Genomic DNA, 264,177 nt, shown 5'->3' on the forward strand with positions numbered 1-264,177 from the left:
AGAGGCAAAGGGAGAGCGAAGGTGAAAGAAAATGTACTTTCCCATTAAAATATACATGATTGTTGCGATTTTCTTTAGATATATACATCTGAATACACACCTCTGTTTATAGACATCGCTCTAATATATTAATGTACAAAATATAGAATCTAAAATAGCTTTGATAACGTTTGGTTTTTGAGACAAAATACAAAATCTCAAAGATACAAAATAAACACAGGTTTGACCGTTATTTCTATCCTCCAGAGTGTCTTCAGTTCAGCAAGTGGGTGCGCATTTTCTTTTGTGAAAAACACTTCTCTGTCTACATTTATTTGTGTGTGTGTGTGTGTCTCTCAACAAACAGCCAAAACAGAGCGGTCTCATTCTGAAGTAGCCAGACACAGAACACTGTCAGTTCTTCTTCCTGGTCTCCATCACTGTCCAGCACCGTACGAGAGAGAGAGAGAGAGAGAGAGAGAGAGAGAGAGAGAGAGAGAGAGATGTTGAATATGCTGTTGCTGCATCAGCATTTTTAGCTCAACAGTGTTTGAGGATAAGGAGACTGGGAGAACATAGATTGCTTCCCGAAGATCATAGATGCATCATATACAGAACAAAACATCTTTTCAAATTCAGTGACGTCAGACAGTTAGGTCATTCTCAGGACGACCTCTAGTCCGGGTCCGAGTCTCAGCCCTCTCCCACAAGGAGAAAAGTCCGCACAGGTGAACTGCTTTGCATTTCTGAGATTCTTTCGCTTTTCTTTGGTCTCTTCTAATGATGAGATTTCAGTGGTTATGGACAGACGTTCCCGTACCTTCACTTCTCGAGGTCATGTTGACCTTCATCCTAGAGGAAAAGCCTCTATTTAGGCTTTAACATTTGGAAAGGTCAAAATGCTCCAAGGGCCATCTTTAAACAATTCCTTTGTCCCTATCGACAGAGGAAAGAGACCCCGATGCTCAGCACCGTGCTTTCTATTAACACATCGAGTCACTGTATGTTTTTAGTGTCATGGCTATAAGATACAGGTTTCTGTTAACTGCTGCTCGGTCCACCGTTCAGGAAGTATGTCATCATTTCTCCCTTTCCTTTGACTTTGACAACTCCTCTGCATTCCAGAGAATAGTTATAGGAATGGAGGACCTGGTAGAGGTCACTCGTAACCTGGTAAGGAAAAGAGCAAGTGTCAAAAGAATTTTAAAAATATGGTAATACAGGTAAGACAGGCCATGGGAGAGTTCCTATTGGGATGTAAGGATAAAAGTAATCATCAGACCTGTATTCTTTCAGGAACTCCTGTGCTGTCCATCCGACTGGCTACGTTCACTGTGTTGCCCCAAATGTCGTACTGGGGTTTACGAGCGCCAATTACTCCAGCCACAACTGGACCCATGTTTAGCCCTACAGGAGCATACAGAATGTTTAAATATCAAATTAAAGATTTACTTTAAACTTTTATATTTTTAGTAAATAAAAAAAGTATTAAAAATACTAACATTTTATATATATATATATATATATATATATATATATATAATTTTTATTATATTATTAATAATTATAATAATAATTTATATTTAATACATACACATTATATATATATATATATATATATATATATATATATACATACACACACATACACTTAACAAAAATAAAAACACAACACCTTTGTTTCTGCTCCGATTTTTCATGAGATGGACTTAAAGATCTAAAATTCATTCCAGATACACAATATTACCATTTCTCTCAAACATTGTTCACAAATCAGTCTAAATGTGTGATAGTGAGCACTTCTGCTTTGCTGAGATAATCCATCCCACCTCACAGGTGTGCCACATCAAGATGCTGATCTGACATCATGAGTAGTGCACAGGTGTACCTTATACTGCCCACAATAAAAGGCCACCCTGGAATGTGCAGGTTTTTTTGCTTTATTGGGGGTCTGGGGACTCAGAACCGGTCAGTATCTGGTGTGACCACCATTTGTCTCATGCAGTGCAACACATCTTCTTTGCATAGAGTTTATCAGATTGTCAATTGTGGCCTGTGGAATGTTGGTCCACTCCTCTTCAATGACTGTGCGAATTTGTTGGATATTAGTGGGAACTGGTACACGCTGTCGTATACGCCGGTCAAGCACATCCCAAACATGCTCAACGGGTGACATGTCCGGTGAGTATGCTGGCCATGCAAGAACTGGGACATTTTTAGCTTCCAAGAACTGTGTACAGATCCTTGCAACATGGGGCCGTGCATTATCTTGCTGAAACATGAGGTGATGTTCATGGATGTATGGCACACAATGGGCTTCAGGATCTCATCACGGTATCTCTGTGCATTCAAAATGCCATCAATAAAATGTACCTGTGTTCTTCGTCCATAACAGCCCATACCATAACCCCACCACCACCATGGCCCACTCGATCCACAACATTGACATCAGAAAAGCGCAAACAGTTTGTGCAGAAATTGTTTGGTTCATCAGCATCTTGATGTGGCACACCTGTGAGGTGGGATGGATTATCTCAGCAAAGCAGAAGTGCTCACTATCACACATTTAGACTGATTTGTGAACAATGTTTGAGAGAAATGATAATATTGTGTATCTGGAATGAATTTTAGATCTTTAAGTCCATCTCATGAAAAATCGGAGCAGAAACAAAGGTGTTGCGTTTATATTTTTGTTGAGTGTATAATTTAGATATTTTTTACAAATAACTTTAAAGGTGATACATTTTTGCGACATTATTTGCTGTTGGCCGAGATACAGTATATACTGTAGGTTTGCATGGAAAATGGAACATTTAATTGTTACACATCACAGTTTAAATCATAATGTGTTAAACTAATTGCGATGTGAGTTTTTTCAAATGATTCAGCTCTGAAGGAAAGCTATGTGAAAAAAGTAGAAACAGACATTAACCTGAGCTCAAACCATAATCATGACCATAAACTCAAAAAAAAAAAAAAATTTAAAAATGAGATCAGGAGATCAATTGTATCCTACAAAGATAACTTCACCCTCACCCACCACAAATGCCGGTCCTTACCAATCTTCATTTTGAAGTTATTAAAGGAGTGCTCGTTGATGTACTTCATCTGGTCCATAAGACGCATGGCGTAGTCAGCCAGAGCTCGAATGTGCGAGCGGCCGACCTTATCATAGGTGGAGTCGTTCAGGCCAGACGCGGCCATATACGTGCTCCCGATAGTCTTAATTTTCTCCAGCTGACGAAACTGGTCCTCGCTGATGATCTGAGAAGGACAGGTCGTAATGTTACGAGGAACAATTTATTAAACAGGGGAAAATAGGACACTCGACCTATTTCTCGGCATAAATCTGGATGCTCTACCTCATCGAAGTCAGCAATGATCTCGTTGAGAAGCCTCAGACACTCTACGCCCTCGTTGTTGGCTTCCAGCTCGACGTAGAACTCTGAGAAATTGCTGATAGAGGCGAACATGACGGCCACACACTCGCACGACTGGTAGTAGAGCTCGTCATTTCTTCGCTCCCGAGCCAGGAAATGAGCGGCCACATCTTTAGGGAGGATGTTGTGTAGGAGGCGGCGATTGTACGCCTGAAGCTCTTCCATTTCTTCTTTTTCTTCTGTGGCCTGAAGAAAGGCAGAGAAACAGGCTACTAGCAATGCGACAAACAGTGGCGTTATGAACTCCAAACAGGATTAAACATCTTTTATTTTATTTTATTTGGAAACATACCTGTAACTTCCACAGGAAGTCCAGTCTGGCAGTGGATTCCACTTGCTGGGCGTGTAAGTAGAGAGCTAGCACGAAAACTGTAATGACCACTGGGGTCATGATCTTCAGCGGAACCCTCTCTGTCCCACAACTGTACAATGCAAACATTACAAGATTTTTCAGAACCTTACAGGATTTCGAAAACACTTTTGGTTAGAAAGCTCAGAGGAGAACTGCTTGAGATTGCGTTCACAAAAACACAAGTGTTTGTCGGATACTGGGAGTTATAAATGTCCAAACAAATATGATACCGTGCGCTTGTGTAGTGATAGCAATCATTAAGGGCAGATAATCAAAGTAACATGCTGGAGTTCAGAGGGATTTAATTCACCTCAGCGAATCCATTTAGCAGATAAAATCCTACCTTGTTTCTGTGCTGTTCGTACTGAGAATACAAAACAAAAAAGAAATGAATCAGATAGTGGAACAACTAGTACTTTATCTTCCAGACTTATGTCACAAAAGCAATTCCTTTCACTCTTTCATTAGCCGAAGCCCCCGAATGACTATAAAGCATGGAGTGCAATTTATCCGTCTATATATATATATATATATATAAGTGTCAATGCATGAAGTCATCATCATACTGGAATATAAATGTTTACTGCTAATGATCACATAATCTGTCTTTTGCCAGTGCATAATTATGATAAAAGGACTGTTGCGATTATGATGGGTGATGCTCTAATACTGATTAACATCATCATTATATCCTGTGATTTTCCACTGCGTGTACATCCAGAGATTTGCCTGCATATGGGGTTATTTTTACCGCCAGAATCCGAAAGCCTTCATGAACGGCTTTCAGTCTGTGCTTTGACACCGATTCCTTTAGCGTGTATACATAAATGCATGTCCATATGCTAATTTATTCTGAACACACACATTCTGATTTGCTTTCCACAGACACAGATAGTAATGCGCACATGCAAAATTATAACGCCCTCACAGGACTGGCTTACTCCTTTAAATCATCCTGCTTGCTCACAAACCCTTTTAAAATATGACGTTATTCAGTTTGCATGCAAATCTTATCTGTCTACTACATTTCTTATAAAGCTCTATGATTTTAATGGCACGACTCAGTGAACAATCATTTTACTCATTTTCACGCGGCGCGGTACGCACTGGACAGGGTGCCAATCCATCGAAGGGTACACACACATACACATAGATACACGCATGTGCACACACACACACGCATGTGCACACACACACATCCATACTCATTCACACACTAAAAACCACCAATAGAGCCCAATTAGCTTCGTGAGTGAACTTCACACCCTGAAGTTGTAACGGTTACTTTTTTTAAGGTTACTGGTTGTTAAATTTGTTTGTTAAATTCAGGCACACTGTGAGGCAAATGATGCCTTGTATTGTACCGCTATAGTTATTTCGAGGAATTGAGACACAATATGTACTAGAGAATCAGTGTGAAATCATCTAAGCCAATTTCATGGACCAAAATTTGTGTAGAAACAAATCCATTATGTGTAAATGTTACAGATGTATTTTGGGACGATATCCTCAATTTAACCTCGTTAGTAATAGAAAAAAAAAAAAAAAGCACTGATTATTTAATTTTAAAAAAATATATACAGACAATAGGCAGTCCGATTCCTGCCTCAGGTCTGTGTGCATGGAGTTTGCATGTTCTTCCCACGCTTGGTGGGTTTCCTCCCAGTACTCTGGTTTCCTCCCACAGTCTAAAAACATGTAGATTAGGCTAACTGGAGTAGCCCGTAGTGTGTGAATGAGAGTGTGTGTATGCGTGTGTTATGCGATGGAGTGGGACCCTGTCCAAAGTGTACCCCGCCTCGTGCCCCAAATCTCCTGGGATAGGCTCCAGGCCCCCCGCGACCCTGAATACAGGATAAAGGAGCACAGGCGATGATACAGGGAATAAGTTTGTTGCTACTGAAAAAAACTTTTCTCCACTTGTTTTGTGTTCGAAATGCAGGCTAGACAAGAGTCCAAACAGAAGTTAACATAAACAAATAAAAACATCTATATAAGAACAGAAAGAATGCTGCACTTAAAATCTGACAGTAAAATAGTACTGTATACCGGAGAAAAGCTCAGAAAACACTCTATACTGAATAACTTGTGATAAATCAAAATATGGAAGGTATTAATTCATTCGGTTTTCAAATATCTAATTGCAGGGGACAAAATTTAATTTCCAAATTAGTGATTAGGATCAGTGTCTGCTGTGTGTGCTTTGTGTGTGTGCTCCGTGTGGGTGTGTGTAAAGAGGCAATGCACAGAGTCACTCACATGGAGTTGGCCATCACCAACAGGTCCACGTTGTCAAAAAGGTTGACCTCCGGCACCTCCATGATGAGGATGTAAAGAATCTCAATAAAGAGCATGAGAAAGAGCTTCCCGATGCTGCTCACTTGCAGGAACACAGAGCATGCCAGCAGACTGAGCAGTACACATGAAGAGAAATACTGTGGAAGCACAGGAGCACAAACACAAAAGTTACAAATACGTATAGGCCCAGTCACTGCGTCTGGAAAGCATTTTCTCTGCATAAACATATCAGCATGTCACCTAGATCTATGTACAGCTGCTAAAAATAAGCACTTTATTTCCTGGGTATGATTGATCCAGGTCTTGGCGCGGTGTAGGACGCGTTCAGAGAAATGTATTCACCTCTGGGAAGTTGCAGGTAGGTGAGGAGCTGTTGCACAGGGGGTTCTGGGATGACAGCGAGTAGTTGAAGGCAGACCTCCACACATGGCAGGCGTTCACCGCATTGATGCTGATGTTAAACTCTTCGCTCAAACACAACTTAAGATCATCACTGCTGCATGTGAACTACAGAGAACAAAAGCACAAAAATAACTTGCAAAGTCCAACTTTGATGTAAAGATCTGTTTACTGTTCATTTCTGTTCGTGTACTCACAATGTTTATGAAGGCTGAAAGGAAGACCAGCACGATGGTAATGATGCCCACCAGAGTGCTGTTGAGTCTGGACTGGACTATACTTTTGGACAGGTGCTGCAGGGGCACTGGGAAAAGCTGCCCAAGAGAGAAGCGGGTCAGAAATGTGCTACAGATATACAGATTTACAGTGGTATCTCGGCCTACCAACGTATTTTTGGTGAGGTTTTTTTGCATTTTGTGCAAGAAGCAATGATAAGTAAAAGGAAATGTGAGCCACTTTCAGTTTCATTTCCAAAGCGAACACGTGTTTCCTCCAAACCACATGGCGCCAGCCGACCACATCTTTTCAAACTGCTCACTCATGCACCATTGGCCGGTGGGGTGTTGTAACATACTCGGAAGACAGCGCTATCCGCTCCGTCCACTTGCGGCGTGAACTCACAGAGCCCCTGATTGGCTGTAGAGCCGTAATTAATGTGGGAGCACGAAGTACCTTTCTCATCCCTTCCCTCTGAGAGAGCTCTGCCAATCAGTTCTCTCTAGACCTCTGGCTGCGAGAGGTTACAGCATCACCCGGGAATCGAACCAGCGATCCCCGCATGATAGGGCAAGCACATATTGTTAATATTTCTGTGTTCCTGGAACTGATTACCTGTATTTAGATTATTTCCTATGGTAAAATGCGTTTTGCAATACGAAATATCGGCTTAAAATTCATATGCGGGGGTACCACTGTGTTTGATTTCAGCATTGTGGATATATTTGCTACTTCCTTATTAAAAAGAATCTGTAAAATGCTGAGATGAATCATGATCCACAATTATCACACAGAACGTATTATCACATTTGATTCTTATTTTTCTTAATATTCGATTACTGAACATGCTCGTACTTCTGCTACACCATTATTCCTCATATCAAATCGAAACAAATTAAACTCGAGCAGCAATTCCGTGGGAACATCGAGTGCTCAGGAGTAAGCCAACAATTTTCTGATAGATGGTTTAGCTTTACAAGCTCGCCAAAAGGTCAATCTAATTCTCCAGGTAACAGAACGCAGGGACTCCGGGACAGCATGTATAAATACGTGCCAGAGCCATTCATGTATTTGTTTGACACACGGGCTCTCAGGGCCGGCACTGAGCCGACACCAGTGAGAAACAATCCCGTCCACATGGGTCATTTAGCAAAGTGTTGTTTAGCATGTCATCTTGTGCTTTAGCTTTTGATGAAACCAGGTAAACAGTGTCACTGATGTGTCTGCGATGGTGGATCAAGGCTCTGCTGTGGTTATACTGTGTTGTAGTGGTGGTGGTAGAGTGTGAAACGGTTTTGTACACAGAGGATTCATTTATTTATATCTGGAGGTGATTTTATAAACTGGTAGATTCTTTAACAGTGTGGATGAAAAAAGGAGGACACTTACCCCAAAACAGGAGTAAATGACTGAGACGAACATAACGACCATGAGAACAATGAAACATGACACATAGAATCCAATCATCAGGCTGGAGCTGGGGAAGAGAGAAAATACAATTTATAAGCAGAAAGAGAGAGAGTAAACTGAAACAGAACAAGACAGTAAACATTCAGTGTGCGCCGGTGCCAAGCAGCTGATGGTGAACTAATTTGAGAAAGATTGGGCAACTTTCTGCATTGTCAGATAAGATTGGTCGGGGGACCCCTTTGGGACGAAGCACATTAAATTAAACAAACACCTCGGTCACCAGGCCTATTTCATGAACGAAGAAGCCGACAGTAAAGCATTATCGTCTATCAACCTAAATACAGAAGCCATGAGAGAATTCGCTTTCTTCAACAGGAAACCTGCAACAAATCTGTGACGCATTAACACGTCTAATAAAACTAATCTTGTGTAAAGATGGCACCATTGCAGTCTGGGTCTGTTCCTGACGTCTTTGGCTTGGTGAAGCCTTCATAACAGCTCAAATCTGAGGTGCTGATTGTTAATTAGTGATTTCTGATGCCGGAAACTCTAAATTGATTTCTCCTCTACAGCAGAGGTAAGTATTGGTCTTGTTCACCAGGAGGGTCTTCATGAGAGCCAGTTTCATCATGGTGCTTGATGGGTTTTAGAAATGGACTTGACAATACTGTTCATGCAAGAACTATTCGAAAACAGCTGACCTTTGTGTCTTTAAATAACAATTGACTGTTATTGTTGTTGTTACTCGATTACATAATGTCACATGCGTTACTGCATATTTTTGAAATCTCTAGTATTGTTACTGTATGTGAACAAGGCCAAATTCCGGGTAGCATGACCATTTCAACATCTTTTTTAACAATGTATTAACTTTAACAAAAAATCCCTGAACCCGGGTGATTGTCTTTTTATTCATTCATTCATTCATTCATTCATCTTCTATACCGCATTATCCACACAGAACCGAGGTGGGAATTGAACCCGGACCCTGAAGGTGCAACTAGGTATGCATAATGAAGGTGCTAATCATAGAGTGAGTGTTCCCGTGTTAAAGCTACATCACTTTTTACACCCGACATCCTTGGCATTTAACATGCTTTGTTTTTACAATAAATCCTCCTCTTTTCTTTCTTATGAAATTTTAATACATCTATTAAAATATTGTTTTATTTATTCATCCTTTTTTCTCCTAGCACTGAGTTAGTTTATGGTCATAAAAATTAATCGTTGCAGATGTCACCCATTGCAGCAGAGATAATAAGTTATTACTGGCTGCATAAAAGAAAGCGTGATATTCTGGATTAATAGATACTTACGATGGTACGACTACAAGTTGAATGAAGCAGATGAAAACGAAGACGAGAATGGCACAGGCTACGTATGCTCCGAATCGGGTATCCACCTGCTTCGAATACTTAAGAGATAAAGATTTTGAGGGAGTCACGAAAAAAGAAGGAAAGAACAGAAAGATAGACATGCGCATTATTTTTACTCATACATAAATAATAATATGCCATAGAAACTATAGAATAGAAATGAATAAAGCAGTACGGTAAGTCCTGTGGAGGAAAACCAGCTATAGGCTACATATAAAACATGGAATATCTATAATAAACAATTTAGAAAGACTCGTTTACTGTGTTAAAAGCACAGTCTAGCTATTTAAACAACATTAATTTGGTTTACATAAATGTTGAATTGCAGGGAGGTGGATGCAAGTACAGAGTACACGAATAATAGAAGGAGACAAAAGCAATAAATGATGTCTCCTTAAACATAACACCTAATATGGCAGTAGAGTCTGTGATCTAAGGCGGAAAGGACATGTTTATTGCTAAATTAGTATGTAATTGCAGCCTGAGGATGTGAAGGTGCCACATTCGTACCTTGTACTCTCCAGAACAGAAAGGAAAGAACAGGGACTTTCATGATGAAAAAGGAAACAAAAGATAATGGAGTGTGATGCATTATGCAACCTTTCCTAGTGATGATCTAGATATCTGTATGTCACTACAGTAGATCAGTCGTGACTGATTTGAAGCACAAGGTTATTCAGTTGTGACACGGCTTTGAGGACGGCGCTATCTGGCGTTATGTTTCACCCTGTGACTCATACTGAACTCAAGAAACTCAAAGAAATTTTTTCGCTCTATTTCAAAACAAATTGTGTATTTTTTCGTCTTCCATGCCAGCCTATGCAGAATTTGCTGGTTTATGTAGTTGTGTTACTATTTTTGTTGTGTGCAAGTCACGTAATCTGTTTGTGCACTGTAGATATTCTCATCATCATAACAATGTTCTTGACTCAAGAGGGGCATTATTGCAAAACCATGTGTATAACCCATATGTACTCTCAGAACAGCCAAATGCAGATTTAGTCTTTGCTTTGCTATTTAAATAACCTCTATTCATCTGGGAAGGCCTTCAATTTGTTTTTAAGTGTTGCTGTTGGGATATGTTAACATGAAGTTAGTGACTTCAGGCACTGATGTCATATGAGGACGTCTGATGCTCAGCTTAAACCACATGAGGTCTTCCATTCTAACCTTGGCAAATCATGTCATTAAGAACTTACTGTAACTTTGTGCACGGGGGCAAAATTTTTGGTCACTTAGTTCTACTGAAGGAAAGATGTAATGCTTCAGCATAAAAGCCATCCTGTGAAACGGTGTTTAGGTAAAACTTGGATATGGGTGATAGTCAGGTCTCAACAATCTTATGGCCATATAGTGAGTTTTGGTCCAAAACTAGGACATGCACTCACCTGCCAGTTCATTAGGTACACCTGCTCAATTGATCTTTAACAAAGATATCTAATGTATCTATGATATGTCAGTATTTCTGAACCTGCCGATTTACTGGGATTTTCACAGACAACTATCTCTAAGGTTTACAGAGACGGATCTAAAAAAGAGAAAAAAAGAAATCCGGTGAGTGGCAAAAAAATACTTTGTTGGTGCCAAAGGTTAGAGGCGTAAACAACAGTAAAGTGGCTACTGGTGGTGTAATGGTGTGGGGGATATTTTCTTGGCACATTTTAGTACCGACTGAGCATCATTCCAAGGCCTCAGTGTACCTGAGCATAGTTGCTGACCATTTCCATGGAATAACGAGGCACATCACAAAGCTAAAATCGTCTCAAACTGGTCTCTTGAACATGACAAAGAGTTCATTGTACTCAAACAGCCTTCAGTCTCAATCAGATCTCTATCCAAGAGCACCTTTGGGATGTGGTGGGATGAGAGATTCGTATAACAGATGTGTGATGCTCTCATATTGGAATCCCTTCTTAGCACAGACCCAAGCATTAGACGACATTGTATTTATTTTAAGAATTGCATGTACAGTAGCTTTACGCATTATCAGTTCTTCTGGATGTAATGTATAACGTAATACTCAACGTAAATAGGCTTTGCATGAGTAATACAACAAATAACAAATGAAAACAATCTCAGTGATAGCTACTAAAGGTCAATTCACCAAAATATCTCTCTGACGCTTATGCTTGTTTCTATTTCAGCCATAAACAATCTGTAAAAACTGTCTGGCTGCAGAAAATCCTTAGAAATCCTTCCAAATAAAAATATTTGTCCTTACTTAAAAGAACCAGCATATCCACACATTTCTTTTTAATGTTGTTGAGATATCAATAGCATTCTCAGATCAGCTCCTCGTGGCTATGCCACACATTCACTTTCTCTCCACATGACGTTCATTTGATGCTTTGCCCACTCACAAGATGACCTTAAAAAAATCTCTCTGTCATGTGGCTTTAATATCCTGTGATGTGTAGCAATTTGTTAAAAACAGATCTGGCAGAGATTGTGTTCTGCAGAGAAGTTAATGTTTTAGCCCTTGAAATATGAGTGCTTCTTATATAAAAGAAAACAGATTGTGTCCAAAAAATCACGTATTTGCTAACTTACTGTTTAACTGCAGGTACTAATCTCAGAGAGATCATGAAATCTTGGTGTTTTATATTATGTATAATGTTAGATCAGGTCATCATGCCAGGGTAAATAAAGATGTTAAACGTGTGTGTGGCTGCAGTCAGGTGTCACATTTCCGTTAATATTCCTAATTAACCTTTTTTCAAACTACTGCCTTTTGTTCCCTACATTAGCTTGATGTCTGAATCTTTTTGCTCATCAAGGTGAGAGGTTTTGTATTGTGTTGTATCGTTATTGTAATGTATGTAACTGTATCTGAGAAGTACCTTCTTTTCCAGGTCAGGCTCACGGAAGGTCAGCAGGAATTTCTTGACATGCTCAGAGCGCAGGCGGTCGATGCTGCGAGCGTCAATGGCCCGGCCCAAAAACTCGTCCACTTCATCCTCAGGGTTCAGGTTTTCCTGAGTATTTCTGAAAATGAAATGTCTAGATAACACAAGACGAGACCGTTGTTCTACTTTCTGCCTCTCCTGATACTTTTCATTTCGACGGTCATCCACAGGCATGCCCCACCACCAGAGCCCTCAGATCAGCCCGCCACATGACAACATACAGCAGCAGTCCAAACAAACCACAGTCCCTTTATTCACCGCATCGGAATGGCTTTTAATATAGTATTGTTTCATGCAGGCTGTCCACGGCAGTGTTGTATTTATCGTTAATGCATGGTAATGAATGCAGGGCAATTAAATGAGCAACACCTCGATAGTTCAAGCTCCAATCTGTGATAATGTTCACAACCCTCCAGGATTTTACAATTAAGCATTATCTTTATATATTTTTATATTTGGCTTGAGTGTAAAATGTTTAGTGAATGATAACTCGTAGTTCATGCAATTATGAACCAAACAGCACAATGATTTTGTCCACTGATTCAGCAGTAACAACTGTTCATGCATCCCACACATCCAGCATGGAACAAAAAGCATGTCCTCCAATGCCAACTTGAAAGAATACTGTGGTGAAATTTCACCGCCTGAGAGATCGGAACTTTCATTATACCATTACAACCCAACATTATTATCGTCCTAATAAAGGTGAGGTTTGCCAGCAGTTTTTCAAGGTGGCAGTAAAACATAACTTGCAGTCAGTTGCATCTAAACCACGACGTAATGAACCAGAATTAGGCAATGGGAGGTTATGATTAATACTTACTTGTCCTTGGGGTCTTCAAATCCCTGAAGAGGAAAAGAATACATAAAGAGTCTGCACTTTATTAATGTTAAATAAGTAAAGAAATAAAGATGGTAACTGTGTGATAGAAAGACTGAGGAAAGGATAAGCAAGTGTACAGTCCATGCACAACAGTGACCTACAGTGGTGGCCAAAAGTATTAAGAGACAGCATGTGCCGGGTATTATAAGATCTCCCTGTGCACAAAACAGGTGATGTCACTAATTAGTTCTAGCTTATCTGACTCACGAGTTGGGCTGATCGGATTTTAATTAGTTAATGGATGGAATAAATATGTGGCAGGACGTTTACTTTCTGAAGCGGGGGTGTCAACCTCTAGACCAAAAAAAAAGAGGCTGAAACTGGGGAATTCTCATGTGAACTGTAAACTTCTGTGGCAGATTTCTGTACATGATCCTCAGGAAGCATTCAAGCAGAGGTCTTTTTGACTCTATGTCCAGCCGGATCCTACAGATTTCCGAAGAATAAAGAACGTCATACTAAATATTTTTATACGATTTCACTGTGTAAAATAAATTTTATTTCCTTGATTGTTATTATCTTAAACATTTAAGAATGTCATTAAAACACTGAACTTCATTTTGATCTCAATACTTTTGACCACCAGTGTAATGAGAGAACCAGAGAAAACTAAATCAATTCATCTCTCTGCACAGATCAGCACAACAGCGACCCCACCTGGATGTACAATGCAAAAGCACAAACAGAAACCTAATAGGTACTGAGGTTAAAAAGGGCTCATAAGCCATACCATCAGACTTTGACCTTTCCTGAAGCAGGCTGCTTACAACCACCTCCTGCATCCTGTATCATCATAATACCGATGCTGCCTCTTGTGAAATTCCACATCATTCTATTAGGAAGTTATGTACTGGATCGCATCTAGACACGCATCTAAACACGAGTCTATTAAAAAATGGAAGCTTATAGACGATAAGTAAATAATTTTAAGGACAACTGAACACAAGCAAATATCCAGCTGTATCTCAAATAAACTTTAGTTCAAATAAACTGTACAGTCTTTCAGTCTGTGAAATGTGGAGAGCGTAATAAGGGTCAAGGGAAGTACAGTAGGTGTTCTTTTAAAATGGGATTGAATTTATATCTCTTGCACATTTTTTATGTTCTGCATCTGTGTGTGATTAATTAATCACATTAATCAGTGCACACAACAAAAAAAACGTATTAAAAGGAAAACCTATTTATAAGAGGATCAGGTCTGTGGTGAACTGTCCTCGCTCCTCAGGGATCAAAGCTGCCTCATTATATTATAGTGTGATGCGTTTTATGGTATCCCACTACAAAGGGGCAAAGATTCTGTCACATTACCAAAAGCCAAACAGTGCCGTTAACCAAACAGTCATTTTTATTTTCACATGACGAAACACAATTCAGTAAGATATCCCTTTTATTCAAATATCCCAGCTTGTTAGAAGCCAACGAGTGCAACCTCGATCACGATGCTACGCCCCTGGAGCACAGAGAGTTCAAGTGCAACTCACAAAGTGTTTTACAGCATTATATAGCGAAATTAAAACATGCTGACTGAAAAAAACAAACAAACAGTGAGTAAAAAAACTAACCAAACAAAATTGTAATAATAAAATTGCTGTCATGAACCACAAATTAATTAAAATTATATTCAAGAAATAATTGTTAGACAAATTATATAATAAGGAAGATCAAAGGGTTAATCTGGTTTAAAACACAATGGTTAGTCTTCTTCTTAGTCACTAACTAGTACTTTAGCCTACCTCACTAATTCAGTAATGTCTTATGTACTGTACATGCCTAATGCAGCAACATCTCTGTTCCAGCTCCAACACCGGCGAGCGCCGCCCCAGCCCACACCCAATCACTCGTTACATGTCTAATTTCTTTCACATGAGAGATAGAGCATATAATAGTGGATGTGGGAAGGATTAGTCAAAGTAAACACTATGTGTGGGAGGTCATATTCAAGGAGCACGTAAAAGAGCGTGATGCTGCTGTAAACATGCATGAGTCACCCCAGCATTAATATAACGTTGTGGGAGGATGATCGGAAACGCAGAGGGAAACTTCATGTTGCACTGTTTTTAAATCAGGAAATCCCAAGGGGGCTGTATGCGACTGTTTCACACAAAGTGTGGGTCATGTTCCGGGATCAGCTTTTGGGGGGTTATGATTTGGTGGACATATCCGGAAGTGCACGCAGGGGCAAAACCGTGTCGAGCTGCATCCTGCTGGGACGGACACTGGGCTGTAAGGTCATGTTTACAAAAGACTGCATTGAGGCAAAAATCATATTCTTCTAATTAAAGTCCTTCCGGAAAGCATACCAAGCTTAAGCAGTCTGCAGCTACATGACGGCAGCATTTGTGTAAAAATATACACATTTTAGATTGCAGGAATGAATAAGGTATTTAGATGTAATAAATTAAATGCAATAAACAAATATTACAAAGTGATATAATACATGTTTTTTTCAGATACTTTACATAACAAGCCTAATATTAAAATGATTAAAAACAAGTTACCTAACAATAAAAATTAGTTCTTTAATCAAAATAACCTTGATGATAATGATTGACACAGCTTTTTTTTGTTTTTTTTTGTATATGAGGATTTGTTTAACATTTGTGTAGGAAGTCTCCAGACTCGGTTCTTTGAAATTGTTTTCCACTGTTTTCTCAGTAACATGACAAGCAGCGGTTTTGTTACATCAACTCAACTAAAAAAAGGAAAAAAACATAAGCTGACAGAGGGAACAACTGTTTATAGCTACTTTGAAATAACAGGAATGACCTAGTTTTGCAGTTTTTTCACAATTTTAAATGTAACTAAAATTGTTTAGGATATGAGGTGACCTTAATAAATATATTAAAAAAGATAATCATGTGCCAACTGCTGAGGAACAAAACGCTTTAGAGTGCGCTTGTATGACATTTTACATTTTCACAGACCATTTTGTGATTTCTTTCTTTCGGTCTGACATAGATAAAGGGAATTGTGTAAACTTTACAGGTTTACAGTCTGTGAAATATGGCTAGCCTAAAAAGGGGGTGTTCATTTTAAATAGTAATAGACACGTGTATATATTGAAAGTAACTTTGTTCTAAATTTTTATCCATAGTGTTTTTTTTTTTATCATAATCTTTTGTATTCAATAAACAAAATTAATAGACAGTTGAAAGTGTCTGGATGATACCATAAGATTCAGAGTGTGAGTTTTGAAACAGTGCAAAAAAATGAAACAAATGAAAGAGCATTAGGAATAAGCCACATACAATGGACTGTAATACAATGGTTAATAAGGTGTAATAATCCTTAACAAGGAGCACGGAATATTGAGAATTAAACACATTGCCACTCGTAACTTCCATTTCACGTCCATGCAATCGGAGCAGTCTGGGGAGCCCTTAGTCTTTGTTTACAGGATAACCATGACTATGCAGAAACAAACAAAAAACAGGATGTGTTTTCTTTTTTTATGGAGACACTCATTATAATTGCTGCATTCTTCTTAATTAACACAGTGATTTGAAGGTTAACTGTATAAGGAATCAGGGCACTGTTATTTCATTTAATGAGAAACCTTTAAAACTTAAACTGAGCTACACCCCGACCGTATACTGTTCTTTCTCCAACACCAGTAAATGGAAACCACGTCATGTTACACCTCTTAATTTCCCGTTTTTTGTTTGCTCTGGCAAAGACATGGCTCTATCAATTAGCCCAGACCTGTGGCCTTCACAATTGTATTAGCAAAGTGAGAGTCAACTAAATAATGGAAAGAAAGCGTGATAAAGCATTTCCCTCTTGGCCTTGCACTCAGCCTATTTGCAGGTTCCACTTTGCCTGATTAAATCCCTCAGGACTCTGTGTGAGGCGAGTCTGCTTTATTTAATCAGAGGGTCGTTCCCTTCGGGCCCCACAGGCAAGGAAAAGAGGAGAGATTAGTGACATAGTCATGGGTACAAAGAGGAAAAGGATGCGCTGAACGTCACGGTAAAGGGATGTCCATTGAACTGCTCAGGCTTAAGTTAATTCACTGTGTGAAAAGAAATATTCGGAGACTGAAGTGGTAATTGGTGCGACGTAAAGTAATTAAATCCAATGCAAACATGGTGATGTTTAACACCTCAGAAGGGTCCTTGTCTAGCAGTGTTCTTTAAACTATTAGATGGTGTCAAATCAAGCAGAAATATCTAAAGTACACAGTATGGAGTCAGTAGCTACAGGAAAGGGTGTTTGGTGAAGATCAGACAGATTAAGAATGTCTCTTTCAGTATTTCTCTTACCATTCTTTTCATTTCTTTGGAGACCTGGTTGCCCCCCAGGTGGTTATAAAACGGCCGGTCGGTCCAGTGGGAACTGTTGTGAGTGATGCTATTTGCCCGCTGCCGATTCATCTTGGCAATCATGGCCTTTTCTTCTTTCTGTTAGAAAAGAACGTTGATATGTAACAGTTCTCAATCTTGTGTCATATTTATTTATGAATATACAGACATCTTCCACTATGTAAATAATGTCCAGTTTAGACTTGCTTTTAAATGTGTATGCAAGATGTGCAAGACAGCCAGACAAATGTGCACGTCTGTAAAACTAAATGTGGTGCATTCCCTGACGCAGAATAAACACAATCATTAATAACACTGTTTAAGTCTTAAATCTTGATTGGTCGGAAGGTGTTGATTAACTTTCTATAACAGCAGCCATGAAAATAGTGCAGGCTATAATTCAAAGCACAGGTTTAAATTAATGCACATTATTGTTTCCATAGTAACAATTCGGTTTCAATTCAGATGTGTATCTAAAAAGGAAATTAAAATACATTTCAATTAAAATACATGGAATATTTGGTGACATGGTGAACTTTTCTGTAAGGAGATGTTTACTGAACATTTTTAAAAGGACTCCTCAATGTCTGTGCTTTTTAACAGCCTTGAAGTTTTCCTCTCTGGGAAAATCTTCAGGACAAAGGCTACTCTGTTACATGAGAAACTGCATTTTTTTTTTACATTTATTCTTTTTAAATTTGAGAATGAAAAAATGAAGGCTACTGAAGAAAAGATTGATAGTTTTCAAGATATAAGTGATAGCAGCTACAATTGACATCTTTCACGGGCAATTGACAATTCTGGCAAATGTGTGTGATAGAAGATGAATAAAACACAAATCACACATTTAAGTACTATTCCAGTATAATATTAATGTCCAAGTTCAATTACAAGAGTGGAATATTAGGGGTTCATGTAAATGCACCTAATATTTGGAATAAATCTAAATAAAAAATTAATTAGGAAATATTTAATCAAAATACATTTTCAATCAGAATAAGAGGGATGGAATAAACCCTTGATAATCTGTTCAACAAGTAAATGTTAGCCATGTAGAACACTTGATCTAATCATTTCTACCTTGGAATAGATATACAGTATTCTTCATGACGCGTCTCCAGGAATGGAATGTTGCTTGCATCCTTGATCTACAAACTAATCAATCAAAAGCTGAGACAGAGTTCTCTCAACCTATCATAACATAGAGGGCGGGTTAAGGCACTGGACTACGGTTCGGAAGGTGCCATGTTTAAATCCCATGACCACTAAGGTAACCCTCAACAGCTCAGCTGTATAATTAGATAAAAATGTAAGTCGCTCTGGATAAGAGGGTCCACCAAATGCTGTAAATGTAAACGGTTTTGACCAGATTGAAGAAATATAGTCCATGTAAATGTAGCTAATGACAGCTAACAGATCTCATCTGTGTGGTTAACAATCTGCTTAATGCTGCTAACCAACGCTTCATAAGATCCCAGGACGTTTTCCTGGTATCCATGGTACCCTAATAGACAGGGATGTTTTTGGCCCCGACGTGCCATCTAGTGGGTGAAATGTCTTGATTTTAATCCTTTGTTAATCTGAAGAAAATTTGTAAATAATTTGTGAATAAATGATGCTACTTGTGTTTGTACAGAACCTGCACACAAACATACAAAGTCAAGTATAAACTGGGTCTAATACTTAGACTAACTGAGGCTTTCTATAGACAGTTTATTAAAAAAAATGCACTTTAATCTTAAAAAGAGAAAACCTGACTAGTGCTAACTGACTCAAACAACAACATGAATGCTTAAGAAGTACTACAGATAACTGCTTAACACATTCTGGGAAGCAAATCTGATATAAAACAGGTGTATCCCTTTCTTTAATTAACTGCGTTATGTAGCTGGATGATGAAAGAAAGGACAAACAAACGGACCCTTTTCTGGCTGCATCCCACTATGAGGAATGTTTCAATGTTGTGCTTCCTCAGATAGATGTTCCGTTCTCCACCAAAGCCAGGCTCCACATCATAGTCACCATTCAGATAGTTCAAAGTAGCTTTAGTTATGTGGATACGGCTGAAAGAAGGCAACAGGGTTTAATATCAGGTTAATAACACAATTATAGAATTGAGAAAGAACATGGTTTTAGCCTTATACAATGCAGCATGGGTATGAATTTTATTTAAATGTGATCTTAAATTTGCTTCTTTTATTTTTGATTCCGGTTTTGTGAAGAGAAATCATACTCACCCTGCTTTTCCACCTGCCTCCATATGATTTGCCAGAGTAACGTCATTGGACCAGACATCAAACTGCCACTTTCTCAAACCCAAGACCCCACAGTGGACTCTGCCGCTATGGATCCCCACTCGCATGTTCACGTTGACACCAGTGACTTCCCTCACCAATCTTAGAAAACGCAGACATAAGCATATGTGTACACATGTATACACTTAACCCATGGCCCAGTCTGACTTCTAAAACTTTTTGTGTTTGGGCATTTCTGTCGTTGTGACACTAGAGACAGTGTTCAAAGACGACCTTGATACAGTATTGAGGACTGCTCATATCCCCACCATAAGGCTACATACAAAGACATAAGGGCTGTCACTTAGCTTTGCTGATGCCAAATTTATTTATTCACATTTCTTGTACATGTTCAGAAAATACTGTATGTACTTTCAATCATCAAAGACATATTCTTACTTAAATGTTCCATATATAATTGTAGCTCTTTTATTATTTTTAAAATTTTCATAAAGGCCAAGTTCAAGGAACATACATATCAACCAATCAAACGATGTCATTGGTGTTTCAGTCGCACAAAAGGGTGTTATTTTAAAATATATATTTGACAATTTGAAGAGTCAGAGGTGACCAGATGAAGGTCACTGGACAAAATGCAAAAGGTATGTCTCTTTATTTGTTTATAAATGTCATAATATAAAATATATTTTGCTTTTGTAAGTGGAACTTATAAGTCCGTCATTGGTGTTCGTTATATTAATATAGATTATTATATTATTATTAATGATAACTGTCAAACACTGAGCATAAAACTGACCACATCTACTAATTAAGTGATTTTTGACATATTTGAAAAGCATGTGGTCATACACATGGAGGCCATTTTGTAAATATGACCGAGGACCATAAATAGTATACCTGTCCCTATACTCTGGCTGACCTGACTTGCTGGAGTCATGATAACTTCATAGCTTTGCCAGCAACTCCTGAGAAACAACCTTACCATGGTTGTTACTGTGATGAAGAACAGGCCTGAGCTGATATTTGTTATAATTTCAAAAGCACTGCCACCTTCCTCATAAACCAGCCTTGATAGGACAGTGCACCAATCTCAATCTGACCAATTATCTCTCAATTAAATTACATAAATTAAACAACAATTAAATATCATTTATCCATTTACCAATGATGGATTAAATACATATAAAGATTTGTAGTTGAAAATGTGATATAAAGATTAAATATAAAGGGAAACCTGGGCCAGGTGGTGAAAGGTCAGAAAATGGATAGTATGTAAGGGTTAAGTGACAGCAATGCAAATTAAAAGCGCATTAGTCTAAACCGAGCATGACAGTGCCTCTTTATTGCAACTAGCCTTGCTGTGAGCATTACTTGTGTGGTCTCTAGGAGGGAGAGAAGCATTCCCAGACAATGTGGCAAATACACTAACTTTATTACTGTTAAAAATCATGTTCTACACAATCACACACAACGTCTCCTCTAATGCCGTTTTCTGGATTCGTCTTTTAAGAAAACAAGCCACCAAACTGGTGACCTCATTTAGACTCTTCTTATCGGCGGATTTATAAATAAAATATTCATCTGTCTCTGTCTTTTGCAAGCAGCTAAGCATCTCGGTAATGCATTGAGGCTTTACAATTATTGTATAAGAAATACACAAAGACAAACCATAAGCTTGCAAAAAAAATAAAAAATAAATAAAATCCATAGAATACCAGTATTATTACTGTACGTGTGTGTCAAATGTCACTGATGTTCACAGAACTGATTTCAGCCTTCAGTAAGCTGAGCTAAACCCTCTCTGGAGATGCCAGGCTCCTGTGTAGGGAAAAGCATTTCAGCAAAGCGAATAGAGTCTTTGCCAGCATTCGTCTGCTTTAAAGACTCGGCACAAAAAGGCAACATGCGATTATTATTTTTTTTTGCATGTTTGCATGAATAAACTGAGTTTATACCAATTGCCTGGATGTCTTCACTATAATGTAAATATGCTCTTACTGTAGCTGAAGCTTGCAGGCCAGTGCCCAGAGTAAACACATACAGGCTCAGTGATGCAGCAAGCTAATGATGCTTTTACAAAACAACTGCACCAATAAATCTGATGCCTAATACAAGACACACAGGCAATGTGTCTGCAATATGGCGTGCTGTTGGCAACTCATACAACACCAAAGGGTGTGTAGCTCCAAGGTGAAAATACATTTATTGACCCTGTGCACACAGTCGCTTTCTAATGCACGCTTGCATGCACACATACAATCAGCATCAATCTCATAGATTAATAATTCAGTACTGCCCACAGGGAGTTCTATCCTTCTTTGTATTTACCAATTACCAAGAAAAAGAAAAGGCAAAGAAGGCCTGTGCTCATTCTTTTTTATGAGGTATTTGTACAGCTAGTATTTTTTAAGCAGAAAAGACTTTATAGTCTTAAACTATGGTGATAACCTTTTTTTTATTTTTAACAAAAAAACGGCATGGCAAGTCTTTCTTAGTCATTACCAAGTATTTATGTCTATATACACGTGCCTCTATGACCGTGATTGCGGTGCCTGCTTACTTCTAGTTTAAACATGCAGCTTTAGTACTTACGAGATGGCCTCAATCATGTCCATTCCCATCTCCACACAGCAGTGAGCGTGGTCAGCGCGGGCCTCTGGCAAGCCTGACACGCAGTAGTAGCAATCTCCTAAGATTTTAATCCGCAGACAGTGATTCTCCTGCACACACATACAGTACACACACATTCATTAAGCAACAAGCTATGAAGAAAAGCAATAACAGCACTGTTTAATCATCAAGCACTCTTTCGGGCACAATGAATATTCCAATTTACATTGCTTGCATTCTGTATAGTCAGCGTTCAGTATGCTAGGTATATGGTTTCGTACGTTTGTTGGTAACAAATATCCATATTACAGATGTTTTCTTTGAAGGGGATGATGAAAATAAAAAGAACTGAGATTAAATTGCTGCTTATGGAATGAACAAGAGAGTTCATTCTGCATGTATTTTTCAGTAATAACCTGAAATCAAATATGGAATAAAGTCTGCTTTTTAGGAATTCTGCACGTTCCTATTTTAGTTTGTTGTTTATAATCACAATATATTACTAATTTTCCTTAGAAAAAGGATTTAGAAAGAGTAAAAGAAAAAAGCAAGAAAAGAAAAAGGGGAGATAAAGGAAGGGAAGAAAAGTGGAGTTGAGAAGAGGAGAAAGAGATGGGAGGAGATGTGATGAGACGAGAGCCCCGGAGGCGGAGCACAAGATACATACCAGCGCTCAGTCTTATGACAACCACCTGAATGTCACCCCGGCATACTGTATGCCTCGACTTACCCACAAGCCACACAGTTAAAGTTGTTTTTGAACAAGTGGTCATGTGCCTTATTCTTTTGCTATGTGCCTCCTGTGCCTTATGCCCTTCCATAAGATGCAATTTCATATTTATAAAGCCATGGGAAGAGTAATGAAGCAAGAGGATAAGTGAATCCTCAGGTAGGCATGTATACATTTCCATCTGTGTTTAAATGAGTGCAACAAAGTGATCTCCAGAGCACAGGAGGGAATCTGTAACCACAGCATGACTCAGAATCCTGTCTAGAGATAATAAGTAGATGTGTCTCTGGCTCAACAGAAGGTGGATTGGTGAGTAAAACCTGGTTACGCAAACATTTCACTGTGCCCAGGTAAAAAAAAAAAAAAACCTAGGCAGTTAAATCTAAGAGCGTGTTCAGTAGATCTCAATTCAGCATCAGGTCAATCTCTTGACTCTGCAGGCAGATATCTTTACTCACTGCAGCCAGTTTGTCGAATCTTGCAAACAGCTCGTTCAGGGTCATGACCAGTTCCTGTGCCGTGCATTGAGACGCCAGACTGGTGAATCCCTCGATGTCAGCAAAGAGGATACTGCACACACAAACACAGAGAGAGAGAAACAGAAGATTAAACTGTGCATGTCTGAGACTTATCAGCTCTGCTAATCACAATGACTTTGCAAAAATTATTTCCCACATAAGCCAATGATGCTTATTACAGAGATAATTACGACCTGTCTTTTCAAATACAAGCGGTAGGTTTCACATACTGTAGAGCAATTCAACATTAGTAACACACATGAGGCATTCCCAAGTTGGGGGGAGGGGGGGGGGGGTTAGCTTGGGGGTTGTGGTAATTAGGCACTCATAATCCAATAGAAGTTCAACCTACGAATCTGGACCCGAGTGAGCTGTTTGACATTCTTTTACCATGAGAACGGGGTAACAGATACGGTCGTTTATTGTATGATGCGAGACAAGTGAGAGAAAAGGGATAGGGGTTCAGGTGACCTCACATGGGTTATAATAACAGTAACTATTCAATATCCTAACTGCACAGCTTTTAACAAGGTGGAATGAGAAGAGGAGAAACACTGTTACAGAATCCTGCTCTGATAGGAACATCTCTGTAGTAACCCACGGGCTTGGCTCTGGTTGATACAGGAGACCGTGACGCTCCCTGATTAAAGCTTCTGTTCTGGACCAAAGTGGCTTCTCTGTTTACTTTCTCAGAATCTCAGAACAAAAGAGGTTTTTCACTAAATGTTGAAGGCTTGCAGATGACGGGCTGTTTTTACACAGCACAATGATCATGCTGTACTAAGAGCATGTGACAGAAGACCAAAGTCTGTTGATGTTTCATAAGGAAAATGTTCCGACTTTCACCTTCCAATTAAACTATGATACTCCGTCATATCATTTTAACATAAAATAGGGAGAAGCAGAAACAGAGCGCTGAACAATTTTCTACTTAATTCTGATCCAATATGAAAAGGAAAAAAATATAATGGTATTCGATTCAATACGCATTAGATAAAGAGTAACTTTATATTAAATGAGGGGGGAAGCCAGGAAATGAGTTACGATAGAACTCGAGGGTCACCGATGGCCTGCTGTTGAGGAAGCTGTTGAGGGAGGTTTTGACAGGACAGTATGAACAGAGCTGCAGCACTCTCTCCAGCCAAAAAAAAACCCAAGCAGGAATTGCGCACAGCATCATACTTCCTGCTTACATAACACGACCTTGTAAGTTTTTCAAGGGTCACTTCTTGGTCTGTATCAAAGCACTACTGCGCTTGAGAGGTTGACAGTTCCTGACTGCTTTCCCAATAGAGCTGGCACTAGCAGGTCTGATGGCTTTCATCTTGCAACCACTTAGTCCCCCTCTGAGACTATGCTGAACATGTAATCAGCCCGTGCTACAGCGCTCCAACTTCCTACTGCAGATATCTCTTTTTTTTTTTTTTTAAGATAAGGTTGTTCAGACTCTTAACATCAGAAAATATTGGCGGTGGTGAAACCCTTAGCTGTGCCAGGGCACCTTTTTGGTCAGGAGATGATGGCCTTATTCTCAGTGACTAAGACTTGTCATGGCAGACTTGTCTTCTTTTCTTCACTAGGTGACATTCTATTTGAATCCTGCACGGTTACGTCAAGTGATCAGCATGGTATTCAGTGATGCTGTGTTAAAAAAAAAGATGAGATTGTATTCACTGTAGTCTTCTGAGGATTAACGCTCCCAGAATCATTACTGATTGATTTGATGGCTATACATTTATAATCACAGCTGCAGACGCTGACAAATCTGTGAATGTCCTGTCGTCATTGTTTATTGGAACAGTCCGAATCGTCCCATTTTATTTTTTCTGAGAAGCAGGTGGTACTGCATAAGGTCGTCTGTCTGCTTATCCTACCAGCAAGACTTTCACCAATCTGCATAGGCAGATAGACAGACACATGTCTCTGTTTGTGTGGTTTAGTCAAGAGCAAGAAACAAAAGTAGCACAAACAACATGGGCCATCTAATAGATTAAACTGTTTTCAGAGGCCTTGGCAAGAGCGGCTCTTGTTTTCCTGCCCTCTGTCTGCCACACAGCAGGTTTAGTTCAGACTATTATTTGTAAAATCGGTCAAGCTTAACAGCAAGTAATCCCTGATCTCGAGCCAACTGCAAGCTGTCAAAGTTCTCAGGATGGAATCTGTTGGGCTCACCTCCTACATCACCTAACCTTCAGTTTCTCTATTCAATTCAATTTTACAATGGTCATTGTCACAAACCAGCTCTACAGAATCAAAAAAAATTAGGAAAATGTTTTTTCTTTTTTTCAGTAAGTTATTGAAGTGAATAATTCCCTATTAAAATAGCACAAGCCAACTGTAACCAGGGATATCATAATATGGTTATGAACAGTATTCAGCATGGAGGTCACGATCATCAGTGTATTATTCTAGCATCTTGACTATTAATTTAGCATCTATATATTTATGTTCTTTTGATCAGCCATACCAATAAAACCATTGACAGGTGAACTGAACAGAATTGATTACAATGAAGCCTGTCAAGATCAGAGACAGTCATCTGAGCGATGTGCGGAAACAGGAAAACAGAGAAATTAACAAGGGGCAAATTGTGTCATAGCATCTCCACAACAAATTCAGTTCATGTGGTGTGCATTATTTAGGACCTCCCAAACGTGGTCCAAGGAATGACCACCAGTGAACCTGGTGGAGACAGGGTAATAAGCACACTAATCTTATTCGTGAGGATTGAAAGCTGCTGGGCCGTCTGCTCCAATCCTATGGAAGAGCTGGAGTAGCACTGCTGAAAATGTCAGTGATGGAAAGGTGTCATGGGGCTGCGCACCCACAGTACTATCAGAGTACCCATGCTGACCCATGTCCGCCAAAAAAAAAAAAAAAAAACTACAACGGGCACCTGAGCATCATGGATGAAGATGGCTTGTTCTGATAAATCATGTTTATTTGCTCCGTGTGGACATCTGGGTGTGTGCGTATTAATTAACTGGAGAAGAAATGCATCATAAGATGACAAAAAAAAATCTGCTGGGTAATTGTGGGTCCTGGCATTTATTTGATTGTTAGTTTGACACTTAAAACCAACCAAAACATGGTTGCAGACCAAGTACATCCCTTCATCCCTTTCAGCAGGATCATGTGCCCAGACACACTAAAGACATTGTTCAGAAATGGTTTGAGTAACATGATAAAAATTTCAAGGTGTTGATTTGGCCTCCAAATTCCCCGGAGCTTAAATTTTAATCTAATCGACGATCTGGGGGATGTGCTGGATAAACATATCTGATCCATGAAGGCCCCACTTAACAGCTTACTGAAATTAAAGGATCTGGTGTCAACATCTTGGTGCCAGATACCACAGAAGTACTGCAGAGTCCATGCAGCAACAGTCAGAGCTGTTTTGGCAGAACAAGGGGATCCATCACAATATTAGGCAGATTGTTTAATGTTATGGCTGATCAGTGTATCCTTTACATATGATGAATGGACAGAACACCCAATCTTATAGCTAAGGTGTTGGCCAACAAATATGAAGTAATACAAATTCAATTCAATTCAATTCAATTCAATTTTATTTGTATAGCGCTTTTAACGATTTACATCATCACAAAGCAGCTTTACACAATCAAAAGAACTAAGTTCATCAAATCTGGTCATCTATGATCCGTTATCCTTAGTCAGTATTAATGCACTTATAACTACAGGGGTTGGACAATGAAACTGAAATGCGTGGTTTTAGACCACAATAATTCATTAGTATGGTGTATGGCCTCCTTTTACGGCCACTACAGCATCGATTTGTCTTGGGAATGACAGATACAAGTCCTGCAAAGTGGCCAGAGGGATTTGAGCCATTTTTCTTGCAGAATAGTGGCCAGGTCACTACATGATGCTGGTGGAGGAAAACGTTTTCTAACTCGCTCCTCCAAAACACCCCAAAGTGGTGAATAATATTTAGATCTGGTGAATGTGCAGGCCATAGGTGATGTTCAACTTCACCTTTATGTTACTCTTACTGGTGGAATGTGTAATCAGTGAAGATTGGCCACCAGACTGGTCAAATTTAGCCATGAAACCTCCAACACTAATTGGCCAGTGTTTCAGTTTCATTGTCCAACCCCTGTAGATAACCAGTTTGCCCTACAATATTACATTATTTATTTACTTTGCTTTAGTCAGTTCCTAAGCCACCAAAATGTGGGGTTCCTGTTAAAAACATTAACAGAAAATTAATGAAAAAGGTTTCACATAAACTATGCTTGTGTGGAAATAATCTGTATATGGAAGAACTTTAAATGGAGATGATTTGAAAAAAAAAATGCTGTATATAGACCACTGCCATGCTGGTTGACTGATTACTTGAGCTAATGGAAATGATTAATAAACATACTCATATTTCAACCAAAGTTGACTGTAAATCCGATCACCTTAGTTGTTATCCTTTCATTTATTAAAGGCCATGGATTAAATCTGAGCATGTTTACAAAAATGACTAAAATCAATTACGCTCTTCCCGTGTGTTGAGAGAAAGATTTTTTTAATATTATTATTTCCTGGCTCTCTGGAGCTGAGAAGTCGACCTGCTCCTTGTCACACCATTTTCCCCTCCAGTGAATCTCCGATAGATTTACAATCTTTAGAATGTCTGGAGAATTTCAACATTCATCACGTGAAACTTTTACAAATGTTGCCACTCAGCACTGCAGTAAAACTCACAAATCTCCCCATAGTTTAATAAATAAGACAGAATACACCGGGATTTCAGATTTATCAAAGTGGAACGTCAGTCTAAATGTTGGATGACATGGAGAAGGAAAGTGCTTTCATTGGGTGTAATGTACAACAGAGAGAGAGAGAGAGAGAGAGAGAGAGAGAGAGAGAGAGTGTATATGTTTAGGACAGAGATAGAGAAGGTGATGGACAGAGAAAAATAATGGGACTGTGTGTGTGTGTGTGTGTGTGTGTGTGTGTGTGCGCGCGTGCTTGAAATGTACAGAGAAAGAAACAGAAACAGAAAGAGCCTGTGGGGTTAAGTGTGTGTTTCAGAGGGACAAAAAGAGATATAGAGAAAAAGAAAAAGACTATGGGTTTCAGAGAGAGAGAGAGAGAGAGAGAGAGAGAGAGAGAGTGTGTATGTTTGTGTGGGGAATAAGGAGCAAGCCTGACCTGTCAGAATTTTCTTCTTTAAACCACAAGATGGTGCTAAAGTTGGTTTACAAAAGGTACAACTCTGACCACAGGTAACTCTTCCTGTATTCTTTTTTGTCAGGCTCTGAACTGCTGACCATATTCTGTCTAATAAATCAGACGTTACACTGTAATTATGTAATAATAATAATAATAATAATAGCTGCAGTAACTTTGAGGGAACAACATTCACTTCATGCTGCGTGCTGTCAGTCAGGTTACAGGTTTTGCAGCTGGAATACATATTTACATCAATCTGTGCGCACTGTACTCTATGTTACTCCTACCCATTTTCCAATAAAATAGCCATCTGCATGAACGCATCAATCAATTCAATTGAAGAAAAGACAGATCTGAAGGTCAAACTGAAGTTCGCAAAAGTCTCCGCTGTCAGGTTTAAAAGCGATTACAAGTGAACGCTTTAAAAGTAGCCAGATTTCATCTCTCTCTCTCTCTCTCGCTCTCCTACCTCACATTGTCATGCTTCTGGATGTAGATCTTGTGAAACATCATATCCTCCTGCTTGGCATTTATGTCAGCTTTCATCTCCATGGCAACGTGGCGGGGAAGCACGGAGAGGAGGAGGCGTTCCTGCGAACATGGAATGAGAGAAAGAGAAGAAAGAGGGAAAGAGGGAAACAGAAACAAGGGGGTTCATTTTAAAATCATCCCATCAGAGGTTGTCAATTGTGACTGAGAAATGAATGGTGACCATTTTTCTCCCTCCTTCTTGGAAGCTCCCCGAGCCATCAGCTCCTGTTATGAGGAGCCATCAGCTCATGTTATGAGGAGCCATCACCAGTGACAACGATGGCTGCACGCTGACGTCACCCTGCTACGTGTGGAATACAGTGGAGTGGCTCAGGGCAGCCTTGGAAGATTCTAGTGATCTCCTGCCAGCACTGATTAGCTCACGTCTGCACTGTGCGCCATCACTTTCTATAAATCATCAGTGTGATACCCTAACTGCTCTCTCTCACTCTCTCACTCATCTGCGCTGCCTTTTGTCACATCGATCTTAAGAGAAGTGTGATTAGAATGGATCATATTTACTCTTCGAACAATTCTTTTCCTTTAGAATGACGGAAAGCATATTTCTTCACAATGCATATTTCTGACCTGCCAGCTGTGTGACCTGCAGCCATCTTCTTCCTCACCTGCTGTTGGTTTTCTCTCTGGGAGTGCAGACGAGCCTGAATGCATTCTCTGGTCTCCTGGAAGGCCTGTCTCTGCGAGCCCTCGGCCGGGTAGTGTGTACACACACCTACTATGTTGGTGCAGGAGAAGATCAGCACGTTGGCCACGAGCTAGGAAACAGAGGCAGATAATTTAGGAAAACCCAGAAAACAAACCTGTATGGCATACAGATTAGATTCATCTTTAGCTTGATTCAAGGTTTGTTATGGAGAAAAAAAGGACAAAAAAAAAAAGAAGAGAAAAGCCTAAATGAATTTTAATAGACATAATCCCTTAATGTCCAGGCTTATTATTCAGTTATTCGTCTTAAAGCATATTATTCAGTAACTGCTATGAATTATTCAGTAACTACAATAACACCGATAGGAAAAACGTGTGCAGTTATTAAGCAAGGACTCTAAGTCTGCTCGCCTCGACAAGTCCCATGAGTTTACAAGATGAAATAACTTGGACATAATTGATCACCGTTTGGTTTCATCTTATTTCAGGTCAGACACATGCATGGTGCATGCAGAGTCTGGTACAAAAAGGTCTGCAGCACAATTTTAGACGTTAGATCAGTACACAGTAGCGTCTGTTCAGTGTCTGCACTTTTAAGTTTATTTTAGCTCAAGTTACTACTAAGTCTCTTTCTCTCTCGCACGGCAACCCCCCCTCCTCCTTTTCATCTCCATATTCTTCTTTCTTCTTTCTTCCTTTCTCTCAGTATCTTCATGTTGATGTACTTTCCATAACATCTCAGCCTGAGCTGCAGAGTCGGTTTAAATATCTTCGCCATGGTGAGAGCCTTCTGCCTAATATAGACAACACGTACTTGTGGGAAGCGAACGCGATGCGAAGTCCGAGTCTGAAAACCTACACCATGGATTAAATGTGCTTATGTTATAGACCTTTTACACAATAAGCCTCGAACTGGAATATGTAAATTCGCTCAGTGGGAAGAGGAGCTCAGATTGTGGTTAAAGTGCATTTGTGTATAAACAAGGCATATGGAATATTTAATACGTCGTGCCCTAAAGGAAGAAAGCACCATTGCTGTGCATAAGAACTGAATACTTTGCCGTCTACCTTCACTGCACCTATAAAACAAATTAACACTCACATTGTTTCTAATCTCTGGGCCCCGCTACCCGAGATGAAACAGAAGAAACATTATGAAGTGCAATGTAGTATGAAAAGAGAGCACATGCAAAGGGCAACATGATTTTCACCCTCACTGTCTGGGTGAAAACTCAAACACAATATAGTTTTCTCAACATCATCTCGTGTTTATAATTGTAAAGACTTCACTTCTGTGCAGCTTAACAATGTTAATGATGTAAATACAGCTCTATAAGAAATGAGCTCGTCTTTAACAACGTCTTCACCATGTGTGTTGGTAACGTCTAAAACTGCAGACGAAAAAAAAATATCTTTATTATTATTATTATTATTATTAACTATAATAGTTTTCCAGGCCTGTATCTTCAGACATTTTTTTTTTGCCTTAAATTCTTTACAAATCGACTACATTTTCTAAGAGCTTTTTAATTTTGTAAATTAATCTCTAATGTTTTTCTCCACAGCAGTCCAGCAAAATTGTACTTGCTGAAAATCCATTTCATTTAGGCCAAATTAACTTCCAATTGGGTATTTGATATCTTGATGCAAACTAAATTATCCTGCTCTCTAGTGTGTTATATTAATTCAGAAGATTTGCAGACCTGTAGCGTGAACTGTAAACGGAAAAGCCTACTGTATGTGCGAACACACATCAGCATCATATCCATTAAAGTAATGCACATATATTACCAAGAAACATTACTGTTCTATTTATAATCCCACTTCTTTGGCAGCCCTTATTAGGAAACAGAATGCCTTTGTCCAAGAGCAGCTCAATAAAAACATTATTATTCAGCAATGACATACCGGATTACGAACAAGGTACATCGCTGGAATTGTTAAACCTGTACTTTTTCCTGGAAAATAGGGTTCTTGTTGAGTTAATGATCAAATATGAGACATCAAATCAAGGTTGCAAAAATTCAGCCATGTTTAATTATAACCACATTCATCAGACATATCCCTAATTAGTGAAGTAAGAAATGGCATCATCGGTTCTGGTGGACTGTCAGAAAGCAAGAACAGTTAATTAGAGCAAATAAACTTTATCTAAGCTGACATCTCAAAATCATACAGTCTCACTTGTTAGGAAAGGAGGAAAAAAACCCCACTTTCATTTAAAATCCTATGATTTGCATCTATAACCAGCGCCACCATCACAGCACACGATACTATTTACATGTAACCATTCTGCTTTACAATAGTTAAGTATGTATGTATGTAAGGGTAACTATGCATGGAAAACAAACAAGAAAATCAAATTTAAAAGTAAGTTTAATCTGGTTCACCAAATGCACCAATGATTTCACATAATGTACATTATTTATAATGTTTCCAGTATCATAGATTATCTGGATAAAATAGGAATTAGTATACAGTATATAATATACAACAAATCTGGGTCTTTGGATCATGTTTCATAAGAACAATAAAAACAATAAATACGCGTTTTTCCTTCCTAGGTGTTCAGGACACAGGCCATCATTTAGATACTGACATGGAGACAACCTGTTTCATGTTAACATCCAACTCATGTTTATAAATCAGGTACTGTACCAACATTTTGCTGTGGAAGAAAAATGATGTGTAAGATACATCTCTTTGCACGTTTAGTTTAGTAAGATTAAAACTTCACCTCTTTTATACGTCCTATTTAATCCTCGCCCAACACAAACAGACCTACAACACAGCATGGCCTACTCCAGGATGAAGGCAAGTACACTATGAAAACTGAATCTTCAAGGATAGTTTGACAGCTCAATGTATGTTTGACAAAAGAATTACAACTTAGTGTAAACAAGGCGCAAGATAGCACCCTTACAAAATGTTATTTCTTTGTATTAGTAAGTTAGGCAAAGAGTCTTCCATGCAGAAAGACAGGCAAAAATGTATGTGGACTTCAAACTGAAATAATATCACTAATTACATTTACATTCAGGCATTTGGCAGACGCTCTTATCCAGAGCGACTTTCATTTTTATCTCATTACACATCTGAGCAGTTGAGGGTTCAGGGCCTTGCTCAAGGGCCCAACAGTGGAAACTTGGTGGTTGTGGGGTTTAAACCTGGGACCTTCCAAACCGTAGTCCAATGCCTTAACTATTGAGCTACCGCATATAAAAAAAGGCATGTTTATTGGTCGTTATTGGTGCAAACAGAGCCTAGTTACAACAGCAGGTAAGGCCCATGAGAGAAGCAAAAAGAACATAATGTTTAATAGATGCTCCTTGAGTGCATTACTCAACATATTCAGTCCTGGTACATTGGAAAGCACGGAGGTCAAGATGAGCCGCAAATCTACTATGCACACGATGGATTGCATTAGCAAAAAAAGAGAAAGTTTATTTGCTACAGACAGCCAATTTAAAAAGCTGTTGGAAATGTCTAAGGCCTTTTAAAGACTGAACATCTTGACCTATCTGGTTCTAGATTTCTTGTCTTGTAGCCTTAATATCATTAACTTTACCAGTGAGAAAGTTTTCCCAAAGTGACAACTTATCAACCATTTTATGGTGATGGCTAGGGCTATAACGCATTGGGGAAGTGTGGTCTATGTGAGCAAAGTGACATGAAAGGCCAGTAAATCAGTCTTAACCCTCAATATCCACATAACAGTATCATTAGAAATGACTGTATATCCAGATCTCATGGCACAGAGTTAATTTGGGGCCAAAATATGCTATAAAATATAGAATTATAATAAACGAATATTTGAAATGTCCATTTACTTTAGGTTACTGATTACTATTCTTTCTTTGTATTTGAGGTTTTAAAGTATGGAAATAGAGGAATTTCTCTTTAAGAGAATGTGTTTATGCTTATCACAAATCATAATCATTTGATTGGTTTAGTTAATTGTTAACCTTCATAAACCCACAGACCTGACTGTCTGACCCTGGGGCTCAAACCAGATACACACACACACACACAGAGATCAAGATTATGACCACTGAGAGGTAAATTATCTTGTCACATTGGCACCTGAAAGTGGGTGGGACATTTTAGCCACCAAGCAAACATTGTGTCCCTGAAACTGATGTGCTGGAGGCAGAAAAAATTGGGCAAGCATGAGGATTTGAGCAACTTTGACAAATGGCCAAATTGTGATGATTAAATGACTACTGTATGTCACAGGAATTTAAAAAATGCAGCTTTTGTGAAATTGTCCCGGTGTGTACCCTTGCTTGGCACAACACATTTAACTATCTCAATCAGTTAAAATAATTAATAGTGGCTCCAACAGAATGGTGGTGCATTGTTTGTTTGTTGTGTATAGGACTGTGTAGCTGCTGACTGGTCAGGGTTCCATGCTAACTTGTGTCCACCGCCAAAAGCCACTACTATGGGCAGGTGAGCATCAGAACTGGTCTAATGAATTATATTTTCTTTTACATCCTGTGGACACCATATGCGTTGCTTAACTGGGGAAGAGGTGCCAATGGGAAGAAGGCGAGCCGGCAAAGGCATGATGCCTTGGGCAGTATGCCCAATTCATGTAGATGTTATTTTGACACGTACTAGCTATCTAAACATTGTTGCTCACCAAGTCCAACCCTTTATGGAAATGATAAACCCTGATTATAGTGACATCTTTCAGCAACATAATGCACTCATAAATGGTTTGAGCAACATAACAGTGGAAAGTGCTGACATGGTCTCCAAATTCTTTATCTCAATCCATTCTGATGAGATGTGCTTGACAAAAAAAAACCGATGTATTTTCCACCTTGTAGCTTACAGGACTTAAAGGATCTGCTACTGACAGATTGATGCCAGATACCACAGCACCTTCGGAGGTCTTATGGCATCCATGACCCAACTGGTCAGGCCTTTTTTACGGGGGCAAGGAGGGGCCTACTCGATATTAAGCAGATAGTCAAAATTATGGCTAATCTTTCTATATTAATTTATAAATCCAATATTTTTTGCAGTTTGGGCTTTTGTTGAAGGACATGGATGATCGGTATGTGTGCGCACATGTTTTGATATAAGTCAATGTTTTTTATACAGTGAAGTGGAAAAAAAAGGGATTTTTAATTTTTTTTTATTATGAATTTTGAGTAACTGGCCATAAGTTCCAGGACACATAAAGAATGCAGATAACGGTAAATACCCTATAGCTAGGTGATGAGTTGTATACATGTAGTATCAGGATATAAACATAGGTACAACTATAGCAAATAGTGCAAACAATGGTTCCTTTAAATAATGAATATTTTTTTAATTACTTCTTTCTACTAATGATGGCACTGTTAGTATTGTACAAATTCCATATCTCTGAAGTGATATAATATTTTGTAATGTACTGCCACTAACCAAAATTAATGAAGAGAATCGCCTAAAACTAGTTCAGGCAAGGCTGTTTTCACTTAGATCACAACATGCACCGAACTACCAAACGTCATGTACCAAACAGTGCAATATGCAATCATTGAAGCAACTGCAGCATGAGAAGTTGACCCTGTATACATTTTAGTTTATAAAGCATTCTCTTTTCAAAGCCACTAATTCTATTCAATCCAGTATATTTTATCTAATAAATATGAACTTGCCTTTAAGAAATTTTGGCATCTTTTGCTCTAGGTAAGCGACAGTTTGACTAGTAAACATATCTTGCTATGATGTATTGATGCAAAACAAAGTGTGAACAAACACAGACAGACAGAGCAATCACTCTAACACACTCCCATCAAACAGCATGGCAGGCTGATTGAGCAGGTTGTGTTTGCTAAAGCTTTGAGCTTCAATGCTGTCTCCAGCTTTTATGGAGCAAAATGTGGGAACAAGTGTGAAGTGTTAGGAATGATTAATACATTTCACTACTTGAGTGATGTATTTGCTCTCGCTACATTTGTTTCTTCTTCTTACTTTTTATAAGAGGGTCACATCTGATATAAAGGAGGTTGGAAAGAGGGTGCTCTGATCACAAACAAGATACCAAGATTCATCCATTATACTTTACACTAAAACGTGAAAAGTGTGCGATAATATGTATTACACCAAATTGCAGCGTGTTCTGGTTGAAATTTCAGATTTGTTTATTCAGATTTGTACGACACCCTGCCAGAGAGAAAGCTGCTCAAGTTCTCTCCTATTCACACCACCCCTGGACAGACCTTTGTGTAACACACGATGGTGCCGATTGTGCCCGGGATCCTAAATGTCATGTCCTGAGTCACACCTTTGAAGAGGATTGCCAGCCCTTCCCCTGACACAAAGAAGAAAAAGCATTTTCAATTTTTCATCTTCTACTTCAAAAAAAAATCTTCCAAATATAGTTACTAGAAACATGAACCAGATGGGCCTCTGTGCGTTAGTGCTTTTTGATGTCAGTAGTAGGTTCTTGAATCCAATTTCTTCCTTGGTATTTGAACACAAACAAGTAATAACTGTCCTCGTACACAGGTATGCAAGTAATCATAGTAAAGGTGGTAGACACAGCAAAGCAAAGCCATATACAGTATAAGTTATGGAAATGAAAGATACAAAGGATGCTGCAAAGAATCCAGCGTACAATGGTAGGAAATTATATTTGTAAAAGACAGCAGGCAACTCCATTAGCACCATTCATTTAATTTGGTGTAGATAAAGCCATGACTAATTATGTTAGTTGCATTATGACCAGACATTAGTGCCATAGAATTATGTAAAACGATGCCACTGGGTTTCTAGCTGACCTCTGGTTTAATGTCTCAGACACTAGGGAGTCCATGTCTGTCCAGATGACCTTCAATAAACCGTAACAGCAAGAACCACCAGCCTTGGACTGTACTACTGCGATGTGATTTAACTTGGAGCTTACATTATGTTAACTGTAAAGCAAAGTCTGTGAAGCTGTTAGGGTATGTAGTTATGCAAATATGTGGTTATTTGTAAACAGCATTAAAACACCACCACGTACTGGTACTAGAAAATATATGTCTAAAGCCATATACATATGATGAACTCACATGTGTTGGGAATTAAATATACATCTTGTAAAACATATTTTTCTTATATAGCTCTCTGTTCAAGCTATCTTGTAGTCGTCTGATTAAAGTAGGGATGTTACCAAGATGCTGATCAGATACTGGGCTGAAACACCAGACTGATATTTGATTGGATTTAATCAATTTTCTAATCCACTGAATTATCTTTTCCCTGTGACCATGTGATGCAGTTTATCACAACAGATCATTGTCCAGCTCACTAGGGAAATCAGAGTTATCTGATCAGACAGGGGTTTGAGTCCGACAACAAAAACACAGATTAAAAGCCAGGTCATAAACGCAATATATTGCACTTTAATGTAGACGTGTGCATTGGGACTGGAACCCCACAGCCTCCAACAAAGATCTATACTAATTGTTTGTCAGATGAGGAATGGAAAGAAAAATCTCTCAGTTTATAAGTTAGAGAAACAGTGTCCGGTATTGCACCAAGATGGTAATTGCCAGGCGTTCATATATTTTTTTTTAGAATCTTAATTTCCTTTTGCTAACAGTGAGACCCATGCCAAGGACTACATCGCATATTATGGTTTCACTGTCTGTTACCATAGGTTTGTTTTATTTAACAGATTCTTTATACTGTACATGACTCTTATTCAGGCAGGGATGTGAAGAAAACTAACCTTGGTGCGTTAGCAATCTAGCCGAAATGCAAAGTGCATTTCAATAAATTAGAATATCAAGAAAAAAAGTTCTTTTTTCATTCAAAAAGTGACCCTTTCATATATTCTAGACTGATTCATTAAATTAAAAAAATCAAACATTTCCTATTAGTGTAGAGTTTGTAGAAATAGTTGAAAGGTTAAGGCTAAAAATAATCTGATCAGCTTTATTGTAGTTGAAATAAAGTAGTTTTACTGTAGGTATTAGTCATGATTTTCCTCAACAGAATTTAGTTTAAAATAAAATGATAAAGAAATAAACCAGTCATAATTTTCTGTTCCACACAAACTATGTCAAATATGTCAATATCATCTTTTTTAAAGTATAACATTCCCATAAGCAGTGACTTCGGTGTAAAGGATTGTTTTGTCCCGTGTAGGCTATATAACACTCTTTCAAACGACTGTTTCTGTTTCTGCCCTCAGTACTGTAAATGTCAGAAAGTTGTACAGTATATACAAGCGTTCACATGGAAACAAGATCATGAGGACATGTAGGTCTTTCTCTTGAAGTTGTAAGTATTTCTAAACTTTTCTTCTTGTAACTTATAATATTAAACTGTATGCTATAATATTATATAATCATATGATTGATTTTATTTCTGCTTAGCTTTTAAAGAAGTTTACTGCATTTCCGGGATGGCTGAAAGAAGAAGTATAGAAGAGGTACTTGTAACTTTCAGAAACCGTTTAGCTAAGTCAGTGTACTCCCAGTAAGAGTACAGTGTCTCTTTGTATTGTGTACATTGACAAAAAATTGTGCAAACAATCTTACACAATAAAGTGCAAATAATCAGACACTCAGTTAGTATAGATACTAAGGTTTAAAAAGACTTCTTTAGAAGTTGAAGTATCAACTCAAGCTTTTTACTCAAGTAAAAGTGTAAAAGTACTGGTTTTAAAACTACTTAAAGTATAAAAGTAAAAGAAATGTGAGGGGGAAAAAAGCATTAAGGATAAAAGCTTAGTCTGTGCCACAGGCCTATATGCTGCACTAACAACTCATAAAAAAAAAAAATGTGTTGTTTTTTTGGTATATTTTTTAATGGCCATAGTGATTTGGGATACTGTATATGGCAATTGAAAAAGAATGCATTTTAGTACAATGCCAATACATTAAAGAGCCATATATGTGAACTACTGAGCATTAACATGTCTTATGGAGAAGAAGATATGATAACTAGTTGCCTATAAGTATGTTAATGGTGCAAAAAGTTAAACTTCAGAGGCATGTCATCGGTAACCTTTATTGGAATTTAAATGTACATCCAAGCTTAGCTGCAGGAATCTGTGAGGGCAACATACAAGAAAATTAGTGTACCCAGGGCAGGCTTAGTAACAATTATTGTACGGTTGTCTACAATAAACATTAGTGCTGTCAGAATGTATGATTAATCCAAGTGAATAATAAAAAATAAAATAAATAAATAAATATACATCATTCCTGTTACCTTCCTGGTGCTGTTACCTTCCTCGCTGGTGATTGGTTGTGACATTTCGCTCGAATCTTGAGTCTCTATCATGGACATCTTTGTCTACTTATCACAACCTTATCAACCGAAATTGAATTTTTTGAATGACAAGCTGAAATAAAATCGCGTTAAAGTGACATAGCTATTTTGTAAGAATAAAAAAAATTACAGATAAATGTGTGAAAATGTAAGGAGTAGAAGTAAAAAGTCGGCTGAAAAATAATTACTCCAGTAAAGCATAGATACCCAAAATTTCTACTTAAGTAAGGTAACGAAGTATTTGTACTTCGTTATTTCACACCTGTGCAGACACTGTATATTTATGAATCACTGGCGTTAGTACCTGTTGTTGATGGGTGAAAAAATTTGTAGAAATAGTTAAAAGGTTGATTAGTGATATTATTTTAGGTTGAAGCCCATGTACACTACCGTTCAAAAAGTTTAAGAACACTTTCTAACTCCATGATGGTTCCTGATTTTTATTTCTTTCTACATTGTAAAGGAATGCTGAAGGCATACAAAAATGCATTCATCTCCTTTGAACAGTTGATATTGAGATGTTTTTGCTACTTCTGCTCTGTAACGACTTCATAACGCCTCTAATCTGAGGTGCTGTTAATTGGTCATTTTTCAGGCTGACTCTAAATGAACCTCTCGTCTGTGGCAGAGGTAGGTTTTGGTCTCGCCCTCCTGGGATGGCCTTCATGAGAGACAGTTTCATTATGGTGCTTGACGGATTTTGCAAATGCACTTGACAACACTGTTCTTGCAAGAACTATTACAGAAAGGCTGACCTCTGTGTCTTAAAATAACAACTAACTGCAGGTTCTACCCTGGCACATAACTGATCATAACTTCATCTCCACTCAACATTTTGACTTCATTTATTTCTGGTTTCAGAGACTGGTTTCAGTTCCTCCAGTTTATGAAACAAAGATATCATTAAAAGCAATTTCTGATGAATGTACAGAAAAACGTTTTATTTAAATAGATCAATTAAAAAGGGGTTTACAAAAGAGAAATGTCTAACTTCTGAAAAGTTTGCTAATTTTTGCACCTATTACTCCATCAATGAGGCAAGCCATGGAGGTGTTACTGAAGACCTGGTTGCTTTGATAGCAGCTTTTAGCTCATCTCTATTGTTAGGTTGGGTGTTTCTCATCTTCCTCTTGACAATATCCCATAGATTCTCTATGGGCCTCATGTCAGATGCTGGCCAGTCAAATACAGTAATATCATACTCGGCAAACCAGATGATTTCACCGATTACCTATGGGTTTATCCTCCTTATGTAGGGTGTTGATGGTCTTCTAGACAAGTATTTAACAGCGACATGGAAGAAATTTGAAAAAGAAAAATCACTGGCACCTGAAACCATATTAGTCCAGCTAACTTTATAAATTTAGCGACTAAGAGGATGTGGTGTAGAAGGGGGAGAGGGGGGGGACACCTAATGATAGCAGCATATGTTAAAGGACGCTCATGTTGCCAGACAGTGAGACAAAGAGTAAGCTGAACACTAATATCGGAGTGTAGTGAGACAGCAAAATGCTGATGACAGAGCGCAACCTATATGTTTTTAGCTATGTAATACCACATGCTCCAGAAAGTATGAAATACACTCTCTAAAGACAATAGATGGTAGAAGATGATAGGAGTCTATCACCAGCTCTGGAAAAGAGGTTATCTGTAGCACTGACCGCAGTCAGTTACACACACAGCTCAAAGATGCACATAAAGGAAATAGAAAAACTGATAGAACAATAGGTCTATGACAATATTTGATCAGATCACATGTTAAAGATCTAGAGAAGGTGATATGTTTTCCAATGGCCTAGAAAGGTCACAGTGAATAATAAAGACAGTATCTTTCAATGTAAAAACAGTATTTAATGAAACATGAATTAAAAATATTTGGTAGTAACATAAACCTAAAAAGTGTGTGTGTGTGTGTGTGTGTGTAAGCGACAAAGAGCCTGTGTGCTGCATATGAGTACTACACATTCCATCAGCGCTCATCCTCATACAGATTGGATTCAACCTCATACAAATTAATGGTGGCTCAGTCCTGACCTCGACCCCAACGTCATACCTGCCATTTCAGACAGCGACATGGAGAAAATTTCTTGCAGGCCTCCTTCTCTCATCAACGTTCAACCCAGCGCAACCACTGTTCATTCCTAAATGGAGTGCATATTTCATAAACACAACACATACTGTTGCTAGGAGACACAAACCTTCATTTCTCCATTAAACTGTGATGTGAAGCACTAATGAATGCCACCACCTTCAACCACCTTGCTAATAGCTAGTCTATTAAAACCAGTAACTGCTTTCTTATTATAGTAAAGTGTGGGCTGTTTATTATTATAATAAAATTTTGTTTTTTTTTGTTTAAATATGTGATCCATTATAATGTCGTCTGGGTCAGACGTGTGTGATTATTACTGTGAGTATAAAAAAAATTATGTTAAACTGAAAATGATCGTATTTTCAAGCAAAATTAAAAAGATTCGTTTTTTTACTGTCAATTTTAGGATGGATGTTAATTTTTAGACTTTTTACAAATGATGGTTACAATTTTTTTTCAAAAATGTTTACTTAAAAGTAAGCGCAATAATTTATTTATCTATTTATGCCATTTTTTAAATAAAATTGTATATATGGAATTGTGTTTATTTGTTTATTTTAACTGGAGTTGTCTTGGCCTCTTTCAATAAATCTACAGTGGTACTTCGCAATACGAATTTAATCCGTTCCGGAAGGTGAGTTCTAAAGGCGAAGATTTGTACTGCAAAACACATTTTCCCATGGAAAATAATGTAAATGCAGATAATTGGCTCTCTTCTATCCCATTTCCAACTGTATAATTAAATCTTTTCCAGAAAAACAATCAAAACATTTAGAAAAAACATGTAAATATGAAATAAATAGACATTAAACCTCACTTAACCTTAATTTATGATTTCTCTTGACACCGGCTCTTTTAAAAAACAAACAAACTGAAAGTGGCTTCCTTTTCTACTTGCTGACGTTCTTCATCAAAGTCTTCGGATCCATAGTACTACGTCTTAACTAAATCTTGCAAAATTATTTCAGCCTCACCTCCACATAGCAAATGCTGTAACCTTCTAAGTGTAATGTTCAGCTTAAATCCCAGTGCATGAGGAAAAGCTTTTATTTCACTATGAAACATAGCTGTTATTTTTACCGTCAGTTTTTACTATACATCTTCACTCATAATTTAATCGGTCCTTTCATTATCTTTTTTTTTTTTGGACCACTTTTTTTTTTTTTTCACAAAGGTGAAGGTTCAGGACAGTCTTTACAGGGTTTAACAATGTGTTGGACAGTTCTTAACTTAATGTCCAAAAAAACAATAATTTGGTCCTTTTTTTTGGGGCCAAGCAGTGACTGACTGAAAACCTTTAGAAAAGCTGGAAACACTAAAAGGAAAAAAAAGGCACAATGTTTTTTGGAACGGCAGTACAGTTATAAATCAGAAAACCTTACAGTAGATAAATGTTAGTGATTAGGTCATGGCCATAAATAAGACACATTAATAGGACAAGGTTATGTTTAGTCAAATGTGATAACGTGAGGCGTCACTACAAAAGCTATTCACAGACTTGGACCAGATAAGATACACGTGTTTTGAATTTTATGTTTAGAGAAATTTTATTTAAAAAAAAAAGAAGAAAAAAAATTACCATCACTGGGCATTCTGGTTTCTTTGAAAACTGCTTCTTAAGAAAGTCATGTAGTCAGTTTACCAGAGAGGGTAAATAAGATAAAATAAAATAATCGCCGAAGGCTAAGTTAATATTTTCCCCTTTCTGATCTAATGCCTCTAGTTATGTACCTCTCGTCTGATAATCTGCCTTCAGCTTAATACTTTAAGTCATTGCTTTTAATTGACAACAACTGGAAGGAAGGTGAACTGGTTCAAGCTTTATAAAAAAAAAAAGGTTTGAGTCCGTTATTGTCAACAAATTTCCAAGAGTTATGTTTTTGATTTTCAAATAAACAAGTCAATTCGGTGAAAAACTTGGCAACTCGACAGCACTCTGCCGGTAGATGACCCCTGCAGCAGTGTAAAGATATACTCAGTTTTGTGACATTATGGTGGTGACGGAGAATTGATTATAATGCAGTAGATGCTTTGGGATTTGTGGTTATATTTTCTGTTAGGGAATTCTCAGCAGAACAGAAAAGAGCATCAATGTCCAACCCACCACACTGGAAGCTTCCACTGATTGCATGCTCTACAGTATACAGTATGAGATAAAACAACAGGAAAGAGGAACAGGGATAACCTATTGATCCTGTCTTTGTTATATTCTTTGTCTTCCTTTATCATACTCAGTAGAAGCATCTGTGTTGTGTAGAAGTTTGTGAAGTTCTGTTACCATGCAGTCTGGAGTGACACATGGCTGCAGCCTTGTGAGACTCAGCTGGGCTCATGGTTATGTAAGACCAGGCCAAAGAGCAACACGTCCCACAGATGCTCAACTGAGGACATTGAAGCTCCACTATACTTCCATACCCCTCTCACTATTCACAGACTGTTTTGCATGGAACATGAACATGAGGGGGCTTTTATAGCCATTTTAAATGCAAATGTGAGGACATGGGAATAATGACCACACTTTGTATTTGCTAATAGCTTGATCCATGGGATAACATGTTAGGCCACAATCTAGCTAGGCACTAATTAATTCCAGGAATTTAGGAAAATAAACGAGGAATTTGATAAATGAAAGAGCACAAGTTGTCCACAAACAAAATGTCTACAGACTGGTCACATGGAACTCGTCTTTGCTAGACTTTTTTTTGATCATTCAGATGGCATGTCACTGGTTTAGGCCAGAGGGCCTTTAGGGTCAGCAGCGTGTTGTACACATGAAAATACTGGCTGTTGAGGAAGAATGGAAAATGGAGAATTGGAGCAACCATAAAATCAGTTACAATACATTTCTCTGGAAAGTCAAATAACCAGACCAAAGCAGAAAGGAGAATAAAAATACAAATCAAACAAATATACAGTACAAATAAAATTACAAGCAAAGTATTACCTAAAGCTGGCAATTAAGCAAAATCACATTCCGAACCTACATACACACACACACACGCATATACTGTATACATTTATATAAATTTCTTACTGTGTGTTCATGTACTGTCCCCTTAAAATCATACTTGTGCGTGAGTAGTCACATGATGCCCTACCCATTCTGTGACATGGAAGCAACATAGAAGAGTGCTTTCATTAGGACAAAAAAATTCATAGCTTCAATAGTTATGTGTATATTTTGAATACAAACCTTGTCCATGAACTAAGACGGCAAACGAATGAAAAATCGTCCATTAATTACAATTTGCTAAAACATACAATTACACATTATGTTGATTTGAGGTCATATCACACAGCACTAGCATAACCTTTTAAAATCCAATCTAAAGCTCTTCAACAATTTGAAACCAGTGACTCTTTCACTGTATACAAGAACATGCAGACCACACTGCGACTGCAGCACTACTTAAAATCCAGCCATAGCAATATTAAGGATATTTGCCCTAGTATTTACACTATATTAAAATTGGATTTATGTCTCTATGTCACTATGTCTCTCCATCAAAAAAATCCAAACCAGCCACCCATAGATAATGATTTTAAATACTTAGTTTTATCAATATCTTAGTTTTATTAAATTATTATATTTTCATATAATTCAATAACATTGCACTTTTATTAAATTATTATATTTAAAGGTTACCTACAATATTTATTCCTTCATTTAATTATTTTTATATCTTGGCGTTGGATCCAGAGGCTATTGTGGGAACACCGAGTGGCGCGGTTGGGAAGACTCCTTTGCAGAGCAAATACTCATTCACACACTCATTCACACCTAGGGGTAATTTAGCACAATCAATCTGTCCACTTGTATGTTTTTGGAGGTGGGAGGAAATTGAAAAACCCACACAAAACCATACAGACATAAGAACAGTCAACATGAGACAGAAACCCAAGCTTACGATTGATCAATGGACCCTTGAGCTGTGAGATGGAATGCTACCTGCTGCATCACTGAGCCAATGATTATTCCTGTGTAATAATTTAACTGTTGACTGGGAATGGAAAAAGCACATATCTGAGAAGAATATACATACAAACCATACTACAACTGTTGTAACTGAATAATCGCTCTAAAAATAATTGTTGATGGTAATCTTCACCAATATCACGCCATGAAAACATTAATAAAAAGTAAACTAGGAGGCATGGTGGCTTAGTGTTTAGCACTGTTGCCTTGCATCTCTGGGGTCTAGGGTTCGAATGTCACCTTCGGTCTGCATGGATGGAGTTTGCATGTTCTCCCTGTGCCTTGTGGGTTTTCGTTTACCTCTCACAACCCAAAGACATGCAGTGTAGACTGATTGTAATATCAAATTTAATCAATGGATGTGTAAGTGGGTAAGCACCACATCCACATTGCAAACCACCTGGCCCCTGTGACCCAACACAGGATAAGTGGTATGGATGGAGCATTAATCATAAACCCCATTTCCTCCCACAGTCCAAAGATACTCAGGTTATACTAACTGGCATTCCCAAATTGCCCATAGTGTGTAAATGCTCGTGTGAAAGTTGACCATCAACTTTATGGAAGAAATGTAGTCAGAATAAATTGTTAATGACTGTGATCGGAGATTACTTAAATGCCTGGTGAAGCTGCATCACAAAAAAATTATCTACAGTATCAATCACAGCTGGTTTATTATTGAAAGCGAGAGCATTTCCACATACTGTACACAATCAGACTCAACAATGTTATGTGGATTTTTTTTATTCTCTGATGCCCCAGGACAGGAAAAGCCATGATTTATCAGGCTCAAACTGTATTTTAGAAAAAGGTGATTCTAAGAGCATGAGGAATCATTTTTACACATTAATTGCAGCACTTGAAAGTGACCAATAAGGCAGATACAGTAAGTTACATGTAATCGTTGTTGTATTTAATTTAACTCTTATTCTAGCTTTTTCACAAGCGGCAATAATGATTAAACTTAAATAACATAAGCAATTCCAGGTGTTTAAAAAAAATGAACAGACTGACAGATATATGGATATAGATTTTTTTATTAACAGAAACTATTATAGAAAGCCAATTTGGAGCTTATTCAAATTGCAAAAGCATGTTTAATTATATATTGATACTCGAGTGAAACAAATAAATTTGAATTTTATAATGTAGTACAAAAACTGCCATAAAAAAAAATCCATTAAACAGGCATAGTTCAATCATATAAAAAAATATAATAGGAAAGCCTCTATTTGCCATTTAAAAAATTTAGTTCAAAACAAATTCCCATAATTCAGATTATTGACATGTTGTTCAGTTGTCCACTTGAATTTATGGATGCGTGAAACAATCATGATGGCAGGGGAAGCCAGCCTGAAACGCTGTTTTCATGGCAACCACTGATCTGAAGTCTGAGATAAATAGCAAGCTATTTCTGGACATAAGTGCTTAATGGCTTTTCATAATTCACTTGTTTTATCCTTTAAATCCTAATGGATTACACTTACAATAGGACAGGAATATAAGGACAATGGACAGTATTGTTTTAGCTCTCTGACTGCCTGTTACTGAGTTCAGGCAAAGCTGCTAATATGGACAAGCACCAGCAAGGTAGACCGCTAATCCTTGGCACAAGCACCTCTCCTGTAAACAAACGCCTTGTATAGCGAGTGCTCGTTCCACCTACCACACACGGGCGTCACACTAGTGACACTCAGAGTTCATAATTCAATACAAGCAATGCTGGGAATCATGGGTATCGCCACTTCCTGTGCTACTTTTTTGCACTTCACCTTCTGTCACCTGTTCAGAGAGGAGCTAGCTGGCTACGGATGCAGGAAATTGTGTGTTCATGTTTTTCAGCACAACAAAATGTTGTTGGCATTTTATAAACATCAATATAGTGCAATTACTACACAAGACATCCTTATTGTACACTATGCGTGTTATGTGAACCACCCAGGAGAAAGTAGTTATAAAATGTTTATTGGGGTTTCAAAATAAAAATCCTCCCCTAACTACACTTCTGTTGCAAATATTAAGTGTGAAGGTTTAGAAGCCTATTGAAGATTTAAAGCTGCACAATGAGCACAAAGTAAAAAAAAAAAAATATATTATAAAGACAATGAATATACAAAATTGTTATAGTTTTCAGACTTGTAAAGAGATCATGAACAATCTAAACTGAACTAGAACACTGGGCCTATTTCCTGCAGACATTCTTGGCTAGTCACAGGACCCCTGCTTTAAAGAGTGGAAATTTGGCTCTGGCAGACCATAAACATATGTTGGTCTTATTAATAAAGCGTATTTACAATGCTCGAGTACCCAGCCTACTTTACTGCTATACATTAGGTGCTGATTGAGACCTTGCTTGAATCAAATGCATGTTAAATCTCGCCTAAATACATTCTCATTTATTGTTTTGACTCATCACGAGGTCTAACAAAATAAAAAAATAAATAAAATAAAATAAAAAAAAAACACTGGCAGAGGGACAGTGGACGTAGCCAGCTACAAGCATGGAACAGGCAGGACCGGGGATGGGCGGGGAAAAACAAACTCCCAGATTAGTCGCAATGAGCTAATGTTTCCTCTTCTTCTTGTTGATTCTCACTGTGAGCTTGGATTTGGATGATAATAATTATACAGTTCATGTGGGAGGTAAAACATGGCATTCTTGACTTCTATTCTTGACTTCTTCTGCTCCACTTTGATCACTGAACTGCTTATATTTAAGTATAAGCTTAAACTCAAACCAAAGTGACGTCCCTTTTTCAAGTTCCATGTCCCAAATGGGTAGCATGTTTATAACCATGTACTAAACAAATGGCCATGCAGTTGAATTGTGTGACAGCTTTAATTGTAGCCACAAAAAGTGGTTTACTTAAAGTGTGACTAAATATGACTAAGTATGACTGAATGTTCTCATCCAAAAGAATTCCTCTTAGCAACGTTTTTCTACTGCTATTTCTCAGCACGAATACTTGAGAAACCCATTTCTGAAGACAGATCCAAGAGCTCTGTTTCTGCCCTGAATCTAAACATAATGATCAGCTCTACATACTGCATACTAGACCATACTTACCGACTACTTTAACTGGGGAACAATCTGTAATTATTTTAGAACAACTTTGATGTATATCTAAACCAACACTTTCATGACTAAAAGAGGTCACTGGCTCTTACATGCATATGCATGAGCAAACACATGCATACACAAATCCTTTATGCTGAGCAAAGCAAGCGTGCAAACTCTCCTCACCAAAAGAACTGCCGAGACGAGAAAACCTCAGCTGCTAAAAAATATCTAATAGATGATATACAGTAGATTCTCCTACATCATGACTGTTTGCTGATGCACATACCATTAAGGCTACACAAATTTGAAATAAGTCGTATAATCAAATTCATATAATCACTTTTCCCTACTTTAAATGCATGTGATATATACAATAGTTGCTTCAGTGAGCACGAAATGTAGAGTCGTCTAGCCTTAAAATAAAAAAGGGGACACTTACAAAGGGAAGTGGGACTGAGGATAAATAAATAAATGAATGAATATTAGGGAATTCCAGTCTGTTGACAGCAAAACAGTCATAAAGCTGATTCCATTTTATGCAAGAATGTAAAAACTTTTTAACTCTCCAATGAGTCATCACTTACTCCAAAATGTCCCCAAGGCAGAGAACAGAAATGGGAACAGAGCATGGTAATCCCATTCCTTCATAACAACTTGCATAATGGAAACCTGATGGTCTCTGCTCATCAGCTCAATAATATTGGCATAACCCATAGCACGCTGTCATACAAACTCTCAACTAAATGATTTACACAATATTGCACTGGATCTCCCACCTACTCAAGAGCTAATTGTGCAAGTGTCAATCATACCTACACCAGAACTGCAGTTTAGTGAATCACATCCAATCATGAGGGAAAATTATGCTTTCCATTTTGGCTGCTTGCATCTCCCAAGATCAAAGAAATATTACTTATTGTCATAAACTAATTGTCAGTGTCATATGTAATTAATGATAGGCTCTACATCAACCTTACAATTGTATTTTCAAAGAAATGTGTAAAATAATACAATAAAGTCATAATATTACAAGTAAAAAAAGGTCTTAATATTTCTAGAATAAAACAAACAAAAAAAAAGGTTATTAATATAAGAAATGTGAAACAACTCTGCTAGAAACCATATTTATTTAGAAGAAAGTAAATGCCACTAAGCCTTAAATGAACTGTTGAAATTAAATATATTATTATTATTATTAAAAGCACAATTAACACAACATTTTAAACACAAAATGATCACTTTAAATCACAAGAGAACAAAACTGCTGGTTTTGCTGCAGCCAGATTCCCCATGACTGGTCTTGTATACAAGCTGCTAATAAATATATTATTCAAAGCACTGACAGAAGTGTGTGCATATTAAGCCTGACTTTATTGCTCAAAAAAGTAAAATAAGTCAAACAAATCTTCGCAAATTAATCTTTTTTTAATGTAATATTCATTCACACTATTAAATCTACAACTGTAATATGGCCGTGCAAGCTTGAACTGTCTGCAGATACACTGCTCAGATCCTGTAATTCTGCAAGTCTAAGGAATTTGCGCCTTATATGGGAACTGGCGACTTTCATGCATGACTGTCCTGCGTTAATGTCAGGCAAAGATGAAGTTATTCTCTTCCTGAAAGAATACACAAAATGCTTCTGCTTCCAGGCAGTACATTGTTCCCATACCACAAACAAACACTCTTGTTTGTTTGTCCTGTCCCATGTCCCTGCTTTTTGATACTTAATCTAAATAACTGAATCAGTTTCATTAACTTCTCCCCCAAAAATGTAGCTTGGAGATGCCAATGTGATACAGCAATTAATTTTACCTCAACATTAACGTTTTCATATTTAAAGGTTATTAAAACTTGTGAAATTGATAGATACGTGGAAAGATTTTGAGTCAGTCAGCGCATCATCTCGTCTCTTAGAGGCAAAACAGGCCGACAGAGCACACAGCACATGTTTATGTTCTTCAGGGCACATCCATCTGCTACTAATGGAGATACTAATAATGTTATTCAGTCAGCTGGCAGGATGAGGTGTAAATCTAAAAAAATATATACTGTATACAGGACATCATTAGTGACTTTAACCATCACACCTCGGATCTGACACTTTAACATGTGGGGACATGTTATGTTTTTAACTTAATTTCCCAACTCCTTTTTTATACCATTAAAAAGAAATACAAGGTCTTTAGACTAGAAAACATCAGTACATGGTGAAAATCATTCAATATGACTTAAGAATTGTTCACTACATTTTAGATGCAAACGTGGTGTCCAGATATGAGAGGAGGGGGGGAAAAAATCCAAGTGGCTTGACCGACCGTTCTTTATCCCAAACATCCCAATGGGATCAGAGAGGCTGAGATTATGGAGTATTTTTACAACCATCCGAGCTCTGCATATTGCCTCCAGAGACAACGCTCAAGAGTGTGAGAAATAAGGGAGAGAAGGAAAGGAATGCAGTCACCCTAACGGGTGGAAAAAAAAGCTCTGCTCCTAAAGATACTATAGGATGGTTTTAAATTGCACAATTCTGTTGCACTTCAAGTTATTTACATCATACGAATTTAGGAACATTCAAAATTTATGATAAGTTCAGTATCTTAACGAATTTTAGACTTCACTAAGGATACCAACTAACAGACATACGGACAGTGGAAAATAGAAAGAATAGACAGAAAGTCAGACATTATTTTATTTTTTACAGTGAGGTCAATAAGTATTTGATCACCCTGTGATTTTGCAAGTTCTCTTACTTAGAAATCATGGAGGGGTCAACAATTTTCAGCATAGGTGCATTTCCAACGTGAGAGACAGAATCTAAAAAGAAAAATCCGGAAATCACATTGTATGATTTTTTAACAATTTATTTGTGAATTACTGTGTCAAATAAGTATTTGATCACTTCCTTATCAGCCAGATTTCTGACCCTCAAACACCTCTTATTTTGCTTTTAAATAGTCCATATGCTTCTTATGGAGCCACTTCCTGGTTTTCCTGGCTGTGTGCTTCGGGTCATTGTCATGTTGGAAGACCCAGCCACGACCCATCTTTAATGCTCTGACTGAGGGAAGGAGGTTTTTGCCCAATATGTCACAATACATGGCCCCGTTCATTCTCTCCTTAATACAGTGCAGTTGTCCTGTGCCCTGTGCAGAAAAACACCCCCAGAGCATGATGCTTCCAGCCCCATGCTTCACTGTATGTATGGTATTTTTGGGATAATACTCATCATTCTTCTTCCTCCAAACACAGCGAATGAAGTTAAGACCAAAAAGTTCTACTTTGGTCTCATCTGACCACAGACCTTTATCCCATGACTCCTCTGGATCATCCAGTTGGTCCCTGGTAAACTTCAGACGGGTCTGGACATGGGCTGACTTAAGCAGGGGAACCTTCCGTGTGATGCAAGAGTTTAAACCATGACGTCTTAGAGTATTACTGATAGTAGCCTTGGAAACGATGGTCCCAGCTCTCTTCACAGCATTGACCAGCTCCTCCCGTGTAGTTCTGGGCTGATTCCTCACCATCCTTAGCATCATTGATACCCCATGTATCTACTTAGACTTTGGCTGATTGTGGGGTGCACAGGTGTCTTTATGACGACTAACGACCTCAAACAGGTGCAACTAGTTTAAAATCATGAGCAGAGTGTAGCTGGACTATTTAAAAGCAAAATAACTGGTCTTTAAGGGTCAGAAATCTGGCTGATAAGCAAGTAATCAAATCCTTATTTGACACAGTAATTCACAAATAAATTGTTAAAAAAAATAAAAATAATCATACAATGTTTTTTCCGGATTTTTCTTATTAGATTTTGTCTCTCACAGTAGAAATGCACCTATGCTAAAACCCCTCATGGATTTCTAAGTAAGAGAACTTGCAAAATCACAGGGTGATCAAATACTTATTGACCTCACTGTACATTAGAAATAGGAACAAAGAAACATATGAGATAATCACAATCTTTAGCAGATGATTCAGGTGAATGAACGTGACTTGTACAGACTTTTATTCGTGTGATAGATATGTCAGCTTTGCAGCTGTTATTTCTCTTGTCAAAGCAAAAATAAAAAAAATATATGCTTAAAAAAAAACCTTGTTTATTTACAAAATAACCTGAAATAAGTTGTAACATTACAGTGTCAAAAATGAAAACGCAGTAGCCAAAGGCCAATATTTTCATATAATTTCAGCTCTGTTCTTAATTTAATGCACAATTGAGGTTATTAAATTGGTAAAACAAACAGTCAAAAGCCTTCGAGTGGCGCAGTGGTAAAGCTGGATCGAACCCCGGGTGATGCTGTTTTCCTCTCACAGCCGGAGGCACAGAGAGAGCTGATTGGCCGAGCTCTCTCAGGGGGGAGGGATGAGAGAGAGGTACTTGCGCTCCCACATTAATCACTGCTCTACAGCCAATCAGGGGCATCTGTAAGCTTGCGCACGCGGAAGGAGCGGCTAGGGCTTTCCTCCGAGTGTGTTACTCCGGCCCTAATGGTGCGTGAGCAAGTAGTTCGAAAAGATGCGGTCGGCTGACGTCACACGGTTTAGAGGAAACACGGGATAGTCTTCGCCCTCCCTTAATGTGGGAGCCCCCTAGTGACGGGGAGGAATTGGCCACGACTTATATTGGGGAGAAAATTGGGAAAAAAAAAAAAAATATATATATATATATATATATATATATATATATATATATATATATATATATATATATATATACACCGTTTCCCACAGAACACACCGGGAGCCACAAAACCCTTTTGACATTTACAGTGAAGATAACACTGCATATATCGTTTGTTACTTTTATGCGGCTTTTTAGCAATCAACCTGAATAATAATAAAAAAGGACTATTTATACAAATCACGTGCCAGCGTGCGTCGCACATCGGCGGTTGTGACGCATATTTTGACCGACAAAAGAATCAAACACGTTTTTACTTTAATGTTACAAGATATCATAAGACATAACCTTCAAATTTAGAATTACAATTAGGTATGAAAGTGCCATATGCGGCTCTGGAGCCGCGGGTTGCTGACCCCTGAAATAGATGACTATCATCACCTTGTCATCTGAGAGTTTATTCCTCCTGAAAGAAACTAACAAACACGATATAAGCATGCATGAACGCTAAGCTTAATGCAAGTGTTTGATGCATGTGTGCACTGTCTCACTGTAGACAGTGTTCATGCAGATTCTCAACCTCAAAAAAGGTTCCTGCAGACTTTGCAAAAGGAAACGATTTGCTTGCGTAATACAGGCACAGGTCTTGGTGGATCTTCACAGTTGAACACACTCTCCTTTAACATTCCCCACAAGTAGGCTTTAGATGTGTAAGATGGAGGGGAATGGGAAGGGTACGGGAAGAAATTGTTCTGCCACCTTTTTTAAACTTGGTCCCCATTCACAACCGCTTCTGTGTGAACGGAAATACTACTCAACTACGAGCACTTTTTCCTCTGTGAAGACACCCATTTCTAACAACTACTGCATAATGAATCTTCCTTTCCACTAAAGGGAACATGTACATGCTTTGCCCCATTGACAAATGCGAATGCACGTCCAAGACGCACAAGGTTCAGTACTGTACAACTTGGCGCATACTATGTATACATGTGTGGACTTTTGTGTTTAGTTTGTACTGTAATGTAAGAAGCCTTTATTAATCTCACTTTTTATTACATACTGAAAATCCTTGGAGATTGTTATTTAGTTCTAGGAAAGTTCCCTGCACTGCAGTTTGCAGTATCGTCCTTAGATACTCAACCATAGTCCTTAGCTTTTTGACATCAAGCATATGCAAGAAAAAAAAAAAAGTTATGAACAGTTCTGGTCAGGAAGAAATTTACAATTTAGTTTTTTCACAAAATGATTCTCCAGCAACATTCTGAATTTAAGGCAATGTTCACATGTAGCCGGGTAATTTTTAAAACTAAGATTTTTCTACTTTGTTTTTTTTTTTTAAATAATTCTGTTCACACAACCTATATTTAAAAAATATATATTTGTCCACATAAAAATGCCCTGTTAATTGCTGTCAGGAGCCTCCTTAATCAACAGGGGGCCAATCAGAAGCCTAAACAAAACATCATTACCGTTGCGCTATGCAGAAGTCCAAAACCGCTGCTGCGGTCTGTGTGGGCCACCTCGTGAGTTTTGTATGTAGCAGCAGTGAGCTTTGTAGTACATTTATGTACACGCGTGTAAAAAATCCATTAAGCAGCGTTAGCAAAAAGTCACTAGTTGACTGTACGCAAGTCCACTATTGCACAAAATATCTTCATAAACAAAGCTGATGTCAAATCATGGAGACTAGCACACAGACGATGACATCATCAGCATTCAAGGTGATGTTACAACAAGCCAAAATATTCATTTCCTCTGTCCATGCAACACCACTGAAAGTTTTGGAAAATCTTCACTTTGGACGGAGTTTTCCAACAGCTCAGTTTTCAACGACCAAACCTACATTTGCATGTGGATGAAATACCAAAACCGCAGATAAAAATCAGTTTTTAAAAACTGGTTACACGGCTACGTGTGGACATGGCCCAAGTCTCTCTCTCCATCCGCCTTGTCTTTTAACATTTATTTTATTGCAGCAGGATCTCACTACAAATGAGGCTTTAGCACAGTTGATGTCTGTCTGCATATAAGCATTTATTTTTACTTTATGGGAGACTTGTTTCATCAGAGATACATTTTTATTAAATGCAATACAAAATACCCTCCATCAGGCTTTAGAACTACTGTGACTTGTAGGCATTACCACAGTCATAAAAATAGCCTCGAAAAACTGGGTAAGTTTTGAATAAACATTTAAAAATAGCAAGTGTGTTTAAGGAACACACTTGATGGTGCATGCTGCAGATCCAGCGACCTACAAATTATATATACATGCACTTAAAAAAAATAATCATTTGAAGAACTGAGTCACATGACTGCCCATGAAACTTTAAACAGCACAGAGCAGGAAAATAATCAAGAAAAGTTAGAAGATAACTTTTGTTCTTTTGTACAGGACAGAAGTAACACTAAAATCCACATACGTACTGTTACTGTAATAACTGAACATGAACATTTATATTAACACTTGCCTCACTGTGTGTCCTGTGCATGCGCATGTTTTTTTTTACACAATATTTCACCAAGCGTTTATCTCATAACGTTTTTCGACTGTAGAAAAGTTTATGCTTATTTATTGTCAATAAAGGCACAGAACGCATAAGGAACTCTCAGTCTATTCTGGGAAGGAACAAATCAAACTCCTGCACGACAGACATTATCCCCTGCAGCTGGACTGGAGTGACACAACAGCCGCTTCCCTCTGGCTCAATGACAAGATTCTGATCACCAGTGTCACTGTCACAAAACCCCTTTCCCTGTGTGAACATCTGACTAAATATGAGTCACGAGCAATGTGCTTTTTTTATTCAAACGACTACAGCATAAGGATCACGTCGAATTGAACGTCATGGAAAAAAAACAATGTTCTTATCAAGGTTACTGTATGCGCTGTGAAAAAGCGATTAAGGCCAGCTACACCAAACAAAGGGATTTCTCAGAGTTATAGTTAACTACATTTTAAAGCATTTAGATCCTCAGGTTTTAGTATTAATGATTACTTCTATCACCATAGTTTACTCTTACTAGTGATTTGCAAAGTGTTAAAATATAATAACTCAGATTCTTTTTATAAAGCTGAAAGAGTCACAGATTTATGCATCAGTGCACCTTTTAAACATACAGAAATAGCACGCAGGCCTCCATAAGCAGCAGGACACTGGCATGACTGAACGAAAAAGCTGTTAACAGCTTGGGATCGCCACATGGCAAAGCTGCTCTAGCGCCTCAGCAGCTAATTAGCAGCCTTCGCCCATTACTGTGAGAACAACTGAATAATTGACATCAACGTGTTTGGACAGAGATGCATGCTTGAACATATTTAAAACCGATTTTAGTCCAATTGGTATTAATCTTGGAATAAATGATGCCCTAGCAGTTTCAGTCTTAAAGTCCTGAAAAGCAAACAAGCTGAGCAAATATTTACATTCAGTTCCTTATGATAAACAGCCATATGGTTGGCAACACCTAGAACTGCTTTAGCCAGACACAACTAAACAACATCGAAAGATTAATTTTGTGATTTTAGATTCCATGCTCTAGATCACATGTATACCAGTTGTTGTTTTTTTACTTTGGCAAAAAACATCTTCTTTCTGTTGACTGGGCTGTCAGATTAACTGTAATTCTACTGTATAAAAATGTTCAAATAGTTATATTAATTCTATTAGATAAATAATATTAAGTCTGTATAAATGATAGCAAAGGGAATCACAAGTCACCAATTAATACAACATTATCACGATACCTGCCCTTTTGATTCTTATTGTGTTTCTGTCCCCGATTTGATATGAATTTTTTTTCCACTATTGTTACAATTTTAAGATCTTGAACTTAAAAAAAAAAAAAGAAAAGTTAAAACTTATAACTTGAAAAAAGTTTTAAAAACGCAGCATTTTAACAATACACACTAACAAATACAAGAGTTATTTAATGAAAATTTTTATTTAACAAAATGTTACAATTTTACTGAAGAGCACACATCTGTCATAATTATTATTTTACAATTCAGTCCTACCACACGGGATGCCAGTGGGGGAATAGTTTGGAGTGCACCACCTGTAAAATTATAAAGAAACAACAACGCTTTTAAGTCTTAAGCGCATGTTGATCGGTTGATTAGCGCTTGCAGTGTTTTGAGACCAGTGTACGTGTGTGAAATAATAGTTATAATAATGTGAGACATACACTCACTAATTGTCATAATACTGTGAGACATACACTCAGAGTTTGGAAAAAAGGGAGACTGGAGGCTCAATCACGCACAAACGCATAACTTTTGATAAGGTAGCGCCATATAAATGCGGTTGTACTACACAACTCTGAAACTCATGCATCCTTTGCGGAATCAGTTATATCTAACGTGATCAGTAATGGCTAATCAAGCTGCAAAAGAGCTAATTCTGGTCACAGGCTGATGGGCAGGTGCATCTTTGTGAGAAACGGAATACATCTTTTAAAATAAATTTTGGAGTCAATGTGACGATGAATCAGCACACTTAAGTATTGGGATTCACAACTGAATCTATTTTCCCCCCAACTCTAATAAGGTCGTAGAATTCTTAGTTCCACCTACAAAAGATTGAAAGTGAATATAAAAGAGATCAGTCATCTTTTCTACGGTGATGACAAATATTTATCATGCCTTATTGAGACAATACATACAAGGTAACAGAAGCACATTTTCATTACAGGATCTTGAAACGCCAAGCTTCTCTCTCTCTTTCTGAAGACCCACCATTGTGTTTCATTCAGTAGTCCAGGGGATAATGTATGCACTGTTCAAGATAACAGTTAGAAACAGGTCATTTGGAAAAATACTTTTTTTGTCTATGAGAAACAAGCAATGTTGTGTTCCTGCTTTGCGATAATGAGTTGAAAAGTTAAAGCAAACCGAAATTTTAAATATGTTCCCCAGTCACTGACACATTTAGAAAACAATAGCATCTGTTATGTGGGCGAGCTCTTTTTTCCAAGGCCAGTTTTATAGCAGCTTTTAGAGAGCTTGCAACAGCCAAGAGGTTATTCCTAATAACTGAGACAGCATTTTTACTGCTCAATTTTAACAGTATGTAATTAAATTATGTTTTAATGATGCTATTAGAAATTAACAAATCTGACACTAAGCACTGGAATCCATACTGATAATTGTGTAGCGGAGACGTGCATAAAGTAAGAGGAATACGCATGCACATAATGCCGATAAAAACGCATGTTCACAACACGGTTGTGTAAAATGGGGGACGATGTATAACAAGGTGACTTGTATAATGTTCCTGGAAAGAAAGGCTGCTCCTGGAAATGGGGAGTACTTTATTTACCAGAAAATGTATTTCTGCTTCGACAGTTGCGTCATGTTTGTACTCTGTGCGTAGTAACAGTGAATGGTGGTGGAATTGATTTCCCGGAAACACAACGAGCCCAAAAAGCATTGTAGTCTGTTAAATAGATCATTAATTGATCATTGTTTGTTTTGCTCAAATCGATGATCGATTATGGAATGGTCACCGACTCCAGTCATTACTAAAAGTCATTGCAATAGCTTCTGCATGCATTTTGTAACTCATCTGTTACTGACTGTTAGCTAATAATATTGGCTAGCTATTGACACCGAGCAATGTGCTCAGGCTGTTCATTCACTTCTTTTCTGTAACAGTACCTGAAGTACTATAACGAGAGCAAAACCAACAACATTACAGGATGTAATGTTTCTAGCTAATCTCTCTAGCTTGGTTAAACAACTTAGATCAACTGTGTAAAGAAATTTGATGTTAGTCAAATATTTTTAGGGCCCAAGCACTACGACAGTTTCTGAAGGGCCCTTTTCTTCTTCTTCTAAGATTTGTTTTACAGCATCTGGGGCTTTTGGGGCATTTTTAACATGTTTAAATAGTCATAAATAATAATAAAATAAAAAAATAAAAATCAGCACACAGGTTGGACTCTGCAGCCATTAGGACGCCTGAGTGGCTGGGCCCTGGGGCTGGGGTTCGTGGTTGAATGTCATGGGCTCGACTCAACAGGAAGTCAGTTACTTTGAGTTGTTTGCAAAATGCATCCAATGGATTTTGACACAGTATCCTCCTCCTGGGGGATTTACACAATCGTCGCTAAACTGGCCCAATATGATCACAAAACATTGAGAATGCAAAATTGGCAAGGGATTTCTAATCTCAAATGGTTCAGCCATGAACAGGCCTTAAATTTATGGGAAAAAGTGGGCATAACTTCAGTTATTTACAATTATATAGATATACATTATGTCATAATAATGGTATTGGCATTTCCCTTTTAAATGCATGTGCCCACTGTGTCTACTGTCTTTCTGGCGTGCCCTGCTGGCGTCAGTGCAGGTGCTTGGGCCCAATCAACGTTGCTTTGCAATGTGTATTTGTCGACAGCGTATAGCTTTTGTACGCATTTCTGGTAGTGAAAAGGAAGTTGTGTTGCACCTGGGTTGTTGTAAATGGGTCTCTTGGAGGAACCAGACTCAACAGGGAACCCATCCTCATTTGGGAGAAAAAGAGAGCAGGAATTGATCTGCATTCATACAGTACTTGAATGTTAATTGATGTTAATATGGAGTCCAGGTAGTTATTGGAGGCTCCGGTAGGCTTGTATAATAAGATGCCACTAAATAACAGTCATGCTGTATATCTTTATGAAATTTCATCATTCTGGTAGTGTATTGAGTCAACATTACGAGTGGAAATCATCTCATTTTTGCAGGAGTATGCAGCAACCTTTGTTCCGGGTTATGTATGAGAATCTGCATGAAAGATATAAACATTGTTTACACTTCGATAATTTGCATTATGCATACCATGGTAAATCTACATGCTAATAGTGCGCAAGTTAGGTTCTTTCAAGAGAATCAATCTAATAGATGGCAACAAAATAATACTGTTCGTCTTTACATTTCAGTAATGTATATTTTGGCATATACCGTATTTTGATTTTCAATGACCTTTCCAAGATGCACGATATGCATCATGATACTTGGCTTTGCTTACAAGCTACCAGTCATACAAACATTTCTTATTTAAAAAACCTCTTTGATGATTTATAGTAAAACATCAAAATTATTATTATTTTAAATAAATAAATAAACGGTTTAACCTTACAAAGGGAACATAATCCACTTTTACAGATTAAATAAAAGATTTTCCATTATCATTTTCTAAATAAAGGATACAAAAATTCCCACAATACCGTCCCAAAAAAAGCATGCGTTGGCTTATGCTTATAGTTCACATATGTTTTACAGTATCGATTTTACATCATCATAAATCACCAATCGCTACCTGTTTTAACTCGACATAGTGGCACGGGCATAGCCGTAATTCATCACTCTATACGAATATTCTGAAGTTTATACTAATTTGTATACGGGGGGTGTGGGGAGGGGGAAACAAGGTTAGTATTTCCTCTTCAGCATAAGATATTTAAATATCATTAATAATAAACAGGTTTGTCCAGTACAATGGAAGCTTAGCTAGTTTGACTTTCTAAAAAGTAAATATAAAAGTACTTTCATTTTCGTAAAGGAAAATAAATGCATGTAGTCAATAACATCTACAGTTTGGCTAAGGTAAAAAATCACTGAAGCAAAAAGAAAAACAGGAGGTGTAAACACTATTTTGGTTCCGATAGTTATTTTGCCTTACAACATAATCTTTCTAAAACTCTGACCTGTGAATTCATGAGCCTTGGTCATGTGAGCCACCAGAAAGCAAAAGGATGAGTCTGTGGTTTAGTTAGTCAATGGACTAATAGAGGAGCTGCTCCTTACAGTGTACTGGCCAGAAAATTATGTTCAGTTCTTTGGTGCAGATTAATAAAAATCTCCTCCGCCAAGATACATTACTATAGTTTCTAGCACTTTTTTAGTTATGTTTTTCTTCGTTACGTCATTTCCGCTTATTCTAAACACAGCACAAAAAAGTAGGTGAATGTTACAGCAATAAAGATATGAAATGTTTCCATTTAGTTGTAATTAGCTTGCAAAATCATCTATCCAAAAGACATTGCTGGAGTTGGGATGCCTGACAAAATGATGCTGGGTTAACTGGGACATGGAATGAACGACACAAAATTAAGTTCAACCTAAAGCATGTTCGCAGCTTAATGCATGTTTATCTGTAGTCTCTCAAGTTTCTAAAAGAGTTCAGAAAACCTGATTGGAGAAGAAGATGCTTTCGCCCTAGTTGCCCTCGCACACCTTAAAGCCTGACCCTTGGTGATGAATTCTTGATGCACAATGCGCGAATTTCAAAATAGACTATGAGCATGCACTTGGTCGAGCTGCTAACCTTCCTCTGCTTTTTTGGTTGTGGAGATAATGGCCTTTCCACTGTGAAGACTGTTGCTTCGTTTCAGGGTCATACCCACCCACCCAAGTTTCATCATCAGTAATGATCCTCGACTTAAAGGACGGGTCATTCACAACATGCTGAGTTCTTGGCAGATTTTGACACAATGTTTCTTCAGCGGCCTGGGGAGAAACTTGGCAGCAACTTGGCACATGTTTTAACCACACGTAAGGAATTGCGTGTGATTAACTTTATTCCAACATCATATAGTCGATGCTTTCATAGAGGCAATTCTTACACAAAATAACTATGCTAACCATCTATCCATGTCTCAGCATTTGTAACAATGCCAAATTAAGGTTTTTACAACCAAAATTTCCTGCTGGGGTCAAACGTGTGTACACTTACAGAATATACCACCACCTCCAAACCTTACAAACAAACGTTCGAATAAAACAGTAAACTGTCAAATATAGTTTACTGAGATGTAAGAAAGTTCATTTCATTCAAGTTTACCATGCTGAAGACACATTTTATCATTACTGCGTCTATGGTTCTATGATTTCTATGGCAATAGAGTGAATTTCACAAGTCTGAAATGAAAGTCAATATAGTAGGGCTGCATGATTTTATTTATATATTTTTTAAAGTATGTGCAATACACTCACCTAAAGAATTATTAGGAACACCATACACCGTGTTTGACCCCCTTTCGCCTTCAGAACTGCCTTAATTCTACGTGGCATTGATTCAACAAGGTGCTGAAAGCATTCTTTAGAAATGTTGTCCCATATTGATAGGATAGCATCTTGCAGTTGATGGAGATTTGTGTGATGCACCATCCAGGGCACGAAGCTCCCGTTCCACCACATCCCCAAAGGATGCTCTATTGGGTTAAGATCTGGTGACTGTGGGGGCCATTTTAGTACAGTGAACTCATTGTCATGTCCAAGAAACCAATTTGAAATGATTCGAGCTTTGTGACATGGGGCATTATCCTGCTGGAAGTAGCCATCAGAGGATGTGTACATGGTGGTCATAAAGGGATGGACATGGTCAGTAACAATGCTCAGGTAGCCCATGGCATTTAAATGATGACCAATTGGAACTAAGGGGCCTAAAGTGTGCCAAGAAAACATCCCCCACACCATTACACCACCACCACCAGCCTGCACAGTGGTAACAAAGCATGATGGATCCATGTTCTCATTCTGTTTACGCCAAATTCTGACTCTACCATTTGAATGTCAACAGAAATCGAGACTCATCAGACCAGGCAACATTTTTCTAGTCTTCAACTGTCCAATTTTGGTGAGCCCGTGCAAATTGTAGCCTCTTTTTCCTATTTGTAGTGGAGATGAGTGGTACCCGGTGGGGTCTTCTGCTGTTGTAGCCCATCCACCTCAAGGTTGTGCGTGTTGTGGGTTCACAAATGCTTTGCTGCATACTTCGGTTGTAACGAGTGGTTATTTCAATCAAAGTTGCTCTTCTATCAGCTTGAATCAGTCGGCCCATTCTCCTCTGACCTCTAGCATCAACAAGGCATTTTTGCCCACAGGACTGCTACATACTGGATGTTTTTTCCTTTTCACACCATTCTTTGTAAACCCTAGAAATGGTTGTGTGTGAAAATCCCAGTAACTGAGCAGATTGTGAAATACTCAGACCGGCCCGTCTGGCACCAACAACCATGCCACGCTTGAAAATGCCTAAATCACCTTTCTTTCCCATTCTGACATTCAGTTTGGAGTTCACAAGATTGTCTTGACCAGGACCACACTCCTAAATGCATTGAAGCAACTGCCATGTGATTAATTAGATATTAATTAGATAATTGCATTAATGAGAAATTGAACAGGTGTTCCTAATAATCCTTTAGGTCAGTGTATAGTATAATTATGTGATTATTATAACAAATTTTGGTTTAATACTGCGATGTTAACTATTAAATTACTATTTTTGTATTGCATATGTATTTATCTAGGCTAAATGAATAGACAACTGACCTCATTAAGAGGATGTTTGCCAAGATTTAATCACAACAAAATATATATATATATTATAACTTTACCTTTAAAAAGAATTGTGACAGAGCAGTGTTTCTGTGTAGAGCAAAGAGAAAGTGTGTGCGTGAAGGCGAAAGTAGGACGCGTGCAAACAGACACAGAGCAGGCTGATACAGAGAAAGAAAATGGATTTTTAACCTCTCTAAAGAGACTTGCTTTTGCATTACACACATGCATATAGACACAAAATAAAATATGTTTTATGCGCACACACGTGGTCACAGTGTTAAAGTAAACAGTACATAGATGTTGATTACTAGTAAGAGACACGCACTAAGACCCAGCAGGGGGAGACGATTACCCACAATGCCGCAGTGCAAGAGAGAAAAAACGCTGGCTCAGTTGTGATCACGTGATGCTCGGTGTCAAAACAAGAAGTGCATGCGTGATACATGATACTCGGTACTCGTAAACCAAGACTTGTTCGTTTTCCCCAAGTCAAATTTATTCAAAAAAATCTTGCGGAACACTCACAAACCAAGTTACTCGCAATCTGAGGTTTCACTGTATTTAAATTCTTGTCAAACACATAAATAAATTCCCATCTATGCGTATAATCATTCATATTATATACTGCTTATCCTGAATTCAGGGTCGCGAAGGGCCTGGAGTCTATCCCAGGAGACTTGGAGCACGAGGCAGGGTACAATCCATCGCAGGACACACACACAACGGGCAATTTGGGAACACTAACCGGCATGTCTTTGGACTGTGAGAGAAAACCGGAGTACCCGGAGGAAACTCACCAAGCACTGAGAGAACATGCAAACTCCATACACACAGAGACAGGAATCGAGCCTGGCCGGGAATCGACCCGGACCCTGGGTCAAAATACACAGCAGCCTGGTCTGAGAAATGGGACTGTCTAACTTCAATCTGCAGCCTAAACCTGGGCAAAAATGATGTGGTCAATAGACGGAGACACTGACTTTTCTTCGCATTTTTGGGTCGTGACTTCTTCGCCGCACAGGGGACGTGACGTACACTAAAATAAGACACTGAAGTCTTGCTTTTTCGTTCTGGGAGGACAGAACTTGAAAACCTGTTACCTGTTAGCCGACCCTGAACCGTCGATGCTGTTTTGAAACGATTACCTTAACCTCGGGACATTAATAATAAATGTATTATGTACATTTAAAATTATTTTTATTTTAAAATAAGAACCAAAAGCTTTATTACACTGTCTTATTGCATTTTAAATTTGAGGTAGGCTGGGTTCAGATTGGCCAAGAAAACTCCAACGCACACAGACCCGAGGCAGGAATTGAACCCTCCACCCTGAAGGTGCGGGGCCACAGTGCTAATCACTACGCCACCACGCAAATAAACAATCTGGTTTCTGTTATCAATTTATAACATCTGTAATTTATAGCATTTGTAATGAATTTATGTAGCACTATAATATACTATACTGCATCTGCATTTGAATTCATTTAGTGCTTTCCTTGAATACCCTGACATGTTCTTGAGAATCTCTTCTGTGGTTTGTGTCAGCTGCATTACCAGCATAAGAGAGAGTACCACTTTCTGCCACATTTCTGGATTCATGAGACCTTATGTTTAATAAATCCCACGTTCAAACGCACACTTAAAAGCATATCTGAACTCCTTTTGTCATTACACGTGTCAGACTTTGAAAAATGCATGGAGTGAACTGCTGCTGTGAAATCCGGCTCAAACTGACAAATGACTCACCTCCAGTCTCCAAACATCTTACATTAGTTAAGGGGAATAAAAAGGGTCCTTGGACAGTCGTCGTTGGAGAATATTTGAATTCGGGAATTTTACAGGGACGAGCATCAATGAAAGTTATAGTGAGGAAAAACAGGAACGCTGCACTGAACATGCATTTGCTATGGATGATTATTTCGATCTAGATACTACGCCAACAAAATGTTACACAGCAGAACATGCAAATGTCATGGGAAGCTGGTAGGAAAATACCAAAACCACAAGATACACGAGAAAGCCATTACAATACAGCATATAAGTGTCTATACAGAAACACACCAAAGGTCCTTTCACCTCGAAAGCATACAAGTCCGATTGTCTTTGGAGGTCATAACTGAATAATCTTTCATGTGTATTTAAACCAGCATGATGTGAAACCAGTCATTGTAAACACATCACAGGAAATATCATTGACCTTAGAAAAAAAAGAGAAAGAAGAAGAAGAAAAAGACACAAAAATGTATACAAACAATTATTGAAAGATGTTCTTAGAAATGTAACAAAAGCCCAACATTTTAATTTAAACCAATTAAGCAAATCTACTTAAAAAAGACAAATGCATTTAAAAGGGATCATTTGACAATAGGAAGCCACTAGCACATGCTTTTTAATCTAATAGATATTAATGCTTTTAAAGGCTTTTTAAGTTACTAGCAATTAAATAAACAGGCAAAATCAATGCGCAAAATAATTAATTTGTGCATCATATTACGACGATTCCTAGAATGCACTTCTGTGGACGAGCAGAAGGTTCAGCTGAAATTGTTGAATCTCAAACCTAAGCACACAACGTGACATGGAGGCTCATTATAGCTTAATGATGTAGTGAGAATGTGACATCTACTACACCATCAGGGTCCCCCCCCCCCCCCACAGCATATAACTTCAGCCTCAATACCCTCCAGAAATGAGTCTCTTTGAAATGCAAAAGTACACAGCTTTGCTCACAAGGAAACCACTGAATTGATTACATCTATGCCAAAATATTTACATGTGTACAGTTAGCCCGTTTGTTTGCATGTCGTTACCACCTTGCTTACTGTATATTTCACAGTGCCGACAAAAATGACAGCTTTCCACTGTTGGCTGATTAAAATAGCCCCTAGGTTAAAGTGACAGCAGTTCCATTTCCTTTGAATAGCAGTTATTATTACAGTCAGACAAACCAACATACTGCTTGTGTGTATGTATGTTCTGCCCACACCTGACACCGCAAAGGTATTGATATTTATCAAGCAAGAAGGCATGACCTCCCAAGAATTGAGTTTAAGAACTATTCTTCATTTAGAGTAACAAAGCCTAAGATGAAGAAGGGAAAACAAATTGAGGAAAAAACATTTCTCATGCAAATGTAGACAAGCATTGCTCTCGAGAGCTCATTCCTGAGTTTCTACAGTAATTATCAGCTGTAAACATAGCATGCAAACATATTATGCTCTTATCACATTAAGAGGCAGCGCTTCAAACACGAGCAAGCATATGGTCAAATATTGACAAGGTCTGTCTGTATCAATATTGATGTAAATTCAAGTAAATCTATTAATCAATCTTCAGAAAGGGGCAGATCTATATTCTGTCTCTCCCCGTCACAGAGAACAAGACAGACAGACGTCCAGTGAAACCAATCAATAGGTGTAAGAAAAAAACAATTAAGCATACCAAGAATATGAGTGGACAGGCTTAGACAAGAGGGTTGCGAAATAATGATGATGATGATGATGATGATGATGATTAAGAAATCACACAAAGCACACACAACCTACTGCCCTGTAAACATTTGTGTTTATGAGCGGCTTTACATGGTTGGGTATGGCTGTACTGTTACCTGCTCCGATGGATTTGAGACAGCACTACATATTCACCAGCTCGGGTACATGTTATCGGCATAAGCATAAAATATTAAAGAAAGCCCAACAATGATAAACAATGCATATGATGAAATGAGAGTAAAAAAACTAAAAAACAAACAAACAGAGCCACCTTTTACCGATCTGATCATAAAGTGCTCAAAAGTAAAACAAGTGCTTTCCAAACCCACCTGTGCTCATGTTGTCATGTGCCCTACAGCCATACATAAATAGAAAATAATGAAACCAAAAAAAAAAAAAACAGCAAGAACAAATAAAAGAATAAATAAATAAAGTCGATTACTCCTCCAATGGATGCATCTGCTTCTAGCCTTCTAGTGTCCTTCAGGTAGCCCCAGAAATCAATCGAAGTCTGCCGTCTAAGGACGCATCAGTTGTTTAAACACACTCAGAGGAATCAGGGAATAAAAAGAGAAGAGGCTGACAGAGTGCTGTTGCCTATATGAGAACCGTTTTTAGCGCGCAATGGATGAAGCAAGGTTATTGTATACACTAGAGACAGAATTTAGTGTCCAATACCAATTTTGTGGGTTTTTTTTTATCACAATTGACAATATCAACAAATATTTCTGTAACCTTTCTTTAACACAAATGGTAATTGTTAGGATTTTCTTTAAAACTACACAAGGTTACAGGAAATTGTCACAAATTTCAAAATAAACGATTTTGACACGCACACGCGCAGACAAAAATAAAAATCCAACTTAAAATGAGGCAACAGCTTCAAACCAGGGAGGGCGAAGGTTATCTTGTGCTTCCTCAGAGACATGTGACGCTAGCTGACTGCGTCATTTCAAACTGCTGCTAACACAGTTAGGGGGCAGGAGGAAAGCGCTATCTGCAAGTGTTCAACAGACGCCCATGACTGGCTAGTGTCACTATGATTGATGCGAGAGTGACACCTCCCCCCCGAGAACCAAGAAAATCTGCTCCCTAGACTCCCAGCTACGAATAGCTGTAGCAGGGTTTGAGCTCACAATCTCTGTATAACAGGGCAAACGCTTTTCGTTTTGCACCACTCAGGAGCTTGTGCAGGATTTGCACTGAATCGCTTGTATCTATGGCCGATCACTGGGCATGGTCAATCAAGCTAAAAAAAATTATAATAATAAAAGAAAAAAGATCTGTGACCGGGTAATCAGTGCATCTTTAGTATAAATGCTGCTTCTCCTCCCATAAATCATACAAGAAAAGATTAAATTAAAAAAAAAGGGAACAAAAATTGCCCATGAATAGAATTGAGCACAGGCCAAAACACCAACATGCTCGCATGTACAGTGATGTTTTAACTGATGTTAAATTACCATATTGCTTTTGTCTTCTGTGACCTTGTTTGTTTTGTTTCCTGCTTCTTTTTTCATCTCCTTAAGTACAGATGCTGAGATGTGAGAAAGGAAAACTACAGAAAGAAAGGCAGAGATGCAAAGAAAATGCCCTTGGACTATTAACCTACAGGCTGAAGGGATACAGCAATATACAGAGGTGAGTAGAGTAGCCAAAAATTGTACTCAATAAAAGTAGCTATACTTCTAAATAACATTACTCAAGTAAAAGTAAAATGTCATCATCCAAAATATTACTCAAATAAGGGTAAAGAAGTATTTAGTAAAAGATACTCAACTACTGAGTAACTGTTTTATCGTGATGTCCAATTAGTTTTTTTTTTTTTTTTAGAAATTATGTGAGCAGCCAGAGAAAAGAATAAAATAATATACAAATTCTGACAAAAATAAAATAAAATAAATGAATAAAAATAAATATTTTTTAAAAATAGCAAATTAAAGAACAAGAAACACAAATGTCCTAATCTCACTTTTTTCACAACATAAAGCTTTTGTAATAAATACCTACTGTAGGTAATGTGTATGTTTGAACAGTGTAAACCATTTCCAGTGTAAGATATCCTGTACTGTATGTTCAGTTGCCCTCTAAATGGCTCAGCAGATAGAAAACAACATTAGAACATGTGTACAAGAGGTCTCACTTTACGAAGAAACTTATATTTTTTAGTCTCCTGCTTATTAATAATATATGCTAACATTGCAATTTAGCTAAACTAACCACAACATCTTTCCTCGGGTTAGACGTCGAGTTTTAATATGCTAAAATGTCTGTCTGTTTCGGCAGATAGCGCAGACATCGCATTATGAAGCTGTTCTTTTGCATTCTTATGTTTTTATTCGCTGTCTACCACGGCTGAAGATTCTCCTCCCCCCCCACCTGTGGTCATGTGACTACATGTGGTTATTGTTATTGCGGCTGATTGGTCAAACGGAGTCATGTGATTAGTGTTGCTACGTCTGATTGGTGAAGCACAGTCAGGTGGTAGATCCACCAGCTGGCAAAAACAAAGAATATCTAATGTGTAGAATAAATGGTTAGAAAATTAATGAGTCAAGTGCAGCTGAATATAGCAGAGTAAGAGTAGTGTTTCTTCTTTGCAAATTTACTCAAGTAAAAGTAAAAAGTATGGTGCAGTAAAACTACTCATAAAAGTACATAAAAAAAAGAGTTACTTAAGTAAATGTAACAGAGTAAATGTAATTAGTTACTAACCACCTCAGGCAATATACGATTGAGTTTTGCCTTCACACCAAACACCTATTATGTGCTTAACAATTATGCACTGGTAATTACCTAATGAGCTAAACTGGGTATTGCAGAGACTAAAGTCTGTCACTGCTGTGGCAAAAAGAGACCTTAAATCTTATGGCCATCAAGATAAAAAAAATAAAAAAATAAATCTATAGATGGGATAACCTGGTTCTGTTCATTCAGGTCATCAGCTAACTTCATTTTAGTCTAGACCCGACAAACTAAAGCAACCCCAGATCATAACACTGCCTCCAGAGTCTTGTACAGGAGGCACTATGGATGATGGGTGCAGCGCTCCATGTGCTTTACTTCTTACATGCTCATCGCTCTGAGGTCAATCTGGACTCATCAGGACTCATCAGACCACACCGCTTTTTCTATTGCTCCAAAGTCCAATCTTTATGCTCTCTAACTGCTAAATGCTTGTTTTCTGATTACAGTAGTCTCAATAACAAGTGGTCTTCTTATGGCCACACAGCTGTTTATTCCCAATCCTGGGAGTTCTCCTTATGTGCAAATGGAAATGCTCTTACTTTAGGCATAGGCATAATCTCGGTCAATTTTTTTTCATGATGCAACTTCAAGTTTTTAAGTCACATTCCTTCCACAAAGTTATGTGTTAATGATAAAATGTCGAACACTTTTGACCAATAAATCCACTAAGTGATTTTGGTTACCTACTGAACATCATGTTTCGTCATCTAGTTATCCATATTCTCCACCTGATGTTTAAACCTAGGCTTGCATATGATTAAATAAATGTTAGATAATTCTGCCTGATCTGTCTCATGATTCAAGAAAACGTCTGTACATTTTTATACTTAAAAACAATTTTAAAAGGAAAACTCCAAGCAATTAATATGCATTTAAAAAGATTGATTATGTTAAAAAAAAAAATATCACTAAAATAGAATTCTTATAAACTTTATGTACAACAGTCAGCTTCAGAGATGTTTGAGGCGCATGTACAGTATGTTTGATCACAAGTCTATCTATGTACGTGTGATACACATTTGCAGTTACATCAAAAACACCTAAATGTCAGAAACACAGGACTCGAAATGCTGTTTTAGTTATGGTTGATCGTGCGATAAGAAATCTCTGTCTGTGTTCTGTGCTAAACTTAGAAATAAACAGCAATACAAGTGTTACTCCTAATGCAACGCAGTATCTGGCCCATATAAAGTAAAACTTCAGCACATAGAAGCTACATGATGTACAATTCTTGCTTTGCCCAAAATGCATGATGCATTCTCATACAAGCATGGTGCACATCAGGTAGTGCCAGACTCTCGAACCAACTCCCACGCTACAGAACAAGCATTCCTGCTAAATCAATCTGCATTTGTTTGACATTCAACATTACAAATACATGGGCAGTGTAATTATGTTTTGAAAGATATACACACAGGCCCCTCTGCAAGCCCCTGTGAAATATGATTACCCATAAGCCCTTTCCTGTTGTCTTTACACAAACATTTTTGTGCTCATCTTCATGGGAAGTATGATTGTGCGCTTACTGGAACATAAAGAAATGAGAAGACAGAGGAAAGTGCTTTTAGAAGGTTTTGCAAAATGAAAAGGCCTTGGTTGCTAAGATACAGGAAACACTACCTCGAGTCTGGGTTTAGACAGGTAGAAGGTTTATTGAAAGTAAAGACACACCCACTGCTGCAAAGAGATTCCATACTGTTTGAGGGAACTAAGGCTAAAAGTGCACATGTCATCATGGAATGCTGCAACATAAGCGATGTTCAGTTCATTACAATAAAACCCACATGTCTGATACAGGATCAAAAACTAATAGTCTTAGAGCCTTAGAGTCTTAGCGCCAGAGTCAGTGGTGTTAATCTATTTCACATCCAGGTGAATTCTAGACTGGTTTGATTCCAGTAATAATTGATTTGACCCTGAATTAACAAGCCCGCAAGAATTGAAAAGGTAAACCAGGGGCATTATTCTAAGTGTATATACATGAATATATATATATATATATATATATATATATATATATATATATATATATATATATACACATGAATATATATATATACACATGAATATATATATATATATATATATATATATATATATATATACACACACACACACACACACACACACACACACACACACGTACATATACACACACACACAAACTTTTTAACTTGTTTAATTACATGTAGTGTTAAACTACAAAAAAAAAAAAATTCATCACTGTACACCATAAATTACTAGTAAATTTAAATGATACAGGAAACTGGAAATATCAATGTACAAAACTGAGCATCAAAACAGCTTCATACTAAGACATTATTATACTTAACATTCACGCTGACCTGGCAGACGTTACTTACCGTGCCAAAAACCATGAACTTCATTTCCTTTGCCACAAATTTCAAGTTTAAAACGGGGGTGTTAAACATGCACTAAGAACACCCATTTACTCTTTGACTTCAGAATTCTCCCAGGATGAAGTTTTATTTAGTAAACGGCTCTGTCGAGCACGTAATCAGTCCAGCTTGGAGGAGAGTCACTCCTTCCACTGGCAGACTGAATCTCAAAGGCACGTAAATAAAAGGGACTTTCGAGAAAGGACATCTGTTTTGAATTCCAGCGAATCGCTTCAATGTGCATTATGGTGGGGGACAATTCAATTACAGCGGCAACACACCTTGTTAAAGCTGGAGGTGTACCAAGCAAGCCACTAGCCACCTCTTTAGCTCTTCTTTGGATACGGAAACCATGCTAATTCTGTTAGGTGGGTCCCTTAGCCCTCATATACCCTTATCGAAGCACACAAGAGAGACAGAGACTTTAGTCATGCTGACAAATACATGCAGCATGGGAGACTACTGGCTCATTAAACTAAAAACTAAATACAAAGCATCTTAAACATACTAATGTTCAAATAAGAGATGGACAAATTACAGAACAACAATTAAATTGCCCAACCCTAATTAATGCCACCACTGTTGTTTTTATGCTGACATACGGTATATAGTACCTCAACCAATGATGCATTTGGTGTTACATCTCTAAGGTTAAACTGAGTGCCAAATGTGGCTAGGCAACACCAGCTGTCTTCTCTTCTCTTTCAGACAGAGAAGAATCAATGTATACAGCCTACTGAATGTTAGTCATCTCCATTTAATTATGCGAGCTCTCCTAATAGAAGCGTCAACGCAGGATCTCATAAGCCCAGCCCGCTGCTGGAGAGCCCTACTGGGAGTCAAGTAAACAGTGCGATCTGATATGTTAAAGACAACAGCATTGTGTGGAAAGAGCAACATACACAGTGGTTCGTTCCCACACATGCCATTTAAACAGACCATGCTGTCAGGGAGAATTTACTGGCATCTCTTTTAGTGGTTTAAAAAAAAAAAACCCTTCATTATGCTAAAAATAGCGAATGCAAAAATGCTGCCTGCTGCTCTTTGATTACATGTTGATAATGATGTTTAAAATGTATATAAGGAAAGGAAAAGATTCATCCTGTTTCCATGCATATTCCACACAATACTGAGAATGCAAATGTAAGGAATCTAGGGTTTCGGTTACTCATGATTATGCTAAACTACAAACCCTTCGACGCAGGATGCCCTGTAGTTAATGGAGCTGTAGAGTCTCAGGTTCGCAAAAACTTCCAGAACCTTCACTGTATTGCTGCACAGTTACGACACTTTACTGATTCCAGCCCCCACATGACATTTCTTCCTCTGCACACATCGTTAACAGGAAAAATATAAAAATATCAGCAGTTACAAAAGTGGGATAAAATGACTCATTTCATTAAGGCACAGGGAAAATGTGATCACGTGAGCTTTAAAAGACATACGGAAACTCCAAAAACAGCAACATTTCAGCTAAACTGTCTTAGGTGCCATCACCAAAATAGCAGAGGGGAAAAAAAAAAAAAAAAAACTCTCCACTCAGTCTCCCTGACTGTCCTGTGCTCTATAATTAGCAACTAAAATTTGAACATAGTCAGAAATATTTCTATAATTTTGCAAATGCATGCATAGACCGCTCATACAAACATCAGCCATAAACGATAAGGAAGTAAACTGATGAATTAATGGAGCAATAGATAAGGATCATTGTAACATTACTAACATTACTACAGTTTTAAAATATGGTGGAAATCGTTTCCATAAGACGTTAAGCTTTAGGAGGAGAATTGGAATAAATGTAGAATGGGATGTTCAAGAAGCCCACAAGTTTCAGCTAACGTGCTGCTGCTCTTCTCCACTCCCTTCTTACCACTGCACTGTGTGTGGATGGAGTAGCACAAGAACGAAGATTAGGTGTGGGTTCCTTTTGCGGCTAACCCTGGTGGAAGTTAGAAAGTATTAGGGCTTCTTGATTATGGCAACCAAAAAAATCATAATCATGACTATTTCAATTAATATTAGAATCATGCTTACTCACTGACTTTAGAAACATTATGCACTTATTGAACTTTTAGTGAACTTTGTTGTTTGTAACAATGGATGTTCTTGAGCTTGAAATATAATCAGATTGCAAAACCTTTTTTTATTGTAATGTAAAAAAAAAGAAATAGATAAATGCCATTACCTGGCTAAGAATGAGTTTGGGCTTTAAATGAGGGGTGAAAACACCTCTCTATAAACAAATGGATGTGCTGGATTTATCTCACAAAAATGTCAGTGCGAAACTGAATGCATTACAATCGTCATTTAATCTTGATTATCTTTTTCAGAACTGTTGGAAACCAATATTGCAATTGAAATTTTAACTTGATAAATTGCACATCTTTAGCAAGTATTGCTACAACTACCTACAGTAACATCAGTATAATTTACGAGGAGTATGATCATAACACTTCAGACTGTACTCAATCATCCTGTTAATTTTTTTTTTCTTCAATAGGCTGTTAAAGCATTTAACCCAAGCAAATTCCAAACAACCAATCACATGTTAAATTATAAAAAGATCTAGCTCACAGAATCCAAAAGAATTCTATATTGTATGGTTCTATATAGGACGAGTTAGGGTTCCATCCGAGAGACAACCAAAGGACATTTAAGTGTTCTAGTGAAGATTTTGATTTGCTTCATACATCACATGTGCATAGTGTATAGAGGACCAAACTTTGTGTATACCAGCAATACTATAAAATAACTCAAGAAGCTAAAAATTTAAGAAAACCCCATCGTACTAATTCAAGAATTGGTACACGTGCGATAAACATGACACTTTACCATAATTTGAACCTTCATGAAATCAGTCAGTTAACAGCAGAGCATGTCACTGTTAGTCGTGATCAATCATTTGAATAGTGTCTCTCTATTGAGGCCATATAATCACATGTCACACAGCTGCTTCACATGGAACATCCTGATGAGTTTGTTACGGTAACCTTAGCAACAGACCGGAAACCACCCCATTCATTCCCACTAATGCATAGGCTAATTACCCTGGGGTCAAGTGACCATGCATATTAATAATCTACATGCAACTGTGACTACTTGCTGAAGGTGCTTTGCTGTGTTTAAATCAGAAATCTCCAATGAGGCATGATTCAGGGAGATGAGTGAGGAAAAAAGGCAGAGAAAAACTATTCAAGGTCAGAGGTCATTTTAGCCTCCTCTGAAAAATACCATGTTTCTAACTAATCTAAACCAGCAAAGGTGACAGTGGCAAACTGTCATCCCTGTCCCCTTTCTCCAGCGTCTCGTCACTTCTCACCAGCTTTAAAAAAAATTAAATAAAAAACCCAGTGACCCGGGGATGCAAAACTCACCTGTTTCCACAGGAACGGGTCCGACTCGTTGAGCTTCCAGGAGCCCAGCACGTGGATGGCGGCGAGCGTGAGTCCGGTGATGACAGCAGCGCGCATCCTCACGGGCAGCAGCGTGTACACGACGTGGATGAAGAACACGGTCCACCAGACGCCCTCGGAGGCGCTGCGCGGCTGCACCAGCACCACGCCGACCGCCTGCACCAGCATCACCGCCGCGATCACCACGTAGCACACCACCCACATGTGGTCCTGATGGAAACCAGTGCGGTTGCACGCCGCCATCAGCGCGAGCACGAGTGTGATGGCCGCTGAAAACACGAGCACGTAGGAGAGGTGGTACGGCCCCGCGGCGCAGTGGAAGCCGAGCATGACGACGCACACGATCACCAGCACGGCCATTAGCATGGTCAGCGAGCTCTGGTTCAGGCGGAAAAAGTAGCGCTGGTAGAGCCTCTCCAGCTTCTCAGACTGGAACTTTTTGGACTTGAAGACGTGCATGGCGCCGCGGCAGCATGCGCCAAAGGAGAAGGCGACGTCGGGCGAGAGCGCCTCGTCCTCCGCCCTGCACTTGGTCCTCGTCCGGTCCTCCAAGCCCAGCTCCACCGATTTGGGTCTCACTTCTTCATTGCCGTGACGCGGCGAGGAGCGCTCATGCTTGCCGCCGCTGTCCTGCCACGCAGACTTGGACCTAAAACTGACCCGGGCCACCACGGAGCTCGTGCGTCCCGCCTGGCGCTCGGCGATCCTCTTCTCCTCCTCCTCCTCCTCTTCTTCCTCCTCCCTCCTCCAGCGGCTGCTGGTGCGCGTTAGCTTTCTGTTCGCCCTAGCCGAGTATGGACATCCGTTAGCGAGGGCCTCGGCTTCGGCCCAGGCCGATCTGTGCTCGTGTCCTCCCCTCAGGACCGGCGCTCCCACGCCCGGTGGACTCACACTGTTCGACCTGGACATGGTTTCAGCATATGAGGTTGAAGCGCTCAGCCGCCAGACCTCTACAGAACAAGCCACTGCAATCTGTTCTGGATCAAGGATGTTCATAAAAGAGGCCGCGTTTCGGTCGGCATCTCAGGATGTTCACATCGAATTTAAAAAGCAATCATGTACAACACATCTACATCTCAGACTGTTTCATATCCAGCTGAATAAAACAAACATTTTTTTACGTAAGCAATGCTGCCTAGGAAAGTCTGTTTTTCTAAGATCCTCTTACACAGAAGCGCACAAAATTTTGCACAAAAACGTAAAAAAAAAACCACAAACACATAAAATTGCAAACAAGCCTAATTCAGAAAACAGAAACTAATTAAACATGCAATATATTCATTAGGCACAGGTCCCTGCGCAACCAGAAGCATCATGGGAAATAAAGCCTACAGCACTGGGAATTAGCTCTGCATGTGGTGTATGTGGCTGGCATTCCTCGGTTTTCACATTAGCTGGGAGTATTTACTGTGAAGATGCAATTGTGCAGGGATTTTTTTTACGCCAAATCGGGAATAAATGAGCATATTTCCGCCGTCTCCCAGATGCCTTCATTTGACATGTGGAACAAATAAAGCAGCCTGTCCGATCAGAGAGAGCAGCTGGGACCGAAGAGGACAGAAAAGCACTCCATCGTACAGTCCGCGCTGATCCATTGGTCTAGAGATCCCGAGAGAGCTGTTCACCTGCGCGAGCGCTGCTTGCCCACTAGATGGTTACATGATGGTGAGGATGATGAGGACGAGGAGGATGATGATGATGATGATTTCCCCTCGTATCCGAACGCATCACGATCCCTGCTTAAACAGAAAAACGTGTTGCTTTGACGCACCTACGCTCACGTATGCAGTCCAACATAATAAGATCCTTGCCGTGTCGTGAGCTCACAGCTGTCCGATCGCAATCATTCGAGCTGGACGCCTTTCACACACACACCCCTCGCATGCTCAAAACCACCAGTGCTCACAAGGAACCGACGCAGAATGAGTCCGGCATTGAGGACGCAGCTGCTGAGAGCGCTCCCTGCGCGAGCCATGCAGGTTTTCCGTCTACACGAATACACAAGCGCGCGCGCACACACTATTGATTATGCATCACCCTCTGTGGCTGCTTTGTATTGCCATTCAACCAAGTCTGATTTTCAAGAGCTGCCTTTCAGCCAATCAGATCGGGCGCGTGCTTGACTAACGTCGCATCTGGCTTTGCTATTGGCCAGCGCGCGTGTCATACACAGAGGAGCGATTGGGCTTGGAGGGGGAGGGGGCGGCTCCTGAAAAAGTGGCTTGAACACCCGCACTATCGCTCTCTATAGTATGTGAACACAGTAGGCTTGCTACAGCAGACATCACACTAGACTACTACTTAGTATGTAAGTGTGTGCTTTTCGAAATGAGTAGCATTCTTCAGAAACAGGAACTCAGAGATAAATCAATACAGAAAAATAACACAACTGTCAATTGTGTACGTGTTTTTCTAATTCAAATTTTGTCACATACACAACTATACACAGTATGATATGCAGTAAAATGTTTATATGACTGTTTATGACCTAAAAAAAGAAAGGTAGAGTAGAAAGAGAAGGATTTTACTGCAAGGAAAATTGCATTCTATGCAATTTTTGTGAACAGTTGTGAACTTATAATTTGGCATGTGGTATTCTGTGCATAAATTGTGCGATTTTCTTGTTGGTAGTATTGTGTGTGTATTCTTACATGGTCTGCAGCATTTTGTGTGTTAGGTGTCTGAATGTAATACAGTCCATGTTATATTGTGTCCTTTTTTTTATCTATTAACTGTGTACTTGTAATATATATATATATATATATATATATATATATATATATATATATATATTTGGTGGCATATTATACATTAATTATGTACTTGTGATGGTCTGTGGAAGTTTACACATTAATTGTGTGCTTGTAACAAAGTCTGTAGGACTTTGTGTTAGTTGTGTAAATTGTATAGTTTGTGCATCATTTGTGTAATCTTATTGTAGTTTGTGGCATTTTTTGCATCAATCAAGTACTTCTGATGGCCTGTGGTATTTTGTGCATTGATGGTTTAGTAGGTTTCTCACCTGCCATGCAGAAGGCCTGGGTTCAATTCCCACCAAACAACCAAACCCCAGCCACTGGATGCAGTGCCAGTCCCAAGCCCAGATAAAATGGGAGGGTTGCATCAGGAAGGGGATTCGGCATTAAACCTGTGCCAAGTTGTGTGCGGCTCCCCCGTTGCCGGGAGCAGTTGAGAGACTAACAACCATTGTGTAGTAAAAAGTTACATACAATTGTGTCTGTATTATTATTTTATCATTTTGTGCATCATTTCTGTGATCTTTGTATTTTGTGGCATTTTATGCAGTACTTGTGTAATTGTAATATAATTTATGGCTTTATTGTTCATTGTGTAATCGTCACATAGTCTGTGGCCTTTGTGTGTTTGTTGTGTAATTTTATTATCGTTTATGACATTGAGTACATTGATTTTGCCATTTTAATTTGATGTGTGGCATGTTTGAGTGTTTGGGTAATTGTAAGAAAATTTTGTTTGTCAAAATTGTTTGTCATTTTGAGAATTTGTTATGTAATTGTAATATTGTTTGTGGGAATTTTGTGAGAATGGTTGTGTAATTGCAAAATAAAATTGCTGAAAATCCTGGCTATGAGTTAAAGAGCATTGATTTTTATGTGCAGTTTTTTATTTAATTAATTTCAATCTCCCTGAAGTAAGGCAATTCTTAAACAAATCTAAATTCATCATGAAGGATTAAATGACAAGTCATAAAGGTCTGGTAGAAACCAGTCCAATACCAGAGAGCAAAACCTTAACAGTCTGGGAAAAAAAAAAAACATGTCGGTTTGCGAGTGTAATTTGTTCACTTAAATGAGAGCGTAAGGTGTGCACCCCATCAGAGTTAAAGATCTCTACTGCCATCATGTGAATGATCCATAAACCTTTAATCCACAAAACATCCTTATTTTAGGATCAAATGTTTATCAATCCACAAACTTAACCAGAAGTTTTGTAGAACACTGCATCAAGTATAGAATGCACAAATGAAAAACATGGCTGTTTGTACAGATTATAAGTTTATTGTAAATATAAACCTTTTTCTAATCATACAAAGTCTGCTGGTCCCATGCAAATCCTTTGTACTGTATCAAAAGCCCGACGTTTCCTGACAACTTTAAAGGTCATGCGTCCAATGATATTATCCTTGAATGGCGTAGTGTGACAACACTGCATTATTCAAGGAGTGGAGCGAATTCACCTTTCATGCAGTTTTTAGTAAAGTTGCAATCTAGATGCTCATGCTGAAACATCTGGGCGCTGAGAGGTTAACAGCGTTTGTTCCAGGAGCTTTAAAGATAATACTTCATCTCAGTAAGCAAGCATATGCCATATTACTGTACCATAATGGATCCTAGACCAGAACATTTCCAACTAATTAACGTCCAGTTAGCTGATTAGCTGATTAATGACAGTTGCCAAGGTAACTGACCAAAGAGTTCTTCATCTTCACAATGCCAAGTTGGCATGACTGTCCTCTTTTGATGGTAAGTAAAAACAAGAGTATTCCCTTGGCTGCCAGAGATGGCGCTTTTAGGCTATAACCTTTGAAAGTAAAGTTCAGACCCAAATGGTTGGGAAAGGCCAGTCTGCTCATTAGTTGTTCATTAAGACTAATGAGCAAGCCCTTCTTCAAGGCTTGAGCTTGCACTTCACTGCTGTTGGTAATGAGAGCAGACAGACAACAAAGCGCTTAGCAACTCCTGACTCCTGGCCTGCTCCGTGCTTCATTAGATTTTACTCATTGGAAATGCATGACTAGACGCAGGCTAATCCAATTGCACCATTTTCCCACTGCCACGTGCTCTTCCAGCCTCAACCCTGCCTTCTTTCAATCGAACGCTTTAGAAAGTTGCCTACTGACAGGACTCGAAAGCTGTTTAACTGCTTGCTTGAGGTCACCTTTTAGAAGTTATGGAAAGCAGATACATGGATCACATACAACACAACCCTGTACAATCACTTCAGTTACACGTTACCCGCATAACAAATCTAATTTAAAGCAAAACAACACAAAGCTTGTTTAAGTCATTTACATGACCCTTATAAAACAACTAACACTGAAAAAAATTGTTTTAAAGGAAAACTGTAGTGGATGACAGGTCAGTACCGAGTACAAATCCTGAGCAAATATGTAAAGAACAGCAACGACTAAATTAGTAGTCACAGAACACCAATAATGGAATGAGACACTTTTCACGTTGAAACATGAATACAGCCCATGAAGACCTTCAGAACTTGGTCATCTGTTCAGCCTCCTGACTGTGCATAAACAAAACTGCTACCAATACATCCAAGTACACAGGGCATAATACAGACTAGAGTTATCTCTCTTTTTTATCAATATTGATTACTTAAAATGTTCCCAATTCTGTCATTACTTCAAAAGGTGAAAGCCAAAACGACCAATTTAATTTCTCTCTCACTAAGGTCAGGGCAACTGTATTAGACCATATTAAAAACGCTTTCATACACACAAAAAAAAAATGCCATGTATTATCAGAAATGCCTTCTAATAAACCATGAATTTCATATTAATAACCTCAAAAATCACACACTGTATTATCTCATTCCCTAACTAGCTTTAGAAATAGTCTTTAAGTCATTTTAGTATCTTAAAAAAAAAAAAAAAGCTGGGCTCTGTTTATTGACAAGCAACTTTTTCTCTCTCTCTCTTTTTTAAATCAGCCAAGTTTTAATTGGAAAGGTCATCCCCCCCCCCCCCCTTCCTCCATATGGTCAGCCCGTATTGTGTGGAACGCTGGCCGCATGTTTATTCCACTTTGCTGTATTCTTCCACGTGACCCAGAACTTTCTTTCTCTGCCGCAACATGTGGAAGTAGAGCTGAGGGAACACTGTGGACAGGGAAGACATGTTTCTATATAAATCTGTCAGGGAAATTAAAGTAGAAATCTTAGAGCATGGAAAAAGCATATAAATAAAAACGGACTTACGGGGGATGTAGGAGACCATAGTGAGAATAAGAAAGGTATAATAATCGAAGGAGAAATTATACTTGTTGGGCAAAGTGACAGAATAGAGGCCTGTCTTCTGAACATAAGGCAGAGCAGCATAGATGGTCAGAAGTTCTCCAGCCACTCCCATGGGGTAGAGTACAATAAAAAATGTGTATCTAGACAGGTGCGACATTAATCTCCGTGAATTTAATGCTTACACTGGATTAAGCTTAAATAATAAATGAGATATCGTAACACTACAGATAGCCCTGTTTAAGTTTTGTCAATGGTACAATTTAAACATTTAAGCTTGCAATCAGAAGCTTTGTTTTAGTTAATAAAGAACACTACACAAGAGGAATAATGCATAATCAATAGCACTGTGGGTGTTAAACCCTTTACCTTGCCCATTTTATAAGATAAGGCAGGTGGTTGAGTAAGCTGAAAGTGTAGAATGAATAGCGGATGATCTCCGTAACAGTCCACGCGACCACAAAGAGGAGCACACTGTCTTCACTCTGGACCTAAAGCACAGGAAACAGACGAGGCCAATGTAAGCCTTAAACAAGGTTTATACACGTTTCATTTAGGATGTTAAACCAGAATCATGCAGCTATGTTTCACTACTTCAGATGCATTTCAGTAAGCAGTAACTCAGGCAGAGTCAAACCACATCAGAAAACACATCAAACGGCTACGTCCGACCTGCACATCATCCAATTTCCAATATTAATTCTACACGTCACATGTTATTTTACTAAAACAGAAACAAAACAAGCAAGAAAACGATCATGATAACCTCAAAACATACACAAGTGTTACTGGTCATATTGTTTTAAAGCAGGTTTCATTTTTAGAAAAGAAAGACTTACAGTCTTTTAATGTTTCTGGGAAGATGTCCTTTTCTAGGTGAGTAAAGAAAACCTGAACCTTAATTACAAATAATGCAAAAATGCTGAATAGGATATTAAAGTAACCATTAAAATCATGCAGAAATGTCAGAAAAGTTTTAAAGAAGTCTAAATTTATTAGTTTATTTCATTGCAAGCTTATAGATGAACTCATTTAGGAAATAAATAACACAACATGGTCTGAATAGTACAAACAAAATAAGAAAGCATTTATAAAGAATAAAAAAAGGGAAAAGTCTGGATTTATTGAACTGTTCTGTAGGGGTAACACTAATTTGACAGGTTTTGAGATTTAAAATATTTTTTAAAAAGTGCTGCTTAAATAAATTAATACTGTTTGTTTAACTGAGATGATAAATCTAAAGCGTGTCATTTCAGTTTCATACACTGATTTTTGCTGATTGTCTTAAAGACCACCAACAGGTCTGGATTTATATATACGGGACGTTCAATTCAAACCAGGACTTTTGGTTGCGCAGAATAACAGAACAGAGATAAAACAGTTACGAGACCTTTATTTCTCCAGAATCCCCTGCTACACTAATGCTCTTATCCCAGCATTTCACTTCTGCTTAGATACCGTCAAGGTAGAAAGTCTTGCATGCACTCCTTTAATGGCCCAAACATGTGGAAATCGTTTGGGTCGAGGTCAGGACTATATTGTCACACAAGGAATGCGACAATAACTCCCAGTCGAGTTTTTATAACATGTAAGTAGTGTCTGTGAACGATTGTGCGGACAGTTCCGACAGACAGATGCACTTCTTCTACGGGGTGGCAACAAGATATCCATCAATCGTTAAATGTTCACAGGAATAACTGCATTGCGTACCGAGCCACCTTAGCCAGGATTGTCATTCATAGACATGGTGCCTTCTTTAAAGCATGTGCACTGTTCAAATGTTTCACTGTATTGTCTGTGGCAATGACTTCAATGTCATTCGGTTTTACAGCTTCATTTACAAGAAATTTCATCACAAGTCCTAGCAAGACTACAGTGTTCTTGACTGACACTCACTGCTTGGTATGCAGCCGTATATTTTGCCCCGTAAACACCTGTTTATTTAGCAAGCTTCGTATACGAAACAGTACTACACATCACAATTTAAAAATAATACTCAAAAAATTATGAACATGAAACTCACTTCTCTAACACTGTGTGTAACAGCCCACGTGAGGAACACACGTGACATCACCTGAAACCCAGTCAGGACCACAGAGGAAGGTACAATGCCTAGAAAAAGCATATGGAGATGAGAATTTGCATTCACACGGTGGATATTGGTGTAATAACCCGACTCAAATAGCTGAATATGACTGAGCTGACTAAAGAAACATGTTACCTGGGACATGTATGTGTATGGATACGTTTATTTACAAGATACATATAAATAATTACAGCACTTACCAACAGCACAATGCAATATCTGTAACAAAAAAAAAAAAAAGAGATAAAAAGTTGATGTAACCAAATTTTGAATAATAAAAAAGAAGCTTAACTGCAGTGTTCATGTAAAAACTGCACTAGGAAAAATATTAAATACAATGGATTTGATATGAATATTTGTGTATGGTTATTAGACAGCCACATAAGTTATTACTGCTATTTGCTCTGATTTGCCTGAAATGTATGCTTCGGTCAAAACCTTTGCTGTCGTCCAATGCTAAACTGTAACTGTGGCACTGATGCTGAGAATATGGATATCATCATCATCACACACCTAATTTGCACTCTGGATTGCTGCCACAAGGCGTTTGTGTTGGAGCTCAGTAGCGTAGCAAAGCATTGCTCTATAAATAGCTCACTACTTTCTAAGTATACTTTCCTGTGCCAAGGCATTTTTATCACGCTGGCAGGAGAACATGTTTAATCCCAAACTGATTGTGTTGCTATATATGCAAGAATGGTTTGCCTGATTATCTCACAGCTCAGCACTGACCTCAAGGAGAGCTCCAGTCTGAAAGAACTTCAGTGGCTTCTCTATTGAGTAGTACAGACCATGGTAGCTGCCTCTAGTAAGATATGCCCGGACAAGACCCACAGCAATGACCAACCACCTGGAACAAAGAGAACCCGGAAAAGTATTTAGGACAGCCAGGACGATGCTGTTAAAATATGCGGTTTATAACTACTAATAACAATACAAGTAAAACCATTTACTATAGTGTTGTCTAGTTTTGCTTTGTATTTTATGAGTATTATTTAACGTATATGCTGTTAAATGTAAATTGTAAAATTTATAAAAGTTCATAGCAGTTGTTTTTTTTAATTTAAGCATTTATGTGGATTTTTAATTAGGTTTGTCCCTATGAGAACACGTTTCAAAATTACACTCTGACCACTTACTCACTCACTCATCTCATATCGTCTATACCGCCTTATCCTGTATACAGGGTCGCGTGGGGCCTGGAGCCTATCCCAGGAAATAGGCCTGGAGCCTATCCCAGTGAGAAAATTCACTCACTGGGAACATGCAAATCCCTTGCACACGGACGTGGGAATCAAACCTGGCCGGGATTCAAACTCGGACCCTGGAGGTGCAAGGTGACAGTGCTTACCATTCAGTCACCATTCAAATGCAAATTTTTATTTATTCTCTATTATTACTTATTTACCAAGTAGAAAATATTAATACAATAGTATATCAACAAAAACAGATCTTAGTGGTGGATCAGCCACTAGTAATTGTAAGTTATGATTGAGTTTATTGGCGTTGTAAAAAGTTAAAAGTACTGAGCCTGACAACAGCAATGCTTTGAAAAAAACTGTACTGTGACCTGATGCATGATATATAAAGATCACGTCACCACATTACCCAGCACTATGATAGATGGTGGGAAATTTTGGCAATCCAAAATAAAAAACCCATATAATAATTAAATCATAAAAAAACAACAACAGCCTAATATAAACAACAGTGGAGATCCTTAAAATTGGTTCTCTAGCACAAAGGGCATAAAGTCTCAGACATAACTAAAGACATAGCAATAAAAATTTAAAAACATTTTCCTAATGAATATAACCTTTTTTATTTTTTGGGTGGGTGGGGGAGAGGATTATTTGCTTTTGTATCTAATAGCCTGATTTAGACTATGTTTATCAAGTCTGAATGTGTGTGTTGCTTTCCCACTGCATAACTCAATAGGGGGAAACTTGGTGGAACAAGTAATGAAATACTCCATTAACAAATATGAAATAAACTAGAAGTGCTGCGTGATCAGTTAGTTTTCTTGATATTTTGGTTTCACTAATAATGCTATAAAGCCTCTACAACTACTCCGAGAATTACAAGTAAACACCAAGGGCACTACAGGCTGAACCCTTCCCAGGTTAAAAAAAACGATGGATCTACTAATCATTCTGGTCCCCGTGGTGCTCAGTTACAAGCCAACATTAAAGATATTTGCTTCTCTTAGCCTTTGTGCTTACTTCATCAAGTCAGTAAAAAGCACACACATCCAAGCCAGGGTGATTTAATATTATTCTCTAAGGAAATGGAGGAGAGTGTCTGTTACAGATTTATAGCTTGCAGGGTGGGCTGGGGTATGGTGGGGTTTCGGTGCGGTCTGACACACACCACCTCAGTAAAACCCATTTCTTAGACTATTTACCAGCTAGAAAACTTCTTGGACTCCGCTGTGGATCGTTACAGGGCAAGCAGGTAGAGCAGCTATTCTCGATTATATGAGTAAAACAACAATCAATAAGCAAAAAAAAAGGCATCATTCATCTTTTTCAGGGTCAGTGACTGAATGTAGGTTCTTTGGTTCACAAATTGAAATTGTCTTGTTTTATATACTTACTGGCGGATGCTGTACGGAATACAAACACCCTCGTGACAAAGCCAGTGAAGGCAATATTAGATAGAAGGCTAAAAACTAACACACTATTGTAATGCTCCGTTTCATCTGAATACCAGTGAAAATGGTAAACTGAAAAGTCACAGTTTTGGCGTAAGGTTGTTTATTCTGTATAGTCTGGCTACACAGACTTTAACATCTCATTCAAAAGCATTTGTGGGGAAAATTACATGTTCATATTCCTTACACCCACCCATGAGTGTATATTTTATGGATCCTTGCTAATGACAAGTTGCAGATGTGTGCGCAACAGGGGATGAAACATATCAGCCTGAAAAGCAAAGGAAATCTACACTACTTTATCCTGTGTACAGGGTGACTAGGTATCCCAGGACACCTAGAGCACTAGGTAGGATACACCCTGGGCATGGTGCCATCCATCACAGGGTGCACACACATACACACATTATATATATATATATATATATATATATATATATATATATATATATATATACACATATACATAAACACACACACACACACTTACATGCTCATTCACACAATACAGGCGAAATTAGAGCACCAATTAGCCTAATCTGCATATCTTTGGATTGTGGGAGGAAACCGACCAAGCACAGGAAGACCATGCAAACTCGCATACATGCACACAGACCCGATGTGGGAGACGAACCCTCGACCCTGAGGGTGCGTGGCGACAAAATAACAAAACAATCTATTTTGGGGTATCTGTTAATAGGAAATGAGCTAACGTGAGTACAGAAAGCAAAACGTTATACTGATGTCGTTTTGTCTTTGAGATACTGTTACCCAGCTATCCCGGTTATACCTACAGTGACCCGGGGCATCTTGTACTCTGAGCTGATTTCTAATCTCTCGGTGTTGCGCAAACGTGACCAGTCCTGTTTCACTGCAAGAACACACATTTGGTAAATGCTTTACAGCCCCACATTTGTCCTGAGGTTCAAGTTCATTACAATGTAATGGATTCACAGTAGAGAATAAAACAGCACTCAGAGATACATTAGTGAGGCATTATAAACAGTAATCATCCTGCCTGGAAAACTATTTAACCATATATATGAGTGCAAACATATATGAGTAACACACACACACACACACACACACACACACACAGTACTAGCTACTGTAGTACTCAATGAAGTATTATTGTATTATTGAAGTATTATAGACACTATTCCTGTCACTATCACAGAAGCTGTGCTTAATGCTGTCAGGATTTCTGCACACTGTGCTTAACGCTGATCTTTTACCAACTTAAAGACGTCGTGCAGATCGCAGCGCGCTGCCTACAGCCTGTGCATTAATTGTGCTGTTCAGATCAGGAAGTGGATGGATTTCAGTCTGCTAGCTGAGATGTGTCCATACCCAGCGGTCATAATCACGTTGTAGATGACCAGGTAGGCGGTGGCCAGCGCGCCTGCTCCCTTCTTCTTCTTGTGGTTGTGCTGGTCTCCATCGTTAAAGGGTTTTTTCGTGCTCCCCATGACAGGTGCAGACATGGCCGAGCTGTAAGTTTGTGTAGCTAACTGCTCGCCCCTACTAGCGTCCCTCTAAATTAGGGGCCTTAAGCAGGTTTTGGGATTTGAACGCAGCGCCATCTATCGGCCACGCTAAATCTGCACATTACAGTGAGTTGAATAATACATTCATATTTATTGTATTTATAAACATAATACAAAACAAAAGACGTTAAAAATAAACGTGTAATTTAATATCCAAATAATTCAGCAAAACGCCCCAACAGTCACAACAATGTTTTTTTTTATTGTTGTTGTGAGAAATAAACGACAATACATATGGCATACGCTAGGTGGCAGTATATACAGCGAAACAGTTATAAGGCTTTATTATTCATGCCTGTTTAAAATATCAGCAACGCCCTTAAGGGGGAAAAACGAATTAAAAGCGGACCGTCACATATTTAATAAGAGCATATAAAATAATCTCGATTACTACGTTTTTTTGTGTTAAGCATGAATAGTGAGTGTGTCTTTTGTTTTCAGGCAGTTTATGAGGACAGCTAGTTAAGTTGACGGAAGAGCAAGTGTTGAAAGTGCATCTAGAATTTAATGGATGACAGAAATTCTACCTAAATTGTGTTAGCTTTTGAGTGGTAACGATTAAAACACGGTATAAGGAAGGTGTTTCGACGGAAAACAGAATCAAAATGCCGTTGTTTGGGCAAAACCCTTTCGACCAGGATGTTGGTGAGTGGGAATGTCTGGTCTGTGTGTTAGCTTAGCTCAGTATTGAGTTAGCCTGCTAACTGAATTAGCAAGCTGCCGAGCGCTTAGTGACAGTTTCTCGAAAAAATGAGGAATTCGACTCTTAAAGCTCACAGAAATGTATTTGAGTTATTATATTAAAATATAATTAACGCTGTTATTCAGAGATAAATCGCTGCCAGTGCTTTGACACAACATGGCGTATGTCATATCCGCATACCAGCTGTGGTCCTGTGCCTCAGACAGAACAAACACACATCCTTTAATATTCATCTTACATTGGTTTTATTGCCTTAATTAAGACAGTTGTTGTGTATGCTTTTACGCGTTGTAGTATTAGTAGTAACGTTTTAAAAATGTATTTAAAAATATAGATTGTTTTTCCTGTTAAGTAACTTGTTGCTTTGTCACTCAGTTGCTGGTTAAATCCTGTTTCTGTTAACAGGCAGATTATGAACTAACGTTAACTATTTTTGTGTTTATATTGTAAAATATAAAATACTCAACTGCTCTAAATAGGTAAATAAGTAAGTAAGTAAATAAATAAATAAATAAGGCCCCAACCAGCAGTGCTCATGTTATCTCAAGGTATAAGGGCTGAGCTAATAATTAATTATTTACAGACCGTAACTTTGTGACGTCATCACGAGCCGGCCGGTCTAACAGATCACTCTGTTCACTTCTGTAATGTTACTTCTGTAAAATCTCTACTACATCTTATAGTTTCCGGGCCTGATATCTAAATAGACTGTTTTCGTAAGGTTATAAAGTCATGGGCAATAATAATAACTTAGGATTTCCTGTTAGGGTTTATCTTATTCATTTATCATATATAGTTTAGTCTTTTGTTATCAGAATACTGTATGTTTTTTCATACTTGGCTGGTTAAGTCTTTTTTTTATTTATTTATTTATTTATTATTAATTAACTTTTGTTGCAAATTTAATTAAACAGTTTGTGTTGATCACAGATGCAGAGGAATCAGGGTCTTATTTCTTTGGCTGATTTTTCTGCTAAATTCAAATTTTATTTGTCACATACACAGTCATACACAGTACGAAATGCTAATAATAAACCTCAATATTTCTAATTTATATTTTCTAGTAAAAACCAGTCTGAATTTAATTCCTAAAATTCTAGCTTAGTGTCCTTTTTTTATGTTTTGTTTGTGTATTCGGGGAGATACATGTCACAGTGAAATGGTTATAGGTCTCATCAGTTTAAATTGCGATAATCAGATATCAGCTAAAATGACTATGTGAAAAGTACAGCCATCCAAATATATATAAAAACACCTGCATTCAAATTTAAAATTGCATTGAATGTTATTAAGGGGTGCACATCTATAATTGTGTAATTTTCAGAAATCTTCTTAACTGATACTTGGACATGTTAACAATAATGTTTTAGTCAAATACCAGATACATGCTTCCTTGTCAGGAAACAATTCTACGTACCGGCACAGTCCAGTGTTTCCTCTTACACTACACTGATTTATTTATGGCCACAAATAACCAAAGTTTTAACTTAAACGTCCATATATTAGTTTTACTATGTATTTTTTTGTTTGTTTTTTAATTGTTTATGATTTAATTTTATTGTGCGCAGAGTACACATACGATCATTTATTCTGTCAAACATTTGGTTTTCATAAAGTGTCTTAGAACTGTTCAGAGCAGTGTTTTCTGTGACAAATACATATACGTTTATGTGTGAGGTTTGCTGATGAATGAACTATTTGTTTTAGCAAGGGCGTTTTCTTTACAGCACCTGTGATGTTGTCTGTTAGTAAACCTTTAAAAATTAGTGGAAAATTATATATTTTTTTATGCTCAGGTGGTTATGAATATTAATGGTAACTAAGAATGTGCTAATAGTGCAGGCTTAAAGGTAATACAAAAATTTTATTTAATGAAAAAAAAAAATAATAATTTACCTTGTGTAAAAATAAATTGAAAATGATGTTTCCAGTGACCGAGAACTTAATTAACTTCTAGTTTGCAAATGCTGATTAATTTTGACTATCCTTTATTTTAAAACTTTTTTGCAATCTTTTTTCATTAATGCGGTAACGTACAAGCTATTCAGATGTCCTGTTTTGACAAATTGTGTCTAAATACCTTGTGTATTTAATTGATTATTTTTGTGTTTCTAGAAAAAGTAACTAACGAAAACAACACAACAGAAGACTGGAGCCTCATTATGGATATCTGCGACCGAGTTGGGACAACTCCTAATGGGTAAGGAAAAGTGTAACCGACAAAATTTGTCACACCATGAAACTAAAACAAATCTTTAATCCATTTTTTGTTTGTTCTTTATATTTACTTTTTGTTAAGAATTTTTACTTTAGTGTCGGACTTTATCATAGTCCATTTTTTGTCACTGTACAGTACAATATTCATCTGTGACTTTTAAGTATTTTATTTAATTTATATTTTCTTTCTAGAGCAAAGGATTGTCTCAGGTCAATCATGAAGAGAGTCAACCATAAGGTTCCTCATGTGGCCATGCAAGCACTGACAGTGAGTACAATATTTATTTATTGGGAACTAACTGAAGGACCCATCTGTGACGGGAATAGAGATTGTAGTAATAGTTAAAAGGGTAAAGCTAAAAATAAGCTGATCAGCTTTAATGTATAGTAATCAGTGAAATTGTTATTTCAGGTTGAAGCCTACAAATATGTCTGTTTGTCTTTCTGTCAGCCAAACTCTCTCTCTCTCTCTCTCTCTCTCTATATATATATATATATATATATATATATATATATATATATATATATACACACACACACACACACACGTGCACACAAATAAATAATAGAAATGAAGGTTGAGTATCTTATGCCTTGTTTGTAAAAAGATGAACTTCTTTTGTAGTCAGCCAAATTTTCGGTAATCAAAGAGGGAATCACAGATGGGCAAATCGAAAAATTAGATCGGATACAGATTTTTGTTTTAACACTCCAGCTTGTTGAAATTCACTTATAAAACATTATCTCTGTTATTTCAACTGTCAAAATTAACTAATCCCAGTAAAAATATTCTGTTTAGATTTTGTAAATAATATCTCTTTGATATTAGGCCTACCAGTGTAGGTGGCAAAGTAGCCTTCTCCTATATGGTCCATGTTCGTGGGAACAATGCTTAGTGTGCGGTCCCTGATTAAATAAACAAATTGGTGTAGGTGTTTGTTTACATTGAGTAAATACCATATTAGTAGCTTATTGTAAAGTAGATTATTAAGTCTGGCACATAACTGGTCATAACATTGCTTTTACTGATCAGTGATTTTACTTATGGTGCAGGAAGATGGTCCAGCTAGTTTTTTATTTATATAGATTTTATATATTTTATATTTATACAGATTACACAACTTCAGTTTCTAACATTATCACAGTGGTGGTGGGCTCCCCCCATTTTGTGGATTTATAGCTGTACTGCAGAGCACTGGAAGTGGCAGTGATCAATGTCTGACCACTCAATCTGAGTCACTGTGCTGTCGCAGCCTGCAAAGATGTAATTTTTTTTACTTTATTTTAAGCCTTCCTTTACTTCTTCCTGAAATGAAATTAGCTGGATCTTATTGCCATAGGTTTTCCATTCAATTATAAGTTTAAATAATTACCAATATTTTTAGAATATTTAAAATTGACTAGGTACAAAAAAAAACTTCCAGTTCATAAAGTAATACTTTTTAATTTTATGTACAAGTTTACACCTGTAAATCTTTCCATAAATATGCTATATATTAATATATTAATTCTTTCCCTTTATAATTCTTCCCACTTTAGTTGCTTGGTGCTTGCGTTGCAAACAGTGGAAAAATCTTCCATCTAGAAATCTGCTCCAGAGATTTTGCCAGCGAAGTACGAACTGTCTTGAACAAAGTAAGGCATTGGTTTCTCTCTGCATTTTATTGCTACTAATTTAAAAGTTAAATTTGTGTGCAGTAAATTTAGACCATTTTGCTCTTGTCCAATCTCAGGTGCACCCTAAAGTGTGTGAGAAGCTCAAAGGCATGATGGTGGATTGGGCTGAGGAGTTCCAGAAAGATCCACAACTCAGCCTCATTGGTGCCACCATCAAATCTCTGAAGGAAGAAGGAGTAACTTTCCCCTCCTCAGGTTTAAAGGTGCTTATCTACATCCTCACTGAAGGCAGCATTCAGCATTTTTTTTAGTACCTATCAAAATCATTTCTGATTTTCAAACATCACCATTTTTGTAACATATAATCATTTAATCTGATCAAAATTATTAAAAATTTATGTTTCACACCTCCTTAGTCTTAGAGCTTTTATAGCACTTTCCGCGATTTGATCTTGATATAGAAACACTTTTATTCGGGTCCGCTTTGCAGAAGTCATTAATTTTTAATTTCCTCATATAAACCATAATGGAAATACAGCAGCAGTCGTTCCACTGACAAATCTGTAACATGGGTAGAGACCGCTTTATAATATAAATTATATATAAATAATGTTAACCTTTATGTTTTTTAGAGAGCAGAAACAGTAGGTTTTGTTGACCAGTGATAAACCATGTGAGCATGACAGCTGAGAGTTTACAAAGGGATTTACTTCCACATATTTGTCATAGTGACACCACAAGGCATCTTTGTCCTCTTTCATTTTGTTGAGACATGTGGCAGACTATTACTAAGCGTCTACTGTTTCTCTGGGTTAAAGAGCACAGTGGGCATTTCCCCTTTTATTAACCGAATATCTATTGATTATACCACTGCAGCTTTGTAGAGACCATAAACATGCGAGTGCTGTAGGATTTTTGTATTGGTCATACATACTATGAACTACACTGCCATGCGCCTTTCTATTTGGTGAAATACTGTAGGTAAGCTTTTGCGTTATTGATTTTTGTTTATTGCAGACTAGCAAGTCCAGCAGCACCACGGTCACCAGCCGAGCCCCTGATGATGATGACCTGGCCAAAGGTGACATCCATGCTTGCAATTTTTATTTTAGGAGGAATATATTACTTAATTTTCAAAGACTAATATATACTTTATTGTTAAAGTTACCTGGACTTTTTGTGCATTTTACTGTTAATAATGTTGAATTATCACTGAAATGCTAAAAGGCATTGTGAATTGTTCTGTGCAGCCATTGAGCTATCCTTACAAGAGCAAAAGCAACAAGTAGAAACACGACCACTTATGGTGGCAGCTGACCCACCATTCAATACCAACGACATAAAAGATACACGAAAGGTCCGTGCTCTCTACGACTTCGAAGCAGCAGAGGACAATGAACTCACCTTTAAGGCTGGTGAGGTTGTCCTTGTCCTGGATGACAGGTATATACTTCCACACTTATTTTGACAGTTTAACATGCAAGACAAGGTGGAGAAGATAGTACCAAAAATAGTAATAAATTAAAGAAAATGAGAGAATATCCACACTATTTAAAACACACGTCATAATTAATTTCTGTTCAAACTAATTTGTACCACCTTCCTAATCAACAGTGATCCAAATTGGTGGAAAGGAGAGAATCACAGAGGCGTTGGACTGTTTCCATCTAACTTTGTCACAACTAATCTAAATGCAGATCCAGAACCAGGTAAGACACGTGCTTAAGTGTTCTAATGTAATGTTAAACGCCATAACTACTTGGACTGTTATAGTAAATCTTCATAATTGCTCTTTTCTGTAGTCACTTACGTCGAAAACACACCAGTCCCCGAGGAGCCCACAGTGGAAGCTAAAGCAGAGCCAGAACCAGTGCACATAGATGAGGTAACTTAAAAATACAGTGGTTGAGCAATATTCACCCTGTTTACTGGCATGTAAATATTTTTTAAGCAGCAAATATAATGTTAATTACTTAGATACTAATGAAATACTTTTCTGTAAATGTTTTTTTATAGGAAAAGATGGATAGAACTTTGTATTTACTTCAGAACACAGACCCGGCTGACTCTAAACCTGACAGCTCTGAGCTGATCATGTTGGAGGGTAAAATCTTAGAACTTAGTAATCTTAAAACTTACCATGTTTACTACATATGTACTTTAAGTGTTTTTTATTTTTTTTGGTTTGTTTGTTGTGTTTTTTTTTTAACTGATACTGATTTGTTCCCCCCCCCCCTCCATTGTAGCTGAATGTGCACAGATGAATCCACTAATAGATGAAAAATTACAGGAGATTGACAGGTTTGTAAAAAAAGAAAAATCAGCACAAGTCATATAGTCTATCAGAAGACCTCATATTAATGACCAATTAATTTCTGCTCTTGATAGGAAGCACTCAGAGTTGTCCGAGCTGAACGTGAAGGTACTAGAAGCCCTGGAGCTTTATAATCAATTAATGAACGAGGCTCCTATGTACTCGGCATACTCAAAGATGACAACTCCTCAGGGGACATATTCAGCTGCCCCTCCTGCTGTAGCAATGCAGGTAATGTGCACAAACACATACTGTACATCCTTACTTTACTCTTTCTCATTCTGTTCTGAATTACAGTCCATATATTTAATTGTTTTTGTCCAGAGTGACCTTCAGGTAAGGCTAATAATCAGCTGGTATAAGCTCAGAGAAGACATTCCAGTGCAATGCCAAGAGCACTAGAATTATATTATAATATAGTACAAAACAATAACAAGAAGTCCAAGAACAAGAAGTACAATGAAAAAAAAATCTGATTTTGAGATTTTACAAGACAAATAATGTATGTAGCTTATTTCATCATCAGGCGCGAGCCATGTAACAAACTTGCAGGCTATAATGAGCAGGTGGTTTGGAATGTCTGACCTAACAATGAGCATTAAGGTTTTACTGCTTACAGCCAACTAAAGAAAGAGTAGAACGTTTAATACAGTACCCTTTTTTTCCCTGAAATCATTGGAATGGCAATGCCACTTCTTTTGTATTTGCTGTACACGTGAGATATTTGAGTTTGGGATCAGACAATGAATCTGAGATGATCTTCAGAACTGTATCTTTTATTTTCTAGTGCTTACATCTAGATATGGTAAACAACTTAGACAATTGCATATCTGGTAGCCAACAGTACAGGATTTAGGTAAGCAAAAGTATAGGAACATATGCTTTAAAGTAAATTACAGAATATTTGGTTGCATATTCCTCGCTGAGTAACATCAAGCCAGTGACCAACTGGCGTCACCAGACTGTTGCATTTTTTTGTGTGATGCTTTTCCAGACTTGTACTGCATCTTCTTTCAATTGTTCTTTGTGATTTGAGTTTCTTCCTTCAGACTGCACTTCAGGAGACCTTAAGCTAGTATTCATTTAGTTTTTTGTTTTTTTTTTTCTTTCATTTTTTTATTAACTGACTTGGCTAGTCTTAAACCTTTCACGTCAACTTCCTCTGATCACGTTGTTCATTGTGTTGGCAGTGTGTTTTGGGGCATTGTTATGCTGCAAGATGAAATAAAGCTCCTTTTAATTAGATTTACAGAAAGGTTTTACAGAATGGAATTTGTTCTGCTGCTACCATAATGAATTACATCATCAATAAAGAAAAGTGAGCGTGTTTCCCTAAACAGCCATGCAAGCCATGACGTTTCCTCCATTATGCATTACAGATGAGCTAGTATGTTTCAAACCGAACACAATGCTTTCTTTCCCCACATTCTGGTAGAGGTTAATCTCAATTCCAGGATGTCTTCTGTATTTCTTTTTTTTATAATTCCAGTCAGGCCATCTGACTGATGAGTCTTATTTGACTCATACTGCTTATGAGTGGTTTGCATGTTTTGGTATCACATCTATATTTCTGCTCTCAAAGCCTACTTTAAATAGTGATGTTGCCTCAATTTTTTTTTAAAGCTCTCACCATGTTTCTATCATAAACTGCTCTCATTTTAAGTTGTTGTATTGGCTATGCTCAATCCTTATGCACTGGCTCTGATTGGTTTACTCTCAGTTCTCAGCTTTTAAATGGCTTTCTTCCCCCCATAGACAGCTCTTTGGTCCTCATGTTGGTTTACCTTTTGTAACATAAACACAGTCTTAACAGAATACAACCAGGGATCAAATGTACAGTTTAGAGATATGGATTTTTATATAGTCACAGTAATTGAACACACCAGAAAACATATGTCATGTATTCAAGTAGTTATGATTAATTGAAAAATAGATGAATTCAAACAAATGTTAAGTTTTAAATGGTTTAGATGTAAGTATTGGTTAATTAAAGATTAATTTATGAGCTGTTGTCTCATAGTCATCTTTTGGTCTTCAAAACATTTCTAAAAAAAAAAAAAAAGGAATTGGCCTTCTATCGACAAGTCATTTGGAAGCATTAGCAGCAGCTATATCACAGTGCATGCCAGAAGAGATTAGCTGTATTCCAGACCCTTTTTAATATCATAAACAAATAATCTAAAAAGAGTGAGTGTACTGGGGTTTGTGCAGGCCAGTTTGTCATCAATCGGTACCTTTACAGGTGATATTTATGAGGAGCTAATCTAATGGTAATGTTTGAATGTGTTACAGGATTAACTAGGTTGATGAGACATTTTTCATGACCTCATGTTTAAACTATTTGCCCCTGTTCTCTCATGATAGTAAGACAAGTTGATACCTGGTGTGACTGTTTATCATCTGGTGCTAAAGAACAAGTAGAGCTGGGTGTATACCAATGTCAAAGCCATATAAATGTCATATTAACGGGTGATGAGATAATGTTTGGGGAGTTCATTGATCTTTGGCAGACTTTTGTGAAAGCTGTTGTCCTAGCAACCTTCTACCAAGCCCCTCTTGAGCTATCCACAAAGATAGAATTTAGCTGCTCGTGGCTGTCTCCTTCACGTATCTGATCTTCGTCATTCTGATTTGGGCCACTTTTAAATGTCGTCTTCAATCAGATCAGGTCTTTGTTCAGTCTGAACAGTCAAATCTCAATTCATATGACTTTTACATCAATCTACCTCAACATGCGGTGCAATTTCACACTTGGAAAAATGGAGGATGTTGAGGAAAAATAATTTCACTGTTGTGACAAGGTACCAGACCTAGTTCTAGTGATACCGCAAGAGCCGGAATAATGCTCCGCCTCTTTTTTCCAAGTAAGGAGAAAGAATAGCAATAAATATAAATGGAATGTCTAATTTAAACTTTTTAGGTGTTTAGATTGATTCACGACTCAGTTTGTGGGTTAAATAACTTGCAAGAAAGCATTCAACATAAAAACTTGTTGGTAGCTGTTCAGCACCATAGTTGTGTTGGTAGCTAAAATTAATAAGAATGAGGCCATGTTTTCATTTATTTAAAACAGCTACACAATTAAAAGTTGTAAAAAACAGCAATAAAAATTAGTTGTAGGTAATACAGTTCTGCTAAAACTGTCTGCGGCACACATGCATGCACATTGTTGTGCTCTTCTACTTAAATAGCAGTGACATCACTGACATGTTTGGTGATGTTGCTGTACCAAAAAAGTACAAGCAAATTTAGAAGGCATATATTGCAACTAATTCATGTTTGAAGTGGTCTCAAAAGAAATGTCTGCCTTCGGCCATAAGGGAACCTGAGTGTAGTGCCAAAGAAAAGCTAAAGGTTTAAAGCAAAACTGAATGAAACTAAGGACACAATGTAAAGAAGGTCTCAACAAACTTGAACTCAACTCATGACCTGTTGTTACTTTGCACATGTAGGTAAGTTTAGGAGCATTAACTGTTAAGACGAATGTCAGCTATAGGTCACAACAACAAAAAAATCTGATTTGGTAAGTACATCTGATATTGGTCGGTTTTGCCTGCAGTATGAACATAACTTTGGTATTACTTAAGGTGAAACAAGGTAGACAGTTATTGGCAACTGGTTAAGAAAAGCTCTCATACTGTATGATTGAGTTAATTAGTTATCCACAAACTTTTGGCTGTATTATGTATGTGCTGTTTAGGATTTATAAGACTAACTTTATATAGTTATATTTAATTTTTTTATTTTTTTTTCTCCAACTATATTTAGGGTTACCCAGGCCAGCCCTCAGGGGTTTACATACCTAGTGGCATCCCACAAGGATACAGTTTGGGCTCAGACCAAGCTGCCCCCCTCTGCTCACTGCCCCCCACCATGAACTCTACAGCCCCCAATCAACCAGCACAGCCTCCATACATCAGGTATCTTCTTAAACATTCAACTATCTTGAAGCTTTAAATATTTGGTTAAAGTGTATCATTAGCTTAGCTAAGAATAATATTGCTAGTAAAATATCTTGTGGCATATTTTACTAAAATTCTGGTTTGCATTCTACTTGCAGCGGTTTAGGTGCAGCATATATGAACCAAGCCCTTGCTCCTGGCACTTACCCACAGATGGCTATGGACATGTCAGCTTATCAGAATGCTAATACTAATATGCCACAACCCACTTATCCAGTGGCACCTCCTCCCCATCCAGGCCAGCAACAGCAGACGGCCTATTACCAACAGCCTCTTTTGTAAATTCATATTGCTTCCTGTATGGTCATACCCTGAAATCGCCTGGTGTTGAGGATGTTTTGTGACCGGCATCCAGCTCAGCAGCAACTCACTACATACCCATTTCAAAAATGCAATTAACAGCTTTTGAAGGATGATGTCCACATATCCTCTTTTATGATCATCTTTCATTTAAATGTGCACTTGTGCATCATTCTCCTTGTCTGTTAATAAGAGTACACACCAGCTTTCACCAGCATGTGATCTTTAGCAATGATGACATACATACTTGGCCTAAGGTTAGATAAATGTAATTTATGAGACAGGTTATAGCATTCTTTAAACTCAGTACTGTTTTTGGCAGACAAATGTTTTTGAAAATTTTGCTGAAATATCATGCTGTTTTTAAGATAGCAGTTCAAGTGTCATAAAGACAAAGAACATAATGAAAATGTTCACAAGCCACCAAAATGCTGAAGTAAATAAATTTGCCATGACAGTTTGGTTAATATCCATGTTTACATAAAAGGTCTCAGCAGTGTTGAAATCAGACTGCTGTTGCATGGAGAAACGATAACAGTCAGAGACCATCACAGTAGGGTTTTGAAATCGGAGGCTTTCATGAATGGGCTTTTTAAGATTGGCTTTGATACGAAAACTAAGAGTGGGCACAGATGCAATCCCTTTATGTTAAATTCCTGAGTTTGTGTAGAAGTCCTGATTTATTATTTGAGTTATAGTAATAGCGCTTTCACTATAGTTGGATTCCTCTAATTTAACCTCTATAAAATTGCTCTGCAAAGTAATAAATCATAGTGATGCTTTAAAATGAAATTATAAATGATGCCTTATATGGCCTGTATGTGTGAAGTTTCTTTCTTGTTGTTTGTTAGACTTATAGTTGTAAAATATATTTTGGAGGACAACTGTAATGCTTTGACCAAATAATCATCATTACTTAAGGGTTTTGGAGCACTGTTGTTTTCTTTATGTTCTGTTTTGCAAGACTAATATCATATGGTATGGTATCCTTAAAATACTTAATTTTTCAAAATTTAATTTCACATTTAATATGTCAAAGAGAACTGAGCAAAACAGGGGTCTAATTTGTAGTATGATATAGAAACGAGAGAAAAACCATGTTAAGTTAATTTTCTTAACATGTCTCAATTAATGTATTGTATATTCATTGTAAAATATGTGGCTATTCTGTATTGCACCTATCTGTATGATAATATAGATCATCTACATTACCTGTATGATAATCATTTGCCAACAGATGCCTTGTTCTGTCAGGTGATGGAGGTCAAATAAGAGCATGCAATTTATGGAGTTATTTTCAGATGCTGCTGTATATCTGTAAAAACCTGTATGTTTTACGAGATTTAAATATTTAGGTAAATGTTCTTGTATAATCCTGTATACTTCTGGCAAACCCAATGTTTTATAAAATAACAGTCACTTTGCGTCCTCATTTTTAAGATAGATACCTTTTTTAACACAGTAAATTGTAATATCTTTCCAAATAAATTTGCCTTGTATTCCAAATGTTTTCACCAATGTTGCAAATACAATTGCACGTGCACACACCTTCTGGCAATATTAATAATAATTCATTTGACCATGTTTAGCTTTGATTCCAGCACACAATGTGGTTTCTAATTCATGTGGAAAATTGATTCCTCATGCTTCCAGAACTACTCTTTAACAGCTTTAGTCTTAACCCCAGATCATACCACTGCTTTATAACAAAACTTTTTTTTTCCAGAGGTTTGTACAGTGGGCCAAATGCATGATGGGTGCAAATCTGCCTCCAGCTATCTTTGCATTTTTAAAAAAAGTCTGTCCAGATGCATTATTTTAATAAGGTGTAGGACAGTTCTTAATCTGAAAATCTGAAATTAATCTTGAGATTCCAGGAATTTCAAATGTCTTTTTAGTTGTTTTCGTTGCGGGGACACAGCTGCTTAGAGTTAGCATAGTCACCTTGCACCTACAGGGTCCTACAAGGCTTGATTCCTGAGCCAGGTTCGATTCCCGTCTCGGTGTGCATAGAGTTTGCATGTTCTCCTCGTGCTTGGTGGGTTTCCTTCCTCAGTCCAAGGACATGCAGATTGGGCTAATTTGTGTTCCTAAATTGCCTGTTGTGTGTGAAGCATGTGTTTACACTGCAATGGATTGTCCCCATCTTGTGCTCTAAGTTTCCTGGGATAGGCCCTCACCACCCAGTAAATAGGATTAAGCGATGAATAAGTGTTTGTTTTCTTCTCTTGATGCAGAATATAATTTGACCATTTGGAAGTGATGATTTTTTTTTTTTGACCAGACAGAGCCCTAGTCCTGCTTAGAATTCTATTCACCAACTAACTAAGCATCTATTGAATGCAGTGATAATTACCATCATTCACATTAATGTCTTCTAAACATTTTTAAAGTAATCCAAACATTTATATAAATCAGATCTTATTTCAGTAGTCGGTATACTCACTCACTCATCTTCTATACCGCTTTTTCCTGTATTCAGGGTCACAGGGACCTGAAGCCTATCCCAGGAGGCTTAGGGCATGAGGCGGGGTACACCCTGGACAGGGTGCCAATTCAACGCCGTAGTCAGTATACTGTGCAGTGCAATTAAGAAGACTGACAGTGCTGCCTTGTTGGTGGACATGCATATGAGAATCTCCAACCGGGTGCATGACCTTTACAATTCTATATTACCCTACCAAGACATTTATTATACATAAGACGCATAGGAATACTTCAAATAGTGTTGTCCTGGGATTTCATTTCAACACCAAATCTCCACTGATCCCTGTGGTCCTACTTCTTAAAACTCAAATCGATGCAAAACCTTTAAATAATTAAAAAAAACAATTATTATGGCTGTAAGTAAGACAATCAGAAGTGGTTATGTTTGGTTTCATAGTGCTACCTCAAGTTACTATTTTTAACTAATAACATGGACTTAGTCAACAGACATAGGAAATTTAAAATGAGGTGAATAAACTATTAGATTGAGATTATGGGAATTTTGAGACCATGTAAACTCAAGGAAGTGAGAGACTTCAGACTTGCCTCTAAGGTGCTCAGGAACTTTTACTCCTGCACCATAGATAGCATCCTGATGGGAAACATCTTAACCTGGTTTGGGAACAGCACCATGCAGGACGGACGTGCTCTACCCAGGGTGGTGCATTCAGCTAAGTGCATCATCCGAACCGAGCTCCCTAACCTGCACTCGATCTACAGCAAGAGGTGCTGGACCAAGGCCAGGAAGATCGTGAAGCCACCCCAGCAATAGACTGTTCTCTCTGTTGCGGTCAGGAAAGCGATTCCGCTCTCTTAAGGCCAACACAAAGAGACTGAGGAGGAGCTCCTTCCTACAAGTGATATGGTTTCTCAACCAGATCAATTCTCAGGACTAAACAATCTCTGCATCTTTGCACATTGCCCATTTCACAGTTATAGACATTTTACAAGACTAAACCTCTCTGCATTTTTGCACACTACACAGTAATTGACACTTATGCATAGTTGTACATACCCCGGACATTCATGGTACATTGCACATTGCACATTCATGCACATTTGCACTTTTGCACAGATTATGGACATTTATAACCCATGGACATCTACACATACATGCATATTTGCACACATCCTGGCCATTTCCACTTATTTCCATTTAAAATTATCTTTATATTTTCTCTCATTGGATAGATAAGTTTTTATATTTCTTATATATTTTTTTAAGTTTTTTAGATTTTGTTATATTTATTTCTTGTTAACTGTTTATTTTTTATTTATTTTTTATTTTCTTTTACATTTTTAAGGTCTCGGGCGGTCGTTTAAGCATTTTACTAAATACTGTACTGTGTATAACTGTGTATGTGACAAATAAAATTTGAATTTAATAAATAATTTGAACTCTTTGTCATATTCCTTAAACCATTCCTGAATGGTATTTACAATCGGTCAGGAAGCATTAACCTGCTGAAAGTAGCCACTGCTATTAGTAAATACCATTGGCATGAAGGGGTGCATTTTATCTTCAACAATATTTAGGTATGTGACATATGTCCAGTAACATCTACTGTACATGAATGCCAGAACCCCAGTTTTCCCAGCAGGACATTGTGCAGACAATCCTACTTCCTCTGCTGGCTTGTCTTCTTGCCATGGCCTGGTGTCCATATAAAAACACTATTAGTAAGACCAGACCACCTGCTTCCATTGCTTCATAGTCCAGTTCTGATGCTCACATGCCCATTGAAGGCAATTTCTACGGTAGACAGGGGTCAGCATGGGCCCTGTGTCTGGAATATGGCTATGCAGCCCAATACATAACAAACTACAATGGCCGGTTAGTTCTGAAACCTTCCTATCATAGTCAGCAATAACCTTTTCAGCAATTTGTGATATAGCAGCTTTTATGTGGTAGTGGAACAGATGGCCTAGTGTCTGCTCTCCATGTGCATCATTGAGCCTTGGGCACTCATGACTCTGTCACCAGTTCACTGTTTGTCCTTCATTGAACCACATTTGGTGGCACAGTGGCTTAGTAGTTAGCGTTGTCATCTTGCACCTCCAGAGTCTGAGTTTGATTCTCGGTTAATCCAGTTTCTTCCCAACGTCTAAAGACATGTAGTTTAGGCTAATTGCTGTTCCCCTCGGTGTAGTGTGTGAACATGTGTGTGTATGTTGACTGGAGGTCCAACCAAAGTTGTAAAAAATGTGAATAAATACAACAGTCACCACTGGTCTCCATGGTCCCTAGTTGGACGAAAGAGGTTCTTAGACGGTTGATGATTAAACCACATTTGGTAGGTACTAATTCAGTGCATACCAGGAACACCCCACAAGACTTCCTGTTTTGGAGATGCTCTGACCAGAGGTTGTCTGGCTGTTACAACTCCCTGCCCATTTTTCCTGCTTCAAGCACATCAGCTTTGAAAAATGCCTGTTAAATATATCTCATCCACTGCCAGACAATCTGTTCCGACACTCCACTCCAGAGTGATAAGAACGATGAAATACATGTGTTGAGGAATAGGAGAGAAACACAAAGACGGTCTGAAATGAAATTGAATTTGCTGGGGGACAGTTGCACGTCTACCTGCGTGACCTTTAGCTGATGACGCAGGAGCCCGTTGGGCGATATAGAGGCGAGCGCGCGCGCCACTGTACACACACGCACACACCGTGTTTTACTCAGTGAAACAGGAAGCGCGCGCGCGGTAGCCGAGCTCCTCTCTCTCGTTTCTCGTTGTGTAAATAGCTGTAGGTACAGTAAGGCTGGAGGCCAGCGTGCATCTTTCTCCTCAGTATGAGTGCAGCGGCAGAGAGAGACAGCCTCCTCCGTGGAGCGACGAACTGGCCCAAATGTCCCGACACATCTACACTCGACACGGGACAAACGACGGAGCCGCTAAAGCCGTCTTTCAGGTAAAGGAGGACAGGCTGTACGGAGCGCTGCGCGGGGGTGGACCGGTTCGGTAACACTGCTTTCTGATTACAATTCTGCTATTCGAATAGGTGCTGCTTTGCGAAGCGTCTCGGGGGGTAGTCTACCTGTGTGTGTGTGTGTGTGTGTGTGTGTGTGTTGGGTCAGTTCTTTCCAGATGTGCATTCATATTGTCTCGGGGTCAGTTCTTTCCAGATGTGCATTCATATTGTCTCGGGGTCAGTTCTTTCCAGATGTGCATTCATATTGTCTCGGGGTCAGTTCTTTTTCCAGATGTGCCTTAATATTGTCTTTTGAAAAAGTTCTCTTTTAAACATATATTACTGTCGTCCATTATGAATGAATCTGCTCAATATTCTCCATAATTATGAAACTTATACCATTTACATCCCTTGTGTGTGTGTATGTGTGTGTGTGTGTGTGTGTGTGTGTGTGTGTATGTGTGTCCTTAAGCTTTACTCACATTAAGTGTTTCACAATTCATTAAACAAGCTGATTACAGCAGGAAAGACATTTTCCCCTGGATTTAAATGTTCAAGTATAGTATTACTTTTCTATTCATTTTAAAATAAATTCACCCATTCATGCATCCAAACTCAGCTGTGAATAATACTCAGCTTTTCACGAGGAAGATGCTGTCTTTTGTGCCTAATATGTCTCTGTTTCCGCTGGAAATGTGCATATTGTGTAAAATAAACTAAAGTCAGTTTGCGTAGTACAACTCTAAAGGTATTTAATATAAATATATACTGTAAATGCATGACATGGAAAAGCACAATTTAAGACCTGTTTGTTCTGAAAGTGCATCCATCAATCGAGCTTGTTGGACTATATGTTACCTATGTTTAATAATATGATTAGTATTTATTAATGTGCATGTGTGATGTGTAGGCTGAGCAGACTGCATTTTATCTCCAGCCTAAAGGAGAGTTTAGCCATATAGAGACATCATCCTGCCGTCTGTTTGCCACTGCAGCATTCAAATCCTTGGAGACGATGTGACACATTTTCCTGAGCTTTTGCATCTATTTGGCACGTTCTCATTTAACGCCCTTGATGCATCAAAACACAGCTATTTGTTTTCTTTGTATTTAAGTTTATAAAATGCATGAACGCTTTAATAGAGTTTTTAGCGGAAGACACTATGAAATGTAGCTGCAAACAGTTTAAATAATCTCCATAGAATAAATACGCTGTGTACTTTTCATATTGAAAATGCTAATGAATGTTGTGAGTAAACCTATTACAACAAAATATACAATTGAGTGACAGCACGTTTCAGCAGCTTATGGTTTTTTGCCAGGGTGTAGGGCTGTGTGTGTGTGTGTGTGTGTATATATACATGTTTGTTGGGGAAGAGAGGGAGGGATGTGTGAAGGTGCCCTTGTTATAACTAAACCAGGGAGAGTGATGAATGGCCTGTATTCCTGCTGCAGATCAACAGAGGAACCTATTCCCGCCGCAGCCGTCTTAAGCGGTCCGATGGCAGCACTACTTCCACAAGCTTTATTCTCCGCCAGGTAGGAATATTTAGCATGAGAATCCCACTGTCTACTAAACATCTACTAATTATATCATCGTACGATTTCAACATGCTTTCTGTCTGTACCATGCAGTTGGTTTGAAATGGCAGTGACAAACAAGAGTACAAACTGTTTTTTTTTTTTTATTAATTTATTTTTTTGCCTGAGTTCAGTATTTTCTGAACTTCAGTTGTTGTCTTTCTGGGTTTCCTCTATGTCCTCTGATTTTCTCCCTGCTCTTTAAAATGTGCTAGGTGGCCTGGCCATGTTAAATTGTGAATGTGTGTGCACTGACCAGGATAAAGTGGTTAATGAAGATAATCGAATGTTGTTGTTGTTATTTTTTCGTCTGCTCCCAGCAAGGGGTCGCTACAGCGGACACTTGGTCCGCACCAAGCTTGGCACAGGTTTTACACCGGATGCCCTTCCTGACGCAACCCTCCCATTTTATCCGGGCTTGGGAACGGCACTGCATCCAATGGCTGGCAATTAGGCCATGGCAGGCAAAGCACCTACCACTAAGCCACCCCTGCCCTAATGAAGATATAAGTGAATAAATTATGAAACTACCATAATAATGGCCCCCAAACAACCTGCCACCCTACCTGCCGTCCCACACGGTTAAACACAACCCCCAAACATATTACATAAATATAACCGTAACAGGTATACGTTTAATTAGGCAATACTTCTAGACTAGTAAAATAAGAAATAAATGATTGCCAATCGTGGAAACATTTGGCTGTACATCCTCTTAACGTATATTAAATTTTTTCGAGGTTAAAAAAAAACATGACATCTTTAAGCCACTGGAAGATAGTAGGATATTTAGCAGACTTCCAATGCAACAATAATAGACGTCTCGCTAATAAGGATGTGAGAATGATGAAATTATAACCGAAAAGCTTCTCTTTTACAATAATTGCACTGCACTAATATTTTAATGACGGTCTCTGTTATTGGCCAGACTTTATCAGCACACCACTGAGTAAACCTGACTATGAATCTAAGCGTAATAACTCACATAGGTGTGAAGAATAAAAGAGCAGTGAAGTAGGTCAGTAATGGGTGTGTAGGTTATTGTTTTCTCTTTCTACTGAATGTAGATGATTGCACTCAAGAAGCGTACTGCATTGCTATATTCTATTGCTATATTATAGCACTTAAGCAAAACATGTATTATAAGTTTCTTTGGACATTGAGTATATTTTTAAATAAGACAACGCAACTATGATTCCTTTATTAAGACATATTGTTGTAAATAACTTTAACAATTCCTTTATACCATTTGACAGTATTGATACAGTACATCCATAGGAATGACATTCTCACAAGCTCTTATGATTGAGTTCAAAGTTTGTTTAGTGTTAAATATGGTATGGTGTCAGTTGCATTAACACTTGTTATGGTAGTGTTTAAGCTGGAAGAGGCTGATGGAGTTTAAAATGCTCCTGAGGGAAATAACAGGCATAATGTCTGTCAGTTTGCTTAGGTACAGAAGTCTCTGAGTCCACCATCCCTCATGCATCTTTCATGCAAAGCAGGCAGCTTTTTAAAGATCTCTATGCAGCTCTTTGACAAATGCAAATGTTCTTTGTAAAGGCATTATGATATGATGAGCCTGCTATAGTAAATGCATCAGTTGCCATGGGTACAGAAAAAAGGCTACTCGGGGTAACCTTTAAATGTAAGGCTGCTGTACAGATTAATGTATAGCTATACAGCTTACCTTTTTATTTTCATGTTCTGTGGGTGATATACACCGATCAGCCATAACATTAACACGTTAACATTTATGAATTATGTAACAGTACACTGGTGACACGATCATGTACACCCCAGGCTCACCCTTGCCCATGACAAAAGACTAGTCTTTTCAGATTGATCTTACAGAGAAGCTAATGCAGCACAACCAGACAGAAAAGGTTAATGTGGGCTTTGACAGAAATACACCTAAATACGCTGTGCACCACAGCCCAATGCGCATGGGGCCCAACACTGCTGACACATCCTCTCGACTCTCCAAAGTCTCCCAATTAGATGCAACGGACAAACAAGTCGATCCAACCAAAGGATTTGCCACCCAACACACCGCCCTCAAAGGATCCACTGCCAATATCCTGGTGCCAGACACCACATAACACCTCAGAGTTCTTGTAGAGTCATTTACGAAGTCAGAGCTGCCGCGGTGGCACACAGGGACCCTACACCATATTGGTCTTAATGTTTTGTGTTGTAATGTTATGGCTTATTAGTGTACTTATTTATTCATTTGTACATATGGGTTTACTAATTGCTTTCCTCATATTTTTATTTAGCATTATACTGTAAGTTTTGGGTTAATACAGAGAACATCTGCGTGATGCATGAGTGTGACAGTATGTGTGTGAATAATAGGTCCCTTTGCACCTTGAGAACCTCCTATTTTGAGTAGCTTGCAAGTTTTATTTTAGCACTGAAGTAAAAACAGCGCATACCATCTGCAAACATTAATCATTTGACTTTGTCCATTAGGTTTTCGTTAGGGTTTCTGATTTATTTTTAATGAACCATGGTTGATACCAATTACATACTTAACTATTTTAGTATATATACAGTATATATATATTAAGTAAGTATATAAGTAATTGGCTTCTCCTGTGTGATAAATGGAGCAGTACTGTATGTTTAGTCTGTTTCTTTTTTCTGTCAACGTAAGCCCACTCATATAATTGTTACAAAAGAGTTGCAGGGCCCCATGTTGACGCAGACGAAATACCTCAGTAAAGGAATATGACTCAGGCACTCAGCTGCAGCCATGGAAACTAGTCAGATCTCCACTGCGCTGAAGTACAGTCACAACTATATAATTGACAAGGACAGGTTTTTTTAAACGGATCTTTTTTTCGTTTTGCTTTAAAAATGTAAGTATTTATTTATTTTTTGATAGACATTGTATGTGACATTTTATACACACCATTCTCACAAAACCTTTTATTAAAAAAATTTGCATTTGAAAAAAAAATGTTTTAGAGAAAAAAAAGTAGTATATTTTAATGTATATCTTATTGTGGTCCAAATCCCACATCTAAATTACTGTAAAATATTTGTATGTCAGCAGTTTAAGCCTAATTGCCTTTTATTATTGTATGATTAGTGATAGATGTTATTAACCTTTAATTTAAGCCTGTATAATAGACATAACTACTGTATATACAACTACAGCCATAACTATGAAATCACCTGCCTAATATTGTAGTGGACTCTCTGTCCATCGGACTCTCTGTGGATCTGACTTTTTTTTTTGCCAAAAGTTTTCCAGCAGAACGTTGCCCAGAGCATCACAGTGATTCCACAAAAAAGGACCAAATGGACTAGCCTTCATTCCACACACACATCAGTGACCCTTGGGTGCCCTAATATATTACACCCCCTGACAAGTGTTATTGTAACAAGATAGTCAATGTTATTTATGCCACCTTTCAGTGGTTTTAATGTTATGGCTAATCAATGTAGAAACATTTGATTAATTGACATTTTTTTCTTTATCTCTGTTCTGTTCTCTGTTAAAGCCGAAAGTCACAATTTCATTACTACCATGTGTAATACACTTTGTTAACCTAATATTATTGGTCATGAGTGACTGCGTTAAGACATTAGTTCACAAGCTGTGCACTACATGGCTGAGCTGTTTAATCTATTTTTTAGATAAATAGTGTTTCAGTTCATGAGCACACTACAGTTAACATTTCTTCAATATAATCATGATTATTTTTGGCAAACTAATAAAATGCATAATGAGTTTGATTTAACTTATACTAAGAATGCAATTTGTTACTTAAAATGCAGCTTATGGAATAATAAAATTTTTAGGATTTAATTGACAGAAATGTGATGAAATTCATGAAGCTGTGGGTCTGTAAAAAAGTTCTGTTCATTAAATTAAGTTTAATGTACAAGGTTTTAGATATTTAAATTATAATCATAACTGAGCCCTTTGATGTCTGTATGCACCATATCTTGAACGCAAGATTATATTAAATGAAAGTTGTATAAATAGATTTCCAATTAACAATGAAAGTTTTCACTGAAAGAGAACTATATAGCAAGTTTGTCTGTGTTCACTACAAGTGTGCTTACAGTATGTTCACTTTCATTTCTAAATATATTTAAGAAGTACACTAGGTGGGAAGTAACAGGTGATTTGCCATTTTATAAAAATTGTTTTAACATTACCATATTTTAATAATCCTTAACATGATTCAAATGAGTATAGTGTAGATTCTTCAAGAAAAATATGCAGGTGCAATGTCTTTACAAACAAAACTACTGTACAAACTGATTTTGCAAGACCACTGTAAAAAGAACTGAATTTTTTCTTATTGACAAGAACAGAGGCCCAACAGCTATCCAGTATGTTAAGATAAAATTTAATCCAGCAGTGTTCTGTTTTTAATGGGAAAATATTTTCTCCATAAATGCAGCTTTATAGGTAATGTGCCTTGTGCACTGTACGACTGTGGTCCTGAAGAAGCATCCAATATGCAGTTTCACTGTTGAACAGTAGAGGGCTGCTGTGTTCCACTGGCTGTTCCACCTCCAGAGAGTAATGCAGTAATTATCAGCTGAGATTCCAGTAGAGTATGTATTTGCTCATAATTATATGACACCAATAAAACCTCCATTACATGGCTAGATTAAATGATAAAAAATATTCTGACATTCAAAACTAAATATTGCTTTTTCCCCTAGACAAATAATCCTGAAGTTTATATTAATATGTTTGTATGAAAGTGAAACATTGAACATATAAAACCAAATAGTAAAGACAGCCAGGCCCATAAATGTTGGAACAAAGATAAGTTCTTTCCATTTTGCCTCTGTATATTACCACAAACAAGTGTGGCATTAACCATTTAGGAATTTTCACACACATACATGCACACAATCTTTTTTTTTTTCACATTTGGACACAAATTTTCTAATATATGGGTAATATGTCCTATATGAATATGTATACTGTACACTAGATATCTACTGTTCATACCCTTCGTCTTCAATCTTTGAACTTTTTTTTGCGTAATGCGAGTGTGAGTGACCTCATTACACAGCAAACAGTGACACATCCATAATGAGCCACCTGCTGGGCAAAATAGCAGCTGCCATGAATGAACTACATGCATTCTGTGGATTTTTGGAAATTGCCTAACCCAAGAAAGAAAAAAACCTTCATTGGAGCCAGCAGTCATAAATTGTTATAATAAAGCTCTGTCATCAACTACCTAAGTGACAGATGCATCGTACACTGGTTGTAACATTTTTTATTACCTTCACCAAGCTGTAATTGAAAAGGTTTTGTGTGCAACCTCGTCAACTTGCACCTTAAGGTCCTGGGTTCAATTTCCACGTCGGGTCTGTGTGCATGGAGTTTGCATGTTCTCCTCGAGCTTGGTGGGTTTCCTTTCAGTATTCCCGTTTCCTTTCACAGTCCAACAACTTGCAGATAAGGCTAAATGATGTTTCCAAATTTCCCATAGTGAGTGAATTGTGCGTGTGAATGTTGACCGGAGGTCCTACCATAGTTGTACAAATGGAAATAAATCCAGTGGTCACCACTGGCCTCCACGGTCACTAGCTGGATTCTAGGTTCCTACATAAATGGATGGAATGACAGACAGGAGGCTCAAAATCAAAAGTACCAGTCAGTATCTGGTGTGGCCACCAGCTGCTTGAAGTACTGCAGTGCATCTCCTCCTCATGGACTGCCTATTGCGGACAGTCTGAGCACTGATGGAGGGATTGTGTGTTCCTGGTGTGACTCGGGCAGTTGTTGTGGCCATCCTGTACCTGTCATGCAGGTGTGATATTCGGATGTACCGATCCTGTGCAGGTGTTGTTACACGTGGTCTTTCACTGCGAGGATGATCAGCTGTCCTTCCTGTCTCCCTGTAGCGCTGTCTTAGGCGTCTCACGGTGCGGACATGGCGATTTATTGCCCTAGCCACATCAGCAGTCCTCATGCCTCCCTGCAGAATGCCTAATGCACGTTCACGCAGATGAGCAGGGACCCTGGGCATCTTTCTTTGGGTGTTTTTCACAGTCAGTAGATAAGTCTCTTTAGTGTCCTGCGTTTTTAGAACTGTGACCTTAACGACCATTCCACAGGTGCATGTTAATTAATTAATTATGGTTAATTGAACATGCATGGAAAACATTGTTTAAACCCTTTACAATGAAGATCTGTAAAGTTATTTCGACTTTTACAACATTATTGTTCAAATACACAGTCCTGAAAAAAGGGACGTTTCTTTTTTTGCTGAGTATATATATGTATATGTATATATACAGGTATATGTGTGTGTGTGTGTGTGTGTGTGTGTGTGTGTTATGACAAATCTACTCACTTCTCTTAAAACCAATAAAGTATAATAAATAAGTTATTTTTGCTGCTCCCTATAAGATAGCCACGGCCAATCATTTAGTCTTGTACTGTGTACCTTTCCTTATGTCTTAAGTTACTCCTGCAGCCATACACAGTATAAGCTTTATAGATAATTGAAGGATGGATGGGTAGCTACATTGTCAAATCCTGCAGATACGGAGAGCCAAATGTGAGCGTAATTTTTAATTTAGTGCCTGAGATAGGTATTATATCATTGCCCCTAAATTATTCAGTTAAACATTCTACACAAAGCAGCACTTTTAGCAGTTGGGGTTCAAAATTAGTTAAAGCCTTCATTTTATTTTCACCGCACATATCTCTCATGAGCTACAGGTTTGAACTAATAGAAATATTGGTGGTTGGAAAAAAGGAGCTTTTTCTGCTTTTGAGAAAATGGCATATTGTGCGGTGCGTCCTTGCATCATATCTCAGCAAGACTAGGAGAGATAGAATATAAAGAAAAGGCGGGAGTGTCGAAACAAGGAAAGAAAGAGAAGGCAAAAAATAGAAAGGGTGAGAAAAAAAGAAAACATACCCCAGTGGTTTAATAGAGGATGGTTGGAGACCCTTTCCCTTCTCTATCCCTATTATTCACCACCAAGGGAAGAGAGAACACTTGGCCAATGTGACTGGAGCTGGTGCCAGCCAATCAGCAGCTAACACCCCCCTCCTCCCCCTGCATTGCCATCAGCTTGTGATTTGAGAAAAGCTCCACTCTTCTACACTGTATGTGCAAGGCTGATAAAATGTGAGGTCTCTGCTGCCTCTTGGGAGATACTCTCTGCCTTATATGAAGTGCAGGCTCAGACCCGATGCTCAGGAAAACATCTGTGTGACAGCAGCGTTTTAAAAGAAGACCAAGACCACCGACTTTTGCTTTGGTGGTCTTTCTGTTGAGACAAGGATTGCAGTCCACCCATTAACCTTTTAAACAAGAAGTACTTTTGGGAATATCAGACCTCCATGTATGACAATTTGTACCTGCATGGCTTTGAAGACTCGGAGGCGGTAAGTAAGAGGGACACACATGGATCTGTATATACAGTATCATGCTGTTTGTATATAAGCGAGTTCAATGTTCAGAGTGCTTGATGTCTTCCTATATGTACATATCAGTCAACAAATACATACACAGAAGTAGCTGATATAGAAGTAGCTTAAGCTGATAAGATATGCAGCATCCAGATACTGTATCAGATGGTAGAGAAAGACTTGTGTGTTTTGTGATTGTGTGTCAGTGACACCTGCTCATTTCCTCCATGAATTGCATTCTCTCTTCCTTGGAGCCTGTGTGTAATGAGGGACCTGGGGGAGGGCCGTGAAACAGCAGCCTGTTATTCCATGTCAGTGAACAGCCACTCACTACACAACATGTCTGTTGTGGCTTCTGCGTTAATAAGTGGATTTCTGAGACTATCACTCGTATTTTGCCACTTGTATGTTTGTAAGTAGGAAGTGCATGTAAAGAAACAATGTTTCACACATTGTGCTGATCTTTCTTATTCACTGTGAGTTTTAGAGCGTGCTACATTATGGTCCGTAATCAATTAGGCATAAAAGCATATAGTCCTTATTAATATGCCCAGAAGATAAAATCCACTTGGGATGTTTAGATAAATGACAGAGAAATCCACTAATCAAATACAAGCCATAAGATTTCAAACCTCCGTTCAGGGCTTGTGCTTACAGTTTAGATAGTGTAGGATGATTGTATTAGAGTTCTGTGATAGCAGTTACATGTACTGTAGGTATAAGGGTTAACATCAGAAAAATAGCAAACAAGAAAATGCTTTCTTTCATACAAAGCTAACCATTATCACAGTTTCACTGACTGATGACATTTACCACATGCTCACAATTTATTTACCGTACACATTTTCACTGTCTGCAGGTTTGCCTTCTTATCATTAGATAATCACACCAAAGCTAAAAGCAGCACATCCAGCCTGACTCATCTACACTACTAATAGCTCCTTGGAGGGTTGTCTGTTTTCTTATCTGTACTATATGGCCAAATGTTTGTAGACATCTGACTATCAAATCTGTATACAGCTGCTCCTCAAACCGTGGTCGTAAAGTTGGCGGTCTAGGATGACTTCATATTCACATCCAATTTACCTTTACTAAAGCAATAGGAGCTCAAATACTGTATGTTTCAGCATAACAAGGACCCCGTGCACAAAGCACAATCCATAAAAGCATGGTTTGTCAAGGCTGCTGTGGAAGATTTTTTTTGTGGAGCACTTTTGGGATGAACTGGAACGCTGACTGTGCGCAAACTTCATGATGTTCTTCTTGGCCAAGATCTCCACTTGACCTCACTGCATCACTTGTGGCTGAATGAGCATAAATCCCCAGTCACAGTATAAAAGCTACTGGAAGAGTCATCTGGGGGATAATTGTAGTTGTGCCTTTAATCCCTTCTAGCTGTACAAGTGTGTCATTTTATTTGGGTAGTTTTTGTGTCAAACAACAGGTGAACTTTGCAAATAAGAGATGTCAGATTGCGTATTCTCCAGTGTAATGTACGTATCCTTCATTTCCATTAAACCATCACAACTAAAGTGGTGCAAAGTGTGATATTAAAACAACATCCCAGTTCTGTTTACAAAATCTTAAAAGTATGTTATCATGATTAAAAAGGCAGCTATTTGGTTTCTTTCTAAAGTAACCTATCCAATGTATTGACACTGATTTAGTGGAGAAAAAAGTGCTGCCTTTACAAATAGCAGCTCGAATAATGCACTTTTCAGCCAGTCAGCCTGTATAACATTAAGACTTTTTCTGGTAAAGATGTACAGAATCTAATTAGTAAATTTATAAAGTAGGTACAATTCAGCTGCCAGCTGGAGTCTAGCCAGTCTTATCATGGCCCCACGCTCTGTTAATCACTAATTGTGCCAGCTTTTCTCTATTCTTCTGTTGTGGACTATAAATGTAAATGCAACTAAGCAGAACAATCTCTGCACTATCTATATTTCTTATAAATAATTTTTTCATGTTGGCATATCAGTGCTCCCTTATCTCTATTTTAAGAATAAGGACTAAAATAGTTGTACTTAATTATACAATTTCAGTCATACCAGTGGAGCGGATAATGCTGTATCTTCTTTTATTTCACAGACAGATACCAAGAAAGTAACTTGTTTTATTACTATAGTGTATACGGGCATTTTAGTCTCAAACAGAAGCACAACATTGGTGTCATGCCTAATGTTAAATAGCGCGAGGTTAAAAATGTAAGAAAATATAACATCACTGTTACATATTGATCTGTTTCCCTTTGGGATTCAAGGAATGGTGGGTCAAAGATCCAGACATGTTTTGGGCACTAAGTGCTTTTAGTACTGACTGTCTCACTGATATGATGGTTTGGGACAGAGTGGAGCCACACCTGACATTTGGTGAGATAAGTTGAGAGTGTGGTCTTACACTTCCAAGTCCCTTCTCTCCTAGCATGGCTTGATAATATTGTGTGTGTGCGTGTGTGCGTGTGTGTGTGGGTGTGTCTTGTCCCACATAAGTGGTTTTCAAAAGTAAGACAAAAAAGTTTTGCTACATTTTTGTGTGCTAAATGTTATTTTTTATTTTAATCTAATGCACTCTAAGCTCTAGAGTGCTCTTTAATCTGATTAATGTATAATCAGATCTATTAAAATTATGTTGCATATATCTTTAATTTTGTGGCGATCTCTTGTATTTGTATGGAAGTAAGGCCATAGGAGGGAGGCTTAGAGCAGCATGTAGTTGTCAGTGCTTTGTGTCTTACACTCACCCTGAAACACCAACAAAAACAGATACTGTTGTACAGTATCAAAAGTAGTGCCAAAAATATTGACTCACCCATCTAAATCATTAAATTCAGGTTTTAAAGTCACCTTCTTGGTTATGGGGGTATAAAATCTAGCAACTAGTCATGCAGACCGCTTCTACAAACATTTTTTTTAAATGGGTCACTCTCATGACCTCAGTGAATTCTAGCGTGGTCACCTTCTTGCAATAAGTCTAGTCATGAAATTTCTTCATTACTAAATATTCCACAGTCAACTGTTAGTGGTATTATAAAAAAGTGAATGCAATTGAAAAAAAAAACGACAGCAACTCAGCTGTAAAGAGGTAGGCCACGTAAAATCACAGAACGGGGTCAGCAGATGCTGAGACGTATAGTGAACAGAAGTCGGCAGTTGCAGAGTCAATGGCAACAGACCTCCAAACTTCATGTGGCCTTCAGATTAGCTTAAGAACGGTGCGTAGAGAGCTGAATAGAATGGGTTTCCATGGCCAAGCATCTGCATCCAAGCCTTGAATCACCAATGCAGTGGTGTAAAGCATGCCGCCACTGGACTCTAGAGCAGTGGGGACATTTTCTGTGGAATCATGCTTCTCTATTTAACAATGTGATGAATAAGTCTGGGTTTGGCGGTTGCCAGGAAAACAGTACTAGTCTGACTGTTTTGTGCCAAGTGTAAATTTTGGTTTAGGAAGATTATGATATGAGGTTGTTTTTCAGAAACATTCAGTCCCTTGGTACCAGTGAAGTGCTTCAGCACTGGGATGGTGGTCTTAAGTCCCAGATCTCCCTCTCAAGAGTTCTCTCCATGTTTTTTCCCTGATCTTCTCCCTAAAATAGTTGTGCAACCCCCACCCAACTTGTTAGGGCACTCCCACATCCTACTACACCGACCAGGGAGCGTGTATGCTAAACCATGCTTCCTCCGACACACGTGCCGCTGCCAACCGCATCTTTTTTAACTACTGCTCATGCAGCATTAGGAAGGGGCATAACACACTCCAAGGCAAGCTGGTTCTAATTCCTTTATGCTTGCATGAGCTCACAAACCATTACTGGATATGATTGATGTGGGAGTGCGAGTGCACCATCCCTTCCCTAGAGAGCATGGCCAACATGCTCTCTGTAGGTTTTAGGAGAGTGAGATGTTCAAGTAATTTGTAACTTAATGTTGGTAGGAATATAGGCACTTAATCTATTATACCCCTATTATACATCCAGGATTGATGTTCTTGCACCTGTAGCAAATTTTCCTGTGTTACCTGCAACAGGTTATAGAGGTTTGCTTTCAGGTTATCAACATGCTAAATTTTATGTTTACTCTGTGAAGTTACAGTACAATCCTCCCAATTTACTTAAATGGTATCAAAGGCTCGGCAGACACTCTACAGATTAAGGAGGGTACATGGCACTTGATCAGTCAGAATCTCTTTTGGTATTTTGACCTGGGTAGTGCCTCCTCAATACTGCATGCTGGGATGGGATAGTCATGTCTTTAAGTTATTGCATTTCATAATCTACTGCAATCAACAATGCAATGCCCTCATGCATTACATTGTGATGAATGCCAACAAAGTTAAGCCATTATACAGTTCAGTGTTTTATTCTGTCTTTGGTTCTTTCAGGTTTAAGGACTCAAAGTAGAATGGGCTTTAATTAGTTACTAAGTATCATGACATCCATAGCAGGGATTAACCAATGTCTTAAAGTAGATTTTTGAATTTTTGGAGTATACTAACTGCACTATCAATACCAATAAGAAAAATACATATAATGGCATGGAGAAGTGGGGCTGATGCTGATTACTTTTTAGCCTAGACTGTAGTTTTCTCCATCCTATCAGTGAGTCACGCCATGCGATTAAAAAATTAATTTAGGAGAGAAATGAAAAGTCGATATATAATAATCGACACAATTTCACTAAAAAAAAAAAGAAATAAAATCAAACCTATGTGATTTAATGAATTAGCTAATTTTTAAATTTCCTGAATTTATGTGGGTGACAGACCACGGTAAACACATGAAATTGTAAATCAGGTGTACTCCAGGACCAAGATTGAGAATGTGTGCAGTAAGGCATTATGGAACTGAAGCACTTACCAAATTAGAAGTCATGAATACAGCTGTGTGTGTATTTGTCATGGTGGATCGTGTAATAATTTGCGCTGTATTATGCTCATTATGTCATCAATAAGACTTTGTGATATGATGAATTGTTCAACCCTAACATTAGAGTTCATCTTTCCATCTAATATCACCACTAGTCATAACTGTGTACAGCAGCCTATTCGCATAAAACGATGGTTAATCAGTGATGAGTGTTGTTCCATTAAGATCATCCTGAGTATCATTTTCAATGCATTACTGGTAATTACAGTGCAATGATATAGTGAATTATAAGAACATATTGCAATACTGTCTTTATAAAATGCACTATCAATTATTAAACAAAAATCTTCATATATCCATACTGTACTTTTGTATGCTGATCTGATGTCCGGAAGTATGTGCATATCTAGAGTATGTAATCAAAAAAGCACTAAACATAGAATGGGTATTATTTTTACACAAAAGTGAAATAGAAGTTCAACAGATGTTTAAACCCATGTCATTTCACAAGAAATTCTGTATCATGTGCAAGGATGGCCTTAAAATTCTGCTTTACTTAAGCTTTAAAGAGCTCATTATAGGTCCTGATTGGATATGAACATGGTGTCGATGTGTAAAAGTTCAAATTTATTGAAGAAATATGTTGTCAGTGTTAGGCAGATTTCTTGTTAGCCCAGACTGTTTTGCATTATCAACCATTTCTGAACACTCTGTGCCATTAGGCTGTATGTGTAGTAGATGGTGGCCCAAGCTGGAGAAACATTCTGGCAGGCATTTGTACAGAGACTGTGCTGTCATCTGTTGGGTAAATATTGAGCCATGCACTATTCTCCATTACTTTCCAGTCCATCCCACAGTAGCGCTGAGTTGGCACCACAGTGGAAGAAACCCAGCTGCCCATTGAGTGTAGCGTTCCAAAGTAGAGAGCTCGGCTGACAGCACATTCTGCGAACACTAAGCTGATAGGCTGGCCATGCTGTTACAAGTCAGCACCCATAATAATTAACTCTACTGTCAGCCTGTACCATTGAGACTGACTGCAGCTTTTGTTTAAACAGGATTTTTCGGGATCAGTTATTTGGATTTCATGTAGGGGCTAAAAATCCACTGTCGGTTTTTGTATTTGCTGCAGAACACAAACAGAAAGAAGTAGGAAAAAGAAGTAGGAAATACAATTCTGGTATGCTTTAAGTGGTGGGTGAAGGTCATATTAAATAATTAATCAGCTTCTGGATTCTGAGAGTTATCCTTAGCTAAGTTGTGACCTTAGTATGGTAAGGTTCTATGTTCGATTTATTGTTAATCCAAATTGAAACTGATAATACTAAGGTCAGGATTTACAGAATGCGGTCAAATCACTGACCCACAAATGTTGTAATAGTGCAAGGCAGCAGAATTTGCATCTTCTAATGAAATAATTCATTATCACATTATATGTTGTGTTTCTTCTGTCTCTATGTGCAGTAATAGCTGATGTCTCTCTAGAATACACTTCTAGAATATGAATGTTAATTAATTTTTTTTAAACCTTTACCCAAACCACAAGGGGCCCCTAAAGGCTCTTTCTTTGCCAAAATATTTACTTTATTTTCTCACAAAGAAATGAAAATAGTTACTGTAATTAATTTGAAAAGAGAGACCTGTAGCTTATCTACAGGCTTATTAAGATTAGATAATAAGCTGGGGACTGTGGGAATGAGAATGAAAATGAGGTGATGACAAGAAATAATATAGTTTAATCAAGAGCTTGAGCAATGCCTGTCAGTAGACAAAACACTACATATTTATATTATTATAGTAACATATATATTTAGTTGTTTTTATTGTTCACCTGACCTTTCTGGGCTTGGTTGGGCATGATTTTCTTGTGATATCCTCTTTAATATGATGCAGATTTTAACTTTGCTGGATTTTTATTACGAGTTGAATTTTAGTAAATAAGTTTAATTATGCTAAGTTAGCATGATAATAAATGACATTTATTACTCTGGGATATACGGTATATTTACCCTTAAAACAGGTAGAATGATAAGACAAATTATTTTTGTTTGTGTTACATCATGAAGACATTTGGGTTTAAGATTAAAAGAAGAATCTGAGATGGTAGATTAGAATTTTATAATTTGTTTTATTTTTTAATTCCTGGACATTTACATCTAGAAGAAGTGGCACTTATTAATTCAAGTCACTTATTAAAATTTTTTAATATATTTAAATATAATATAATTATTTATTATCAATAATTTTAATATATTATCAATATATAGCTTTTATATAAATATAGTTTTAATAACCAAAATATGTTATCAATATATAGCTTTTATATAAATATAGCTATAATAAATAAATATATTAATAATATATAGCTTTTCTATAAATATAAGTATATATCAATTTATAGCTTTTAATGTGTGGAACTTTTGGTTTGAGCCCTTGATTTCACCAGTGAAGACTACATTTGTTGTTAAGAAGGATAAACAACACAATAGTGATCAAATAGTTATGTATATGGTTATGTCTATTTATTTTAATTTATGTTAATATTAACTGTTCCTGTATGTTTTCTCTCCTAAAAATTGGGTGGTCCGCCACATAAGGTGCCAATTAAATTAATCTATTATATGATATTCATTATTTGATCTTAGGTGTCTTAAGTATTCAGAAAAAAAAGGAATTGGCTTTGCTCTTCTAGTACTTCCAGATGGATATGTATATGTTATTATTATAATGGTGTTACAGTGATCAACTGTATAGAACCTGTATAGAGTCTATCGAGACTCTAATTGAAGCTTAAAGAACACTGCTGTTATATAATATTCTGTAAATAAATTCCTAGCATATGTTGCCCCTAGAGTTTTGAGCTGTGTCCTAAACCTCCCAATAAAAAAATCACTATCACATCATTTTCTGAAGATACTGCAATCATTAAACAAATCATTGGAAGTGACCAGATAGCCTTTAGGATGGAGAATCAGTAGCATGATGCCAGATCAACAAGTTATTGCATGAACAAGCAAAAAGGAAACATGGCCTGTTATATGTCATTCTTAAAAAAAAAAAAAAACGTACACAATCAAATGTTGTTCTTACATCTTGCTTTAAAACTGATCTGTTTCTGTAGCACATGGTCAAGACAGTCCACACAATCTCAGGGCCAGTCTTTCCAGTATCATTGTGACATATCTCACACCATGGTCTTCAAGAGGGCCAACAGAATCAAGAACCAAACTTACCACCAACACACTTGGCAAACTCTGAAGGAGTGTGAAATCAAGGACCACCAGTTATAGTAGAGTGATAACCCCAGGCAAACAATATTGTAAACATTTCCTGTTGAACTCCCTCAGTATGCTTCATCCTGCTGACACAAACAACTGCATAGTGATGTCCTGGCCTCTATAGCTAATGATGTCATCCATATGTACTACCTTCTACCCATAATCATGTTGGTGACAATACAATACAAGTTTCCCGAGCTATAAAATAAAAACACCAAAAATACCAGAACACTGTTTATAGTTAAGTTTTTATGGTTACCTTTAGTATAGTCTTTTCTTTTTTGTTGAATTCTTCTTAATGGTCTACTTACTCAAGTGCCTCCAGTATGGGGTCACATCAGTATTTTATGTCTGTTAGATGTTTGATTATAGTAAGTTTTTGTGTCTGTCCACAGACAAGTATTTATAAGTATTAAAATTTAAAACATAATTTGTTGCATCTATTCATTCTTTACAAAAAAGCTTGGGAGGAGGAAATACGTGTTTATTACAGACCAGACTGGGAGGCTCAATCAGCCTTCAAGGAGTTTGTCGGCTTTGATTAGAGCATCAAAGCCTTGAGCTGTTGTTTCCTTTAGTGCCTTTCCCCTAATGAGTAAAGAGACATATATTTAGCAAGGCAGAAGATCTCATATACAGTTCAGACAAAGCTGCTTATTCTGTCTTTTCATATGCCAGAATTCAAATGCACACATTCAAATGCACATCAATGACAAAAAGATAACTTGGTAAAGCTAAAGTAGATTTCAAATGAATTATTCAATAAAGAGCTTATATGAATGCAATTGAATTAAATGCAGCAGACATCTAATTAGTTTTAAATTTTAAAAACAGAATTCACTTACAAACTAATTAACATTTTCTGTAGTTCTGTTAATTGAAAGAAAACACTTTTGCATTGGCTATACCTCTAAAAAGTGCTACAGAATTATAGGACTTGTAAGGTGACTATAGTTGTGTTATCATATTTACAGGGTTCAGCTGATTCCTACACGAGCAGGCCGTCTGACTCAGATGTGTCTCTGGATGAAGAGCAGGGTGGCCGCCATGAGAGAGAGCAACAGGCCATGGTGCAGCTGGACAGGGCTAAGGTCGCACAATAAATATATCCACTACATCAGTGTTGAGTCATTTTGGCCTACACATAATTGTATCTGAAATAGATTTCCATTCACATTCATACCTTTCAAAACAAAACATAATTGAGAGGGGTTGTGTGTATTATAGGCCAAAGCAGTGGCCTTTGCCGTGAAGACGAATGTCAGTTACTGTGGTGCTCTGGATGAAGATGTTCCTGTTGCTGGAACTGCCATTTCCTTTGACACTAAAGACTTTCTTCACATTAAGGAGGTAAAGCTAAAATGATAGAAGGATATAAAGGTACCATATAATGCTAATGATTTTACCGTAACCATCTTTTACCAACCATTCTCTGCATGTGTTCCACAGAAGTACAACAATGATTGGTGGATTGGGCGATTGGTAAAGGAAGGGTGTGACATTGGTTTTATCCCCAGCCCTTTAAAACTGGAGAATATCCGTCTTCAGCAGGAGCAGAAGAGGGGACGCTTTCATGGGTAAGACTTTATTCTAAGGTGCCTTTGCTGGGAGGAGTGTGCAATTAATTTAGTTTTATTTATGTTTGAGTAAATTCAACTTAGCAAATGACCAGTAGGATCGTGTCTATATATTTTGGTGATGATGGTTGTGTATGTTTGATGTTCAAAAAAGCATATTTTTTTGTGGTAAGAAGTTACATCAGGTTCATTAGGTGCTGGCCTGGTCACTGTTGTTTATTCATTTTATACCACTAAACCCTTATAGTTCAGGAACATTACATCTGTAGTAATATTTTTAAACATATACGAGTAACTGTACATGTAAAAAAAATTTTTTTTAACATTATTGAACAATAAGGAACATCAAAATGGATGCTGATTGTTATGACGCATGAAATGCGTAATTGGATCCTGGCTTACACGGTTTTCTGTCAACATCTGTGATACGCTGTGCTCTGAGTCATACATTAGTCATACTTCACCTCTTCAAATAGGAATATGTTCATCTTGATTTAACTTAATAAAAGCAGGAATACCACACTGGGTTAAATGTGGCCTTTTAAAATCTCCTCTTCCCCAAAGAAATTCATTTATTTAAACAATTTGGATGTGTTTGGTTCAAGCAGCTATGTCCAGAATTTAATTTTACTCTGGTTTTGATAATAATTGTTAGGTAGCTTTGGAGAACCTTAAACAATTACTTAATTAAAAAAAAAAAGTTAAATGTTCTCAAGTCAAGGACAAAATGTCCAAATGTTATTTCACATAACGGTTGGCTCCATAAGTATTTCAGAATCAGAAAACTTTATTGATCCCGCAGGAAATTGCTTATGTGATGACTGCCATAACACACAAAGACACAGAGACACAAAAACAATATTAAATAAAAGTAAATAAAATAGAATAAATCTAAATAAAATAAATATCTGAATAAAATCTGTAAAAAGAAAACAACCACAATACAATATACTTATTGTTATAATTGGACTGTGACAAAAATGGTATGCATTGGATCATAAGCCTTTCCTTCTATTGATTGTAGACTTGCTTGAGACAATGATACACCTAAATCCCCAGAATGTTCCTTCTTGGAGAAAGTACAGTACACATTTTTGGACTGCATATATATAGAGTTCCCATTAAACAGCTACCACATGCAAAGTCAACTTTTGGAATGAACTCCAGACCTTTTATCTCCTTCATTTTAATTACATTTACTTAATTTCAAGCATATTTCAATAGAATCTTAATTTTAAATAAATTATAGAGGCAGAATTATTTAAAAAAACTGGCCTAGACCAGTGTTACTGCTGCCATCTGTAAATTATTGTGAATATATTGTAACGTGTTTTATTTCTTTTGTATCACAGGAATTTGTCAGGATATATATATATATGCTTACACATAATGCTGTGAAACAAGTAATATATTGATTAATGCATGAGGAACGATCTGAGAAACAAGCTTTCATTATCACTTACGTTATAACAGCTATAAATACCTAACTGGTGATCAACATCTCATGAAGAAAACAGCAGCTTGGTGTGTTACAGAAAACAGGAAAGTCCTCAATTCTAAAGGAGCAGCTTGAATATTGCCAAGTTCTGAGACACCTTTCCTAAAAGATAAACAAATGTCACTTAAGAAACAACCTCGTCATATCCAAATTTATACATGTTTTATGTAGAGCATGCAGTGTATGCAGAGTATGTTACTATAGAAATTACTCTGTATTATAACAATAATAATTACCACAGTATATGGCATCAGGCAGAATGCTTACTGTTAGAGCTGTGAAGCTTCTAAACAATCAGAATTGAGAACTAAAGCTTTTAAAATAATTCATAACAAAAAATAATAATTATGATATTATAAAAATGTCCCTTTTTTTCTTGTAATTTAAAATCACAAGCTTTATATGGCATTTTGCAGGAAGTCCAGCGGAAATTCCTCGTCCAGCCTTGGAGAGATGGTGTCTGGCACCTTCAAAACTAATCCTCCATCTGCAGGTAAGAGGAGTGCATGCTGGTATTCAAGCATTTGTTCTATATACAATCGAAATGTTAACAGCAGACATAACACTGATAGTTGATAGTAAACAGTGGTAGTTGTAATGGTTTTGTTTTTTAAATTTTACAATTCTTAACATTTCCCCTTTTAACAGGTAAACAGAAGCCAAAAATGGTAAGTAATTATTTATTATAATTTCAGTTAGAAAAATAAAAAATGCTTATTTATTTATTTGCTCTGTAGCCTGTCCTTGGTTGTCGATGCCGTTCACACCTATTAATAAGGTGCAGTATATTATGCAGTATATATTTGTAATATAGTGTCATGTGTAATGTTGTAGGCTGAGCATATTCCTCCATATGATGTTGTTCCTTCCATGAGGCCAGTGGTTCTGGTTGGTCCTTCACTAAAGGGATATGAGGTAGGGACCATTTTGAGAATTGCTTATTTATATGTATATTTACATGTGCTAAAGAGATCCCAGAAGAAGCAGACTGTCTCTCTTCAAGCACAGAGGGAGATGTAACCTGGGTCCTCACTGAATACCCATCATCTTCTCCACATTGGGTTGCCAAGGCAACAACCTTCTGGGTACAGCGTGCCATAGTCTCAAAAGTGGAGCATGTTTTGAAATTATATGCAGAGAAAATCAGTCCCTAATATCACTATGACAGCAATATATTTGCCTTAGTTAGCCCTTCATATCATCAGAAAAGGTTGAGAGTGAAACAGAAAAAGCATAGTGCAAAATCAATAATAAGTAACAGGGAAGAGAAAAGTGAAATGCCTTTCTTGAAAAATGTGTTCTCACACTCTGTAAGATTTGTTTTTATTCTGACCATTTATTTGTTGTAATTAAAAAATATTTTTTGTTAATAATCTTTTATTTTTTACACGAATAGACATGTGTTCAAAAGGTGTTTTGTCCCTAGGTTTTAAAAGATTCTATGTATTAAAAGGGTAGAAATTATTTCATGAGCTTAGTAAGACGAATGATGTGTCATGAAAAACATAAACCTTTGCATTAACTGGGCTATCATCATCACATTTAAGAAGAAGTAAAATTATTTATTAAATATTTATCGTATTCAAATAGCATAGTGGCTTACGGTATAATGATAGATGATAGATTACAGGATTAGCCCTGTATGACTAATTTATTTTTTACCTTAGGGAAGTGAAAATAAACTTGTCAGTGGCCTGACAAGTATGTACAGTGCACTATAAATAATCATATTTGATAAGGTCCGTCTGATTTCTTGAAAAGATATGCTACATGGATATGTAATTGTTAATTGCCTATCTGCTGTGATAAAGATAAAGACCACAATAAAATGACATTTAACCAAATATTATCGATGGACCATCTCAGTACAGCAATGGCACTGACTAATTATTAATTAGCTACCAGGCAGTGTAAATGTAGACCTGAAGCCTGTTGGATGAGGATCGAACAAGATTTACATTTATATATTAGGCAGAAAAATAAAAATATTTGCTAAGTAAGTTGTATTTTATTTTTACTTTTATTTTATAACCTTCTATATTAAATGCTTGTATGAGACTCCGAAGAGTAAACATAGCTTTTGCAAAAGCGTGACATTTAATGAATGTTTTGGTTTTCAGTTATGGACTCATGGGCAAGATAAAGAAAACGAAGCTTCATATTAAAGACTATATTCTTTGAATGTTGGGCTTACATTTAATCTGTTTCGGCTTTCTCTTATCCGACTTTGTAATTCTATACTGTGACTAATCAATGACTATTGACTTTCCTTTTATTGTCTTCCTCTCCTTCCCTGTGTCTATCTCTGTCTCTCTCTTTCATCTCTTCTTATTGGATTCCGACTTTCCCATGGGTTTGTGTTCAGGTGACAGATATGATGCAAAAAGCCCTTTTTGACTTCCTGAAGCACAGGTTTGATGGCAGGTGAGAAGGCTTTTACTTTCCCGTCTAGGCTATTTTGGGCGAGGCCATGTTTGATGTCTGTGTTGGAGCGAGACACATTTTCCAGCCATTCTTTTCACAGTATGACTTTGTGTTGTGAAATACAGGATATCTATTACAAGAGTGACAGCAGACATCTCATTAGCAAAGAGATCTGTGCTGAACAACCCAAGCAAGAGAGCCATTATTGAAAGATCCAACACTCGGTCAAATTTAGGTATGTTTTAGTTTCCGTGCTTTGCTTGTTATTCTTGATGTAGTTTTAAGCAGCTATCATACATTTTTAATTTAACACTTTAATAGATGCATATTTTACTTGACACTTCTTAACCCTTCTAAGGTGCTGTGCCTAACACAAACTACATGTTACCATGCTTTTACATTGTTAACGCTAGTGTTACTACGAAATAATTCACCTCCCAAATACAAGTTACAAAGAAGGTATGGGTAATAAATTTGTGGCATGATCTTTAATTGAAAGCCTTTTTTTCCTTCTTCTTTTTTTTCTTTACACTAGCGGAAGTCCAGAGTGAGATTGAGAGAATCTTTGAGCTGGCTAGATCTCTTCAGCTAGTTGTTCTGGATGCTGACACAATCAACCACCCAGCCCAGCTCATTAAGACCTCATTAGCACCCATTATTGTGCATGTCAAGGTGTCTTCTCCCAAGGTAAGAAAATTTTTAAGTTCCTTTCTAGCCAGATTAAGTCTTTAAATCTTTAAAAAATAATAAAGATCATCCTGTTATTTTAGTATAGCAGTTGATGTGTTGCTGCCCTCTTCTGGTTGATGCAGTCTGTTCAGGTGTGCATTGCCACGTAACACTGTTTTTTCTCCTCTTGTGATGAGCATACAGTATCTTGTGGCGGTCGTTTCTATAGTAATAGTGGTTTTTACTGTGCCAGGTCGCTAGCTCGATGCCTAACCCTCCTCCATTTTCATCGAGGCTTTGAGACTGGCAGTGGCAAAGTGATTTTTTTTTTTGTAGACATAGGGTTAAGGGCCTTGCCAAAGGTCCCAACTGTGAAAGCCCAATGGTGACAGGTTTCAAACCCCAGACCCTACCGCCAACAATTTAGAGCCTCAACCACCTGAGCCTGGTGAAAAGTAGCTAGCTATATACCAGTATGCTCAATAGTATGATTCGGTTTATAGCTTAGTTGATTCTATTTTTTTTATATTGGTTGATATTAGTATTACTAAATTAATTAATAAATAAAAATCTTTATTGTTTTTGTTTCAGCCTCCCTTAATGCTCTGGCTAAACCAGTCTTGTAATACATTACAATCCTTTTTATTCAGTTTCCTCTGTGCTTACAGGTCTTACAGAGGTTGATCAAATCACGTGGGAAATCACAAAGCAAGCACCTCAATGTACAGTTGGTGGCTGCAGACAAATTGGCTCAGTGTCCTCCAGTCAGTATCAACACACAAAGCAGAACACAAGGGTCATGTTTTTTTCTGCATCCCTCTTAAACATTCATGTCTATTGTCCATGGTTGTAACTCAGAATATGTTTCCCCCAAACAGGAAATGTTTGACATTATTTTGGACGAAAACCAGCTAGAGGATGCATGTGAACACCTTGCCGAGTACCTGGAGGCCTACTGGCGGGCAACACACACGTCGCTAAGTACGCCACTTAACCCTCTACTGGGACGCAATCTGGGCTCCACTGCTCTCACATCCTACCCCACAGCCATCTCTACTCTGCAGGTCAGCCAATAGGGGGAAAAGGTCTATTAAAAACATAAGAAGGGCTTTTGATCATGGTAATGATGAAACACATAGAGTTGAGGAGAAGATTACAGTTTCATCCTGCCTGTTAGCATAAAGTGAGATTCTTGAACTGGTGTTAAAACAAATCACTGTTTGCTTTTCTATCTCATTAGTATAGTGCCAGAAAACGTGAGTTGCAATCACAGTATAAGTGCAGATTTAGATTTTAATTAAACAAACCATAAACACAAGAAACAGGAAACAGCACTGTGAACAGAACTAAATAAAATAGAGTAGGAACAGAACAGAAAGATACAAAAAGATGCAAAACAAAGAACTGTGAAAAAAGTCCAGAGCTTAAACCCCACTTAATGAAACAGAAAACAGAACAGAGAAATAATAAACACCCATGTAAAAATGTCAAAAAGTTCCAGAGTGAGAAGCAAGAACTGAGGATTAATATGTAATGGCACGAACAATATTTTTGACTCAAAATATAATAAGTCTCACAGGTTAATTTTGTGTTGTAGCTGAAATGTAGCAAATGTTCAAATTTACTGATAAACAACTTATTCTCCATCATACATTTCTTTCTTATCTAAATATTTTAAAAATAGGTTTTATTTTTTTCAAAGCCACTTAATATAAAATTATATATATATATATATGTATATAAACTTGCACCGGCCATATTACAGCAACTGGACATGATACAGTAATAAATCTGGCATTAAAATAGAACTTGTTGAACCAGGAATATGATAAAATATGCATAATTCTAATCACCCAAAATTGGGCCTGATGTGTTGGGTCACATATGCTCTCAAGAATTTGTCTACATGTCAAATCTAATTGATTACTCCTACATTAGAAAGTACATGTTCAGTTCAATTGCACATTGCATAGATAAATAACAATATTTATTTCTAACGTTATCCATAGTTAACTATATTAGCTTTCTGCAGTGCTGAAGGCTTCCTAATGTTCCAGATTGTTTACACAATGAAGACTATAAGAATAGTCTATAAGAATATAAGACAGAGACCAATTCTGTGTAATACACTTACTCTTTATTATTTTTAGTGGACATACTGTATGTGCAGCATCTGAATATAAAAGGTTCTTTTTTCATTTGCAAATAACAAAAAAAAGAGACAAAATAATAGCATGAAGGCAAAGAAAATACAGATAAATATTATAATGCTACGGTCATGATTTGATACTGTTGCAAACAGTTTTAAGTAAGTGATGGTTAAATTGATGTTAGAAAAAAACAACAGAATTTAAGTAGCAAATGGCATGGGTCAAATAGGAAGCATTTACACTTTTCTCCACAGAGCCAAAGAAACAGGAACAGGAATCATTCCAGCGAGCATTCTCCAATTGAGAGGCGCAGTCTGATGACTTCAGCTGAAAACTACCACAACACAGAGCGTCAGCAGAAGAGCAGAGAGCAGTGGCCGCTGGTGGAAGAAGACTATACTGACCCATACCAGGACACATACAAACCACACCGCAGCCGTGGCTCTCCAGGTGGATACAGCAACGACTCGCACCACAGAACCTGATTTGCTTAGTATCCAGACAGATATCAGATTATTCCTTTTCTGAAGTATAGTTCCTTGCATTCTCCCTTGCACTGGTTACAACCAGTGGGTAAAGATTGTGGCACACTTGCTTTAATTATATTTGTAAAGTGTTTGTCAGAAAAATTTGAGGTACAGGCATCGTGTCAAGACCCTATTGCACATATTTAGAGCGCACAATTCCAGATCAATCTCGGTGTATGACATTTGTTTATATGGTGGGCTCAGGAACAGGACATACAGTACAGAGGACATAAAAATTCTACATGCCACTGCAGGGTTTTGTGATGTAACACAGTCCACCCAGATGAAACAAATTTTACCACCTTAAATTTGATATAGCAAACAACAGTATCTAAGAGGAAAATAAGTGCTTTCGGCATTTAACCTATCACATATAAACTCATTCTAAAAAGTAATTATCACACACCAGTGATCAATTAAGTCTTTTAGATTTACCACAAAATAAAGATTACCTGTCTCTGTACGATTTCTTAATAAATTGGTTTCATCCAAATGTTGTAGCCACAGTCTGAAGAGAGCTTGCAAAAAAATGAACAAAATCATATAGTTCAAAGGTTTTAGTCTAGAGAGGAGTACAAGTATTTTTTTAAAAGGACAATGGAATGCTATGAATCCCATCATCAACAATTGGAGGAAATAGGGCACAAAAGTGACATTAAGAACACAATGTTGCACCAAAACTAAAGACAGGACAAGAAAACTTTAAACTTTAAAAGGGGCACACCATTTAAAGGAATGTATTACAAGTACTTATCACTCCCTTAATGTACCAAAACCGTAGAGGGAAGCTCTTTCTCACTAAAATTGAAGATAATTTAAATTAAAGTCAGTTTTATTTATACTGTATACCACTTCTAACAGTGGTCATTGTCGCAAAGCAGCTTTACAGAATAAAAAACTTATGTAACCCATGTGGCAAAGTGTGTTAGGTTGTGATCAGACCAAACCACAACTGTTTTGACAAAATTCTCAAAGATAAAAGATATCTTTACCACAAAAACAAGACAGCAAAGAAAAGTCATGTGGGCAGCAGCACCAGGCTGTGAATATTTATTTTTGACAGGTCTCTGTGATGAGGGAAGGAACCCAAAACACAAATCCAGACCGACAAAGAATGTCTTTAAAATAAAAATGTTTTGAAATGGCCCATTCTATCAAAATCCTGTGACGTGAATTGAGGAGGGCTATGTACCATAGATTGCTCGGTATTTTGACAGATTGGAAGCATTTTTCGACAGGAAGTGCAGTAATAACGTTGCAAACCAAATTAAAAGTGAAAAATGATCTGACAGGATTTATACTGGGTTTAATTTTTCCATCACAAAATCTGCAGTTTTATGGGCATTTCTATGCTTTGTTATATCCACTGTATGTACAAAAACATAACATAACACATGGTGATGTTGGGAACACTGAGATATGAGCCACACTGTGTAGATTACTGACACAGACGTAGTCTTTCAGTCTCATGGAGAAGACTAAGATCTCACTTAGTACTAATAAATAGTGCATTTTGTAATGTGATTACACAGTGAGTATGTCTAAACATTAGAACGGTCTCAACTCAATGATTTAAATTGTTAAAAAACAGGAAACCTAGACTTGAATAGCATTAAATGATATTTTGTAATGAGCAAATGGCCCTAGTAGATCTGTCAAATCTGTGCATAGAGTAAGTTAAAGAAGCAATACATAGATTTATAATCAAATATCTAAAATGTGGATGCACTGATATCATTGAAATATGAGTAAATATACATATAAGGGTAAATGTTCAGTGGAGTGTCAGTAAGTGGTGTCCTAGATCTTCTAGAAATGTTCTTATTATCGGCAGTGTCTGTTTTGTGGCTGTCAGTTCTCATGCCATGGACAGCATTATCGACTGCAGTGCTACTGTTACAGTAATATACAATTTATAAGGAGACACAGAGCTGTTAGATCAGACATTTGCCTGTAAGCGTGTCCCCTGCTTTATGGTATGTGTGGTCTTTAAACAATATAAGTGCAGGTAGAATCTGAGATGGACAGTGACAGATTACACTGATAGCTTTATCCACTGAGAAAGCATCCACTAAGCAGTTTATTAACCTGAGCCAATTAAATTCAGTGCAGTTGAGTAAAGTGTCCTTACTGTACTACTGCTGCCAGCGCCATTCTGCCAGGCTTTTAGCATTATAAAATCCATTAGTGTACATCCGGAAACTTGCTGAACAGTGTAGGAAACAAATGTTTACCTTTATTAATACATATTTCTCATACAGACCCATTTTCATTTATCAGAAAAAAATAACTGGGAATGTTGATTTGGGCTTTCTATACACAAAATCTGCAATATCTTTCAGTAAAATGGCTCCATATTTGTTATACATTTGTTATACATTTAGTTAATCATATAGAACTACATGAACACAGACAAAACCATGGTGCTTAACATTTTATTTTGCTAACTAATGATAGAAAGTGTGTAATTTAATAAAAGTTGGTAACACTTTCTATGAAGAAATTGTGCAATGTGTACAATTGTCTATGTACAATTACCTATGAATACATTTAAAACACACAATCATACAGTAATTATTCCTGAAACTGCATTATTGTTTATACCGGGGGTTATAATGCATTTTAAGCTCGTAAAGCTCAAATGTTTAGATCGATTTTTCCTAAATGATCAGAATGATGTGTATAATGCCTAAGGACCATGAAATGAAATTTTAAAATATTTTGTGTATGTGTGATTGTGTGCATAGCTCATTTTGACTATGATCTTTATAGAAAGTGTTGCCTAAATCCAACAGACAGGTGAAGATGGGGTTTACTTCCCATTTTACCACACACACACACACGCACACGCACACACACACACACACACACACACATTGGCTAGTTATTTATTTATTCTCAATGTTTATATTGATATGTTTGTATGTCTATTATGTATTGTAGCTAATGCTCAGGGTCCTTATAATATCATGCCATCAGGTTGTGCAATTTTTGCATTTTCTTTTTTTTTAGTTCCTATTTAGTTTGGTATTTTTACAAGGTGTCCTGTTACGCAGTGTATAGTTTTGTTTCATGTTTCATTTAGTGTGCCAAAATCTTTTTTTTTAAATAAATATATATAAATGACTATGCCTTAAACTTTTCCCATTGTACAAACATGGTCTAAATAAAACTCCAGACACAATCTATATAATTTTAGTTTTTAATAATAATAAATAATGGAATGTAAACACATTTCTCTCACTGAAATGACAAGTTCTGTTTCCCTCATTTATTGGTCCAGTAAATTCATCTTTACCCTGGCAACTTATCCGTAAGAGAGATTTTATTTGTTCACTCTAAGCTATGGCTGATGTGATGCAAAGTCACAAATCGTAAGTAATAAAATGGATACCTATGTAGTCGCGAATAAATAACAGCCATTTACTATGCAAATGTGTACAGTGCTGCATGCTAACGCTTTACCTCCCTCTACAGTTCCCCTGGAGTTCAGTTAAAAAATTTTCCTTTATTTTTTTGGGCAGGATGGCATTTGAGAGCAATGCAAAACCGCATGTGTTCTATTTCAATTTGATTTAATCTAAAATAAAAAAAAGAAAGAGAGAAAGAGTGTGTTTTTGGAATGTGAAAGAATAAATGTATTTAAAAAATCGATTAAGCTGCATTTGTTTTATTTTTAAAAAAATAAATTAACCTATAATATCTAAAAAGCTTGGATGTGATTTAATACTGTTTTTCCTTCATCTCAGCACTGACCACCTGCACTGTCTGAATTGCATCCAAATTGGTTCCGATTGGTTATCGCCTGTCTGTGTGAACTCTATGTGCCAATGCCTATATTAAGCCTGTGTGTCACTGGTATTGTGTGACTGAACGATCCAAATATAAACAACTAGCTTTGCATTCATTCTTTCACTGTACTCGTCACTCGATTTTATACTTTGCATTTGGATCTTGGTTAAGGTGTGTCTTGCTTTTACATGGCTTGAACAAATGTTGACACTGAGACTGTTCATAAACAAAACACCTGGGCTCATCCAGTTATCTCTGTTCATTCCTGTTCATTTATTCATCTGTCCTCATAGAGGCAGCCATGAGATACTCACATGCAGTACCTAATACTGCATGACCTGAGAGCCAAAAGAACAGCAAAAGTGATGGTATCAATGCCTTACTATAATGCCTTACATAATAATTCAGTATAGCTTCTTAAAAGGCATAGAATTATAAACAATATACAGTATGATGAGTTATCATAATTTATCATTATGTAAAATAATAATTGAAATAATTATAATTGAAATTAAAAGTTTCTGGGCTTTTTATACTACATTCTCCCAGATTCATTAGTTTAAATGTATTAAAGGCATATTATAGATTTTCTAAACTCAGAACTTAGATGTTTATTTGTAATACTTTAATCATTTATTCTGACAGAATAGCATGTGCACAAGAGCTATATAAGGGGATTGACCCAAATACTACTAAAACTATTTTTTTTTATGTATTACCTGTTTTTTGTAATGTTTTCAAAGGAATCCAATTATTTGGTAAAATTATAGCGTTCCCTCCCACTTCTACAAAACAGCCAGTGTGTTGTCATTACACAGAGCTGGGTTTCAGTGTCCATGAAGGCTTTAGTGAAAGGTCAGAATTGTGTTGTGTGTGTGTCTCTTTAGGCACTTTAGAACTCTGGGTTCGATTCTGTTTCTCTCTTTCTAATGCTTTCTCCATCTCGGTGTAGTAGTCCAGGGCTTTCTTCACTGGATCAATGATATGTTGCTGTTCAACACAAAGACACCACACTTAATTTGTGTTCCACTGCTAGTTCAATGCTTTGGTGTTTAAAAATGGAATAATAAGACAAACCTCAAGACAGGGAAAGAGATTAGCTAGCTCGATGAACAGCGGGAATAGCACAAAGCGAATGAAGCCAGTCTGAGAGGAAGGTTTAGTCACCTTATCCCGGTCCATAAATGGCGTGACAGGAAGTCCTTCCAGCTTCTCCATGTCACTCTGAGAAGAAGCATAAGAACTTTATTCAGTAGGTTTATTTATAATACTTTGCCCCTGTAAACATTTAAACTCTTAAATAATAAACAGCTTGAATTGTCACCTGGTTGAAAAACTCCTGCAATAAGCAGTCTAGCCATGGCTCTGCCACTTCCATGGGCCTTGCTTCATTAGAGATGTCACTTACTTTGATCATAATCATCATCAGCTAAAGTGGAAAGGAGCAGATTTGAAGTGTTTATTAAATACGGAAATATCTTTAGGATGTTCTGCAACATTTAGGTCTTTCATTCATTAAAAATGTTCCATTTTAATTTTTAATAAATTGATTAGTATATGGTATAATAGGATTTTTAAAAATCCAGGCTGTATTTATGCTTATTATAAATAAAATGAAAATAACTGTTAAATAAGAATGAACTTAATGCCAGCTCTACTTTGTTTCAAGCTGACACCTTAAAACATGATTATTGATTGTTTTCCAGTAACAGCGCACATCATCGCTGTTTTATTCCTTACAATTGTACACCAAGCCCTGTCTGGATAGATAAGCTGCAAATTAATTCATTTGAATTTGATTATATTTTTAAAGATATTTTCCACAGTGCCTCTCTCATCAGTACTTTTGAAAATGAGTTTGCCTTTACCACATCCCTGTTATCCTTGTTGCTGAAGTCAAACACAGGCAGAATGGCTTTAAATTTGTTGAGGATCTCGGTGTGCCTGCTCATATCAGTGGCCAGGATACACCTGAGGAACAGATCATTATGTTTGGACTTACTGAGTGTTAAATACATGGCTATAGCTGTAAGACTCGGACATGGTGCATCTTACTTAATGATGCCCTCTCGTATTCTCTTGTATTGGTCTGTTGTTAAATTCCGGAAAATGTTGCTTTCAGTCTGAAAAAAAAAAAAAAGATTAAAGTTAGGCCTGTGCTTAGAGTTCATTTAAACAATTATTTTTAATGTTATAATAGTTCTGTTGTGTCCAGTTACTTGAAATGGTGTGAATACACAGTAACACCCTGCTTTATTTGTTATAAATACATCATAGAGCGTCACATTGATGCCAGAATTTGTGTCAAACTACGATACTTCCTAGAGCACAGTGGGTCCCACAAAGATGTCCGCTATGAACTACAGCACTCTATGACAGACTCTCAACTATTTACCTCAACCAGATTAATAAAGCTGTATCAACCTACTGTAGAACCCTTATCGCTGTCCCAGACAGAATTCTTTGCATTATCACCAATGCAGCAGGGGACTTTGACCAAAAAGTCTGGAGTGGAGCGTAAGAATTTCATTCTACAGCGCTCTATTTACTTTGTAAACCAGAATGTGGTTCTTCAGTTGCACAAAGATCAAACTCCTCACTGACGAGGCTCTCTTCTGGGCTATGGTGATAGGGTCATAAGGAGGGAAGAATCTGAGATCCTATGAGCACTTCTTTTAGTTGTTTGAGAGTTAGGAGAGCACAATCTTGCTCTCAATCAAGGACACTAAATTTCTCCTGAATAAGTATTCATTTTCCGTACCCTGACAGCGGGAAGCGTCCGGAACGAGCCAGTGATAAATTCACTGAAAAGAGCTTTAAAAAGGCTAAACACTGAAAGTTTACGTGTGCAGTAAGTTACCTTTTCCAAGATCTCAAATGCTACCGCACAGTGATGATTTTCCAAGGGAGAAATGTCATTGTATCTTAAGGCAAGTTCAGTACGAGCATTAATCTGAAAGGCAGCACAATAACATTTTATAGCCCTTCCGGGACTATAACTGTATAACTGTAAACTGTATGATAAGGTGCTTCTCCTACCTGGTAGGCATTGTTGTAACCGGTGTGGTCTAGATCATGGCACACAGCTGAGGTCAGCATGATTAAAAGGTCAATGCTATCTATTTTAGCTCTCAGATCTGTTAGCCATATGAGGCCATACATCTGCCAAAACAAGAGCAATGCAGTGAGACGAACCTAATGAGCAGCTGGAGTTGCCTACACGGTTGTGATGTACAGTAATTGTACAGTGTTAAATTACAATGCAGCAAAATTTAATAAAAAAGAATCATGATGCAGGTTTTATATCAAGCAAATGAAGCAGATGCATGGCGGAGGGCAAGCCCTTCACCAATCATCAAAATTGTCAAGTGGAAAAAACTACTTGGAAAAAACAGCTAAAGTTGATTTCTATCTCTCACCATTTGGGTGACGCAGAAGCAGTGCTTAAAGTTGTGAAAAGGTATGTTGTTGTAGCGCTTGTAGACTTCATAGAGGAAATGCTGGAGCACATCCAACTCTATGTTAAAGGTTGAGATAAAGTCCAGGTCTGTGTACATCACCTGAAGCAGCACCATGATCTCAGAATCTTCCCATTGCCTACACACACACACACACACACACACATAGTGAGCTTCCTCTTCTTTGGTCATTAAGATATATTCTGACTGCGTGACATTTTGCATCTTTTATTCTAATTTATTCCATTAACATGGCTATTTTCCCCTTATTTTCGTCCCCTTTATGCGATTCTTTGATGGAAACACAGGCCTGCCAGCCCCATGTATTATCTTTTCAAAACCATTTTTATATTGTTGGAGAAGCTGCAACCCGTTTTGTAAATTTGAAAGGTCTGGGTTCAAAAACTACGCTAGAAGATCACTGAATAAAAATGCTATTGAAAGCCTAGGGTCTTCCATTGATTGTTAAGCTTCCAAACAACTATTCATAATAATACGAAGCCTTTCGTGCAGATCAAAGGCCTGAATCTTCTCTGGCCTCTTTATGCAGAGTAAAAGAGCTGTGCTTCAGTAATGAACATCCATTTTGTTGTAGCAGGTGCAGAGCTCATTTGCTCCACTTCCATGGACTGATGAGGTTTAATATTTTAAGCCTTCCTGCAATTTCAGCCAGAATGAGAATATTTAAGTAGTAAATCTCAATATATAGTTGATACCTGAAGAATAATGAGGTCAAATATTAAATATTTAAAACAATGTGCATGATATAATATTAAACTGTTCACAAAATGTAAACAGGGTTTTTTTTCCTTGTTCCTCCATGTCACAAATATAATATTAATCTAACTACTCTGTTTTACTCCTTTACAAAACTTACAGTCAATTAGGGTAGCTTTAATAAATGTGATTTTTTCAGGTTTTAATCTTGACACTGAAATAAAACATAACTGTATAAGACATAACTTTCTATAAGACATCTCCTAGTTTTTAATGATCATGTACAGTCCTATGTATACAAAAATGTTGTGGCGAGGAAGAAAGTGTGTTATAACTCATCACTTAACTCATGCTGCAGTAATACTATAAATATTTCAGACAAACAGATAACAAGCTACCAAGGGCTACCTTTTACCAAAATATAAACAAACATTTAAATCGCTGTGCCCAGTTTACCTGTTGGTAAGTTTCGGGTTACGGGTAAGGTTACATTTTCCCAAAGAACCCTGATGAAACCATGCAATCACAGGAAGACCATGTCTATCTCTGCACAAACAGTGACCAGAGCTCAGGATTTCACCTGCAATACCTACTACACCTTTTCACACCTTTTACAATTTTATTTTATAATACCTCTGGAAAGATTGTGCCACTAAAAAAAAACAAGTGACTTAAAGAAATTATCTCTCAATTCACTGGTACTGTACATACTTCATAGTGTACATGTATTAATTACACTTAAAGAAGCTAAATTACAAAACAGATTTGTTTCTTTACAATGCAAATCATCTCATAGTCAACAAGGAGCAGTTAGGGGATCAATTTAGATTAAAAATGAACTTACCAGTTGTCGAAGGTTGGTGTCTTTAGGTATTGCCTCACTTCCTCAGAGACCTCCAGTGAACTGTGTAAAGATTCATTGTATTGCTTTATTTATCTAACTGCTCAGATAATAGAAAAAGGTCTGGAGACTGCACTCACCTCATGTGGAAAAACTTTTCCTTGACATGCTCACACTCTTCACGTGTCTTACGCAAGGTTCTCTTGTGGTAGAATGGAGAGGGTTTGTAAGTGCCCTCGGACATTTCCTTGAACAGACCCAGCCAGCTCAGGTGCTCTACACTCTAACAGATTAAGCAGATCACTGAGTAGCTGGAAAACAAGGTCACAACATTAATGAGGGAATAATTACAAATGTTTAACTGCCTATACTGACTATAGAGCTTTTCTGATCAATAAGAGAGCAAGATAACATTTTGAGGATTTGTTTTGTGGATTCCTGTGACCACCTGTATTCTGCATGAATATATTTGTTTACCTCTAGTTTTTCCCTGAATGACTCCACCTGTTGCTTCATCTCATAAACAACAGCTGGGGTCTTGCCCGATTCAACAAGAATCTTTTTTTCTAGGCTTTGTAACCTATTAGAGAACATGTTAGTATGAATTTTTCAATACATTATTTGTCTCATTTAATTTTTAATTGACTACAATAGAGAAAACATGATAAGTAATTTAATTTGTTATTATACGTACCTTTTCTCCATGGATGAAAGATCAAACCCCAGTGACTCGGCCAGCTCTGTACCTAGGAGATGGCATAGCCCTTTAAAATGCATTAAAAGGCTATTTAATTATCTAAGACCATTGTAAAAGCAAAACACACACACACACGCACACACACACACACACACACACACACACACACACACACACACAAAACAATGCTTAATGCTAAAATGCTGTTTGTGTAGGATTTAATTCTATAATCCAAACAAAGTCATTCAGAGAAGTGAATCTATTCTAACTTTTACAGTAACTACATCAGGTCGATATTGCACAGCATTTCGTTGCACATATAACTGCATGTTGCATATAGAACTACATAGAAACGCAATTTATTCCACATATAGTGGCAAGTATTCTTTATATCATTTATATTATTTTTTTTTTTAATATGGTTTTCTTTCTGTACATTCACAGCATGTACGCTACTGCTTAAAAATTTGGGATCACTGGCAAATTTCTTTCTTTTCCAAAGTAAAACACATTTTCATGCAATTTATAAATTGCAAGCCAATCCATCTTCTGGGAGATGATCCAGGAAGCATGGGGTGAAATCTCATCAGATTATCTTAAAACATTTAACTAGAATGCCTAAGGTCTGCCCTTTGCTGAAAAAGGTGTTTTTTGATGAATTAAAAGTTTGAAGAACACATTCATCATTTCCATCAAGAACATTATTTCTAACAATGTCAGCATGTTTTGTTCTTTTGCTATATTTTCTATTCAAACTAATTTCGTGTGTGTTTCATTGGAAAACAATAACATTTCTAAGTGATCCCAAAAGTGATTCCGAAGTTTGAGTGGTAGGATAAATACTTTTTAACATGTAAATTCTTTTTTGTGTGATTTAGAAGAATTATTTCACTGTACCTGTACATTGTATGTACTGTAGACTTTTACATTTTAATTTATTCTATGCCTATTTAAGTCAAAGAATTAGTAGTTTGATAAATGGATAATTGATTTCCTAAAAAAGATCATTTATAAATAGTATGTCCCACTTATACACTAGAAATTTAAGTGGTAATAGTTTTTTCACCATCAACCTTTTATAATTGTGTTGTAACCTATTAGAGAAGAGTTTTAAAATGTTGCGGAACATTTCTCATCAGCCTCTGGAATTTCATTACATCCATGTTCTATAGAACCTTTACTTTGTATATGGAAAGTCTTAACAGTTGTTTACAACCCTTTTATTCCTACACTGATATAAAATATCAGAAATTTATGATGAAGATCTTTTGTCTAAAAATAATAATAAAAATAATATTCCAAAAAAGATTTAAAACCATGCTTTGATGGCTTATGGCCTCATTAGTTCTCATGAGATCCGTACTGATTTATTTGATTCCCCAACCCCAGCTATTGGAGGATGCCGAAACCAGGACACTCTTAGTGCTAATCCCAAACCTGAATACATCAGAAAGGTTGTGTTTGGGAGAGGATTTTTAGCTCAACCAGAGCCTTACATCAATTAATCAGTTTTATAGAACATTTTCTACAGAACTGTACTTCCAGCTTATATCTAGCCTATCTAGGTTTTCTACATAACCTTTGCCCTAAAGTTCTCAAATTTTTTTTTTAATATACATTTTGTAGAATTTGTTATTTTGGAATATTATATAAACAGGGTGTGTCTGAGGAATTTTAGTACTTGCTAGCCCATACGAAGATCTGACATCAGAAACTTCATCAATAAATGCTAAAAACCTTACCTAACAGAAATCATCACCACATCAACAAACACAGATCTTTTAAAAACATTTATTTGAAGCCATCATACCAGCTTATGCGCAAGTTGTTTGTGACAAAATCATAACTTATTCGAATGTGTGTATTCATTACAGCTTTTGAGTTTCTTTCATCATAGCTGTTATAAAATATATGTGTTATATATGCACATATGAAGTTTAATGATGGATGTCATCCATCATTAAACAGGTTTGCAAAACATAATCAGTTTCATTTAAGGTGGAGAATACCTAATGTCTCACTGTTGCAATCTGCAGCAACCACCTCCAGCTTGTAGCATGTGTGAGGGCTGTTGGGGATCAGCTGAGGGGAGATATTAATGATGTTTCCCTTGGGATTGTAGAGTTTTAGGATATCATGTGGGCCAGCTTCAGCTGCCGATCGGAACAGGTCTGTAAGAATAATGCATACACTCATATGTCTGATTTCAATCAAGATGATAGCATGAGTTTTATACTGTAAATAGCACACACTTGACACAGTGCTGCCACTTGCGGAGCGCTCTGTCAGCAGCACCTGTGGCCCCAGATTTGCAGAAAAAACACTCTAGTAACACTTTTTAGTTTATTTACTCATAACGTTAACATACAACACAAATAATTCCTTAAATTTTTAATTTACTATAATAATGTACTGTAAGAAAATTAATGAGTGTAACTGTAATATGCAGAAAGTCACCACTGTTTTAGAGTTTTGATTAACAATTTATTGTCATATTCAACATTTATAATCCTGTACAATCCTTTGTGAAAGGAACAGACAGAGTAGACAAAAATATTAATCTAAGCCAAGTTGATTCAGATTTTATTTAGTCCACTATAAGGGAAAATCACAGAAATCCTCAATGTATATTAGTACAGAAAATGTTGTATTTGTTTTGTTTAAACATTAAAAAGAAAAGGAAAAGCAGTAAAATTACTTAAGTCCTTACCTTTGATATCTTGTGCAGGACAGTCAATAGGAAACTCAGCTTGCTCTGGTCTTCCATTTACCGTGAAATAAATCATTTTAGTTTCCATGCCTGTCATCCACAGTCTCACAAAACACACAGCCGAATGGCTTGTGAACAGTGTATGGCATCAGTTTAATAAAGAGCCACTTCACAACTCCTCCCACCTCTTCTTTCATCTATCTGCATCTCCCAGTCTCATCCATTTTGTAATAATAATAATAATAATAATAATAATAATATAAATAATAATAATAAGTCCTTTATGTTTATATGGCACCTTATTTTAAAAAATTACAGAATAGAAATAAGCAAGCAAGTAATCCTTTGTCAGCAGGTGACACTAACATCAACCCTTGTCTCCTAATTTAATCAGTTTGCACTTAGGTAATCACTGGTAAGTTTAATATGTTATGTTTGTTACTTTGTGATTATTATAATTATTTTTTTTACAATACTATGATTTTTAGGATTCCTACATTACATAGATTACATTGTTAGAGTGTTAAACCATAGATCAACCAAGTAGGGAGGAAGGGAGCGAGGTAGGTAGATAGGTAGGTAGGTGGGTGGGTTGGTCGTTGGGTGGGTAGGTAGAATTATTATTATTATTTCAGTTTGTATGGAATTTGAATGTGTATGAATCAAAATGACAGTGGCAAGGAAAAACTCCCTGAGATGGCAATAGGAAGAAACCTTGAGAGGAACCAGACTCAACAGGGAACCCATCCTCATCTGGGTGAAACAGAAAACAGTAAATGATCTGCATTTATACAGTGTGTTAGGTGGCAGGCAGGTCAGCTATAATAGCTGATGTTAATTGATGTTAATATCTTGGAGTCCAGTTAGTTATTGAAAACTCAGGTAGACTTGTAGGAAGTTCCAGTCCTGAACTATTGAACTATCAAGTCCTCAGAGAAACAGCTGCCAACACCAGTCGAGGCCAGAACCGTCTTCTAGGTAGAAAGAACCATCCCCAGACACAAGACGCATCCCAAAGAGACACACGGGGTATCCATGTGACGAGATCTCCAACCAGAAGCGGGGCACCAGGATGGGTCAGACAGGTCCGGAGGGCAGAGGGAGTCTGGATCACTGGCAGCTCGGGAACGACATGTATAGCTCGACAGAGAGAGAGGGAAGGAGAGAGAGGGGGAGAGAGGGAAGAGAAAGAGCAGGAGAGAGAGCAAAAGAGAAGAGATAACAGTTAGGTCTGGTCACAGTCATATAATGTATAATGTAAATGTATATTTACTGTAGAGTGCAAGCAGAGACTCCGGCAGGACTAACTATGACAGCATAACTAAAAGGGAAAGCCAGAAGGAATCACAGACATGAGGGCTTCTTAAGATGTAAAGCAACCAATCACCTCACCGTCAACAAACCTGAGTAATCAACAGAGTAAAAGCACAGGGTGGGGTAGAAGCACAGTTACATCTGTCTACATTACAGGGTACTATGCACAGTTATAAAGTGAGAGATCTATATGAGGCATGATGTAACTTACCGAACTAGATGCTAAGTGAAAATGCGTTGAGAAAAAAGATTGTGTGGAAGTTCAAGACACATAACAAGTCAAGCCAAGATAAGGAAGGGATGCATTAGACGTTTTTGAGAATGGCTGGTCTGGAAAGTAAATCAGCTTTAAGAGGCCGATAAGATGATGGAAAATGAGACCTTCAGTCAGCTATAATGTAACTGAATTCCAATAGCCATTAAATAACAAGGAAGGAGAAGAAGAAGAGGTTATTGTGGTGTATTGCGCACAGTTCCACCTGGGCAGTAGCACTGTTATGACAGGGTATGGCATGTAAAAAAAAATAAAACTTTAGGTTATCTTACCAGCAGCTCCTACGGTACATGCCATAAAATGTAATAAACCCTAAAGAATTAATAGATACCTGTGAAATCTAGTGACAGAATTCTTAAAGGACGAGGTATTGAAACTTCCTTTTATCTTTGTAAAGGCACCGCTTACATTGACAGCTTATCTCCACCAGATGGCAGTATTTACTCAATTGTTATTTCCACTTCCGCCCCTACAATTTATTATCTAAATCACTGATGATATTTCAGACATTTATTACTTGTTCGTACATCATAAATCACAAAAAATAGATCACAATATTACATTTTATTGTTTTTTTGTTAAAACAAATACTAATTTCAGTCTATTAAAGATAATGTATTAAACATAATGTATATATATATATATATATAAAGCTGCAAATCCAATCAAAATAAATGCGGTAAAATTCTCAGTAATTTTAACATGCATTTTAAAAATATATATTTTTTTCAGAACATGCACTTTGTCACAACATTTTTTTGTGTTTTATTGTTAATGTATCTTACAGAACATAGTGGCCACAATACCAGCATACACCAGCCGTTTAAGATCAGTAAAAGAAAAAAAAAAAAAAACTAAAAAAAAAAACAAAAACCACATACTACTACTACTACTACTACTACTACTAATAATAATAATAATAATTACCATAATAATAATTAAAACAGAAAAAATCTACCTCGACAAAAGTCACGTCTGTAGCGGTAGAAAGCAATAAAACACAAAAAATGTTGTGACAAAGTGCATGTTCGGGAAAAAAATTTAAAATTTAAAATTTTACCGCGTTTATTTTGATTGGATTTACAGCTTTATATATATTTACTTTAACTTTATTTGAATCATTGTTGAAACAATAAGCCATCACAAAAATTAAACCTCTATTATTATTATTATTATTAATATTTGTAAAACACATGTTTAAAGACAGCGAGACAGTGAGGTCGGTGTCCTCCGATACAGCAGGGGGCGCTTTATAACTTTTTAGTTTAGGAAGTCGTTTCCTGGTTCTGAGCACATTGTGTTTCCTCTTGTCGAGAAACGTGGTTGATTCGCGTGTGGCATAATTTTTCGTAAAGTGTTCCTTAGTGTGTGTTGTTATTTTTGTTAATTTGTTGTCATACTTTGTGTTCACGATGACAGAGGAACAGAAGAGCGAGAAGCTGCTCGCGCTCAACCCCAGTGAAGAAGCCGAGTTTCAGAGGAAAGTACAGCAAGTGAAGAAGCGACAGAAAGCGGTACGACCATGAACTGCACGTGCAGATAGCGTGCGTTGTAAAGGTTTTTGCGCATGACTTGATTAAAATGCATTTCTCGGTTTTTATGTTTCTTTTTTGTGATTGGAACTACCGTATGAGAGCTCAATAATACATTTAGTGGTAAATAAATGATCGTGGACTCCGGTTTAAACATCACTGCTTTTCCCCCCTGTCCTTGTCCAGGCCTTGTCCCCGGGTGTGGTGTATGTGGGACATCTTTCCCGGACCCTCGCCGAGCCACAGCTCAGAACTTACTTCTCTCAGTTTGGCAAAATCCTGCGCTTGAGGCTTTCCAGATCAAAAAGGGTAATTACATATATATTTTCAGACTTATGCATATTGTATAAACTATTGTTCAGTTATGTTCAGGAAGTTTAACTGGCACAATCTGAAAATTACCTTCAGCACGTGTATTGCAGTGGGTGAGATAATTGTGCCTACACGAAGGTGGTGCATTTAGCTTATTGTCAGCCCCATTCGCTGTGCAATGAAACCCATGTGCCTACAGGCCCATAAGAATAAATCCACTGACCTTCTTGTGTTTGGTAAAGCGCTGCATTCTGAGCTGATGTGTGCTGTTTTTGCAGACTGGCCGGAGTAAAGGCTATGGCTTTGTGGAATTTGACTGTGATGAAGTGGCCAAGATTGTGGCAGAGACAATGGACAACTACCTGATGGGAGAAAGGCTGATTAAATGTGAGTTCATATTTTAAACTGGAATATTGTCTGCCCATGAGTTACATGTGAAATCTGTGCTTCTTAATGCAAGAGACACCTGAAAACTGTTATTTTGAATGAGTGAGGCTGAATGTGAGTATGATTTTGTAGCCAGTTCATTAAAAGACAACGGTTGCACCTGGACTTCTAATAGCAGTTACTTTATTTTTATTTTTTTTTAAATATGGGCTTGTGAGCCTCCCCAAAAAGTGGTGAAACTATGTTAAAAGATAAACAGAAAAGTGACTTAGGTACCATTACAGTAGATATTCTCCTATTCTGAGTAAAAAAATAAATAAAATAACTGATTGTGATTGTGTGTATGTATACATGTATGTATGTGTAATATATACATACAGTGGAACCTCGCATTACAAGTAACGCGGTTTACGAGTGTTTCGGAAGACGCGCGAAGATTTTTAATAAATTTTGACTTAAAAAACAAGCGTTGACATGGTTTACAAGCTCCGAGTATCATGTATAACGCATGCGCTTCTTGTTTTGACACAGAGCGTCGCGTCATCACAACTGAGCTAATGGTTTTTCTCTCTCTGGCGCTGCGGGTATTTATCTTCCCATGCTGGGTCTTAGTGCTCGTCTCTTACTGGTATAATCAATCCATGTGTGCGTGTTTCTTTCTCTTGCGCTGCAGAGTGTGTGTGTTGTGTGTACGCGCATAATTTGACACCGCCGGTTCACACACACGCGCTCTCTTTCTCTCTCGCCTTTACTGTGTGCCAGTGTTTGAGTGTGTGTGTTGTGTGTGTTTTTTTCTTGGGAGAAAGCGCTGCAGAGTGTGTGTTGTGTGTGCACATAATTTGACACCCCGCCTGTTCAAACACAAACACACACGCTCTCTTTTTCTCTCGCCTTTACTGTGTGTCAGTGTTTGTGTGTGTTTTTCTTTCTCTTGCGCTGCAGTGTGTGTGTTATGTGTGCGCGCGTAATTTGACACCGCGCAGGTTCGCACACACACACTCTCTCGTCGTTAGTGTGTGTCAGTTTTTGTGTGTTGCGTGTGTAATTTGACACTGTGCCGGTTTACACACACTCTCTCTCTCTTTCTCTCTCTCGCCTTTAATGTGTGTGTGTGTGTGAGAAACAGAGGGGGTGCTTCACTTACACACAACCGGCACGGTGTCAAATTACGCTCGCGCACACACAACACACACTCAGCAGTGCAGAAGAGAGAAAAACACAGCGCCTGTGCGCATAAATGGAGCACTTATTGGTCGGGATTTATTTTTACCAATTTATATTTATTTTTTTCATAACATGCAGGTTAATTTGTTTTTACTTTATATTTTGTGTTAATTATTCTTATGTATTTATTATTTTGGGCTGTGGCATGAATAATTTTAATTTCCATTGTTTCTTATGGGAAAAATGTGCTTTGATTTACGAGTGTTTTGGGATACACGCCTGCTTCCGGAACGAATTATGCTCGTAATCCGAGGTTCCACTGTGTGTGTGTGTGTGTGTGTGTGTGTGTGTGTGTGTGTGTGTGTGTGTGTGTATATATATATATATATATATATATATAAAACACACACACACTAGGAATTTTGTAGGGAAAATATATATGAATATATAAATGAAACTAAAAAAATGTCAAAGTAATTCTTAAATTAAATAGGACTGCTAAAAGTAAAAAATAAAAAATAAAAAATTGTTGTTACTAAGATGTGGTTTAATGTTTTTTGTGTTTGTTAACCAATGTGCATTTTTTATTTAAAACAGAAACATTGACATGAAATGGATGTCAAAGAATGATTAAATGTTTGTGGTTCGGACAGGTCATGTGGTGCCACCTGAGAAAGTCCATGAAAAACTCTTTGTTGGTTCTGGGAAATTGTTTAAGAAGCCCATTAATCCAGCAGTTGGGCGTTATAACAGAGGTCACAGTGAAGAAGATATAAAGAAACTTACTGACAAGCTTCTTAAAAAAGAATCTAAACTTCGCAAGAGACTGGCGGAAAGGGGCATTGACTATGATTTTCCAGGATTTGTGAGTAATTGCATATATTTACCTTTTTTTAATGTTTTAGTGACACTTGTGTTAGTAATCTGTTAATGATTGTATACAATAATTTTTTTCAGGCTGCTCAAAATCCAGCAAAGAAGACACTGTCAGGTGCTGAAACATCTGTCTGCAGTGAGGTGAGTGCAGATAGCATTTGGTCCTGGAGGAACATCATTTCGTTTCACTGTGTACTAAACTGTACATGGTTGAAATGACAATAGAAGCCTACTTGACTTGAGATTGGAATCTTGTTTTTGTTAGCGTGACAGTAGTCAAAATTCCTTGCAGTTTTTTGGCACAGTCTGAAAATTACTCTAGCTGTTTTAGTCTTCTGGAGTAAGATAACTGTGCCAACAGGAAGCTGGTACATTTAGCTTATTGTCAGCTGATGTAGCTGCACAATGAAACCCATGTGCCAACAAGCTAGTATGCTTGATCGAAATTTTCTCCCCTCCAACCCATTAAATAAGTTAATATTTAACTGATTGTAAACTGCTTAGTGATTATGCTAGTTAGTTGCTGTATTTTTATGTCCATTAGAATTGCACAGGGTGCATTGCTATAGTGGATATAATAGTATATAATTCAGAGGTTTCAAACATGAAGTTTGAAACGAAGAAGAATGCCAATGCGGAATAAATTTTGAAACCTGTAAAGTATTAGTTCATTATACATTAGTTCATTAAACAGATTAGTATAATCCATATAATGAAGATGAGTAGTTCATAGTGGGTTTTTTTTTTTTAAATCTGTGTTTGCACATTTTCTTTGCTTGATAATAATTGATGTATGAATTATAGGACAACACACCAGTCTGTACACCTTCAGTCTTGGAGAGGAGACGGTCTATAAAAGTCAAGGATGATGATGTGGATGATGAAATTGTTCTCAAAATTCCAGCAAAAGACAGTGAAGATGTAGAAACCTCTGAAGAAGACACAGAGGAGGAAGGATCAGAAGAGGAAGAGTCACATGTAGATAAGGACTGAACCTCTGTTTTTCAGGAGGAAATAAAGAACTTTATTCATGAAAATGGGCTCAATTACAACATCTGTAATTGTACTGAGGTTTCTCAGATTCTCTCAGAAAAAGAGAGGAGTTACCTATGCAGCTGTTGGACTGTTTTAGCATTTGCACATCTCTGATTAAAAGGTTTTTAATGCATATGTGTTCTTTGCCTGGGCCTCAGATGAGGATAATTTGTCAGTTTTGTTAAAACCCCTAATGCTTGGCATGTAATGTTACCCCTTTAATGTGTAGCCCCTCACTCACTTGTGTTTAGGCTGATTATACTCCCGAAGAACAAAAACACACAATCATTAGAATTTACTTTCATGCAAAGTATTGAAATGCAAACCTAAATGCTGATCTTAAAAACGTGGGTTACTTAGCAGACGCGCAGTGATGCATAATGTGGTCCTTGTGCTGCATGTTATTTTCTTTCAGATAACTGTTTAAGTGTGTATGGTTTGTAAATGGATGTTAGTTCTGGAAAATCTAACTAAACATTTGTTTTCCATGTAATTATATTATAATACTTGTCCAAATAAAAAGAAAAATACCTTAAACAAATATTATCTATGGCTGTTACATCTGTGTCCCAGATAAGTGTGCAATATTTTGAATTTAAGATTCAATCAACTTTCATACCGCGTATTCTGTCCTGGGTTCTAGGGGGCCTGGAGCCTATCCCAGGGGATCCTGTGTACACCCTGGACAGGGTGCTAATTCATCACAGAAACCACAGATAATCTATGGGACCAACAAATAGCCTAATATGCATGTCTTTGGAATGTGGAAGGAAACCCACCAAGCACGGGGAGAATATGCAAACTTCATGCGCACAGACCCGAGGGAGCAATCCAACTGTTTACCCCGAGGTGTGCGGGATCAAAATGCTACCAATTTAGGTTGGTGTTTCTAAAATGCAGAAGGCAGTAATTTGAGTAAATTAATAATAAGGCTTTCTATATTTGTGAAATTCTGCTTTGATTTTCATTTAATATAAAGCTAAGTGTTTGAGAGACTATATAACATCATCAAATTATCTTAACTATTTTTTTTACAACTAGTCAAGTTATCATTTCACGTCCTACAGATTATTTAAGGGACTTTAATCACTAGAGGGCGCCAGACTTGTAGAAATCAGTTACTGCTCATACACAGTACACGCGCATCCCTTAATCATGTCCCTACTTACACCTCTGCAGTGTGCGAAAAGTACAGAGAACTGTAGCATATAGTTTATATGTGCACAATGATGAGTAAAGAGAAGTCCTATATAGGCTGTGAGGATACAGTTCAGTCTCTCATCAGAATGTAATTACTGTGAAAGGCAGTGTTTGTGCAGTATCTTACTGAGCAGGAGCTACATTCAGGGGGAAGAAACAGACTAAATAACCGCCATGATCTGGGAAATACATTTCTAAAACGATTATAAGACAATCCTCTGGGTCTACAGTATTTACATCATCGTGGTGAGTTTAGGGTTGAAAATCACGCCGTCATAATAACACTGGGTAAGGCGCTAATGGTTCGCGCATGCGCACAGCGGCTCCGTCATTGTCCCCCACACAGCCGGGCAGCCCGGGCTACACACACACACGCGCGCGCGCGCACACGCTGCTGTATTCCCTCAGTGTCCGATACGCCTCTCTTCCCCTCTTAATTACACTTGAATTATTATGGTAAGTCTGTCTACAAATCATTATTTTACACCGTCTTGTAACCTTGTTTTGCGATTTATTCTTCGTTACACAGGTGACCTGTAAGCTAGTGTGCTGCTTTGTGCGGGATGTTAGTGGGCTAATATTAGCCAGGTTAGCCAGCTTTCCTTAAGCAGTCGATGAAAACGAAAGATGCGGTCGTTTAAGCTTTAAAGCTGCTTAAAAATACCTCTGTTTATCCATATTGTGTAATTTGCTCAGCGGTTTTTTTTAACTGTTGGTTATATTTTTGAAACGCCCATCACTGCGGTCAGAAGAGTAGCCTCTAGCGCCGCAGCTAACGCTAAGAGGGCGATGACAAGGCGCATCCTGACACAAAACACACACAGATTCAGTAACTCTCAGCTGTTTATTCAGGAATATTCGAAGCATATTGCTTATTAACCTGTGTTTGTTCATTGTCAAATGCGGCCAAATTGTGAACATTGAGGTACTGTTGAATCGAAGATAGTTTGAGAAATATATCTGTATGGCTTTTATTTCTGGTAGTGGTAACCAGCTAGCTTAGCTGCGTGCTACAGTTTGCTCACTGCTGGGATAGTGTACCTAAAAACACACACACTCAGGTATCAGATAGTGTGGAGACATTGTCTTAGATAGCACGATTTGGTCCCTGAGAGTACAGTAGGATAGTATGTACCTGTAAGGAAAAGCCAACAAAAGACTACAGAAACAGCTTTGCAGATATTTTCTTGTTGTAATTGTATAGGTTGTTAGTTCTAGGAAAATTAGTAAAATGTTTGTGATGACTCATCCTGAGTTCAACCAGTTAAATGCTCTTAAGAGTGGTTCATCAGGTCATTCCTGGCCAGAGAATCCCTTTACTAGCCATCCATTTGGTTGAGGATATTAATAAGGTTATTCATTTTTAAATAGGCTGAAATTTGTGTGCAAATTGGTGGTTTTGTTTATGACAATGTTTTATTAACTTGAGTATTAATGTTGGGAATCAGCAGTCTCCTCCTGATACAATATCACTACAGCCCGGTGCTGATTCAATAAAAATTGCCATTATATAAGTGTAACAATTTTATAAATATTCTGATTTTAATGCATTTGAACGGTACAAAGTAATTTCAAATACAAGAATTTAACATTTTGCCAAAATGCAAATTATTTACTGAGCTGGGCATATTTCTATCATCTGCCATAATTATTATATTATAGTAAACAAAGTTGGTAAATAAATCACTCCTACCACATGGGATGAAATTGTGGAAATAGTTAAGATTGCACCACTTGCAGGATTATAAAGTAACAGCGACGTGTTACTGTTGGAATCGCCTGCACTTTCTACAAAGTAGTTTATATCCGTGGCCGATCGGCTTGAGCACTGTCACGGCCAATCAAACGGAAAACCAGCCAATTTTGGTCAATGGTCGATTAAACCCTTCTTTTGTATTATGAATGTAAAACAGTTTCTATAAATATATATTTTGGAGTCGATACAGGAATCACCACACAAAAGAATCGCGATTCATAACTGTATCAATCATCACATCTCTATGGTGTTCATTACCTCAATGTTTCACTAACTTAAACTGATCGAGAATATATTTTATCTGCCATTCAGTATCCACCTTGATCACCCTGTGGCTCTCACACACCATTTGGTAGATATCATTTTATATATGTACACCAAAATTGTTTAAGTTGTTGTCTTGGTTTAAGTCAACAGGTGTTGGTGAAATGGTGGTCATCAGAAATACTCCACTTTTGTGGAAAAACAGCTGTTGCTAAACTCTTCACTGTTGTGTCAGGTTTGTTTAGATTTGGCATGTTTTTGAATGCGATGGACTGTTGTGTAAATAAGCACTTTAGCTCGCAGTCACTCTGACCTCTTGTTTCAGAAGGAAGTACATCAGCGTAAGAAAAAGCCATTTCCATGACAACTTTTCAGTGTGATGTAAAACAGCTTTTAGGGATCAGTAACACACATTGTTTGAATTATAGTAGGAATTTAACTCTGTAAGTAAACTATGTGTATTTGTGAGAGAGATTCTTTTAAAAGGTGAATTTAACATTGTGTCAGTTGGTTCTGTTTTCTTTGTATCAGAAACGTGGTGGTGTTCAGCTACCTTAAATCTACCACAAAATTACAACATGTCTCGCATGTCTCTCCTTCTCTCCAGTCATACTTTTTGTGTTATTTTTATTAGTGCTTGTACGATGCTTTAGGATTTTCCTGTAAATTTATAAAAAAAACTCTTTACAGACATCTGTGTCTACTTCACAAAGGTTTCTGTAATGGCTGAAAAGTGATCATAAAGCAGATAATTTGCGTTTAAAAGTTTACAGCAGTGGCAGTGTTTTACAAAACAAAATACCTAGCAGGTGTCACTGACTGAGAGTTTTCTGGAAGTTCTTCAGGGCATTGAACACTGCACTTTATTGCAATTTTTTTAAATAAAAAGAAAAAAATGAGAGAAAATGGAGAGGCTGGTGAGAGAATAACTTTATAGTTGCTCTAAAGTAATGAATAAAAGGACCAAAAATGTGGCAGGTGTTGAACACTAAATATTATTAACTCATTAAAAGGAAATCTTGTAATTTATTAAGAAAAGTACATTTGTATAAAATTTACCAATGACAGCAGCGAGTTGCTGTAGTGCAGGATAAGGAAAACTTATTACAAAAGTCATTCAATTAAAGAAATGCTACTTGTTAAGCTTTTCCAAGTGTTTTAGGTGTTTCTCTGCCCGCCTATGTGATGCATTTGTGTTATCTAAATGGTTGCATGTGGAGAGTTTGATCCTAGTTCAGCTTTAATGAGCATCTGGCTCATAGTTTCCTACTGTGTCATGGTGCTAAGGTATGGCAGTTGCAGTGCCACCCATAGTTAAAACAGAAATTTCACTGCCAAATGTTTGGCTCTCAAAAGTATGTCAAATTATCACTTGTAGTACATGTTTATCTTCATTGGCAAACCCACAGTTCAAATTACACTAGTGTTTAATTGCAAGGGTGCTGGCTAACTTTTTTTCCCCCTCTCTTGTTTGTTTTTTTGTTTTTTTTTTATTCTAGGCAGTTCAGCGTTAGAGGGGTTATGAAGCAATGTTCCCCCGAAGTCTCCCTCTCCCACACTAGTTACCACACTCCATGCTGCAGCCACTCTTGGAAGGTTTGCTGTTGGTAGCCTTTTGGCTTGGAAAGAAAGAAGAGCTCACAAGCCACATCAGCTGTTGTCGGAGCACATATGGTGCATTGTTGCCATTCCCAGGCCTTCCTCCTCAAGGCTCAGCCTTTTGCTGCCCTGCTGTGCAAGTAGGATTTGTCATACGACAGGATATTAATATATTTAGTCTATTTCTTTTGTATTTTTGGGTTTGGGGGGGTCACACAAGGACGATAAAGGTTGCTTTTAATTTTTTCTCCCACTGCCTTTGAGGTGGTGGTTGAGCGATAAAGGCCATGGAGCCCAATATGGAGTACTGTCTGGCACAAGTGCTACAGAAGGATGTGGGCAGGAGACTGCAGGTTGGACAGGAGCTTATTGATTACATCACTGATAAGGAGAAGTCTTATGACCTGGAGCAGGATCAAACTGCACTGGACAAGATGGTGGATGGTCTTGCTTCCTCCTGGGTCAACTCCAGCAACTTCAAGGTAAAACCTCAATCGTTTAACAAATGCTAGGGAATATTCTGTAGGACGCTTTGATACCGAATAAGTAAAGATGCATTACTGTGTTGCATGAATGTCATTATTTTCCTGGATGTGGCAGTACAGAGTACAGGCAGTCCCATGTTTTGGCATTTGTCATTTAATTGACTTAGACATGTCTTGGGGATAAGAATTGATCTTTGAAGTGCACTCACTCTTTTAAGGTCCCTTCTAACAAACAAATTGTTTTGAAATCTCTCTATGACTAGGAACAGATTAATGCCAAAGAGATATGAATCTCTAAATGGTTTTGTTTTCATTAGATCTAAAAAAAAATCCAAGGATGATAAAGCGTGTTTGGTATGTGACCGTGGCCCAACCTGTGCTTGCTCATGAAAGCATGAAGGATTTCACCTCATGAAAGTGAAAGTGCTTTCCTAGCACTTGCTAAAATACTAACAGAGGATACTTCTAACCCTGCAGGAAGCCAGAACAATCTAAGAAACAGCGCAAGGTATAAACCTGTAACATGTCAGTGTGTCATGCTGGTAAAGATTACCATGACATGAAAACATTTTGTTTAGTTCAGCTGAATTAACTGCTATTGCTGAAAACACAAATCAAGGTATTACGTAAATAAGTTTATTGAAGGGGAAATCCTCTTGCCAATATTTCGATTTCCATGAGAATATTTTAATTTTTTCAGTTTATTTGCTTGGTAATGACAGTGATAATGCTATATAAATATTGATGAAGTGCAGCTGTGTGCCTTAATATGAGGTTGTCTCGCATGTTTAAGGAATTACTATTGCTGGTATAGTGTTAACGCAATTCACCAATATCCAATGTGCTTGTTGTGCCAAAATTGTAGCCTATATTTAGTATAATTGTAGCTTTGTGGTTAAGGTGCACTGCAATACTCATTCGATTGGTTACACAAGCTTTACCTAAAGTGTGTATGTAAATGGAATGTATTTAATAAAATATTCACACTCTACACATGCATTTTGTATTCACATGAGAATAATTTACTTGTTTAGAAAACAGTTATGAAGGTACTGTGTAAAATGTAAATTAGTCTAAAGCACTGAGTGACTGAAGTTTTTAAATATTGCATTTAACACTTTTTGTGTAATAAAACGGATATTTGTTTCATGCTGGCTTGGGTAAGCAAATATTTTTATTCATGCTCTTGTCTTCAAGCTAGAAATCCTGAAAGCAGGATGGTAAGAACAAATAAATATGTTACTGTTTTTTATGTCTATCAGACATTTTTCTCATGTAACACCGAGGTAACAGTCAGGAACTCAACTTGGTTAGAGGGCTTATTTAAAGCTTGTGATCAACAGACGTTTTTGACACATGCATATTAAGAGCCGTTGGACAATAATACATTAAAGGAAAGCATTTTTGTCACTGTAACCGAGTCCTAATTACCAAATTAGGTCATGTACTGTATAAATAGTAGGGACAGGAATCGATAAGAACCACCCAATAAGATATTATCACAATGCCTAGCTGCCAATGTGATTTGTGTTAGGATTCTGTAAGTATCACAATTTTATAGATATCCCAATTGGGTATAATTTTTCTATCCAGATTTTGTTAAAATTGTAAACACACTTAACAAATATTTTGTTCTACCCCACAGTATGCTGTGCTGTCTGTCAAAGTGTGAATAGTTTCAAATGCCACATGCAGGAGTATTGAGGAATGGCAAAATTAAAATTTAATTTAAAAAAATTAATTTTGGAGTCAGCGTGCCGAGGCCATATATCTGCTGCTATATATCATAAATCTTGCCCTTTACCTTGCTCTGGGCTGCTCTGGTGGAAATAAATGTTGGACAGAAATCCCCTGTGCTATTAGTCACTCTAATTTAATAGCAAGCACTATATTCTAAAAACAAAATATAACTGCTCGAAAATTTGCTTTTAATAACTTTTTACCTGGCATAATTACTCTTGAGCATTTTATGTGACGTGTAACCGCAAACGACACGTTTTTTCTCTCTCCCTGTTTTTATGATAAAATAAGGCGAAATATTTGCCTTGGGTTATAAGAATTGCTGTCTTTTGTGCAACCCTTGACATCAGTGGAGTTAAGCACAGCAGCTGTTTGATTTAGTCTTATGATTATGTTCGGTTCAAACTGGTGTGTGAGAGTGGCATTTAGTTTCAGTGTCGAAACACATCAAATATTTTTATCTAAAAGTAACAAGAACGAGTAAAGCTCTCGGAAAGAGTGAAGAATGAGAGAGCATTTATTTTGTTGACAGACAAAATAATAGAATCCAAACTTGAATTATTCATTTGTGAACATTATATTTTTTTGTGCCATATTACTTAATTGCTGGTGGTTTGGAGCAGTCACTGTAGAAAAAACATGATGCAACAATCACAGAAACAGCTACCTCAGAGCGCACAAGTAAAATCGGCACAAATGACACAAATGTGGCCTCCGAGTGGCGCAGTGGTAAAGCGCTCGCCCTATCATCCGGAGATCATCCCTGGGTGATGCTGTTTTCCTCTTACAGCCGGAGGCACAGAGATTGGCCGAGTGTGTTACTCCGCCCCTAACGCTGCATGAGCAAGCAGTTCGAAAAGATGCGGTCGGCTGGCGTCACGCGGTTCGGAGGAAACACGTGATAGTCTTCGGCCCTCCCGGCTAAGTGGTAGTAGTAGCCTTAATGTGGGAGCCCCCTAGTGACGGGGAGGAACTGGCCACGACTAAATTAGGGAGAAAATCGGGGAAAAAAAAACAAAAAAACAAATGAGACAAATATAACTAGGGCTGAATCTCTGAATACTTTTATTCATGACTATGTAATATGGATACAATTGGGACATGCTTATAATTCTAAAAAGGAATAAATTAAAAGTTTGAAGACTGTGGTATGTTTAATTACAGAATCACAGTGTGTTCATGTGGTTCTTACTCAAAGTAGTTTTTTATGATGTGCCTGATCCTGCTGAGGAAAAGATTCATAAAGTTGCAGGCAAATGTGCATGGCCAGTACACAGAAGCATGGCTTACCATAACTAAAGAGCCAGGGGTAGCTCGGTGGTTAAGGCATTGGACTACGGTTCAGAAGATCGCAGGTTCAAACCCCACAACCACTAGGTTGTCACTGTTGGGCTCTTGAGCAAGGCCCTTAACCCTCAACTGCTCAGATGTGTAATGACATAAAAATGTAAGTCGCTCTGGATAAGAGCGTCTGCCAAATGCCTAAATGTAAATGTAAAGAGGATTTGCTTAGTTGGCTTGATCTGTTCATGAAAATATTTTAATCATTTATTGCCAGCTGCTAGCAGTCTAAGAATTACTGTCACACAGGACAGTGTAGTGCACCCATATGTTGCATTTGAACATCCCTTTACAGGTGTAGACTCCCTTGGCTTTATACTGTAACACACTTCACTCTCCTGAGTAGGGTTTTTAGTAAGGTTTGGAGCATAGCTGTGGGGAATTGTGTTCTTCCAGCTAATTGTATTAGTCCGACTAAAATTGGTCTTTAAAAATTTTTTTATCGTGTTAGTCCAACTGAAATCGTAAAAAAAAAAAAAAATAAGTTAGACTAGCACACCCAGATAATATGGTTAACCAAAACATATCATGACCAAAATGTACAGCACTGTAAAGTTTACCACTCGACCTGCTACTATTTAGCTAGCTAACTCCTTTGTCTGTTGTTTTGGTCTGTTACATAATAGGTCACCAGGTATACAATACTAACAAGCTGAAAGGGGGCATATCACCATCTATTGTAGAGGAGACTAGCATACTCCGGTCGTTAATCAATGACTGCTTGCCACAGTATTTGTCCCATTAAATGGCCTAGTCAAGCTGTAACCATGGCTCGACTTAACTCTGCATCTACTGAGGTCAGCCACTCATATTGGGTGAGAAAGTCTGGGCCACATTTCTATTCTCATCCCAAAGTTGTTCATTGGGGTTGAGGTTAGGGCTCTGTGTAGGAAGCTTGGGTTTTTCTACTTTAGCCTTGACTGGCAATATCTTCATTGAGATCACTTTGTGCACCGAAACACTGGTTCACTGTTCATGCTGGAACAGGTTGAGCCTCTTTGGTTGAGTGGACAGACATTTTTAAAGTCACAGCATTCACAGACATTATATGCAGTTAAGTGTTTCCACCTCTGTAGCAGTAATTTGGAACTATAATTATATTGTTTTTTTCTTATGTACACTGGACATGAGTAGTAAGTCAGTAAGCCACTAATATTAATTGGGTCAAACAGATCACAAAAACGAGGTTTAATAGATTTGATATGCTAATTTCTTAAAGCGAAAGCAATTTAGTTTTTTTAGGCTAAATTAGCCTGTTCATTCATAATATGCTCATAAATATCGAATACATATTCAATGATTTGAAATTAAGTTGCTTTACTGTGTACAAGTATTGTCATCTTTTTGCAAATGACCAATCAAATTGCAACCTTTTCAGTCAAAATACTGTACAAACAAGAGACACTCTGTGTCCAGTGGGCAGGTCGTCTAAGGCAAAGTGTCAGTCTGTCTATTTGTGCTCACTCATTTTTTCTCCTACTCCAGCTCTCTCTGTTGCGCTGTTGTGTTCTGTCAATACTCTCCATTATACAGCTGCTGTTAATGAAGTTCTGAATGCTCCAATTAAGCCATCTTGTGTTTGAAAGTCGGGTAGTCGTGAGGCTCATGGTACGTTACTCCTAATTTAACTGCTACAAGTCAGTGGAATAAGGAAGGCTGTCTTACCCAATCAGAGACTGGGGCAGCGGGACGGACTTTGGGCTGTAGATGATTGCCGTATTATGACTAAAAATTGCAAACTCTAAATGTTTGCACCAAACAGCAGCCTATGAGCAGATATCTGAATCTAGACTTAATTCATGCATAAAGTGGGTGTGTTGCAGTGTCATGGTTAGTAACGGCCTTTGATGTGATAGGAAACTCATGTTGACTTTTGTTAAAATACTTAAAGTTCTTTTTCCACTTTAAATACAGTCTAAAAACAAACACTTACTGTATATATTCCCCTATAGCTATTTTTCTCGTAAATGTTGTTCCAGTCTTAATATTCGGTCAAAAGAGCAAGTAAATAAAGCCATTATTAGGCTGAGAAAACAAAAAAGACTTATTTAAGAGATAGTGGAAACATGAGTTAAACACTCTTAAAAAGAAGGAATGTATTGGTGAGCTCAGCAACACCAAAAGACCTGAAGGAGCATAAAAGAAAACTAAAATAGGTGCTCACAGAATGCTTTCCTTGGTAAGGAAAAAAATATTTCACAGCATCTAAAGAAATTTTCTGTATATTTTCACATTCTGAGGACAAAACTGAAGGCAGAAAGAACCACAAACAAGCGACAACTGAAGGCGGCTGAAGGAAAGGCCTGGCAAAGCATTTCCAGGAAGGAAGCGCAACATTTGATTGTCTGTGTTTCAGACTTGAGACAGTTGTTGACCACAAAAACTTTGCAACCAAGTATTTAAAATACTTGATTTTGCTTATTTTATCCAGCTTCTTTTGAGCCTAAAAATAGAGAGACCTTGAAATTCCCTAAATAATTATTTTTGCTAAATTCAATTTTCCATTCAGAATCAAGTCACACTTTTTAAATAATCTATACTTTTTTAAACTTTAACTTATTAGTTAATTAATTTACAAAGATTACGAAAAAAATTAAACAATCAACAACACAAGTATTGACTCTTCAGTGTCTATAGGAAGTTAAAGGGTTTGTGCGTGCATGCTACATAATTTGGTTATTTATTTATTCCCCAATAAAGCCTTTTGGTTGGTCATTTTCATGTAAAGGTCAAGTAAAACAAGGACAGAATTAGTAAAATTTATTTATTGCGCACACATAATTGTCAAAACCACCAGTTACTTCAGAGTAGCAGCTAGCCAGCTAGCACAAATCATATTAGCTAGCAAATGCTAATTAAAAAATTTGACCCTAAACTTTAAACATTCCACCATAAACAATAAAAAAATGCAGCAAATACAACTGTCATCATTTTCATACATTTTACTGTTCTACTTTGTGTTCTTTGGCAAATCAGCCAAATGTCTGCATTAACAACATTAGAAATTGAATGAAGTGTTTGATTCTCAAGTTCACCACCCTGCGTTTTTTTTTTGTTGTTGTTGTTGTTGTAAACTGAACCGTTCAGTTCACAAAAAAGGTGGTGTTTATTGAATAGTGCTCCTTTAGTGTGTTTATGCACAACACTTTTCCCAGGTTGTTTGTTGTTCTTACCAGAGTTGGCCTGTCTAACTAATCTGGCCTGTCGTGTAGGCATGGTGGGGGGGGGGAGTACGTCTGTACTATTAAAAAGGGAATACTGAGATATAGAGCAGTTTGCAACAGCTGTCTGTTGAATTGAAAATCGCAATTCCCAAAAATCTTATTAAGTCATCTACCTGAAGTTCACTGCTCTGCTGTTCAAAAATTTATGACCCTGACTGTATGTGTAAGTGTCTAAATTCTCATAGTATGGCACATTTTTCCTTCAAATTTGATCTGCTAGTATGTTTTTCTCTTGTTCCCCCATACCATGATACCATCACACGGCACCTAACTGCTTTTCTGTACCGTGAAAATGTTAACCTGGAACATAGCTTAGGGTGAGACCTTGAAAAAATAATCTAATCTTGCCTTTCAATCCAGGTTGCCTTAATTTATTACTCTAAGATACATATTCTCATTTTAAGGAAGGTTGTGCATAAAACCCAGTGCTACTCTGTCGAGCAGAACCACAGGTGAAACATCACTCATGAAGAATAACACATTGCGTCAGTGTAAATGAAGTCTTCTGTGTCAAGCTTTCCAATCACCCAGTCCTCAGTTGTAGCCCAGTGACTAAAAGGGATGAGCTGTCATTTCCTGTATGAAGCGCTTTTTTTCATGTCGAGATCTGTTAATTCTCACATCACTTTGGAGAAGCGACCTCCCAAACGCTTGTCAGGAGCTGTTTAGTTGTGTTTACCTCAGTGTCACTCTGGTGCTTAGGTGCACTTTATTATCACTGCCACAGCTTTTTACTTTCAACACAACACTTTATGATAAAATTTTATATGATGGATTTGAGTCTAACATTAAGAACACTTCCTTAACACACTGCAAATACTGATGGATGATGCTTATGGTTGGAGCTGGCTAAGGCTTAGGGATTTATCAGGTAAATTATAACAATGTACTATTTCACTTAAAAATGTGATCAGTGAAGATTCCCTCCGACTCACTCCCGTGTGCAAGTGTTTACAGATGAGTTGTCATGGAAACAGTTTCTTACTGATTATACTGAGTGTTTCCCGCAGATCTGAAATATACTTGTGTGGGTGGAGATGCTGCTTGTGGTCTTGTCTTTTATAGGTATTTTTAAAAAAGATTTTTTTATTTATTTGATTGCTGTTGAGTAGCTAAAAAATATTGTATTTGTTATATTATGTTTCTTTTTATTGTCATCAAACTGACTATACCGCTGTCTGCTGCCTCACCCCTAGACTTGTGATCAAAATATATGTTGAGCCAATAATGAAGTATTTAATTTTTATTTTGTATTTTGTTTCACATAGTGTTTGATTGTTTTAAAATAATACAACGAACCAAGATATAAATACATCCAATTTGTGCATTGATGCATTTTTAAAGAATAAAGAATCATTAAGCTAAGGCAGCAAAAAAGAGAGAGCTGACATACCCTCACTTCTGTTTATCAGAGCGACTTTAAACAGTGACTGGTGTCTGTAGGCTTGTATGAAGAGGGCAGATAACATTTTTTCCTTCAAGTGTGTTATCCTGGCTTGTGACCAACTGGTCACATCTATTTGAACTGCTACATGTCTCTCAGAGGAAGCACATATTAGCTTTTGCTTTGCTAACCAGCTGGTAGCTGTATTTAATAAGAGAATTGGATCAAGAGAGACATGCATCTAATGAAATCACCTTGCCTCACCAGTATGTATGTTTTTATTTAGAGATTTAAATAACATACTGTATGCAAAATGTACATGCGAATTAAACCAGAACAAAGATAATTGACTTGTTACATGTGTCTGCAGCCACATTCACACCGCCGGTTTAAAGGGAATAAAAACGTAATCAGGGGTCGTTGTTGTCACATCTTAAATCTGGGCCAGAAGTAGTTCACCGGGGCTAGATGAGATCTGTATGAAAAGGGAGAATCCTCCCTATGTGGAACAATTAAATTTACATTTTCTCTTATTCAAATTGACACTGTTGCAAAGCAGATTTACAGAAACAAAAAAATATGAAAGGAAGTTACAAAAGTGTGGGGTAATATTTATATATAAATTAGAATTTACAGTTTGTCCTTGATAAGCAAGCTTTGGGCGACGGTCACAAGGAAAAACTCACCGAGATGACCATAGGAAGAAACCTTGAGTGGAACCAGATTCGACACGGGAAACACATCCTCATTTGTGTGATATCAGATAGCAGGGACTTATTTTCAGTTACACTGTGTTTCAGTGTTTAGAGCCTGGAAGTTCAGTACAATAGGAAATATGTTTAAGTGAATATGGAGCCCACTTTTATTGTTGGAGGTTCAGGTCCAAAACTGTTTTGTGGGAATTTCAGTCTTAAACTATTGAGCGATTGCAATCAACAAGTCCTTAGAGAAGAGGAACAGCGGTCTAGTGCCTTGAGACGTGTGATGAGTGCAAAACGCCATCAGGAGGCTTTAACTGTAAACAGGAGTTTACCAATAAATATCTTACTCAGGGTAAAATAAAGATATACCCACTGCACTTGGTTAGTTCTGTAGTGCATAAAGGTAAATTAACTGAAGTATTAGCTGAGATTGAGACTTTTTCGATCGCACAAAAAATGTTTAAGTGCTTCAGAGTGCAATAGATCGCACTGGGCTGATTCTAGCATTAAGAGATGCAGTAAGATTAAAAATTAAAACCTTCTCTCAACAAATCATTAGTTACCATAATTTGGTTTCAACTGTAATATAGGAGCCAATCCTAGAGCGTGAAGGCTGAATTGGTAACTTGGTTAAGTGCCTTGTCAGTAAGAACGAGCAGTAAATTGGGGAGACGGTGAGCTCCAAACAGCAGTGTGTGTGGTAAAAAAAAAAAACAGGTCTCGCACCTCAGCTATGACTGGAAAGGAATGATATGCAAAGTATTTCCATTATGTCACATTAGACGCTGTTGTTTTAAACACCATGTCTACTCTAATAGCCGTATGCCACGCTGTGCTTAAAAGCACACACTGAGGAAACTTAGTCCTGAATTCATGGTCTCCGTGTGATTTACAAAATGAGAAGGAAAGCTCAATATGTATGGGGCTTTATCACCTTTTATAGCAAGGTGATAGATCGGTGATACTTTAATTATTGTGACGTCACATCACAAGACTCACTTGACAAACCTGTCCACGCATCAGCCAGATTACTATTATGTGTGCATGTTTGTGTTTATTCGTTCAGGAGTCATGCTTGTTTTATAGTGACATTTGTTTTCTAGTGAGACTTGTTTTTCCAATTGTGCCAACAGGAATAAAATGAGTTTAGACCTGTACTGTTCTCATTATATGTCTAAGTAGTTAAAGACCTTTACTTGTGAAATGATGGTGGTAAGGCACATGCTTGGCCCTTGTTTATTACTCCTTCAACAACAAAAAAACCTAATATGAAGGACAGGTTTGCCATTTTTCTTAGTAATGAGATCCATCTGAGTCAGTAAGATATCTTTGCAGTATTCCACAGATTAAAGGCTATGATCACTATAATCAAGTGGATTATAGACACAGACATGCTTTAGAATAATGATCTTGTTGTTCTTGTATTGTTTTGCTGATACGAGGCTTAATAATTTTTAGCTGACTGTGGCTTTGGCCTGTTGTATGATAATCTTCACCCCTGCAGTAACTGGTCTCATGAGCTCTGAGGATCTTTGACGGTATAGTTGTGCTGCTAAACTCTCATGGCTTGCAGTTGTACTACTTTTAAGTATGGATATGTGGAGTTTATTTAGCACAGTACTGTATTTCAATTCTATATTAATAATTTATGTGATGTGTTAAAAAAAAATTCTAAAGAAATTATGGTGACTCTTAAAATGTGTGTGCGTTTGTTTACAGTTGAGACTCGATCCACCAGGATTACCTGATGTAAAGACCCATTTATGCTCTAATTCCTTAAAATTTTGTGTATGCTGATGTGTGCAGACCTGCATAGTATGGTGTGGGAGCATTTGCGTTGGGATTATAACGAAAAGGAGAGAAAGTTATGTGGCCTTCCAGGCCTCTGGTTTGCGCTGGGTCTCTGAGCCAAGCACCAGGCCGGGTGGATTCTCAGAAATAATTAACTGAAAATATAACCATTTTCCAGGTAATTATTAACAACCCTAATATTATCTAGATAAACCTGTTTGTGTCGTCTTGGTATGAGGTTATAAATTAACATGTGCACCATAAAGCTTTGTGTGCCAGGTATGTGCAGTGGAAATGTAAAACCACCCTGAGTAAGTGATCAGCTGTAGTGTTATCAATTTTCTCTACAACAAATGAGTACAATCTTAAATTACATGGTGTATACAAAAACAGATGTACTGATGGACATAAATGTAACTTTATTTCGTATAGGTTCGGTTATCAGATCGTGAAACGTCCTTAATTTTCTAGGGTAGGCCACTGTAAAAAAAAAAAAAAAAAAAAAAAAAAGGTTGCTTTGCAGGAGAGAAAGTAGTGGCATGTTGCAGGCTAACATGGTATTTGCCAATGCTGCTGATATGCATGGAATAAGCATAAGGTTTCAGTAGAATGACAGGGTGGATAATTATTTAGGATTAGAATTAACCATACCAGAGCAACTAGAGGCCTGTTTACACCCTGTGTTAGTATTTAAGTGGACAGCGCTAAGGCTTTGTGTAAACTGGGTCAGATGCATCTTAGAGAAGATTTGTAATATGTCCCAGATAGCACCATAGAAGAACTAATTGATTGCATCATTGTCCTCACTGGACAATTATAAAACGATAGTGTGAAAAGTTATCTCTGTATATTATTCATAATATTATGTGTGTATTTGCTGTCCTCTTTTGCTTCAATCATCCCGGATGTGTGCTAATGCCAGAATCTCCCATCCACATCCCAATGAAAATTTGGTGAAGGTACAGTTGGGTAGATGCTCAGTGTTGCTGGCTCTTAGATCAACCTCAACCTCATAAAGTGCTTGTGGGATGCTCTGGATCATATTAGGAAATGATAAGAACAGCTTTTAATGGACAGTAATTTCATCAAGCATTTCCACTGGAATAAGAGGCAGTCTATCATTTAAGCCCAACTACTGCACACAACAGTCCAGTTGTGTATAAATAAACAAACAAAAAAAGGTGTAGTTTGTAAACAGTACATGATTGATGGTTATTGTTAACATAATGGGTAACAGAAGATAAGATCAGGATAAAAAGGTAAATAGAATTAATTTTGTTAGTTTTTAAATTACAATCACTCTGTACAAGCCATTTTATATTCCATATCTGCCCATATTTTCTCACAGATTCCCTATTTAAGTAATGCTCACTGTAATTATTGTAATTCTTCTTTGTCCACGAACAAAGAATCAGGATTATACCTTCAAGGCCATTTGGAGATTGAGATGAATAGCTAAATGCGTAGGTGCAGGGAAATACTCTAATAGAGCTAAGTAAATGTATGGGTGTAGTTGAAGACTGTTGGCTGTATGATTGTTTGAATTACAGAATGACTGTCATTTGGTCCTCTTTTCACTTTGCGTTTATATATTCATCACATGTATTTGGATATCAGTATCTGAATTTAGCACTGCTGTTTAAAAAGGCTATAAGATTGTCAGGGTTGTGATCAGATCTTAGTGTAGAAAACTAACTGGCAACCTGGCAAGAGAAGGATCACCTGAATTGTTTATATTGTAAAGCCTTTAGCTAATAATATGCCATGAAGATAACATCATTGACCAAAATAAACAAAATGTTGTTCCTGGATGTTTTACGAATGTAGTCTCATAGAACCACTTTATTAGCAACATCCATATACATTTACTCATTCATGAAATTATCTAATCAGCCCGTCATGTGGCATTGGTGCCATTTTTCAGTACATAGCCCAACAAAATAATTTTTAATGAAACCAAAATATATATTAAAAAAAATGAAATTAAAACGATTAGAATACCAAAATGTAAAACTCTTACTTGGGCTACCTCCATTTAAAATTCCACAAAAACATGTTTTACAAACTGCATAGTGCTGATCTACAGTACTTCACATAAAATTCTTTTTCGACACGCATGTGCATGACTTGACTCTTATGAGAGGTGTTGTTGGAGGTTTCCAGAAAGTGCAGGGAATTGACCATCTATAATCGACCAACATATATCGGGCACTAATAAATTGTGCATCCCTGGTTATTTTGACCGAGATAGGATTTTTATGCACAACACTCTTTAGGATTTACTCAGCATTGAGAAATAGTGAAAAACACCTTGTTGAATAGAGAAGCCGACAGAGAATGGCCAAACTGGTCTGAGCTGCCAGGAACTGTGTAGTAAAAGTTGTAAGGGCTCTTTATAATCATAGTGAGCAGAGAGGCATCTTGGAATGCACAAAAATTCAATCCTTGAGGTAGATGGACAACAACAGCAGGACAGTATGATGGAATACATTTCTGCCAGCCAAGAACTAAATTAGCTGAGGCCGCAGTGGGCACAGGGCCACCAAAACTGGAAAGGTAAACTTGTTTTCTGCTGATGCACATGTGATGGACTCTTCAGAAATGATTTCACCATCTTGTAGAATCCATGCCATGAAGAACTATGGCAAAGTGAGCAAAGGGCGACCCTACAATTATTAGTACAGTATAGTGTTCCTAATAAAGTGAACTCTACTAAAATGTAAAGACCTTTTTTTTTCTCATTGCAACATTTTTAAGGGCAGATGGTGAATCTAACAGGACACGTGCATATTTCTCTTAATGGAAAATTTTTTAATTTTTGTTGTAATGATTTTTTTTGTTTGTTTTCTAGTTGGCTTTGCTGGGAATTGACATTTTATCTGCCTTGGTGACAAGATTGCAAGACCGTTTCCGGGCCCAGATTGGAACAGGTAAAATTATTTAAATATATAAATACATCAGGAGAACATTATAATGGAGGTTTGTCTGCCAGATGTACATTCCATTAAATAGTTTTTTATTTTTATTTTTATGTCTTTTCAGTTTTACCTAGCTTAATAGATCGATTAGGTGACGCCAAAGATCAAGTGAGAGACCAGGATCAGACACTGCTGCTGAAGATCATGGACCAGGCTGCTAATCCTCAGGTAGTGTCACTAAATTAGCATAGCTGTTTGCAAATCATTATTGTGATACGGTGTTTTCTGTTATAGATTTTTTACAGCCCAGTTTTTTAGGTTTAAGAATATGTGAAGCTTTAATGACTGACTTAACATTGTTTACACATTAACAATGGGCCTGACAATCATTAGCTGTACTTATAGTTTCACTCTTTTTATACTCAGTTTATACGTCTATACAGTAATAATGTAACTGAGAGATAACATTGCTTTTTTATTTATTTATTTTTTACAGTATGTGTGGGACAGAATGCTGGCGGGATTCAAACACAAAAACAACAGGACCAGAGAAGGAGTCTGTCTCTGTCTCATTGCAACATTAAATGTGTAGGTCACATGTTTGCTAGAATGTTTTACTTTTAGTAAATAATTACATATGCAGGTTTAACTAATAAACTTTTTTTTAAGGTTTCTAGATATATAGTCAATTTTGATTGGTAGTCTATTTAGTCTTATAATTTTATATTTTTAAAGTTTAAGCTTTAACTTTACAATAAGTAGCCTTTTGTGCAAACACTGTCTTATGTGTTGGTGTTTGTACATTTTGCTTTAAGCACATATTGATTAGCAGGGTGTCAGTGCCCTGTTCACACCTAATGTGGCCATCTAACTGGACAGTGAGATACATAGGCATTTATTTGGTAAATTGGACATTAAAGATGTGGTAATTTTTTGACAGTCTGTCTTTCATGATGCATTACATCTGTTCCTCTCTTATTGGTTCCTTTTTGCTTTAGGTATGGTGCCCAGGGTTTAACTCTAAACAAAATCGTACCGCATATATGTAATCTGCTGGGGGACCCCACAAGTCAGGTTTGCATCTTTTATTGTTTGTACTCTGGTTTTAACACGTACATTTAAAATGATTTAATGCAGTAGCAAATATTGTCCACTTACTGAACCACACTGTACAGTTTATGATCTAATTCACATTTTCACATTACTGTTATCAAACCGAGACTCCTTCTGTGAGCTGGGGTGCCCCCTTTTGGGGTTATTAAGAATTTTTTTGCATAATTATTTTTTTTTTATTTCAATGGGAAGTGTGGTGTTGAATGCTTCTCTTATGTTACTTAAGTAAAAACAGCTCAATACAATTAAACTTACCTAAATAATTATTAGAAACACCTTTTAAATTTCTCATTTATGCAATTATCTAATCAACCAATCACATGGCAGTTGCTTCAATGCATTTAGGGGTGTGGTTCTGGTCAAGACAATCTCCTGAACTCCAAACTGAATGTCAAAATGGGAAAGAAAGGTAATTTTAAGCAATTTTGAGTGTGACTTGGTTGTTGGTGCCAGACGGGCCGGTCTGAGTATTTTACAATCAACTCAGTTACTGGGATTTTCACGCACAAGCATTTCTAGGGTTTACAAAGAATGGTGTGAAAAGGGAAAAAACATCCAGTATGTAGCAGTCCTGTGGGCGAAAATGCCTTGTTGATGCTAGAGGTCAGAGGAGAATGGGCCGACTGATTCAAGCTGATTGAAAAGCAACTTTGACTAAAATAACCACTCGTTACAATCGAGGTATGCAGCAAAGCATTTGTGAAGCCACAACACGCACAACCTTGAGGCAGATGGGCTACAACAGCAGAAGACCCCACTGGGTACCACTCATCTCCACTACAAATAGGAAAAAGAGGCTACAATTTGCACGAGCTCACCAAAATTGAACAGTTGAAGACTGGAAAAATGTTGCCTGGTTTGATGAGTCTCGATTTCTTTTGAGACATTCAAATGGTAGAGTCAGAATTTGGCATAAACAGAATGAGAACATGAATCCACCATGGTGGTGGTGTAATGGTGTGGGGGATCTTTTTTTGGCACACTTTAGGCCCCTTAGTGCCAATTGAACATCGTTTAAATGCCACGGGCTACTTGAGCATTGTTTCTGACCATGTCCATCCCTTTATGACCACCATGTACACATCCTCTGATGGCTACTTCCAGCAGGATAATGCACCATGTCACAAAGCTCGAATCATTTCAAATTGGTTTCTTGAACATGGCAAAGAGTTCACTGTACTAAAATGGCCCCCACAGTCACCAGATCTCAACCCAATAGAGCATCCTTTGGGGATGTGGTGGAACAGGAGCTTCGTGCCCTGGATGGTGCATCACACAAATCTCCATCAACTGCAAGATGCTATCCTATTAATATGGGCCAACATTTCTAAAGCATGCTTTCAGCACCTTGTTGAATCAATGCCACGTAGAATTAAGGCAGTTCTGAAGGCGAAAGTGGGTCAAACACAGTATTAGTATGGTGTTCTTAATAATCCTTTAGGTGAGTGTATATTAGTGTAACTAAAATTGTACCCTATGTTCCATCTGCTTTTTCAATTATTTATATTTGATGAATATTAAAACTTACTTCCTGATTCGTAAAATACATGTTTATTATAAAGCATTCCAGTACCACCAGGGGAAATGTATTAAAATAGAATAATCTATATTTCCATAATATAAAATAAAAAAGGTGTTTGTGTATATCCATATATGCATTGTTGTCTATAAATTCTGTCCCATTTTATCTCAGGTGAGGGACAGTGCCATGAACTGCCTTGTGGAAATATATAGACATGTTGGAGAAAGGGTTAGAGTGGACCTCAGCAAGAAAGGATTGCCACAATCAAGGTGAGAGAGACTCAATTTATGTATATTTTTTGCTTATATTTATGAGGCGTTTCCCCTTATTAAACTATTCCCTGTTTCAAATCATACTATTTTACCACATGGAACTACCACAATTTTTAACTAAGGATTGCATTTAAAAGTAATATTTGGATCATGCTGAAACTATGCATTTTATGCATTCACTAAATATTTTATCCCCCCAAAATCTCAGATTTAATTATTTAATTAATACGCACTCATGCATACACTTACCACTCACTTTAATAGGAAAACATGTATACTGCATTTATGCAGATATCTCTTGTGCTGTGGGATGGTGCGTAATTATCTTCTATGCCCAGTTTCATATAGTTAACATCTGTGCGCATGTGTACTTTTTATTATAACATTGTGACCACGTGTGTCTTAAAGGATTTTTTATTTTTTATTTTATGTCCAGTTGTAGTGACTGTTCTTTAGTAACTGTACTCTAGCACCGCCACCGGTGAAGGAAAAAAAAAAAAAGTGTTAAAAGGCTGTAGCAGTGCAGAAGATTAATCTGTTTAGAGGAGTGATTCTGCGCGTGCGTGCGTGTGTGTGCGAAAGTCGTCATAAACAGCAGCCCTCCATTTCCTCCTTCTTCCCTCATCTAACACTAGTTCTTTTCAAAGATAAAGTGCAGGTTAGTTTTTTTTTATTTTCACTTTTTTTTATTTTATTTAAATATTTTTGTTTTGTGGAACGACTCCTCTGAGTTTCCATTATTTTGGTGGGGAAATTTACTTTGATATACGAGTGCTTAGCACACTTCTGGAATTAATTATGTTCGCAATCCAAAGTTTAACTGTACAGTGTTTCCCACAGGTCTGAAATTAATGTAGCCTTTGGAACGGGCCGGCATTAAAGTAGTCTACAACAAATTACTTTATACATATACAAATTATTACACTCATCGGGATTGTGCAGTATAGAGTGACGTCATTTTTTTTTTTCAGCACAACCTAGGCAATATGTTTAACTAAATTTAATTTCATTTTAATCTGCTATTCAAACATGATTTAATATTATTAAAAATATATATTAAAATATTATATACTAAAAATAATAATATATTTTTGAAATATATTATTTAGGTCACTTGGGCAAAGAAGTAGCACAGAGTCGATACGCCCTTTTTATTCTTTTTTTTTTTGTCGGCAGTTGATATCCACTGCATTTACCTCCTGTCAGTACACTATGCTAACGCTCCTGTACCTGTTTATTCTGATGGCGAAAGAGGGAACTGTCTGGTTATTCGATCGTGGATGGCAGATGGACAGTGTTTTAAAAAGGATGCGTAAATATACTTAGGTGGCTCTCAATATATTTGGGCGGCCTGTGTGTGTGTGGGGAAACACTGTAATATGAATTTCAAGTAAATAACACTCTCTGCTGTGATGTTTATTTACCTAGATAGCTAAATTGGTCTCAGAAATTTTATCAGATTATTGAAATTAGCTGATATTTTTGATACATTTCAGTGTGGTCTACTGCTACAAAAACCTTAACTCTACAACCTTTACTACAACTACATGCAGTATCGCTCTTCGTTGTTTACTCTGAAAAGAACTGTTATTATGTGCAAGTCCTTTAGGAATTTATGTCAGACTCAGCCAGGAAAGGTGTGCTTTTATATGAAATGTGCTAAGGCATTACAGGACAGGATTTGTGCTGGAAGCTTTAAATAGTTTCTTTGTTTCTGATGCTGTGATCTTTTCTCTTTCACATGTTTATACAACATATCAGACAGCAAGCTACGGTCACATAGACTGGGTTTGAGAATGTGAGGTCATTTTTCTGAAAAACTGCATGTGAACTGTTCAGGACATTTGTAAATGTACTTTTTATTTAAAAAGTAAATTTTAAAGAGGGAAATATACTTTGTTTTCTGGCTTTCTTTACACAACTAGTACATCACAACATATTCCTTCTGCTATTCCTTCAGGTTGAATGTCATTTTTGCCAGATTTGATGAGGTCCAAAGGTCTGGGAACATGATTCCTTCTTCTGGGTCAGGTAAGGTTAGAATTGGTGTTTAATACTATCAAAAAATGTTTGGTTAGTGACTGAATCTTGGATCCTTGCAGTTTTGATAATTAAAGTCATTTAAAGTCGTTATACAGTATTATGATTAGTAATAAATAAAATTAACTACAACATTGGGAGATGAATGAAGATTAAAGTTGGTTATTTTCTCTTTAAAGCAGGTTCATTACAAAACACTCACATTTGGTTAAAGATCTAATTTTTGTGTCTGAAGTTCCTTGAAACTTTATTTGCTCCACTCAATGTCAGAACCGCCTTGTCTTCTTCACCTCTGTTTATGTGTGTGCGTATAAGTTGGCTATGATCCATGTTTGCATGTTGTTCAATATGAGCTTTCTAGTTTGAGGTCATCGTGCACAGGACAATGAATGAGGGAGATATTAGTTATCCTAGTTCTTAATGAAGTGGTACATACACTTTTCCACATAAACAGCATAAAGTTCATTTTGTATACATGATGAAAGATCTAAGATAACTTGCATTATGGTGATTTCTTTTTTTAACAAACATGTTTCAAACTGTTATAACTGTTTTTGCTTTGTCTTATTGAATGTCATTTATTGACCTTCTCTTTTTCAGAAGTTTTGGCAACATTTTAATAAATTAGATTTATAATTTGATTATATGCTATAAGTATTTAAAAATTGCTTGTTTGTTTTAAAGTATGAAATGTGACTAACCTAAGCCTCTAGTGCCATAGTTTGACTTTTAAAATCAAGGAAATCCACATTTGATTGGAAAAGATGGCAAATAGTAATTGCTGCTGCGAAGTCACTCACTAGAGCAGTTTGCATCAGCAATTACTATTTGATATCTTTACAAATTAAGTGTGGAATACTGTACCTTCCTAAATATTAAAAGGAGCTACTGTTCCTCTGGTTACCAAGAGATCAATTTTGTCCCCACATCATTTTCTTATTTATTGCGTGCAAATTGGATTTTTTGGGGGCAGCCTCAGTTGATAGTGTCATAGATTCCACAAGATGTTTTAAATGTTTCTTTGAGATTCCTGTCTATGTGGACATGATTGTATTTTTCAGGTACACTTTCATAATGTAAATCTCCCACTATATCACATTCCAAAGGTGGTTTATCGGTTTACATGGTAAATGGAAAGGCGATTGAAAAACTTGTTGCGATGTTTATAAAAACCAGCCTGAGCTGACTTGGGCTTGGTGACATGGCACATTATTGTATTTGAAGCAGTCATTTAAAATACTAAATTGTGCCCCCAATACTCAAATATGCTTTGGCGTTCAAGTGACAGTAGCTTGGTGTTAATTAACATGCTCAAAGTTTGCCAAGAACACATACTCCACACCATTATACTACCTCCACCAGTGCTGCACCTCAGATTTTCTGTTTTCTTTTGCTGACCAACTGGAACCTGAAGACATTGTCTGTTGTTGTTTCCAGGATTTACATGCTGTGCATTCTGTTCATTTTCTGCTCATCAGAGCTAAACACCCGAGTTTCTGTAGTCTTTCCTTCAGCTCAAACCAAAGAGACTGTTTTGCGCAGTGGCTGTTGAGTTTTCAGTCTTGCACCATACTGAGTAAACATCTCACCAGGTCAGCAGTTACAGAAATACTCAAACCGGTCTGTCCAGCACCAAAAACCATGCCACAGTCACAATAACTGAGATCACATCTTTCCTCCAAAGCTGCTGGTCGTTATCTGCCTGCTTCTATGGTTAATGCACTGCTGCCACACGGATGACTGTTTAAATAACACAAACCTGTAGGTATATAGTCATTCCTAAAAAGAGGCGAGTGTATGTTTAAACTATTATGTAGCAAAATAATCAGGCACGTCCAGCTATTACTTCCAGGGCTCATCTTTTAATAATTTTTTATCTTAGCATACGTAGTTGACTGTTGCTGTTCTAGGCCTTTGGGCATTTTTATGGAGGAATGAGTGGAATGCATCCGGTGACATAACTTTCTGTGAACAAAGAAGAAAATGACTGTTTACATACAACTCTAGCACACACAGTAACTCCAGCTTTTTGTTAGCACAGTTGGGTGGCTTTTGTCTTCTGTGCAGTCACAAGACCAGAGCAGAAGGAAGGAAAGGGAGGGAGAAAGACAGAACAGCAGAGGGAAGCTCTCAAAGAGCCCAAGCTTTGTTTTTGATACTATCTGTCTGCTTGCTTATAAGTATAAAAAAAAAAAACTTGCATTATGACAACTTCAGAAGGTAAGGAGTGGAGCAATTAAGTGATTTCACTGTGTGTTGTAGAGAATAGGGTTGATGTTTAATGGCCAGTGACCATCTTAATTCGTCATTTTTCACAGCAAACTATTTTCAGACATCATTGAACTGTAGACTTTTGGTCTGATGCAAACACAGTGAAGGAAAATATTAAAGGAATATTATTTCAATCTCTGAAGTGCCATGTAAGATATATGACAGAACTTGATGAACATGAATGCTAAATCCAGGCAAGTGTTTGTGAATCACCATAGGGCTCTGTGTTTGTGTGATAAGGGTAAAAGAGGTGGAATGAACAGCTATTAAACTCCTCCTTTCTTCTTCTATGCTTAGCAGACATGAGAATTGGTGCATTTTTAGTACATATCTCTTAAGGTATTTTAAGTATTTCATAGTTTTATTGTTCTTAATCCTTTACGAAGTAAGTAAAGACAATCCTAATTCCACTGTTGTGTGCTTATTCAAGTGTCAGCCCTTTCTGTAGATTTTCTAACTTCTGGTGTTTATTCTCTGAACATATTAAAGAATGGTCACTAGGCTATACATTGGTACTGTAACCAGGTTTGTTGTTCCCTTGGTTCAGGGTAAATTTACGGCTTAGAAAAACACATTTAAAAAGTTTTGGGTAACAGTATGATGCAAAATTCTTTATTCTGTCTTTTCTCTGTTGGCTTTTTATCATTCTGGTAATGTCTGTGCACACAGTCTGTCATTCCTCTTATTTACTTAATGCAAAACATGTTTGTTTTAGTTTGCATACAGATTTTATCCTCTGACAGGTCTGACCTTGCCTTTGTCTCCTGTCCCAGTTGGTGTTTACATTTAATATGTCTTTTGAAGCACACAACATATAAAACAGTGTTTTGGTCTTTTTTTATTTTTATGGAAAATATGTTTAAAAAGAAATATAATTGTCAGATTGTCATTGATGTTTGCATTTTCTCACTTGTTTTACACATACAATATACCATAGATGACAATTACACTAGGTCACACCCTAGATCACACTCATATTTTGCAAACGTCATCATACATTATTAAGAAGTAGAGAATATCAGGACATTTTGGTGAACGGGTTTTGACAGCTGGTTTGATTTATCATATATTCAGAGTCTCATAAGCTCATGGGATGTAGGAAAAAAAAATCTTTTTATTTTACAAATTTGCCACTTTCTAGAAAAGTAGAACACTGCGAAGAAAAAGTCTTTATTGATAGGATGTCCAGTTGCTGTTGTGGCTGCTTTGTTGGCTGTCTGTGGACTGTGGATTTTGCAGTGTTTAAGAGTTGTAATTTTTATTATTGTTTTTTCTATATACTTTAAAATTTGTATTTGTTCGGGTTATACTTTTTCTATTTTATTGGGTTAGAAAATACAAACCCAATACCCAATACTTAATAGTCCCACTCTCAGTTGTGACTGCCATTTAATGGGGAAGCAATCACTGTCAAAAGCAGGATACTGCAGGATAGGCCCATCTCCGTCCTGTTTTGCTAATGGTGTTTCCTTTTTACTTGGTCACGGACATACTGTGCAGAGAGAGATGCTTGCCTGTGGGTTTCAGCTTTTGTTATCATCTGTGTAATTTATTTTGGCTTTAGGTATTTGAATGTGACCATTCATATAACATTCATATTTATATTCTGCATATCAAAAGTGCTTTGATATGCAGACTTTGCCAAAATTACTCCTGCTTTATTCTTGGGTCTGTGTTTGTCACCACTGTAGTACACTTTTAAAATCTGTCCAGCAGAGGGAGCCGTATCTTCTTTTTAAATGAGCAGCAGTTTTTATTGCACAAATTTTTAGATTTTTATTCTCTTTAAAAAAAGGGGGAAAATAATAATATAGCCACTTTACAATAAACTAAAGTTTTGAGTTTTTATATGTATTTTCTGTGTATGATTAATTAGAATTATAGAATTATACCCTGTTGTACGTTACGGTTTATGATGTGGATTTAAGATCTAGCTTAAATGTGACGCATTTATCGTTCATGTCCTGTAGATTTGTGGACTTTGAGTTCTTTAGTCAAAGCTTGTCATCAAGAAATGTCACAACTGACATTACATTGGTACTGTTAGATGGTACAAATCACTCCACGAATTGTGTGCAATCCTGGTAGATAAACTGAATGTGGATATGGATAAAGTGTGTAGTGCAATTTGTCTTTGCACTAGTCCTGGGTAATGGAGTTCAGCTTTCCTGTAGATTAATCAGCTTTACATTTTGAGTGGCCAGTTGATGAAGTGCTATTTAGAGCGATTCAGTCCAAATTTTTTATGGTTGATGGTGTTTGCTCTTTTTAGGACGTTCCATCAAAATGACTCTTGATGTGGAAAATTAATTTACCATGTACATAAATCTTGTTTCGTAAATATTTTTTTTCAGCATTTTCATCGTAAGAACTTAAAATTTTTATTCCAAATGCCTGAACATGAAAAATATTAATAAAAACCACAAGTTGTAACGTTATTTTAAGAATTTTACAGTTGTTTTATGTACAGTGTTGAAGTGTTCTATGTTCCAGTAATGTCAGTAGCTGTAAATTATCAACAAGTGACAGCATCATCCAGATGAGTAAATACCGTAATCTTCTTCTAATACCGATATGTCAGTTAATAATCTAACAGAACAGAGAACCTTCGTTGTTGCCCAAAAGCTTTTGGGTAATGACCAGGATGGAGCGACTGAGTTTTGCAATTAATGGCCTGTGCATGTTTATTTACAGCACCATTTTGCTCCCTATGTATAGCAGTATCCAGTGTGTACTGTAGGTTACTGTAACTAACACTCTTACACATATAAATGTTCTGTTTTGTTGCACTTAGCAGTAACTATTGATTTTGGTGTTGTGCTTACATGGTAAAGAATTTCTGACACTGTTTGAATGAGGCATCAATAATTAGAGTCAGTGGACAATAAAAATGAACATAGCGCGGCAACTTTAAAAACATTCTGCCTCGTTACTCATTTAGGTATAAACCAAACGTAAAAAATTTCCTTTACTCTTGAAAAAAATGTATCTGGTCAAATCTGGAAATTGGCATCCTAGAACACAACAACGTAACACTTATGAAAGCACATATTGATTATATGATGAAAATGTTTGGTAACACGAGACTCAAAGTTGAACCTTTTTTGTGCAGATAAGAACTTTGATGATGAGGACTCTGTGGATGGAGGCAGGTCCTCCTCTTCCACATCATCTAAAGCTTTCTCCAGCAGCAGCAGCAAGAGGGGAGGAAACATGGGCTCAATGAGACGACCCAGTTCTGCCTCAACACCCAGAGCTGCTGGTAATCTGGTTTAATTTTTTTTACACATGGTTAAATTTAGTGATTTTCTAGACTTTGAGAGTTTGATATATGATTGCTCCACTTGCACATTGTCATTCTGCCTAGAGAAGATGCTGAACCTACTTAGAGTTTTAGTTTTGGTAAAGATTGTGATTAATAATAACAACACTAATCTAAGGGAAATAAATAAATTGTTATTGAGTAATGGTCCTTTTGTGTAGTTGTCAATAAAATTACAACCCCACACGTAGTTATTAACCTAGTTCAGCCGGTGAAGTATGTATCCAATGATGTAAACATTAAAGCACTTTTTGTAAGTCGCTCTGGATAAGAGCGTCTGCCAAATGCCTAAATGTAAATGTACAACGTTAATAGATATGTATGGTTTGGCATGTTTTTGGGTTACTCAAGTAATGCTTATACACAGCAGCTGCAGTTATGCATTAATAAATCTATAACATGGCTCTGTTGAAGTCTCAAATCTGATTGGTCAGAAGGTATTGGCAATCAACTGCAGAGTGCAGAAACTAATTGTCATCGTCTGGCAAATCACTGGTTTATTATAATGCACTAATGACAATTGTGCTTGTAAGACGTAAGTTCCTCATAATGGATAAATGCTAACCAAATTGGTGTGGTTTAGGAGGAATAATATTTTTTTTATTCATGTAATCAATGCAACATGCAATGTTATAATCCTTAAATATCACCCAAAAGAGGAACCTTCATAGATTAACTGCCCTACGTAGATCAGAATCCAATTTATTTAGAGTTTTAATGAATAATAAATGCACTTTATACTCTTTATGTTTTACCACAGGAAAAGAGGGAGCCAGTGCGGGAGCTGTGGATGAAGAAGATTTTATGAAGGCGTTTGAAGATGTCCCTACTGTGCAGGTTAGTTAGGTGCATTGACGAACAACAGTGTTCTTCCTGGAGGTCATGATTCAAGGATTGCAAGGTCAAATCCTTTTGATACGACAGACATTCAGGGCCAAGAATACAAGAGAATATAATTGGCTGTGCTCTCAACTTGGCAGGGGTGGCAGACACTCCCTCCTCTATTATTCACAGAAGCACTAGCCAGTTGTGGGGGTCTATAAGCTAAATCCTTTAGAAAGGCCGGATAGTGCTTTACTCTAAGTGTTGTACAGCGGTACAGAGATGGATTATCTGATCGGAAGTGCGTAATAATTTTTACTTACCTGGCCTGGTAGTTGGAAGACCTAATTGCTGTGTGGGTATTGACCCCAGACTAAATAAAAGGAGAAAATTATGTTAATATTCCCTTGCTTTAATGGAGAAGTGTGGAAAAACTGTTTAGTTCTTCTCTAGAGTATTTGTAAGAAATTATAACCAATGTTGTTTTGACAGATCTATTCCAGTAGAGAACTCGAAGACTCCATAACTAAGATCCGCGAGGTCTTGTCAGATGATAAACAAGACTGGGAGCACAGAGTTGCTGCTGTAAGTGATGCTCAAGTCTTTTTGTTGTGATGCTTTTGATTGCCTTACTTGCACATTGTTATTCTGCCTATAGAAAATGATGTACCTCCCTAAAGGTTTAGGCCTGGTAAAGATTGTGATAAAGAAGACCACCAATCTAATTGAATTTAACACATTGTCATTAAGTAATGGTGGTTTTGTTTGGTTGTCAATAAAATTACATCAATACATACAGTGGTGTGAAAAACTATTTGCCCCCTTCCTGATTTCTTACTCTTTTGCATGTTTGTCACACAAAATGTTTCTGATCATCAAACACATTTAACTATTAGTCAAAGATAACACAAGTAAACACAAAATGCAGTTTTTAAATAATGTTTTTTATTATTTAGGGAGAAAAAAAATCCAAACCTACATGGCCCTGTGTGAAAAAGTGATTGCCGCCTGAACCTAATAACTGGTTGGGCCACCCTTAGCAGCAATAACTGCAATCAAGCGTTTGCGATAACTTGCAACGAGTCTTTTACAGCGCTCTGGAGGAATTTTGGCCCACTCATCTTTGCAGAATTGTTGTAATTCAGCTTTATTTGAGGGTTTTCTAGCATGAACCGCCTTTTTAAGGTCATGCCACAACATCTCAATAGGATTCAGGTCAGGACTTTGACTAGACCACTCCAAAGTCTTCATTTTGTTTTTCTTCAGCCATTCAGAGGTGGATTTGCTGGTGTGTTTTGTCATTGTCCTGCTGCAGCACCCAAGATCGCTTTAGCTTGAGTTGACGAACAGATGGCCGGACATTCTCCTTCAGGATTTTTTGGTAGACAGTAGAATTCATGGTTCCATCTATCACAGCAAGCCTTCCAGGTCCTGAAGCAGCAAAACAACCCCAGACCATCACACTACCACCACCATATTTTACTGTTGGTGTGATGTTCTTTTTCTGAAATGCTGTGTTCCTGAATTTCTTTGGATCTTGGCATGATGTCTAGCTTTTGAGATGCTTTTGGTCTACTTCTCTGTGTCAGGTAGCTCCTATTTAAGTGATTTCTTGATTGAAACAGGTGTGGCAGTAATCAGGCCTGGGGGTGACTACAGAAATTGAACTCAGGTGTGATAAACCACAGTTAAGTTATTTTTTAACAAGGGAGGCAATCACTTTTTCACACAGGGCCATGTAGGTTTGGATTTTTTTCTCCCTAAATAATAAAAACCATCATTTAAAAACTGCATTTTGTGTTCAATTATGTTATCTTTGACTAATAGTTAAATGTGTTTGATGATCAGAAACATGTAAGTGTGACAAACATGCAAAAGAATAAGAAATTAGGAAGGGGGCAAATAGTTTTTTCACACCACTGTATGTATGGGTTGGCATGTTTTTGCACTGCTCATGTAATACTTATACACAGTAGCTGCAGTTATATATTAATAAGTCTATAACAGCTCTGTTAAAGTTTTTAATCTGATGGTTAAAAGGTATGCACAGAGTGCAAAAAATAATGGTTATTGCATGGCAAATCACTGGTTTATTTTAATGCACTAGTGGCAAAAGTACTTTTAAGACAGAAGTTTCTCATAACAGATAAATAAAAACCATTTTCTGAGGTAAAACCTGTCTCATTCTGACTGAACAAACAAATTGTTGTGGTTTAAGATAAATGTTTTTTTTTCCTATGACTGCATGCAACTATAGGTGTCAAAGTTTTTGTCTCTCACTTTGCACTAGCTGAAGAAAATCCGCTCGCTGCTCCTAGCAGGAGCTGCTGAACACGAAGGGTTTCTTCAACAGCTACGACTTTTGGAAGGTGCCTTCAAGCTCTCTGCGAAAGACTTGCGCTCCCAAGTCGTCCGGGAGGCCTGCATCACTCTAGGGTATGAGACACATGCTTGTGTTTTTGATATTTTGCCATTGACATATAGCTTGTTTACCTATATATGTTAGTATATAATTTTTAAATGCCGGAAGTGTTGTCATATTCTTGTAACACATCATCTCAGAACTGATGTTGGCAAACTTGTGGTGTGGATTCGTTGCTGTGATGGAAAATATTTTCTGTGCAGTTTTTCGTATCTTAATGTATTTGTAATGATGTGAAACTGTGGCGAGTGAAGTGTGGAGAAGTGTGTGTCTAAAACGCCGCATGCTGATGGATATGTAAACAAACTTCATGTTTTACTGTCAAGCAGAATCCTGGCTGATAAATTTCTAGTTCCACGTTTAATCAAGCATTTTAGTGATAAGTTGGTTTTGCCCTCTTAGACATGTGTCCTTAGTGTTCGGGAACAAATTTGACCATGGAGCAGAGGCTATCATGCCCACGCTACTCAATCTTGTGCCTAACAGCGCCAAAGTCATGGCCACCTCCGGCGTGGCTGTTATTCGTCTTATTTTACGGGTGAGCATTTTCAGTGATTTTTTTTTTCTTTAAAAAATCTTTTTTGAAAAGAATAATCTGTATTAATAGGTTAAATTCAATGAAATTCTCCAATTGTGGTAGCTATTTAATTCTGTAAATTATTTGTTACTCAGAATAATGAAAGTAAAAGTGTTAACCATTAGTTAAGGACAAAAAAATAAATTTTGGACTCCAGGAACTTTAAAAAACATTTTTTTTTTTGTTCTTTATAGCATACACACTATCCTCGTCTTATCCCAATTATCACCAGTAACTGCACATCTAAATCAGTGGCAGTTCGAAGGTAAGCTTCTAAACATGGTTATTTAATGTAACAATAGGCTACTTCAGAATTTAATTTAACATTCTGCTTTATTATTTAAAAAAAAAAACTTTACTTGTTTTCATGTTTAAAACATTTTAGAAATTAAATGTTTTTCCCTTTCAGACGGTGTTATGAATTCCTAGAACTGTTGTTGCAAGAATGGCAGACTCATACACTAGAACGGTGAGTGCAAAAAAAGCAAAAACATAAAAAAAAATGCAGATAATGAAAGAAAGACACAATAATAAACTTCTATATTTGCATTCACATGAAGTATGTGGATTTTTGTGCATGTTCTCCCTACTTTACCTCCTCAGCCCCAGATTGGGCAACATTTAACTTGACAGAGTGTATCTTACTTGTCGCATCTTGGTTGAACAGATAAGGAATGAGTCGTTCTACAAGACTTAATTGATGAGCCAGGAGTAAGCAGCAACCATGCGTCCCTCCTGTTTCCATGGCAATATTCCCTAGAGCCCTTTTATAAAGAAGGCTGGGTTCCCACTCTCCCTTCTTTCTCTCGGGGCTCCTTTTGCTGTGAATTGAGAGTTTCAAAAAGACCAGTACCAGGTCCAAAAAGTTTCAAAAGATACAAACAGCTTGTCGTAAAGGGTTTTCAGCATAGAGAGCAGCCATTGCCGTGAGCCTTCTGCATTCGCTTCAGTGTGTTTAACCATGTTTCCGTATTCTCCTAGGCATGTTGCAGTTCTCACTGAGACCATCAAGAAAGGAATTCATGATGCGGACTCGGAAGCCAGATCTATAGCCAGAAAGTAAGTCTGCTATTATGTCAGAGCATTTACTTTTATGATGTTACAGCTTTCATTATGAATGTGGTGGTTGGTTGATTTTTTTTTTTTTAAGTTATTTGTATTTTTTTTTTGTGTGTGTGTGTCCAGATGTTACTGGGGATTTCATGCTCACTACAGCCGGGAGGCAGAACACCTATTTCAGGCTCTGGAGTCGACCTATCAGAAGGCCATTCAATCTTACCTGAAGAGTTCTGACAGCATTGTGTCTCTGCCACAGTCTGACCGTTCTTCCTCCAGCTCTCAGGAGAGCCTCAAGTAAAAGACACATACAAAAAGATACCCATACCCTTTGACAAACATAATATGCAGTATGGCATGTATAATTCTTGTGGAATTTTACACTAATTTTGAGCTGCCTGTGATGTAGTATAGCCAGAGGTGTCATGCATTTTACAGATAGTGTTAAAAGCACAGCGTCTTTTAAAAACAGTTTAAAAGCTGTTTTTTTTTTTTTTTTATACTTGTACCCCTGGTAGCATTATGTAGTCATTCCTGTCAACAATATTGCTATGTATTTGCTCTTTTAAAATTGCACAATCAAGGCAGAAGAAGCATGCCCCATGATTAATTTATATTTTGTTAGCATATTCATTTTGTTCCTGGATATTAGGCAATTATCTCCTCTCAGACTGGCATCTGCTTGGTTGTTTTGGTTGTTTAAAGAGAGTGAGCTCATGATTCCACATTTATCACTTAGTGTGCCGGAGCAGGTGCACTAATGTTTTTACTTACTGCTCAGCTGGAGCAAATAAAAGCATCATCACCATGGTTGCTGTTTACAAAACTAGAAAGTACATTAATCACCAAGGAGAACCAATGTAAATGTTGGTATTGTCTCGCATTTAACCAATATATGAAAATATACAGAAGGCTGTTGATCCCTGATTATACTAATTGTTAATTTGTAGATTCTTTAAGATTAAATGTGTTTTAAATTTTGAACAAAACACAGGGAGTGTTGCGTGGGTACTTGTCTACGCTTTTGAATTCAACCTGTTTGGGTTCTGTAGCCACGGCACCCGTCTGCTTTAATCCATTGCAAAGACTAATCTCCTTACGCTGCTGCCAGAACATCTTCCAGATGTTCATCTTTGCCAGCTTATTTGTCCTTACTCTTAAGTGTCGAGTGTTTTTACAGAAATGTTTTACTCAGTGAAAAATGCTCGTTTGTAGTCGCTGTTCTCTTTCTTTGCAGTTCCATAGCTATTTATTTTTCTGACAAATAACTTTATCTCTTTGTTTTTTTGGGTTAGTCGACCGCTTTCTGTGAGGACTGTGATTGGAGGAAGCATGACCAGAAGTAAGCATTTTGCTGCCTGCTGTGTAAAATTTAGTTACCGGTTGAACCGTATAACATAATTTTGTTGTTTTAAGTAAATGCTGTGTGATGTTATTTTCTTTTTTTCTGAAGCTTATTTTCGGATTTCGTATGTATTTAATAGGTAAGGTGGTGAGCTCCAGAACACCGACCACCCCTGGTTCACTTCAGCGGTCACGCAGTGACATCGATGTGAATGCTGCTTCCAGTGCCAAGTCCCGGATGCCCGCTGTGCCCTCTCATCCCTCTCCTTCCCCTTTCAGTTCAGCTGCAGCCCTCCCCCCAGGATCCTATGCCTCTCTGGGTAAGATTCCAAGCTCACAGCAATTAGCTCAGTGTGCCTAGCTGTTGGAAAAAAAAATTTCACTCTCAACACTAATTAGAGAATTTTAATGGAATGCCCATAAAACCGTTGGCTTTTATGGTTATAGCAGCTCATTAATAAAGCTGATGGCCACCTTAGGTGCTATTAAGCTGTGCTCTGATGAGGAACAAATAACCATCAATGTCCAGGATGTGTTGTGCTTGGTTATCCCTGGATCCCTGGGTTGCTTTTGAAAATTCATAACTGATACTGAATTCCCTCCTGCCAGGCGGTCTCTCAGGCGCACACCCAAAATAGTTCTGTTTAAATTATGAGCAACTTATACTTTTATAATTAGATTATGGTTTTATTTATTATTTCACAGTGAATTTGTTTTGAGATATTGCCTTTTCTAGCTTTGGTCTTTTTGGCGGTTTTATATATTTCTGCTTGTTGTTTTTTGTGATGTTTTATTCTGTTACCTGAAATGACACATAATCAGTCCTTTACTTGCAGTCAGTAACTGTTATTTATCTCTGCTTCCACTCAAGCCCTCTCATGGTTTACAGCCCTGTCTTCCATGCTTCCAAACTAACTGACACTAACCTTTTATACTTCCTCTCTTCACTCCCCTGCTTTTGTTTTGCCCAAAAGATGGTACACCTGGTAAAATAGATGGTAAGATTTGTGTTTGTAATATGTGTGTTTGTGTTTTGGACTCACCTCAGTCCTTTGGAGGGCTATAGGCAGAGTGTTGATGTTTTCCCTGTGTGTTAAAAGAAGTTACATGTAGTAGCTCTACTTCTGCATGTCTTGTGTGCATGATGCCTTAACCCTGTCAAAAAACTATTTCATAGGGAGCAGCAGTCTACTAAATTAAATTAATTTTTATTTTGGGTCTCTGATTGATTGTTGTCACAAATCTGTCCAAGCTGAACTGTTATTTGGACAGTGCATTAGAGTTACATTATTGGCACCTTCATAGTACTGTGTTAATTTTTAACTGTACTTTAAGACAAATTTTTTTTTACTATTTGTAGAAAACCAGACAGATTGTCTGAGACTAAAAGTGACCTTCAGTATACTTCTCTTCAGGATTATTTTTTATTTATATGATTTTTCTGCTTTATTTAGTAACTGAACTCAGTTAGGGACTTTTCCATAAACTTTTATACAGATTATCAAAACACTATCATGAAATTGTCAGTCTATTTTAAATTAAAAGCATACTCTAAATTAGCCACTATACTGGGTTGTGACAACATTACTCGTGGTTTAATGTCCATTATACAAACTTAAATGCAGTTTGGCATTTTTGCTGAGCATGTCCACATTCCTTGTACTGAAACTGCTTTACTTTCAAAATTCGTAAATCCTGTCCTGTTTTTAACATCTGTCTCTTTTCATTCAAGTCCTGCTTCTCCTTCTTCCCCCATATGCCTGTCCTATTCCAAGCTCATAACTCTCTCTAATGCTATATCTTCTGCCTATTTTGTGTTCAGGTCGTGTGCGCACCAGAAGGCAGAGCTCCGGAAGCACTGTAGGTGCAAACGCTACAGTAACAGACAGCCGAGGCCGGAGCAGGGCTAAGGTTGTGTCTCAGTCCCAACGTAAGTGCACCCAATCTATATATTTTGCACACTTTAAGCAGCCACTCCAACAGCTAAATTCACATTTGTACAGCCCATCATGCCAAATTCACTATCTTCATTTTCAGAAGAAAAAAAAACATACGCTTATAGTATGGTTCCTCTGTTCTAGTGATTAAAAATCATCTCTCTTGGCTGTATTCTGTGTTATTGTAACACAGATAAGCATCCAAGATGTTTAATGTTCATTTTAGTGATGTAATGTCTTCTGAGAGTTAATTTCTCTAATGCACGAGTTAATTACATTTGACCTGATGCATGCTGGGTAATCATGTTGCACTGAGCTTCTTTTGTAACTTTTCACGTATCCTTTGACGTGCCTTCATATACAAGGATCCAGATCAGCTAACCCTGCTGGTGGTAAGCCCCCATAATCATCTGTGCAATACGGACACATCATCAACCCTTGATCAGCATCCTGCATGACCTTCCCTTGCTTTGGTCTCATCATACCATATATAGCAATTATGTTGTTCCCCTTCCAACTCCAGTGGAGAAATTTTGTCTTTATTTCTGTCCTCGTGACGTTTTATCACCAGATTTTATTTTCAATCGTTTTTTTCCTGGTTTGTTTATTGCCTCTGTGTATTTGTGTCAGAATTATGGGTGTATAGTTTCTTGTTTTAATAACTTCCCACCAATACTCTACATAGATCATTTTTTAAATACGTCTACATTTTTCCATCAAAGCTACCATGTCTAGTGGTTGCAATGTAGGTAAAGCAGTATCATAGATATACATGTACATTATGTGAAAATAGCAATTTTGTGTATATTGTAAGATTAGTTGATTTGTTGACTGTAAAATATGAGAAGCACTCTCATAGAGATTGAAAAGAAGTTTGGATAAGTTGATCGTTGATCCAGGCTTTCTTTATTGCTTTGGCACTTGTAGCGGGAAGCCGTTCCAGTTCTCCAGGAAAGCTGCTGGGTCACACATACGGTAGAGTCCCGCGTACCCCAGCCATGGCTTCTACACCTTCAGACAAACGAGCTAGGGTCCCTAGAAGCCAGGGCTGTAGCCGAGAGACCAGCCCAAACAGACTAGGCATAGGTAAGGACATACACAGTGTCGGAGATCTAAATACCTTAAACATAGATTAAAGGTCATGGAAAAGATTATTTTATCTTTAAAGTAGTTTGTGTTTGGAAAGAAAAATGTGTTTAAAGCCATTTGAAATATTATATAATCAGTGTATACTCCATAATAATAACAACTACAGACGTAGCCTGTGAAGTATTATTTGCACAATAGAATCTCATCTGCACAGAGTTAATTAAGATGCTTATGCTTTTACCGTGTAATTAGTTTCTCACTGCTGTCTTATTCTTTGGTTCACCTGTTACTGAATAATGGTAAGGATGATTAACCAGAATCTGTTTATGATTATTAGCATCTTTGTGATCACTGTGTATAATCTAACCAGATTTATATCTTAGATTGCATTGTTTTGATGTGTTTTTTGCTTGTTGATGTTACAATGCCCAAACATGCATCTTTTACATTAATTGTCTTGGCAGACTAATGCTAACCAAAACCAAAAGTGATCAGCTTTTGCTTTTATGTCTAACCTTTGAAATGAAACACAACGCTTGTTGCCAAGTCCCTTTCTTTCCAATACTTATTCTTGTGCTAATTGTGGCACATTGACTACCTAACTAAAGCGCTAACCTGTGTCCTAACAGCTGAGCTGTGTGGTAAAGCCCTTCTTCCTCCTGCTTCTCGTTACCGCATGCTAGCTCGGAGCAGTCGCATTCCACGCCCCAGCATGAGTCAGGGCTGCAGCCGTGACACAAGTCGCGAGAGCAGCCGCGATACCAGCCCTGCTCGGGGTTTCACTCCTCTGGGTGAGTAAATTGGACCGGGCACTGATGGATCATAACAGCCTATCCCATATAGCCGTGAAATCATCAGACCAAAAAACTCCAAAGCATTCCTAATCATTTCTACACTTTTAATAAAGAAATTGTCTTTTTTTTTAAATAAAGAAATTGTCCCAGCCCAATGCCTCCCTGATGATCTAAATCTCTCTCCTGATCTCTCTGTTTTGCATGCACTAATGTTTGTGAAACTTGTGTGTATTGTTTTTTCTTATTTATATATATTCTACATATTGCCTTGGTAGATTATAATGTTTTTTAAAATAACACAGTTACTTAATAGGGTAAGGATAAGTACTAAAGGTATCTTATGTTGTAAATGTGAATACCAGAAAGAGGGGGTGAAAAGGCAGCAAGCCTACTGCAATGTACTTAATGTACTTTATTGTCAGTCTGCTTATGCTGCTTGTCATGTTGCTTTAAAGTTACAAATGGATATAGAACATGTCACTCCTGTTATACTTCTTGGACATTGTTAGGTCTAGTCTGTTTGTCTCCTGGGTTTGCTGGGGTAATTTGATATTTTTGCTGCCTAGGATAGCAGGGTGTTTGTTAAGTGAAACACTAACCCTCATTTGGGTGTGACCCATCCCCCCCCTCCTGTCCCCGCAGCGTCCCGACGCCACTCTCGCTCCACCAGTGCGCTGTCCACGGCCGAGCCCGTGGGCCAGTCAGGTGACCTGCATGCCCCCCCCCCCTTTTTTTTTATTCAGCATGTTTTAAACTTGGCCACACATGCGAAACTTTCACACTTCGCGTTGTGTCTTATTCTTTTTAGACTTGACATCTTTTAACAATTCTGATATTTGATTAAGTGCTTTAGGACAAGTGAGGTGTGAAGTTTACCATCATCATTGTGCCATGTACATTTAAGTATGTTTTTTAATTTTTTTTTTCCATCCTATGTACTAGAGGTCGCATACTTGCTGCCTGTTGGTTTCATCTGAATAATGTTTGAGAATACAATTTTTTTATCCCTCCGTGTTTTCAGTTTCTTTTTTGCCATACTCATTTTTTTGGTCCATCGTCATGGTTTTCCCTTAGTTGTCCTGCATCGTCATTTGTGCTTGATGGTGTAAAGTGTTTCATATTTTTCTAGTTAAAGTTAATAAATATTTTTGATTTCTGTAAAAGGCGTGGTGTAGCTTAAGATATTAAGGCAATATTTGTGTTTATTCTTACTCGGTTTAAAATTTTCTATAGCTTGTTAGTTTTGAAGATACTGCTGCCACATTTTCTTGCTGTAAAATTGTCTTAAGGGGTTACAGTTGCCCGTGCCTTATTTCAGTTTATCTCTGATGGATCAGTTTAGCATTTTCATACGTGCTTTTACTAGGTGATTATATTGGTGATTTGGCCTTTATGCACTTTTTACATTTGTAAATTAAATCCATTTTCTTCAAATTAAGTAACTTGAGGTAAGTAACTTTTGATTTACTTTGGCTCCATTCCCAATTTTAACTCTCTTCCTTGTGTTTTCTCCCTATTTTCAGATCGATTTGGGCTAATCCACCAAGCACGTATTTCTGCCTCTGTTAATGCCATGAAAGTTTTAAACACAGGGACAGACGTCGAGGCAGCTGTGGCTGATGCTCTAGTAAGACGCATATTCCATATTCTGTTTGTTACATTCAGGGTTTTTTTATGTATTTAAAACTGAAAGTCTTTAAATGCACTGTCTTTAATCTTTCCTCTTACTATTTTTTAAAAGTATTAATTCAGTTAACATGCAATGTAAAAACAGATTTTGATATTTTATAGAAAAACCTTCCAAGTCACTTGGAAAAATAATAAAAAAAATAGAAATGCCATTTTTTTCATAAGCTCTATATACTAAACAAAATGGTTTAATTAACCAGTACATAACCCACTGAATACAGTGACAGGAATCATCATAGCAGTTACACAGTTTAAATAAACCAGGTGCATTTCCAAAATGTCTATTTTGCATTCAACTGTTCCCTTTTTGAAATATATGTCTTTTTGCTTTTGCTCTCTTGTTTTGTCTGGTAATATCTTCAGCTGTTAGGAGACTCCAGGAATAAGGTAGTTATTTACTCACTGTTTGCATTGCCATTCTTTCCACTAATCCATCGTATCACTCATGTTATTATTACAAAGTTAAACTGTAAACAGGCCTTCAAAACCAGCACAGGCATTTTCTATTCCAATATGCATAACATTTTCAGTTTGCATCATATATCTGCCAACATGACCTGATAGAATATTGATACCAAGTCCCCTCCGCTGGTATTTTTGTTTTTTTTTATTTAATTAAAAAACAAATTATAATTTAATTTAAACTGTACGGTCTTCAAATTTTAAATTGAAGATCGTACAGTTGTTTAAAAAAAATTCATGACCTTTACACCTTGAGTTTTCTTTTGGTGAACAAAGGTATTGGAACATACAGGCTTAGTGTAAATAGCAGTTATTTGTTTGCATATTTCCTGCTTGCTAATACAGCATTAAGCTAGTGACTGACTGACATACAGTAACCAGACTGCTGCATTCTTTTTTAATGCTTGTACTACAGCCTTTTTGCTGTTGCATTTCAGTGAGAGAAATAAGTATTTGATCCCCAAGCAAAACATAACTTAGTACTTGGTAGAGAAACTCTTGCTGGAAGATGCAGAGGAAGAGCCCTCCGCATTATTAAGGACTCCACCCACCCTGACCATGCTCAATTTCAACCTCTTCCCTCGGGCAGAAGGCTGAGGAGCCTTCAGTGCAAGACCACCAGGCTCAAAAACAGCATTTACCCTGAAGCAATTAGACTGCTGAACTCTAGCCGTGCTCTGTAGGTCCTCTCCCATTAAACACAATCAAACTTTTAGTGTAATATATAACTCTATGGTGCAATACATATATATAACCCCATAAGTCGAATACACAATGTGTGCAATACAGCCTCTGAAAATGTGCAATACACTATGTATAGTTTATGTCTAAATTCTCTGACTGCTCTTATTTATATTCATGTATATACATATTTACACCCTCATATTTATACTACTATGCTATCTCTGTGGCTTAAACGGGACCTGGGTCCTAATTTCGTACCAGAACATGGAAGTGTGCTGGTATGACAATAAAGCTCCTTGAATCCTTGAAGATGTTTCTTGTAGTTGTTTACCAGATTTGCACACATCTTGGAATGCATTTTGATCCACTATTCTTTACAGATTTTCTCTAAATGTTTACGGTTTCTTGCCTGTTGCTTGGCAACTCGAAGTTACAGCTCTCGCCATGAATTTTCTATTGGATTAAGGTCTGAAGACTGGCTAGACCACTCCATGACCTTAATGTGCTTATTCTTAAGGCCACTCCTTAATTGCCTTTGCAGTATGTTTGGGGTCATTTTCATGGGAAGACCCATCCACAACCCATCTTCAGGAGGTTCTCATCCAAAATTTTACAAAACATGGCCTTATCCATTGGCCCCTCAGTGCAGCAGAGTCAATCTGTACCTTTAGCAGAGAAACGGTCCCAAAGCGTAATGTTTTCATCTCCCTGCTTGATTGTAGGAACTGTGGTGTTCTAAGTGTCATAGTCAGCATTTTTCTTCCTCTGGAAACAGCAAGTTGAGTTAATGACAAAGAGCACAATTTTAAACACCTTTTTATATGAATATGTGTACCACTAGATCACATAACCAGTTTGTGAAAGGCAGAATTATTGTTGGTTGCTAGGGGATCAAATACTTATTTCCCTCATTGAAATGCAACTTAATTCATAACATTTGTATCATGTGCTTTTTCTGGATTTTTGGTTGATATTCTGTCTCAATCCTTTACCATAAACCTATAATAAAAATTATAGACCCTTCATTTCCTTGTAAGTGGGCAAACTTAAAAAATCTGTAGGGGATCAAATACTTATTTCCCCCACTGTATAAGAAAAAGTCATGACTGCCTCTTCCATGCTTGTATGTTGTGGATTATGAGGAGAGCCTTTCTTTTATGGGTCATCTCTGTATTTTCTTGTAAACCTTAAAGCTTTTCCATTTTTTACTGCTGATTAGTGTTGCATCTTGTGGTATGTTGTCTGTATTCAAACTGTACTGAATTCTGTCTTGTTCAAACAGTCAGTTGTAATACATTTTCCCCTGCCCTGTGGAGGTTGTTTTAATTCATTATGGGATGTTGTTTTAGCCATTTTTTTCTCACAATGTTTTCCCTCTTTTCTTAGCTTTAAAATGTCTTGCTTTTTTCACAGGACATTTTGTCTTTATATCAGTTTATCTTATTAGCATGTCATTTATAGGTGAATTCAGGGAGCAAACCATGAGCAGATATTTAGAGCTAGCTATTAATTAATTGATCTGATACAGCACACCTGGGCATCAAGAAACGTATCAGTTTCTAACATGAAATATTCTCCTGTTTCTTTTGATCTTACACCTTAATGTTTTAAGGGTATAGCAAAACTAGCAAACTGTCTTGTGAGGCCAGACTCAAGTTTAAAAACTTGTGAATACATTACCCTTTGAACATTGTGAATACATTACCTATTGTTTATCTAAATGTGCTTTATCTTGCATGGCTTTTTATGGCAAGAGAAAGTAGTGGAGTTGTGCATGGATTTTTTTTTTTTCAAATTAATACTTTATACCCCCATGAATACTTCTTATTCCAGTGTCAGCTTACATAGTATCTTGTGCTTTTCTCACAGCGCAAACCGATGAGAAGGCGGTACGAATCACCAGGGATGTACTCTGATGATGATGCCAACAGCGATGCATCCAGTGCGTGCTCTGAGCGATCATACGGCTCCCGCAATGGAGGGATACCACACTACTTACGGCAGACAGAGGATGTTGCTGAGGTGCTTAACCACTGTGCCAGCTCCAACTGGTCTGAGAGAAAGGAAGGCCTCTTGGGCTTGCAGAACTTACTTAAGAGCCAGCGTGTCCTTAGGTATGCCTAAATTAGATTAATGTCTGTACAGTCAGCATGTTATGTCACAACTTGCATATACAATATACTTGTAGTCTCGGATAGCGGTCATACATTTTCTTTACATACAATGTGTACTTGTATGTATTTGGCAGCCGAGTGGAGATGAAAAGATTATGTGAGATCTTCACAAGGATGTTTGCAGATCCTCATAGCAAGGTAACCTACAGGAACGATGGCATGGGCTTTTATTTACTAACTTTGTATGTAATATGTGTGAATTGTCTTGCTTGGTTTAAACACTTAAAAATAATGCTAAAAGAGCAGTTCTAGAAAATATTTATTAAAGCTGATTTGTGCCCTCTAACTGAGTGTGTTTTTATTATTTGCATGTTCTGCCTTGGTCTGGATGTTAATAACAGAGAGTAAGTGAAGCTCGCCTGGTTTTCCCTGTTCCTCTGTAAATTTACATTATACTGGTACATCCATTATAGTATAACAGCTATTATCCTGTATTTGCAGTTTAGATTTTCCAGTGATGTTCTTTCATGATAAGTTCATTATTTACAAGTCTTCAAAGTGCTGATATATGTGGCTCTACCTAGTGTATTTTGTGTCTCAGGTGTTCAGCATGTTCCTGGAGACTCTGGTAGACTTCATTACGGTTCATAGAGAGGACCTTCAGGACTGGCTTTTTGTCTTGCTTACTCAGCTGCTAAAGAAGATGGGAGCCGATCTCTTGGGTTCAGTTCAGGCCAAAGTTCAAAGGGCTCTGGATGTCACTCGGTTAGATGCATTTCTGAATCAGATTCAATTTAAGTGCTTGTTTAATGTTCTTCTCACAATGTTTCATTTCTGTCCTGCAGTGAATCTTTCCCATTTGACCAACAATTTAACATCCTTATGAGGTTTATTGTTGATCAAACACAAACTCCCAACTTGAAGGTATGTGCTTTGAGTAGCTCTTACCTACATATTTAGTTAGTAATTATTTATGTTTTGTGTTTTGTACATTGAATGTTGCTATTTAAAACTGCAGGTTAAGGTGGCCATCCTGAAGTACATTGAGTCCCTGGCAAGGCAGATGGACCCTGCAGACTTTGTGAATTCCAGTGAGACAAGATTAGCTGTGTCCCGTATCATAACCTGGACCACAGAACCCAAAAGCTCTGATGTTAGGAAGGTATGTCTCCACCAAGATGTGTATACTTAAAAAAGATTTTTTACACAGTCCTGTGCCAAAGTATTGGAACGGTAATTCTATTTTTTGCTATATACTAAAAGCATTTCTTATCTGCTTAAGATCAAAAGATGATAGCTGGTCAAATTTCAGAAGTCATTTCCTGACATTTAGATTTGTTAAACAACTTCAAACAAAATCCATTTAGTTTGAACGGCCACATTTTTCAAGAGATAATATTGGTACATGTAACTGATATGTGTTTCTTGTTAAAATAAAGACTAGAGAATTGTCCAAGGGCGAAATGCAAGCCATTTTAAAGTACTGAACAGGTATTAGACATAGCCAATACATGACATGAACCAAGATGGACCTCTATCAAAGTAATAGAAAGGCCAGTGGTCTTTCAGGATCCGAAGCATACAAACTCAATAATAAAACGAATGGTTATGACTATAACCTCTGTTCCCTGAAGGAGAGGAACGAGGTACAACACATATTGTCCCTCATATGGCACTCTCTTGTCCTGGCTGAAGCCACCTTTATTCATGTCGTAAATGCAGGCAAACCTGTGGTGACGTAGGTGTAGCCCCGCCTACACCTGTAAACCATCGTCGCCACAGTTGATCCACAGTTCGACAGCCGCTCTTCGCCGAGCGTAACTGTAAGGCGGGGCAGCAATGTGTTGTACCTCGTTCCTCTCCTTCGAGGAACAGAGGTTACAGTCATACCCATTCGTTCACTTTCAGTCAATTCACTCGTTACAACACATATTGTATGGGACATATATTCACGCCCCGCCGAGCATCTACCAAAGTTAGCTACAAGAACCCTGATAGCTACTCTACTGCATCATGGACCCCGGAGAGAGGACACAATGAGTCACTGAGGGGGCCGTTATATCAAGTCGGTAGAACCGGACCTTTGCCACATTAGCTTCCATGCTCATGCCAGCTAGCACTGTTACATTTAGGCATTTGGCAGACGCTCTTATCCAGAGCGACTTACAAAAAGTGCTTTAATGTTTACATCATTGGATACATACTTACACTGGGTTAACTAGGTTAATAACTAAGTGCCATTAGTCCAACACAACTAGGAAGAGCTTTCCTAGTTGTGTTGGGGGGGGGTGTTTATGGGGGGAGGTTAGTCCAAGTACTGGAGAAACAGATGCGTCTTGAGTCGTCGTTTAAAGATAGTCAAAGTCTCTGATGTACGGACATCTAGAGGAAGTTCATTCCACCACCTAGGTGCCAGAACAGAAAAAAGCCTGGATGAATGCCGCCCTCGATCCCTGAGAGATGGTGGGATGAGGCGAGCAGTGCTGGCACTGTTAGCACGGCTACACAAAAGCCAACCAAACTGAGATGTCGCTAATGTTCCGACTGACAGCAAACTTAAAAGTCAGTGCTCCGCGGGTAGACAACTTACCAAAATGAGGCTGTTGTCGCTAACACCAACAAGAGCAGTTAAGCTGATTTTAAGCGCAGTTTTATAAAGTAAAAATTTAGAGTTAACTAGCAGCACCTAGAAAACCCTACTGAAAAGGTGTTTACAGCGAGGTGAAGAGTGTAAGAACTGAGGGTCAATCGTGGCGACGATGATTTATAGGTGTAGGCGGGGCTACACCTACGTCACCACAGGTTTGCCTGCCTTTACGGTGTGAATAAAGGTGGCTTTAGCCAGGACACGAGAGGGCGTGATATCCCATACAATATGTGTTGTACTGAGTGAATTGACTGAAAGGGAACACAGTGAAGGTAATTTCATGGCTTGCATTGCTATTTAGGGAAATGGGTTCCTGAATCTGTATTGATGATGTAACTCATGTTAGCAGCAAAATTAATTTAGAAGTCTGCAGAAACATGGTCTGGCAGTTGAGAGAGTTATGCATTCAAACTAATTGGACTAAATATCATGCAGAAAGGCAAAGACCCAAAACACTCAACAATGACAACATAATGACTTCATCGGGGAGGGAAAATTAGGGAAATTTTAGACTGGGCAGGTTTGCACTTTCTAAAGAGGAGAAATAAGTAAGAAACTTCCTGAAACAGTTTGGTGATGCCACTGTGTTGATGTAATTTAGTTATTGCAAGAAAGCAAATATTAAGTGATATTTACTTCAACACTTTTTTTCCAATGCTGCTGCTCACCTAAAAATGTGGTGGTTTGCCCCAAAGCTGTTTTTTTTAACACATCTAGAGGTAAACATCAGGACACGAACGCTGAAATTCTAATGTCATTTTTCATTCATCTTAAGCCAAAATGTCTTCTCTCTTACACACGTGCACTCAGGCACAAAGTAATTGAACAGGTACACATTTTGTAATTTTGTCTGCACAGCAAAACATGACCACTGCACAGCAAAACATGACCACTGCATTTAAATAAACCAATTACGATGTGATTAAAGTTTGATTTGATTTAGACTTTCAATCACAAATGTAGACTTTTTTTAATTGAAGGAGTTTACCAAAAAGTTAGCATTTTACATACTCTGTTAATGTGATTTTTTTTAAGCCGTTGAGATTAAAGGAAAGTCTATGCTTTAAGCACGTTTCTTGATTGTTTAGTTTCAAATTCATTGTTTTGGACTCTACCTGTAAGAGCCTACAGTTGGCTGTCAGTTATTGTTGTCTCACCCTTACGCTGTGGCCTAGACCCTTCATAACTGGGCGAGTGAGGAGTTTTCAGGCAGGCCAGTCACTACAGCCGCACTGCCAGGAGAGGGTAATCTGGAGGAAAGGTGTAAGCAGGTAGCAGCCTCCTGTCAGCTTAACTGTCAATCAACACATGTCATGGCCTTTAACCCCTTACACAAGCGTGATGAGCGTGACTTTTCTGTCACTAACCTGCATCTTAGGCCTCACACAATGACACAGTTAGAAATTGAAATACTACTATATTTTGTTGCACAAAACACAAGGACTAGCATTTTTCTTTCCTTCCTAACACACGCTGAAAGTTCTGCCAAAATAACCATCATATAAACTGTATGCATGTCTGTGTTTAGTTGCTAGTAAGCTGTGATAGGAAATTGACAGCATAATGCACAAAGTACTTTTGAGCTTTCTCTTGGTTTGTGACCAGCTTTTCTGGATTGCCTCTCTGATCTCCTTGCTGTATTGTTTACCCAAGTTTTCAATGTAATTGCTAACAGTTGTTCTTTATAAAAGTTCATAACCAGTTGGCTTGGTTTAGACTGCAGGTTGTGATTGTGTTTTATGTTGTGCAGGCTGCCCAGGTGGTGCTGATCTCTCTCTTTGAGCTGAACACACCTGAATTCACCATGCTTCTTGGAGCTTTGCCCAAAACATTCCAGGATGGAGCCACCAAGCTCCTCCATACACACCTGAAGAACTCCAGCAGCACCAGTGGTGTAGTAAGTGCTTTTTTTTTGTCTTACTTCCAAAACCAAGCATTTATTTGATTACACCGTGCTCTCATTATGCCCACTGGCCATCTTTAGATGTTACTCTATAGCCTGTCATCAAGCATCCAAGCAGCAAGTCTTGATGCTGAATTTTCCACTTGTGTCTCTAAGTACAGGTTTACTGTTTTATTTTCCTTTTGTTTTGTTGATTCAGAGTTCTCCCAGCAACACAATTGGCCGTACACCACCAAGGCATTCATCCAGCAGGACGAGCCCCCTCACCTCTCCCACTAATTCCTCTCACACTGGCCTTTCACCAAGGTAATTTGCCTTTCTCTCTCATTCAGTGTTTACAATCCAAATAATGCATGAGTGCATGTCAGTCTTGGAAGTGTAGTGTATACCGTACTTGTGGTAGGTCTCACATTGTTGTTCTCTTTAACTTCTCTCACAATGCTTTTACTAGGGCTGGGTACTGAACAATACAATACTGTTAAACTTTACAGTACAGATACTGAACAAAATGCTTCAACACTAAGTATACAAAAAAATGCCTTGTCACTTGGTACATAATTTCAGTACCTAAGGAGTAAATTTTATTAGCGCCAGGGAGTCAATAAACTTGCAGTATGCTAATCACAATGCACAGAGATACGGCTTTTGTGTGTAGTGTTTTAAGAGGCTTGTCTTGTCTTGTGTGTGAGTCGCATAACAAGTATAAAAATGTCCATGCGTTCTAAAGTATGACTCAGTTCTTTCATTGCACAATGCTGTGCATACAAAAAGGACATTGCTGCAAACACAATCAATTAATGAACACTTGAATATGCAGGAATACATTTAAGTGTAGAAAGTTGATATTTACTCAAAAGTAAGACCAGCAAACCACAGCCATCTTCCTTTTATTATTCCAGCTAGCATAATGTTATAAAACCTTACCACCACTGGATAACCCCTAATCCCATAATGAGGACAGCATTAAGACTGGGATTTTGGCAACTAACTTTTAGTAAAAACTATTTGCCCATTTTTATTAAAAGCTGTACTGGGTGTGATATCGTTGGTTTAAATTGAGACCTCATGTGACTTTAGATGTTGTTGGATTGTAGCTATAGCTTGCAACAAGAAAGAGAGAGCTAAATCAAGTGTCAGTTAGTGGTATAGCAGGTGCAGCAGCTGTCTGGTAATGATGGTCCTAATTCAGTTCTGGCTTTTATAAATTTTTATTTATTAATATGAACAGTGTTTGCATGAATGTGCTTATCAAAATAGATCTTACAAACGGCATCATTCTGGCACCTGTACTGAAAATCCTTGAACGATACCCAGCCCTCAGCTTAGCTATTTTATTATTATTAGGTCAATAATACCTGTTGTTCTCCTAAAAGGCCTTTTTGACAAGTTTATGGGTTTCTAATCCATTCTAAAACTCCTTAAACAATACATAACCTCAACATTCCAAATATATCTCTCTTCCTGTTCTTCCTTCCATACCCCACTCTTCTTCTTTCCTCTCCTCTCCTTTAATTTCCATTCCTTTTCTATTCTTGTCTCCTTCCATTCTTCTCTTCTGTTATCTCTTTTCTCTTGTCCTGCCCGTCATGTATCTTTTATTTCCTCTCCTGCCCCATTTTTCTCTCTCTCTTTCTCTGGCTGATCTTTGGGCACAGTCGGTTGTGGGGTTGGAGTGTCGATGGGTTCTCAAAGCACCCAGCACCTCCTCCATCTCAGCCCTCAGTCCCTGCCCCTTCCCTCAGGGCCCTGCGCTGCGCATTCTCCCCCAGGTAACTCAGCCACTAGGTTATCAATATAAGGGGGACAGCATGGGTGCTAAGACCCCATCCACTCAGGACAAGCCCGATCATAACATTATGGCAATTGTTAGGGGGCTGTTACACTCTGACGAAGACCATCAAGTTCACACTGCATCCTAAAAATATCAAGTGCAGTAAGAGTGGGGTCAAACTAAAAAAATGTGCATTTTATGTCAGGTTCATATTATTTTCTAGCCACATCCCTGTCAAATTTTCAATTCATCTACTGTATACTGTCACTAATTTCCTATCGTGTGCATGATCAAGCTCTCATCATGTTCAGTAAGATCAAACCAAATTATTTCTGTCCGATCAAATTGCACTACGCTCCACCTCCCCCAACCCCTCCCCAATTACGTATTCTTACAGCATTTACCTAATTTTCTAAGGATGTATGGGAATGCTACAGGAATGTAGCTCGGTGTGATGGCCCCCTAAGAATTTTATTCAGCAAAACCGGCAATAATCCAGCACATTTGGCTTGAAATGAATAACGTTTGACTGACCTTATTCAGCTTGTGCTAAGGAATCCAAGATTTTCTTCGACAACTTTTTAAAAAATAGTGCATGTGCAGTCAATTAAAAATTAACAAGGCATATTTAATTCTTGTTTCTTCTCTTTACCTTATTGTACTGTTTAGTTAACTCATGATCCTTCTCAATGATGCTTCACAATGATTCGTCACAATGATTTTTCTGCTTTACATATATCCATCATAATTCTGACTTCTGTTTTCTCCCTTTTCTTCTGGATAGTATGCTGGAGTATGACACAGAGAATATGAACTCTGATGAAATCTACAGTTCACTGCGTGGTGTAACAGAGGCTATCCAGAGCTTTAGGTATCGCAGCGAGGAGGACCTTAATGAGCCAGTCAGACGTGAATTTAAGAAGGATGATGGGGTAGGTGCTCTCACAGTTTCTAAACTTGCTTAGTTTTTGTGCTACAGCTGCATTTTTAGGAATAGGAAAAGATATTAAAATGTGTTGTGATATAAAAACATCACCACATGTGTGAATTGGTCTTGTGCTGAGGGCCATGTGGTCTTTACACCAGCAGCATTTTATTCCTTGTTAATAAAATAACAGAAATTTCTTAGCAAAAGTGTGTACAATATACCAGTGTAAACCCACACGATACAGCTTATGTATATAGTTTAATTTGTTACTCATTCTTAAAGGGTAGATAAATTTTTGTTGCATGCTCTTAAACTTGGGTTCATTCAGACTTCTTATTATAACAGCACCGGGCTCTGTCTGATCGGGACAATGTGACAAAACCAGTCAATTGCAGACTGAAGTTGATTCTCATTTGTTTCAGATAATGTCATTCAGCTGTGCATGTGCGCACACATACAGCATGACGTCTATACTACATTCAGGGATTGTTTCCTCACTGATTTAAGCCAGGTTAAAGAAATCACTGCAAGGATTGAGAGGTTCATATTTCATAGTGCAGAATGCAGGATTTAAAAACGCACCTAAACACAAGCTACAGACAGATGCACAGATCAGGAAAAACATTAAAAAAAAAAATTTTAAATGTTAATTAAATGTTTTTTTTTTCCTCAGATTTTATGTTTTTATGCAATATGGTTTGACCTACATATATGGGTCCTCTTTAAATATTCAAACAAACCAGTGTCAGATGTGAAGACAAGTGAAGAACATATTCTATATCCATATATTGTTGTCACTGAACATGTAATTGTATTTTAGTGAAATTTTATCATGTCATAAACAGTATTAACGGAAGAAAAAAACTATCTACTGTATATTAAAATCTGAAAAAGTTTTTCCATTTCAAGAGCAGCTTTAGCGACACTACATACATAAATGCTTATATTTTGTGAATTTATTTGGGTGATTAAAAAAAAAGAAGATTTTCTGAACACAAATTTCCCCCAGGTTGGCCGGGAGACTGCGTCACCTGGATCAGATTCTCGGTTAGGTTTGGATATAGTTGAGGGAGGACGCACTGCCTTGGATAACAAAACATCTCTGCTCAACACCCCCTCTCCACGGTCTTTTGCTGGGCCACGGACACGAGAGTTCGCTCCATATGGCTATGGAGACACCATTGGTGGTTATGATAAGAGTGCTTTGAAAGAGGCTGTCTTTGATGATGATGTGGAACAGTTCCGTGATTGTGAGTTTGCACTCTGCTATTAATTCAGTTCTGCTCTGCTCACCTTGTCTGTTTCATACCACTCCATATGGTCATTGCTATCTGTGTTAAATCATCAAAGCGAAACTGTATAGAGCATGAAAAAAAAGATTTTTAGTGCAGCAAGCAATAGTCTCGAATGGAAGGGTAAAGAATAAAGTTTTTTTTTTTTTTTTTAAAGTAGACTGCAAAAAAAACATTTGGGTGGTATTCGGCTGTGACAGAAATATGTATTTTATCATCAAATTTGTTTTGCCCTAATACACAAGGAGACATGAGATAGAAAACTGCAGCAAGATAGTTACATGGAATGCTATATATAAAGATTTTGAATAAATAAGACAAAGGTTTTAATGCTCCCTCTAAGGAATTAGACTTTATTTTTCATGTGTACTCTTCATAAAGACTAAAGGGCTAGTAGGGGATCAAGGAATGTCTGGGGTTTCACCTAGTATTGGTCATCACATCCCTACTGTCCTCCCTCCTCCTTTCCTTCCCTCTCTACAGGCCGTCGGCAGGAGTGCAGTGAGAACAAGATGGTGCTCTCCAAGGGCTTTGCTCCTGGTAAAGGCCGACTCAGTAGAATAACAGACTTTCCCTCCGAGCAACAAAAATCTTATATTTTTGTTTTGTCCTATGTCAGTCTGCTTTCTACCAGTGTTTTCCATTTACCGCATCTCATCTTTGGTGGCATGGCTGCTTCTGTATTAGCAGTGTGTGAGTCACTAATATCGTGCAATGACTTAATATGATAAAACTTTTGGTGGTGGCTCTGTATTACTGCATAAAGTTTTTTTCCTGTCTTTATATCACTGCTTTCTTTGCTGTAGGCAAAAACTAACAGAGCTTGGATTTATATCTGTAATATAATTAGAGTTATATCTAGCAAATGTCTGTGTACAAATCCAAGGAAATACTAATCCAAGATGTTTACTTGTAAAAAAAAAAATCTGGTCCTTTGCCTGTTCTTTTGCCTGTTGTGGTTGTTTTTTTTTTTGTTTTGTTTTTTTGCTGAATTTGCTTTGGATTTTTTAGACCTGGTGGCAGATCTGCTGAAAGAGCTGTCTAATCACAATGAGCGAGTGGAGGAAAGAAAAGGGGCGCTGGTGGAACTGCTAAAGATCACCCGAGAAGACAGCCTAGCTGTGTGGGACGAGCATTTTAAGACCATCCTGCTGCTGCTCCTGGAGACACTTGGAGACAAAGATGTGAGACTTTACCTAGACAGCCATTTACACCTAACTTTTTTGTGATGTGCTGAGTCCCTCCTGTTCCATGGCATGTAAAAAATGTATAAAGTAAAAAGTGCTTTGGTAGTTGGAGAGTTGGTGAATACCAGTTGCATTACATTGTATACATGAGGTTTTGTTTGTGTCCCTCCAAAAACGCAATGCTTTTTCACAGTTCTCCATTCCTTTATAAACATTTGTAAGCAACACTTTTCCCTCTCTCTGCCTGACTGGGTAATTTACATTCTGCTTCTTTTTTTTCTTACAGCACACAATTCGAGCTATGGCTCTGCGTGTTCTAAAAGAAATCCTAAGAATTCAGCCAGCTCGCTTCAAGAACTATGCAGAACTCACCATCATGAAGACATTAGAGGCACACAAAGACTCTCATAAAGAGGTAACGTTTTTTTTTTTTTTTTGCTATTTTTAAATTTTTTTCTCTCCATTTTAAATAAAGCAGAATTCTCATTTTTGGATGACCTTAACCAGTTACAAGTTCTAGTCTTTATTTTTATTCACCGCTGTACACTCTGTTCCAAATTATTATGCAAATTGGATGTAGGTGTCATAAAAATTAAATGTTTAGTTTTTAAATTAAACTCATGGATGGGATGGTGTTGTGTCTTGGGGCTCTTTGGATCACTGAAATGAATCTCAGACACGTATGATAATTAGTTTGCCAGATAAACCCAATCAAAGGAAAAGTACTGAAGAAGGTTGTTCCACATTATTAATCAGGCCACAGGTTTCAAGCACTAAGAGAACGAAAAAGATTGTCTATGCTGCCGAAAAGCGTCAAATAGTGCAATGCCTTGGGCAAGGTATTAAAGCGTTAGATATTTTAAGAAAACTTAAGCATGATCATCAGACTGTGAAGACATTTGTGGCTGATTCAGTGTACAGACAGGTTCGTGCAGATAAAGGCAGAATGAGGAAGGTTTCTGCCAGACAAATTCATCTGATTAAGAGAGCAGCTGCTAAAATGCCATTACAAAGCATCAAACGGGTATTTGAAGCTACTGGTCCCTCTGGAGTCCCATGAAACTCAAGGTGTAGGATCCTTCAGAGGCTTGCAGTTGTGCATAAACCTACTATTCAGCCACCGCTAACCAATGCTCACAAGCAGAAACGGTTGCAGTGGGCCCAGGCATACATGAAGACTAATTTTTAAACAGTCTTGGTTACTGATGAGTGTTGTGCAATTCTGGATGGTCCAGATGGATGGAGTAGATGGTTGGTGGCTGGCCACCATGTCCCAACAAGGCTGCGACATCAGCAAGAAGGTGCCAGAGTCATGGGGATAGAGCTGGTAGGCCCCTGTAGGGTCCCTGGAGGTGAAAATGACCTCTGCAAAGTATAATGACTGACCACTTTCTTCCATGGTAATAAAAGAAGAACAGTGCCTTTCGTAACAAAATCATCTTTATGCACGGCAGTGCACCATCTAATGCTGCCTCTGTGTCATTGGCTGCTATGGGCATAAAAGATTATGGTGTGGCCAACATCCTCCCCTGACCTTAAACCCAAAACCTTTGGAGCAAGCAAAAGATCTATGAGGATGGGAGGCGGTTTGCATCAAAACAGCAGCTCTGGGAGGCTATTCTGACATCCTGCAAAGAAATTCAAGCAGAAACTGTCCAAAAACTCACAAGTTCAATGGATGCAAGGATTGTGAAGGTGATATTAAAGAGGGGGTCCTATGTCAAGATGCAACATGCCCTGTTAGGATGTTTTTGATTTAAATAGCTTTTAATTTCAGTAAATATGACCCCCTAAAGCTGCAAATTCAACAAAATCCCATTTTCAGTTCTTTACAGCCTATAAAATGTTTTAACTCTGTTGTGCATAATAATTTGGAACAAATTATTGTAATGCATTTTCAGTTTTTTTTTTTTTAAATAAATTTTGTTAGCTCAATAAAATTCAAATTATGCGCCTGTGGTGGATAACTAGAAAATTATACTGACTGTCATTTGCATTGACTAATTATGAAAATCAGAGAAAGATATAATTTGCATAATAATTTGGAATGTAGTGTATAAACTTAGTAAGTTAACTTAACATAGAAAGCCTTAATGAAAACAAGAGCCTTTCCTGCTTATATCTACTGCATAATTCAGATAAATTAAGCCAGGCATTTCTCATAAGTCGTGCGTAAAACATCAATTAACCATCCAGATTTCTAATCCCAGGTAAAGTTTAACACCTGCACCAGTGAAAACACATTGCGGTTAAGACAGTTGAATTAATGAACAAACCACAGAGCGCACCTGTGCCGCTACGAGTCACATGATTTTGTAGAACTCTGATACAATCCTAAGAGATTTAGGGGTATACAAATGTGCTACAGTCACAAGTTATTTCATACAAGGAAGATTAAATTGTATAAAATTAAGGGTTTAACCTACAGCTTTCTCCTTTCTCTGTACTTACAAGGTGGTAAGAGCTGCTGAAGAGTCTGCATCCACACTGGCTGGCTCCATCCATCCTGAGCAGTGCATCAAAGTTCTGTGTCCCATTGTGCAGACTGCAGACTATCCCATCAACCTGGCAGCTATTAAAATGCAGACAAAAGTTGTAGAACGAATTGCCAAGGATTCTCTTCATCAGCTGTTGCCAGACATTATTCCTGGCCTCTTACAGGTGAGTTTCTGATGCTTCTATTATTTATACTCGCTTGCAAAACTAATTTAAGATAACTGTAGTAAAAGGAATTATAACGTAGTATCTCTAACAAAGGCTGTTACAACAACCTACCAGTTTTGTGCTATAAGGGATTAGGAGAAGTGAAATATTATCTTGATCTTTTTAATCAGTTTCTTGCTTTACGTGTACATTGATTACATGCACAGTAGTGATGCGCGGGACGGGTATTTTTCCAACCCGCGGGTCCCGCTTTTATGAAACTGTAAACCACTGTATCTATTTTTACAACCCGCCCTGCGACCATTAAATAGACATACTAGGCATTGTAATTCAAATAAAAACAGCCTTTATTTCAGCCTGAAAGTGCTTGGAAACATCGCCATGTAAACTGGCAACAACATATGATTATGAATATGAACGATAAATCAGGTCATATTAATAACAAGTTAATGTTACACATTTTAAACATTTACAAAGCAGCGTTTGTAATCTAGGCTAAACAATTTTTTATTTTAGATTTGTATAGCGCAGGCCTACAGTTTACAGCCTACGCTAAATAACCACTGACATTTTTTTTTTTTCATTTATCACACAGAAATGTTCATTTAGCGTTGTTACGTTCGCTGGGCAAAAAAGAATGCTAAAACATTAGATTTAGCAGCCTAACCTTTTATCTTTTAATGGTGTTAATTCCCGACCTCAATGTCTTCCGCACCTCGTCTTCTATCTTCACTTTTATTTCTTTGTTTTTGTTGGGACTGGCAGCGGTAGCTGCTTTCGTGATTTGTCACGTGATGTAACCTTATCAAAGAACTTAATAAAATATGAAAAGATATTTCCAAATATTTAAAATAAGCTATAGGGAATTGGACGCAACATACATGGATTTTTTATTTAATTTTGTTTTTAGTGACCCGTCCCGCCCCGCCCCGCAAATAAAGTGACAATTTCTTTGCCCGCCCCAACCCAACCCGCGGGGTCCGCGGGTTACCAGACGCCCCGTGCATCACTAATGCACAGCTCCATTCTGCTGTGGGGTCCCTTTGCTTGTATGGTTTGTGTAATGTTTTTCTAATTGATAACTTTCATCCTGTGTCCCTGTCCGTGTGGAACAAGAACACACTGGATGATTTAATGAGTTTGACGATAATGCAAGTCACCAGATCTCAACATGGAAGATTTTTTTTGTATGTGTATTAGGCAAAGATTCAAGAACTCAAGATTCAAAGAACTGTATTAATCCCAGAGGGAAATTGCTTATTCTTGGTTACAGTTGCTTAGTCATTTTCTAGAAGGAAAGGAAAAGAGTAATAAATTAGACAAGAGGGGAAAAAAAATTAAATCCCTAGTTGCAGACTGAACATAATTTAGTATACAGATATTGCACATGTGAGGGGGGAAAAGGAAAAGGTATTGCACAAGTTATATGGGTAAGTCAGAAATTAGACTTGAAAAGTGGTATGGGCCAAGAGCATTGTTAAATAAATATTGCATGGGTAAATTATATGTGTAAATCAGAAATCGCAGAATACAGCCCCAACAGACCACACCATAAAAAAATGACACTCGCCATAATGGTTTCATAAAACATCTGATGAATGTTGTTGCAGACCTTAAAAGACCTAATCCTTCTCAAAAAATACAACAGGCTCTATTCAGTCAAGTTTGTTGTTCAGATGAACTCCCAGATATTTGTTTTCTGAGACCATGTCCACTATCTCCCCCTGGATAGATATAGGAGTCACAGGGGACTTACTTCTCCTGAAGTCTACCACCATCTCCTTTGTTTTCCAAATGTTAAAGGAGACAGTACAGTCCCCTGAGCCATGTTTAGAACACCATGGAAAATATTTGAGAATGTTAATGTGTTTAATGTTTAATCATTTTCGGGGTTGTAAAATCTGTCTGTGGTTTATGGTGGCCTCTTACCTTATTCATACACACATGTACATATACACTGGCATGGTAAGTTATACTCTAAAAAAATACTTTTTATAAAAGTAATCATGCCTATCTATTATACAGTAGTGTAGTAATTCATGTAATTATCAGTTATTGGGTAGTAGTATTAACAAATCAGATTTGGGCCGGGTTTAGGTGTTTTTGAGAGATTAGGTATATGGACAATTTGATAAGATTGTTGAGTGCCTTGTGTATGCACCTTCAAATTCAAATTGTGTATACATGTTTATATTGTATGATATGAATTAATCTGAACATGTTTAAAACAGGGAGGTTTAACTTATTCTGTTTTAAGTCTTTCATTTTATTTTTCAGCCATCGGACATTTTTTTCACTGAAATTTTTGAAATAAATTTACCACAACTCAAAGTTCTTTTAATCACTTTACAAGAGCTAGCTTAAAGTTTATGCACACTAAAATGAACATGTTAATTTCTTATATTTTTTAAAAGAAAGATGTCACCAGAGGATTCTATCTCATGATTTTCTACATCTCTGTTCAGTCTAGCGAGAGAGAGTGCATACATGCTAACAAAGCTCACTTTCATTAGTCGAAAACGTTCCTGCAAGATACGCATACATTGAATGGTGATGTTGTTTTAGCTTGTTCATGCGGGAAAAAGTCTGTTAATTAATATTTAATAAACATGTCTAAAAGGCAGAATTTAATTCGGAAGCTCTATATTACCAGACAGCTGCTGTAGCTCTTGAAGCTCTAATTAAATAATGTACAGTTTGATTTCTCTAGCTCTCTCTGGCTGGAAATTTCAAGCAATATTTGAAGTAACATCAGGTCCCAGTTTAAGTCACCGGCAGCACACTTCATACATTAATGTTAGATTTAGTAAATAGCCATGTACAAGTTGGTTAAATTGTGTAGTAAAGGTTGACATAAATAATGAGAGGAGGATAGCCGTGGCCCGTTCTTCTTGAACATGTAGCAACTTTCTGCCTTCAGGTTTATTTCATGCATTTTCATTTCTTTCATAATTTCATTGTATTATTGTCCTGGACAGCAAAGTTTTTTTTGTACAGCTGTACATGTTCATGTGGTCCATGTTTGCATGTGTACAGAGTTGTCATTCATCATTAATACCCATGTTTGTCTGCAGGGCTATGACAACACAGAAAGCAGTGTTCGCAAGGCCAGTGTTTTTTGCCTGGTGGCCATCTATTCTGTCATTGGTGAGGAGCTCAAACCCCACCTGGCACAGCTTACGGGCAGTAAGGTACAATAATGTGCTCACCAACACCAAGTTCTCTGTTGTTTTTCCCACTTATCGCTCTTGCCTTTGTTTACTTCCACTCTGGTTGCTGTGTGTGTCCTTTTTTCAATTAGACAGTGTTTCATCTTGTAAGCATTTTTGACCATAGTTATGTGATGCAACAGTAATTGTTTTTTGTTGAAAGTCTGTCAGTGCTAAAATAGCATGTGAGTAAACAATCATACTTTTCATGTAAGACTTGGAACATTAGCGGGACCATGGTCATATTGATGCATACTGTTGTTACTGTTTAAATTTATACTTGCTATTTCTTCTTTGGTTTGTGAGCTACAGACTGTAAGTTTAATTACAACATTTTAAAAGTTGTTTCTTTTATCTTCTAATGACGTCTATCCATTGTGCTACCTATAAAATGCTTAATTTGGTAATTTAATATAATTTCATAGTGACACTAAATTTTTTCTCCACAGATGAAGTTGCTAAACCTGTATATCAAGAGAGCCCAGACGACCAACAGCAACAGCAGTAGCTCATCCGATGTGTCATCTCACAGCTAATGCAGAAGGCATGCTCATCAATGCCTCTGTACTCCATAGTGGAATATTAGCTGTGCCTCCTTTAGACCATTTTGTTCCTTTTTAATGCTTATTTTTTTCTCAATGTTTCCAACACATTTTGTTCATTTCCATCAGTATTCCTTTTAATTTCTTGTTTGCTAAATGTAAAAAAAATTGTTTCTTAACAGTGAGTTATGGGGATCACATTTTCTCTTTTTTTGTTTTTGTTTGTTTTTGTTTTTTGACTGGCACTAGTTACTTTTCTTTAAGGTTTTACTTGATATTTAACATTAATAATGTAATAATGTGGACGTTTTTCAAATCTATAGTGTTTGAGATTTAGACATTGTTTCAAATGGGAAACAGTTGTGTAGGTTAAATACGTCACTTAAATCTGAGTTAGTGGAGGATCATTTGGCTGGCCGAGTGATTTAAATGTGATTGAAAAGATCAAGTGTCATTTTAAAGTTAAGCTAAAATGACAACCGAAAATGTAGGACTGAGTGTATAAATTTATTTAAATTTGTATTTAAACACAATAAAATGCCACCAGATCTGCACACCCTATAACCAAGAAAAGAATCTAAAATTTTAACTGAAGGCTGTTTTAAAGTCTATGGATTTTTATTATAAGTTGCTTTACTTTTAGCATGTCAGCTAGCCTATTTATTTTTTTCATGGTATGGTTTGCCCTACCATAATGGCCCAAATCAACAAGAACAAGGACAAACTATTAAGTGTGTATTCTATCCAGAATTTTGTTAATTCAGTGCAAATTTTCTGCATCAGATTCACATTAAGGGCCAATGCTATGTTATTTTATTGCTTTGAATCTTGCATGAAACCTTTAATCTGTCCAGTGTTGGTCAGTACAGAGCTTAAGGTCCTAACCTCCTTAGGTTAGTTTTTTTTTCTCCTAATTCCACTATGTAAGTATTCAATGTAAGCTGTACTCCTGAAGTAACAGGCTGTTGATTACACTACAACACTCATCTACTCAAAAAGGTTTAGTTTCCTTTTTGTAGTATTTGTAAAGATCATTGCAAAATTCTGGATAGACTGCTACATAAACACACATGCTGACATCCCAGTTTCAAGAAAATGACAATCTAAATTAAAATATAAAATGTAAATTATTAATCATTTAAATTAAGTTGTAAAAGCTTAAAGATAATTTTGTTGTCGCATATGAAAGCTAACAGGTGCTTCACTTTATTGCATTGGAGGACACATGATCGGGAGCATCTTGAGTCAAAAACACTGAATGAAGACTGGTTAAAGACTCGTGAACTACATTTCGAACCAGACTCGCGTCTATACTGCTCCTGCTGCTTAATGAAGACATTGTGTACATGCCTAACAAATAATGTGCAAATGGAAGTGATTCCTGCTTTGAAGGACAAATAATGGTGGCCAAAATTTCAGACACTACAATGCTTATTGTTTAGGGTTTTTGTTTTCCTTCTCCATATTATACTTTGGCCACTCAGACTGTTGGTGTTAAATATTCACTTTGATTTAAATGTGAAAAGTGCTGTAGATACAGTGAATGTGTCTATACACTGTTAAATCCCTCTAAATTGGCATAAATTAATAATAGATGCATTGTCTAATGGCTGAACCTTTTACCAGTTTCCTCTGCAGCTTTTGCTATAAGATGCTTTTTGTACATAAGTTGTTATAAACAAACAAAAAAAACAAGCAAAAAAACAATGGGGATTTGCACTCTTTTGCACGTTAGCAAATAACCTGCATGTTTTGGAACACGCCCATCTTGTGCTGCAGTGATTGGCCTTGTTACAGTTTTTGAGACCTTACCTCCTCAGTCCTGCAGTCAGTCTGTAAATACAGTATTAATGCTTTCCCCAAGCAAGGTGACCTCCAAGTACAAAACCTAAACAGGGCTTAATAAGGTGACCAAAATACCTTATGTCTGTCTTTACATAAACAAACATTGTAAACTTTGGGTGAAAGCATCATAGTTTTCAAATCATATCAAATAATGGAGCGTAGAGCTTTTGCAAAAATACAAAATTTGTACCTCCCCTGGTAATATCTAGCTTTTTTTTGTAGGGCAGCCATGAGCTGAGGATGGCCTGCCGTGGAAGACTCTCATTAGATCTAGTTCAAAACCGAGCCAGTGTTGCAGGGAAACTTAAGTATTAGTTGATGAGTGGGTCTCTATAATCTGTGGAAATGTGGGACCACAGAAAATATTCCAGCAAATTGTTGTCTGCACATGTTCCAACTGTGTTTTTGTCTTGTATCACTAATATCTGTATTTATACACTTAATTTTCTTTTATCATGACTGTACAGTTGTTGTTTTTTTGTTCCTTCTTTTTAAAGGGCCATGTGTGATAGATTTGCAACCTGAACCTGTTTGCCCTACAATAAACCCGAAACCCTGACCGTAACTGTGTGTGTGTGTGTGTGTGTGTGTGTGTGTGTGTGTGTCTGGCACTTTTGTCTTTTCATCAAAAGTAAAACTGCTATTTTTATACATAATTGTTCAGTTTGTTTTTAACTTTATTAAAGTTTAAATTGTTTTTAGGTGATATGTTATTATGTGATGTTATATCTTATATGATATAAGATTAATAATAATAATAATGTCGATGGAATGTGAGGTGAACTCTTCGCTGTACTTTTCAGCCAAGCTTAAAAAACTCAGGTTTCCTGTTTATCATTTTAGGAAGGAAGAATTCAACTCATGGTGTCAATTAAAAGAGAAGTAATTTTAAGAAATGTTTATCCCTACTGAGTAAATACAGATACCTGGGTGAGTTGGTTTAGGGATTGAAACATGTTTGGCTTTACGTCTCTTACTCCGGATTTAAGCAAACAAATTTATGAGAAGCTGCTATTATTATTATTGTTGGTAAAAATTATAATGGACCAGTTATGTAAATCTGTATACCTATACTACTCTCTCTTTGTATATATACAGTGAATTGTTGGATTGCGATTAAGTAGCCTGCGAGTGTTTTGCAAGGCAAGAAACTTTTTAAAATAAAATTTCAGGTGATAAACGAGCAAGGTCTTGAAATATGAGTAATACAAATAGCCAATGGTTGTTCTCTCTCCTGCTGTGGGATTGTGGATAATCATCTCCCATGCGCAGTCTGAAGGTGCGTTCCAATGGCCTGAAGTACCCTGTGAAATATACTGCACAGGGTGTTCAGCCATGTTAAATGTGATTCCAAACCGCAGGTAGCGAAAATAAACCCCGAACGGTGTAGGAAACGAGTAAATATCTGGTCTTCACTTTACCGGAAAAATGTAGAATCATATAGGCTAGTAATATGTCAAAAAAATATGTACATATTTAATTGAATATTATTATTCAATAATTTATTTACAAGTTATATTAGTTTCAATAGCATATGTTTTATTAGGTATCAGTTTTTGTTTTAATATATTTGCAATATTAAATGTCCATAGTGTAAAATTTCCACAGCAGTCGCGACAGACGTCCAAGGTGCTTATGTTACCATGGTAACGCACAGAGAAAGTGACGTCTGCAATGGTGACTTCGCAGGGTGTTCAAGATGGTAGCGTTTAGTCGAGGGAAGTTCCCTTCACCGGACTTTCCCGCAAAACGGAGCAGGGAGTAGGGAGCACCCTGTGAAGTACACCTTGAAATGGAACGCAGCTTTAGTGCACGTGCGTCAATCAACATCCCTGCGCTCGCGGAGAAAAGCATTTTTTTAATTGCTTTTTTTAACACTACACTTGTGTCCAAGTGAAGTGACTGTTCTTTACTAACTGTGACAACGGCCCTCATGAGGAAAAAGGTTGAACAGTCTGTAGCAGTGCGGGAGATGAATCTGTTTAACAACAATGTAACGTCACACCTACAAAATCCTCCAAAGGAAGCAAAAGCAGGTGTCATTACGAAGGGTTTATGTTTAGGGTTTATGTAAGATTCAACTTTGCCGACAGAACAGTAATTCCTTTGTGTGTGTGAGTCGTCCTAAACAATAACCCCATCTTCCTTCTCTCGCCTTACACCAGCCACAATTCTTTTTAAAGGTAAAGTGCAGGTTAGTTTGTTTTATTCTTACTTTATATTTTGTATTAGTGATTTCTATATAAATATTTTTGGGTTGTGGCTGGAATCATCTGAGTTCCATTATTTTTTAGGGGGAAATTCTCTTGGATATACGAGCACGGTTATACCTGTATACTGTATATTACAGTTTCACCTTTTAGGGGGTGGGAGATATTTTGCAGCAAGTGAACAAGTTAATCTCCAAAACTTCAGATCTTGAGAGGTTGTTGGTATGCAGTGGTTAGTACCAACTAAAAGTGGTCCAAGTAGGAACAGGCCGAGCATCGGCAACTGGGTCAAAGATGCCCAAGACATACTTTACTGATGTACATGGGAGCCTTACCAATGATTTTCAACCACAGTAGTGCTTCTGTAATACAAATTGCTAAAAAAGTTTGTGATTATGAAAGAAAGGTTTTAAAACACGCAGAGCACCACAGCTTGCTATATGTACACTATTCTGTTATACATTGTATAGTCAAATAAATGTAGACACCTGACCATCATACTAATAAATAGTTCTTCCATATACTGTTACCACAAAACTACAATCACACAATTATATAGATTGTCCTGTGGTTTTAATATTTCACTTCACTTGATATTAGAGACCCAAACATGTCTAAGTATGACAGTGCCCCAGTGTACTAGTTTTATTTGTCGAATATCCCTTCATTTGGTATTACATATGGTGATGAGTCACAACAGACTTTTTTTATTGCCGCAATTCTGTTCTGCTGATTCCTGCACATTCAGTAGTGATGCAACCTTTAAGAGTCAGCTTTTCTATGAGTGATTAAATGCTTGCACAGAAACACCATCTGTACTGAAGTCATAAATGTAATTTAATAAATTTTTCTTAGAGAAACAGTAGCTACACTGCTGAAGGCCAAGCCGGAGCAACACTTAGCCGATTCTGTGGCCAAACCGCCCTCATTTCAATACATCTTGTGTGCGGCCACTTCTCCAGCTGTCAAATTGCATAAGGAAACTCTCGCCTACCTCACCCAGGGTAAGCATTTTTTTTTTTTGGGACACATGAGCTTTTAGATGAATTTAATTAGTTTATTATAGGTATTAAAAATGGATTTGCTTACTTTACATCAAAGCCACACTTGAGTAAATCCTTGTACATGTTTAGAGTATGTGGCCATAAAGTTTATATTTTTGTAATGCAGAGCTGTTCTTGGTTCTGATTTATCACAAGATTCATTTTGCTAATAAGTGGTTCCACATGCATTACAAATGACAGGTGCATATTAACATTCTAATTTCTAATGGGTTTTAATATTGTTTCTATAGTAACAACTTATTCACAGACAAAAATATTGATGATTTGTTATGCTTTTTGTAAAGAGACATTTATTTAAAAATTATTTATATATAGAAATAAAGACATTTATTTATTGCTAGATTTTTTGAATGAGTCTCCTGTGTCAGTATTTCACAACAGTAGGATCTTTTAGGTAAGTTCTTCTTCAGTAGGTGAAACTGACTTAGCTTTATTTTAATATAGGTCAGTCCTATGAAATTCATATGCTAAACCTAAAACTGTTGGAGTGTAGACAAGTAAGCAACAAGTCGGTACGGGTAAATTAAAAGCAGCCTATTGTGTCTTTGTTCACTTTCTGATTTTACCTGATTTGTTTATCTGTTTAAATCTCCTGTTTAGGTGACTTGTAAACCTCCACTGAAATTAGGGAGTTGAAGAAAAACTTTGTTAAACATGCAATTAATATTCTTGCTTACTCGCTTTTTTGCACAGAAGATTATTTTCAGATAGGCAATATATAGAAAACCACACCCTTGGCTGTGCTTCTGGGGGAAACTATAGTCTTTTTAAAAGTAACTTATTTATCCTTATGTCCATAATTGAGTCCTTTTGATGAAATAATAATAATAAAAAAAAACTACCTAGGTATTAAACAGTTCTGAAAAGTAATTTAATTTTTTTTTTTTTTTAACTTGTGTTTTTATCTAGCCAGTAAGGTTTGACCCTTTGTAGCTTGCCTATCATTCAGCAGTGATGCACTTGGAGAAATTTCTATAAGGATAATGTCATACCTAAAAAAAAAAAAAAAAAAAAAAATACTTTTATCTCTTCACAGAGTACTGTTTGTGTGTGGTGTTTTATGATCTGCACTTGCAGTACAGCGAGTGCCAGCAGCTGGCGGGATGGAGCTGAAACCGACCAGAATTCTTGATCTTGGTGGGTATTCTTCAGTCTTCATCAGACTGATTTGCTGATTCAGAAACAAAAGCTCCCCAGGCTGCGATACTGTTTAAAACATCTTGAAATTCTATAGCTGTGAATATTTTTACTGGATATTTAAATAAAAAATATTTTAATTCTCTAATAAAATACTCTGAAAGGCTGCATTAGAAGCCATAAATCAATATGATATCAAAATTGTGCACTTCTTTTAATTATTACAAAAGTGCTCATGACAAAGCTAATGTGTGTTCTACACAGAAATGATTTTTTTATACCAATACTATACTCTCTAGTGGGGATAATAGAGTCTCAAGTGAATCCACTTCAGCTCAACACTGTGGAGTTCCTCTATTACTTATACGAGCATTCAAGTCAACCCAGGATATTTGCTTTTGCAGAATAACAGAACAAAGTTATGAGAGTAAAAAACACCTTTGCGCTCACTGAATGTTCATGGAAATAATTGCAGTGGGCTCCAAGCCACCTTGGTCATTCACAGATGTTTAGCCTAGTTTTAAACCTTCTGACCATTTAAATGTTTGACTGCAGCTAAGTGTTTCATCATCGTAATGTGCTTGAAGTCTTTTGTAAATGTAAATCGTTTTTACTGTAACACCTCATCCTAAGTCGTGCTTTGACTCAAACGCCCCTTGTATGAGTAGGTATCAAATGCTACCGTAGCACAAATCGATAGCAGAGTCTATCTATTTACGCTACGGTAATTCGTACATTAAACCTTTTCACCAGGGTAATGGCGCAGAAGTTAGTTAGGAGTTCATTCGCACTTATTGTTACTAACGTTTTTGTAAATTAATAAATGCGGACCGAAATTATTGAAAAACTACACTATGGACGTTCAATGTTATTAAAAGAGCTTCAAGTATACCAAAAGATGTAAATGTAGGTGTTTAAATTTAAGTAATAAAGCTTTTCCATGATAGTTTTTTGCTCTAAGAGCTTCAACGTTAAGGCTCATTCATGACAATTTATGCAGAAGCTCAAATGTTTCAGTCAAAAACGGTTTAAACCCACTGTCAACCGAAGTCTCAGCACCAAGGTAGCATGGATTTATGGGCGTGAAAACAGAGTGTAAATTTGTGGGACTGCGCATGCGCAGATAAGGTATGTAGCACAACTCGACGGGTAGCATTTTTTCGATTGAACACCAGGCCGCTTCCTCCATATGTCTTTTGTTAGATGTCTTAAAACCTGCCAGTAGAATTGACAGTCTGGCCCTTGGGGATGAATTCTCGATGCATAATGCGGTGAATGTTGTAAAAGATGATCAGCATGCACTTGGGCCAGCCTTGGACCTGCCTCACTTTTTTCGGTCGTGGAGATCATGGGCTCTTCCACTGTGAAGACTTTTGCTTTGTCTCAGGGGGCCTTCCCATACACCCAAGTTCTACTCCTGGGTCCGCAGCCACAGTACGATATGCAGTGAAATGCTTTGACAACTGCTCGTGACCTTATGATAAAAGACCTTAAAATAAAAGACTAAAGAATAGGAAATAAATATAAAAAATGAAAGAAGAAGGGGAATTTAACTAAGAAGAATGAAATAAAATATAAAATTAAAAATTCAAATAAAATAACATAAAATAACACAACTGTACAGAACAAATATACAATATAAGAAAAATATGGAGGAAAAAAGAAAAAATTTGAGACAGCTATACAGAATATACAATATAAGAAAAATATTTGAAAAATCTATAAAAATAAGAACAGTTGTACAATATAGATATATGGAATTTTATGGACATTTGTGTGGGAATGAAGTTGAATATGGATTGACTATAAGTGTCTTGTGCATCCGGGTAACAGAACGTCCAGGGGGTGTGCAAATATGCTTGAAAGTGACATATTTAAAGTGACTTGTCATACTGTAGGGTAATTGTGTAATTTAACTAATGTCCACAAATGGTAGTTGTGCAGGGGCCACAAATGTAAATGAATGTCCAGAATGTCCATAGTGAGTGCTTTCCTGACCTCAACAGAGAGAACAGTCCGTTGTTGGGATGGCTGAGGTCCTTCATGATCTATCTTCCTGGCCTTGGTCCACCATCGGTTGCTGTAGATTGAGTGCAGGTCAGGGAGCTTGGTGCGGATGGTGCGCTCTGCTGATTGCACCACCCTCTGTAGAGCTTGACTGTCCTGCATGGTGCTGTTCCCGAACCAGGTTAAGATGTTTCCAGTCAGGATGCTCTCTATGGTGCAGGAGTAAAAGTTCCTGAGCACCTTGGAGGGAAGTCTAAAGTCTCTCAAGTGTCTCTAGTTTCAAGAGGCACTCACACAGCACCAAACACAGCATTGGGACGCTGCGCTTATTGTGGCGGGGGACTTTAACAGTGTTAACCTCAAACGTGCAGCACCGAACTTTCATCAACATATAACTTACCCCACCAGGGGTGAAAGGACACTGGACCACTGTTACACTACAGTCAAGGACGGCTACAAGGTGCAATCTCGTCCACCGTTTGGTAAATCCGACCACGCCGCCATCTTCCTCATGCCAAAATACAAACAACGGCTGAAACAGGAAGTTCCGGTTCAGAGGGAGGTCACGCGCTGGACGGACCAATCGGTGGCCGCGTTACAGGACGCACTCGATGACGCAGACTGGGACATGTTCCAAAACAGCTCAGATGAGGACGTCAGCGTGTTTACGGAAGCGGTTGTGGGATTCATCGGGAAACTAGCGGATGATACCGTGGAGAAAAAGACTATCAGAACGTTTTCCAACCAGAAGCCATGGGTGGATAAAACCCTCCACGACGCTCTAAGATCTCGCACTGCTGCCTACAACATGGGACTTGCATCGGGGGACATGGAACCGTACAAGGCTGTGTCGTATAACATCCGGAAGGCGGTGAAAGAGGCGAAGCAGCGCTACGGGAGGAAACTAGAGTCACAACTCCAACAGAGTGACTCTAGGAGCCTGTGGCAGGGACTAAGGACAATTACGGACTATAAAGCACCAACAACCGGTATGACGAACGCGGACGCGACTCTGGCAGACGAGCTGAACACCTTCTATGCTCACTTCGAGGCTGCAGCTAAAGACGCTAGCAATGCTAATGCTAGTGGCGCTAACGGCTACAGACAGGAAGACACTGCCAGCACCGGAAACGCGTTCATCATCACCGAGCATGACGTGAGGAGAGCCTTCAAGAGAGTGAACACCAGGAAAGCAGCAGGACCAGACGGCATCTCAGGTCGTATTCTTAGAGCCTGCGCAGACCAGCTAGCACTTGTGTTCACAGAGATATTCAACATCTCTTTATCTCAGTCGGTGATCCCCACATGCTTCAAAGAGTCCATAATTGTTCCTGTTCCGAAGAAACCTCATCCTGCTTCTCTCAATGACTATCGCCCTGTAGCCCTCACCTCAGTAGTGATGAAGTGCTTTGAACGCCTAGTCAGAGACTTCATTTATTCACTACTGGACACACTCGACCCACTACAGTTTGCATACCGCCAGAACCGTTCCACAGACGATGCAATCTCTCATCTCCTCCACACATCACTTACTCACCTGGACACTAGGAAAGGGAATTATGTTAAAATGCTTTTCATCGACTACAGCTCTGCATTTAATACCATAATTCCCTCCACACTCACCACCAAGCTGGAGCACCTGGGACTCAGCTCATCAATGTGTCAGTGGATCTCCAATTTTCTGACTGGAAGACCACAGGCAGTAAGGATGGGCGGACATGTCCCAGCCTCACTCACTCTCAGCACTGAAGCCCCCCAGGGTTGTGTTCTGAGCCCCTTGCTGTACTCTTTGTACACCCACGACTGCGTGGCCACTACCAATTCCACCGCCATCAAGTTTGCTGACGACACTGTTGTGGTGGCCCTGATCACTAACAATGAAGAGTCGGCCTACTTAGAGGAGATTGTAAATCTGGAGAACTGGTGCCAGAGAAACAATCTCCTCCTGAACGTTATGGCGTTATATTCCTGCCACAATTCTGAGTGCGTGGTTTCAATTTTGAGAGCAGACAAAGCACTCTATGCACGTGCAATGTCTCCACTGTGCGCTCAGCAGCTCGATTCTGCGTGTGCAGTTCCTTCCCCGCTCGCTCAACGTGTTCTCCGCGCACGCAAGACTTCTCGATTCTGTGCGCGTTCGACTCTGTCTGCACGCGCGTGCAACATTTATTTTCTGTGCGTGCTCGACTCTGCCTGTACGCTCGCTCAACTTTGTCCAGCATTACAAAACTGCCACAAAACCAGCCAATCACAGACATCCACACACTACTTCTGATACGCCATACATACATTCATACTTCTGATACGCCACACTACTACTACGCCATAGAACGTCAGCAAGACAAAGGAGCTGATAGTGGACTTTAGTACAAAGCAGGAGAGGAACTACCAGACCCCCATCATCAACAGGAGCCCAGTGGAGAGAGTGGACAGCTTCCGATACCTCCGTGTTCACATCACGCAGGACCTGTCATGGTCCTGTCACATCAACACCGCGGTGAAAAAGGCCCAGGAGCATCTCTACCACCTCAGACGCTTGAGAGACTTTAGACTGCCCTCTAAGGTGCTCAGGAATTTTTACTTCTGTACCATAGAGAGCATCCTGACGGGAAACATCACAACCTGGTTTGGAAACAGCACCATGCAGGACAGACGAGCTCTACAGAGGGTGGTGCGATCAGCTGAGCGCATCATCCGCACCGAGCTCCCTGACCTGCACTTGATCTACAGCAAGCGGTGCTAGACAGGCAAGGCCAGGAAGATTGTGAAGGACCTCAACCATCCCAACAATGGACTGTTTTCTCTGTTGCGGTCTGGGAAGCGATTCCGCTCCCTGAAGGCCAACACAGAGAGACTGAGGAGGAGCTTCTTCCCGCAGGTGATAAGGTCTCTCAATCACATCACACCACACAGGAGTAATATCTTTTAAACATTGACATTGACTGGACAATCATGGACACATTCATGCAACACATATTTACATATCTGAAACCATTGCACATGTCACTTTCATAAGTCACTTTATACAATACATGTTTATATATATCTGCCATTTTGCACATGACACTTTGAGACTTTAAAACATTTTAATGCCACTTTAAAACATTAAAAAAAAAATTATATATATATTCCCCCCCCCATATTGCTATATTTCTATATTTTGTAATATTTCTATTATGCCCTTATTTGTACAGTTTGTTTATTCTACTAGTTACATTTATTTTCTTTTGTATTTCATTTCTTTTTATTAATATTTATTACTTATATATAGTTTTTATTTTCTTTTTAAGGTCACCGGCGGTCGTATAAGCATTTCACTGCATATTGCACTGTGTATGACTGTGTATGTGACAAATAGAATTTGAATTTGAATTGGAATTTGAGGTGGTAGAAACGCTGCCGGGCCTTTTTCACCACAGTACGGTGTTGATGTGACAGGTCCTGCATGATGTAAACACTGAGGTATTTGAAGCTGTCCACTCTCTCCACTGGGCTGTCATTGATGATGGGCTCTGGTAGTTCCTCTCCCGCTTAGTGCTAAAGTCCACTATCAACTCCTTTGTCTTACTGACGTTTAGAAGGAGGTTGTTCCTCTGGCACCAGTTCTTCAGATTCCTAATCTCCTTCAGGTAGGCCATCTCATTGTTATCAGAGATTAGGCCCACCACGACGGTGTCGTCAGCAAACACAGTGCTCCCTGTAACTTTGCGTGCAGCCTTGTGCTGCCCTCTCTTGACATGTTACAAAAACTAGTTTTAAAACTTTTTGATACCCACTCATATTTTAGTAATATTTATATGACTGCTTTTAAAGCAATTTTGATTCTAAGTAAAATGTACAGTATTACCTATTCAGGTAAATACTGTCATACAGAATGAGCGTGGAATACCAGCAGTGTACAGTACTTGGCCAGCTGTTAAATCAAAGTCTTCAAGGTAAAGAAAACATTTTCATTGCGTACTCCTGAAGAAAAGCTGTATATGATACATCAGCTCCAAATTAACAAAGTTTCATCTTACTGTATGTCTTAGGCAAAGTAAAAGGGCTTATTCACATGTCTGTTATAGGTGCTGATTTGGTTAAAATGAGCGGAAATTACTTTGTTCAGATCTGTGGTCCTGCTGATGGGATCTGCCTGTTTAATGCTATTAAAGGAATGTGAGTCTTTTAAGGGGCAAGTTTCATAATAAGTTACGGTCATGTGTAAAAATTAGTACTTAATTCCATGTGTTTTTGTGCAAAACATAAATATATGTCTGTAGTGGGTCTTATAATGAGGCAAATACAACTTCAAATGAAAAAACAACATATAACCATTGTCAATGTGCCATTATTATTTAACAATAAAGCCAAAAAGGAAAAAGAACATGTGGGTAATACTAAGATTCCGGGTTATGAGCCCTTGATCAATTGATCATCAGCAGGTGTGTAAACCTCTGTAAAAGCAAACGTTTTGGTTGTTGAGTTCTACCTGGACACCGTGCGGCTGCTTCTTTCAGCAAATCACATCTCTCAAAATTCAAAGCAATCATCTTTGCCCTTTTCCAAAATTCTCCATAATTCCCAGCCAATCACCTTTCCTTCCTTTCAAAATTCAGCTCGACCAATCCGCGTCGGGTCTCTCTGTCGAATCAAGTCCCTGCGTTTCCAAAATTCACGCTGTGTTTGCAAAATTGGGATAACTGCAGGCTGGAGCAATAGGCGTGCTGAAAGGTCGAGGCGCGCCGAAGGGTAGAGGGCATGTCGAAAGAAGCTGGTGGGTGAATGGTGCTTTTGCGTTGGCCATTCAGCGTGCAGAAAGGTAGGGGGCGTGTCGAAAGGTTTCTTATTGGTGAATGGAGCTTCTGCGTCGGCCAATCAGCGTGCCGAAAGGTAGTGGCCGTGTCGAAAGCTTTTTCATTGGTAAAAGGAGCTTCTGCGTCAGCCAATCAGTGGTAATCCTATTTATATGTAAGTACCTTTTATTTTAGGCTTGGTGAGGTTAGTCAATATAAATAATTATTTTCTTTATTTTCGTCATTTAATTGTTTGTTTAGTTGTTGTCGACAGACATATTACTGTGAGACGAAACACGGACAGGTTTTCCCTCGAAGTAAGGTTTGGCTGTTTGTATTGGTGTCCGTTTTGCGCTACCGATGTTTTTAGGCCTCGTGAAAGACACGAGATACAAGGCCATAGACTTCGGACAGTTCATCATGGACGTAAGGTTGGGTGTAGTTCACTCTTAAACGAAGCAGCTCTGCCTCTAAATAATAAAAATTTTATTGCCTAAAATTGTGTCTGTTTACTGAATAAGTGCCACTTCAAAGGTTACTAAACTGTACTCCTCCTCCTCTTGTGGTGTTTTATGAACCATATTTGTCCTTATCAGGCAATGTCAAAGTTATTGTCAATTCTGCTACATGTACAGTGCATACATATAGAGAATTGAAATTACGTTTCTCTCAACCCCTTTTACAAATAACACGGAAAAAACTTAAATAAACCTAAAAAAAAAATACTTAAATAACACAAACTTGGAGAACAACAGAGGTAAGATAGTTGAGTTACTGTCCTGCAAAAAAGACAGTTTACAACACAGAAGGCTGATATGGTAAAAAACGGAACAGTACAATGAGAATAGTGCAAGTGTGCTTATTTTAGTTGATTAAAGTGACTACCCCTGTCTCAAAATATCTGCCTTACTCCTGCCTCCAGTGCGGATGCAATTTAGTCAAACTTTTAAACGGTTCGGAATATGAATATTCTTTCAACATAACACGGTAAGACCGCACATTAAAATAGTATAGATTTCAGAGATAAATAGACTTTATTTAAGCGGTTTGCGTTATATTAGGCTATTGTAAATTTGCCGATGCTGTATTAACATTAACGTTTCCTAAAAATAACATGCCTCCGCTAAGTTTTCCAGCGGTGTATTTTAGTGTTTTCCAGCGTTTTCGCAGTGTATTTGTCCAGTAATTACAGTAATGATTTCTGGATTAATTAACACACAGTGGTCGCGAACTGGCACCAAAAAGTGGCCCTGGACTTTCTGGCCCACAGCAGCCCATATCATAATACACTGGCTCATTAATGTAGAGATACATTTTTAACACCAGTTACTAGTATAAAAATATAATACAGCACAGAAAGCAATGCTATTTAAACATATTATTTGAAGTATCAGTTACTTATGTTAATTATTATGGTAGTCAATATTAATTCGAAATAATGCTGAAAAATGTTATTTTGAATTACTATTGACTACCATAATAATAACTAGCACGAGTTAATGCTGCCACTGATTTTATTCCAGCTTACTTGTTCAGTTTAATTGTGATTCTTTTCACTCGGCTCTGGTAGATCAGAGGAGAGGTGTTGGTCATCATCAGCAAGCACTGGTTCATCATCACTGACCCTGCTACACTTGCAGCTTAGGCCTTGTTCACATGTGCGTTAAAATCGAGCGTCTTTTTGGCGTTCGTAGCGTCCGGTGAGCGCGGATCAAGCGGCAAGTGTTTTCTACACATAGGAGTCAATGAGAGTGTTCACACGGGCTTTGCTGACGTGCGTTTGTCCGGCTGCGCATTTATACGGCATTAAAAAAAAAAATTGCATGTAGTCAGATTTTTCCACTGGGATCATAATCATACTAACTTTACACTGATCTAAATAACTTTCAATGATGAATGCTTTTTAACACCTTTGTGACTCAATAAGAGACAATGCACAGAATTTTTTCTAACAGCCTGTAAATGATAAACAAAAATAAATCACAAAACTGCCAAATTGTCTTATTTTGCTGTCAAACTGTTTATAAGCCTTCTGGGTCTCTGTGAGACTGGTGCTACTTGTCACTGTAAATATTGTTGTTATACGTAGTTTTATATGTTGCTTATTGTTCTTTCCTTTGTTTTTTTTGTTTTACAAATATGACCCAATATATACTTTTTTTTACATTTTTGTATTGTGTTATATTTTTATACTAGTATGTGGTTTTAAAAATGAATCTCCACTTTAATGATCCATTGTATTATGATGCGGTCAGAGCGGAACTGGAATTTTCCTTCACACCAAAGCCATAATCTGTTCATTTCAGGGACGGATTATGGGTTGTGTGGGCCCCTGGGCAAAACGTTCGCGAGGCATTGTCTGGAATGGCTAGTTGCTACGTCATCATGGCACTTGTTGGTCCAAACTAGTGCGGCGTACGCGTACCGTGTTGTAAAAGCAGAATGATGTTGACAAAACTATCTTTTGCCGCTTTTTACCTCGGAAAAAGTGAAAAGAAGGTGGTATAAGTTGATACAGTAAGTTGGATCTCAAATCATAATTAGTACAGCCTAATGCCATTACGTTAATGTTAGCACTAGGTTACCCATCTCTGTTTATAGAGACAGGTAGCAACAAAGCACAACCAGATCGTAACATAACAAACATTATTTGTTTGAATTATCCAGAATGTGCTAGTTTGAAATAGAAATGGAAATGTCTATAAAAGTGAACTAAAATGGCATGTACCTGTTATAATCTGCAATTGTTGCTTTGCAGCTTTCCCAAAGAAGACAATTACATCCTAGGGGGCAGTCATATTAGAAGTCAGAAAATATTAGAACTTGTCCAGTTTTAATCAACAATGCAAACTGATCATGCAGTTTGAATCTCATACAATTTATGCTCCAAATCAAAGCACTTTTGCTAATCATCCCATTTCTATTCAGCAGCCTGGTTATTACTATGGAAAGAGATAGGTCTCTCCCCATGATTTACGCTTTGCAAGTTCTCCAATGTGAAAAAAACACCACCGTTATTAACACCAACTTTCTCAAATTAATTCTCGAATGTATTCTTATTGTTTGCCATTAAACAATTTTACAGATTAAGAAATATTGATTATGATTGATTATGTAATAGAGGTGTGTGTGATTTAATTATTTAAAATAAATACAAGACATCACTTAGGCATCCTATTTTGGTTGCAGTTTACAAAGCCACAGTCCGGAGGGGCTCATGGCTCTGCTTTAAATCCAAACTTAATAATAATTTCACAGCTTAAATTTGATTTTAAAATATGTCTATTGTTATTATTTTTCTGTCCTTGTAACTAGAAGTGGGTTTTACATTTTTTAAAGGTTTTAGTCTTCATTCATATAATCCATTAACTATGCTTTCTTACGCTCTCAGTTCCTCCCCAGCTCTTCTGCAATGTCCAGAGCTGATACAAATGCCATGGCTAAAAGGACATTGTCACCCTCTCGCAGTCTTATATTCGGACAGTTTCTCCTCTGTCACTTTTTCCATCTTCTGTGTCAACAGCCATGACTGATGGTCCCCAGGACCACCAGGGTGATAGCCAGCAGCAACTGAGCAACAGCTGCTAGGTCTTTAGGTGAGAGTTTGTACAGTGTCATGTGTATTGTTTTCTTGCTTGTGGTAAAATGGTTATTGATTTTTATTGTATATGCTATATTTACCAGGCTGTGGATAAGCACTGTGCCATGGATGGACCGAGTGGACTGCCTGGCCGAGGACTGAAACTGGTTTAACACCCAGCAACCAGCTGGTCTGCACCATTGTAGCTCTCTGTCAAAACTTTCTGCCATATGACAAGCAGCGTGAGGCATCCTCTGCTCGGCATCCTCTGCTCGGCATCCTCTGCTCGGCATCATGTGCGACTGAGCACTGGACATCCCAAAACAAAGGGTGAATTTACACATTTACATTTAGGCATTTGGCAGATGCTCTTATCCATAGCGACTTACATTTTTATCTCATTACACATCTGAGCAGTTGAGGGTTAAGGGCCTTGCTCAAGGGCCCAACAGTGGCAACTTGGTGGTTGTGGGGTTTGAACCTGGGATCTTCCGAACCGTAGTCCAATGATCACACATTTACAAGAGCCCTCAACACACAAATTCATTATGCATTAACAAAATGGACAATAATTAAAGGGCTAATAAAAATATAGACCAATTTAATTGGTGGTGTGTAAATTATTTTTAAGTTTTTCTTTGTAAGTATTTCCTCCTAGCATTTATTTTTAGATATTTTTAGTTTTAAAGAACTGGAAAAAGGTGGAGAGATAATGAGTGAGTGCAATATATAACTGTATAATGATACCATAATTTGCTAATAAATTTGCATTATATTTTTGCAGAAGCTTTATGATTTATTTCTATTACAAATACAGTATCTGTACAAACAGGAGTCATCAGAGTTTGACTTTTTTATAGAGTAAAGATGAAAAAATGACAGAAAATTATTATCTTTAAAGGTACATCACCAGATTAATATTTCATTTGTAATACATTTGCCTTCATTTCAGCAGGTCACAGTCATATAGAGAAGGCAAATACACTGTTGCATTGCTTTTTATGTTTAATCTATAATTATTATTCAAATATATTAGTCAAATTTACTTTTTGTGTGACACAACATGAAGCATTTAACAACAAACTCTAATACTTTTACAATAACCTAACCTCATGTTATCCTTTAAGGCAGTATTTTTAATTTTTGTGACACTTGTCAGATTGTTGGGTTGAAAAAAAAAAGTCATACTCGGGAATCGAACCTGGGACCTTCGGATCCACAACTTCCCCCTCCCTAATGGATAAAAATTTTGATGCTAATCTTAAAATTACAATGATTTTTAAGTAAGTTAAATAATAATAATAATAAAAAAAAAACAGTTTCCACTTCCAGGCATACTGGTATGAGAGTGCCTGATATCTAGTCTTATTTAGAAAGCTAAGCAGGCTTGGGCCTGGTTAGTGCTTGGATGGGAGACCACCTGGTCCTGTAAGCCTTTCCATTTTATTCCTCATATATATATATATATATATATATATATATATATATATATATATATATATTATTTTTATAAAAAAATAAAAAAAATCATTTTAATTGTTTAAATAGCCCTTCCTTCAACCCAGTTTCCACTTCCAGACATACTGGTATGAGAGTGCCTGATCAAGCCTGAAAAGCTTTTCAGTTTTATTCCTCATATAGTTCTTTTATTTTTAAATAATAAAAAAAAAACATTTAAATAAGTCAAATAGGCCTTCTTTTAACCCAGTTTCCAATTTTAGATATACTGGTATAAGAGTACCTAATCAAGCCTGATTTAGAAAGCTAAGCAGGCTTGGACCTGGTTAGTGTTTGGATGGGAGACCACCTGGTCCTATAAGCTTTTACAGTTTAATTCCTCATATAGTTTTTTTTATTAATTAATTAAAAAAATCATTTTAATTGGCCAAATAGGCCTTCCTTCAACCCAGTTTCCACTTCCAGATGTACTGGTATGAGAGTGCCAGATCAAGCCTGATTTAGAAAGCTAACCAGGCTTGGCTCTGGTCAGTGCTTGGATGGGAGACCACCAGGTCTGATAAGCTTTTTAGTGTTTTTCCTCATATATTATTATTATTATTATATTTTTTTTTAAAAACATTTTAATTGGTAAAATACCCCTTCCTTCAACCCAGTTGCCACTTCCAGATGTACTGTTATGAGAGTGCCTGATCTAGTCAGATTTAGAAAGCTAAGTAGGCTTGACCCTGGTTAGTACTTGGATGAAAGACCGCCTGGTTCTATAAGCATTTCAGGTTTATTCCTTATATAGTTATTTCATTTTTTATTATTTTATTTTTTTTAATAAATAAGAAATAATAATTTTAATTGGTCAAATAGGCCTTCCTTCAACCCAGTTTCCACTTCCAGACATTCTGGTATGAGAGTGCCCGATCTAGTCTGATTTAGAAAGCTAAGCAGGCTTGGCTGTGGTTGGATGGGAGACCACCTGGTCCTATAAGCTTTTTAGTTTTATTCCTTGTATATATATATATTTTTTAAATAAATAACTAAGTGTTCTTTGTGTTCTAGCTTGATGTATTTTTCCATCTGCCATGACAAACTTCTGAGGAGAGTGAGCAACGTCCCAAGGCTCCTGGATCATCCAGATGCCGCTATAGGCGTTTACGCATAAGCATGTAGGTACTCCCTATATTCAGCACTGCATTCAGTTCTTTCAGCCTTGCACTGACACTGGTACCATAAAAAGTAAGGTTGCTGCATGGGGCTGAGCGATGGAAAGTCCAGCTAGGTGTTTTGAGGGAGGTCGTTCTGTAGCTCTCTTCCTGTTCTTCTCCTTGCTGTGCTGACTTCCCACTTTCTGCCAGTAATCTTTAGTTCCCATAAAGTCCTTTTCCACCATCAATCCCACCTTCACCAGCTGTTCCATGGTGTTCACTGTGCCTCTGAGATAGCCTGGCACTCTGGGGTTGATGTTGTTTAGGATACGACCCACCAGTTCTTCCTCTGAGATGTCAGGCTTCCACTTCAGACAGAGGGCCCAGTAGTCATAATTAAAATCCCTGAGGTGCTGTCCAGCCTGTTGTACTGTACCAGTAACCTTAAGTTGTCCTCTACTAGTCAGGTAGTCATCTGGTAAGAACACAGCCATAAATGTCTGTTTAAAAGTCTCCCAATTCTTTACCTTGGCTTTTTCTGCCTTCCACCAGCTCAGAGCGGGTCCTCATAGAACTGTGCTCTGGGTTCCTACCAGGTCTGCGCTGGGCAGTGGCCTGATCTACAGATAGTTTACACACTGCTCGTTGAAGTCGAGCTGTCTCGTAAGCATCGCCAAATGATGGAAACTCCAAGCGAATTGGCGGGTTGAGCACAGAAGGAGGAAGTAGGCTGTGAAACTGAGGAGGTAAACTGACTAGATGAATGTGCTGGAACACAAGGAGGAATGTCGTAGGTTATATGGCTTATTCTATGTTGTACTTTTCCCGTAGATGCAGTGATTGGAGTACTGAGTGAATGCAGTGCAGGGATTGTGATGATGCAGGGGTGCAGGCATGTCACCTGTGGAGAGTGGGCGTTCTAGTAAGACGCAGTTTCTTCATCTGACTTTCTTAACATCTCTCCGTCTGTTTCAGCCCTCTCCAGTTTCTCTGGGGCCTCCTGGCAGTAGCAAGTTTTAACTATGACTTTCAATGTTTTTCTAGAAAATGTCAACTTACAACTTGAAACTTGGAAATTCCATGCCCCTCCCCCTCCAACTTTTCAAAAGATTTTTATTTTTTTTATCTCATATTGGCACTAATACTCCATCGTACAGTTTGCAGATCTCTTTGAACTGAACATTTCCTCTACGGTTTGAAATCACACTTAACATGGCTGAATATATAGTTTTCATTGTTATGCTGACGACACACAGTTATACATCTCAGCAAAACCTGATGAGATAAACCAGATTAATAAAGTTAAGCAATGTGTGCAGGACATAAGAAATTGGATGCCAATTAACTTCCTTCTGATTAACCCAGATGTTAATATTGTGCTCTCATTTGTATTTATTTGTTTTTTTTTTTTCCATTCTTGTTTCTGTTACTTTGTGGGACAGGTAGTCACATGGCAAATTGTATGTCATGTGACCTAATCAGTAACTGAATGAATGCATATGCCTGTTTAATTAAAAGTATGCCAGGCAGAGCAACTGGATGATAAGGAAAAGTACTACGTGTTTTTTGTGTGCGCTCTGCTAACAGGTTATGGGCCCAGATAACGTAACAGTTTGTGTGTAGTTAAGGCGGGTAAAAGTCGCAATCGATACTGCGTGTACCCAAGTTTGAATGAAACAAAATCTACCGACAATATGAGTAGAAAAGTAAAGGAAGCTGTAACAATAAGGCGCTGGTCAAGACTAGTCTTTGATGGAGATGAGAAGAATTATGAGTTATGGGAGACAACATTTTTGGGCCACCTTTGTCTACAGGGACTAAAAGAGACTATTTTAAATGAGCCTTCTGACGAGGATGAGGAAGATATGGCGAGAAATGCTGAAGCCTATGCGGAGTTGATCCAATTCCTGGACGACAAGAGTTTATCGCTGGTCATGAGGGAAGCAGCTGATGACGGACGAGCAGCCCTTAAGATTTTGCGTGAATACTATGCTGGCAAGGGGAAGCCCCGAGTAATTAGCCTGTATACCGAATTAACTTTACTGCAAAAGTCGCCCAGCGAGAGTGTTACCGAATATGTCATTAGAGCGGAGACTGCGATCACTGCGTTGAGAAATGCAGGTGAGAATTTGAGTGACGAACTTTTAACAGCAATGGTTTTGAAAGGACTTCCAGAGACATTTAAGCCATTTGCAATTCATGTTACTCAGAGCGATGATAAAATGACTTTTGCTGAATTTAAAACAAAGCTCCGAAGTTATGAGGACATTGAAAATATGCGAGCAACTGCATCTAAGGACAATGTAATGCAAGCAAGAGCGCAGCTCGGGACGAAAGCTAATACAGCTGAGCGCGGGGCTGGAAGTAGTGACATTGTTTGCTACAGGTGTGGCACAAAAGGCCACACAGGAAGAACATGTCAACGTAAACAGTGGTGCAATTACTGTAAAAATACCACTCACCGCGATGCAAACTGCAGACGGAGAAAGCAGCGAGATTCTGCACGGAAAATGTCCGAGGGGACGGGTGACAAGGAGTATGTTTTTCGGGTAAGCGACGTTGAGACGCGAGATCATCATGCCAAGAGGAGAGGCCTAATGGTGGATGCGGGTGCAACTTCACACATCATCACGGACATTGCGAAGTTCAAGAGGTTCGACAGCAGTTTCAAGGCCGGCACACACTGCGTGGAATTGGCTGATGGCACCAGGTGCAACGGGGTCGCCAAGAACCGAGGGGATGCAGTGGTATGTTTGATTGACAGCAAGGGACGGAGCTTCAAAACAACATATCCACAGGACATTTTCTCTGTGAAAGCAGCCACCTCCAACGGAGCAACAGTGACATTCAGAGAGGGGAAGAACGTTCTGCTACATAGAGACGGTACCAAATTTCCCATACATGTGCACAACAAACTGTACTATTTGCACACAATAGACAATAATTGTGTTGAGCAATGTAAGAAATGTTATGACTTGCAGACCTGGCATGAGATATTAGGTCATTGCAATTATGAAGATGTAATTAAATTGCAGAATGTTGTTGATGGTATGGAAATTAAGAATAGAGGAGATAAACCTATTCCATGTTGTGAAGTCTGCATGCAGGGAAAGTTTGTTCAGACTAGGAATAGAAGGCCAGATGCAAGAGCCAAAGCAGTTCTAGAAATGGTACACACAGATTTGTCAGGGCCTGTAGACCCAGTGTCCAGAGACGGTCATAGGTATACATTATCTTTCACGGATGATTATTCCAGTGCGATATTTGTATATTTTTTAAAAAATAAGAGTGACACAGTGACCGCCACAGAAAAATTCCTTGCTGACATGGCTCCATATGGAAAGGTTAAGTGTATGCGATCTGACAATGGTACAGAGTTCACCGGTAGAGAGTACCAAGCATTACTGAGTAGAAGAGGTATTAGACATGAGACCTCCGCCCCATACTCTCCACACCACTAAGCAGACAGCTTACTTTATGTTAACAGGGAGACAACCTAACATTTCTAGGTTGCAAAAGTTTGGGTTAGCGTCTTACGCTTACAAACATAACAAAGGAAAGTTGGACTCAAGGTGTGAGAGAGGCATTTTCATTGGGTATGATAAGAATAGTCCAGCATACATTATCTACTATCCTAATAGCAAGAAAACACAGAAACACAGACTAGTGGAGTTTTTATCCAAAATGAGTGCTGAGACCGATATAACACCAAGTGATGATGATGATTTTAGGGTCAGAGAATCTGGCAAAATCCCTGATGTTGATCAGCAAAGTACTCACGGACAGGCCACAGTAAGAGAATCAGTAGTGTGTAGTAACCAAAAACAAAATGATGAAGATGAACCTGAACCTGAGCTAAGGAGAAGGCCAGGTTATTTAGATGATTATGTTTGTGGTTTTGAAAGTGATGTAATCAACATTGATTATTGTTACAGACTTGTATGCAATGTACCCCAAACATACAAAGAAGCTGTAACATCGGTGAATGCTAATGAGTGGGTTAAGGCTATGGATGAGGAGGTGCAGTCACTAAAGGAAAATAGGACCTTCACCCTGACCAACCTACTTGTAGGTAAAGAAGTAGTGGGGGGTAAATGGGTCTATGCAATGAAGAAGGATAGTGATGGAGCAGACAGATACAAGGCACGATATGTTGCCAAAGGTTACAGTTAAGAGAGAGGTGTGAACTACGATGAGACTTTTTCTCCAACTGCCAGTATAACTAGTATCAGAGTGGTGATTCAAAAAGTGGTACAAGAGAATTTGATTGTTAATCAAATGGATGTGAAAAATGCATATTTACATGCACCAATAGAATGTGAAATTTATATTGAACAGCCAGAGGGTTATCAGGTAAAATCTCAAAACGATGAAAGACTGGTGTATAAACTGGAAAAATCACTGTATGGACTTAAGCAGTCAGGTAGAAACTGGAATAGAATGCTGCATGAGTATTTATGTGAAATCAAGTTTGTTCAAAATCCTGCTGATCATTGTGTTTACACAAAGGTTACAGAAACTGAGAAAGTTTTTATAATCATATGGGTTGATGACTTGGTTATTGCAGCCAGTGATATGAATGTGCTTAATGATGTGAAAGAGCTGCTCATGTCAAAATTTAGAATGAAGGATCTGGGGAAGTTGACACATTTTCTTGGCATTGATTTTGAGAAGGGTGTTGATTGTGTTAAAATGTCACAACACCAGTATGTCAAGAAAATACTTGAGAGATTTGACATGCACAATTGTAAGTCCAGATCTACCCCATGTGAACAAAAACTAAACTACACTGATGAAGCTGAGGTAATGAGTGATGTCAGAAAATACAGAGAGGCAGTAGGTAGCTTAATATACCTGGCAACATGTACCAGACCAGATCTGAGTTTTGTAGTAAGTAAACTGTCACAGTATTTTAACAGGCCATCTGTAGAACAATGGAATACTGTTGAACATGTCTTAAGATATTTAAAAGGAACCCAAAACAAAGAACTGTGCTATAGGAAAGGTGACAATGAGAAATTGATACATGCATACAGTGATGCAATTTGGGCAGCTGATGTAACTGATAGACGGAGTATTACAGGTTACTGCATTAGCCTACTGTTGCACTGTCCACTTGTGAGGCTGAATATATGGCTTTGGCTGCAACTGTACAGGAGTGCTTATATCTAGAGCAATTGCTGCAAAACATTGATGGTCTGAAGTATGAGTCTAAGGTCTATGAAGACAATCAGGGTGCTATAGCCTTAGCATTAAATGGACATTAAATACCATTTTGTAAGGTCTGCAATAAATGAAGGAAGAATTAGTTTGGAGTACTGTCCAACTGACAATATGGTTGCAGATATACTAACAAAACCAGCAACCAAGCTTAAGTTAATGAAATTTGATATGTTTATGTTTGGTGTATAAACCCTGGATAAAAATGATGAAATAACAATGTGAGAGCAAGTGGGGGTGTTAATATTGTGCTCTCATTTGTATTTATTTGTTTTTGTTTTTCCATTTTTGTTTCTGTTACTTTGTGGGACAGGCAAATTGTATGTCATGTGACCTAATCAGTGGCTGAATGAATGCATATGCCTGTTTAATTAAACGTATGCCAGGCAGAGCAACTGGATGATAAGGAAAAGTACTACGTGTTTCGTGTTTTTTGTGTGCGCTCTGCTAACACCAGATAAGACAGAAGTTTTTGTCATAGGACCGCATACAGCTAGAAGTAAGATTCTAGATCACTCTTTAACTTTACATGGCCTTTCTGTTCCATCAAGTGCAACAGTAAAAGACCTCGGTGTGATTATAGATTCCAGTCTTTCATTTGAAGCATGTGTAGATAATATTACCAGGATAGCATTCTTTCACCTTAGAAATATTGCCAAGATAAGAAAAATATTGTCGCTAAATGATGCAGAAAAACTAGTTCATGCTTTTATCACCTCTAGGTTGGACTATTTTAATGCCCTACTGTCTGGTTTTTCAACTAGGTGCATAAACAAGCTTTAGCTAGTCCAGAATGCAGCAGCGAGAGTCCTCACTAGAACTAGAAGATACTGTACGAGCACATCACGCCTATCTTATCTTCACTTCACTCCCTGTGAAATTTCGCATTGATTTTAAAATACTACTCTTGACATATAAAGCACTAAATGGTCTTGCGCCGTAGTATCTGAGTGAGCTGACAATGTCTTACGATCCGCCACGCCTACTTCGATCAAAGGATGCAGGCTGCTTATCAGTACCTTGTATTATGAAAACTACAGCTGGAGGCAGGGCTTTTTCTTACAAAGCCCCAAAGTTATAAAATCCAAATAATAAGTCTTCCAAATAATGTTCGGGACTCAGACATAGTCTCAGTGTTTAAGTCCAGGCTAAAAACCAATTTATTTAATCAAGCATTTTTATAAATAGATTTGCCTTAGGTAAAGAAGCAGATCTGGGGGACTCATGGACGTAAAGTATTATGGTGAACTGGTATGTTTAGATGCTGTCTTCCCCACTCTCATTGATCACTCAGGTTTGTTGACAGTGAGGTGATTGGTTGCTTTCATTTCAGGGAGCTCTCATGTCTGTGTTTCTTTCTGGCTCTCCCTTTTAGTTATGCTGTTATAGTTAGTCCTGCCGGAGTCTCTGCTTGCACTCTACAGTTAATATACATTTACATTATACATTATATGACTGTGACCAGACCTAACTGTTATTTCTTCTCTTCTGCTCTCTCTCCCGTTCCTTCTCTTCCCTCTCTCCCCCTCTCTCTCTTTCAGGCTCTCTGTCAAGCTACACATGTCGTTCCTGAACTGCCAGTAACCCAGACTCCCTCTGCCATCCGGACCTGCCTGAGCCATCCTGGTGCCCGCTTCTGGTTGGAGATCTCATCGCATGGATGCCCCGTGTGTCTCTTTGGGATGCGTCTTTTGTCTGGGGATGGTTCTCGCTACCTAGAAGATGGTTCTGGCCTCGACTGGTGTTGGCAGCTGTTTCTCTGAGGACTTGATAGTTCATACAAGTCTACCTGAGTTTTCAATAACTAACTGCACTCCATATTAACATCAATTAACATAAACTGTTATGCTGAACTGCCTGCCAACTAACACACAGTATGAATGCAGATCAATTCCTGCTCTCTGTTTCACCCAGATGAGAATGGGTTCCCTGTTGAGTCTGGTTCCTCTCAAGGTTTCTTCCTACTACCATTTCAGGGAGTTTTTCCTTTCCACTGTCGCCTTCGGCTTGCTCACCAGGGACAAACTGACCATTTTGATTCATACACATTCAAATTCCATACAAACTTAAATAATTCTTTTAATTGTTTAAAGCTGCTTTGGGACAATGCCAATTCTTAAAAGCGCTATACAAATAAAATTAAATTGAATTGAAATACCAACAGTATACTTCACAGGGTACTTCAGGCTGATTGGAATGCACCGCAGAAAAACGTCTTCTTGGGCTAGTAGACTGAGCGTGCCCTGATGTGTACTTTCCCCTTAAATTAAAGTTTTAACTTAAAAATACACTTTTATAAATAAGTACACATAACTAAGTACACTTATAATAAAGTGCACTTTTTTCATAAATTCACTTATGAAAATCATAATGATTTTGAAATAATCATTTCACTTATGTGGTGAGAGAAAGACGAATTACAGTAAAAGTTTTGAGAATGACACGAATATTAATTTCTGACAAAGTCTGCTGCTTCAGTGTTTTTAGATTTTTTTGTCAGATGTTACTATGGTATATCGAAGGAATTACAAGCATTTCATATGTGTCAAAGGCTTTTATTGACAATTACATTAAGTTTATGCAAACAGTCAATATTTGCAGTGTTGACCGTTCTTTTTCAAGACCTCTTCAGTTCACCCTGGCATGTTGTCAATCAACTTCTGGAACACATGTTGACTGATGCCAGTCCATTCTGGCATATTCAATGCCTGGAGTTTTTAGAATTTGTTTGTCCACCTGCTTCTAGAGCAGGGGTGGCTAACCCGCGGCTCGCGAGCCGCTTGCAGCTCTTTCACTGCTCGTCTGCGGCTCTTCAATCTATCCACATGTTCTGTGTTTACACTTGCAAATTATTTTTTAAATATCAAAACATAATTTTTCAATAAAGGGGTATGTATTTCCTTTTTTTTTTTTTAACACAACCTCTCGCGCGATTTAACATAGACTAATATGTTTGACGATAAGTTCGTTAGTTAGTAGCCTGTCAATCATCATGGCAGAGTCAGGGAAGCGTACAGCTAAGCGCAAATACGAAGATAAGCACAGAACATTTTTATCTGAATGGGGAGGATTTATATTTTTTTTGTTAAAAGAAATTTCAAACATTTTGTGTAATATGCCAGACTTCGTTGTCGTATTTTAAGGCTTCAAATCTTGAGCGCCATTTCACTTCACTCCATTCTAGTGTAGCACAGGAATTTCCCAAAGGCAGTGAACTTCGTAAACACAAGGTGAAGACACAGAAATGTCAGTCAGAAAAGCAAACTCAGCTTTTCCGAAAATTTACCAAGCATTCAGAGACGGTCACATTAGCATCATATCAACTAGCATGAAACATTGCTCGTGCAAAAAAACCATACCTTTTCAGCTTGAAATGATCGAACTTTCTGAGGATGACAGACTTAAAAGCGTTCTGAAGGAAGGAACCGTGGAGAAGATTGTTGAGAGATATCCCAATATCAAACAGGCTGCACTCAAACTACTGTAAGTTGTTTGGTCTAGAGCAGTGGTTCTCAAACATTTTCTGTCATTCCCCACTTAAGGTGGTGGGCGAATTTTCAAGCCCCACTTGTCAACAAAATGATAACGAAAACGGCCAAGTGTACTATTTATTGAAAAATCTATTTTTAAACCAGTAAGATCAAATAACACCAAGTTCAAAACAGATAAAATACACGTGCAATTGTTATAACAGGCTTACTTTGTCACTTATCTAGAGCTTTCTTTCAAAGAAGTTAAGTGGCTAATTAACGTGGGGTGTGTTGTCGATAAGTGTCTTCCTACTTTGTCTCATGCTGTCTGCTGCCAGCGGTTTAAGACACAAAACACACAGGTCTCTCCTCTGCCCCCATCCCCACCATGAATCCAAGCGCAACATAGGCTTCATCATGTTTTCCTTTCGGCTGGATTTTTGGTTGATTAGGCTGATAGGGCTGAATCACCTGCTTATTTGTGGTCCATGTAACAAATGTATCCATTGATGTTATTATGCTCACTACATACAGTACGCTACTGTGTTATGGTCTAAAATGCCCCCGACCTAGACCACGGATTGCCCACCTAAATTCATAGGTTTATGGTTTACAAATGACAAATTATAATAAATGAATTTAATTATAAAGTAAGCAATATATAAAAAAAGGTTGTATAGGGGGAAAAATATATATATTTTATATATATATAAAATATATATATATATATATATATATATATATATATATATATATATATATATTGGGGGGTTGGGCAATCCGTGGCAGGGGGGCATTTTAGCGCATAACACCTGTTTGTGTCCGCGGTAAAGTAAGTTTTATATTCGCATCTCTGAATTCAATAGCTGCGTAAATAAACCCGCAAATAAGATACCCAGATATATTTCCTCTCTACATTGTTCTTAAGCTACATCTATAAAAGCATAAACACCATTATTTTCTACGGCGCAACGAATGATTTAGGGATCATCGCAAAATGCCGCACACCAACAAAAAGCGTAGAACGATACTGATCTTCCCTTCTGTTCAGCGCCGGAAGGATCAAAAAGCAACTTTGTTGCCTCACGGGAAACTAGAAATGCCAGACTAGTACTGCCTGATAAAATAGTAATTTTTAACAAAAATACAGAAACATCAGCATACACATTGGAATAAATGAAATTACATATATAATACCGAATGTTTCCTTATATATTGTTCCTCTGCAATCAACATGCCGACGTTAAACCGTTATTGTTGCACTATGGTTCCACTTTTTCTCTGATGTTATTTTAATTTACTTGTATTAATGATCCATTTCTTTCTGTCATTATTTAGTTTCGAGTGTCTGATAAAGAAAATAAAGATTAAATAAATCAGTAAAGAAAAGCATACTTTCGTATTATTTTCCACTAATTCCCATACCGTTCATTGCGCCCCACCTGTCATATCTGTACTCCCCACTAGTGGGGCGCGCCCCACACTTTGAGAACCACTGGTCTAGAGGAAGACCAAAGAGAAGATTTATGGATGTAATGAAAGAGGACATGAAGTTAGCTGGTGTGAGAGAACTGCCGAAAAAAAAAGAATTATTTTTTAATCTAAAAGAGCTACAACATTGCTTAAAAACAATTAATTTTATAGTTGGATTTCACATTCACACTGTAATCCAGATTGTCCTCATTATCAAATAAGAACATATATTACATCACATAAAAATAAATAGCAAATGTGATATTTGCTATTTTGTAAATGACAATCAAATCTAAATGAAATATGTCTTACTATTAAAAATCAATATTAAATACATTATATTTTAGGTATTTATCTTTAGAAACTGGGCTTGCATACTCATCAGTAGCATCCATTAACCCAGAGAAGGTTTATGCCAGGTTTCATCAATATGTATGTATGTTTTTAGTAAGTAAACTGTCACACATCTAACCCCCCCCCCCCCCCCCTTGCTTGATGGGTTTATTCCGGGTTACTCCCCAAAAAGATGTAGTGTGGATAGATTGGTGTTTTTATATTTCCTGTAATAAATATTTAGGTGTGTAAATGTGTCCTGTGATGTGTTCGGAGTCCATCCTGGGTGCGCCCTGTCCCTAGGCTTAAGGATGGATTAACCTAACTTTTTAAAATTATTATTTCATTAACCGTTTTAAAAAGCCTAACTACAAAAATTAACTGACAAATAAAGTAATCTAATCTTTGCAGTAATGTTATTGTGCTTACTGGATCAATGCTTGAACTAAAATAGCCAGCTCATAGAGTCGAGTTGATGTAAACTAAAATCTAGTATTTTTGACATGACACAGCCCTTACTCCATCAGTTTTAGCTTTCGTTTCTTTTGTCTGTTCAGATCTTTAGGAATCGAAACATACAGTAAGTCACGACTTCCTGAATAAACGCGTCATGAATAAGTTCGATGCTCGACGCTGTTTATTTGCCTGAAGCTGCTTCCGCGTTATCATTAGTAGAGAAACGGGAGTATTAACGGCTTTATATAGATACTTTTCCCGACTCTTCAGGTCGGTAAGTATGGTTTTTCCACCGCCATTTTATAAAATATTTTCGTTTGCTAGTGTAAGTCTGATAAATCCAAATACTTTATAGTCTTAACCCAAACTTGACCAAGTCGTTTAAGATATTTGTCGTGATTTTTATCTACCTTAAGTTGATTTGGTTTAAAAATGAAACGATAAAGAAAGACACCAGTCTAAGGTATAATAATGTATAATCTTTTTTAAAGTATAACAGTCCCATAAGCAGTGACTTCGGTGTAAAGGATTGTTTTGTCCCGTGTAGGCTATATAACACTCTTTCAAACGACTGTTTCTGTTTCTGCCCTCAGTACTGTAAATGTCAGAAAGTTGTACAGTATATACAAGCGTTCACATGGAAACAAGATCATGAGGACATGTAGGTCTTTCTCTTGAAGTTGTAAGTATTTCTAAACTTTTCTTCTTGTAACTTATAATATTAAACTGTATGCTATAATATTATATAATCATATGATTGATTTTATTTCTGTTTAGCTTTTAAAGAAGTTTACTGCTTTTCCGGGATGGCTGAAAGAAGAAGTATAGAAGAGGTACTTGTAACTTTCAGGAACTATGTACAGTACTGCCAGTCTGAGTACAGTGTCTCTTTGTATTCTGTACATTGACATAGAATTGAGACAAGAAAAAACAGTGCAAATATTCAAATACTGTATATTTCTGAATCACTAGCTGAAGTACTCATTGTTGACAGGAAAAACTTTGGTAAAAAAAAAAGGTAATCAATTTAAATGTAATCAGTGATTTTATTATTTCAGGTTGAAGTCCACAGATATGTCTGTCTGTCTTTCTGTATGGCAGAATTATTAGTCTAATTTATTAATACAAAAAAATAAGTTGAGTATTTTACACCTTGTTTATACTAGGTTTCACTTCTTTCGTGGTCAGCCTAATACACTCCCTGTTCAGTAACTGGAAAGTGAATCACAGAGGAGAAATCGAAAAAGTAGATTGGAGAAAGATTAAGTTTTGTCTTAAAATGACTTCAACATGTTAAAATTCACTTATACTACTCTCATGCTGTTATTTTAGTGGTGAAAATATTAAGTAATCCCAGTAAAATTTAGTTTAGCTTTTTTATTAATATTTATTCATAGGTGTTTACACTGGGCAAGTAGTTTTTTAGTTGTTTATTTTAAAGTAGAGTATTAAATCCGCCACATAACTATTCATAACATCGCTCTTACTCAACATTTTAATTTCATGTATGGTTCAGGTTAAACTTTAGATAGATACACTATCTAAATACTGTAAAGGTTTTTATTAAATTCTGTCCAGCCAGTTTTGCATGATGCTGTGACATAATCTGGCTCATAACTGCTTATAACTTCACTTCTACTCAAGATGTGTATTTTATTTACGGTGCAAGTTTAACTTCAGGCAAAAACCTAAATACTGTTAAAGTTTTATCCAAATCTGTCGAGCCAGTTTTGCGAGATGCTGTGACAAAATCTGACTAGACAGACAGACAGTGCATCCAGGAAAGTATTCACAGCGCATCACTTTTTCCACATTTTGTTATGTCACAGCATTATTTTAAAATGGATTTTTTTCCTAAGAATTCTGCATTCCATAATGACAACATGAAAAAAGATTACTTGAGATTTTTGCTAATTTATAAAAAAAATAAAATAAAAATAAGAAAGCACATGTACATAAGTATTCACAGCCTTTGTCATGAAGCATCCTGTTTTCCCTGACCATCCTTGAGATGTTTCTGCAGCTTAATTGGAGTCCACCTGTGGCAAATTCAGTTGATTGGACATAACTTAGAAAGGCACACACCTGTCTATATAAGGACCCACAGTTGACAGTTAAGTTAAAAAAAAAAATTAGCAAGGAACATCGCAAAACAAACAAACAAACAAATGAACCTGTACTTTCCTTTAAAAAGAATCGCGACAAAGCAGTGTTTCTGTGAAGAGCAGCAAGTGGAGTAGAGGGGGTGCTTCACACGCAAACACACACACACACACTAAAGGCAAGAGAGAGAGTGTGTGTGTGACCTGGCACAGTGTCAAATTACGCACGCACGCACACACACATAACGCACACACATAATGGCAGAGAGGAAGAAAATGGATTTTTAACCTTCTAATGAGACACAAATGGTGGGGAAGACGATTTAACAACAATTACGCAGCACACGAGAGAAAAAACGTTGGCTCAGTTGTGATCACGGGACGCTCAGCGTAAAAACAAGAAGTACATGCGTGATATATGATGAGTATTATAACTGGATGGTTGCCTGAATCTCACAAACCTAAGTAATGGATGGTAGAAGGAGGCCAATTACTGTTTATTTTAATGTTATAGTCTCTTAGTGCTAGTCCCTCACTGGTATACTCAACACCCGTGCACGCGTGTGCTGTTTACTATAACATTGTGACCACTTGTGTGCGCGTAAAATGTATTTTATTTTGTGTCTGTATGCGTGGGTGTACAGCGCACATGTAAAGCAAAAACAAGTCTTATTAGAGGGGTTAAAGGTCCATTTTTCTCTCTCTGCTCAAGGCTCAGCCTGCTCTTTGTGTCTGTGTGCGCACACATCATTAAACACCATGCCACACACACACAGGCCCTCATACTTTTGCCCTCACAGGCACACACACTCACGTTATTCTTTTTAAAGGTAAAGTGCAGGTTAATTTGTTTTATATTTAGTTAATACGGCTATTTTGTGTTATTTATTTTTATGTATTAATTTTTTGGGGCTGTGGAACTAATAATTTGAGTTCTCCATTATTTCTTATGGGAAAATTAGATTTGGGTTACGAGTGTTTTGGAATATGAGCCCAAATTATAAATTATAATTATGCTCATAATCCAAGGTTCCACTGTATTCCATCAGTATTTAACATGTGGCTGCACTTAAGCAACCCTGAAACCTGCTGGGATATTTCTACTGTACAAACAGTAACCCTACTACGCCTTAAGTCTGCCGTGACTTCCATTGATACAGTAAACCTGCCGCTAAAACCAAAAACGGAGGAAGCGGAAGAACAAATCCCATCAATTCCTTTTCTAACGCTAAAGCTAATAAGTTCTGTACTGTTGTTCCCCTCAGCAAGTCTCATTAAGCTCTAATGACAAAACACATTTCATTGCGAGGCTGATGGGATTTGTAGGACCCAAAACACATTCCATTACAGATGTGGTGTGTCTGAGAACAGGTAGGAATAACAAGAGGGTCACAGCTAATAAACCCCTGATTCTTTCAGGTTAATGTATTCAGACTTTGCATCTAGGGTCCATACAAATGTGTTACCACACTGCTTCCAATCTAGGTGCCTCTCTTCGGTTTACTCTTTACTTTATACAGTGGTGCTCAAAATAATAGGAGTGTGTTGAAAAAAGTGAGTAAAGCTGCATATCCATATAATAACTTTTAATTTAAATCACATAAATGCATTGGACACCCTGCACAATCTATTCTGAATCACAACATAAAAAAAAGGGGCTAAATGTTATATTTGTTCAGAAGAACAGCGTACTTGATTAAAAAGTTGATTAGAAATAGGAAAACATACAAAGAAGTGCAGAAAAAGATAGGCTGATCTGCTAAAATTATACCAAATCATTTTTAAGCTTTATTTTGGTAAATGGAGACCAAAACCAGAAAGACATGGAAGAAAACGGAAAACTACCATTCAAATGGATCGAAGAATAACAAAATTGACTCAAAGAACATCTGAAGTTACCTGTGAGTACTGTTACTATTAGAAGACGGCTACTGTATGTGAAGTCAAGCTATCAGCAAGAAGCCTCCACAAACTTGCATTGTTGAAAAAGACATGTGCTGAAGAGGATACAGTGGCGCAATATTTTGTGGACTGATGGAAGCAAGATCGTTCTTTTTTGGTCTAGAGGCCGCAGACAGTTTGTCAGGCGACCCCTAAACATTGAATTTAAGCCACAGTACACTGTGAAGACAGTGAAGCATGGAGGCACAAGCATCATGATATGGGGATGCTTCTCGTACTATGGTGTTGGGCCTATTTATCACATTTCAGGGATCAGGGATCAATTTGAGTACATCAGAATACTTAAAGAGGTCACGCTGCCTTATGCCGAAGAGGAAATGCCCTTGAAATGGGTGTTTCAACAAGACAGCAACCCCAAACATACCAGTAAGAAAGCAGTATCTTGTTTCCAGATCAACAAGATTAACGTTATGGAGTGTCCAGCCCAATCCCCAGACCCTTATCCAATAGAAAACTTGTGGGCTGACATTAAAAATGCTGTTTCTGAGGCAAAACCAAGAAATGCAGAGGATTTGTGGCATGTAGTACAATTGTCACGGATGTGAAGCAGTTCTTAGAAACCATGGTTATACAACTAAATATTATTTCAGAGATGCCAAAGAAAGATTAAACTTCAAGCATTTCTGTTTAAACGGTAAATTCATCACTTTGTAAAGATGAATGATGACACTGCTATTTTTTTGCACAGGCTAATATTAGTTTTTCTTCACTTACATTAAACTAATAATACGTTTAGCACATTTTTCTTTATGTTGTGATTCAGAATAGAATGTGAAGAGTATTCAGTGCATTTATGTGATTAAAATTAAAAGTTATTATATGGATATGCAGCTTTACTCACTTTTTTCAACACACTGCTATTATTTTGAACACCACTGTACAGTGTTGGTCAGTCGTCTCATATCTAAAATAGCACACGTTGCCATCCCTTCTGAACGAATAAATATGCTAAGTAGAACACTGAGGAACACTTCATTAGTCTGAAAAGAAGTAAAGAGGTCAGGGTTCAACAGTGGAGCTTGGGTCAGTATGTTTGTAACAGTATAGACTGGCCTCAGAGTGTTTTTCTTTTTTCCTTCTTTGGAATTATAATTATTAAGCTATTGTCAAGAGGATTTTTATATTCAAATACACTACTTGGCCAAAAAAAAGTCACATACTAATATTTTGTTGGACTACCTTCTGTTTTGATTACGGCACACATTCTCCATGGCATCTTTTTAATAAGCTATGCAATGTCTATGCAAACACTTATTTCCATCCAGAGTCGCATTAATTTCTATCCATGATCTTTTATTGATGATGGGAGAGTCAGACTGAGAAAGTAGAAAAAAAAATAATAAAGCAGAATAAAAAAACATTACCCTCTCAGCATGGTGGACATGTCCATTAGGGTGTATCCAGGTGTTAAACACCACCCCAAAATTTGAGTTCAAAATATACTTGTACAGTTATGCTGTTAGGGGCAGGGGTAGCTCAGTGGTAAGATGTTGGACTTCTGATGTAACTTCAGCGCCACAAAGCGGCCACTTGAGCAAGGCCCTTAACACTTACGTAACTGCTCAGAGGTATAACATATAATGAGAGATAAGCTCTGTATAATGGTGTCTGCCATATGCATAGATGTAAATCTATCTGACTTTAATTTTTATTAAATCTGACTTTAATGTGATGCTATCTGACTTTAAGTTACCTCAAACAAATGCCAGACAGATAAATGTGTATTTGATAAAGCACAAAAAGACTTTCAGCACAGAAAGAATTCAGCACAAGTAACAGTCTGTCACTTGTAGCAACGGCAGCTGGAACAGTTTTATTATAAAATACACTTCTCTAAATATTTAAATTTTATTTTAAGACAGAAATGATAAGAATAAAAGTCTACACAGTTCAAGATCATGATTTTGCATTATTCATAAAATCAGAGCAGTTGCTCTTTAAAACAAAAATTTTTTTTTTTTACTGCTATAAATATGTCTTTGAAATTTTTATCTCTACTTTTCAGAATAATAGAGAAGACATATCACATTCACCTGGACTTCCTGCTGAGATTAAGGACTGGGATAAAGAACATGTCAGAGACTGGATTCTTGGATTAACAGATGTGGATAATGCATATGCAAAGATTTTGTATGACGAGGATATTAATGGACTAAGTATTCTTTTACTGGACACATCTGATTTTCAGCATATAGGCATTAAGCTGGGACCAGCAAAACGGATTATTTACCACAGAGATGAACGAAAGGGTCACAAGTTAACCAGCTTAGGAAGCCAGACTGGAAATTCATGCAAGCCTTATCCTTTTAATCGATTTCACGCTGCCTGCAGATACAAGCAAAACAGTATTCTTGATGTAACAGAAACAGGTGTTCTAAACTTCATAGAACCATGTCATGAATACAAAGCATTTATCAATTTTCAAAACGCTACAGCAGAGGAAAAGCTGAAAAAATTCACAGATGAAATTATTAGATTTGCATGTGCTTGCATGAACAGTCGTACTAATGGTACAATACATTTTGGAGTTGGAGATTTACCTGATTTCAGTCACGGACAAATTTTGGGTACTATAGTCAAAGACAAGGAATCATTTATTAATAAACTGGCAGATGTGATTAAACAGCAGTTTGAACATAAACACACTGATGTGGCAAAAAAATGTATTAAACCACCAAGGTTTGTTGAGGTTCTTGAAGCTGATATGACATTCTCATCAAAATATGTCATAGAAGTGGATGTTGAACCATCCTTCTTGGTTTGTAAAGACAGCTTTTTTCACATCTACAATGATTCAAGGAAGGCAAAAAAATCTAAAATCTTAAATGAGAAGGACAGTGGTAAATTGTTTTACATTCGAGACAACAGCAGTAGCAGAAACCTTCTTGCCCACACTTCTACCCAAAAGTCCTTAGAAGAGTACAACAAACATGTTGTTAATATGGCACACCTGTCTAAGCTGAGACAGGAAGCTGAGGAAAAGCATCTTACAATTGTTAAAAGTAGTGTGCAGGGTGCTAAGCTTTGTGAGATGCTAACAGGAGGCTCCCAGTCTTTGGACAAATCTCATTTTGAGCGATATGTATTAGTCACAAACAAATCCCATCCAGTTCAAAGAGAATCTCTAGCATTTCTTCTGGACATGAATCTAACAGCTGTTTTGGACTTTGATCCAGAGTCTGCTAAGACTGGCTTAAATAAGCTATTTGATGAGAGAAACACAAATGTTAATTTGCCGATGCAGTATAAAATCACAGAGCCGGTTGAGGACATTGCAAATAAGCTGAAGCTGACCAGAGTCACAAGCTGGGTTTTCTGTAATGGAGGAGTAAAAAATGAACAACCTTCTGAGGTGGACAACTGGCTAACAGAGAAAGGTTCCTCCGTTCGTGATGTTGTGTCATTCCTCTGCCGAAAAGACGTTCTGCCACCCAAAAAATTTCTTATAATGTTCATTCTGTTGAGTGATGTTACTGATAAGCATGATCCTCTCCTTGAGACCTTTAGTATGTTTTTGCAGGAGCTGAAAGGCACAGAACAAATCCTGTGCATATGTGAAAATGAAAGAGTTTACACATACTGGAAAGATTTAATTGAAGCTCGATATGGAATAAGCATATCCAGAAGGTGCATTTATGAGCTCAGTTTTGCAGAGATTAATGGTACAGTCCTCAGTTTATGGTCAGAACATCGTAAAAAAAACAGATTTTTGCCTGGTGCTGGTGGTAAGGTATTACTATCAAAGAAAGTGGAGGGCACCTTGGATGCACTGAATGTTCTCTGTGTTAACCAGTGTGAGGGAGGCAATGAAGACAAACTGCAACTGGAGGAAATGTTTTACAAGGGAGGAAAGGTGTCCTGGTGGAACTTCTACTTTTCAGAGCAGCCAGAATCAACGTCATTTATCAAACGAGACAAGTTTGACTACATAATTAATACTATTATTCCAGATATGTGCTCTCGCAGGCAAGCTTGTGTCCGGTTGAACATATTGCATATTCCTGGTTGTGGAGGAACAACTCTGGCCATGCATGTTTTGTGGACAGTAAAGGAGAAATTCCGTTGTGCAATACTGAAAAATGAAAATGTTGATTATGAAGATGTAGCACAACAGGTAGTTCACTTGTTGACCTATGAGACAGTCGATCAAAAAACACGGCTTCCGGTAATGCTCCTAACAGACGACTTTGAAGACTTTGATGCTGTAAATGAACTTCAACAGCACATTGAGAAGGAATGTCAGAAGAAAAATTTATCTTCCAGGTCTCCCCAGGTCATCCTGCTGAATTGTATGAGAGCTGACTCAAGGGACCAGACAGAAGCAACAGATGATACAGTTTTCATCAGAAACAAACTATCTGACTTGGAACAAAAATTATTTGAGACAAAGCTAAAAGAAATTGAAAAGGTTTACAAAAATGCTGAAACGTTCTATGGTTTCATGATCCTGAAGAAAGGCTTTTCTTCAGAGTACATACAGGGTGTTGTGAAAAATACACTCAAGGGCTTCAACTTTAAAAAGAAAGATGCTCAACTTTTTGCAGTTCTAGTCCTCTTGAGTTGCTACTGCAAGGGTGCAAAGGTGTCAGTCTCTATATGTGAAGAATTTCTTGGTCTGGAAACAAGGCCTGTCTCAACTTCATGCAAGGCTGAAGATGGGTTTGGGAAGTTTTCTACACTTGTAACACGATGCATAGCAGAGTCTAGTGTGGAGTTTCAGGCTTTGAGAGTGATCCACACAAGTATGGCAGAACACTGTTTAACAGAACTTAAAAGTACTTTTAATATAACCAAAGCACAGATCACTGACTTTCTACTAATAACAGATGCATTTTACAGTTGTATTCAGGGAAAGGAAAAGCTCGTGCAGGACATTCGCAATATGTTGGTGAGAAGACAATACTCAGCTGAGAGTGGCCGAGCAGATTTTCAGTTTTCCCCGCTTATCCAAGCCATTGAGAAGGAGACTCCAGGGTGTGAAGAAAATGTTTTGCTAAATGCTGCCAAACGCTGTGAAAAAGATGCAGTAATATGCCAGCTCCTTGCCAGGTACAACTATCTGAAGAAAAAAGATTTTAGAGAGGCAAGCGTTTGGGCAAAGAGGGCGAGAGATCTCCAGAGGGATAACTCCTACATTTGTGATACCACTGCACAAGTGTTTAAGCATGAGCTGAAAGATGCTATCAGCAATCACAAAGATGATAAAATAAAACCTGACATGTTGAAAGAATATCTCAAAATGGCAGAGTCTGCAACATCGGCTTTTAAAGAAACACAAGAAATTGCTAAAAGGGAAGTTTCACTTCGATATCAAGCAAAAAAAGACTTTAGCCCCTACAACACTGCTGGTCGCCTTGGTGAGCTTCAAGTTGCTGTTATGGTGATAAAGATACTGGAAAGGATCCCAGTGTTTTCTTTAGGCATGTTTCGTCATGACATTCTAAGTCAGGTTCTCTCAGGTAAAATTAAAATACAAGACATGGCAGGAAAAGACCCCAAAAAGCAGAAGAATGCATCCTATTATCATTTTCTGATGGAATTTTCTGATCTTCTGTATAACCTTAGAGACAACATGAAGAAGCACTTTGATTTTCTTGACAATTACTTTGTCAACTTGAGTTCATTTTACTCCAAAAAGGACAATACCAGAGAGTTATGCACACGAGAGCAGATCTTTACATGCTTCAAACAGTATGTTGACATTTTTTGTCGTTCAGACACAAAAGAATTGCAAAGGAACCAGACATTGAGCAACATGCTCAAAATGGAGAAAACACGACAATGCTTGGAAAAAAACAAAGCTGATTCCTACAGTGGACTGCTTGCATTTCTTTCAGAAGAAAATTCTAATGAATTACCAAAAATTGCAGCAGTGATTGAGCAAGTCCTCTGTAATTATGAGCTTCTTTTGAAAAACTCTCAACTACAAAATGAAAGGCACTTCAAGGATAAAGTCAACTTCATCTATGCAAATATTGTTCTCAGTAAAATTCGCCCCAACTCTCGGTTTTTGTGGTCTTACATGAAGCTTCTTAATTTTGTCAGTGATACACTTAGCCGTTGCACCCCTCTCAGTGACAGTGTAGCATTGCATTTTGTTGCAGTGATGATGCTGTGGCCAGAGACCATCTCCCTCTTTTCAGGAGAACAGTTAAGTGACAGGTTGGGAAGTTATGTGTCACAGTTGAGAAGTTCTTTTTCAAGTGAAATGAAGCCAGTATGCAATGGCAGAAGAGCCGTTGTTCATTTTTATCTGGGGAAGAAAACAGGTTATGATCGTCTAATCACTCAGAGGGACATTGACACATGTGTGAGCTCAATGCAAACAGTATCAGGACAGTTGCAAAATGGAAAGATTTGGGAGAATGAGAAAGTCCAAAATATGCTCCGCAGAGTCAAAGGAAAGATTTGTAAAAATGGCATTATGGCAGACACATTAAATCCAAATGTAAAGGTTGCAGTCTCTCCTTTGTTTAAAAGTCAGTTGTGTGGATATGAGGGTGACGGAGTATCATTTTTTGTTGGATTTTCCATTAATGGTCCAGTTGCACTTGGCATTCAGCCCTTATAGACTTTTTTAATTTGGTTTAGTAAATGGCTTCACACCCAGTCTTTGTAATTCATGTTCATAACCTAAATCCTAAAAGGTCACACCATTGAACAAACTTTTACCTGATGTTCAAGTTGTCATATTTTGGATAGTGTTTTCATGTCATATTTTGGATATTGTTGTCTAGTTGTCATATTTTGGAGTTGTCATATTTTAGAGTTGTCATATTTTGGACATTAATGTATCATATTCATCATAAGCTTAAGCTAAAGGGGTTTATTAATTCTTGTCAAATTATCCCTATCTTATTTTATTACTTTATATTTTGTATTCTCTGTATCATACATAATTGCTAAATTAATTTTACTTAGGGTTTGTAGCTTGCTAATTGCAGGGCAATTTAGTCCTGCTGTAAAATTCTTCCTTTTTATAAAGCGTATTGTATTTAATGGTTAACTTTTACATGTTTTTTTTTTTATTCCATTATTTTGTAACTTATTTTGTTTTTATTAATTGTTGTATAATGTTTATAATGTTTTATTGTTTATAATGTTCCATATAATGTTCTCTTTGGAACAAGAAAAAAATCAAACATTAATGTAACAGTTGTCAAAACCTCACTGTTTCTTTCTCGAGGTTATAGAAAACCAAACTGTTATGCATTATGGAAAAAAACTTTCCTATAAGATTCTATGTTAATTACATATTTCCTCCTTCAATTTGTTTATAGACTCATTTTTTTATGGATAAGCACCAAAAAGGGCATGGAGAAGGTTTTTCTGTGGGAGGTACTGCGGAGTATGGCGTGAGGGGGTCACTTTTCAGGGCCATCCAATGCCTTTATAAGAATTGTATGGCTCTGACCTAACCCTAACCCTATAAAAAATCCCTAACTATAACCCACCTCAACTGGCTCCTTTCTACGCAGAAAAACAGTGGCTGTACTTTGAGTTTCTTACGGATGATTGAGCTTTTCATCCTATCTCTTAACAGAAAAGCCAGCTACCCTTCTGATAAAAACTCATTTGCGATCTTGTTCTTTCGGTCATGACCCAATGCTCATGACCATAGGTGAGGGTTGGACTGAAGATGGACCAGTAGATTGCGAGCTTTGCCTTTTGGCTTAACTCTCTTTTTGTCACAACGGTAACAAAAAGTTAAGTAAAATGACTGCAATACTGCCGCCGCTGCTCAGATTCTCCAGCCAACCTCGTGTTCCAATGTTCCATCACTCATAAACAAGACCCCGAGATACTTAAACTCCTTCACTTGGGGTAACGACTTGCTCCCTATCTGAAGTAGACAATCCATCAATTTCCTGCTGAGAACCATGGCCACAGATTTAGAGGTACTGATCCTATTTACTTTATCAGTAACCTCCCAGAGTTACCAACTTTGATTAAATTGCCATCTGACTCCACAGAACTTGATCAAGCGACTAAATATTTGAGTCGACATTCCATTATACCTTAGATAACGTATCTCCAGTTAAAAGAAAAATTATTAGAGATAAGAAACTCACTCCCAAGGATAAAGATCACACATTCACTTTAAAACAAGATTTGTGGTCTTATTTCTGATTTTTCTTATTTCTTATTTCTGTCTAACCAGAAATAAGGTCTAACCAGAGTTTGGTCTAACCAGAAATAAGACCACTGCAGAAATCTCAACAACATTGTGCAGTTGTGAGGACTTTTTAAATAATAAAATTGTAAATATTAGGCATAAAATTGAGGCTTTGAAACCAGACAATGTAATTGATGCAGTTGTTAAGCTAACCATTTCAGATCAGAACCTAGAATACTTTACTCCCCTTGAAGAGAATGAACTAATTTCGCTGTTCTCTTCTGCAAATTCAAATCAATTCAAATTCATCAACCTGTATATTAGATCCTATACCGACATCGTTTCTCAAACTGATAATGCCAGAAATAACAGAACCCTTGAAAAAAAGAAAATAAATAATTCTTTACTCAGCATTGGGTAGGTCCCCAAATCTATCAAATTAGCAGTTATTAAACCGATTATTAAGAAGTCTGACCTAGACCCGTCAGCTGTCCAATTTCAGGCCGATATCAATCCTCCTCTTTATCTGTAAGATTCTGGAATAGATTGTAGTGGAGCAGCTACACATTACAGTGGATTGTGAGTACCTTGGTCTGCGAATGTTTCGCCAGATGAGCAAAAATATGAGCAGTATTGTGGGTAATCATCTCCCATGCTTGATCTCGGTGTGCAGGCGCGCATATACTGTTTACAGTATATGCGCGCCCCTTTCCTCCTCCTCTCCTCTCTCTGGTCTCAATCACTACAGCCATGTTTCTATATCAAAGTAAATTTCCCCATGAGAAATAATGGAAATGCCGATGATTTGTTTGACAACCCAAAAATATTCATATAAAAAAATCAATAAAAAATACAAAGTAAAAATAAAACAAACTAACCTGCACTTTACCTTTGAAAAGAACTAGTGTTAAAAGAGTAAAGAAGCAGGCCCAGGGGGGCTACTGTGTAAAATTAATTTCACACACATAGGCGCATGTGTGCCCTCACTTACACACACACACACACACACACACACACACAGAATTAATGGAATTACTCCTTTAAACAGATTGATCTCCTGCACTGCAGTTACTAAGGAACAGTCACTACAATTGGACACAAAATAAAAATAAAAATATTTACGCATATGCACACACGTGGGCACAATGTTATGGTAAACAATACACACACACACACAGATATTGACAATACAAGTGATGCTGAGTCACTGAGACTGAGCGTGGGTTGACGATTACCCACAATCCCACACCACGAGAAGGAAGAATCATTGGCCCAGTTGTAATCACGTGTGATTAGTGTGCTTTAGTTTTTAGATAGTTTCTAGTTCAGGGGTCTCAAACTGCCGGCCCGCGGGCCATTTACGGCCCCCCCTCCTCCTCCCTCTGGCCCGCAACTGTTGCCAAAAAATAGTATAATCCGACCAGCATTTTTCCCCCTAGTTTTTTCATAAAAGCTACCCCTTCATATTTAATTAGGGTTGAATTAAAAAACCGTGAATAACCGGCAATTTTAGAAGAGGTTTTGTGGCTTTAGTAGTTTTTTTTTTTGTTTGGCTGCTAACGAAAACATGTCTCTTTCCAAATCGAAAAGGAAGGTGGATGATGAACACAGACAGTTTCAAGAAAGATGGACATTGCAGTATTTTTTTGTGGAGTTTAATGGAAATGCTACATGTCTGATATGCAAGGAAAAAGTCGCCGTTCTAAAGGAATATAATCTCAAGCGCCATTACTCGACTAAACACAGCGAACAATATGATAAGTACCAGGAAGACGATAGAAAAAAACGAGCTACGCGGTTGCAGAGCGAGCTAACGTCCCAGCAAAGCCTTTTCCATAAAGCCAAAAAGGACGCTGATGCTGCAGTTGAAGCAAGTTATGTGGTGAGTGAGTTGATCGCTAAAGCAGGAAAGCCATTCACTGAAGGGCAGTTTATAAAGGATTGCATGTTGAAAGTCGCTGATATTCTATGTCCAGAAAAAAAGAGCTTGTTCAACCATCTCTCTCTATCGGCAAACACCGTAGCAGAGCGTATTAGCGAGTTATCCAATGACATTTATGATCAGTTACGCGACAAAGCTCGAGTTTTCACTACATACTCTGTGGCGCTTGACGAAAGCACAGACAAAACCGACACTGCTCAGCTAGCTATTTTCATCAGGGGTATTAATGACCAATTTGAAATAACGGAAGAGTTGCTGAGTTTATGTCCAATGCATGGCCGCACATCAGCCAAAGATATATTTCATCAGCTTTGTGATGCAATTGATCGCGCTGGTTTGCCGTGGAACAGACTGGTAGGTATTACCACTGATGGCGCCCCGTCTATGACAGGCAAAAAAAACGGACTGGTAGCGCTGGTACAAAGAAAGCTGGAAGAGGAAAATGCAGATCCAGCAGTTGTTCTGCACTGCATTATACACCAGCAGGCACTGTGCTGTAAATGCTTGAAATATGAACATGTCATGTCTGTTGTCCTGAAATGTATCAATTACATCAGGTCAAGGAGTTTACAGCACCGCCAGTTTCGCGCCTTTTTAGAAGAAATTGAGGCAACATATGGTGATGTACTTTACTTTACTGAAGTGCGCTGGCTCAGCAGGGGAAATGTCTTGAAGAGATTTTTTGAATTAAGAGCAGAGGTGAAGAGATTCATGGAAGATGGCAGAATGGATGTTCCTGAATTTGATGATCCTAAATGGGTCATGGACCTTGCATTTCTAGTGGACATAACACAGGAGTTAAACATCCTCAACCTGAAGCTCCAGGGGCCTGGTCAGCTCATCACAGCAACATATGAAAGTGTGAAAGCCTTCTCCACAAAACTAAGATTATGGAAAACTCAGCTTTCTGCAAAAAACCTCAGTCATTTCACAACATGCAGATCTCTTGTGGAGAATGGCACAGTATTCAGTGGTGATGAATATGCCTCTGCTATTGGAAACCTACTGCAGGAATTTGATCAGCGTTTTGCTGACTTCAAGGCACACCGTGACACTTTCCAGCTGTTTGCAGACCCCTTCTCAGCTGATGTGGAGAGTGTTCCAAGTGTTTTGCAAATGGAACTGATTGAGTTGCAGTGCAAGAGTGAGCTAAAAACTAAATTCAGAGAGGCACAAGGAAAAGTAGACAGGACTGAACAGTTTCTGAGAGAATTACCTCCATGCTTCCCAGAGCTGTCCAAAGTGTTCAGTCGGGTAATGTGCCTTTTTGGAAGCACATATCTGTGTGAGAAACTTTTCTCAACTATGAACTTCAATAAATGCAAGTACAGGTGTAGGCTTAGTGATGCCCATCTCCAAGCTGTACTCAGGGTTTCAACTGTGACCTCCATTAGGGCAAACGTGGCACAGTTGTGTGAGCAGAAGCGCTGCCAGGTGTCTGGCAAGAAATAGAATATTGTGCAAATGTTTTCGTTGCATTTTGAATTCCTGCAATATTGTTAGTTCTTTAAGATTGTTGATTCTTAGTTATTAAAGTTAAAATAAAGTAAGTTAAAGGATTTGCAAACTGTTAAAAACTAATATATAAAACAATGTAGAGACACTGTTTACATTTTTTGTTTGACAGTATAATAATGTAATTTAAATTAAATGAGAGCTAATGTCTAAATAAGTAAAGAAAATTGACAGAAATATTGTGCTTTCTTGTTGTGCTTGAATGTTAAAAAGGCCCTCGTATGTGATGTCAATAACAGCAGTGGCCCCCAAACAACTTGAGTTTGAGACCCATGTTTTAGATAGTGTGCTTTAGTTTTCAAAATTGGATTCTTCTCCACTAGTAAGGTAGGTTTTTAACTTCTGTACTGTTTTTAAAACACGATTGGTTCTTACTGTATACTGTACCTAGTTTTTGCTGTTTGGTAGTGTTAATTGCAGTGTGATTGAAGTAGGTCTAAAACAATTTGTTCTCAGGTAATTAATCAAGAGTAGTTTCAGGCTTCCTTAAGGTGTGAATTGTGGGCAGGACTTAGCTACATATATTGAAGGTGTCTGTAGCGGTTAATAATCATATCCTGCAACAAAGTTAGTCAAGAATCTAGATAGCAAGTGCACAGAGAATTGACTCAAACTCTTGTTTACCAAGAAATTACAAGTTTTATAAACAATTACCTTACTCTAGCATGTGTCTTCAACCTATCTCTGTCAGTTCTTACAGACCAAGATACTTTTTTTTTTTTTGGATTTTTCAAATTTTCTCCCCTAATTTAGTCGTAGCCAATTCCTCCCCGTCACTAGGGGGCTCCCACATTAAGGCTACGACTACCACTCAGCCGGGAGGGCCGAAGACTTTAACGTGTTTCCTCCGAACCGCGTGACGTCAGCCAACCGCATCTTTTCGAACTGCTTGCTCGCACCACACTCGGAGAAAAGTGCTAGCTGCTCCTTCCGCGTGCGCGAGCTCACAGACGCCCCTGATTGGCTGTAGAGCCGTAATTAATGTGAAAGCGCGAGCACCTCTCACCCCTCCCCTCTGGGAGAGCTTGGCCAATCAGCTCTTTCTAGACCTCCGGCTGTGAGAGGAAAACAGCATCACCCAGGATTCGAATCAGCGATCTCGGGATGATAGGGCGAGCACTTTACCACTGCGCCACTCGGAGGCCTTAGACCAAGATACTTTTACTCACACAGCAGAGGCAGATCTCCCAGAAACCTGATCTACCCTCCAGTACTGTCTCATTGCCCTGCACTGGTGGTAGGTGGGCTCTGGAACTGTCAATCTGCTGTAAAGCCCTAGCTACCCATTACTCTTTTGACTTTCTGGCACTAACTGAGACCTGGATATCTCCTCAGAACTCAGAGAAACTGGCAGAGGTGGTGATACGGGTCTCCTGTTTTCCAAGAGATGGTCCTTCTCGTCTATCCCCCTGTCTCATCTCAGTTTTTCATCATTTGAATTTCATGTCGTTAAGGTAACCTCTCCAATTGACCTCCACATCTTGGTTATTTACCATCCTCCTGGCTCTCTAGGAAACTTTCTAGATGAAATGGACATGCTTTTTAGTATTTTTCCTTCTGCTAACACTCCTCTCACTGTTCTAGAAGATTTCAACCTTCCATCTGACAAATCCTCCAATCTCCAATCCTCTTTCCTTTTCCCTCTCCTTAACTCCTTCTCTTTAACTCTAAACAGCTGCCCTCCCACACACAAGGCAGACAATTCTCTTGACCTAGTTTTTTGCCGCCCTTCCCCAGTCACAGATATCACTACTATTCCTCTTCATAAATCTGATCATTACCTGGTATCCCTCACCATAACCCTTCCTATTCTATGTAAACCTTACCACCAAAATGTCTCTTACCCGCAGAAACCTTCACTCTGTCTCCCCTTCCTCTGTCTTCCTGCACCCTATCATCCCTCCCAGACCCAGACTCCTTCTCCTCTCTACCACTAGAGACTGCGACTGAAACTTTCATCTCCTCTCTCTCCTTATCCATAGATCTGCTTTGCCCGCTGTCATCTAAACCAAGGAAGATGTCTTGTCCTGCTTCTTGGCTATCTGATGTACTGCGCAACAACAGGAAAAAAATTAAGAAATGCAAAGAGAAGATGGAAGAAATCGCAACTTAATGCAGATCTCATCACTTACCAAAATCTTCTCTCCAAATTCTTATGTGACGTGACTTCTGCCAAAACTACTTTCTTTAGAGAAAAGCTGGAAGCCTCTGCACATGATCCTGGCAAACTCCACAACATCATCTCCTCTTACCGACTCCTCCTGCCCCTTCCTCTCTGACTGCTGACGATTTTGCCACATTCTACGATGGGAAGATTGCAGCAATCCGCCAGTCCCTCGCTCCCAACCAAACTCCTACGGCAGAACCTCAGGACCTTACCTTCCCTCCCTTAGCAGAATTCTCCAACCTGTCATCTGATGAGGTTCAGCAGATCATCTCGTCATCCAACCCCACCACCTGTTCACTAGACCCACTCCCTTTCACAGTGCTCCAGCCCATCTCACGAGACCTCCTTCCCTTCACCACAACCATCATCAACCATTCCATATCATCTGGTCATGTTCCTGCTGCTTTTAAGAAGGCAAGAGTTATTCCCATCCTCAAGAAACCCTGCCTGGACCCATCAAATGTTAACAACTATCGCCCGGTATTACTTCTCTCTTTTATTTCCAAAATTCTTGAAAGAACTGTTTATAACCAAATTTCTCTTTATCTCTCACAGAACAACCTTAATGATCCCAACCAATCTGGATTCAAAGTGGAGCATTCTACAAAGACTGCCCTTCTGTCAGTCACTGAGAAGCTCCATGCTGCTAGATCTGCTAAACTGACATCTGTCCTCATCCTCCTGAACCTGTCAGCTGCATTTGACATGGTGAACCACAAGATTCTATTATCTATTCTTACAAGCCTTGGAATTTGTGGAACAGCGTGGCAATGGTTTGCTTCTTACCTATGTGGATCTACATCTGCTCCACATAGACTCTCTACTGATGTCCCGCAGGGCTCAGTACTTGGTTTTCTTCTGTTCTCACTCTATACCCGGTCTCTTGGTAAGGTCATATCATCGCATGGATTTTCATACCATTGTTATGCAGATGACACCCAATTTACTCTCTCCTTTCCTCTCTCTGACACTCTGGTTTCCACCCGGATTTCAGCATGTCTGGCAGAAATCTCATTCTGGATGGCTGCTCATCAGCTGAGGCTCAATCTCAGTAAAACCCGAACTGTTGTTATCCCTTGTGACTCATCCCCATGTCAAGACCTTGTGATATCCCTGGACAACAACCAAATCACTCCTTCAGCCACGGCCTGCAATCTTGCGGTAACCACGGACAATCATCTGTCAGACTTTGACTCAAGACGCATCTGTTTCTCCAGTACTTGGACTACCCCCCCCCCCCTAAAAACACCCCCCCAAACACACACCCCAAAAAAATAAACTCTGCCCAGTTGTGTTTGAATAATGGCACTTAATTATTAACCTAGTTAACCCAGTGTAAGTATGTATCCAATGATGTAAACTTTAAAGCACTTTTTGTAAGTCGCTCCGGATGCTAAGAGAATCTGCCAAATGGCTAAATGTAAATGTAAATCACGTGACACTCGGCAGGCAAAGCATATACATACTACAGTACTGTACTTGTATATCCAAGGTTCCACTGTATATGAAACCAGTAATTCTCCTTCTTTGATTTTTGGGGGGGTTTATGGGTCTTACACTAATTTATAATTAATAAAATAATGTCAATTAGTCAGGAGCATAGCAGCACAGTGGCTTAGTGGTAAACACTGTTGCCTCACACCTCCAGGGTTTCATCTCTCTGGCCTGTGAGTGTGTGGAGTTTGCATGTTCTGCCTTTGCTTGATGGGTTTCCTCCCAATGAAATGTGGTGTTGTTGACCAACGTCACTTGTATAGGTTTATTAACCATTTCAAATACTAAATACAAAATCAGCAAGGTTTACAAAAGTGTCCTGACAAATGAAGTAATCTAATTTCTGCATTAATGTTATTGTGCTTACTAGGTCTATTCTATCTTTTTGTCATGACCCAGCCCTCACATAAGTTTCAGTTTTGTTTGTTTCGTTTTCTCTGTTCTTTAGAAATCGAAACATAAGTGACTGCTTTCTGCAAAAATGCATCATGAATTGTTTCGATGCTCGGCGCTGCTTGTTTGTCTGAAGCTGCTTCTCCGTTATTGTTAGTATAGAAAGAGAAGAAATAGATTTTTATATAGATCTTGTTTTCTGGTTCTTCTGGTCTGTAAGTCTAAATTAAGTCTTTTTCCAACTATTTTATAAAATGCTTCCATTTGCTAATATAAGGCTGATAAATGAAAATAAAAGAATAGTTATCTTTCGTCTCAACCCAAACTCGACAAAAAGATATTTGTTGTGATTTTTCAGTACCTAAACAGTATTTGGTTTAAAAATGAAATAAAATACACCAGTCTAAATTTTCTGCTTTATGCAAACTAGAATGTATTTTTTATCTAAACTTGAATGTACCAAGATTGGTTGGTATTTTTCAAAGGCTATATAACTCAAACATATAACTCAACTTCCAAATGACTGTTTTTGTTTCTGCCCTCAGTAAATGTAAGCATTTACATGGAAACATAATCATGAGGACACCTAGGTAATTCTGTTGAAGTAGGTTTCAGCTTTTCATCCTGTAGCCTATAATATTAAGCTGTATGCTGAAATATGATATAATCATATGCTTGATTTTATTTTTACTTAGCTTTTAAGGAAGTTCACTGCATTTCCGGGATGGCTGAAAGAAGGACTACAGAAGAGGTACATGTAACTGTTTAGAAGCCATTTAGCTAAGTCAGAATACTGCCAGTTGTTTAACCATGACTGAACTGAGTTATGGATATTGAGTGTAGTCTACTTGGATCATGCAAATGGTATATTTTCACAAAGCCAGGGTCTATTAGCTTATAAAAAAAAAAAGTTTTTTTTTCACATGTTAAAATTGTTCCAAGTCCAGGCACAACAACCATTTTTGTTTTAGATTCTTGAATGATGGGAAACTCTCGTGGTTATCCAGTGTTTATAAAACCACATTTACATCAATTACTACCATTCTATTTAAGTACCTCCGGCATGAGTGTTGCCAGCTGTTTAGTAAAAAAAAAAGTCTTGTAGTTCATTTTGATGACTTAAGCCTGCATTCGCCTAATAACTATAAGAGTATGGTAACGAATGGCGCCCCCTATGTATAGTTGTACACTATATACAGCATACAGGATTGTTTCTTGGACCGCTACATTGCAGTCATCAAATTGTTTACCACACTTTGGAGTGAACTCACATAAACAGGTAGTCTGGTTGGGGATCTTATGGTTTTTATGTGATGATTTATATAGGGAGGAAGTTCACATGATCTCAAATTCAATAGTCCTTGAGACATCTAGTCCTCCAGTCATAGGTATTTTACTCTGTATTGGCAAACAGTTTAACTGTGAGTGGTCAAATTTTTCTAGACGTGCTGCACAACCTCAGGGTGCAATTATCACCTTTACAGGCATACAGTATGTGCTACCTCAAACTGGCATCTGCTACCCCATATTGCTGAACCAGTGTGATGTTGTGTCCTCATTCTTATGCATCTAACTGGTTCTTAGAATGTGGTGGTGTCTGAGAACAGGTATGAAGAACGAGAGGATCAAGTAGTAAACTTCTGTTTCTTGCAGGTATTAACTACCCCTTTAGACTAGGTGTACTACTACCTCTTTTACTACCACTTTAGATTTTGCATCAAAGTGCCATGTGACAGTGTCATCATAATTGTCCCAATCTAGTAACGAAGGTGATCCATGGTCTACTTCCAATCCCATGTGTACCCCTTATGTGAGAAAGACTTCTAGTAGGCCAGGGTCCATGCTCCTTTCCAGTGATATTTATTTGTTTGACCAATCGCTGCCAGTTGTAACAGGATCGAGCATTCATTGTAGTTGGCTGTAGCCAATATTTTTTGCAGCCTTAGGAAGTTGGGATAAGCTGTAGTAGCCAGCTTGAATCTTGTATGAAAGCGTTGTGACATCTGCAATATTGCATAGTGTGAGGATGACTGTATATGCAGTGAGGATGACTGTCAGTACTCATATCTAAAATACCACACTGGTTGTCATCTTAAATACGTTAAATACGCTAAGTCATGAGCCCCAAGAGGTTTTTTGTGTTATGCTGACTTCAGATTTGTTTACAATCAGAATAAAGTTTATTGCAAAGAAGATTTGTATATACAAATAGACTGCCTGGCCAAAAGAGGAAAAAAAAGTCACACACTGATATTTTGTTGGGCTGCCTTTTCCTTTGATTATGGCATGAATTTGTCATGGCATTGTGTCAGTAAGCTCACAACATTTATGTGAGTCACATTAATTTCTCTCCAAGATCTTGTATAGATAATGGGATAATCGGACTGCTGTCTTCTTCAGCACATTCCAAGGATTCTCAGTGAGGTCTGGATTCTGTGGGGGCCAGTCCATGTGTGAAAATGATGTAATCTATACCGCTTTATCCTGTATTCAGGGTCGCGGGGGCCTGGACAGGAATTGAGCCTGGCCAGGAATCGAACCCGGAGGTGCAAGGCGACAGTGCTAATCACTACACAACTATGCCGCCCAATGCAAGTCATATAAAATTTTAATTTGTATATAAAATATTATACATATGTCTTAATAGTCATAATAAAGGCCTACGTTACTGGCTTATGTATGTACTGTACTGTACTTTCTATTGCTTGTATTGTACTGTGTAGTAGTGTTTGTTTAAATCAGTATTTATAATATGGCATTTGTGCAAGTTACATAACATTTTGTTTTTGACAACGTTTTGTGGACTTTAAGCAATGCATTAGTATATAGGCTTTCATCAGCAAGTTGTCTGTATGGTGGTTCAGATGGGCTCTGCCACTTTAATTAGGCTTGTGCCAAATGGCTTCACGATATGCTGATGGTCACTGCATTTCTGCCTTGTATCCTTCATTTCAATCCCTGCATCAAGGTACAATAAAGTTGGCAACCTGAAAAACATATCTGATGTTAACCAAGTTTAATCATAGTGTCTATCCCAATTCAGACAATTGCCTTGTTACTGTAATTATGACTGTTACATATGGGATGGAACTTGCTAGCTGTTTCTCTGAGCTGATCAGTATTCTTCCCAGGATGGTATTGAGTCTGGAAACAAGCAATAGTTTAGCGTGTGTTTCTGGAAACTGAGTTGGGGTACAAATGTTTCAGTAAGGCACAAGTGGAAATTAGTAAAACATTCCATCTCTGCATGCTCACAGCAATGTGGTGCATTTGGCTATGACATACTCTGAGATACAAGAGTTTAAGTAGAGACGGGGTACAGACATGCACAAACTAAAGGCAATTTTGTGGCAATTAGCACCACCAAACTGCCCTTGAGCAAGACCCTTAACTTACAACTGGTCAGATATATAATGAAAGTGGACAAGGAGACTTGGTGGTGGAATGAGGAAGTCCAGGAGTGTATACAGGGAAAGAGGCTAGCTAAGAAGAAGTGGGACACTGAGAGGACTGAAGAGAGTAGACAGGAGTACAGGGAGATGCAGAGTAAGGTGCCAAAGGCCAAACAAAGAGCATATGAGGTCTTGTATGCTAGGCTAGACAGTAAGGAGGGAGAGGTGGATCTGTACAGGTTGGCAAGGCAGAGAGATAGAGATGGGAAGGATGTGCAGCAGATTAGAGTGATTGAAGATAGAGATGGAAATGTACTGACAGATGCCAGGAGGGTGATGGGAAGATGGAAGGAGTACTTTAAGGAGTTGATGAATGAGGAAAACGAAAGAGAACAAAGAGTAGAAGAGGTGACTGTTGTGGAACAGGAAGTAGCAAATATTAGTAGAAGTGAGGTGAGAAGGGCGTTGAAGAGGATGAAGAGTGGAAAGGCTGTTGGTCCTGATGACATACCTGTGGAGGTATGGAAGTGCTTAGGAGAGGTGGCAGTAGAGTTTCTGACAAGTTTGTTTAACAAGATCTTGGAGAGTGAGAGGATTCCAGAGGAATGGAGGAGAAGTGTATTGGTGCCAATTTTTAAGAACAAGGGAGATGTGCAAAGCTGTGGCAATTATAGAGGTATAAAGCTAATGAGCCAGACAATTAAGCTGTGGGAAAGAGTAGTGGAAGCTAGGTTTAGGGCAGAGGTGAGCATTTGTGAGCAGCAATATGGTTTTATGCCTAGAAAAAGTACATCAGATGCAGTATTTGCTTTGAGGATGCTGGCAGAGAAGTACAGAGAAGGTAACAGGGAGTTGCATTGTGTCTTTTTAGATTTAGAGAAAGCGTATGACAGGGTGCCAAGAGAGGAGCTGTGGTATTGTATGAGGAAGTCTGGAGTGGCAGAGAAGTATGTTAGGGTGGTGCAGGACATGTATGAGAGCTGTAAGACAGTGGTGAGATGTGCTGTAGGGGTGACAGAAGAGTTCAAGGTGGAGGTGGGTCTGCATCAAGGATCGGCTCTAAGCCCCCTTTTGTTTGCTCTGGTGATGGACAGGATGACAGATGAGGTAAGACAGGAGTCTCCATGGACTATGATGTGTGCAGATGACATTGTGCTCTGTAGCGAGAGCAGGGAACAGGTGGAGGAAAATTTGGAGAGGTGGAGGTATGCTCTGGAAAGCAGAGGAATGAAGGTTAGCCGCAGCAAGACGGAATACATGTGTGTAAATGAGAGGGACCCAGGAGGATCGGTAAGGCTACAGGGAGCAGAGGTAAAGAAGGTGCAGGATTTTAGGTACTTAGGGTCAACGGTCCAGAGCAACGGAGAGTGTTCAAAGGAGGTGAAGAGGCGGGTACAGGCAGGTTGGAATGGGTGGAGAAAAGTGTCAGGTTTGTTGTGCAATAAAAGAGTATCAGCGAGAGTAAAAGGAAAGGTGTACAGGACAGTGGTGAGACCAGCA

The 264,177-nt window shown here is 37.8% G+C and overlaps 8 protein-coding genes and 2 non-coding genes across 41 annotated transcripts; 7 read left to right on the plus strand and 3 right to left on the minus strand.

Moving 5' to 3' along the window:
* Positions 1 to 418: 418 nt before the first annotated feature.
* adcy5 (adenylate cyclase 5) lies at positions 419 to 77,618 on the minus strand. Of its 2 annotated transcripts, none has more exons than XM_053496238.1 (21): positions 75,411 to 77,618; positions 30,015 to 30,164; positions 29,327 to 29,448; positions 23,614 to 23,725; positions 22,408 to 22,535; positions 19,798 to 19,956; positions 19,482 to 19,623; positions 17,522 to 17,659; positions 13,200 to 13,222; positions 12,311 to 12,455; positions 9,411 to 9,508; positions 8,074 to 8,161; positions 6,666 to 6,782; positions 6,412 to 6,576; positions 6,031 to 6,206; positions 4,115 to 4,135; positions 3,712 to 3,841; positions 3,342 to 3,605; positions 3,039 to 3,243; positions 1,262 to 1,386; positions 419 to 1,149 (listed from the first exon to the last, which is right to left on the minus strand). In XM_053496238.1, exons 1-21 carry the CDS (start codon positions 76,443 to 76,445, stop codon positions 1,021 to 1,023), a joined length of 3,672 nt encoding a protein of 1,223 aa, XP_053352213.1. In that variant the 5' UTR covers positions 76,446 to 77,618; the 3' UTR covers positions 419 to 1,020. The 2 variants fall into 2 exon arrangements, with proteins under 2 accessions (XP_053352213.1, XP_053352212.1); XM_053496237.1 differs by having other exon boundaries at positions 12,311 to 12,470.
* Positions 77,619 to 79,332: 1,714 nt separating this feature from the next.
* Positions 79,333 to 87,746, minus strand: hacd2 (3-hydroxyacyl-CoA dehydratase 2). Its single transcript, XM_053497046.1, has 7 exons — positions 87,545 to 87,746; positions 84,274 to 84,391; positions 83,742 to 83,760; positions 83,479 to 83,567; positions 81,825 to 81,946; positions 81,420 to 81,598; positions 79,333 to 81,320 (listed from the first exon to the last, which is right to left on the minus strand). Exons 1-7 carry the CDS (start codon positions 87,676 to 87,678, stop codon positions 81,238 to 81,240), a joined length of 744 nt encoding a protein of 247 aa, XP_053353021.1. The 5' UTR covers positions 87,679 to 87,746; the 3' UTR covers positions 79,333 to 81,237.
* Positions 87,747 to 88,173: 427 nt separating this feature from the next.
* stam2 (signal transducing adaptor molecule (SH3 domain and ITAM motif) 2) lies at positions 88,174 to 99,694 on the plus strand. Its single transcript, XM_053497088.1, has 14 exons — positions 88,174 to 88,386; positions 90,560 to 90,644; positions 90,854 to 90,929; positions 92,201 to 92,296; positions 92,395 to 92,541; positions 93,296 to 93,359; positions 93,529 to 93,721; positions 93,893 to 93,987; positions 94,081 to 94,163; positions 94,295 to 94,382; positions 94,525 to 94,579; positions 94,667 to 94,823; positions 98,361 to 98,512; positions 98,653 to 99,694. The coding sequence occupies exons 1-14, from the start codon at positions 88,347 to 88,349 to the stop codon at positions 98,834 to 98,836; spliced, it is 1,515 nt and encodes a 504-aa protein (XP_053353063.1). The 5' UTR covers positions 88,174 to 88,346; the 3' UTR covers positions 98,837 to 99,694.
* Positions 99,695 to 104,064: 4,370 nt separating this feature from the next.
* On the plus strand, positions 104,065 to 131,277 carry cacnb4a (calcium channel, voltage-dependent, beta 4a subunit). 2 transcript variants are annotated; one of them, XM_053496744.1, is made up of 14 exons: positions 104,065 to 104,257; positions 105,713 to 105,796; positions 122,372 to 122,488; positions 122,625 to 122,747; positions 122,847 to 122,974; positions 124,889 to 124,965; positions 125,121 to 125,140; positions 125,307 to 125,387; positions 126,838 to 126,896; positions 127,022 to 127,131; positions 127,432 to 127,583; positions 128,234 to 128,329; positions 128,444 to 128,629; positions 129,970 to 131,277. In XM_053496744.1, the coding sequence occupies exons 1-14, from the start codon at positions 104,195 to 104,197 to the stop codon at positions 130,198 to 130,200; spliced, it is 1,527 nt and encodes a 508-aa protein (XP_053352719.1). In that variant the 5' UTR covers positions 104,065 to 104,194; the 3' UTR covers positions 130,201 to 131,277. The 2 variants fall into 2 exon arrangements, with proteins under 2 accessions (XP_053352719.1, XP_053352720.1); XM_053496745.1 differs by lacking the exons at positions 104,065 to 104,257; positions 105,713 to 105,796 and adding an exon at positions 112,954 to 113,228.
* Positions 131,278 to 134,703: 3,426 nt separating this feature from the next.
* Positions 134,704 to 139,599, minus strand: si:dkey-219c10.4 (high affinity cGMP-specific 3',5'-cyclic phosphodiesterase 9A). The gene is made up of 11 exons (XM_053496746.1): positions 139,528 to 139,599; positions 139,191 to 139,333; positions 139,054 to 139,113; positions 137,454 to 137,631; positions 137,074 to 137,196; positions 136,895 to 136,987; positions 136,090 to 136,157; positions 135,903 to 136,005; positions 135,359 to 135,463; positions 135,112 to 135,258; positions 134,704 to 135,024 (listed from the first exon to the last, which is right to left on the minus strand). The coding sequence occupies exons 1-11, from the start codon at positions 139,564 to 139,566 to the stop codon at positions 134,845 to 134,847; spliced, it is 1,239 nt and encodes a 412-aa protein (XP_053352721.1). The 5' UTR covers positions 139,567 to 139,599; the 3' UTR covers positions 134,704 to 134,844.
* Positions 139,600 to 145,340: 5,741 nt separating this feature from the next.
* nifk (nucleolar protein interacting with the FHA domain of MKI67) lies at positions 145,341 to 149,897 on the plus strand. Its single transcript, XM_053495947.1, has 6 exons — positions 145,341 to 145,559; positions 145,764 to 145,886; positions 146,168 to 146,276; positions 148,094 to 148,305; positions 148,398 to 148,457; positions 149,121 to 149,897. The coding sequence occupies exons 1-6, from the start codon at positions 145,458 to 145,460 to the stop codon at positions 149,307 to 149,309; spliced, it is 795 nt and encodes a 264-aa protein (XP_053351922.1). The 5' UTR covers positions 145,341 to 145,457; the 3' UTR covers positions 149,310 to 149,897.
* LOC128524897 (small nucleolar RNA ACA64) lies at positions 145,964 to 146,090 on the plus strand. The gene has a single exon (XR_008360724.1). It is a non-coding gene; the product is annotated as a small nucleolar RNA ACA64 (small nucleolar RNA).
* On the plus strand, positions 148,618 to 148,744 carry LOC128524898 (small nucleolar RNA ACA64). Its single transcript, XR_008360725.1, has one exon. It is a non-coding gene; the product is annotated as a small nucleolar RNA ACA64 (small nucleolar RNA).
* Positions 149,898 to 150,898: 1,001 nt separating the features above from the next.
* On the plus strand, positions 150,899 to 211,837 carry clasp1a (cytoplasmic linker associated protein 1a). Of its 29 annotated transcripts, none has more exons than XM_053497325.1 (43): positions 150,899 to 151,007; positions 154,071 to 154,652; positions 167,688 to 167,766; positions 167,879 to 167,982; positions 168,251 to 168,342; positions 168,753 to 168,828; positions 170,561 to 170,658; positions 172,622 to 172,692; positions 178,085 to 178,234; positions 179,055 to 179,131; positions 179,609 to 179,701; positions 181,407 to 181,552; positions 181,941 to 182,076; positions 182,310 to 182,380; positions 182,525 to 182,584; positions 183,097 to 183,174; positions 183,301 to 183,468; positions 184,467 to 184,513; positions 184,656 to 184,835; positions 185,490 to 185,513; positions 186,338 to 186,445; positions 186,818 to 186,844; positions 187,380 to 187,538; positions 188,171 to 188,332; positions 188,978 to 189,040; positions 189,859 to 189,962; positions 190,388 to 190,411; positions 193,040 to 193,284; positions 193,419 to 193,482; positions 193,886 to 194,049; positions 194,130 to 194,208; positions 194,303 to 194,446; positions 197,107 to 197,202; positions 197,682 to 197,828; positions 198,034 to 198,140; positions 200,390 to 200,537; positions 201,543 to 201,783; positions 202,309 to 202,365; positions 202,837 to 203,009; positions 203,299 to 203,427; positions 205,467 to 205,673; positions 208,751 to 208,867; positions 209,335 to 211,837. In XM_053497325.1, the coding sequence occupies exons 2-43, from the start codon at positions 154,458 to 154,460 to the stop codon at positions 209,419 to 209,421; spliced, it is 4,797 nt and encodes a 1,598-aa protein (XP_053353300.1). In that variant the 5' UTR covers positions 150,899 to 151,007; positions 154,071 to 154,457; the 3' UTR covers positions 209,422 to 211,837. The 29 variants fall into 29 exon arrangements, with proteins under 29 accessions (XP_053353300.1, XP_053353305.1, XP_053353306.1 ...); XM_053497330.1 differs by having other exon boundaries at positions 188,225 to 188,332; XM_053497331.1 differs by lacking the exon at positions 202,309 to 202,365.
* Positions 211,838 to 239,735: 27,898 nt separating this feature from the next.
* LOC128524227 (sterile alpha motif domain-containing protein 9-like) lies at positions 239,736 to 250,927 on the plus strand. 2 transcript variants are annotated; one of them, XM_053496679.1, is made up of 4 exons: positions 239,736 to 239,868; positions 240,188 to 240,276; positions 240,372 to 240,427; positions 245,664 to 250,927. In XM_053496679.1, exons 3-4 carry the CDS (start codon positions 240,401 to 240,403, stop codon positions 250,227 to 250,229), a joined length of 4,593 nt encoding a protein of 1,530 aa, XP_053352654.1. In that variant the 5' UTR covers positions 239,736 to 239,868; positions 240,188 to 240,276; positions 240,372 to 240,400; the 3' UTR covers positions 250,230 to 250,927. The 2 variants fall into 2 exon arrangements, with proteins under 2 accessions (XP_053352654.1, XP_053352655.1); XM_053496680.1 differs by having other exon boundaries at positions 239,826 to 239,864.
* The last annotated feature ends 13,250 nt before the right edge of the window (positions 250,928 to 264,177 follow it).

This window comes from Clarias gariepinus, chromosome 5 (genome assembly GCF_024256425.1).
Source record: "Clarias gariepinus isolate MV-2021 ecotype Netherlands chromosome 5, CGAR_prim_01v2, whole genome shotgun sequence".
In the NCBI taxonomy this organism is placed as follows: domain Eukaryota; kingdom Metazoa; phylum Chordata; class Actinopteri; order Siluriformes; family Clariidae; genus Clarias; species Clarias gariepinus.

What these genes read in the sequence shown, in the direction of transcription:
- adcy5 (XM_053496237.1), bottom strand. Translation starts at nt 76,445, where the DNA reads ATGAACATCCTTGATCCAGAACAGATTGCAGTGGCTTGTTCTGTAGAG. An exon ending in CAGAAGCATGACAATGTGAG is followed by an intron (nt 23,726 to 29,326) that starts GTAGGAGAGCGA and finishes TTGTGTGTGCAG; the next exon opens with TATCCTCTTTGCTGACATCG. An exon ending in TAACTTCAAAATGAAGATTG is followed by an intron (nt 1,387 to 3,038) that starts GTAAGGACCGGC and finishes ATGCTCCTGTAG; the next exon opens with GGCTAAACATGGGTCCAGTT.
- hacd2 (XM_053497046.1), bottom strand. Translation starts at nt 87,678, where the DNA reads ATGTCTGCACCTGTCATGGGGAGCACGAAAAAACCCTTTAACGATGGA. An exon ending in TTACACACAGTGTTAGAGAA is followed by an intron (nt 81,947 to 83,478) that starts GTGAGTTTCATG and finishes CCTGTGCTTTAG; the next exon opens with GTCCAGAGTGAAGACAGTGT. An exon ending in TATGGTCTCCTACATCCCCC is followed by an intron (nt 81,321 to 81,419) that starts GTAAGTCCGTTT and finishes CCCTGTCCACAG; the next exon opens with TGTTCCCTCAGCTCTACTTC.
- stam2 (XM_053497088.1), top strand. Translation starts at nt 88,347, where the DNA reads ATGCCGTTGTTTGGGCAAAACCCTTTCGACCAGGATGTTG. An exon ending in TGATGATGACCTGGCCAAAG is followed by an intron (nt 93,360 to 93,528) that starts GTGACATCCATG and finishes TGTTCTGTGCAG; the next exon opens with CCATTGAGCTATCCTTACAA. An exon ending in AAATTACAGGAGATTGACAG is followed by an intron (nt 94,580 to 94,666) that starts GTTTGTAAAAAA and finishes TGCTCTTGATAG; the next exon opens with GAAGCACTCAGAGTTGTCCG.
- cacnb4a (XM_053496744.1), top strand. Translation starts at nt 104,195, where the DNA reads ATGTCCCGACACATCTACACTCGACACGGGACAAACGACGGAGCCGCT. An exon ending in AACTAATCCTCCATCTGCAG is followed by an intron (nt 124,966 to 125,120) that starts GTAAGAGGAGTG and finishes CCCTTTTAACAG; the next exon opens with GTAAACAGAAGCCAAAAATG. An exon ending in CTTCACTAAAGGGATATGAG is followed by an intron (nt 125,388 to 126,837) that starts GTAGGGACCATT and finishes GTTTGTGTTCAG; the next exon opens with GTGACAGATATGATGCAAAA.
- si:dkey-219c10.4 (XM_053496746.1), bottom strand. Translation starts at nt 139,566, where the DNA reads ATGAAGCAACAGGTGGAGTCATTCAGGGAAAAACTAGAG. An exon ending in CATTTGAGATCTTGGAAAAG is followed by an intron (nt 136,158 to 136,894) that starts GTAACTTACTGC and finishes TTTTTTTTTCAG; the next exon opens with ACTGAAAGCAACATTTTCCG. An exon ending in ATCTCTTTCCCTGTCTTGAG is followed by an intron (nt 135,025 to 135,111) that starts GTTTGTCTTATT and finishes TGTGTTGAACAG; the next exon opens with CAACATATCATTGATCCAGT.
- nifk (XM_053495947.1), top strand. Translation starts at nt 145,458, where the DNA reads ATGACAGAGGAACAGAAGAGCGAGAAGCTGCTCGCGCTCAACCCCAGT. An exon ending in TGAAGAAGCGACAGAAAGCG is followed by an intron (nt 145,560 to 145,763) that starts GTACGACCATGA and finishes GTCCTTGTCCAG; the next exon opens with GCCTTGTCCCCGGGTGTGGT. An exon ending in GGCTTTCCAGATCAAAAAGG is followed by an intron (nt 145,887 to 146,167) that starts GTAATTACATAT and finishes CTGTTTTTGCAG; the next exon opens with ACTGGCCGGAGTAAAGGCTA.
- clasp1a (XM_053497325.1), top strand. Translation starts at nt 154,458, where the DNA reads ATGGAGCCCAATATGGAGTACTGTCTGGCACAAGTGCTACAGAAGGAT. An exon ending in TGGGGGACCCCACAAGTCAG is followed by an intron (nt 168,829 to 170,560) that starts GTTTGCATCTTT and finishes ATTTTATCTCAG; the next exon opens with GTGAGGGACAGTGCCATGAA. An exon ending in GGGAGCACAGAGTTGCTGCT is followed by an intron (nt 179,702 to 181,406) that starts GTAAGTGATGCT and finishes ACTTTGCACTAG; the next exon opens with CTGAAGAAAATCCGCTCGCT.
- LOC128524227 (XM_053496679.1), top strand. Translation starts at nt 240,401, where the DNA reads ATGGCTGAAAGAAGAAGTATAGAAGAG. An exon ending in AAAGAAGAAGTATAGAAGAG is followed by an intron (nt 240,428 to 245,663) that starts GTACTTGTAACT and finishes TCTACTTTTCAG; the next exon opens with AATAATAGAGAAGACATATC.